This window comes from Bubalus kerabau, chromosome 9, assembly GCF_029407905.1.
Source record: "Bubalus kerabau isolate K-KA32 ecotype Philippines breed swamp buffalo chromosome 9, PCC_UOA_SB_1v2, whole genome shotgun sequence".
Lineage (NCBI taxonomy): Eukaryota > Metazoa > Chordata > Mammalia > Artiodactyla > Bovidae > Bubalus > Bubalus kerabau.
In genome coordinates this window covers 40229148-40436895 of record NC_073632.1, presented here as the reverse complement: position 1 = coordinate 40436895, position 207748 = coordinate 40229148, and the positions used below count along the sequence as shown (strand labels likewise).

The window sequence follows — 207748 nt, the reverse complement described above, 5'->3', positions numbered from 1 at the left end:
AGGCAAGCAAAGTAGCTGAAGATCAAAGGACTGAATGGAGATTGGAGTGGCTGACAAGAGGCAGAGTTTGAAGTTTAAGTCCAATAAACTTAATTAGCAGCTAAAACAAAATTGTTAACATTCTTTAGAAGACTATGATAGAATCCAGAGTCTGCATAGCATAACATTCACAATATCCAGGAGCCAAAGTTACTCAGACACAAAAGGACAAAAATTGTATGATTCTATTTATATGTTGTTGTTGTTGTTGCTTAGTCACTAATTTGTGTCCAACTCTTTTTCGACTCCATAGACTGTAGCCCACCATGTTCCTCTGTCTGTGAGATTTTCCAGGCAAGAATACTGGAGTCCATTGCCATTTCCTTCTCCAGGGGATCTTCACGACCCAGGGATCAAATCCAAGTTTTCTGTGTTGGCAGGCAGACTTTTTAACCACTGAGTCACCAGGGAAGTCCTATATTTATGTGAGGTACCTAGAATAGGCAAATTCATGAGACAGAAAATTGATTAATGATTGCAAGGGGCTGGGGAGGAGGGGGTATGAAGAATTATTATTTAATGATTACAAAGTTTCCATTACAAAAATGAAAAATTCTGGAACTTTAGAGCAGTAGTGGCTGCAGAGTATTGTGAATATGCTTATGCCACTGCAATAACACTGAAAAATGGCCAAAATAGCAAATTGTATGTTATTATATTTTGCCATGAGAAAGAAAAAACAAAATAAGCCTGATGTAGCAAAAACCAAAAATACCTTCTGTGAACTCATCAATAGAGTGAAAATAACAGAGCAGAGATTCAGTGATCTTGAACATACATCATAGAAAGCTGAAGAACAAAGGGAAAAAAGAATTAAGAAAAAGAGAGAACAGTGGGAAAATTATAAGCATGTAACGTACATGTAGTAGGGATACCAGAAAGAGAAGAGAGAAAGAAACAGAAGAAATGTTTGAAGTAATAATGGCTAAGAGTTTTACAAAACGAATGACAGACAACAAAGCTTGGATCCAGGTAGCTCAGAGAACACCACTCAGGAGAAATATGAAAAATGTACACCCAGGAATATTACATTACAACTGCAGAAAATCAAACTCAAGGAGACAATTTTGAAAAAATCCAGAGACTAAAAACACCATACTTATAGAAGAACAAAAATAAGTATATCATACTTATATTTGGAAACCATGCGAGCAAGAAGAGTATAGACTGAAATATTTTAAATGTTTAAAGGAGGAAAAAAAAATGCCAGCCTAGAATTCTATATCTAGTGAAATTGTCATTCAAGTGAAGAAATAAAGACTCCCTCAGACAAACAAAAATTGAGGGAACTTGTTGCCAATGGACCTGTCTTGTATAAAATGTTATTTTTTAAGTTATTCAGAAAGAACAAAAATTATACAGAAACTCAGATCTACATAAAGAAATTAAAAACATTATAAATGAATAAGTAAAGATAGAATAATATATTTTATTCTTTTTATGCTTAATTGATCTAACCAAAAAGATTTTGTTCAAAATAATTGGTAACTATGGGAAAGACCCTGATACTGGGAAAGATTGAAGGCAGGAGGAGAAGGGGATGACAGAGGATGAGATGGTTGGATGGCATCACCGACTCAATGAACATGAGTTTGAGTAAGCTCTGGGAGTTGGTGATGGACAGGGAAGCCTGGCGTGCTGCAGTCGATGGGGTCGCAAAGAATTGGACAGGACTAAGCTATTGAACTGAACTGATAGCTCATGGAGATGTAAAATGAATGAGAGCAATATAATAGTGTATGGGAGGGAGGAATTTGGAATACTCAGTTATAAGTACCTGCACTACCTGTGAAATTGTATTGTGGTGTTTAAAAGTGGACTTGGATTAGTTGTAAATGTATATTGCAAACTCTAGGGCATACAAAAAAGACTTTTTTAAAAATGAAGTATAATTTATATTTTATTTTCTTGGGATCTAAAATCACTTTGAACTGTGACTGCAGCCATGAAATTAAAATAATCTTGCTCCTTGGAAGGAAAACTATGACAAACCTAGACAGCATGTTAAAAAGCAGAGACATCACTTATGATGGCAAAGGTTCATATTGTCAAAGCTATGGTTTTTCCAGTAGTTATATATGAATGTGAGAGTTGGACCATAAAGAAGGCTGAGCACAAAAGAATTGATGTCTTCAAACTGTGGTGCTAAAGAAGACTCTTGAGAGTCTTTTGTACAGCAAGGAGATCAAACCAGTCAATCCTAAAGGAAATCAGTCCTGAATATTCATTGGCAGGACTGATGCTGAAGCTGAAGCTCCAATACTTTGGCCACCTGATGAGAAGAGATGACTCATTAGAAAAACCCTGATGCTGGGAAAGATTGAAGGCAGGCGGGGAAGGGGACAACAGAGGACAAGATGTTTGGATGGCATCCCTGACTCAGTGGACATGAGTCTGAGCAAACTCTGGGAGATGGTGAAAGACAAGGAAGCCCGTGTGCTGTAGTCCATGAGGTTGCAAAGAGTCAGACATGACTTAGTGACTGAACAACAACATAATTTATATACCAACTAAAGAGAGAAATAAAGTAATATATGTGCTCATTTAAAACCAGAGAAGTCAGAAAAAACATGGAAGACAAAACAAAGATAAAAAAAGAAACAGAATGAGGCAGAAAATAGAAAGCGAATAAAAATATGGTGGACATTAATCAATAATTACTTAAACATGAATGTATAAAAACACCATCTAAAATGTAAAAGTTATTAGAGTGGATAAAAAAAAAAAACAAAAAAGAAAAAACAAGACAACTATATGATGTTTAAAAGAAGTCCACTTTAAATATAAAGACAAATAGATTGAAATTAAAGGGACAGAAAAAGATATACCGCGATAGCACTAATCAAAAAAGTAACTATATTAATTTTGAACATAGCAGATTTAAGAACAAGGAAAATAAGGATAAAGAGACACATCATATGACAACAAGAAAACATAGCAATCCTTAATATGTGTGTGCCTAATAACAGAGTATCAAAATACATCTTGTATTTTGAACATCTTGACAAAAGTTGTTCAATTCAGTTCAGTCACTCAGTCATGTCTGACTCTTTGTGACCCCATGGACTGCAGCACTCCAAGCTTCCCCATCCATCACCAACTCCCAGAGCTTACTCAAACTCATGTCCGTTGAGTCAGTGATGCCATCCAACCACCTCATCCTCTGTCGTCTCCTTCTCCTCCCGCCTTCAATCTTTCCCAGCATCAGGGTCTTTTCAAATGAGTCAGTTTTTCACATCAGGTGGCCAAAGAATTGGAGCTTCAGCTTCAACATCAGTCCTTCCGATGAATATTCAGGACTGATCTCCTTTAGGATGGACTGGTTGGATCTCCTTGCTGTCCAAGGGACTCTCAAGACTCTTCTCCAAAACCGCAGTTCAAAAGCATCAGTTCTTCTGCATCCAGCTGTCTTTATAGTCCAGCTTTCACATCCATACATGACTACTGGAAAAACCATGGCTTTGACTAGATGAACCACTGTAGGCAAAGTAATGTCTCTGCTCTTTAGAGAGAGTTTAAAAGTTGTTAGACCTACAAAAATAAATAAATAAAAGAATCCACTATTATAGTGGAAGACTTCAAAAACCCTCTATCAATAGTTGAGGGATCCAACAGACAGAAAATCAGTAAACATATGGTTGAATTGAACAGCACCATCAATTAACTGATCTAAATGATGTTTATAGTTATTTCATATAACAGCAAATTACACAGTCTTCTCAAGCTCCCATGGGACATTCACCAAGATAGACCACACCATGGACCATAAAACTCACTTTATCAAATTAAAAAATGTAGAAATCATACAAAGCGGCCTTCAGATCACAATGAAATTAATCTAGAAATCAATAACAGAAAGATATCAAGAAAATCCCCAAATAGAGATTAAACAGTATATCTCAATAAGTTTCAAGAGAATTTAAAAAAATGTTTTGAACTCAATGAAAATACAACTTATCAGATAGCAGATACAATGAAAACAGTGCTTGGAAGAATATGGATAGTGTTGGATGCATATTTTAGAACAAAGAAAGATCTAAAATCAATCATCTAAGCTTCCACCCTAGGAAACTAGAACTTACTGTGCGTGCTCAGTCGTGTCTGATTCTGCCACCCCATCGGCTACAGTCCATGAGATTATCCTGGTGAGAATACTGTAGTGGGTTGCCATTTCCTCCTCCAGGGGGTCTTCCTGACCCAGAGATCAAACCCAAGTATCCTGCATCTCCTGCGTTGGTAGGCAGAGACTACCACTGAGCCATCTAGGAAAACTAGAGAAGAAAAGCAATAAAAGCCTAAGGTGAACAGAGAAGAGAAATAATAAAAATGAGAGTCAAAATCAATGAAATTACAAAGAGAAAAACAATAGAGAAAATCAATAAAACCTAAAGTTGTTTAAAAGCTCAATAAAATTGATAAAGCTCTAGGCAGACAAACCACCTGAGGTACAGAAAAACAAGTGACTTGCTCCAAGCAATGCAACAAGGAAGTATCAATTCAGGCTGTGAGTCCAGGCAGCCTGGCTGCAGCATCCCCAGCAGTAACCACTAGACCGCAATTCCACCATGGTTCCCCGCCCCCAGAGCACTGCTGCTGGCCCACCTTCTCAGAAAACAGCGACTGGTTATGGTCCTCTTTCTTACTGCATACAATGTTGAACCCTTAAACACACAATTGCATCAACCTCAAGGAGTCAGCACTGAAGCTGAAACCAACGTGTCCTCCTGACCAGATCTCCATTTGTCCCAATACCACGTTCATTCCATGGTGGTAGCAAGCTAGTCACTGAGCTCCTACTCATTGGGCAATTTTTTCCAAGGTTATTTTCACTAGGAACTAGGACACACAGAGAGAGAGAGACTTAGTAACAGAGAGGTGGGAGGAAGGAAGGAAGATAAGAAAGAGGGAGGGAGGGAGGAAGGAAGGAAAAAAGGAAAGAAAGGGAGAGAGATAGGGATGTAAGGAGGGAGAACCGAGGAAATGTTTTAGGCTTTCAGAGGCAACTGTTCTTTCCATTTGTTTTTCCCAGGAAACTATGACCTCAGCCCCGTCATAAGTAGTTGCATCCTGAACATCCATCTTTCAATTGGTTAAAGAAATATTGGACAGAGGAAACTGGTCTCAGAAGTCTTGCTCTGCCTAGACAAGGAGTATGATAAAGTCACTCACTCTTGCACTAGCCTGGAACTCTGCAGCCTCGTGCACGCCCACATTCAGCAGCTGATAAGCCTTTTAGCATTCATCAAACCTGTAAGTTGCTGGAAAAGAAAAACTAGTCATTGGAACATTTGTGGATGACTGAGCGCACAAATGAGTTACAGTTTGATTTACAAGTTAGATTCTACCACATCATTAATCCATAAGGATCACATCACCAATTGTGATGAAGCTGTGCCTGTTTTTCTTCCTTGTTTCAATCATTGCACACAAGAAGAGGGATATGAATCTTTCCTGTGTGCTGTGCTTAGTCGCTTAGTCGCTCAGTCATGTCCAACTCTTTGCAACCCCCCATGGACTGTAGCCGACCAGGCTCCTGTATCCATGGGGATTCTCCAGGCAAGAATACTGGAGTGGGTTACCAAGCCCTCCTCCAGGGGATCTTCCCAACCCAGGGGTCAAACCCAGGTCTCCCACATTGCAGAAAGATTCTTTACTGTCTGAGCCACCAGTAAAGTGAAAGAAAGTCTACTCATGATATGTGACCTCCCTGAGTCGGGAAGATCCCCTGGATTGGGAAGATCCCCTGGAGAAGGAAATGGCAACCCACTCCAGTACTCTTGCCTGGAAAATCCCATGAATGTAGGAGCGTAGGCTACAGTCCATGTGGTAGCAGAGTTGGACACGATCGAACAACTTCACTTAGAACAATAAATATCAGTTAAACAAAAAGAAGAAAATATTTGGTTGGACACTGCCTTTCGTAGCACAGGAGGCTCAGATAATGTGATTTGTAAAAGAATTTGGAAGGAAATGTCAAGTGATTTCTGTAGGAAGACTGTTGAGACTGTTGGTTTGTGAGGGTAAGGCAACAATGTCTAGTAAAACTTCTAGCAGGGTTTCTGTGAAATGAGCTGAGTATGTCTCAGGATATGGGCAACTCCCTTACCAAGACAGTACTACAGATGGTGCACCCACTGACTTAGAAAATATCCTATCAATAGTTTCAAATTTCCCTGTTTTATCCTCTAATTAGAATCTTTTTAAAAATCATGGATGAAAACTCAACCTTCCTGCTCAAGGTTACAACTGTTTGAGTTTTCTTTTCATGAACTGGAACACATTCAACCAAAAAAAAAAAAAAAAAAAAAAATCAGAAAAGTGCTATCTGGGAAGACCGTGGAGATTTTGGCTCAGACTTTGAACACCCAAAATAGGGGTATCAGGAGGACCTGAAGGCAGCTGATGCTTCCAAGGGAACCTGAAGATGTGAGATCTAGTTTACAATATTTTTAAGAGGTTTCCCTAGAGAAGTCAAAACAAATCTGGTCATTTATTATGGTCTAAATAGACAGTGACCAGAGAGAATGATTTGTTGTTGTTGTTCAGTCACTAAGTCATGTCCAGCTCTTTTCAAACTCATGGACTGCAATACATGAGGCTTCCCTGTCCTTCACTGTCTCCCTGAGTTTGCTCAAATTCATGACCATTGAGTCGGCGATGCTATCTAACGATCTCATCCTCTGTCACCCTTTACTCCTCCTGCCCTCAATCTTTCCAGCATCAGAGTCTTTTCCAATGACTGAGCTCTTTGCATCTGGTAGCCTAAGTATCGGAGCTTCAACATCAGTCCTTTCAATAAATATTCAAGGTTGATTTCCTTTAGGATTGATTGGTTGACTGATTGGCTGTCCAAAGGACTCTCGAAAGTCATCCCAATCAAGAGAATGATTGTCAATGATCTTATTTGTAACATTGTTGCAGACCTAAGGTGCTTCCTCAGATCAGATGTGCTGAAAAATGATTTTTTCAGAATACTGGGGGACATCTCACCTTCGGAAAGTTTACCATTCAAGCAAGAACTTCTCCAAGCATCAGTTACAAATTTTGCTTTGCCATTTTGATACAAGATTTTTGTTTCTTGTGTGTGTGTGTGTGTGTGTGTGCATGGTAAGAACATTTAACTTGAGACAGACTGTAAGTTTTTCCATATTGTAACTATGGCACTGCATTGACAGCAGATCTCTAGTATGTATTCACCTTGCCTGACTTTATATGCATCCACCTTACACCTGTTAAGATGGCTGTTGTTTTTTTTAAAGGTAAATGTCAGTGAAGATTTAGAGAGATTGGAACCAATTAGTCCAATCAAACATGAGACATTTGGAGAAGCTCTGCTAGTCTCCCTGTCTTGGATGTTCTGCTCCTTATTTTTGCATGCCCGGCTCCTGATCCCTCAGAGTATCACCTCATCATAGACAGATTCCTCACCACACTTTGCTGCTTTACATTTACTTGTTTCTTCCCTGTCTTCTCCTACTAGAATATAAGCCCCATAAAAGCATGTCTCTTTTGTTCCACTGGGAGTGATACCTGGCGCAGGACAGGAGCTAAGAGATGCATCTGTGGCATGAAGGGGAGAATGAGTCCTGGAATCATACTGTTGTCCTCGCAGGACCTAAAGCATGATTCCTGATGTTCTCAAAGAAACGTTGACTCTTCCAGCAGCCAATTTTGAGCAGTGCCCGGGAGTAGTCTCCCTCCAATCTTTAACATTTTCTTTTTATTTATGATAGCACTGAAATGGGATAACACAAGATCTGAAATGCTCAGATCTGAAGTGTACCATTGAAACAGTTTTGACTAATCCATATGGAGACACAGAACTTTTCCAGCACCACAGAGAGTTCCTCTGTGCCCTTTCTGGTCACCCTGTCACCTCCACGGCAAATAACTACTAATCTGATTTTTATCATCATGAGTTCATTTTGCTAGAATTTTATTTACAGGGACTCACACTGCACGCACTCCTTCTTTTGTGCAACATGCACAACACAAGCCAGTATTTCCTCTTTTATTCAGCATAGTATTGGGAAAATTTGTCTATGTCATGCCTACACCAGTACACATCTCTTTTTACTGCTGAGTAGTATTCCATGACATGAATGCACCACTGTGTGCTCATCCATTCTCCTCTTGAAGGACACTTGGGGTATTTCCAGCTTTTGCCTATTATAAATAAAGTTTTAGTGGATATAAGTATTCATTTTTCTTGGATAAATACCTAGGTGTGGAATTGTTGGGTCATAGGATAGGTGTGTATTTAAATTTTTAAGAAACTGTCAAATAGTTTTTAAAGTGATTATGCTTTTTAAAATCCACTTTTAATTCCCTGAGAATGCACTGTGAAAGTATCAGGCAGCCAAATATCTGGAGATCATCCATAAGTATATATATATATGACTAAAAAGTAGCATAAAGTATAATAAGCCAGAGAGCTCCGAGGGAGGCTCCAATCCCCAGGGCACCAGAGAAGCCCTTCCCCACTGTCCCATGGTACTTGGAGCAAGAGGGCTAGACGGTCCACACTGCCAGGGGAGAGGCAGCCACTGTGCCCTTGGGTCAACTCAGTCTTTTCCACCATGTGCTTCCTTAATGGGTAGAAAGCTAGATGCCAACATTCTGTTTTGTGTTGAGTTTCCTGGCCCAGGCTGAAGAGCAGATAAAGACTGGCACATGCCTGGGGCTATTTCAGGCTCTCAGAGATGCAAGCGGCTGTCCCTCAGAGAAAATGGGGCAACTCAGGATCATGCAGATATTTGAGTTTCCGGGAGGAAGGTTTACTCTGAGAATGGGGACTTCCCATGGTGTTAAGACTCCATGCTCCTGCTTCCAATGCAGAGGGCCTGGGTTCAATCCCTGGTCATGGAACTAGATCCCACATGCCGAAACTAAAGAGTTTGCATGCCACAACTAAGATCCTGTAAGCTGCAGTGAAGATTGAAGATCCTGCATGCCACAACTAAGACCTAGTGCAGTCAGAAAAGCTTTAAAAATCCGAGGGTGGCTTTCCTCCTCATTAATAATCCCGTTTTTAGACAGATAGCTAAAGGCAGTGTCATTTGGTCATAGGGGAGGGGTAACTATTTAGCAACTTATTTCCCATCAAGAGTGAATAGTTTCACCCGGACAAGGTCTAAGAGGAAGGAAGCATGATGCTCACAGATTTCTCAGGTCACCAATGTTCAGTCAGGGAACACTCTCAACATCTGGAATCTACCCAGGAAGGCTTTCGGATGGCTTCGAGCAGTCTTGGGAGTTTTCCCCTTCCTGCTGAGTGTTGGGAGGGGGCCAAGTGCCTCCACAACTAAGGCACATGCCTCCCAGAGAAACAGCCAGGGGAGGAGTGCCAGCCTCCCAACCCCCAGACCCGGGGAGGCCAGTCCATTCTGGTCTTTCAGGCCTCCAGCAACCCCCAGCAGCCCTAAAATACCTCCCCGCCCCCCACCCGAAGTCATTCTGGAAAAGACGCTGAGTTTCCCAAGAGCCAGGGGAGTCCTCAGGAACCGGACTGGACCGGTTCCTGGAACTGACCTTCTGGAAAAGCAGTGGCCGTCTGGAACCTTCCCGAGGCCCAACCAAGCCACGGAGGTGACCAAAGGGCAAACCCGTTTCCCACCACATCCTCCATCTTGGACCTGGGCTTCCCAGCCTTCTCGGAGCTGGAGCACATCCCAAGACTTTCCAAGTCTGGGTCCATATTTCCAGGGCTAGTGTATGTTCAAGACAACCCCAAATCAGGATCATGCTTGCTAAGAATGAGAGCTTCTGGCACGGCTGTGGTGAAATTTCCTGTCAGTGACGAAACTGAGGCTGAAGCCACCTGGACGCTTCTGATTGACTATGTCTCTGGCCTCGGATGCCTGGAGTATCAATTGCCACAGCTCTGTTCAGGCGTCACCTTGGTCTCTGAGGTAGACGTTAGGGGATGTGTATACCGTTGTTCAGACCTAGGCCCAAGCAACCAGGTGGTTAAACTACTTTTACTGCCACTCAACTTTTTGTGTTTCCACTGGAGATTTCATTTAATTTTTTCTTTCTAATTGGAGTATAATTGCTTTACACTGTTGGGTAGATTTCCTCCCCCAGCCCCTGCCCACCCTGGAGGTTATCACAGAGCACTGAGCTGAGCTCTCTCTGCTATACAGCAGCTCCCCACTGGCTATTCTACACGGTGGTATATAGCACCCAGGACGTTTTGTAACAAACTTCTCCTTAAAAACGGGCGAACTTGCACCGCAATACACAAAATAGATAATCAACAAGGACCTACTGTATAGCACAGGGAACTCAACTCAACCTTCTGTAATAAACTATATTGGAAAAGAATCAGAAAAAGCGTAGGCATATGTATAACCGAACCATTCTGCTGTACACCTGAAATGAACACAGCATTGTAAATCAACCATAATTGAATATGAAATAAAAGTTTAAAAAACCAACAGACAAAAGCAGGTGAACTTGCTTTCCAAAGGCACCTTTACGAAGACTCTGAAAACAGGATAAATGTTAGGTTTTCTTGATAAGGCATGTATTCCATCCTCTGAGTACCCATACTTCATAGGTCAGGAAAAAAAAAACCCAGGTGTTGTTCTGGTTTGATAGAAGTGGTTATCACATGCTATTTAGAGAGCGTGTGGAAGGATTTCTTGGCTCCGACTGAGTCCTGGAATTGTGTTTCCCACAGGCTTTCAGCAGCCGGGGCTCTGAGTCATCACCCGGTGACCAGAAGCTGGAGTCCAGCAGCATGTGCTCCCCAGATAGTGAGGTCAGACGTGCCAGCCCCACTGGGAGCCCGATAACTGACTTATTAACGTCCCTGAATGATAGCACTTTTGATTAAACGTCACATCTCCGTCTGTTCTTGCTCTTGCCCCAACTAAAATTAGAGTTGGCATTTTGATAACTGTGCCCTTGCTTGAACTTTAGGATGCTTCAAGGATAGGGGAAAAAAATCACGATGTCCCTAGACTGTGACCTCCAAGGCAGGGGGTTTTCTGGGTCACAAAGCCATAGAATTTAATTCAAGCCTTGCTGGCCATTTTTTCCCCCTATGGAGTAAACTTAGATGTGTCTCTAAGCCCAACAGGGTGTGTATGTAGATTTAAGAATCTTCGCATTTCGAATGCCAAGCTTCTGCTCCTAAGCCAGATATATAAACAAAGTCATTTTACATCACTGTGCTTCAGATTCACATCTATAAAAAGGAAAGAATGATACTTCCTGAACTAGTATAAGGATCACCTAGGATAATAGAGATCCCTTTGTGAATAATAAAGGAAGTTTATAACTATGAGATTTATTAAGATAATTATTATTCACATTCCTAGGTTTTCTAGTTTGTGGCTTTGTTTGGAAGCTTTAATTGCCAAAGTCAATTTTTGTCCCATTTTAATTTCAGATCTCAAGTTGTAAAAATATTATAAGTGAACTTGGAACTATCTTCTTCTTTTTTTTACATATTTTTACTTTTATTTTTTTTTAATTTTATTTTATTTAACTTTACAATATTGTATTGGTTTTGCCATATATCAAAATGAATCTGCCACAGGTATACATGTGTTCCCCATCCTGAACCCTCCTCCCTCCTCCCTCCCCATACCATCCCTCTGGGTCATCCCAGTGCACCAGCCCCAAGCATCCAGTATCGTGCATCGAACCTGGACTGGCGACTCGTTTCATATATGATATTATACATATTTCAATGCCATTCTCCCAAATCATCCCACTCTCTCCCTCTCCCACAGAGTCCAAAAGACTGTTCTATACATCAGTGTCTCTTTTGCTGTCTCGTATACAGGGTTATTGTTACCATCTTTCTAAATTCCATATATATGCATTAGTATACTGTATTGGTGTTTTTTTAACCCTGGACCTAGGAAATGAAGCTGTTCCAGAGACAACAGACTTCCTGAGGTCTCCACTAGAGTGAGGAGAAGGTCAAAAGGCAGACAGATAAAAAACAGAGAACAAGTACAGTGAGACTGGACAGGAGATGTCAGTACCATAGAGTGTTCCCTTCTGGGGAAGAGAAGTCCAGGTTTTGCTGCAGTGGGACAGAGTGTTCAAGGCATCCCAGGGAATTAGGTTAAAGTGCATGTACAAAGAAAAAAGTAGACGGTGGGGATGAGTGCATGAGTTCTTAGTCATTCAGTCATGTCTGGGTCTTTGTGGCCCCATGGACTGTAGCCTTCCAGGCTCCTCTGTCCTTGGGATTTTCCAGGCAAGAATACTGGGGTTGGTTGCCATTTCCTACTCCAGGAGATCTTCCTGGCCCAGGGATCGAACCCACCTCTCTTGCGACTCCTGCATTCACAAGTGGATACTTTACCACTAAGCCACCTGAGAAGTCTTAGAAGTGGGGAGGCCCTTCCAAAGATACTGATGCACTTCAGGTAGAAGGTGGCTGTCTTTTGGACAAGGGTTTGAGCACTGCTTGAGGAAAGATAGAAAGTAAAGAATAAATCTGAGCAAAGACTCGTTAGACTGAGAGATAAAGTGGGGGTAAGGCAGAGGCTCTGGGTTCGGGATGTTGTGTGAGGATCACAATGAGGTTGCAGAGCAGGTGTGGTATGAGGGAGTGAGAGGTGGAAGCTGAAGATCTTAGAGGAGGGGTATTCCGATTGATGGGAGTGTGCACATGGGTGGGCACAATGGAAATAGGGAGGGGGGTGACAGAACCCAAAGTGGGGGAAGTCAAGGGCCTAAAAGGCCCACTTCCCTGAGTCCCCGCATTGTGAATGGAGCCCCCAGACTTTAGGGTATGATGTGCACAGAAGCCAAAGCTTCCCATGAATCTGGAGAACTAACCAAGGTTTGGAAGTTGAGTGTGACGAGAATGGGAAGGGAATGGTTTAGCCCTGTGACAGGAGCCCATACAGTGGAGAATATGAATAGTATTTGGAATGCTAACTCTCCTCTCTCTTCTGATCTCTTCTTCCTCATTCCATTTTTAAGGCCCAAATCCAGAAACGGGGAAGATGAAGAAAGATGAGCAGCTGCCACATGACTCTTGAAAAGACTACAGATTCATGACACTTTCACAGGCGTCAGTAAGAAAGAAGAATAAGGAATTGGTCTGTGAGGAGATGGAAGGTGTAGATGCCTATTCATGCGGTGCAAGAGGAGCTGTGGAAAGAGCTGGGGATAGGACACCCATGGAAGGAGAAGATGAGAGGCAGAGCATGAAGGCTGGATGAACAGAAGGCTTGCAGTGGGGGCTGCATCTGAGTCACTAGAATGAGATGGCTGGGTGGAATGCTGCTGCTGCTGCTACTAAGTCGCTTCAGTTGTGTCCAACTCTGTGCAACCCCATAGACGGCCACCCACCAGGCTCCCCCGTCCCTGGGATTCTCCAGGCAAGAACACTGGAGTGGGTTGCCATTTCCTTCTCCAATGCATGAAAGTGAAGAGTGAAAGTGAAGTTGCTCAGTCGCATCCGACTCTTAGTGACCCCATGGACTGCAGCCTACTAGGCTCCTCTGTCCATGGGATTTTCCAGGCAAGAATACTGGAGTGGGGTGTCATTGCCTTCTCCCTGGGTGGAATGAACTGACCCCAAAGCTGTGAGTGGACTCAAGGCAGGCTGAAACCTCAGGTCTTCTCAGAAACCCAATGGCAGCAAGAGTCGTATTATTATTACTGAGATATCATTGACATACAATGAGTTTCAGGTGTACAACACAGTGATTCACAATTTTTAAAGTTTATATTACACATAGTTATTAAAAGATATTGACTGTATTCCCCACGTTGTACAATATATCCTTGTGGCTTATTTATTTTATACATAGTAGCTTATATCTCTTAAGCCCCTAACATTTCTTGCCCCTCCCCCTCTCTCTCCCACAGGGTAACCACTGACTTGTTCTATCTGTGAGTCTGTTTGGCAATAGGATTCTTAACAGAACATTGAAAGGTGTGCTGGCCGAGGAACTATCCCACAGGTAAGCTGAGGACTAGGGTCTTTTATATGTTCTTCAGGGGACAATGAGTTTGCACGAGCCAGGGCTTCATTTGCCTGCTTGAGTAGAACGTAGCTTCTGCAGACCCATGGGGTAGTGACCTGTAGCATCTAGTGGCCCTGCCAGCATGACATCTGAAGTGTAGCAGCCTGAGGTCAGCTCTCAGTTATCAAAGGTCTGAACACGATGCTGTGTTTTGCCCTTGGGTCTTAGATGATATAGTGAGGTGGGTTGATTCTCTTCTTGCTTTTTGCCCTTGCTTTCTTCCTCCCTTCTTCCCACATTTGCAACATTATTGGTGACCTTGAAAACTGGTGACAACCTAAATGCCCAACAATAAGAGAGTGGTTACATAAATTATAGTATATTCGTGCTTTGGAATGAGCGTGTGCATGCTCAGTCACTTCAGTTGGGTCCAACTCTGTGACTCCATGGACAGTAGCCTGCCAGGTTCCTCTGTCAATGGGATTCTCCAGGCAAGAATACTACAGTGGGTTGCCATTTTCTCCTCAAGGGGATCTTCATGACCCAGAGATTGAACCCACGTCTCTTGCATCTCCTGCATTGGCAGGCAGATTCTTTACCACTAGCATCACCTGGGAATACTGAAAGTCTATTCAAGAAATGGGGCAAGCTTGTATATGCTATTGTGGGAGGGTCTCTAAGATGATTGTTGGGTGAAAAAAAAAAGGAATTGGCAGGCTAATAATTAGTATTAGATTAAATACATATTTGGAAAAAAAGTGAAAGAGGGAAGAGGGGAGAGGAGGAAGGAGAAGGAAGGTAAGAAGGAAGGAAGGGAGGAAGAGAATTAATTTTTGTGTTTCCTGTGTATGAGTATGTGTTTTTGGGTATTTGTGAATAGAGAAAAATCCTGGACACAAAGATCCTGGATTGATAACTGCAGTTACCCCAGACGTGAGCCTTGGGTTAGTGGGAAGAAGGAGAGGAAGAATTTTTATAGAGGAATAATTTTTACTTATACGATACATTTCTGCAATTTTCTAGAATTTTTTGCAGTTATTATTATGTATTACATTAGTAATTAAAGACATAAACAAGTCTATAAGCCATTCTTTCTAGGTCTGGTCCAGTGCACACTTTACAAGCTCCAGTGCACACTCAAGTCTTATTTACTTGGAGTTTAGGCATGATAGAAAAAAGCAGTGAATATTTACTCATCGAAAGCATATTGCTTGGAGGGACTTGGAGCAAAGGATGATGGAAGCAATTTGCAAAATCACTCAACAGAAACTGGAGAATGCAGTCAATGAGTTGGAAAATTGTCCTGAACAATTCATGATGAGGGTTCGTGGCCGAACTGAAGCTGAGAAACTTGAACTGCCTTGCTTTTGCATGCCATTTTCTATCTTCTGATTACAAGTGAGAGCTAAAATTATTAAAGTTTAAAATTACACAAGCCAGCAATTTTTCCCATTCTCAAATGATCAATTTAAGAGTCACACACAAGTAATTGCAGGTTTTAAGGAGTGGCATCTGAAACCTACACAATAAATATTTTGAAAAGTGAATTCAATTTCACTTGAAAATACGGAAAGGTGAAGTTTTTAAAGAATTTTCACATTTGATTTGTTTCCAGAATTTTCTACCCAAAGGCTAGGTGAGCCCCCTTTCCACCCAATCACTTAAAAACCTGTTAGAGTAGACAGCAATAATTTCATCTTATATTAGCTTCCTGTCTAAATATACCACTGAACAAATTACGGCAGACAACTTCAGTGTTAAAACAGCTTTCTGTACAAACACAGTCTCTCAAACAAGTGTGAATGAGCTGCACTTGAAAATTCATTCCTTGTCATTACTTTCAAAGTCAGGGACACTTCACTAAGCCTCTGTCCCAGATCTCAAGAGAGGGAAAGGGTACAGATTGGCGGGGGACGAGATCTGTCCTCAGAGCCCGTCTCTCACAGTCTCTCTTCTGCCCCATTTGGCCCATGATGTTGGTTCCATCTTGGTCGGGTCCACTCTCCTGCCTCACCCGCCAGTCCCACATTCTTACCACAGAATCTCTGAAGATTTCTTCTGTGACATTAACTAGAACACTTTTGAAGAGAAATTTTTTATTAAGCTTTTTATTTTGAATTGGCGTGTAGCCGACTAACCATATTGTGGCAGTTTCTGGTGGACAGCAAAGGGACTCAGCTGTACGTATACATGTACCCCATCTCCCCTAAACTCCTCTCCCATCCAGGCTGCCACCCGAGCAGTTTCCTGTGCTATAGAGTAGGTTCTTGTTGGTTATCCATTTAAAATATAGCAGTGTGTGCATGTCCATCCTAAACTCCCTAACTATCCATTTCCCCTATTCTTCTCCTCGGCAACCATAAGTTCATCCTCTAAGTCTCCCTGAATCTGTTTCTGTTTTGTAAATAAGTGTCTCATGTCTTTTTAGACTCCACATATAAGGCATGTCATGCAATGTGTAACTTTTATTTTATATTGGAGTATAGTTGGTTAACAATGTTCTGTTAATTTCAGGTGTACCATCAAGTGATTCAGCTACACATACACATGTATCTATACTTTTCCAGAACTTAGGTTACTACAGAATTTTGAGTATAGCTCCCTGTGCTATACAGTAAGTCCTTTTTGGTTATCTATTTTATATATAACAGCAGGTACATGTCAATGGCAAACTCCTGATCTAAAAGATCAAATAAAAGGTTATCCAGAAAGGGCAAGTCCATCCTTGTTTTAAGGAAGGGAGAGCCAAAACTCACACAAAATCATAGACATTTCAAATTGCAAGAAATTATGAAAATCTTTGAATTCAGTTTCCTCCTTTAAAAGCTAAAGTTACCAACTCCCTGAGAGCGATGTGACTGACCAGGACCAAATGGATACTTTGTGGTCAGTTTACAGCTAGACAGAAAGAAATTATGTTTGGTACCCAGATATTTCTGGAACATTTTGGTGGTATTGAAAACATGATTATACCCAAAATGTAGTAAATGCATAGTGTATACCTTAGTGGGTGATTAAACAACAATAAATTGCAGTGTCTTGATATCTGTTTTTATACTAAGCCTTGAACATTAATTTATTCAACTGGCAAATGTTTATCACCTACCTGTTCAGGTACTGAGAGAGGATGCAGGGAACAAGAGGGTCATTGGAGAGTTTCGAGCAGAGATGGAACATGATAAAATTTTAAAGGACCACTCTAGTCGCCCTGTTGAAAATAGACCATGACATAGGGATGGGATGTGGGCAAGGAAAACCAGTTAGGAGGCTGTTGCAATGAAGTTGAGCAAGTATTGTGGCTTCTACCCAGGTAGGAGTGAAATGAATGATGTTTTGAAGGAAGAGCTGATCAGGACCAGCTAATGCACTGATGTGAATGTAGAAGCAAGGAATAAGTCAGGAACAACTACAGAATATTTGCCTTTAGCCACTGAAAGGATGCAGTTGCCACTAACTAAAATGGGGAAACCAGAAAGATGCGACTGAGGGATAAAATTTGTTCAGTCTGGGGCAAATTGTTTGAATACCCTAAAAGACATTCAAGAGCAATATGAATAAGCATGATTGGACCTACGAACGTGGAGTTTAGAGGAAGTACCTGGCTTGGATATTTTCTAACTTTATTGTTGAAGTAAAGAGCTTCATTATAGCTGGGTTGTCACCCATAAAGGCTGTAATAGAATTTTTCACTAGAGTGTTAGTGACTCTTGTATTTTACAGATTCAGCCAGTACCTATTTATAAGGCACCAGGCACTTTCTCTGATGGCTCAAATAGTAAAGAATCTGCCTGCAGTGCGGGAGACCCAGGTTCAATCCCTGGCTCAGGAAGATCCTCTGGAGAAGGGAATGGAAACCCACTCCAGTATTCTTGCCTGGAGAATCCCAGGGACAGAGGAGCCTGGCGGACAACTGTTCATAGGGTCACAAAGAGTCAGACACAACTGAGCGGCTTTCACTTTCAGGTACTATTATAGGTTCTGGGGGTATAAAAATCATTATGATCCTTGTTCTAGGTGCTTACATCTAGAGAAGGAGACAAAAAATACCAAAAAAAACCTTTGATACTATAAATGCTGTAGGAGTTTGCTCACAGGGCTAATGAAAACACAGAAGCAGATGTAATAAACTACACCCAGGAAGGCCAGAGCTAATGTCTGAGCAGCGTCTTTAGGGTTGAGTTTGAGTTCTGCAAACAGACATGGGAATTTTAGGCAAAGAAAACATGTGTGCACGCACAGGGGCAGGGAGAGCAGGGCTCATCCTGGGACCCACAGGGTCCAGGCCATGTAGGGAAAGGTGACTGTGAACAGTGGGATGAAGAGAGGATCGTGGGCGGGGTGTGTGGAAGGTATGATTTACTGGGTTGCTATGCTACCTCGTAAAAGAAGAGGGAACAAACACAGGCAGGATGAGTAAAGACGCACACGTCCGTGCTGCTGGGCTCTGCTGAGCTGCAGTTAATCTCCTGGTGGCAGAGGAAGTGGCCCTGCTGGCAGGGAGGGAGGGACAGGTGCCAGGAGTTGACAAGGGCTTGAAAGGGTGCCCTTCAGAGGGTTGTCTCCAGTTCCTGAGAACTGGACCAGCTGCTGTGGGGGCCGGGCAGAGAAAGACCAGGCACACCCGGGAAAGGACTCGGCCTCCGTCTGAGAGGATGGAGAGCCACGAGCAAGCCTTCCATTGGAGAGGGGCCCAGTGGCCCCTTCCTAAGGGGTTCCTCTCCTTCCAGGAGACTTTGACGAGGAATGATGCCTCGACTCAGGGAAATTCATCTTGTTTGGTAGAAATGCCTCAGTGGATCACAAGCTTGTGTGGTGGACACTGGTCCTCTGAGCTCCCCCAGATCAGGCCATGTGAAAGGCCAGCTGCTCCTTTTTCACTTAAGAACCAGTCCAAAAATGTGAGATTTCTGTCCAGTCTTAGCCTCTGAGAGTCACAAAAGAAATGCTTTTACTTGGGATATTTCAGAGCATGTGCAAATGCGTATCAAATCTTGACAAAGTGTTAAGATTTAAACAAACTGTAGAAAGGATTGTCTACTAAAGTATGTTTGTTGTGATGTGTGTATGTGTATATTTATTAAAACTGAGGAGGAAAGGAAAAACCTAGGCTTATAAAAAAGGATAATCTCCTCAATCCCCAGTCCTCACCATTTTCCTTGATACATAGAGGTACATGTCCCTCTCCGTGAAGTGAGCTGTGTGCTGCGGCTTTCATTGTATATGACAGACAAGTAGATTGTGCACTTGTGAGCGTGGCAGGCCTTAAAAGTGTACCTAGGATGATGATGTTATGGTGATTTTCCAGGGAGAGAAAAATCTTTTCCAGGGTGGCATTCTGCTCCTGGCTTCCAGGGGGGTTTGGAGGTGAATGATGCAGCCTGTTATCACTCTGCCCGGTCTATTCATTCCCATGTCCTATCCTCAAGAGAGCAGCTAAACAGTTTCTATTCCTCCGATACAATGTTTGCAGAAATAACCAGCTGAAATTTCCACTTAGTTGTTTCATTATCTTGGGGGTAGGCTATAAAGAAACTAGTCTACATGGTTTCATTATCTTGGGGGTAGGATATAAAGAAACTAGTCTATGTGTAAAACCTCTACATTACACACACATACACACACACTCTGGGAATGGGCATGTACTTTTCTAAGATATTCTACCTGTGATACTAAACTCTTCTTGTGTTTGATCTACACAGTCAAATATCCTGACTCCACAGTTGATGGAGAGTCAAATGCCCTTGTCAAGAGTGATGTGAATTTCTGAAGCTGTTAGGTTAATATGGTCACTTCTTTATCTGGTCTCCTGTTATGGCTAGATTGTTTTGTTTATGGAGTTAGTGCCCTGCATGTGAGGAACCTAGTCCACACCAAGTGAAACCATGGATGCCTGCCGCGTTCACAGAGCTGCCACACAAGCTACTCACCTCGAGTCTTTGGGTGTGAAGTAACTTTGCTAAAGGTTTAGGGAAAATGATGGAAGTTTGTATCACAGCAACTCATACAAACTCAAAGCTAAATAGTCTTCATCTCTCTCCTTAGAAGTCCCTTGGCCTCTTCTTTTTTTTTCTTGCTATCTTAATTCTTTTCTTTCCCCTCTGTATCCTCATGCCCACTTTTTTTCTGATCAAAGTAAGAGTCTTTATAGATGTCTCTAGAGAAATGGGGAGAGAGAGAAAAAAAGATAGGATATAAATAACCATTACGTACCACTTTCAGTGGTAAAATTCTCACCATCACTTCTAGCTTGAACTCCAAAGTGTCTGAGGCATTCACTCCATTTCATCATAGCTGCATGCCTTCCTTTTTTATTTTTATTTTTTCGGGAAAGGGAAAATTGGACATTGAAAGGCAAATGGGAGAAGTCAGTGGGAAGTTTTCAAAGTATTTATTGGACGCATATATTACTACTACTGAGGGACATCATTGACAGCAGGAAGAGGTTTTAATATGAGTTAAAGGGAATTTTCTACCTAGGCCTGAAAATAGAAATTGAGTTAGAGCGGGAGAGGGCTGGTTGTTGAAAAGAGTATGAAGGAGGAGGCAGATGTTAATTCAATCTGGTACCTGAATAACTAAAAGGAGCAAAGTCCTACCAGGAAAAGTGACCAGCAGCCTCCGGGAGGTTAATTTCCCACTTCTGGGGAGGCATTTGTAGCTGAAATTTGCATGGAAAGAGATGATACACTTGAGGACAAACTGTGATTTCCTGAAAGGGGCTCAAATAAATTCTGCATCCTTTTCTCACTGCTTCTGACCTCTTGCCAGGACCCTGATGCTGCTGCTGCTGCTGAGGCAAGGCAGGTGGAAGGAGGGGGTCATGCCTACTCACAGAAGGACGTCAATACCATCTTTGAGGATGACTTCAGACACTGAGGGGGCCAGAGACAATCTTTTGCTTTCAATTACTGACCTTTTGAATAAAAGGACTGGTTGTATCAGCCCCATGTTTTTGTTGGGAAACATGTTCTAACGTTTCTTTCACATTTGTGTGTGTGTGTGTGTGTGCATACCCCCTGCACTTTCCAGTCACAAAGGGCCCTTTTGTGGTCACTAATGAAAGCAGGAGAGACATTATAGGGCATGGACCGCGCTGTGCCCAGGAAATTGCATTCTCATTTCATGCCAGGCAGTAGCTCAGAAGCCTGAGCTACTCTCACAGCTGTTTCTGTGTCTGTGGGTGCTTCCAGACAAGGAAGTAACATGTCAGTCAAAAGGAGAGATGCCGCAGCTGGATGAACAAGGAGAGTTTATGGGGCTGGAAGGTGGATGAAATTAAGCAAGAGTACAGTCGTTCTCCTCAGCCAATAGAGTCATAAGCCTTGTCCAGTACTTTCAGCTTAAGACATCAGACTGGCGATCTGGGGTGAGGCTGGCAGATGGATGAATCCAGCTCACTCTTTTCACTGTCTTACCTGTCCCCCTGCCATCTTTATCCATGAGGAGTCACAAAGGTGTTGACTACTCTCTGCTTTAATATCTTGTGTTTTAGCATCTCAACTCCTCGTTGTACTTAGCAATCCCTTCAGGATAGGAATCAAGCAGGCGAGAACAGCTCTGAGCTGACTGGACCAGTCAGGGGACACGTTTGTATCAGATCACACCAAAGATGTCTGATTGGAGGGTTTAAAATGGAGAGAGAATGAACTGTTGACCAAATACTGGGTTGCCATGTGTCGGTGGGTATGGCACCAAGCTGTGGGCGCTTGGGGACGTCCTGGTGAGGAGTTGTGTTTGCAAGTAGGAGAAAGGTCACCTGGCAGGTAAAGGGGGTCCTGCTGACAAAGCTGGGCTCCCCCAGAGGCGTTAGGGAGACACAGAGCAGGTGAAGGTGTCGACTGGCTTCTTGGAAGGTGTGATTCTCTAAGCTTTCCAACTGTTTACTGCCTTTTCAGTCACACACCACCTTCTCTCCTCACAGATCTACACGAAGCTTCCCTCCTATATATGGACCCCCAGGGTCATGTGCTCGGGCTTCCTTACTCTCATTCTCTCTTGCTTCAAGAGACCACTGGTAATATAAAGTCAGCTTACATCTTGTGACAACCAAATACCTCCGTTTCATCAGATTTCTCTGAGCCATTTGGATAGCGAGATCAAATCAGGGAGAGGACTGAACTAAAATTCTCTGAGAATTTCTTCCCAGGCTTTGATCTCACTGGCCTGAAAACAAGCAGCAAATAAAAAAGTGATTCTAATTGGCATCCAACATAGCATATTTTGGGAGAGAGAGAGCTTATAGTTTTAGTGATTCTTTTGTGTTTACAACACACAAACGCTTATATGCAAGCTCTGAAGTAAAGACCACTTGGTTGCCCTTAGTTCAGTTGCTCAGTTGTGTCCAACTCTTTGCAACCCCATGAATCGCAGCACGCCAGGCCTCCCTGTCTATCACCATCTCCCGAGTTCACTCAAACTCACGTTCATCGAGTCAGTGATGCCATCCAGCCATGTCATCCTCTGTTGTCCCCTTTTCATCCTGCCCCCAATCCCTCCCAGCATCAGAGTCTTTTCCAATGAGTCAACTCTTCGCATGAGGTGGCCAAAGTACTGGAGTTTCAGCTTTAGCATCATTCCTTCCAAAGAAATCCCAGGGCTGATCTCCTTCAGAATGGACTGGTTGGATTTCCTTGCAGTCCAAGGGACTCTCAAGAGTCTTCTTCAACACCACAGTTCAAAAGCATCAATTCTTCGGTGCTCAGCTTTCTTCACAGTCCAATTCTCACATCCATACACGACCACTGGAAAAACCGTAGCCTTGACTAGATGGACCTTTGTTGGCAAAGTAATATCTCTGCTTTTGAATATGCTATCTAGGTTGGTCATAACTTTCCTTCCAAGGAGTAAGCATCTTTTAATTTCATGGCTGCAGTCACCATCTGTAGTGATTTTGGAGCCCCAAAAGATAAAGTCTGACACTGTTTCCACTGTTTCCCCATCTATTTCCCATGAAGTGATGGGACCAGAGGCCATGATCTTCGTTTTCTGAATGTTGAGCTTTAAGCCAACTTTTTCACTCTCCTCTTTCACTTTCATCAAGAGGCTCTTTAGTTCCTCTTCACTTTCTGCCATAAGGTTGGTGTCATCTGCATATCTGAGGTTATTGATATTTCTCCCGGCAATCTTGATTCCAGCTTGTGCTTCATCCAGCCCAGCGTTTCTCATGATGTACTCTCATAGAAGTTAAATAAGCAGGGTGACAGTATACAGCCTTGATGTATTCCTTTTCCTATTTGGAACCAGTCTGTTGTTCCATGTCCAGTTCTAACTGTTGCTTCCTGACCCGCATACAGATTTCTCAAGAGGCAGGTCAGGTGGTCTGGTATTCCCATCTCTTTCAGAATTTTCCACAGTTTATAGTGATCCACACAGTCAAAGGCTTTGGCATAGTCAATTGCCCTTAAGCTGTGATCAAATGTTAGCAGCCTTGTTTTGAAGAAATCTACTGAAATTCTGCTTATTCCAAAGGGAAAAATCATAAGAAATAGGAAAAAGATATTTTGACTCACAAAAAAAGGAGTTAACCTTTACTGCCTTGAAAAGTGGTAAATACACTCTTCAGTTCTCTTCAATACAATCTTCAAGCAAAATGGTGATCTGGTTTGTGCAAATTAGAGAAACTTAAGCTGAAACAATAAATACACCCAAAACATTCAGTGACTTAAAGAACAAGGTTTTGGGACTTCCCTGATGGTCTAGTGATTTAGGACTCTGCGTTTACACTATAGGGACCTCAAGTTTGGGTCCCTGGTTGGGGAACTAAGATCTGTAAGCCATGCAGCACTGTCAAAAAAAAAAAAAAAAAAGAGAAGAAGAAAAAGGAGAAAACAAGGTCTTTTAGTGTGTTCTTTCTTCTCTCATATTCAGGGACCAAGCACATATTCAGGGACCCAGGTGGATGACTATCATAGTATTCAAGACTTGTCTTGAATGTCACCATCCAGTATCCTGGAAAGGGCAAAGAGCACAAAAAACCACCCAGGGAAGTGGCACCTCCCACCCCTGTATTGGCCATAAGCAACTACAAGGCAGGACTGAGAAGTGTGCTCCCCCCAGCTAGTTACAGGCTGGCTAGACATTTCGAATACAGTATGTGGATAACAGGAGGAGTGGATTTGAGGTGAGCACTGGGAAATCTCTGTGGTATGAATGGATGCATTGTACTTGGAGTCAGGCCAACAAAATCTGAAATAGGTGCACCAACAGCTCTGGGACCCTTAGGTGAATCATTTGACATCTCTCAAGTGGCATTTCCTCATCTGGCAGATGGGAAAGAGGAACTTTGGCAATGTTGATCTCATTCATGTGCGAATAAAAGGAAAAGAAACCAAGATATCCAAGAGCACAGAATTATTAGGCCAACTCTTGTTTTCATCGGAATCTTCAGGGTAGGTGTACACAGTGGTAAGCACCCACAGCGTACTCTATGTCTGGGAACAAACGACAAATGAAGCGAAGTGAAGTGAAAGTCGCTCAGTCGTGTCCCGCTCGTTGAGACCCCATGGACTGTAGTCCGTGGAATTCTCCAGGCCAGAGCACTGGAGTGGGTATAGATATCATCTGGAAAGCTGGAGGCATTTGTGGACCATGCAGCACATTCATCTGCAATAACTAACCTACTGAGTCAGTAGTACAGGAAAAGTGCTTGAACAAAGCTGAAGGTTTTTGTGTGCCACCTGCTCCTTGCTATTTTTAGCATGGCTTTCCAAAAAAGGAAAAAAAAAAGATCAGAACGCAAGTAGATTGCGCAGTACTGATTGGCTTGCAAGTAGAAATAGAAGGAAATAGAAGTACAGAAATATGTGGTTTCACATGCATTCCTTTGTTGAGTCCTTAAACAAAGATATCCCAGGCACTTGAATACATTCATGAACTAAATACACAAACAGCTTATATTCCAGTTGGTGAGAAATATAATAAGCAATAAATGTAACAAATTATTTATGTTAGAAAGTAGTAAGTGCTATGATAACAAAACAGTGGAAGATAGGATGATGGGGGTGGGGGGCAGGAGCATGAGCAGTTTGCAATTTTGAATAGGCTGGTCCAGGAGGACCTTATTGAGAAGGTAAGATATGAGCAAAGACCTGAGTGATGGGTGGAGAGTTGGATATAGAACGTCTGGACAAAGCGTGTTCCAGGCAGAGGGATCAGCAGGCAAGGACCTGAGATGAGGATGGGTCTGCGTCTCACCCAGCAGGCTCTTGGATATGATGCTCTTGGTAGCCTCCCAGTGGTCACCCTCCTCCCTTGGGGAAGAATGATAACAAGATGGAAAAGGAACTAGCAGTTTTTCCCTGGAAACATAAAGAATGACAAGGTTTTGTTTTTCCCCGTAAGAAGCAAGATTATTAAACTGTACAAATAAGAATATCTTTAATTTTAGAATAGAATAATTATTCAGCACTTAACTTTAAAATCCCATTTCAGAGTGCATTCTATAACAGGAACTAGGTCATCCTTATACTCATAATATCCTTCCTTGCTTAGCCCATGTATTTCTCTGAGAGGCAGCATAACATTATAAAAGCAAACTAGATTTGAGGGACAGACTGAAATACGTTCTAGTCTTGACCCCTCCACCTACTAGCTGTGTACGTTACAAGCCTTAGGCTTCAATTTCCTGTCTGTAGGAAAGGCACAGTGGTATTGGATGAATGAGATAGTGTATGGAGAGTAAATAGCATAGTGTCCATCCTGCTTGTGTGCTAAGTCGCTTCAGTGGTGTCTGACTCTCACTGACCCTATGGACTGTAAGCTGCCAGGCTCCTCTGTCTGTGGGAATCTCCAGGCAAGAGTACTGGGGTAGGTTGCTGTGCCCTCCTCCATGGGAATCTTCCCAACCCAGGGATCGAACTTGTGTCTCTTATGTCTCCTGCATTGGCAGGTGGGTTCTTTACCACTAGCTCCACCTGGGAAGCCCTGCAGACTACACACTGTACCAACAAATGTGAGCTTCTCCTTAAAGCAGGAAACTCTGCTTTAAAGCAGGTAGTGGGGATGTGGAATGTTTGCTTTATGCCAGACTTGAAAAAAGAAAAAAGTTCTTCTTGGAACACTGGGTCATATATGAAAGCCAGTTTGTTAAAGTGGAAAGAGAAAACTTTGCTTTCCATTCAAACACCTTTGCTTCATTTTGGGGCTTCCTCTGAAAGCTTAGTGACCTCAAGTACCATACTTCCGATGAACTACCTGTGAAAATTCGGTGCAATGATGAGAAGAATCTTTCTATGAAAGAAACTATTCTAATAATGCCTTCAGCCCTAGCTCAGAGTCCTGCGGTTGCCAGTAGATCAAATAAAGCCTGGAGTAAAAATAAAATCTCTGTAGAGATTTGTTCATAGACGCCAACTTGCTGGAGGGCAGCATTTCTCAATGATTTCACAGTCTGGTATCTTTATTGATGATATTTCAGTATGCTCTCAATGGCAAATCTTTCTAACACCATAGTATTGGCTCAAAGCTCTTTCTGATTATGAAAGATACTGTGAAGACTCATGATAAGGGGATTTCAAATGCTTTGATTCAAATGACATTCACAGCACTGACATTTAAATGACTAGTTTGGTTTTTCTTCTATAAGTTTGTCCACATTTTTGTGTTGTACATGGAAGGAAATTTAGAGAATTTCAAGAGCAAAGCCATCACATCCACAGCAGTCTATTTGTAAAATAAAATCTTTCCTGTTCAGTGAAAGAAATTCTGTTGCTATATAGACAGCTTTATTTTCAAATGATATGAACATGTTATTGGATTAAACTACTTCATAACATTCTTTGATATTCTTCAGTATTTCCCTACAGTAATTTATACCTTTGTCTAATGTAGTATGGCAGACAGAAGTGGATTTTGGAGTTTTAAAGCTCTTTGCTTTATTCCCAGGTCAACTGGTTGTTTGATCTTGGGCAAAAGAGCCTCCGTTTTCTCAAATGTAACGTCAGGATAGCTAGGAGGATTGTTCTGCTGATTTATCGAAATTTTTTTAGAAAATACCCAATATTGGGGTTGTTGCGTACTAAGTAGTCAAGTGATAGCTATTATTTTCATCAACAGTCATCATAATACTTTTGTTCCTCTTTTGAAGGTCATTTCAAGGGCAATGCTATGTGAAACCTGAGTCAAATGACGTACATTCTGGAGAGGGATATTTACAGCTAGGAGAAAAGTGAAACCAAAAAATAATATTTTAAAAAACTACCTACCATTTTTTCATTTCTATAAGTTAGCCCATTCAGTGCTCACAATAACATAATTTTCTTTTTTTTAATGCACCATTTTAAATTGTACAATTTGGTTGTTTTTCATATATCCACAAGGTTACACAACCATCACCACTATTTAATTTCAGGATTTTATCACCACAAAAAGAGACTCTACACCCATCAGCAATCATTCCACATCCCTCCCTGCCCAGTCCTTGGTAACCACTGATTTACTTTCTGTCACTACAAATAGAATCATAGATTTGCCTACAAATAGAATCAAACGTTGTGTGGCCTTGTGGGTCTGGCTTCTCTCTTTTTTGCATACTGTTTTCAAGGTTCATCCATGCTGTAGCGTGTGTCAGTACTTGATTCATTTCTATGGCTGAATAATATTCCATTCTATGGATGTACCACCTTGCATTTATCCATTCATCAGTTGATGGCACATTTTACAGCGGAGGATATTGAGACTTAGAAAGGTTAAGGAGAAGAAAGAAGGAAACCCATCTACTTGGCTACCTTTGGTCTCTCTGACCTGTGAGAACAGAAAATATGATTGCAGAGTTGAATTTAAGCATCCATCTTGGGTCACCTCCCAGCACCAGTGCCCCTTCCCCAGCTTGACATCTCCCTACTTTCCCCGTTTGGCTTAGATCTTCTTCCTTGCTCTTGAATTCACAGAGTAGGAAGCTCCTCTATCAGACAACAGCCCTGCCCGCTTTCCTCCTATGGCCCCACTTCTTGCTTTGGTTTGTCCAGGTTGTACTCTTTTGATACCCAGAGACCATGAAGGCCAGTTCTGAGCTCATCAGAAAGTAAAGCCTCTACCTAAACTTGGCAAGAGGCATCTGCACAGTCTTTCTAGAACTGTCATCTCACAGACTTCAGTGCAATTTTATTCAACAATACCTCACCCAGAGCTGACAAATAAAAAGTAAACCCTATCCAGAACACATTCCTCTGAATAATGCACTGGGATATACAAAGCTGAAATTTTGGTCTCAGAATCAGTTATTTTTTCCCTTTTTACAGAATTTTAACTTTTTACAGCCCAGTATAAAGACCTAATGAACCATCGGGATTTTTTTAAAATATATATATTGAGGGAGTTTACAGAGATGAGGAGTATTTATAACATATGCTCTTGAAACAAATTCATTTGAACAAGGTAATTGTTCCCTTGTGATAAGGAGGCAGCTGGTTTCATGGTGTTGCCATTGTTATCCATTTCTAAAAAGGTGTCTGCATTTAAAAAGGGCTTTGTAACTCATGAGCCACCTATTCCTTCCCTCCTGCCTTGGATGAAGTCACTAAGCTATCTTTATAATTTCAACATTATTTTCCAAGAACACACTGAGCAGCTATAAACAGAACATTAGGGAAATTCAAACCCGTGCAAGTGGTAGGAAAACTGGATTAAACATCGGTCTGCCGTGGTAAAGAACCTGCCTGCCAGTGCAAGAGATGCGGGTTCAACCTTTGGGTCAGGAAGATCCCTTGGAGGAGGGCATGGCAACCCATTCCAGCATTCTTGTCTGAAAAATCCCATGGACAGAGGAGCCTGGCGGGCTACGGTCCATGTGGTTGCAAAAGAGTCAGATATGACTGAGCACATACACGCACACACACTATCACGATCAAAAGTGAGCATGGTAAAAATCAATTAAAGAGATTGTGCTGCTTAGAGAATAAATGTTTCAGATAATAGCATTGACTCCCAAAGTGAAAGGGTGATTTGCACATTTTCTCCTTGAAGAAATTACCGGTTATGGACAGGCAGAAGCCCCCCACTTTCTGGGAAAATGATTTGGCATAACTTGCAATTCGTGTTGCTGCAACTGGAACATTGGAGGTGAGAATTCTCTTCTAGGACAGAGTTCTTTTTCACCTGGCATCAGCTTCCCTGCCCACTCTTCATCCCAACACATGTTAGTCATAAACAACTCTCTTGGCAATACAGGCTCTTCTCCGAGTTCTGTCAGTGGTTCTCCAAGTGCTTCCAGCCTGTCCATTTGGGCCACAGCAACGAGCAGGGTAAGTTATCTCAGAGATGTTTCAAAACAAGAAATGAAATCTTCCTGACCTCTTTCTGGCCTCCTCCTTGGAAAAAGAATAGGAGTTGCCTGTTAGCAAGTCTTTGAACTTTTGTGTGATCTTTCCTTGAATTTCCAAGAGGAGTTCTGCAACAAGTTGCTTTGATTTTTTTTTTTTTAATTGACATATATTGAGTTCTTGGTTTTAACTGATTTTGTTCCTCTGAGACTGTATTTTATTCATTTAATGTGATGTAGTTTGTGGTTGATCTACTCTCAGTGGGAATAGGTTTTGCATGGATTTTTAAAGGTTTATCTAAAATAACTAAATGATGAACAAATTTCTCTTCCACTTCAGTGTAACTAAGCTTACCAGTAATCAAAGAAAGTAAGTTGTTATGAGCTCAATACACAGCTTTTTACTTTGTATTTTTAAATAGAAAAGAAGGGGAAAGCACTTTATCAAAGAACAGAACTTGGAGAAGCAAGTTCTTAATAGATGTCTTTTGAATCCAGACAAGTAAATATGTAAAATTTTCAAGGTAGGGTGTGACTGGTGAGTGTAGATTTGAAATCAGAAGGGTAAGGCAAAATGAGCAAAGTTATTAAAACCATTATCACTATCAACTATATGGCTTCCCCGATAGCTCAGGGGTTAAGAATCCACCTGCAATGTAGGAGACACAGGTTCAATCCCTGAGTTGGGATCCCCTGAAGGAGGAAATGGCAACCCACTCCAGTATTCTTGCCTGAAACAAATCCCTGGACCAAAAATCCCAGAGCTGGAGGGGCTACAGTCCAAAGGGTCACAAAGAGTCAGACATGAGTTAACAACTGAGCATGAGCGCAATTCTATATATGTATGTATTGAAGTGAAGTGAAAGTCACTGTCGAGTCTGACTCTTTTTGACCCCATGGACTGTAGAGTGCGTGGAATTCTCCAGGCCAGAAAACTGGAGTGGGTAGCCATTCCCTTCTCCAGGGGATCTTCCCAACCCATGGATTGAACCCAGGTCTCCCGCAATGCAGGCAGATTCTTCACCAGCTGAGCCACAAGGGAAGCCCAAGAATACCTAATGACTGAGCATGAGCACAATACTATATATGTATGTATAGCTATGTATGTATAGGTATGTATTACTGAGTCATTTACTGTATACCTGAAACTAATGAAATATTATAAATCAACTATACTTCAAAAAATGTTTAAACCTATGATATAAACTTGCAATTAAATACATTATATCAAAACCAAATGTAATAAATACTCAAACTCCATCACTTCCTACTTCCATTACTACACTTCCTACTTCCATTTGTTCTTATCTGTGGACTGGAGGTAATTAACATAGATTGTATCTGTGTGGTAGAAACAGCACATGGCTGAGCCTTACTGCATATCCCTCCAACTCCATGCACAGGGATGTGAGGTTAGTAGCTTGACATTGGCTTTGCTGGAGTAAGTACACCATGAAATCTGGACAAACACAACAAAGTAGGGCTTTTCACCAGACCTCCAGTTGTTTCAAACATTTACCAGCTCTCTACGACTGAACAGCGTAGTGACCTTGCTGGTTCAGAGCTTGAATAGAGCTAAAGGGCCTGTTCTGTTCTCTTTGATTGCTCTAGATGTGTTTTTGCTTTTGTTTTTGTTTTTAACCTCTTCATTTTTCAGCGTCATTCCTTTCTCTCTGAATTAACTCTTTTTTATTCCATGCAGTTGCACCAAAGGGTGAAATTACAAATCCCCAGCTCTCTCTGGTCTCAGTGGTGGCTTGAGTCTGACCAATCGTGGTACTGCAAGCCACCGGCCACAGTGATTGGTTCAGGTATGAGCATATGAGCCAAACTGGAACAGAGTCCTCTCCTCCTAAAAATGCAATGGATGGAAGCTGGCTAGGATTAAGAGCAGCATATATAGGCAGAGGGAAGCAGAACCCTGAGGGCATTATTCGAAATTTGTTTGAAGCCAGATGCCCTTTGGACTTCCTAGTTACCTAAGCCAATATAGTCCCTTTTTTGCATGACACATAGACATTTTTTAAATCTTGAGTAACTCTGGAAAAATGCCATATAATATATGTGGTGGTCCAGTGGCTAAGACTCCATGCTCCCAATGCAGGGGACCTAGGTTCCATCCTTGGTCAGGGAACTAGATCCCACATACCGCAGCTAAGAGTTCATGTGCCACAACTAGATTCTGCATGCCAAAACGGAAAAAAAAAAAAAAATCCAGCATGCCACAACAAAGATCAAAGATCCAATGTGCTGCAGCTAAGACCTGGCACAGCCAACTAAAATAAATAAATATTAAAATAAATCATACTGAGAAGTTTCTTCTCGGGCTGCAGGGACAGAGATGCATAGAGGGGGGTTGCAATTTGACCTATACTGTGACCAGATTTGTAGACCACAAAATAGTCTTTAAACACAGTCCTACTGCAATTTTTCAGATCAACCAGAATTTGTGTAAATGTATGTGATTCTATTTAAAATACTAAATATTCTATTTGCTTGATACCTTGAAGTTCCTGAAAGATAAGGACAATGCAAAGTCTACCATCACATCCCCAGGACTTATGCCCGCATCATGTAGAACTGAAGAAGAGATCACTCAGGAAATACTGGTTGAGAGAAAGGCTGTCTCCTAAAGACGCTGCATCCAGCTGTATCATCATGATGATTCAGCGGTTTTATGCAATACCCCACAGCTTTCTTTGTGGAAAGGCATATGGACGACGCTGTTTGATGTGAGGCAGGGTAAGCAGATTCAATAAGTAAAGACATTCTAGCTCATCAGTATGCGGTCTGACCTTGAGAGCTGAAGTTGTTTCTGTATAAGCCAAATTTCCCGTTTCTAAGTCTCTGGACTCAAGGGACCCAAGGAAGAAAAATATCCTACCCTGTTTTATAACAAGCAAAAAAAAAAAAAAAAAGGGTTAATCCATTGGCTATTTGCAAAGTAATTTAAAGCTATAACTCAAATTTCAAAGTTCACAAATTTGTTTCCAGTATATCTCATACCCACCCACAGCAAAATCAAACAAGAATGCTCTTGTCAGGACAGACTGGTGGTTGCTAAGGGGGATGGAAGGATTGGAAGTATGGGATTAGCAGAGGCAAACTATTATATATAGGATGGATAAACAGCAAGGCCCTACTGTAAAACACAGAGAATCATATTCACTCTCCTGTGACAAGTCATAATGGAAATGAATATGAAAAAGAATGTACATATATACATATAGATAAAGAATATGAAAAAGAATATATATGCATATATTAATAAATATAACTAAGTCACTTTGTTGTATAGAAGAAATTAACATGACATTGTAAATTAACTATACTTCAGTAAAATTTAAATAAATAAATACATAAAAAAGAATGCTCTTGTCAAAACAAGTGAAAATGTTAGTTGCTCAGTGATGTCTGATTCTTTGCAATCCCATGGACTGTAGCCGGCCAGGCTCCACTGTCCATAGGGATTCTCTAGTGAAGAATACTGGAGTGGGTTGCCATGCCCTCCTCCAGGGAATCTTCCCAACTCCAGGGATCAAACTCAGGTCTCCCACATTGCAAGCAGATCTTTACCATCTGAGCCACCAGGAAGCCCTATCAAAACAAGAGCAGTGTCCTATCCCAGTTGGACTCTTTTAGGGAAACACCTGCCACCCCTTTGGCATTTCCATAGAGATGAAGGAGCAGGGTTGGAATGAACATTTCTGGATCTTCTCTCTGTCCCTTTACTCATTCTTGTTCATGAGAATAAAAACAGATCTGTTTGGAGAGACAGAGAATAATCAGGCATATATTTACCAAGCTCACCGGGGTGGGGTGAGGCACCCCGGCCTCACCCTTCTGAGGCCAGAAGCATATCAGTCTTTCCTTCAGCTGGCCCTCTGTTCTTCCAGAATTCGGTTATTAAACAGCCACGATTTTTGTGGGGTTGGCTGGGAGAAATGTGAGCTCTACAGAAAACAGCTCTCCCTATAGGTAAGGAACAAGGCCCAAATTGGGAGAAAAGAAGGAAATTCTGACCTCCATTAAGCCTAACTTCAACCCTCTGGGTATGTGCTGTAAGCTCTGTCATGTCCGATTCTTTGCAACCCCATGGACTGTAGCCCGCCAGGCTCCTCTGTCTATGGAATTTTCCAGGCAATAATACTGAAGTGGGTTGCCATTTCCTACTCCAGGGGATCTTCCCAACCTAGGGATCAAACCCGTGTCTCCTGCATCTCTTGCATTGGCGAGCAGATTCTTTATTGCTGAGCCACCAGGGAAGCCCTTTAAAATGGTTTGTTCATTGCTACAAAAGCTAACCACCTGGGGAGGGAGAAAGAAGGGAGGTTTGGGAGGGAGGGGGCATGGGTGGACCTATGGCTGATTCTTGTTGATGTATGATAGAAAACCACAAAATTCTGTAAAGCAATCATTCTTCAACTAACAAATTTAAAACAAAACAAAGCAAAAAAAGCTAACCACCATTGGAGCCTTCAGCAAGTCATAATCTTTTTGCTGGTAAAAGATTTTGGCCTTGATGTTGATGGCTGAGGACTGATCAGGGTGGCAGTTGCTGAAGTTTGAGGTGGCCGTGGCAATTTCTTAAAATAAGACAGTAAAGTTTGCTGCACTGATCGACACTTCCTTCCACAGACGATTTCTCTGTAGCATGCGATGTTGTTTGATTCATTTTACCCACAGTAGAACTTTCAGAATTGGAGTCAATCCTCTCAAACCCTGCGGTTGTTTTATCAACTAAGCTTATGTAATATTCTAAATCCTTAAACCTCAACCTCTAACACTTGTTTATCAGGGGCTTGCCAAGCCAGCAGGGGATACGTTGGTTTGCTCCAGCAGCGATGCCGTATCAAGAACAGCTACTATGATTTGAGTTACCATCTGATTAAGTTTACAATAATCAACCATCATTCTCTGTGATCCATTATCAGCCAAATAGCAAATACAGATTTGGTAGAAATCACCACTCAAACTTCCCAAGCCTTTGCTGGTGGCACTAATCTCCGCAGTACCTGTAAGACTGCAGTATTACTGTTGGTTTACTAATTGGAGAAGTTTTAATGGCATCCATTTGCTCTCTCCTACCATTAACAGTTCTCATTTCACAGGTCACAGAACCAACTTGGGGCTTCTGCCAGTTGCTGAACAGCAAAGCAAATCTAGAGTTGGAGAATTAGTCGGAAGGTGGGTTCAGGAACTCACCAGACACACAGATTAATGTGAGTCAAAAGTTCTTTGATCCCTTGACGTCATGTCAAGGGTGGACCTTGACATTGACTGGTAGACCACAGTAGCATTTTGTGTCTCTAGGAAACAGTGTCAGCTCGGAGCCAGAATCACAACACCTGACCCATCTCCTTGCTCTGGTGCACAATTACCCTGGGAAATAGCCACAGGTCCCTAATGGGAAGGCTGTGAGGAGTGTTGTTGCAGAAACTTTGCTTATGTAGCAGGGTTTCCCCTTAGGTAACTCAACATTTAAGGATCCCTCTTTTAAGGGATCCTTCATTGAAGAGGCTCTGTATTTGTCAAAACGATCAAGGCTGGTTGAAAGAATGTGACTCCATTATGGTGATTCAAGTCAGACCTCCGTTGATCAGATCTCAGGCTTTTCTATTTACACAAAATGGAGTAAGACTTTAGTGGAATGTCCATCCACTTCCATTCTAGGGACACCACAGTCAATCACCAATGCCAAAGATTTCTGTAGGTCAGGCTGTTCTTATGACGAGTTCAGCTCAGCTGTTCCCCATAGAAACCATGGCTGTGCTCTCTCCGGCAATCAAGTACATTGGAAGGGAAGACTTTGAATTCTGTCATCTCAACCAGTGTAAAGAGAAGGACCATCTGCTATGAACCTTGGCCCCATGCAGGAGTGATTACTGCTTGAGGACAGAAAGCAGAGGAGCACGCCCTCTGCCTGGATCCAGAAGGAGAGAGGAGAAAACCCCCTGCATCTGAACAGAGGAGCGAAAAAAGATGAATGGATGGAGCCTGAACCTGGCTTTGGGGGCCAGTTACTCTCCCACCATGTGACTTGGCTCAAACTCCATAGATGTAAGTCTGAGCCAAATTGCCCCTACTTTTGTCTTGGGGAAGGGCAGGGTAAGAAGATGGAGAGAGGCAACATTTCTAATCCTAGCATTCACCCAGGTGAGAAAAGGGTACAGACCCCTTCCTACATGGAAACAAGACTGCTAATATGAGTTCGGATGAAAGCATAGGGTTTGGATCAGCTGAAATGACAGGCTTCACGTGCTTGACCTGGGGGAAAGAGGATTCAGGAGCACAAAGGCAGGAAAAGGTGGCAAAGGGGTTCTCTGGTTCTGACAAGTGACCTGCACCCCACTAAAGCTCCTGTCCCAGGAGGGAGCTAGGTGACAATAAGGACCCAAAGCCTGACTTGTGATACAAAGTGTACATGGGGTCAGAACTTACAGTATTTAGGACAAAAGTAGTTTCAAAGCAATTTCCAGTCTGTAAGCAGAAATTTCCTCTGCTGCTGCTAAGTCACTTCAGCCGTGTCTGATTCTGTGTGACCCCATAAATGGCAGCCCACCAGGCTCCCCCGTCCCTAGGATTCTCCAGGCAAGAACACTGGAGTGGGTTGCCATTTCCTTCTCCAATGCAGGAAAGGGAAAAGTAAAAGTGAAGTCGCTCAGTCGTGTCCAACTCTTAGCGACCCCATGGACTGCAGCCCACCAGGCTCCTCCGTCCATGAGATTTTCCAGGCAAGAGTACTGGAGTGGAGTGCCATTGCCTTCTCTGGAAATTTCCTCAATTGTCTCCAAATTTTATTAGCTGAAAATTAGACAGCTACTCCCTAATCACCCCAACCCCTAGAAATGTGGCTCTTAGGGCAAGTTTGCCCTGAAGTTGCAGTTATGCAAAAATAAGCCATTTATGTAACAATGAGTTTTAGATAATTCTCTACTTCCCTGGTGGCTCAGTCAGTAAAGAATCCGCCTGCAATGAAGGAGGCTGCGTGCAATCAGGAAGATCTCCTAGGGAAGAAAATGGCAACCAACTCCAATATTCTTGCCTGGAGAGTCCCTTGGACAGAGGAGGAGATGGGCTACAGTCCATGGGGTCACAAGTGTCGGACACGACCTAGCAACTAAGCCACCACCACCTGTAACATTAGTCCTTCTGCAGGAAATGTTCATGTGGCTATTAAATATTCACTAAAACTTTAACTTTCCATTTTTATACATCCCAGAATGAAAAAAAAAAAAAGGCAGGAAATACATTTCCTGGTACCAAACCATAAATTTCAATTCAGTTCAAGAAGCTGAAAGAATAGGACCCCTGCCTCCAAGGGACACAAAAAGCAGCAGGGGCTCCGCTTTGAAAAAGAGGCTAAAAAGCGGGCACAGCAAATAACAGCTCTGGGCAGGACAGAAACCAGTCAAACTCTTGCCAAAAATTATTGCATTAAATGCTAACCCCTACTTTAAGGTGGCAACCACAATTTAGTTTTTGAATCCTTCCCTTTATAAGTAGGGCTTCCTGCTACTTTCTGAGAAATGGAAGCACTTCTGTTTTTAAGATGATTTATTATTATATATATTTTTTAACAAGAGCCAGAATTTAAGACTGGCATCAAAACCCAGCCAACTTAAGGCTAGGGAGAAGAGAGTAACACTGGTTATTTCATCCAAAGATGAGCCAGTCACATTTTTGGTACATCAATGCCACGTTTGCCTGAGAACAAATTTAGGAAGCCTGGCTGCACACATATCTCCTATTTGTGACTTCTCTGCATGATTGGATGGTATTGGCAATGATCTGGAATAGTCACCAGGGGATGCTTCCCCTAAGAACAGCATAGTTAAGTGGCATTTCTATGGAGTTCTTTTTCATAGTGACAAATGGAGCCGAGGGGGATGAAATTGCATGGAGCCCCACATGACCAGCTGTGTCCAAGCAGAGATTTAGCAGGAGGATGTAGAAAATGTTTTTGTTCAAGGAGAGAAATTTCACGGTGGAGATAGATGGTAGGGGCAGGGCAGCTGGGATGTTGTGTTTTAAAACATTCAGGAGATCAAAATAGGTATGCAAGCTTGGAAGATCCTTCAGGAATAGCAGAAATAATGGCACATACTCTTCATTGTGGGATACTTTAAAATGACTAATAAAATGAACGTTAACTATCTTCCCTTTGACATATTTTCAAAGCCTTCAGAAGTGAAAGCAGTTTCTTCATTAATAGTCAATTTCAACTGTGTTTGAAAGAAAATGTATAATGTCATTAATATGGAAGTTACGTGATCTAAGCCACCCAGCATTAAAAATGGGTGAGAATGACATTCAGTTTTGAAGCTTAACTTTGAATGGGTGCTCAGTCTTCCTAAAATATAACCTAAAGATTAGACATGCTGATTGTTCCTCTGTGAAGAAAGTTATAGCCTCATGGAAATACATTCCATCTGTTTAAACATAAGCATTCTAAAGGAAAAAAAAATTGATTATTAAAGGGAAAGGAGTTGAGTTTGGGGGTGGGAATGCAGAAAAGAAGTATCTACAACTGAAATAAAAGATGAGAAATAAAACACATTTAGGAGAAACTTATGGTCCCAGGACCTAGGATTATTCTATGAGGCCACATAGAATAAAACATTATTCTATGTTTTTTGTTTTCCATTTCTCCATAGTTACATTGGGCTTCCCTGGTGGCTCAGATGGTAAAGCATCTGCCTGCAGTGCTGGAGACCTGGGTTCGATTCCTGGGTCAGGAATATCCCCTGGAGAAGGAAATGGCAACCCAGTCCAGTATTCTTGTCTGGAAAATCCCATGGATGGAGGAGCCTGACAGGCTATAGTCCATGAGGTCACAAAGAGTGGGATACGACTGAGCGACTTCACTTTTTTTTTTCTTTGTGGCTCAGCTGGTAAAGAGTCTGCCTGTAATTCGGGGGACGTGGGTTTAATCCCTGGGTTGGGAAGATTCCCTGGAGAAGGGAAATGCTACCCACTCCAGTATTCTGGCCTGGAGAATTCTATGGACTGCACAGTCCATGGGCTGTGAAGAGTTGGACACAACTGAGTGACTTTCACTTTCATAGTTACATAGGCCCATACTCCCTAATTATACATCATATAGCTTTTTAAATTTTATATTCTAATAACCCCCTTTCTTTTAATTCTTCCCTTAGCAGAAGCCACCGGGGGGAAAAAATTCTTAAAAATAAAATATCTGCATATACACAAATGATACAATTTGTGTTTCATATTCCTCATGAGGATCATCAACACAGTTTTTGGCTGATTAAACTTCAGTCTCTCTTCCTTACAGCCCAAGAGTCTAGAATAGTTCCTGGCACATAGTAAATAAAAGCTTCTCTAACCTGGAGTCCCAAGAAAGCAGAGACTGAGATAAAGAGCTTTTTGTTTGTTTGTTTATTTTTTAGTAACTACTATTGTTTATTTATTTGGCCACATGGCTTGTGGGAATCTTAGTTCCCTGACTAGGAATCAAACCTGTGCCCTTGGCAATGAAAGTGCAGAGTCTACTTTCATTGGACTGCCAGAGAATTCTGGAGACAAAGACTTTAAATGTAACTACTTTACTGGTGAAAGAAATCCCAGAAGAGCAAAAGTGAGGGGAAGGGGTTCAGAGGGCAAATGTTGGCCTGATTGTTGAAGACCATCCTTTGCTAAGTGTAGAAACTGTCTCTCAAAATAATCTTCTGAAAGAGGAAGAAAGAAGACTTCATCTCTGGATCCCATCTCCCACTGGTCTCCTTATGTTTCTGAGTTGTGCATGTATGAGACCTCCCAGAGTCCCCACCTCGTGGTCAATAGAAAAGCTGTGGGCAGGTGGTGCCCGGAGGAAGTTGGAAAGAGCTCATGCAGAAGAGAGGGTGGGAAGTGGTACCTAAGAGGAGTCTAACACCATACTCAGTAAATGCTAGCCAAAAGGATAGAATTGTATTACAATAGTAATAGAGTCATAGATTGAAGAGCAGTAAAAAGTCCTTAGCAATTCGATATCACAATCATCCGTAATTTAACGAAGAAAAGACACAGGTTCTGCTTGGTTTTTTTCCCAAGCTTTTGCCTGTTTATTCAAACACAATGTGTCTTAAGGAGTTTAGAAACAGGCTGGAGACACCATTATCCTTTGAATAACGCAGAGAGCCACTGAAAAGGGAATCGAAGCCACAGTAGGTTGTAACACTGGTGTATTAAGAGTAAGTCCCTATCCATATTCCTGGACTGTAAACACGGGGAACCAAAGTATCAGAGGTCGCACTGCTGCTGCTAAGTCGCTTCAGTCGTGTCTGACTCTGTGCGACCCCATAGACGGCGGTCCACCAGGCTCCCCCATCCCTGGGAGTCTCCAGCAAGAACATAGGGGGTATCAAACAGAACCAGACAAACCCCTTTGTTCTGTCTTCCTCGCTTATGCAATCAACGCATACTTAAGCAAAACTGAATTCCTCGTTAAGCAAACATTTTTGCATGAGCTGCCTTCTCTTTATCTTTCTGTGCCTTTATCTTTTGCTTGACTTGCAGCAATTCTGCCTGGATAGTTTTATCTTCTGGTGCTATCTCCTGAGCTTTCTTAAAATCAGCCAATGCTTGAACATATTCTTTTAATCCTTGCCATCCTTCAGCTCTACGGTACAGTGCTTTGGTATTTGATGGGTCTATTTCAAGGGCCTCCAAACAGCTATCGACTGCACCCTGCCGATCGGACATCTTCAGTTTGTAAGCGCTGACATTCGGCATGCAGCTCAAAGCGACAGGCTGCAGCTTTGCTCCATTTGCGTCCTCAGCAGGAGCCCTAGAGCCTTCCACATACCTTAAAAATGTTGTGTATTTTTTAATGGCCATCTTCCAGTTCTGGGATTTGAAAAATGTATTTCCAATGTTTCTTAAGTCTTCTGATATTAATACAATTTTATCTACATCTTTTAAATCCACGTCCGCAACCTCGGGGAAATCTGGGTGACTGTCACCAGATTCATCCCTTGGGAATATTTCCCAATCATCACCTTCTTTCAGTTCTCCACATTCTGCAATAACACAAAATTTGGCAGGTTTTTCACCTTTCACCTCCACATTTTCCAGAATCTTTGCCACACCCATTCTTTAATCCCTTGGCCAAACACTATGTGCTTCCCATCCAAGTGTGGAGTCAGAACCGTGGTGATGAACTGGAAGCCGTTGGTGTTGCTGCCCGCTTGGCCATGCTCAGCAATCCCTCCTCGTCATGCTTATAACGGAAATTTTCACCTTCAAGTTTTTCACCATAAATGCTTTCTCCACCTGTCCCATTCTGATTTGAGAAGTCTCCACCCTGAATCATCAAGTTTTTAATAATTCAATGCAAAGGACATCCTTTGAAACAGGGAGATTTTCCAGTGTTGAGTCCAGTGCTTTTTTCTCCTGTATACAATGCACAAAAATTCTGCAGTTTTGGGTATAATATCTGCAAACAATTCTAAGACAATTCAACCAACTTTCTCCCCTCCGATGTCCACATTGAAGAAGACTCGGGGGTTACTGGGGTTGGAGAGCTTAGCCTGGGGGATGGATGCAACATTGTGGCTTTAAGACGCATGTATGACCACCTCGTAACACCGCGTGGTCACTGGACAGCTCAAACCCTGAAGTTGCAAGGTCCACCCACAGGTTCTGTTTTAAAAGAACTTGTTTCATGGAAGAATTTTAATATTGGCTGATTTTTTAAGCAGTTTTCTGACTATCAGCTCAGTCTAACTAGAGCTGATTAACTGGGGACCTGCAGCAATGTGCCAAAAAACTCACAGCACCTGCCCTTCAATTGGATTAAAGAAAAATTGTTCCTTAAAGCATGGAGCAAATCACACATTTCCACGAGCATCATCAGCAAGTATCTGCTAAGTTAACTTAAGTGATTCTTCAAATTTGCCACTGTCACCTGCAAGACTTCACATGGAGTCATCCTTCCCCATCCCATCACCCCTTTATGACTATGACCCATCCCTCAAACCTAAACTGGAAAATCACCGTTACCAAAAAGCCTTCGCATCCCCCTCTCTCTCCCCTTCGCTTTCCCTTCCTTCTCCCCTGTCTCCCTTCCTTGCATTTTTCATCCCTCTCATTACTTTATCTGGGTTGCTTTCACATTACTCAATTTTACTGCTATCACTACATCTCTCATACTCTTAAAGAGTGACTCTTTCCCTCACTAGATCGTCAGCTCTTCCAGGGCTGAAATTCCGGCACTTATCTTTTAGGACCTGACACACAGCAGGCATCCAGCAAATTTCAGCTCAATGAAAAAATAAATCAGTTGCTATTTGAATAATAGGGAAAATTGCAAAGGTTTTTAAGAAGAGACGGTAGCTGATGGCTATAGTGGGGTAAATCAAGGGAATCTTGGAGTAGTTAGATGCGAAAGGAAGATGAGACTCATGGACTTAGAAGAGACAGGCTGTTTCAGCAGAGGCTGTGACCATAGGTGGAAACATGTTTAATTTACTGTAAAGCAGTGGATTCTCCAGCTTGGCGAGGGCAGGGAGCTCTAGAGCAGGTCACGGGGAATAAAATCAGAGAGGAAAGTCGGGGTCAGGTTGCAGGGGACACCAAATGGCAGGCTTAGCAGCCTTACCTTTGTCCTCTATTTTAAGTTCTCAAAATATTTTGAGCAGTAGGCAACACAGCCCAGTGGAGTTTAAAAACAGCTCGTAGACGTGCGGAAGAGCAATTGGAAGGAAGAAACCAACAACACTTAAGAAGCAAAAAGTGACTTTCCTTCACGAGCTCTGAGCCAAAGATAAGAGACAGAGTTTGGCGTTGGGAAAAACAATCTGGGAGGGCTTTAAAGATTATTTCCAAACTCAGTGCTTTCCTGTCCTGAGCTTAGAGTTGACATTCTCCACAACGTGACCTGAACTCTACAGTCTAGTCTTCTCAAGTCCTGCTGAGTGGCCCATTCTCTGTCTCCACACACAACCTCTGCGGCCTCATCTCTGGGAAGACCTTGAGGACTGAACTACCCTGCCTTCTACCCATTTCTTGCTGTCAAAATCTGACCTGCACTTTAACTCTCTCTTTATTTTTATTTTTTAAACTTTTTATTTCCTATTGGAGTATAGCTGATAAACAACGTTGTGAGAGTTTCAGGCGGACAGCAAAGGGACTCAGCCATACATATACGTGTATCCATTCTCAACCCTCTCTTTAAATGCTCTCTCATCCATGATGGGAGGTGAATGTAAGGAAGTCATGCCCAAGTAACACATGTTACTTCCCTTAAGCCTTCTGGAGACAAGCTCTCCCTACTTCAGGTGTCTGGTCATATGGGTAGGGATCAAATCTAACCATATCTCTCTTGAGTTTTACACAGAGGAAGGATAAAATGTGATGTAAACAAAAACCTGGATTTTAGCCAGTTCTATAGACCCGAGGCCATTCACAATTTTAGTTTCCTCACAGGCAAAACAAAGGGGTTGAATGAGGTCTTTACCGAGCTGACTCATGGTTTGACACTCCTCGTGACTAACAGTGAGACTTTTGTGTAGTAGTCGGGGGAGACACACAGGGAACTAAAGGCATGGTGCCTAGAGTGATTAGCATTTGTTCATGGACTAACTCGAGACCCACTGCAATCACTTAAGATGTCTCGATTGCCTCTGTTTAGAGTTGGCTGGTGCAGGGCCAAGGGATCAGAGCTGACCGCTGTTATGCCGGTGACTGCAGTAGCTTCCCCTCGATTATATTGAGATATTATTGACAGACAACAATTGTGTGTGCTGGTCTTTCAGTAGGGTCTCTTTGTGACCCCATGAACTGTAGCCCACCAGGCTTTTCGGTCCATGGAATTCTCCAGGCAAGAATACTGGAGTGGATTGCCATTCTCTTCTCCAGAGGGACTTCCCAACCCAGGGATCAAACCCTGGTCTCCTGCATCTCAGGCAGATTCGTGACCTTTTCAGCTACGGGGAAGTCCTTAAGGTTCAAGACGTATTGATGCTTTTGAACTGAGGTGTTGGAGAATCCTCTTGAGCATCCCTTGGACTTCAAGGAGATCCAACCAGTCAATCCTAAAGGAAATTAGTCCTGAATAGTCATTGGAAGGACTGATGCTGAAGCCGAAGCTCCAATACTTTGGCCACCTGATGCGAAGAACTGTCTCACTGGAAAAGACGCTGATGCTGAGAAAGATTGCAGGCAGGAGAAGGGGACGACAGAGGATGAGATGGTTGGATGGCATCACTGACTCAATGGACATGAGTTTAAGCAATCTCTGGGAGATGGTGAAGGACAGGGAGACCCGGTGTGCTGCAGTCCATGGGGTCGCAAAGAGTCAGACAGGACTGAGCGACTAAATTCAACTGAAAATGTATGTGACAAGTTAATGTGCGTATAACTTGCAAAATGATTACCTCAGTAAAGTTATTTACCACATCCATCATGTCATATGGATTGTATGTGTGTGTGTGTGTGTGTGTGTGTGTGGTAAAAACACTTAAGATCTACTCTCTCAGCAACTTTCAAGGATACAACACGATGCTGTTGACTCGAGTCACCACCTGTACTCCAGTTCTTAAAGCAGTGCTTCTCAAACGTAAACACACATATGCATCACCTGGGGAGGACAGTGTGTCCTGCATATCCCTGGGTTCAGCATCTTCGGATTCAACCAGCCATGAGGATGCAGAACTCACTCATCAGAGGCCAACTGTACACAGCACAATTTTATATCAGGGACTTGAGCATCCAAGGATTTTGGTATCTGCAGAGGTCTTGGAATCAATCCTATGGACACTGGGGAACAACTGTAGCAGGGCTTAGAGAGTCTAGATTTGTGATTTTCAAAGTAAGGCTCACAGACAGACATGAGTAGGGAGGGCCATCATGGGCTGAGGAATAACTCTATGGGGGAAATAAAGTATAATCCCATAGACTTGAATTTTTATATTCTAACAAATGCTGCTTGTTGGTGGAGGTTCCTACTGGGAGATTTGGTTGTCATGCATTGTTATTGTAATTATGTGAAATGTATTCATTCACTCAACCTCTACTGTTGCCAGGCATTGGTCTAGACACTGGGAGTACATCTGAACAAAACAAACAACTGGAAACTCCCTGCTTTCCTGAAACTCATATTTAATAAGGAAAATGTTGTAAACAGAACAAGATACACACATAGTTGGAATTCCTACACTTAAGCACACTTTTTAAAATCATATATCAATTTTTCTTCAGCTGCTTGCTGTTTGTAATGCTATTCTTGTCTTTTAATTATAAATTGATATTAGCTTAGCTTAAATTAATTATCAATTTAATTGTGGCCTGTTGTGGATATCCAAGGGAGGTAGTTTGCACATATGTTTGCACCAGTGGTATCTGCTGCTGCTGCTGCTAAGTCACTTCAGTCGTGTCCGACTCTGTGTGACCCCATAGACAACAGCCCATTAGGCTCCTCTGTCCCTGGGATTCTACAGGCAAGAACACTGGAGTGGGTTGCCATTTCCTTCTCCAGTGCATGAAAGTAAAAAGTGAAAGTGAAGTCGCTCAGTTGTGTCCGACTCTTAGCGACCCCATGGACCGCAGCCTATCAGGCTCCTCCATCCATGGACTTTCCAGGCAAGGGTACTGGAATGGGGTGCCATTGCCTTCTCCGAGTGGTATCTGAGGCCTATACATTTCCATTAGCTGGACTCCCAGACATGCAGGCATTTGAGACTCAATTATGAATCATTCACATTCCAGCTATCAGCTTAGTGTAATTAGAACAGGTTAACTGGTGACCAGCAGCAGTGTGATGAAAAGTCACAGATGACAGACCTGTCCCTCAATTGGATTAGAGAACAATCAAAAACTTGGAGCAAATCACAGGTTTCCATGAGCATCATCAGCAACAATCCTAAAGCAGATTTACCTAATCTCTTATCACCAAGTCCTTTTTCCTCAGAAGGAAGAAATGGATAGGGTAAGGGGACCATAATTCTGCAAGTTCACTGCATCCTTCTCAGGGAGAATCACGTGGAGGTTGAAATTCATGAGAATGCCTGCTGTAATCAATGATTCCTACCACCTGGAGTCTTACAATTATTATTATATACAAGAGTCATGAGTTTTCTGTTGGGTTGATGATTTCATTAGCCTTGTGCTTCCTTAGTTTCTGCTTCTCGGTTCTCTCTCTTGCCATCAGGGGAGCACTCACAGACACAGGCAGCTTGATTCCCTTCTCTCAGACAAGAGCAGGGTTTCTTTCCAAGTTTGGACATTGTAAGATGTTGGATGCTTACCCTACTTGGGCTCAGTTCAAACAGAAAAGTGAGAGATGCTGTCTTGGTAGTAGTTAGGATGTCAGACTGACAAGTGCCACTTGGCTTTTTTCACTTTGAAATACCTGATCTTTTTCAAATATTCTGCAATAAGTACATACTATTTTCATTATTTTAAAGTATTTTTAAATAAAATAAATGATTTGTTGAGGATGTTTGACTTAGTATGGTCACTGTGTTAGGAAAAGAAGTGAGGTGAAATTTTTAAAAACTGTTTGCTTCCTTTTGGCTAAAAAAGGAGAAACTAAATTATCTTTTTTATTACAGAAAATTGATTAAGTGCCCATTACCCTAGGAAACGTGTAACTGGACCTGGTTTTTTACTTTATGTGACTTAGAAAAGGTCTCCTCTTTTCTCAGAGCTCTGAGAAATGTCATTTTAATTTTTATACTTCTGGAAGGGAAAGCCCAACTCCAAACCCCTTTCCTAAAATTCCCAGGTATTTTCTAGTTCATAGAGTGGACCAGAGTGGCTTAGACCAAAGTTGGCTGGTAGGAAAGGACAGCACAGACCCCAAGGGGGCTTCACCTGCAGTACAGGGAGACGGCCACTGGTGGGCGCGCGAGAGAGCAGTGGCTGCAAGCCCCCACTGGCCACACTGCCAGTGTCTCCTTGTTACAAAGGCAGAACTCACCCGCTGTGAATTGAATTACCCCCACATTTGTAGACCAATCCACAGGGAGAGGAGAACTCAAAAGGAAGGAAGTATAGCTAAATACTCCTCAGAAGGCGCATGAGCCACACTCTGCTAAAATTTAACCATTAATAGGGAAAAGATAGCCATATTTGTACCCTACGCTGGTGAAATGAGTTTATTTGTTCTTATTTTTACCAGGCAAGATGAGGAGGCAATATTGCCTCAGCCAAGTTCTACAGAAAGATTAGGAGCCTGGATGTTTGTTGAGAAGATTCTGAATAAAGTTCTAGCAGCAAGTTTTAGCTCTGTGTCCTCTGCACTGTAGATCACAGCTGCAAGTTTGAAGGACCCGTTTCCTGGGAGAAGTACTCAGGAGACCCATGGGTGGCGCAGGAAGTGATGACAAAGGAACGTGACAAATGAGCAAACATCCAGATGCATCCCAGTGTCAGGGACTCTCTGAGCTGAGGGACTTGTTTGGAGGTAGGAGAGGAGCTGCAGTTCTTGTTTGTTTGAAAGCCTTTACTCTGGAGAGACGTGGCCTTAGTTCTTTCAAAGCTATTGGGAAGTTTCCACTTGCCCTGAAAGCCTTCCCAGACTAGGTGCTGCAGCGTCTGACAGGACCTCAGAGTCTTTCATCCTCTGAAACATGCTTTCCCAGGTGCCATTTAGAGCACTGGAATGAAAAGCCCATCAACACATATGTAAGCAAGAGTGAGAAGGAGATTTGTTGGGGACAAAGAAGCCAAGTCATTCCTCACCTCCAATTTGCTTAAGGGTGCTGGATTAGTTTCTGAGACTACCATGGGTAGCTGAAAACAGCAAAATGTGTTCTCTCACAATTCTTATGAAACAGTGCTCCACAGAGTTAAAAAAAAAAAAGAAAGAAAGAAAAACCCTGAAACCATGCCCCATAGTGTTAATAGAGACTAGTGACTAACAGAGGCCCTGAGGCTTCTGAAAGTCTGTTTCCACCCAGTTTTGAACCAGGGACCTCTGGCATGTGAGGCGAATGTGATAACCACTACACTACAGAAACAAGGCCCATATGGTTTGTCTTTACAGAACAGCAGATAAGGGAACAGTTTATTTAAAAAAAACCGTCTGCCTGTAACACAACAAAACTGGTTGAAACTAGATAGAACAGACAGGGCTGACCTGCGTCTGCACAGCATAGACTTGCTTGCCAGTAGGTGACCTTTTGATGTCAAAGCCCCAAATTTCCCCACATTTTACACTAACTTCCCCCGGATTTGCATGTGTCCCATGAAAAGGCAATGGCACCCCACTCCAGTACTCTTGCCTGGAAAATCCCATGGACGGAGGAGCCTGGTAGGCTGCAGTCCATGGGGTCACTAGGAGTCAGACACGACTGAGCGACTACACTTTCACTTTTCACTTTCATGCATTGGAGAAGGAAATGGCAACCCACTCCAGTGTTCTTGCCTAGAGAATCCCAGGGATGGGGGAGCCTGGTGGGCTGCCATCTATGGGGTCACAGAGTCAGACACGACTGAAGCGACTTAGCAGCAGCAGTAGCAGCAGCAGCATGAGGAAGCATGTAGTTCAGCTGCGCCTGTGCAGGAAGGTGGTTATGTCACCTTTCCCCCCTGCAGTCACTTTCCTCTCCACCTCTGACCATCCTATACTCCTCACCTATCAATGTCGCAAGTCCCCCATCTTCAGGGAGGCGGGTCTGAGATTGCTCTCCTGTCTCCTCAGTTGGCTGCCTCATGAATAAACTCTCTGCTGCAAACATTGACGTCTTGGTGTTTGGCTTGCTACCTGTTGGGCCAAGGAAACTGGTTTGGTAACACTGGAGGCTAGAAGTTCAAAGCCAAGGTGTGAACAGGACTGTGCTCTCAAAATTTTAGGGAAGAATCCTTCCTTGCCTCTTCTTTGCCTCTGGTGGTCATCAGCAGCCCTTGGTCCTCCTTAGCCTGGAGATGCCCCACTCCAATCTCTATCCCTGTTTTACACAGTATTCTTCCCTCTCAGCATTTCAGATCTTTCTCCTTATAGGGATACTAATTATTGGAGTAGGGCCCTTCCTAATCTAATATGATCTAATTTTAACTAATTACATCTGCAAGACCATAGTTCTGGAGGGTGGACTTCTGAAACAAGATGTGAAATTCCAGGTGGACATCAATTTGGGGGAACACAAGTCAACCTAGTCAGCTAGTCAACCTAGTGGGGCTTCCCTGGTGGCTCAGATGGTAAAAGAATCTGCCTGCAATGCATGAGACCCAGGTTCCATCCCTGGGTTGGGAAGATCCTGTGGAGAAGGGAATGGCTACACACTCCAGTTTTCTTGCTTGGAGAAAACCATGGACAGAGGAGCCTCATGGGTTATAGTCCGCAGGGTCACAAAGAGTCAGACACAACTGAGTGACGAACACTAGTCAGCCTAGTACAGGAGCTTTACCTGCTTTGACTCTATTTGCTTCACTGCAGATGGTGACTGCAGGCATGAAATTAAAAGACGCTTACTCCTTGGAAGGAAAGTTATGACCAACCTAGATAGCATATTCAAAAGCAGAGACATTACTTTGCCAACAAAGGTCCGTCTAGTCAAGGCTATGGTTTTTCCTGTGGTCATGTATGGATGTGAGAGTTGGACTGTGAGGAAGGCTGAGTGCCGAAGAATTGATGCTTTTGAACTGTGGTGTTGGAGAAAACTCTTGAGAGTCCCTTGGACTGCAAGGAGATCCAACCAGTCCATTCTGAAGGAGATCAGCCCTGGGATTTCTTTGGAAGGAATGATGCTCAAGCTGAAACTCCAGTACTTTGGCCACCTCATGCAAAGAGTTGTCTCATTGGAAAAGACTCTGATGCTGGGAGGGATTGGGGGCAGGAGAAGAAGGGGACAACAGAGGATGAGATGGCTGGATGGCATCACTGACTCAATGGATGTGAGTCTGAGTGAACTCCGGGAGTTGGTGATGGACAGGGAGGCCTGGCGTGCTGCGATTCATGGGATTGCAAAGAGTCGGACATGACTGAGCGACTGAACTGAACTGAACTGAATGTTCTTAATATGAAGAAGTATCAAGGTAAAAAGAGGATTTCTCTTTCTTAATTGAAAAAAAACAATGTTTAATAATCTATTCCTACAAATATATGATTTAAATTTAGAAATCATAACAAATTATATTTCAGTTTCCAACCTCAAAACTAGACATTTCCTTGTCTATTAGACCTGGAAAGATATGAATATTATACAAGAAACTGAACTTTTTTACTCTGCCCTCTAAATATAAAAGAGGATTTCTTATGACTTGGATTAGCACACAGCTGACAGGAGATTTTATAATTTATTTTAAAAATAAACTTTTTCACTAGATGGGGTCATTCAAGGATAAAGATTACCCCTCATGAGGTTGAAATCCACTAATATATCTTGTATGATTTCCAAACCAGCTGTTGACAACATTCTTAATATAGGAAGGAATATAATTACAAACAGCTCTTCTTCCAATCTGCCTTTACGTGTTCCTTTCAGCAAGTTCCCTGTAAAGTATCATGATTTACATCCATTTCCCATCCCCAACCTCAATCTTCTTGTTGACAATGGTCTCTGGGACTCTGGGAAACTGAAAGGAGAAAATTCACACAAAATTATTGCTGACCTCTTTCTGTGGCATTCTTTAGAAAGAGCCTTCCTAAACATCTAAATCTGTATAAAGAATGAATCCAGAGGAAATAACAAATACTAGTTAATATATTAATGGTAGAAAGTATTATCTCCTCAAAGTGTAGAGATAAGGCAATCCACTATTGCCTATGTATCAGATATATAACCAGTACTCTTGCCTGGCAAATCCCATGGGCGGAGGAGCCTGGTGGGCTGCAGTCCATGGGGTCGCTAGGAGTCAGACACGACTGAGTGACTTCACTTTTCACTTTCATGCATTGGAGAAGGAAATGGAAACCCACTCCAGCGTTCTTGCCTGGAGAGTCCCAGGGACGGGGGAGCCTGGTGGGCTGCTGTCTATGGGGTCGCACAGAGTCAGACAGGACTGAAGTGACTTAGCAGCAGCAGCAGCAGCAGCAGATAAATAAGCTGAAACACATGGGTCATAAGCTACAAAACTATCTATTCAGTAATGAGAGAAAAATAAAAGTGTGTTTCCAAAAAACAGAGAGTGAAAGCCAAGTGGAGTAAGGATTTAATTATGCTTATTTATTTATATAAATACACATATTTAAACAGGATACACTTTCGGCTGTGGTTCACAGATCTGTCCCTGTCTCGTTCAGGGCTTTGCCTAAGGTAGCCTGGTGAGAAACATCACACGTCTGGATTGGATTCAAGACTTTATAAACATCATCTATACCCACAAGCCTCAACAGTCTTTGAAGTCATACAAATGCCCTACGAGCTAAAGAATAGAAGCACAGAAAAATTTGTGAGGAAATTTGCAGTAAGCAAAACTGGTTACTGAATGTCTTCAATAGAAAATTATGCATTGTTCAGAGTACAGTCTTCTAGGCTATCTGATTTAAGCCTATCATTGCCTTGAAGCTATTTTACAACTCCTATAAATTGTAGAAAATGATAATGAGGTAAAATAATTGCTTACTGACAATTCTTGTTTATCCATATGAAATAAATTCTCACTAGTGGAGGTTTGGTTGACTTCTTTTCCCCACGAAGGAATAGCATTTTTGAAACCACTTGCAAATTCATTTCAGTATTCCTGATTTATAAATGTGTTTGTCCTTTGGATTATCTTTTGAATTAGCTGTAACAGCTTTTCCAGTTCCTGCATTTAGTTAATGAGTTAAATAAAATCTTTGACACATGTTCACTTCATATTCATGAGTCATATTACTTTAAAAAAATTACCCTTTATAGATTTATGGAACAAAACATGCCACCACTTTCAGACTGAAGTCTTCAATTTTTACTGAAAATTAAATCTAGCCATTCAGTTCAGTTCAGTTCAGTTGCTCAGTCGTGTCTGACTCTTTGCAACCCCATGAATCGCAGCACGCCAGGCCTCCCTGTCCATCACCAACTTCCGGAGTTCACTCAAACTCACGTCCATCGAGTCGGTGATGCCATCCAGCCATCTCATCCTCTGTCATCCCCTTTTCCTCCTGCCCCCAATCCCTCCCAGCATCAGAGTCTTTTCCAATGAGTCAACTCTTCGCATGAGGTGGCCAAAGTACTGGAGTTTCAGCTTGAGCATCAGTCCTTCCAAAGAAATCCCAGGGCTGATCTCCTTCAGAATGGACTGGTTGGATCTCCTTGCAGTCCAAGGGACTCTCAAGAGTTTTCTCCAACACCACAGTTCAAAAGCATCAATTCTTCGGTGCTCAGCTTTTTTCACAATCCAACTCTCACATCCATACATGACTACTGGAAAAACTATAGCCTTGACTAGACGGACCTTTGTTGGCAAAGTAATGTCTCTGCTTTATTAGGTTAAATTTAAGTGAATTTATATATACCTGTTACGTACTCCTGGAATAGGGCTCTCATATGGAAGTATTAATCACTGCATATATGGATTGACAGTTCAAGGTTATTAAATGCACTGTTTTTCCACAGTAATCCTCATTTTTTAGGACTTCTGTCTGGAAAACTTTCTAGAACAGCTCTTCTCCTGACCTAAGGATAAATGTGGATATAGTCATAGGAAATGTGAATTAATTTGGTTTGCTTTGTGAATTATCACATACATCAAAGCTGACTGACAGCAACATTATTCTAAAAATAACTAACAGCTTAATGACAATGCAATGGCTACTACATTCAAACAACCTGACAATTTACACTGTAAGTAAATCACTGGACAGGGATGTGAGCCGCCCAGTTCTTTACCTAGAGGGTGAGGACTAAAGTTCTACAGGACTAAAGTTCTAAGGTAACCCCTCATCCCCAGGGGCTTCCCTGGTGACTCAGACGGTAATGCAGGAGATCTACCTGCAACGCAGTAAATCTGGGTTTGATCCCTGGGTCCCAAAGATCCCCTGGAAAAGGGAATGGCAACCCACTCCAGTATTCTTGCCTGGAGAATTTCATGGACTAGAGGAGCCTGGCAGGCTATAGTCCATGGGGGCCAGAAAGAGTCAGACATGACTGAGCAACTAACATTTTCACTTTCCTCGTCCACACATACTCAGGCCCTAGACACAGTTTGGAAGAAATTAGAGTATGCCTTTGCTATATTTTAGTTGTCAATTTCTGCTAACTCATTTTGACTACCTCAACAGTCAGTACTCTAACCTGGTCAAGCAAGCCAAATGAATTCATATTTGCTATGGCTGTATCCCAGTTTTTCCTTAGCTCTGGAGCAGAGATGATCTAGAAAACTTTCCAGGCAGAAGTCATAAAAAATGAGGAAATTGTGGAAAAACAGTGCATTTAATAACCTGCTGTCAGGAGAAGATTTTGAATAACTCTTTCACATTAAAATATTCATAATCTTACCTTTCCCAAGAGGAGCTTTATTTTTTGGGGGGGGGGAACTTTATTTGAAAAGTGAATTGCAATCCCTGAGTTTACAGTCAACTGATCTTTGACAAAGAGCAAAGGCAATAAATGGAGACAGGATAGTCTTTTCAGAAAATGATGCTAAACAACAGGATGCTGCTGCTGCTGCTAAGTCGCTTCAGTCGTGTCCCCCCAGTAGATGGCAGCCCATCAGGCTCCACCATCCCTGGGATTCTCCAGGCAAGAACACTGGAGTGGGTTGCCATTTCCTTCTCCAATGCATGAAAGTGAAAAGTGAAAAGTGAAAAGTGAAAGTGAAGTCGCTCAGTCATGTCCGACTCTTAGCGACCCCATGGACTGCAGCCCACCAGGCTCCTCCATCCATGGGATTTTCCAGGCAAGAGTACTAGAGTGGGGTGCCATTGCCTTCTCCGAAACAACAGGATATGCACATGCAAAATGTGAATCTAGATACAGACCTTAGAGCTCTCACAAAAATTACCTTCAAATGGGTCAAGATCTAAATGTAAAATGAAAACTACAAAACTAGAAGATAACATAGGAGAAAAATCCATGTGAACTTATGATTGGGTGATGACTTTTTAGGTACCCCATCAAAAACATAATCCATCAGAGAAAAAATTTAAAAGTTGAACTTTGTTAAAAATTAAAACTTCCATCTTCAGAAAGACGCTTTCAAGAGAATCAAATATAAGCCATAGACTGGAAATATAAACCATTGCACGTACACATCTGATAAAGGACTTCTGTCCAAAATATACAGAGAACTCTTAAAATTCAACAGTAAGAAACCAAACAACTCAATTTTAAAAATGGGCAAGAGATTCTAACAGACATCTCACCAAAGAAGAGAGAAATGGTAAATAAGAGTATGAAAATATGCTCAACATTGTATAGTATCAGGGAAATGCAAATTAAAACAATAATGAGATGCCACTCCACACCTATTAGAATTTAAAGTCCAAAACAGTGATAACACCAAATGCAGTTGGAAGTCTCATTGATGAGAGAGCAAAATGATAAGTCATTTTGGAAGACAACTTGGCAGTGTTTTATAGGTTAAATATACTATATAACCTGGCGATTGCACTTCTAGATATTTATTCAAAAATTTGAAAATATGTCCACACAAAAACCTGCACACAAAAGCTTATAGAATCTTTATATTCACAATTGCCAAAAACCTGGAAACAACCAAGAGTCCTTCAATAAGTGAATGGATAAACCGTGGTATATCCATACAATGGAATATTCAGTGATAAGAAGAATTAAGCTTTTAAGCCATAGAAATAAGCTGTCAAGGCATATGGATAAATCTTACATTCACACTGTTAAGTTTCAGAAGCCAATCAGAAGAGGTTATATACAATATAATCACAACTATATGACACTTTGGAAAAGGTGATATCGTGGAGACAGTGAAAAGAACAGTGATTAAGAAGAGTTTAGCAACAAGGAGGAATAAATGGAGCACAGAAGATTTTTAGGGTGGTCAGACTATTCTGTTTAATCCTGCAGTGGTGGATACCTGACACTACGCATTTGCCAAAACCCAGAGAACTGTTCAGAGATGAACCCTATTATAAACTATGTTGTTTAGTCGCCAAGTTGTGCCCAATTCTTTTTTGACCCCATGGACTGTAGCCCGCCAGGCCCCTCTGTCCATGGAATTTCCCAAGCAAGAATACTGGAGTAGATTGTCATTTCCTGCTCCAGGGGATCTTCCTGACTCAGGGACCAAACCCAAGTCTCCCATATTGCAGGCGTATTCTTTACTACTGAGCCAACAGAGAAGCCCCGTTATAAACTACAGACTTTAGTAAAAATAATAGATCAGTATTGGCTCATCACTTACAAAGAATGTATCACACTAATGCAAAATGTTAATAGTAGGAGAAATTGTGTGCAGAGCTGGAATGAGAATGGGTATATTTTCTGTGCAGCTTTTCTGTAAACCCAAAGTTTCTCTAAAAACAAAATCTATTAAAAGAGAAATTCAAGCTGAGTAAAATATGAATCATACTAGCTGTTCAAAAGTGTGAATCACTAGTTGTGAAATACTGACAGATGTTTTGGAATAAGCAATCCCCCATACATTGCTTCATTCACATGAAATAGAAGCAAGCATTCCTCTATCAGTAATGGGACCTTCCTGAGTACCATCAGTTCAGTTCAGTTCAGTTGCTCAGTCACGTCCAACTCTTTGCGACCCCATGAATCGCAGCACGCCAGGCCTCCCTGTCCATCACCAACTCCCGGAGTTCACCCACACTCACGTCCATCGAGTCGGTGATGTCATCCAGCCATCTCATCCTCTGTCATCCCCTTCTCCTCCTGCCCCCAATCCCTCCCAGCATCAGAGTCTTTTCCAATGAGTCAACTCTTCGCATGAGGTGGCCAAAGTACTGGAGTTTCAGCTTTAGCATCATTCCTTCCAAAGAAATCCCAGGGCTGATCTCCTTCAGAATGGACTGGTTGGATCTCCTTGCAGTCTAAGGGACTCTCAAGAGTCTTCTCCAACACCACAGTTCAAAAGCATCAATTCTTCGGCGCTCAGCCTTCTTCACAGTCCAACTCTCACATCCATACATGACCACAGGAAAAACCATAGCCTTGACTAGATGGACCTTTGTTGGCAAAGTAATGTCTCTGCTTTTGAATATGCTATCTAGGTTGGTCATAACTTTCCTTCCAAGGAGTAAGCGTCTTTTAATTTCATGGCTGCAGTCACCATCTGCAGTGATTTTGGAGCCCAAAAAAATAAAGTCTGACACTGTTTCCACTGTTTCCCCATCTATTTCCCATGAAGTGATGGGACTGGATGCCATGATCTTTGTTTTCTGAATGTTGAGCTAGAGCGATGCTATCCCCTTCTTTCTTCTCCAGATTCATTCTTTTTTTCTGCTTCTGCCCCAGATTCATTGATGGGCAAATATTAGCATTGATTCATAAATCCTTACACATTTTGCCACACTTTTTGCAAATAAAAGTTACTATCACTTGCATTCTGAACTCAAAACCCAGATTAAAAACTCTTCCCATTCCTCCAAGCTCACCAATCCTTTGTGTCCTCAACATAGTTGGCATTCGATTCCACCACTCTTCATTCTCCATTATAATATATACTCTAGGAACATTTTCTAGCTCTGACCTTTTGGTTGTTGTTGTTCAGTTAAGTTGTTGTTGTTCAGCTAAGTCATGTCCAACTCTTTGCAACTGCAGCACATCAGACTCCTCTGTCCTCCACTATCTCCCAGACTTTGCTCAAATACATACCCACCGAGTCGGTGATCCTATCTAACCATCCCATCCTCTGCTGTTCCCCTCTCCTTTGCCTTCAATCTTTCCCAGCATCAGGGCCTTTTCCGATAACTTGGCTCTTTGCATCAGGTGGCCAAAGTATTAGAGCTTCAGCTTCAACATCAGTCCTTTCAGTGAATACTCAGGACTGGTTTCCTTTAGGATTGACTGGTTTGATCTCTTGCAGCCCAATAAACTCTCAAGAGTCTTCTCAAGTATCACAATTTGAAAGCATCAATTCTTTGGTGCTTAGACTTCTTTATGGTCCAACTCCCACATCCATACATGACTACTGGAAAAACCATAGCTTTAACTATATGGACCATTGTTGGCAAAGTGATGTCTCTGCTTTCTAATATGCTGTATAGGTTTATCACAGCTTTTATTCCAAGAAGCAAGCATCTTTTAATTTTGTGACTGCAACCATCATATTCATTGATTTTGAAGACTAAGAAAATAAAATCTGTCACTGCTTCCAGTTTTTCCCCTTCTGTTTGCCATGAAGTGATGGGACTGGATGTCATGATCTTTGTTTTTTGAATGTTGAGTGTTAAGCCAGCTTTTTCACTCTTCTCTTTCATCCTCATCAAGAGGTTCTCTAGTTCCTCTTCACTTTCTACCATTAGAGTGGTTGTTGCTTTTGTATATATTTTGTATATATCTTTTTGGTTATTGCTCTGTATACTACTTACCACTTGTCAACAAGTCAGAACTATTGAGGTCAAATTTTTCAAAGACACAAATAGAATTTGTTTTTCATCACAGATTTAAATACTACACAAAGGTTATGAAGAAGATGATTACCCCACCTTACGTACATTAAGAAATTAGAGATTCTAATCTAGGTAAAAAAGTTTTAAAACACATATCCTTTCAAGCACACTTTCCATACATCTTCCGCTGGATTCTTAAATTAACTAATCTGAGTCGACTCTTAAAAATACTTACATAAAACTATCCAGAGATTTGAGGGTAGTAGAATTAATAAGGGCTCTAAGTTTTTAACATATTAGAATTCTTAGATACTAGTCACATGGTTTACCTTGCTACTCGAATAAAAATAGGAAATCTCTGAATTAAAATTATTCAACTGCTATCAATAGTTTAAGTTATAAGAAATCTGTCAACACTCTATCTGATAATAACCTTTATATAAGTTATTATCTATTACTATTTAGCCACTCCAATGCTAGGAATAACTTCATTAATTTTAGCAAGTTTATTTACTTTATTAATATTCAAATACTTATGGAAGAAATAATAAAAGATTGACAGTGCTCCAATGAAGAATAGTTATCTGTTTCTATAACAGAAATATTGAAGAATTACTCAAAGCAAATATCTTAGAACACAACTCTTATTTCCAATGAAAACCATGTTTATTGAATGTGAACCAGGTATAAACCACTATGAGGCATAGAAGGATAAGGAAAATATGGTTAGACATAATGCCATCTGAAATAAACTTTGAAGAGTATAAATGGGAGGAAATTCATTTTATATGAGAAAGAAGCATTGACTGAATTATTTGGTATTTTTTTTAAGCAGAGCTGAATGTCCACATTGATCAATGTATGTGACCAATATATTTTGACCAGACTAGGGAAATAGAAAAACTTAAAAAATAGGATGAAGAAAAAAAAAAAAAGGCTTAAATATCAAGGATTTCCTTAGACAATGAGAATCACTGAAGGTTTTTGAGAGCCTGATTAAGACTGCCATTTTGACAATTCAGAAGCAGGTATGCAGGACGTATTTTAAGGGGCAGGACCTTAGTGAAGTAAATATACTACTGAAATAGTTTAGGAAGGAAGGAACTTTTGTGTAGTGATAGCACTTCTTATAAGTGTAAGACCCGAGTCTAGAATAACTGCACCCTACATCACTAGAGCAAAGAACTAGGACAGATCAGAAGTAACGAAGGACAATACCCCTGCAAACATTTTAACCAAGAAGGGATGGTGGAGTACCTGCTGTCAGGCTGCATTTGCCTAAAGACTGGTGGTTAGGGATGTCTCTGGTGGTCCAGAGGCTGAGACTCTGTACTCTCAGTGTAGGGGACCTGGGCTCGATCCCTGGTCAGGGAACTAGACCCCGCCTGCTGCAACTAGAAAGACTGAAGATCCTGTGTACCACAACTAAGGCTGGTGTAGCCAAATAAATATATTTTTTAAAAACACTGGTGGTTAAAATGTCTTATAAAGATTTCTGCTTCCAATAAATGCAAACTGAAATTCAGATCAACCCTCCCCACAAAGAATAATTAGAAAATGCTGGGGAAAATTCTAGTTGAAGGCATCAGAGAGGTAATGGTGCAGTAAAAAAATATTACAGGTTCAAGATCCAGTACAAGGAAGAAACAAAAAAGTTTACCCTGGGATTTGGGGCTATTTTTCCTTTAGGAATATTTGCCATTTCTGGAAGAAGTAACACAAAGAGTAATTGGACAGAGCTCTCCTTATACTTAGGGATCCAGGATATGGGTCAGCAAAACTCTACAAATACATAATTTTGGCTTTGAGAGTCATATAGGCTCCTACAACTATTCAATTCTGCAATTTTAGCTCAGAAGTAGCTTAGGCAATAGGTAAACAAATGGACATGACTGTGTTCCAATGAAACTTTATTTCCAAAAACCAAGTGGTAGGCTAGATTTGGTCTGTAGGTTATTGCTCACCTAATGGTTGGAATTGAAAGTGAAAATTGGACTCCACAGCTGTTTTAGGAAGGGAAGCACTGGCAAGTACCCTTTACTTTGAGTTGGGGTTTTGCTAGGTGAGGCAGATACGGGGGCGGGGGGGGGGGGGCTCTCCCAAGGGCTCAAACCCTTGCTCTAAATCAACTGAAGCCCTGAGTTAATTAAGTTGATTAGTGCCCCTAGCCCTACCAGAAGCAAATTTAAATCCTGTCTGGAGTAAGATAACATTATCTAGAGCCTTAAATATTTTCATATAAAATATTCAGCTCTGAAAAAAAAAACAAAACAGGTATGTGAGAACAAAAGACTTTATTTTAAAAATGAAGAGAAACAACAGATAATAGAAACAAACTGACTGAGGATACAGATAATGGGCTTTAAAATATTTATGCTTAATTTGCTTAAGAAATCAGTGAAAAAATTGATAATGTTGAAAGAAAACTAAAAATTCTAAGGAAGAACCAAATGGAAGTTTTAAAACTGAAAAATACAAAACCTGATATTGGCCAACTCTATGGTTGGATTTCATAGATAATTAAATATAGCCAAAAGGAGAAATAGTCAATTAGAAGATATATCACAAGAGAACATTAAGAATGAAGGGAACAAAAGAGTAGTAAAGAACATAAGACACATAGTGGATAAAAGAGAAGATACACATAACTGGAGGCACAGTTATAGGGAAAAGAGGAAGCAGGACAAAAAACAATATGCAGAGGAATATGACTGAGAAATTTTTGAAAGTCATGAAAGATACCAAGTCACAGACATAAACTACTTTAAGTAGAAGGGATGCCAGCTGTTACTATATGCTTCAATGACTATTCGCCAGACTTGTGCATATATACATAGATGGAACTGCATTCACTGTTTAAGCTGACATTTTGCTCCTCTTTTAAGACCTTGAATTTGTCCTTACAAAACCTCCACAGCTGGCTTAACGCCCAATGAGATTGTTATGCTCCAGGAACACTGGGGCTAGGAAACAACTGTGTCCAATCCTGTGGCCTGAACCCACAGAAGGGCAGAGAGAGGACAGTCACAGGAGCGATTAGCAAGAGGCCCAAGGGACGGAGGAAAATGGAACTTGCCTAAATAGGGTTTATTATCACTTTACATGTCCCATTAAAAACCCCACAGCCTCCAAGGATGACCTATGCTATAAAAACCATTTCTTTCCCCTTTGAAATCATTCTTCCTTCCTGGGGCTAACAACAGGTATTTGCACGTCTCTGGAGATTAGTATGTCCTACAGGCTTATTAAATGCAAAGGCTAATAAGACAACATGCCTGCTCTCAAAGAGTTCAAAGTCTGATGGAGCTCTTTATGCTGTTCAAAAACAATGGCATAAAAGATGAGTTTCAAGAAGGGTGAAACCAAGAGCTTCACATCAAGTGTGGAGACTCATGGAACACAGGTGGGAGCACGACAAAGGATAGTGCTCACCCCAGAGGGAAGAGAAACAAAAGTACCTCTGGTATACAGAGGAAGTCTGATACACCATCACACTGTTGTCTATGAAATGTTACTCCATCTTCCCCAAAGTATTAACATATATTCGATAATCAATTAAAACCTGAGGTTATGAAAGAATGCTGTTTTTCAACTCTAGGTAGAGAACTCTTACTGACAGATCCTGGGCTGTTTCCAGCTTTTGATTATTATGGATAAAACCACTGTGAACATTCATTTACAAGTCTCTTTTTAGATGAATGTTTGTGTTTATCTCAAGTAAACACCTAGACTGGAATTTCCAGGTCACAGAGTAGGGTAGGTGTATGTTTCATTAAAACTTCTATTATAAAGGAATTTATGGAGATTGTGAAGTGAGACTGTGTTTAAGTAAAAACAGGTGGCTGAAATGGGAAGCTGTTTTTTCTTTTTGTGATCACACTGAATTTATCAGGGAGAGCAGTTTTCTTTGAACATTGAAGAAATCTTTGTCACAATTTCAGTGCTCAAATGGGAATCTCCACTAAATCAAGGAGACCATCTTAAGTGACATGATGTTAGAGTGCTATTTATTTGTAAATGATTTGCTCTACTGGATCCACATGCCATCATTTTGCACCAACACTAAGAGGATATTTACTCCTCTTTTAAACTGAGTCCTCTGTATTTCTACACAGAAAGACTGGTTGGTTGGGAAACTGGCCTAAAAAGGAAGCTCAAAGTACTGGCAAAATCACTGGGATGAACCCCATCAAAAGCCTTTGCTGACTACACTGAAACTTTATTTTTAAAAGCAGATCAAAATGATCATATGTTTTCTTATAAAGCAGAAGACTGTTCATTAATAACCTTGGAGATACTCAAGGACTTTATCTATTCTGTTTTTATTTCCAAGTCATTTGCTTACAACCTATGGGGTCTGTAATGCATGCTTCTTTTTCCTGTTAACTGAATTAGATGCCTCATTAAAAACTCCTGACAGCAATGCCAAGTTAACTGGACTAGAAACAGACGCTGCTAATCCAAATGTTAACCAGCAGGCAACATGAAGGCACATATGACTTAGAGCAAGGACCCAGGGCGCCATCAATCTGAGATGTTGAGGCCTCTGCAGAGCAATCTTTTAACAAGGTCTTATTTGTATATGTTTCAGTAAGGTTTTAATCTCTGATTAGAAGGGAGGAAATAAAAAAGATTTACCTTGCCAATCCTTTAGCAATATAAAAAACAGAAATCTGATTTTGTCTGTTAGAAAAGTAGAGAAGACTCTTGATTCAAATAAGAATTTTAGAAATTCAAAGTAGAGATACAGTTCTATGAGCTGAAATGCATAGCCATGCCTTGCATTTATGCCATCAGGAAATCTCAGTACCCTTTAAGGAAAAGGCCTGACAAAATGCTTTGCAATGACTGAAAAGAAACCCTCAGACAGACATAGGAGGCAGAAGTGCCCCTGTTCTAGTAAGTTTTTCTTGCATAAAGAAAACTTTGAGTCAAGCCAGCATATTCTTGTCATTGAGAATTCAGAGTGTGAAATTTCAAATACATTTTTATATCAACATTAGGCACTTGGTAGACATAAATTTTTTATAAAAAATTTATTTCTCTGTTAATACAAATTCCAACATCAACAAACAATAGTCCAGTGGAAAAATACTTAGCCATTAACATCGAAAACTTTTTAAAATTTAATAAATAGAACTTTGGCATTCAAAATTCTAGCTGTAAACCCTATTAAAAAACAAAAACAAAAAACAACCCCTTTACAAAAAAAGAGGCAAGGATAATAATCAGAAGGCATAAGCCAACCAGTGGCTTCACATTCTTTTTACAATAACTGTATTTCAATTAAGTCATGACTATTGTATTTACACATGAGGTATTCTGGGCGGTTCAAAAACTGAACCTAGTTTATAAAAGCCACCAGTCATAGTTACTGATGGTATACTCTGCTGTGCTTTTAATGTAGCCACCTAGCACCTTACTACTTCTTGACATCACACCAATGTGATGCTGAATTTTATGTTTATGTATTTAAATAACTATACATATATATATATACACACATACACACAAATGACTACATTCCAAAGGAGTTTCCTGCTCACTAAACAGGGAAAAGGTTGGACTCCAAAGATGTATTATTTGATAACTCCCTTTATGTTTATTAAGGTATCTACCTAGTAACGAAAACTGCTCCTTGCTTTAAATGAAAATCCTTAATCAAGTCTATTTACAGAAGAACAAGGTGCAATAACCATCAACATTCTTACAGCTCATGTAAATAGAAATGAATGCTTACTGCAGGCAAAAAGGCACAAAAGGTTCTTCATGTATGCAGTTGAACAGTGTTGTTAATGACATTGATTTGAAACTACATTCTTAATATACTCAATGCTTCTTTTAAATAAGATAAAAATCCAAATATCCAAAACCTTTCCCTCTTCATGATTAAATGCAAGTTATTATTATACAGCAATTTCCAGCATGACATTTTGGGGTGAAGCTAGAAATTTTATGTTTTGTGAATACTGGAAAAAAAACTGTCAAAAATGGAAACAAAATGAATTAACTTTGGCTCTGAGACCTCTAGCTACTGGCAGTTTCAAATGACATTGTCTGAGTAAGCATGGTTATGAGAATTGCTTATTTTTGTAATTATGTATCTACAATGATACAAAGCTGCATAAGAGAATGCCAAAATCCAAAGATGTGCCTGAGCTGAACTATGTGATGTAAAAATACAGTCCAAGTTCTCAGCTACTGTATTATTCAATGAACTATTACTGATATTGAAAGAACATTCTCCTAATAAAGTAGTTCCTTTAAAAATGCCATCTAAGAGAATCCTATTAATAAGTCTTGAACTATGACAAAATTTATAATTTCATTAGTCATTCATTATTGTACATTATTGTGGAAATGTACAATATCCATTTTAGTAACACTTTCCAGCCCTTGAGATTGTCTCTAATGAGCTACTGAAAGAAGTCTAATTCAGCTTAATAAATTGTCATGATCAAAACAAATAATATATAAAAATATGGTTAACATTGAATACTGACTCCTATTTCAAACACAAAAAGGGGCCACACTTATTGAAAAAAAAAAAAGAAACAAACAAACTCAGGCAAGGCTTACCTAAGTCAATACTTAAGCAAATTTCAAATAGATTTACTTTAAAACTTAGGTTAATTTTCACCTCAGACAGATAATCACTGTAATAACTCCTAAGAATATCCTACTTCAAACTAGGACACGACACTATAGAGTTTCTACTTGTCCACCTTATCTAGTCTAACAGTAAAATCTTTGTTTTTAAAGAGATATCATTATTCTTACTATTCTAACATAAAAGGTTGTCTTGGAGAAGGGAATTTTCTAAAAAATCAAAATTAAATACTGACAAATTAGACTGCTAATAGCTTTATTTCCCCCAAAATCCCCTCCAAGGCTGTCTGCTTATTATCTAGGACCCTTTACGAAACCCAGATTCCAAGAGATAAACAGTCTGTAATTCAAGGTTATACTTAAATTATTACACCTTAATTCTCCTTTTCATGGAGGGGATACATTTTGGAAACTGAAATATATCAGCAGTAGTTAGTTAATTTTCTGTTAGGTTAAAATTTTTTACCCCCAGATATGTAAATTAAGTCAAATTTTTTGTTTTTGAAAACGTACTTTTTAAAAATATAAATTATTTTATCACAACAAAGGTGGAAAACAAAGCATCTACAGTCAAAACAAATGACCAAAAGTTTGTTTAAACAACACTAATAACCATAAAACTCCCAAACATATACATTTTAGTAAGAACCTAGTGATCCACATCAGTGATTATTTGCCCATTATCACTATTATTTTAGAGTACCTTTATTTTCAAAATTGTGGAGGTTGAGGGTGGGGGGAGGGGATTCTATTAAAAGAGAATGTAAAAATGTGTGCTACACTTGTGGATTATCTATTTAGATGCTAATTATCTACTTAACTATAAATGACCATTTTTACAGATATTAATTTTTACAAGGCAGAATTCTCTGTATCAGATTTTTGGTATAAATTTACTACTCCTTGATTGTCTTAAACCACCAACATTCAAAAACAGATGAACATCTTAGAAAGCCAAATTTTTGCTACTGACCAAGTCCCTCCTTTTTAACTTAAGGACCGTGGGAAGCAGAATCCCTACAATGCACTGATTTCTTAGTGTCCAGATCCTAAGACATTAAATGGCAGGGAGGACTCAGGCACTGAACAGAAGGGAAGGCTGATGTCCTTACAATGTATTATAACTGATTGCTGAAATGTAACTATTGAATAACTGTTGAGAACTGTCTGTAAGTCAAATTCTGAGCTGAATGTCTTCCTGGGTAGTTTCTTTGAAGGTCTATCCCAAAGATGTTTTCACTGCTGAAATTATTCAGGAGCATATTTTCCTAGGAGCAGCCTTTATACCATTAATATAAGTCTGGCAAGAAAACAGACGTGATCTGCTCTTGCCCCAAACAATATTCTACAGCTTGATTTTCATCCTTTGTTCCTTCTACCTACTATTGTCTTGACCTAAATGAGACTTGGGGCTGTATCAAGAGATAAATCAAAACCAATGTATAAAGGACATTGATTGCCACAACTAAGTACATTCAAAAGAATGTACTAAATGCTCTGAAGGTAATAAAGTATAAACTCCTTCCGAGATACAACTAAAATAGGGAAATACTCATTTGGAAGTTTAAATGATTGCATGTCTACTAAAAAAATCAGTTGTATTTCATCGTGATATCTTATACCCTAGAAGAACAACTAACTGGGGCAAGTTTATATTCTATGAAGAACCCTGTTTTTAATGTACTTTACCTAATAAAAGGAATTTCAGTATCACTTAGGTTTAGATTTTGTTCTATGCTAGTGATAATTCAGATATAAAGAATACAGGTTGATTTTTTCTTAAAGTGGTTTCAACTTCAAAACAGATACAAAACTGTTGAAAATGTAAACACTGGAGATTTGGATAAACGAATTATTGTTCCAGAGTCATTTTGTTCATTTTACAATAATGATCTGTGGCCTTAGGTTTGCATTAATTGTATATGGCTTTGTTTACACTGATATATATATATATATATAATCTATAAATAAAAATTGTAAATAGTAAGGGACATGTTAAAATTAGTTCAGATTATGTTAAATCACCTTGTAATACATAAATTATAATGCTAATGGGATTAACCATCACATCGGTATTTCATACCTCTTACAGGATTCACAATCACTCTGGAAAAATCGCTGACCTGTCTACAGTACGAAAATCAACCCAACCCCACAACCTCACCATCTCAGCACAGTGATCATTCAAAACACAAAAGGTTTTGCTGCTGTACTGCTGTTACAACACTTGCTTGGTGGGAACTCTTGCTGAGCCAACCTTGAAAACCCCAAGTACAACACAAGCTTCTCCATGAAGAAAAAAAAGAAGCACAAGAATATAGTGTGTGCCTTTCTCAGAAGCTCTGTTTTGATCTTAGAAATCCTTACAATTTTGTAAATAAGTACACATGCACACACACACACACACACACACACACAATTATGTGAGTAAAAGAAATTCTATCCCTTTATCTGAAGGGCACTCTTCACAGCTTGGTCCTACAGTCAGTAGTTTGAGAATACAGATTTTTTTTTTCTTATACATTTTATCGTATTTTTCAAATGGCAATTTAATTTTTTTTTGCCTGATTAGATAAGCCCCTTCGAAACTTTCTCACATCCCAATTCTTCTGCGACAGAACAAATCCACAGAAAAAAACCTATGCAGCAAGACACATGTCACTTGCAACTTTCTATCATGGCTCCTGGAGAGAAACATGAAGAACTTAACACAGCAGCACTTTGCAATGGGTCGTTATTGCTGTGGGCCCAACACTGGTCACTGGGTAACGCAGTTGTCTCCCATGTCCTGAGCATAGCGGTCCGATATTGTGGTCCGCAGTTCATCTATGTCCCTCCGTAACTGGCATACATCTGACAGTTTTTTAGTGAGTGCTTCTGGGCTGTGGTCATTCTCAGTTTCTTCAGCTGAACAGTTCATTGCTGTGGATACAGAACATGGAGAAAATGTCACATTTTTTTGGTAACAAAGGCATTTTAGGATTTTCAGCCTAATTATCATTGGAAATATAATGCTATACACTCAATACAGGTCAAGCTCAGGTTTAAATTTTGCACTACAGTAAATGGATCTTATCTATTTGGTCCTTTTAAAATTTTGCTAGAGAAAATGCATAAATTCATACAGTGATACACACAAATTCAATAGGTTTAATGGATGACAATATTCCCAGAGTAAAAAGGAACATGCTAATAGCTCTCTTCAAACCCAACTAGAGACAAAAATCTGAAAATCTTTTGGGTGGTAAGGGGCACTATCTTATATTTTTACAGACTGCAAAGTATGAAGAATTGAGTATGTGTGTGTGTGTGTATGCTGGGATTCCAAACATTTGAATTCCAAACGATTGAATCAGGCTGAGAGCCAACTGCCCAATGGCTAAATCATTGAGGGTAAGGGCTGAGTTCAGAATCAGATAACATATTATTTTAACAAATACTAATTTAACTGTTTTATTGTTCATGATCCATGATCTAGACATTGTACTGAGTGCTGAGGTCAGCAAAATAATGCACCTGGTGGCTTATTCTTAATGATTTACATACATTCCATAAACAAGCAAATCCAGTCAGGTGTCCTAGGTAACCGCCCATGACACAAAGGCTACAGCAACATAAGGAAGAGAACAAGTGAATTTAGCAAAGTTGCAGAATACAAAATCAACACACAAAAATCAGTTGCATTTCTATATACTAACAATGAAAAATCAGAAAGAGAAATGAAGGAATCAATCCCATTCACCATTGAAACAAAGAGAATTAAATATTTAGGAATAAACTTACCTAAGGGGACAAAAGAACTGTACACAGAAAATTATAAGACACTAATGAAAGAAATCAAAGATGAAATAAACAGATAGAGAGATATTCCATGTTCCTGGGGAGGAAGAATCAATATTGTGAAAATGACTATACTACCAAATGCAATCTGCAGATTCAATGCGATCCCTATCAAATTACCAATGGCATTTTTCACAGAACTAGAACAAAAAATTTCACAGTTCATACAGAAACACAGTTCACAGAACTAGAACAAAAAATTTCACAGTTCATACAGAAACACAAAAGACTCAAATAGCCAAAGCAGTCTCGAGAATGGAACTGGAGGAAGCAAGCTTCCTGACTTCAGATACTACTACAAAGCTACAGTCCATCAAGACAGTGTGGTACTGGCACAAAAACAGAAATATAGACCAATGGAAAAAGAAAGAAAGCCCAGAAATAAACCCATGCACCTATGGGTACCTTATTTTTGACAAAGGAGGCAAGAATATACAATGGAGCAAAAAGAGCCTCTTCAATAAATGGTGCTGGGAAAACTGGACACCTACACATCAAAGAATGAAATCAGAACACTTCCTAACACCAGACACAAAGATAAACTCAAAATGGATTAAAGACATAAATGTAAAACTAGAAACTATAAAACTCTTAGAGGAAAACATAGGTAGAACACTCAGTGACAAATCAAGCAAGATCCTCCATGAACCACCTCCTAGAGTAATGGAAATAAAAACAATAGTAAACAAGCGGGACCCGATTAAACATAAAAGCTTTTGCACAGCAAAGGAAACTATAAGCAAGGTGAAAAGACAACCCTCAGAATGGGAGATAATAATAGCAAATGAAACAACCGACAAAGGGTTAATTTCCAAACTATACAAGCAGCTCATACAACTCAATGTCAGAAAATCAAACAACCCAATCAAAAAGTGGGCAAAAGACATAAACAGACATTTCTCCAAAGAAGACATACAGATGGCTAACAAACACATGAAAAGATGCTCAGCATTGCTCATTATTAGAGAAATGCAAATCAAAACTACAATGAGATATCACTTCACACTGGTCAGAATGGCCATCATCAAAAAGTCTACACACAATAAATGCTGGAGAGGGTGTGGAGAAAAGTGAATGCTCTTGCACTGTTGGTGGGAATGTAAACTGATATGCCATTATGGAAGACGGTATGGAGATTCCTTAAAAAACTAGGAATAAAACCACCATATGACCCAGCAATCCCACTCCTAGGTATATACCCTGAGGAAGTCAGGGTTGAAAAAGACACATGTATCCCATTGTTCATGGGAAATAGATGGGGAAACAGTGGAAACAGTGTCAGACTTTATTTTTTTGGGCTCCAAAATCACTGCAGATGGTGATTGCAGCCATGAAATTAAGACGCTTACTCCTTGGAAGGAAAGTTATGACCAACCTAGATAGCATATTCAAAAGCAGAGACATTACTTTGCCAACAAAGGTCCATCTAGTCAAGGCTATGGTTTTTCCAGTGGTCATGTATGGATGTGAGAGTTGGACTGTGAAGAAAGCTGAGCACCGAAGAATTGATGCTTCTGAACTGTGGTGTTGGAGAAGACTCTTGAGAGTCCCTTGGACTGCAAGGAGATCCAATCAGTGCATTCTGAAGGAGATCAGCCCTGGGATTTCTTTGGAAGGAATGATGCTAAAGCTGAAACTCCAGTACTTTGGCCACCTCATGCAAAGAGTTGACTCACTGGAAAAGACTCTGATGCTGGGAGGGATTGGGGGCAGGAGGAGAAGGGGACAACATAGGATGAGATGGCTGGATGGCATCACTGACTCAATGGATGTGAGTGTGAGTGAAGTTGGTGATGGACAGGGAGGCCTGGCGTGCTGCGATTCATGGGGTCGCAAAGAGTCGGACACGACTGAGCGACTGAACTGATCCCATTGTTCACTGCAGCACTATTTACAATAGCTAGAACATGGAAGTAACCTAGATGTCCACTGACAGATGAATGGATAAAGAAGTTGTGGTACATATACACAATAGAATATTACTCAGCCATAGAAAGGAACACATTTGAGTCAGTTTTGGTGAGGTGGACGAACCTAGAACCTATTATACAGAGTGAAGTGAGTCAGAAAGAGAAAGATAAATATCATATTCTAACACACATATACAGAATCTAGAAAAATGGTACTGAAGAATTTATTTACAGGGCAGCAATGGAGAAACAGACATAGAAAATAGACTTATGGACATGGGAAGAGGGGAGGAGAGTGAGATGTATGGAAAGAGTAACATGGAAACTTACATTACCATATGTAAAATAGATAGCCAATGGAAATTTGCTATATGACTCAGGAAACTCAAACACAGGCTCTGTATCAATCTAGAGGGGTGGGATGGGGCAGGAGATGAGAGGGAGGTTCAAAAGGGAGCAGTTATATGTGTACCTATGGTTGATTCATGTTGAGGTTTGACAGAAAACAATAAAATTCTGTAAAGCAATTATCATTCAATAAAAAAATTAAAAAGAAAATTAAAAAAAAAAGATGATTAGGGATGGGGGGGTGGGGCACAATGGTTGACAGAGAAACCAGTCCAGATGAAGGACTATTAAAGTTTGAATTAAGGCAAGAGTGCAATGGAGATGTGGCAGCAGGAATAAATGTTACAAGTAGGAAGGGGTTCACAGACATGATGAAGTTTGATTACCAGGCAGCTTGGGAAGGGGCCCAGGGATTAGGCATAGGACACAGATTGGTGAACGAGAGGGTAGAGGATAAAATCTGGGTTGGGTTGATAGCTGGATAGTGGTTCTACTCATTGAGAGGAGGAACAGGTTTAGGGAGGGAAGAAAAGTAGGTTCTGTTTCAGACATATTGAGTCTGCGATACCTATGAAACTGCTGGTTCTAACGTACAGGTGAGTAAAGTCAGGAGCTGAAAGGGGATGAATGTCTAGGCAGGGTGAGAGATAAATATCTTTATGGGTCAAAGGTACAGGGAAAACAGAAAACAAGTGGGTATGTACAAGATTACTTGGAAAAAGTAAACAAAAACAAAAGACCAACAACAAAAGTTTCCAGCAGGCCTGCCAGTATTTAAGTCGTAGAGAATTTCACAGATTGAGGCTGAGCAGTCATAAAGGTAGAAGCAGAACCTAGAGAATGATGTCATGGAAACCATGGAAGCAGAGCTTTAACAAGGGTGAGGTGAACAGTGTCAACAGATAGTTGATGGGGTGATGAGATAAGGATCAAGAAAACCTCCGCTGTTTTTGAGAAATTAGCTGGTTGGTCAAATTTTCACAAGGCCAGACTATAAGGTAAGGACTCTGGGATTAAACCCTAACGGACTGGAGGGAGTCTACATGGTGCCAAGATTGCTGAATCTCCCTTTCACTCATGTTAGGGTTGCTCTCTTACCCTAACACTGAAAAAGTTAATAAACGCTATATAAGCAGCGCAAAGGTAGAAGGTTACAAAATAACCGAAAGGATGGCCAGCCCTAAAATAGTGGAGAAAATGAGTCTTTTGTGTGTAAGCTTTTATTTCTTGCTCCAAGAGATGACTGCTAACTTCCAACACCCCATGATCACCCATCAAACTTCTCCTCCTTTGAGATTCAAGCCAAACACCCCCATGGAGGCTTCACAGCCCCTCCCAGGTAGATTTCACTGTTTTTCCCCCCTGTGCTCGCACTGTCCTCTGATCAAATTTCAATTATAGCACTTATTTGAATGCTCTAATATTGTGGTTAATGTGTGAGCAGGAACTGTGTTAAATTTATGTGCATTATCAGCACTTCAGTGCTTGGACTATAGAAGGCATTTGATTAATGTTTACTGAGTGACTGAATATACTTAAACATTAAAGTGTTTTAAAAACAACTAACGGAATAAAAAAATGGGCAGAAGACCTAAACAAGTAATTCTCCAAAGAAGACATACAGATGGCTGATAGGCACATGAAAATATGCTTAATGTTGCTAATTATCAGAGAAATGCAAATCAAAACTATAGTGAGGTACTATCCCACACCATTCAGAATGTTGGTCACTAAAAAGCCCACCAACAATAAATGGGGGTGGAGGAAGGGGAACCCTCCTCCATTGCTGGTGGGAGTATAAATTGTGCAACCACGATGTAAAACCTTATGGAGGGTCCTCAAAAAACTAAATACAGAACTGCCATGAAAAGAATAAAATAACATCATTTGTAGCAACATGGATGGACCTAGAAATTATCATACTATACGAAGTAAGGATGATTAAGACAAATACCATATGGTGTCATTTATAAGTGGAATCTAAAATACAACACAAATGAATTTATCTGAAAAACAGAAACAGACTCACAGACATAGAAGACAAACATCATTACCAGAGAGGAAAAGGGGAGAGGAATAAAGGAGGAGTATGGGCTTCCTTGGTGGCTCAGATGGTAAAGAATCTGCCTGCCATACGGGAGACTCAGGTTTGATCCCTGGGTTGGGAAGATCCCCTGGAGAAGGGAATGGCTACCCACTCCAGTATTCTTGCCTGGAGAATTCCACGGACAGAGGAGCCTGGCAGGCTACAGTCTATGGGATCACAAAGAGTCGGACACAACTGAGCGGCTAACACTTTCACTTTCTTTCATGGGATTAACAGATACAAACTACTGTATGTAAAACACAACAAGGTCCTACTCCATAACACAGGAACTGTATTTGATATCTTATAATAACCTATAATGAAATATATATTTTATATGTATAACTGAATCTCTTTGTTGTACACCAGAAACTAACACACAACCCTGTAAATCAACTATACTTCAAATTTCTTTCAAAGTGCTTTCTATATACTCACACTCATGTATGTGTTCTTACATTCATGGAAAAGAAACTTCTGCTGACATCTCTGAGTACAGTTACATGATCAGGAGTATTATTTGGTTTGCCAAAATAACTATTATGATACAAGACTGTAGAATCTCTTTGATGAAACTGGAAATAAAACTAGTCTCCACTCAGTCACATAGTAATCACGCTGCTGCTGCTGCTGCAAAGTCGCTTCAGTTGTGTCCAACCCTGTGCGACCCCATAGACGGCAGCCCACCAGGCTCCCCCGTCCTTGGGATTCTCCAGGCAAGAACACTGGAGTGGGTTGCCATTTCCTTCTCCACATAGTAATCATATTATTAAGCAATTACTCAATATAACATGTTGGTATAGAAACATTATGGTCTTATTCCACTCATTTCTCCTTACTGAAGTCCATTTCCTCTATATTAAAAAGAGACCAACATATCAATATTATAATGATTTTGGGCCCTTATGTAAGTTGAGTGTTCCAGCAAAAGTAGCAGAGAAGGGACCAGACCCTAGGATAGTACTGAGGCAGCCCTCACCATCAGGGTGCAGGAGGGAAGAATGAGGCAGAACGGGTGGGTGTCACATGGAAAGGGAGAAAGCCAGCAGGTGCACATCGCAAGGACAACAGAGCTCCAGGCACGAAAACTGGCTCATGTGGCAGCATCGGCACCTACATTAAATAGCTGCCACAGAACATACACAGGAAAGCTTCTAAGTATTTTCTCTCAGATATTTTACCAGCGGACTGATGGATGGGTCATTAATTTAATACAATCACCACGAAAGCAAAGAGAATCATCACTTTTAGGAAAATAATCAGAAAATCACACTTAACTACCATTCTGGTCACGTACTGAATTCTGCACAGGCAACATCTCCTAACTCATCCATATATGTGGATTTATAGGCATTCTTCCAAGTGGCAGTCCATATCAACCATGACCCTCCTCATTTTTATAAATCCAATGAGGCAAGTTCTAGCTATGAAGCAGTTACAGGTATTCAGAGCCATAGACTGATTCAGAAATTTATAAATCTAAGTAGGAAGGGAGATAAAAATAAATAGGGAAAAGACAGACATTTCTAATTCAAGAAGATATGTTTCTAATTGTTAGGCAATACAGTTAGGACAAGTCATTAGCCACTTACATCTGATTCCCAGTAATAAAGAAAGATTAGGCTCCTTGCCCTGAGCACGCTGATTAAGAATACTACACAATGCCTTCAAGTCAAGCAAACAATAGGACATTTCCTTGAACAGCTGATCAATCACACTCAAATCAAAGAGTGGCCTTTTGCAAAGAACGGTCTGCTGCCTGGACTGTTCTGCTTCCTGGCCCTGATCCAATAAAGAGCAGGTCTCTTCTGTTTGTCTTTGGTTCTGCATTGGATAAAGAAAACAAAAATCAGGCTGTCAGAACAGAGAAAAGGTACTCAAAAGCCATAAAGGTTGACATTCTCCCACCCAAGTCTATAAACAAAACAGTGAAGTCATATTACATGCACAGTAACCAGATTTAACTGCATACATGCAGTAAGAAAAATAAAAAGGGAGAGAAAAAGAATTCAAATACTGGAAAGGGTTTCTCTGTGCCATCTGATGTCCGAGGGTGAATCTGAGAGACGAAACATAAATTCCAACAGACTCAGTTTCTAGGGAGTCTCCCAAGGTCTCATATTAAAAGTACCTTGGTTGTTACGTAATTTGCTACGAGATTTATCCCCAGAATAGAAAGAACTGCAAAGAAAATTGAAACCTCATCCTGTATTTTTATTGTCAGCAGCAACAGTGATTTACCTAATCTGAAACTATTTTTTGTACATCGAGAAAAAAGTATATATGTTACGGTGTTGATAGGAACCAAATTTTTCAGCGTAAGAGGAAAAGAAAAGTATAAAATCAAAGATGAAGAAAAAAGCCCAAGCAACTCTCAATTGCTAAATCTGAATTAGAAGTATCAGTATGAGCTCATGATTTATTATGCTCAGAAAAAGCTACACTCACTTACTCCCCAAATTACCACCATTTATTCCTCATCCTGAAAATTACTAATTAAAGGTAAGTTTGACTAACTTTCCAGGTGGTACTGGAAATTTCAGAAAAGCCAAATAGCCTGGGTTAATGAGGAAAATAAAATTTTTTACAGAAGAATGCCAGCTAATAATTGTAAAAGGAATGATATAAAAATTACTCTTTTAATTGTCTAATGACTCAGATGGTCATTGGTGGATGTTAAAACCATCAAGGGAAAGGGTGCTGGCCCACGGGATAGTCACACGCTTGCCTGAGTACCAGCCCACAGACCCGCTGACGGCAGAGGCTGCTGTTAGAGCGGAAGGACTCAGCCTGTCACCACCTCAGTCCAGGGAGATGGGTGTTGGTGACACTTACAGGGGGACAAGCACACACACATCATTTGACGACGTGAAAAATACCTGCCAAGTATTCATGCCAAAAAAGGTTTGCACTGAGTCTAATATCCTTAGCTTTAACTTCTAGCTTACAAGAAACACAGGGGGTAGAGAACAAGATAAATGACACCATGAGGAAGCAATCAGACAAATCCAGGTATAACAAATCTGAGTCTATGACAAAAGGCCTGATTCTGTTAAGGAGAAGAAAAGAACTTTAGGTTTAAAAAGCAAACTGAAACACAACACATGGTCTTGACTGATACTGGTTTTAACATTTGGGGAAGAAAGGCGGGAATTTTTCTAAGACAGGTATTACCAAACATCAAGGAAAATTCTTATTCTTATATGGGGGGACAGTGCTGAAATGGCACTGTCCCTAATTTTTGGAGATGTATTTCTAACTATTTAGAGGAAAATGTCACAATGACAGCTCAAAAACTAAAATAAGTACTTTTTACGTAACATGTCGTTAAATACAAGCCAAATATTAATATTTCATCTCATAATTAAATGAAGAAAGTGATCTGTTCCATAGATGACGTGTCTACATTTTACCTTCCTTAAGGATTTTCAAGCGTAACTTTGTTTATATTCAATTTATGCATCATTTTATGACTTGGGATCTAATCTCTATGTAACAGCTGACTTTGCTGTAGTTAAGTGTATGAAATTGTTTCTAAGACAATACAAAACTAAAAATTTGTCTTTTTATTATAATCTTATTAAGAAACCTAATGAATTTAATTATCTGGCACAACAAAATCAAGTCTTCAATTAAAAAATGATTTACGAGTATGTACAAAACAGGCATTTCCTGTAACTTAAATAGGTACTGAATCATCCTTGAAAGCAATCTGAATTTCTTCTACTCACATCAAGCAATGTTCTTAATCTCTGAAGGTTTCTTTCTTTCTTCTCCAGCTCTTCCATCATCTTTTGAGTAGTCAATTTTTCTTTAGAAAGTTTCCCTTGCATAGACTACAATAAAGAGAATTTGAAAGCAAAGCATGTTAATGCTTAAAGCATAATACAATTAGGTAGGCAACCAGGAATACTGGCTCTGAACACTTTAGATGTCCTGACTTCCCCAATCCCTTGGAAAATGAGGCCTCCACTTCTCAATTAAGTCATATTACTTCTAGAGTGGATAGAAGGAAGGAAAAGTATCATCTTTTCCACGACTGGGAAGGAAAAGTATCATCTTTACCAAATAAGTTTTAATTCTTGGTAAAACATATTAAATCTAAAGGTGCAGTTTAACGCTATATTACAAACAGTTTTTATTTTACTGATTCTCATTTATATACTGGGAGTGTATTAGCAAATCTATACTTTAAAAATTGAGCAGGAAAAAATCCGCCTGCAATGCAGGAGATGTGGGTTTGATCCCTGGGTTGGGAAGATCCGCTGGAGGAGGAAATGACAACCCACTCCAGTATTCTTTCCTAAAAAATCCCAAGGACTGAGGAGCTTGGCAGGCTACAGTCCCTGGGGTGTCAAAGAGTCAGAAATGACTGAAGCAACTATGCATGGCACAGCATACTTGAAAAAAAAAAAAAAAAACTTTTTCTTATGATCAATAAGCTACAAGATGATAAGATCATATGACTATCCCTGTTTTCTATTATTTGAAACACAGGTAAACATTCCTCTTGGTATATAGTATTCCAAGCAGTGAATATAATGTTGAATTCAAGCCAAAGGTCTACTATAGGGCTTAGATAAACTAATCTCTCTCTTAACTCCATTATAAAATTATAAATTAAACAGACATGACACTATTGTGAGAAAATCTTGAGTATATCAAAGCAGAATATAGGATATTTTAAGAGCTCTTGGGTTATTTCAGCTTATAAATCTGATTTTCAGCAACATACCACAGAAGAACTTGTTATAAACCTTGTACTTATCAGTGACTTTTTTCTATCAACTTTTCTCCTTTTAAACCACAAGATCAATAAATATGTCTAGAGAAGAGATTTCGTTTTTTTCCCCTTCAGGTCTGTATTTAGTCTCAACACTAAAAATACTTCAGAATGTTGACCACCCAATTAGCACACAACCTACTTTTTCCCCCCTCACATTATCTCTGGGTGGAATAAGAGAGGATGGTAGTCACCACTGGTGAGATAAGACTCTAAATATAAAATGGTTTTCTTAGTAACACTACCTAACCTTTTTGCTTTTTTATTTCATTTGTCTGCTAAACTCTGTAAAAATATTATATTTAATAACTCAAAAGTTGGATACAAATGAATCAAGCTCTATAACAAGTACATTTTATTTCAAGGAAAAACTTGCTTTATATTCCACAAAAATGAGTTCCACAGCACAAAGTCACATGGGCTATTTGAGAATATATATTTTTGGGTACTGAAATTCCTTTGTAACTACACTTGACTGAATCAAAATCCATTTGATTGCATGATATGTTGGGATTTATTTACCTAGCCAAAAACTGATACTTACTGGCATGACAAGATTATTTGGCTGGAATCCAGAATTTATCCAAAATTTTCTTAAGATTTATGACTTTATTTTATTAATATTGTAAATAAAGGCATCACAAATAAACTACTCTAAATCTCATTTTAACAATGAAAACTGAACCCAAAACAGGTATTTTCATAACAGTGCAAAATAATTCTTTAAAAGACTACAGTTTTTTATTTTTATCATGTTGAATGTGACTGATAATTAGCTAGTAAATCTGATTAATGTGTTACCACATAAACCTAAATTTAAACCAGTGAAGAAGAAGGCAATCTTGTTCAGCAGAATGAATTAGAAAGGGTTGGCACTGGTGCTGTTTGTTACAAGAAGGAAAACTGAATTTGAGAACAATATTAACATCAAGCTTAACATGTTGGTTGGGTTCAAAGGCACTAGCTAGGTGGTCCTTGAACAGAGGAAAGAGTTCACAGATACACTTATTCTAATAAGACCAAATGCTGTACTCCTTATAGGATAATATTAGGTGTGAGCGCTATAGTTGGCTAACAGTTAACATTTCAGCTAAAAGATTACTTCTCTATTCCAAACTACATGAAAAAGCACATGTTTAAGAAAAAAGCAAGGGCAAGGGAATTTCAGCTAAGCTTAGAATAGAATTACTAAAGTTAAAAATAAATTAATTTTTAAATGTCTACAATTTCTCTTTAAATTTCTTGTTTAATAATGATTTAAGTCTAAGTTACTAACCTAAACAGGTCTGTATCACAATCATTCTTGGAGCTGAATGTGGTTTTAAATTCATTTGTTATTAATATTTTGATTTAAATATCCAGAAATGCTAACCATTTTTTTCCCCTTAAATACAGATAGCCCAAATGAAGAAAAACCAAATGTGCCTTACTCAAGGTATTCTACATACTTCACAAACCTAATTTAGGACAGAATATTTTGAAAGAATCTTATATTAGCAGTTTTGTTATATAAACACACACAAGTAACCAACCTCACCTCATCCCATCCCACACACGAAAGAGCATCACAAATACATTCCTTCATATAATCATTCATTTAGCAAAAATATATCCACATCAGTGAACAAAACAGTCAAAAAGGCAAAAACACTTGGTCCTTGTGGAACTTGTACTAGGAGGAAAAAGGCCAAAGAATATAAACATAATAAATATGTAAGTTATGTAGCATCACATATTAGAATTTGCCCACTCCTTTGGAGAACAGAGTGTGGTGATGGAAGGGGGGTGGAATGTCAAATCCGAAAGAATAAGGGCTCATGGAGAGGATGACATCTGAGCAAAGTCCTGAAGGAGGTGAGAGACTGTGTCCCATAGGTAACTAGAGAGTATGTTTCAGTCGTGTAAAGGTTCTGAGGCAGACGGGTGTCTCTTCTGTGTGAGAAATAGCAAAGAGAGCTAGGATGACAGAAATAAGTAAGAGATAAAGTCATGATAAAGCTTTTGAAATAAATGTATCAGGGGGAAAAAAAGGCATTTTATTTCTCTCAAGGAGCTAATAATGCCACCATATAGTAGAGTGTAATGTACTAAAAAATTTCACTTTGGGGACAAAATTGCCAGATTGCACTTCAAGGCAACTAAGTATAAGGTGCTTTCCACAGGAGATTAGTTTCCCAACGTGCTCCAGCTTAACTCTTTTTCATTCCGGCTGCTGGTGCTGCTGCTAAGTCACTTCAGTCGTGTCCAACTCTGTGTGACCCCATAGATGGCAGCCCACCAGGCTCCCCCGTCCCTGGGATTCTCCAAGCAAGAACACTGGAGTAGGTTGCCATTTCCTTCTCCAATGCATGAAAGCGAAAAGTGAAAGGGAAGTCACTCAGTCGTGTCCAACTCTTCGCAACCCCATGGGCTGCAGCCCACCAGGCTCCTCCGTCCATGGGATTTTCCAGGTGAGAGTACGGAGTGGGGTGCCATCGCCTTCTCCGTTTCATTCCAGGAAAACCCCTTAAAACAATTCTCTCCCCTAAGGCTTATCTTAATTTAAGGAACAAATCAGACTAACATTTTTTTTTTTTTCACTTTGAAGTAGCCAGGATTAATTCCCAAGGCACAAACTTTGAGGTCAGACAGACATGACTTAGAATCTCAGCTGAGATTCTGGGCACACCTTTCAAAATCTCAGCAACTTCGTGTATAAAAATATGCTCTTTCTTACTTTGTATGATTACTGTTGAGGTCTAGGGATAGTAAACATAAACCAGAAAGAACCATTCCTATAACATATAATATCATCACCCAGAACCATCACTGACACCTCTTCATTTGGCAACAGAGGTTCCATTTCTCACTTTGGCCTAAGTGTGGACAAATATTAAATCACTCTCCCTCATTCTTCCATATTGATAAAAGAGAATTTTCAAAGTATTTTAAATCTAAGCAATAAATAATGAAATGCAAGCCCCATAAAAATCACATTTCTTAAGGTTTCTATTTAATAATAATTAAAGACAGTGTCCAGCTCAAATTCCTTTCTTAACTATCATCTTGCTACCTGATGTAACATTACAAACCATCTGCCTGAGAGTTCTGCTTTTAGCATGATGACAGGAAGAGCTGCTCAGAACTAGTCCACAAGGAAACTGGTGAAAAATCATTTAAGTGCATAAATCCTTTTAATGAGAACACATTTTAATGTGTTAGAAAAAAACAAGTAAACTTTTTATTTTGTATGTCCTCTGCCTAAAGATTATAATGGTAACATAAAATGGTAAGATTTCACTGGAAACAAAGTTACATGGTTGAAATGTACTTTTGAGAAGTAAATAGGAAGGAAGGTAATAATGCCCAAAGAAGAACTCATTCACACTCAAAGACTGTAGCCAGGTTTACGGAAATGATGGTAAAGATTCTACTGCAAAATGTCTTTTCTATTGTACACTGACAGAAGAAGAACCTTTTAAGAGGAGAAGCCAGTTTAGCTACACTGGTTTTGTGGATAAAAGGAAAGGCAGTATTTCTAAAGGATCAACTAGTAATCAAGGTATTTACACCAGTTAACAATGTTACCTTGACAGCTGAACAAAACAGATACATCTGCGTTTTTATAGCACTGAATTCAATTTCAAAATTAGTATACACTTTTACATGAAGTAAAACCTTTTCTATATTCAACAACAAATACATTATAATCGGTAGAAGACTGAGTTCTCCCCAAACTTCAAAGCTGTGAATCAATAAACTTGTCACTGACCTAAATCAGTATCTATCTGACTTCTGATACACAGCACGGAAGAACTGATGCTTTTGAAATGTGGTGTTGGAGAAGACTCTTGAGAGTCCCTTGGACTGCAAGGACATCCAACCAATCAATCATAAAGGAAATCTGTCCTGAATATTTGTTGGAAGGACTGATGCTGAAGCTGAAACTCCAGTACCTTGGCCACCTGATGTGAAGAACTGACTCACTGGAAAAGACCCTGATGCTGGCAAAGATTGAAGGCAGGAGGAGAAGGGGACAACAGAGGACGAGATGGTTGAATGGCATCACCGACTTGATGGACAAACTCGATGGAGTTTGAGCAAGCTCCAGGAGTTGGGGATGGACAGGGAGGCCTGGCATGCTGCAGTCCATGGGGTCATAAAGAGTCACCCATGACTGAGGGACTGAACTGAACTGAACACATCTTATAGTATAGTATAGTATAGTATAGTAAAGTCACTCAGTCGTGTCCGACTCTTTGTGACCCCACGGACTGTAGCCCACCAGGCTCCTCTGTCCATGGGATTCTCCAGGCAAGAACACTGGAGTGGGTTGCCGTTTCCTTCTCCAGGGGATCTTCCCAACCCAGGGATCGAACCCAGGTCCTCCCACATTGCAGGCAGATGCTTCACCGCCTGAATCACCAGGGAAGCCCTAAATTATGGTATGTGCTCATTATAAAATGTTTTATTTAAAAAGAATGAAGTAGTTTTGAATTTACTGACATGAAATGATCAGTATATATTATTAGATGAAAAAACATGTACAGCACAAAACAATATTTATTATATTATCTCGCTATTTAAATACAAACATATAAAGAATCACATTTAAGTGAATGCATAGGAAAATGTCTACAAAGATACAATTTTGTAACTAGTTATCTCTGGAGTGAAGAGTAGAACAGGATAGGGAGGATGACACTTTTGTATTGCTTGGACTTTTAAATAACAAGAATGTCATTTTTACCTTAAAGGGAATAGTTAAAAAATGGAAAGAGACTATTAATATTATGTACTGGAGAGCTAAGAAAAGCTAGTAACACAGAAGCATCTTATCTGACTTAAAGAATGTTTCAACTACATAGACAACCGTGTTAGAACTGACTTTCAGAGGATGCTAATGACTATTATATTTCTATGAATAATTACCATCAGTGGGTAACCTCACTCCAAACAATGACTTCACTGGCTCCTAATAAATCAAACTCTACAGACAGATTATATATTAGGGTCCAATCCCTGGAAATGAGTTTTATATCACCAAAAACTATTAAAGTTGATCAAAAGTAAAATAAATGTATGTTTCAAAGATGTTTTTTAGATATTTAAATATTCCTTTGAAGGGATTTTTCTGCAGTATTCTTAAAAAATATATCCATGGGCCTAAGAACTCCTTTTTCTGCTAAATTTTCCTGTAGTAAGCATAGGCATTTTTCACTGCTTAAAGAACTTCAAAATCTTCTAGGATTTTCTATCTTGACAATATTCACTTCCAAGATAATATTCACCAATGCCTGTGAAAGTACCAGAATAAAGAAATAGGGCATGATCATAATAGTGGAATTTTGCTAGTTATTATGGAGTTTTAGGGTTAGCAAGAGAGTAAAAACAGAAAGATTACCTGAGTTTAAAACTTAACCTCTATTAAAAACAATTTTTTTTTCCTAGATAGAAAGACTTCTTGTGCTAACACACACACACACAGAAGTGGTAGGGAGAGGAAGTAATCCAAAAGGACACATGAGTCAAATGAAAGAGCTGCCAATGCCCCAAACTGGAACAATGTGAGCAACAAAGTACAATAGTATTAAATCATAACCCAAGGTATAAAACATAGCCATGAATCCATATTGATGTAAATAAATGTGGCAAAAGAGACAAACTTCCCATTATAAAAGAATTATAAGGACTTCCCTGGTGGTACAGTGGGTAAGAATCTGCCTGCCAACGCAGGGAACACAGATGCAATCCCTGGTCAGGGAAGATCCCACATGCTGCGGAGCAACTAACCCCACATACTACCAGTACTAAGCCCTCCCTCTAGAATCCTCGAGCCACAACTACAGAAGCCCAGGAACTTAGAGCCCATGCTCTGCAATAAGAGAAGCCACTGCAGTGAGAAGCCCAAGCATCGCAATCAAGAGCAGGCCCTGCTTGCTGCAACTAGAGAAAGCCTGCACACAGCAACCAAGATCCAGAGTAACCAAACATAAATATTTTTAAATGACTATAAAAGGTTTTCAATGCCAAAGGACAAAGCTGACTGTCCTTAATTTGCATTGAGATCGTTTTTATTGGATTTACTTCTTGGAAAATGTTACCAAATAAAATAGAAATTCTTTTCACTGTTGTCCGTGATAAGAAGTTAGATAATGGCTGAGGAAACCAACCATCTCTCAATTTGAATGGCTTATAGAACAACTGAAGGAATACACATTAAAAAGTATAACCTCTGTGAATCAATCCAGTAAGTCCACATACTTGCTGAACTGGACTAGTATTTGATCACATTGATAGATCACTTAACATGGTCAAAAGACAAAGCAGACTGTCCATAAATTCTGATGTTCAAACCACTTATGTAATTCTTTTTTATCTCCAGCTTTGAGAATACTCCTATCAGGAGATATAAAAATAAAAATGTATTCAGCATAACTCGTCCAATGGTTTCCTATCACCTGAAGAATAAAACACGAAGACATAATATCCCCTTGTGTGATGTGGCCCTGGGCTACTTTCTCCCACCGGTCAGCTCTCACTGGGTTTCACAAGCAGGTCTCTCCACACCAGCTGCCTTCCTGTTCGTCAGGGAGCACACTCAGGGCACAGCCACACTCAGGGCACTGGCTGCTCTCTCTGCCTGGAATGTTCTTCCCCTGGTTAATTAATTCCCTGCAAATCTATGTCCAAATGTGACTTACTGGGGGAAAACTTCATGGCCGCTGTATCTAATGCAACATGATCTGTCATTGCCCTCTGTCTGTTTTTTTTTTAATAATTTATTTTTTAATTTTTTTAAAAAAATAATAGCACATATTTCTTCTTGGGGCTTCCCTGGTGGCTCAGTTGGTAAAAAATCTGCCTGCAACACGGGAGACGTGGGTTTGAACCCTGGGTTGGGAAGATCCCCTGGAGAAGGGAACAGCTACCCACTCCAGTATTCTGGCCTGGAGAATTCCATGGACTGGATAGTCCATGGGGTCACAAAGAGTCGGACACGACTGAGAGACTTTCACTTCACTTCTCTACTTGGCATTATTCTTCCATTTCTCCAACTCACCCCACTAAAATGGCCAGGGACTTGCTTTGTTCACTGATGAACCTCCAGTGCTAAGAACAGTACCTGGCATATATGCAGGGGCTCAGTAAATATTTGGCAAATCAATAAAAGAATGAAAATCCACTTAATCTACAAATTTTGGTTTGTATTATGGGTCAGACACTCTAAGCTCTAGATAGTAGGTGATCTACAGTAGTCTGTGAAGAAAATAAGTAGGAGGAACAGACACAAATATGCAGTGTTATACTTTGATAATACAGAAAACAACATATAGAATTAGTAGGAGGGGTGGGTTCTTGCCCAGTCACAATGAACTAAAAACAGTCCGTTGTCTTTAAATAGCACATCATTGATGGTCTTACTCAAATGTGTTCTCAGTAGTAGAGAGAGACTACACCCAGTTGACAAGAGGCAAGGTAAGGAACAGAGAATGATTTTTTGAAGAAATGATTTACCAAGAATCATTTTTATTCTAAAAAACTGAAAGATTAATATTAAAGAATTTATAATGTCATCTCCAGTGTTATTAATATTTTTACACAAAACATATATGCTTTTATATTTTTAGATATGTAATTGAGCATACAGCTTGATTAAAAATGTACAAAATATTCCTTACCTGAATTTCCAAAATCATTCTGTCAATCTCATCTTGTTGGCTATCTATTATCTAGAACACAGGAAATATATCAGTCTGAATCAAATTTTTTTTTCATTTCTTTTTTAGAACTACCAAATTTCAAGAAAACAAAAGCACACAGAATCATGAATTAAAAAAAAAAATCAAAATGTGATTTTTTTTTTACTGAAGTATTTATACAAAGCATCCTTTAAATAGCCATATGATTTAGATCACACATAAACAAAACTGCGAATGCCTTACTCTAGTTCTTGATAAACTTTTAATCTTTACATTTTATAAAAACAAATTTGAGGAACTTCCCTGATGGTCCAGTGGCTAAAACTCTGTGCTCCCAATGCAAGGGAGCCGGTTTTGATCCCTGGTCGGGGAATTAGATACCACCCCAACCAAGAGTTTGATGCCACAACTAAGGATCCTGTGAGCCACAAATAAGACCCGGCACAACCAAATAAATAAATATTTAAAAAATAGTAAGTTTGAAACAGATTTTGAATAATTTAGGAAAGAAAAAGATATCCTTTTGTTTTTGCTAAGAAATAACATAACTTCTTTAGTTTGGATTTAATTTACAGTTACTTAAATTGCTATTTTCTTTCCTAATAAAGACATTCAAACTAAAAATTCTATAAAAGCTGCTACTGCTGCTGCTGCTAAGTCACTTCAGTCGTGTCCGACTCTGTGCGACCCCATAGATGGCAGCCCATCAGGCTCCCCCGTCCCTGGGATTCTCCAGGCGAGAACACTGGAGTGGGTTGCCATTTCCTTCTCCGATGCATGAAAGTGAAAAGTGAAAGTGAAGTCGCTCAGTCGTGTCGGACTCTTAGCGACCCCATGGACTGTGTAGCCCACCAGGCTCCTCCGTCCATGGGATTTTCCAGGCAAGAGCACTGGAGTGGGGTGGCATTGCCTTCTCCATAAAAGCTGCTAAATATTAGTAAAAATATAAATCAAAGTAAATAAGTTATATATATGCACACACATATCTACAGATTTCACTGTCAAAGCTCGCTATTAAAGATATGTACTGACCTTATTGGCGTTCTCATTTTGTTGTCTCAGGTTATCATTTTCATTCTGAAGCTGTTTTGCATCTAACATGGGAAGGCGAATTCCATCTTCAAGGCATCTTTCTACTTTTTGCTGCAAACTGTTTTAGAGAGACATAATTATATGAAGAAAATAAGCTCTATGTGCTGATTTTGGTAGATGACTTCAACATAAATGAAGTCTCTTCTTAGGGTCTATAATTTAAGCAAGCAATAATAAAAACCTACAGAGAGTAGATGAATAAGTTTGAGTACTTATATTTCTTACAAGTAAAAAATATAATGCAGGTTGATCATCTTTTCAGAAACAGCAAATGTGAGACCAGATTCAAGACCAGATTTGCTTAGTATGTGAAATCCTTCGGCCCTAGCAAAGTCCCTCGTGACCCTAATCTGAGCTCCGCAATCTAAATTCTGTTCTTTCCCTCCTTCCCAAAAGGCGAGCTCCTTGATTAAGATGACTGTGGCAGGGAGCCTAAGAATATGGATGTATGTCTTTTGCCCTTCATTCTGAGTTCAGCAGCAGTTTGTTCGTAAAGATATGTTACTTACATCAGCAGAATTACATTTCTCCTTCATGAATGAAAGCAACAATCCAGTCCCTTTTTATAATAATCTGCATTTCTATCAACAGCTTTTTAAAATTTCCTTCAGCATTCTTATTAACTTCATTCTGAACCTGGGATGTAATAGACTGGAAAGGTCAGTTTCATTGTTTATTCCTTTAGGGAATTCTCTTGATCTTTTAATTGGGAGCGGTTCCTTTGCTTCTGCATTTTACTTATATTTCTCTAACTGTGTGAGTTTAGGAGAAACAGTTACCTAAAGGTCTTGAAGGGCTGTTTTGTGGGAGTATCTCTGTGTAGTCTGTCTGAATATAATTTTTTTGATGCAAGGGCTGTTTTTAGTATGGATTCCTGCCATGTCTTTCCTCAGTGTGTGTTGGCCCAACAGGTATGATCGGTGTGGTGGTGACCAGAATCTGTACTGGATGTTGAGTGGGGCCTCCTCTTTGAAAAGCAATAATCTTATACATTTATTATGTGACATAGCAATTCCTCATGCTATGCTTGGCACAGAGTTGCATTTATGAGGAAACAAAAAAGGAAGCCCCTCTGGTATATTAAGAAAAAAAGATAAGGGCAGGGGGGTAGGTGTTAGCTTTGAGAAAGGAAGAGTAGTATTTAGGTTAAAAGAAACAACGACCCAAACCAAAACAAAACAGCAAGACACCTAGAAATAGTTTTACTTTAGCATGTAGTCATAGTCAAGAGTTGCAGCCTACTAAAAGAAACAGAATTCCTTTAATGTGGATTTTTATATTTTCACTATTTTCCTCTTTCAACTATTACGGCTGTCATGTTTTGTCTCCCCTTCCATATCCCTCATAAAGAAGCAATGCCATATCTAGCCTGTGGACAAAGAACTGACAGTCAGAAATAGTAAAATGAGGTATTCAGATGTGTTCATAAATAACGGCACCAGAGAAGTTTTTACATATTATAAATATACTGTACGGCTTTGTAATATACTGTTACTTGTCATAAAAGTATCTGCTTTTTCAGTCTAAGAGTGAAAAAATATGTTATTTCTATCTCAGAATGTTTTTGTCCCAATTCAGTGTTAAGATACTATTTCTATGTATTTATTACAAACATTTCAAGAAAAATAAATTACATCAAAACTGTTAAGGCTTCTCATTAAGAAGAAAACAAAAGAGTCAGTGATGTGGAAGGAAAAATGTACTCTGTCATGTAAAAATATCAAAAAGTATTCCTTCATGTATACATTCTCATTTTGTTTATGTTATGAAGCATGCTCATTTAGAAAAGTGATAAATCTCTTGAACAGCAAAGGTACCAACTACTGCATAACTGTGAATCCCTTCCACATATTTTACTTAAGATTTTCATTTCTAAGTGAAAAACGTTTGCCTCCTTTTTAAATCCCAAAGGCTCTTACATATTCACAAAGCAGGAAACTTGGGAATAGTATATAAAAACAGATCAATGTAATGATATAATTTATAATCACATAATACATCTTAAATTCTTCTGAAACTTAAGGAATACTAACTACATCATATAGTTGAGGAAACTGAAATAACATTCCTACCCCCAAAGTCAGGTGACACTATAGGCATACAAGTACTGAACAATTTTAGAACACCTTCTCTGGTCCTTTAAGTTTATTAGAAATCAAGAGACATTTCCTGGGATGATGTCATCTCAGGATGAAGATACTGAAGATATGGAAAATGAATTCTGAAATGCACTAAACTAAATCTTTCCAAATCAAGAATACCAAGCTCAATGTTCTCCAAAAGCATAATAAAAGAGAAAATCAAAATAAAAGAGAAGGTATAAAATCATACCAAATATGTAAAAACACACAATGGAACAAAATAAACATTCAAATTATTTTCAGGTGTTCCTAGTTCTGCTCATAAAAACACAGCTTGAGTTTATGACTGTAACACTCTATAAAACAGAACAAATGCATTATCCCTTGGCCTTTTGTAGTAAGATTAAAGAAAGATATGTGGTTGAATTAACAGAGGTCAGGAAGCTGTTTTGAGACTAGAGAATAGGATATAAGAAGTGGAGTAATAGAAAGAAATTTAGGATTAAGAAAGCAGAAAACAGGAGAAAAATAAAGGTAGAGTCAAAGGTGTATGGATTTTTTTGAAGCTGAGATTAGAGACACTGATGACTGAATTGTCCTAGAAATCAGAGGTTTTCTGCACTGAAATCCAAGGGGAAAATGTAGACGAGACATATTTAAGACTTAGAAAATAGTAGTAAAGCAATATTAACATAGAATTATCTGAAGGATTTTGACTAAAAAGTTTGGTTGAGTTATACATAATTGATACAAGCATTAAGAGTGTCTTTCTCAAATTCAGTTTTTTGTTGCTTTGTTGTTTTTCTCTTTAAGATAGTTTTACTACTAACAGTTGATCATCTATTAAGGTTTTTTAAGTTCTAAAAAACAGAGTATATGTAGATGAATATACTGCCTCGTTTTCCAGGTTTTTCAGGAATCTAATATCAATTTTCATTTACATTAACAAAATATGCAAGCAAATAATATGCACTGCAGTTCTAACTATATTAAATTAGAAGAGTCCTGTGAGGCAAGAGAACGTGAGAAAACTTGGAAGGTGCCTGGCAAAGAGCCGCAGCTGTTACTCTGCGGTCAGGTGAAACGGGACCAGTTACTTGGACGGTCCCATTAAAGGGTGCAGTCCGGCTGCCCCGCTTTTTGTTATTTAGAATTTTTACTTACTCTTTGACAAAGCCATTAGATAAAGGGTTTGTGTTAATGCTTCCTGTTTTCAACTGGTGTCTTTTTTAATATTCTCATCTAAAATCGTCTAAAACCAAGATGTCAGTACATTGGATCAAATAAACTGCAACTGAGACAATCTGTTTCGATGACATAATACTTTTGGTTATCAACAGTACATCTTTAAGAAAAATAGTAGAGCACCAATTATAAATTAATGCATTTTAAGTGAAAATGCTCTTTGAAAAAGAAAGAATAATATAAAAGGATTACTGAGGGTTTCTTACCTCTGAACTGTAGTTACCAACTCCTTTTCTTTCTTTTTCTGGCATATTAGCTGTGCCTCTTTTTCTTGATACTGTTTTTTGAACTCTTCAAGCTTTTTTTCCACATCTATCAAAGTCTCTTGCAAATTCTTGTTTTTTTCTTCTAGAACTTGAAGCTAAAGAGAAATTTTTTAGAGTTCATAACACAAAGAATATTAAATGTATTCCTACTAGAAATCGATACCAGGCTCTCAAGAATTAGTGGACTGATTGTTAAAATCACACTATCTTCATCTCAGGTAAAGCACTTAACACTTTATCTCTTTCTTTGCATAAAGGTAGCCTAGAGAATGGGATTATGAAGAGGAGAATACAGTCAGAAATTTCTGGAAGCCATAGAGAGAAAGGTGAATAATCTCAGTTTGGGGGTATAATTCTATTTTTAATTGTGGCAAAATATACTAACATAAAATCTACCATCTTAATAACCATTTTTAAGTGTACAATTCAGTAGAGTTCAGTACATTCACATTGTCGTAAACTAATCACCAGAACTCTTTTCATCTTGCAAAACAAATTTTCTATCCATTAACAACTCTCCATCTACATCTCCCCTCTCTTTGACTTTCTGTCTTTATGTCTCTATGAATTTGATTACTTTAGGTACCTCATACCTATTTTTCTCTGATTCATTTATCTTTAATCTATTTATCTTTGTGATTGGCTTATTTCACTTAGCAAATGTCCACAGGTTCACCCATGTTATAGTATGTGTAAGAAAGTCGTTCCTTTTTAAGGCTATAATGTATGTATACATCACAGTTTGATCATCCATTCGTCCACTGATGGACACTTGAGCTGCCTCTACATTCTGGGTATTGGAAATATCGCTGTTATGAACACACATTGTGAATGAACATCTGTTTGAGACTCTGCTTTCCATTATTTTTAGTATACACCCAGAAGCGGAATTAATGGAGCATATAATAATTCTGTTTTTAATATTTTTGAGGACTGCCATATGGTTTACAACAGCAGCTGCACCATACTCCATTCCCACCAGCAGTGCATGAGGAATTAGAATTTCTCCACATCACCACCAATGCTTGTTACTTTCTGTTTTTTAGATATTAGCCATCCTAATGGGTATAATGCGGTATGAACACACATTTTAAAATCTACGGTCCTGTCTGTTCCTGCTCAAACCCTTGTGGGTCCTTCTTTAGTTCCTTCATGATATCACCCTCTCTTAGTTTTACAACTTATAAATTAATGTAAACAGAGAATGTGCTATAGGTCTAAAGTCTACAGAATGATACACCATGGATTAGATCAACAATTCTCACCCCTCCACTCCCTGCGGGAGACATTTGGAAAAGTCTGTAGACATTTTTGGTTTAGAGGGAAGAGAAGGAGCAGTGCTACTGGCATCCAGTAGACAGAGGCCAGAAATGTTATTAAGCATCCTTTAACACCCAGGATAGAGTCAAACAACAAAATATTCCTTGCCCTCAAATATCAATAGTATGGAAATTGAAAATCCCATGATCAGAAAGACTTTGAGAAAAGACTAAAGAGTAGGTTTAGATACTAGCAAATGTCCACAACACATTTAACACATTACAGATTTGGACTACTCTGAATCTGTAGCATTTACAAATAAGGCCTCAAGAGGAAAGGCCTCTCCAGAGTTGGTAAAAGGACTTTGGATGAGATATTGCTAAGAAAGGAAAACAGTCAGGAGTCAGAGGAGTGAATGGAGGTCATAGATTAAAGTATAAGAAAGAATTTATGGAAAGATTAAGAAGAATGATAAAAACAAGACAAGTATCTAGAAAGATAGTCCAAAAGGGTCTTGTTAAGCCTTGGTGGCTCCCAGAGAATACTGGGAAAAGTCAGAACTGAGGTGCATGTGGTGTGTGCATGGAGTGGGGTATCAGTGGCTTAGAAACTATAGAGTAGAACAGTGAGAGAGTTAAGTCACAGGTTCATTGGCAGGAAACCACGTATTCATTAAGAACAAGAAAGAGCTATTCATGCTTAAATGAACAAAGTTTCTAATTAAAGTTAATCCTAAAAACAGCAATTAAGCACACAGATTTAACTTACAATTAGCCAAATATACAACCCAAAATTTTAATACAAAATGAATGAAAAACTATAAATTTCAGATGTCAAAGAGTCAATTCAAAAAAGAATATGTTTTCTGCCATTTAAAGATCAGCATTTTATTTCACGTTACCTGTAGACTCTGACTCTGCACATCATCAAGAGTTGGAAGATCAGCCAGATACTTTTCCAAGGTCTCAATTCTTCTCTGCTTTTCTTTATTCTGTTCAGACTCCTTCTGGCATTTCTTTTTCAAGCTACTAATGTATCTATCTCTGGTTTTAAGCTAAAGAAAAAGATTAAGAATCTTTAGTGGTTTCGTGTCAAAAAATAATAATATTATTGTTATTATTATATAAACATCCTAATCTTAGGCATCACTGAATTCTCCAACAGTTTCAGATATAGCTAACATCACTTCCAACTAACGTATGAGTTACCTTATTTCATAAATTCTAAGATTCACATTTTTGCAAATTCTCATATCACTGAAATTAAGAGTTTGGGAATTTTTATTTGCTTTACAAATGATGATGTCCTATAAACTGCAGTCAGCCAGGCTGCATGAATGATATAGTTTTTACTGTCTGTATATGTGCAAATTTAGTCAAGACTATTCATATGTCATTTCAACAGTATTATGTACAAGTTGAAATAGTGCTAAGTTTAAATGACATTTAAAATACTTTTGAAATGTTACATTATAGTTTGGCATTGAAAAACCAATTTATTTTGGCATTGTTTCTGTCTTGGTACCCAGAAAAACAGAAACAGTTTCAGGGTATAATTCTGAAATCAGTGAAGCAAGTATTCATTTCTGGAATGATGATTTTAATTTATTTCTTGCAAAGTTATGTGCAGTGTTTTATGTGAATTAAGAAAAGTAGATATCTATAAGTAATTAAAGCTGTTTTTTTACTTACAAAGGAACTGCTTATTGTGTACTAAATAAAGCAATGCAATCAAAGCCAGGACACTTACCAAAATGATCAAATACTTAAGAACAAATAATGGGACTAGTGAGAGTAATCCATAGCTCAAGCAAGACTGTTGCTAAAGCACTGTGTCAAACTGAACTTGCAGCATATTTTCCTTCCAAAAATTATATAAAATAAAAATGTACCTTATCATTAATGCCACCCTAGCACTGATGAAATACGTTAACTGAACACCTACTAGAGAACATATACGATTCATAATACTAGTAAATCCCAATTTGTACAGGGTGAACCTCAGATTTTTATGCGCTATTTGTTTTTGCCTTTCCACCTGAAATATACAAATCTTTAGATTCTGTAGAGATACTACTGCTACAACTCTTTCATACTCAAGATCAATTAAAAACAAAGCATATACAAATAGTTGCCTATAAAGTAAACTGTAGACTATGTTTGCTTTAAATTGTCTGTCTTTCAGACATTTAATATTATTTCACAAGCTTACAGGGTTCTAAAATAACTTTATAGCCTTTTCTCATATTCACTATGGAAATAAGTAGTAATTAGTAGTATAATGGATTACTCTTCCAAATTTTATAAAAGCTAATGCTTGGCCACAATCTAGTTTCTTTTGTGCTTTATCTAATTTCTTTCAGGTCCAATGTATAACAACTTTTATTAAAACAATTTCAATTAGAAAAACACATCACATCCTATTTCATCTATTTATTCCATTAATAAAATCAGGAGCCACTTAGTTCTTTGAGTAAGGAGCAACACTGGTAAAATAGACAAATCCTACTATGTGCTGGGGCTTTCTTAGGACTAAAATCAAGGTACTGGTGTGACAATTTAACTTGTTCTCTACCAGAACTTACAGATGTTAGCACTGGTTGTGACCTGAAAAGACCACACAATCCTGTTTTTGCCTTAGCAAATGACCCTGTAAGTTACATAAGTAACCAGTCTACTTTTACTGCTTGCTCCCTAATTCACACTTGATTGTTTAACTGTCTTAAATGTGACATTATTGTGACCTCAGACAGGAGCCACTAGAATAATTTAGTCATGTTGTCTTCTACCATGCAAAGGCATCCTAGGTAACTTCTTTTTCTCTGGTTGGTCAACTCTCTTCTTTGCTATCATGTCAAGCTTGCTGCTCTGGATCACAGATCTTGGCCAACTCTTGATCAGACATTATCTCTGTTATCTGTGACCACAAGCAGCTGACCACACATAATTATTGGATCTAGTTTTCTTGTTTTCTTTACCCTGCTGACTGATGAGAAGTTCTCTATTTTCTGGTTTCTGTTTATTTAACTTCCAAGTTTTCTGTTTCAGATTAATAGAGGTCACTGAATTTTGAACTCCAGTGATTACCTATGGGTAAATGAATTGACGCTTTCAAACTGTTGGGGTGAAGAAGACTCTCGAGAGTCCCTTGGACTGAGAGGAGATCAAACTAGTCAATCCTAAAGGAAACCAACCATGAATATTCGAATAATTGGACAGACTGATGCTGAAGCTCCAATATTTTGGCCATCTGAGGCCAAGAGCCAACTCACTGGAAGAGACCCTGATGCTGGGACAGATTGAAGGCAGGGGGAGAAGGGGACAAGAGATGAGAGGGTTGGATGGCATCACTAACTCAGTGGACATGAGTTTGAGCAAACTCCAGGAGATGGTGAAGGAGAGGGAAGTCTGGCAAGTTGCAGTCCATGCAGTTACAAAGAGTCGGACATAACTTAGTGACTGAACAACAGCAACAAAAAATGAAAAGAAAAGAAAAGGGAAAGTGTTAGTCACTGAGTCTTGTCTGACTCTTTGTGAGTCTATGGACTGCAGCCCGTCAGGCTCCTGTGTCCATGGAATTTTCCAGGCAAGAATACTAGAGTGTGTAAATTCCCTTCTCCAGAGGATCTTCCCAACCCAGGGACTGAACCTGGGTCTCCTGCATTGCAGGCAGATTCTTTACTGTCTGAGCTACCAGGGAAGCCATCAAATGAGACAATGCTAATAAATCTTTCTTATTTCAGTTATAAAAAGATATGATTTTTCTTTCAAGAAGGTATTACACAATACTGAGATCATTCCTAGAAAGCAATAGGAGAGTCCCATTTTAGAAGAAATTTACAAACATTTATTTTTCTTTATTTTAAATACAATTATCAGAACAAAATAGATTAGGGAAAAAGTATTTTCCTCTAATTTTTTAATAAATTATTATTAGAACCAAGGCAGCAAACAAAGAGTTAAATTGTCTGAATTTTACTTCTAGCTTTTCAACAATTTCTGTCTACCATGTAAAATGTCAAATTTTGGGGGGAAGACAAAAAATTTTAGCTCACGTGTGTGTGTGTATACACACATGTATATCTATACTGACTCAAAAATATCAATGAGTTCCTTATCAATAGTGCCAATCTTGTCTACAGAAAATTATGGTGACTGCCTTAAGATCACCTGAATGGGAGGTTCGTTAATACAAGAGTAAGTTGAGTGTAACAAGAGAAATCTAAAGCCAATTCTACAAGTAAGTAGCTGCTTAAGATGATTTTTAATGATACTATAATGGAATGAGATGAAGTATGTGAAAATACTTTAATAAAGGCAGAAAGGTCAAATAAATGTACAGATACATTGTGTATATATAGGCATTTGGCTTTCACTACTTATTCTATTCAAGGGCTTCAGCTGAAATAACTTGAAGTCATGTGCTTCTGAAAGAAAGACCACTTTTATTTCATTTAGCAATCCTTCATACCACACATGACAAAGATACGGGATCCAAAAAGGAAAAGGAGAAAAGTTATTGGTGTCAAATCTCAGCATAGGCAACTAAAAAGAGCTTTACTATTATTTACAAAGACATAATATAATATACAATGGTGTTTTTGTTTCTCAAAAAAAAAATGCCTGGATTTTTGTAGATAGCACAGGGTTTCTCAAAAGTTACTGTAAAACTATTCACTTTAGAATTATAAACTTGGTAAGATACCTGGCATACAGTAGATAACAAAAAAAAAATCGTATGCTGAAGGAATGCCCTTGGCCTTATTCAACTTTATTAAAAATACCTACCTTCTCCTCCAGTTTCTTCTTCTCTTCACTAAATTGGCTTATTCTTTGTTTGAGAAACTGATTGAGCTGTAAAACTTCTTTCTCAGTAGATAAAAGCTTTTGCTCAAGTTCCTCGTGCTGGGAATGGGATGCTGACTGGTCTGAAAATGGAGTCTGGAGGGAGGTGTTCTCATATTGTGGCTATTCAGAAAAAGAAACACACAGGCAAGGCTTTAAAAGTTTACTTGTCCTGAACCAATGGAAAGAAATTGGAAATGAGGGACAGAACAAAGAGTGCACACAAGCCTTTAATGACAGACCTCGGCATAAATCCCAACTCTCCTGCTTCTCAGTTATGTGCCATGATCAATTCAAATTACCTACCATGGCCAAGTTACACGAAGTTTTAGCACAAGGCAGAAGCTAAATAAAAAGTAGTTATTATTTGGTTAAAAGGCATAATTAGAGTGTAAAAAGTACATTATAAAGAAGTAAAAGTTCTGGGGAAATAAAGACTAAAGAAGTCTTTTCTCACAGGTGATCATTTTTAGCTAACAGGTAAATGAGACATCCCTAATAAAGTTAATACATACCAATAAATACATATCAATAAGTATTAATAGAGTGTTTCCCCTAACCAGAAAATAAGGGTCATGAAATCAGGAATTTTTGTTCATCTTAATTGTTCTTTTATCCCTATTTCATACAGCAGTGACTGGGCACAAGATGAGTTCAAAAATAATTGCTAAATGAACAAATGTATTATTCTCTTCACGAGCAAGGCTTTGAGGGAGAGTCAGACAAGATCTGAATGAGAGAAGATAAAGGCAAATGATACATCCAATAGGAGGTTAATATCCAAAATACACAAAGAACTCATACAACTCAACATCAAGGGGAAAAAAAAAGAAAAAACCCAATTAAAAAATGGACAGAGGACCTGAAAAAATTGTTTCAAAGAAGACATACAGATGGCCAACAGGCACATGAAAAGATGTTCAACATCACTCATTGTTGGGGAAATGCAAACCAAAGCCACAGTGAGATAGACCTCATACCTAGCAGAATGGCTATCATCAGAAAGACAACAAATAACAAGTGCTGGCCTTTCTTCTTCATTTTTAACAAAAGGAAGAAGGGTCTTTCACATTTGGGTTTTTTCCATGCAAGCCTGTTAACTACAGGTTGAAATTTTGGTATAAGATATTATAAGTACAAACCACTCTTTGGTTCTAGTAATTCTACTATTGAAACAACTGGGGAAGTTTGAATTTTAGGATAAAGACCTGGTTCTCATTTTCCACCTATGAGACTTGGCAATGTCTAGTTCTCAGGTCATTTTGATTGTAAGGTTATTCGAAGTTTTTAATAGGCAAACAGCATTTACTTCTCAAGAGTTGTATTTTTTATCTATAAATTAATTTAAAAGGTATTTTATTTCAAAAATATACTTTTTAAACCTAGAATACACAGAATATTAAAAGCATAATTTCCTTTTTTAAATATACTAAGGAGTTAGGATGAACAAGTTATGGACCCCAAAAATGTGCAAATACAAAATGCTGTGCATAAAAAGTAATGTTTATAAATCCAAGGAAAACATTCCTTTGCTACTCTTCACAGAAATAGAATAAACAATCCTAAAGTTTGTGTGGATCCAGAAAAGACCCTGGCCAGCCAAAGCAATACTGAGAAAAAGAACAAAACCAGAAGCATCACACTCCAGATTCCAAATAACCCTACAAATCACCGTAATAAACTGGTACTGGCACTGACACACTGAGCACTGACACTGAACGGACAGCCCAGAATCAGACTCTAAAATGTGATGTCAGCTAGTATTCAACAGGGGCCAAGAGCACCCGGTGGGTATGGTGCTGGGAAAACTGTAGAAACACATGCAGAACAATGAAAGTAGGCCCCTACATCACATGACTCACAAAAATTAACATAAGACCCAATACCATAAAACTACTAGAAGTCATCGATATTTGTCTTGGCAATGACTTTTTTATTACATAATGCCAAAAGGACAAACAGCAAAAGCAAAAATCAACAAATGAGACTAATCAAACTAAAAAAGAAGTACAGTAAAAGAAACAATTAACAATGAAAAGACAACCTACTGAATGGGAGAACATTTTACAAACCCCATATCAGATAAGGGGGTTAAAATCCAAAATATATAAAAGACTCATTCAACTTAACAGAAGACAACCTGATTTAAAAATAGGCAGAAGAACTAAACAGACATATTTTCAAAGAGAAAATAAAAATGGCCAACAGACACATGAAAAAATGCTCAACATCACATCAGGGAATGCTAATCATCAGAGAAATTCGAATCAAAATCAAAATAATATCTTATCTCCCACCTGTTAGAATGGTTATCATAAAGAAGACAAGAGATAAGTGGTGCTGGAAAGGAAGTGGTGGAAAGGGGGCCTTAAACATGGTTGGTGGGAGTATAAATTAGCGTGGCCATTACAGAAAACAACATGATGGTTCCTCAAAAATATAAAAAAACAAATCTACCATAGGATCCAGCAATTTCATCTCTGGATATACACCCAGAAGAAAACATGATTTCTACAAGATACATGCACTCCCCTAGTTATCGTAGGAGATATAACCAGTCCATTCTGAAGGAGATCAGCCCTGGGATTTCTTTGGAAGGAATGATGCTAAAGCTGAAACTCCAGTACTTTGGCCACCTCATGCGAAGAGATGACTCACTGGAAAAGACTCTGATGCAGGGAGGGATTGGGGGCAAGAGGAAAAGGGGACGACAGAGGATGAGATGGCTGGATGGCATCACTGACTCGATGGACGTGAGTCTCAGTGAACTCCGGGAGTTGGTGATGGACAGGGAGGCCTGGCGTGCTGCGATTCATGGGGTCGCAAAGAGTTGGACACAACTGAGCGACTGATCTGATCTGATTTACAACAGCCAAGATAAGGCCACAATCCCAACGTCCATCAACGTATGAATGGATAAAAGATGTGATATACAATGGAGTTTATTCAGCCATGAGAAAGGAGGATATCTTCACACATACACAGATCTTGGGCACATTATGCTAAATGAGATAAATCAGAAAAAGAAAAGCAAGTACTGTATGATACCACTTATACGTGGAATCTAAATAAATTAAACCTGTAATAAACAGAGAGAACCTTCTTACCAGGGATCATGAGAAGGGGTGGAGCACCCACGGAGGATAAGAGTGTGGTGTTTAAGGGTAAAATTTCAACAAGCAGTAAATATGCCACAAGTAGTTAATGCACAGTGTAATGAATACAGATAATAATATTGTACTATAATTATGTAATGTGATAAATACCACTAAAATAGCAATCATATTACATACAAATGTATCAAAGCAACATGCCATACACCTTAAACACACACTGTGCATGTGTGCTTAGTAACTCAGTCGTGTCTGACTCTTCTGTGACCCCATGGACCGTAGCCTACCAGGCTCCTCTATCCATGGGAATTCTCCAGGCAAGAATACTGGAGTGGGTGTCCAGTCCCTTCTTAAAGGGATGTTCCAGACCCAGGGGTGAAACCCAGAACTCAGAGGGTGAATTCTTTACCCTCTGAGCCACAAGGGAAGCCCAAACTCATTCCATATTACATGTCAAATTTGTTCAATAAAATATAAAGAAAAATAAAAACTTCCTTCACTAAGGAGAATTTATTGTATTAGTTGTTACTTCTAAACCTTTGCCATTTTATTCACTCTGTATCAATCTTCTGAAAAAAATTTATATATTTATTGTATCCATTTAGTATTGGAGGGGGTTCCTTGCATTCTCTTTTATTAATTGCACTTACCTTTTTTTAAAAAGATTGTTTTGATGTACACCATTGTTAAAGTGTTTACTTAATTTGTTACAACATTGCTTCTGTTCTATGTTTTTTTGGGGGAGTTTTTTGGCCAAAAGTCATGTGGGATCTTAGATCTCTGACCAGGAATTGAACCTGCATTGGAAGGCAAAGTCTTAACCACTGGACCACCAGGGGAGTCTCACACTTATCTTTTAAAATGAATTTCTCAACAATATTTTAATTCCCCCACATAATTTAAAATTCTTATAATATATCTTTAGCAACCCCATTTTCCTTATATTTCTGTCCTTGCAGACTGACTTAGAGAGCCCTCTACTGGTCTGATGCTATGTGTCAAAAAACATTTTCTTTAGCTTGCAGACAGACATTAAGTTTTATGTTTTTTGGTAGTATTAATTGTATAATTCAAGTAAAACCTTTATTCAGAATAATGAAGTTATAAGCAGAAACTGCATGGTTCTATTAAAATACCCTTATCAAAGCAAATTATACTACTTAAGTAGTACAGAAATACCACTTTCAAATAACTGAACACTATTAATCTCAGTATGACAGAGACTTGCTGTCATGTGGTAGAACTTTTAGATGACATCACATAATAACAAGCTATTTGATGTATTAGTAACTGAAGTATGACAGACAAGATGGAATCTCTACGTTAAGTGCCTCTGCCTCAAATAAGTCTGTTATTTGGTCTTCATTTATCATGTCCTCATTGTAATTAACAATGCCTTTAATAAAACTGCAAGTTTAAAAGTACAATGGAGGAAAAAATTACACTTAAATTGATTTAATTCTAAGAATAAAGATATAAACGGAAATGACCAAATAGAAGTACGTACTACCATAAAGTATTTGCCAATAGTATTCACGTTCAAATAAATGATGCAAAAATGTTCACAGAGGTATTATTCACTACAGATAAAATATGGAATCCTGCCAAGTGTCCACTAAAAGATGAGTAGAAAAGCGAACGTGGTATGCATCCAATGGGATATTATTCGGCCTTAACAGGGAAGGAAATTCTGACATGTGCTACAATGTGGATGAACCTTGAGGTTATTACGCTAAGTGAAATATGCCAGCCACAAAAAGACAAATACTACATAATTCCATTTAACATGAGATACCTGGAGTAGTTAAAAATTACAGAGACAGAAAGTAGAATGATAGTTGCCACGGGTCAGGGGGTGAAATGGGGAGTTACTGTTTAATGAGCATAGAGTTTCACTTTTAGAAGATTGTGCACAGTAGTCCCAAATTAGAAACAACCCAAATTTTGACAAGCAGAGATAGGTTGGATAAATTATGCTATTTCCATAAAATGGGAAATCAAGCAGCTGTAAAAGCAAAGGAAAGGGATGCTGCCTAGGTAATAATATGGAAATAGTCATTGTGTTTTATGTAATTTTATATAATATGAAGAAAAAAGTAGTATGTGGAATATTTTATATATTTTGATATCTTTTGTGTAGGATAAAATAAATTTATCTGTGGGTTGTAATAAATATCAACTCTGGAAGGCTACACTAGAAACTGATAATAGTAGTTCCTGTTAGTGCGGGGAAAGCATGTGAACTGGACAGACGGAAAACAGCACTGGAATGCCCTTTACTACACATATAAATATGAACCATAGGAACAGATTACTAATCCCCAAATGTCCTAATCATACAGTTTAAGTATATGTTTGACAAGACTAGTAAAACGTAACTACAAAACCCTTTGTAATCTTACCTGCAAACCAGCCCCGTAAGAATCCTCACAGTTTACATAGTGTCCTAACATGGCATGCTGTGCTCGTAATTCATTATCCCTTATTCTTTCATGCAGGTGGGTAATTTGTTGCTTCTGCCTGCAAAACATAAGTTGGGGTCATATTACAAAAAACATACTTTTATAAGTTGATACAATTAAAAGCAGAATTTTCAGTATTCTAATTTGGCATTAAGAGTTAGAAGTATGATCTTAAAATTCATAAGGAGAAATCTTTTTAAACCACAGTACCATGAGATATGTTAAATATAGAAAAAAGTTTATACTGAGTACTTCTGGTTACTTAAAAGAACATAATATTTTGTAGAATACTCTTTCTAGGTTCTAACAAAGTCATGCTTTGCTTTCTTTCTTCTTGCTGCCTAGTATACAAACTGTTTCATTCTCAGTCTGGAATGTCTTTATCTTAATATCATTATTTCCATTCATCCAAATTCTTTGTGACACACAATACCAATTGAAACATCTGAAAAAACTCATTGCAAGGAGTGACAGGTATTTTTATAAATATCATGTAGTTCACTTGCTGTACTCTGCCTGCACCTTATCTACAATATCCAGGTTGCATGATCTATGAAGAAACATCACTAAGGATGGAGAACTCACATGGTGGCAGATTTACATCTCTTGATGGCGCTGAAATTTCATATTAATGTCACCTCATGCTGCACCCGGACACGCTGAAGTTCAAATATTTCCTCAGTGGATCATGACTTACTTTAATCAAATTGTGTAACTTTTGAGAATGTTTCCTAAAACATCTGAGAACTGTTAATGCGTCAGGCAACATGCTAAGAGTTTTATATGTATTATCATTAATCATCAAAAATTTAATAACAAGACTCGTAATGAGGTTGTAAGAGATAGAGAGGGAAGACAGATTGAAATAGAAGAGGTGACCAAAGGTATAGGGTGGAAAGACAAAGACCAGTAAAATTTTATTAGTTTGTTTATATTATACTATAAACTATTAAGTATGTGATAACATGTCTAAAAAATGTAATATCTTAATTTAAAAATATTTTATTACTAAAAAATGTTATCATTTGAGCCTTCAGCAACGTGTATGTTTCACACTTAACTACATGTGGAAGTAAAATCACATAATTTTGCTAGGTAAACTTTTAAAATCAGTGGTGAATTCTTTGGTATAGTGTGGATTTTTAAAAAAAATAGAATTCATATTAAATGTCCTTCTAACTCACCTGCTTTATAACCTGGGATTTATGATCAGATTCCTAAAGCAAGGCATATGTGTACATATCAGGTTATTAAAAGTTATTAACTCTAATTTCAAATATATGATCAATTAACAGATGAGATATTGCTCATAGCAATTTATAGTACAGCTTTCATTTTGAGATAGATCCCATAATGCAAGATGGGGTATTTATTTATTTATTATATTTATATCATATTTATTCTCCATCACAAGTGTTGAATTAAGATTTCATTATTTTTATCAGTTTACTTGAGTATTTAATACAGTTTTAATAGTGTGTTTCTAAGTTATTTTGGCTGTTTATACTTATATTTATTGTTCAGTTGCTCAGTCATATCCAACTCTTTATGACCCCATAGACTGCAGCATGACAGGTCTCCCTGTCCTTCATCATCTCCCGGAGTCCGCTCAAACTCATTTTTGTTGAGTCAGTGATGCAATCCAACCACCCCATCCTCTGTCATCCCCTTCTCTGGCCTTCAGTCTTTCCCATCAGGGCCTTTTCTAAGGAGCAGGCTCTTCGAATCAGGTGGCCAAAGTATGGGAGCTTCAGCTTCGGCATCATTCCTTCCAATGAATATTCAGGACTGATCTCCTTTAAGATGGACTGACTGGATCTCCTTGTAGTCCAAGGGACTCTCAAGAGTCTTCTCCTACATCACAATTCAAAAGCATCAATTCTTCAGTGCTCAACCTTCTTTATGGTCCAACGCTCACATCCATACATGACTACTGGAAAAACCATAGCTTTGACTAGACGGACCTTTGTCAGCAAAGTAATGCCTCTGCTTTTTAATATGCTGTCTAGGTTGATCATAGCTCTTCTTCCATGGAGCAAGTGTCTTTTAATATCATGGCTGCAGTCAGCATCTACAGTGATTTTGGAGCCCAAGAAAATAAAGTCTCTGTTTCCATTATTTCCCCATCTATTTGCCATGAAGTGATGGGACTGGATGCCATGATCTTCGTTTTTTGAATGTTGAGATTTAAGACAGCTTTTTCACTCTCCTCTTTCACCTTCATCAAGAGGCTCTTTAGTTCCTCTTCACTTTTTGCCACAAGGGTGGTGTCATCTGCATATATGAGGTTATTTTGATATTTCTCCTAGCAATCTTGATTCCAGCTTGTGCTTCATCCAGCCCAGAATTTTGTATGATGTACTCTGCATATAAGTTAAATAAGCAGGGTGACAATATACAGCCTGACATACTCATTTCCCGATTTGTAACAAGTCTGTTGTCCCATGTTCAGTTCTAACTGTAGCTTTTTGACCTGCATACAGGTTTCTCAGGAGGCAGGTCAGGTGGTCTGGTATTCCCATCTTTTTAAGAATTTTCCACAGTTTGTTGTGATCCACACAAAGACTTTAGTGTAGTCAATGAAGCAGAAATAGATGTCTTTCTAGAATTCTCTTGCTTTTCCTATGATTCAATGGATGTTGGCAATTTGATATTTGATTCCTCAGCCTTTTCTAAATCCAGCCTGAACATCTGGAAGTTCTCAGTTTATGTACTGTTGAAGTCTAGCTTGCAGAATTTTGAGCCTTACTTTGCTAGCGTGTGAAAGGAGTGCAATTGTGAGGTAGTTTGAACATTCTTTGGCACTGCCATTCTTTGAGATTGGAATGAAAACTGACCTTTTCCAGTCCTGTGGCCACTGCTGACTTTTCCAAATTTGCTGGCATATTGAGTGCAGCACTTTACCAGCATCATCTTTTAGGATCTGAAATAGCTGAGCTGGAATTCCATCACCTCCATTAGCTTTGTTCACAGTGATGCTTCCTAAGGCCCACTTGACTTCGCACTCCAAGGTGTCTGGTTTTAGGTGAGTGATCACACCATCATGGTTATCTGGGTCATTAACATCAGGAAGAAGGCATGGATGTCCTGCTACCCACTGCTTTTCAGCATTGTCCCTGAAGCCCTAGCTAGTGAAGATATGAGTGCAAAGTTCTACAGCATCACACTGAGGTACAGACATCTCTGAGCCTCATCAAGGAGCCTCCATTCCTCCCAGGAGAGGTACCCAGCAATGTCTTCAAAGCTTATACTGTTCCTGAGGTGGGTCCCTTAGCGCTGCCACTGCCATCAGACTCTAGCCAGAGTGGGCCGGGAGCGGCTGGGGGATGGGACACGTAGGTTCCGCTCAAGGCCTTGGTGCAGGTCACCTGGGGCGGCGTTGTGGAACCTCAGAGCCACCTCTATGGCACGTGGACAGCACCTCCTCTCACGCATTTTAGGTCTTGTCGGATCAGATCAGTTGCTCAGTCATGTCCGACTCTTTGCGACCCCATGAATCGCAGCACACCAGGCCTCCCTGGCCATCACCAACTCCCAGAGTTCACTCATGTCCATCGAGTCAGTGATGCCATCCAGCCATCTCATCCTCTGTCGTCCCCTTCTCCTCTTGCCCCCAATCCCTCCCAGCATCAGAGTCTTTTCCAACGAGTTAACTCTTTGCATGAGGTGGCCAAAGTACTGGAGTTTCAGCTTTAGCATCATTCCTTCCAAAGAAATCCCAGGGCTGGTCTCCTTCAGAATGCACTGGTTGGATCTCCTTGCAGTCCAAGGGACTCTCAAGAGTCTTCTCCAACACCACGGTTTAAAAGCATCAATTCTTCGGCACTCAGCCTTCTTCACAGTCCAATTCTCACATCCATACATGACCACAGGAAAAACCATAGCCTTGACTAGACGGACTTTTATTGGCAAAGTAATGTCTCTGCTTTTGAATATGCTATCTAGATTGGTCATAACTTTCCTTCCAAGGAGTAAGCGTCTTTTAATTTCATGGCTGCAGTCACCATCTGCAGTGATTTTGGAGCCCAGAAAAATAAAGTCTCGTCACAGGGTCCCAAACCAGTGCTCCGGAACCAGAACAGACTCACTGGCAGTTTAAAAGAACCTAGGTATATAGCATCGTAAAATTAATTTCTAAATTTATTTCGTTTCAAGGCCAACTGCTATACTGTGTGAAACTCCATTCAGACACCAAACACTGTAACTTAGCACTGGATTTCACAACTCTTCGGGCAGAGTCCCCAGCAAGAAAGCCTCACTTCAGATGCCAGGCAAGTGGGATCCCAGGTCACCCACACTTATAGCCAACTGGCCACAAATCTGGTGAGTTCCCCAAATTTTTATTATAGAATTTCACTGCATGGGCATGACTGATTAAATCACCAGCTGTGTGACTGAATTCAATCTCCAGTCCTGGAGGCTGAACTAGCTCTAAGACCCAACCCTCTGACCACAGCGTTGGTCTCTCTGGTGAACAGCCCAGGTCCTGAAGCAGATATCCAAGGGCTCAAGAATCACCTCATTAGCATAAATGCAGGTGTGTTCTAGGGCTCATGAATAAAAAAAGACCTGTATATTGTCACCCTGCTTATTTAACTTATATGCAGAGTATATCATGAGAAACGCTGGGCTGGATGCAGCACATGCTGGAATCAAGTCTGCCAGGAGAAATATCAATAATCTCAGATATGTAGATGACACCACTCTTATGGTAGAAAGTGAAGAGGAACTCAAAAGCCTCTTGATGAAAGTGAAAGAGGAGAGTGAAAAAGTTGGCTTAAAGCCCAATATTCAGAAAACAAAGATCATGGCATCTGTTCCCATCACTTCATGGCAAGTAGATAAGGAAACAGTGGCTGACTTTATTTTGGGGGGCTCCAAAAATCACTGCAGATGGTGACTGCAACCATGAAATAAAAAGATGCTTACTCCTTGGAAGAAAAGTTATGACCAACCTAGACAGCATATTAAAAAGCAGAGACATTACTTTGCCAACAAAGGTCCATCTTGTCAAAGCTATCGTTTTTCCAGTGGTCATGTATGGATGTGAGATTTGGACTATAAAGGAAGCTGAGCGCTGAAGAATTGATGCTTTTGAAGTGTGGTGTTGGAGAAGACTCTTGAGAGTCCCTTGGACTGCAAGGAGATCCAACCAGTCCATCCTAAAGGAGATCAGTCCTGGGTGTTCACTGGACAGACTGATGCTGAAGCTGAAACTCCAATACTTTGGACACCTGATGTGAAGAGCTGACTCATTTGAAAAGACCCTGATGCTGGGAAAGATTGAAGGCAGGAGGAGAAGGGGACGACAGAGGATGAGATGGTTGGATGACATCACCGACTCAATGGAGATTTTTAGTAGACTTCCGGAGTTGGTGATGGACAGGGAGGCCTGGCATGCTGTTGTCTATGGGGTTTGTGAACAGTCAGACATGACTGAACGACTGAACTGAACTGAAAGATTTAGTCTCCTTCCGAAGAACCCCGAAACAGTAGCTAGTCAGATTTCTTAATATTGGACAATTTTAAGAAGATTTGTAGGTACTATGTTGGAAATTGCAAGTAATGACAGAATGAGAGTCTCCTCTGTGCCGATAGTATCATTTACTAATAACATTAACTCAGCTGTCTCCACTGAGCGTAGCAGGTTTCCTCTCTGAATCAGGCTCCAGTGCACCTTATATTTTATCTATTCAATTCAGTGGCAGGAGCCAAGCAACTTCTAAGTGTAAACCATCATAAGAGCCATGAGTATCAGCAACAGCATAGATTAACCAAAAACCTTAGCTTCTTTTTCATTAAAATGAGGCTATTTCCTCTGAACAAATATTTAGTGAGTTTCTATTATGAATAATAAAATATACTTGAAACTCTCTTCTGTGAAGGAGCTCAGAATCCACTGAGGAAAAACAATTACATAAATATAACTATTATATACACAAAACACATATAATGAGGCTACTCTTTGTTAATGGCCACTATGCATCAGACAGGATTAAGACTTTTTACACACATTCATTCATTTAATCCTCATGCTGTACAGCTAGGTGGGAGAGGGGAGTTGCCTAAAACAGTGATCTTCGAAAACCTCACTTTTTGCTTAAGTAGTGAAACTCCTTGTACCCAGGCAGACAAGACAATCAATTTGCAGAAGGTCAAGTATCTTATTCAGAATGACCTAAATGGTTAGTATTGAGTATAAAGAATTAGGAAACCAGCTTTCCTCCTTTGAGTTGCTTTTGCAATTAAACTATGTGCTTTTTCTCATAAGATGGGGACACTTAAGAACAGTTTCTTTTTCTTAATTTTTAAAATAATTTTATTTTATATTGGAGGATAGTTGATTAACAATGCTCTATTAGTTCCAGGTGTACAGCAAAGTGATTTAGTTACATATATAAATGTACATTCTTTTCCAAATTCTTTTCCCATTTAGGTTATTACAGAATATTGAACAGATTTCCCTGTGCCATATACAGTAGGTCCTTGTCAGTTATCTATTTTAAAAATACATCCATGTCAATTCCAAACTTTCAATCTATCGCTCTGATCATTTCCCACTGGTAACCATAAGAACAGTTTCTATAGCAGCTAATTTTCCTTAACATTTGATCTTCTTTGATCTAATTAACCAAAATCTATAAAAGCTATGCTATGCTATGCTGTCACTTCAGTCGTGTCCGACTCTGTGTGACCCCATAGACGGCAGCCCACCAGGGTCTCCCGTCCCTGGGATTCTCCAGGCAAGAACACTGGAGTGGGCTGCCATTTCCTTCTCCAATGCAAGAAAGTGAAAAGTGAAAGTGAAGTCGCTCAGTCGTGTCCGACTCCTAGCGACCCCGTGGACTGCAGCCTACCAGGCTCCTCTGTCCATGCCAGGCAAGAGTACTGGAGTGGGGTGCCATTGCCTTCTCCATAAAAGCTATAGGCATGGTAAAAAATTTTTTTTCTCATGCAATCATGAACAACTTGATATTTTCAGGAATAATATCCAGTGTAGAATTTTTAGTTAAGTGACTTTAAAGGTATCATCAACCACACCATATTCCAAAATAGGAAAGTTTAGCATCTTTACTCTTAGCTTCATCCATTAAGAAACTAAATCTTGTCATCTTGCTCTCTGAAATAGCCTCTGTATGTGTTATCACAATTTTAAAGGCCATTAGTCTAATCTGGTTCCTAGAAAAAATATACTATTATTTTGTTCTCATTTTTAGTACTATATTTGTTATATAAAGATTTTTATACTTGAACATTTTTTGCTTTTAAATTCTAATTCTATTGCTACAGAAAGAGGAGCTACTTTTTCTTCCTCTGTCTTATACAATATCAAATGCATTAATCATCACAAATTTTATAACAGACTTGTAAAATATCGAAGATTATTTAAGACGCTGGGTGCGGTGTACGATTCACAAAAACATCCATAATTATTCCCTTCCCTGTATTACTTACACACCTTTTGTTCCTTCTGTCCACAGGTGAAGTCTCCTGGCCTTGTGACCAATCAGAACATAGAGGAAGTGATTCTGTGCCACTTCTGAGCCTAATCTCCAAGAGACTGTGTGTGCTTCATTTTCTCTTTGAACTTCACCCAGCCACCCTACGAACAAACCCTAGCTAGAATACTGCAGGATAACAGAACCCTGCAGATACTTGTATGGGAGCATACAAGCCACCCAGGTGAGGCTAGCCTAGACCAGCCAACTCCTACTCATGACAATGCAGAAGATATAAATAGACAGTTCTCCAAAGAAGACACACAGATGGCCAAAAGATACATGAAAAGATGCTCAACATTGCTAATTACTAGAGAAATGCAAATCAAAACTATAATTAGGTATGACCTCACACCAGTGAGAATGGCCATCAACAAAAAGTCTACAAATAATAAATGCTGGAGAGGGTGTGGAGAAAAGGGAACCTTCCTATACTGTTGGTGGGAATGAAAATTGGTACAGCTACTGTGGAGAACAGCATGGAGGCTCCTTAAAAAATGCAAAGTGGAGCCACCATATGATCCTGCCATCCCATTCCTGGCCATATATCTGGAGAAAACTATAACTGGAAAAGATATGTACCCCAATGTTCACTGCAACACTATTCACAATGGCCAAGACATGGGAACAACCTAAATGTCCACCAGATGAATGGATAAAGATGTGGTACCCATAAACAACAGAATATTATGCAGCCATAAAAAAGAATGAAATAATGCCATTTGCAGCAACATGAATGAATCTAGAGATTATCATACTAAGTAAGTCCAAGATAAATATTTTACAGTAAAAAAAATATGATATCATTTATATGTGGAATCTAAAATATGATACAAATGAACTTATTTACAAAACAGAAACTCACAGACATAGAAAACAAACTTATGGCTACCAAAGGGGAAAGATGGCGGGGACGGATAAATTAAAAACTAGAGTAACAGAGTGTATGGTGTTAGTTGCTGAGTTGTGTATGACTCTTTATGACCCCATGGACTGTAGCCCACCAGGTTTCTCTGTCCATGGAATTCTCCAGGCAAGAATACTGGAGTGGGTTGCCATTTCCTTCTCCAGGGGATCTTCCCAATCCAGGGATCGAACCCAGATCTCCTGCACTGTAGGCAGATTCTTTACCATCTGAGCCACCACATACACATATAAGGGCCTACAGTGTAGCAGAAAGAACTATATTCAATATTTTGTAATAAACCTACATGATAAAACAATCTGAAAAGGTTATTTATATATAAATATGTATGAATATATATATACACATACAGATATATATGAATCATTTAGCTGTATACCTATAAACTGTAATCAACTATACAGCAATTAAAATATTTTTAATTAAAACAAAAATTGGCCAACTGAGCAACTCTGAATGATTTTGGATTATTTCCTTAGTATCCTTCTATATATACAAAATTGATAAATATAAATATATTTAATAGACTATATTAATAATTATCTGTATTTCTTACTTTCATAGACTGAACGTTGGGAGCCTTCCCTGAGAGTCATACATTAAATCCTAATGCCCAACATGTGGTATAGAAGGTGGAGGTGGAGGGTCTTTGGGAAGTGATTAGGTCATGAAGACAGAGTTCTCACAAATGCAATTAGGATCACTACAAAAGAAGCTCTGGAGAGCTCCCTTACCCCTATCACCACATGAGGCTACAGCAAGAAGATGGCCATCTATGAACCAGGAAGTTGGCTCTCACCAGATTCTCACTGAATTGGCCAGTGCCTTGGACTTCCCAGCCTCTAGAAGTGACAGAAATAAATGTTTATTGTCTATAAGCATTCTATTATTTTCCTCTATTTCTTTGCATTGTTCATTTAAAAAGGCATTCTGATCTCTCCTTGTTATTCTCTGGAACTCTGCATTCAGATGGGTATATCTTTCCTTTTTTCCTTTGCCTTTCACAATTCTTCTTCTCTCAGCTATTTGTAAGGCCTCCTTAGACTACCATTTTGCCTCTTTGCATTTCTTTTTCTTGGGGATGGTTTTCATCAGTGCCTCCTGTACAATGATGCTGGGTAAGACTGAAGGCAGGAGGAGAAGGGGATGACAGAGGACAAGATGGTTGGATGGCATTACCGACTCAATGGACATGAGTTTGAGCAAACTCTGGGAGATGGTGAAGGATGGGAAAGACTGGCGTGCTACAGTCCATGGGGTCACAAAGAGTCCGACACGACTGAGTAACTGAACAATAATAAGCTACCCAGTCTACGGTATTTTGTTATAGCAGCCCAAATGAACTAAGACATCTATTAACTTATACTCAACAGAATGGTATAATGGTGTCTAAATAATAGTAAAAGCTAAGTGATTCTCATTGAGGACAAATCAATTCATATTAATGAAAGTCTGAATTTTGGTCTGTTTAAAAACAGCATTAATTTCGAGTATATACAATAAATTAAGTATTAAAAATATATATCCAACTGTGTCTATGCTGCTGCTACTGCTGCTAAATCGCTTCAGTCATGTCCAATTCTGTGCGACCCCATAGATGGCAGCCCACCAGGCTCCCCCGTCCTTGGGATTCTCCAGGCAAGAACACTGGAGTGGGTTGCCATTTCCTTCTCCAATGCATGAAAATGAAAAGTGAAAGTGAAGTTGCTCAGTCGTGTCTGACTCTTCGCGATCCCATGGACTGCAGCCCACCAGGCTCCTCCATCCATGGGATTTTCCAGGCAAGAGTACTGGAGTGGGGTGCCATTGCCTTCTCCGAACTGTGCCTATACTTATACATAAAATTCACTTATACTAGAAACATCTAATGTTTTAAGATAGTATTTCATAAAATCAATTGTAACGATCTCTTGCAATCTTCATTCATTTACCAGGCATGGACGTTATCAAGCACTAAGCACAGGTACTACATGCCAGGCTCTGTTCAAGATGGTTGAGAACACAGTGGAGAATAAGGAAGTCAGAAGGTCTATGCACTAGTTTATATTCCAGCAGATCATGCTTAACATTAAGTTTCTAAGCAAAATCTTTTGAAATTTCAACTTATTAAATATATTTAAAGGTTTGAATAAGGATTTAATTTTAAGATTAAGATACCTAGTACTTTATCTCATAAAAGCACATGAAAATAAGTAGTAACTAGCACTGATTAAGAAAAAATGCCTTCTCAAGCTATCTTCCAATTACCATGATAGGCAACAGGTTTAATTATCCCCAAAGTATACATAAATGATGTAGAATAAATATAGATCATAAATAATTAATATTAAGATTTATTGCTCAGAATAATCAGGAGTCTATTCAGTTTAAAATAATTTTTTTTTTTCAGAGCTTTGGTACTCATATAGGCAAAATTTTGGAAATGTCTGGGACTGGGAATAGACAGATATGAGACTTCAATGTCCTTGTAAGGTTCTGTTTCTTAAACTCTAAGTGGTAGGTACAAAGATACTTGCTTTATTAATCTACACTTCTGCATGCCTGAAATACTCAGTAATAATTAAAAAAAAAATGACTCACCGATCAATTACAATCTCTTTTTGCCTTAGTAGTCCTTCTTTTATTTTCAGCACTGATTCCCACTTACTGAAATCTTGATAGCCGGGAGGTGAATAACTTTGACGAGATGATCCAGACAAAACCTGCACAAACATGTTTACGCTATTAGTATGTCAGAAGTGGCTAAAGGGAATATTTATACGTGATCTAGTATTTTCCCAATGATTTTCATAAAAAAAATTTAAATTACACCTGTGAATACAACATAACATGAAGAATTTCAAGGAAGTTCTAAAGTAAATGTACAAATCTAATCAAGAATTGGTAGACAACAGAACACATTATAATACTAAATGTAAGATGTTGGTCTCATTATCTTGTGGAAGCTTTCTGGAAATAAGAAAATTAACCATTGCCTAAGGAAGGAGTACAGTAAGGCTAGACTAGACTGTATATGTATTACCAGAAGCGTTTCCACATCTTGAAATTGTCATTCATCACATCATCCTTTAATTACATTAAAATTTCAAAAGCTAAAATATTTTGCCAAAGTAGTAAATATATCCATAGAAAATGACTATTAATCAGATAATCTAGATGACTGACGCTCTCTAGTGTATCATTTAGAAAAAAAAAAGTTTCGACTTTTAAAAATATTTAAGACATTTAAACAACACAAACAACAACAAAACCAATTTAACATATCTTCAAACTTCTATCACTGAAACAAAATTAAAATTTTAATACTGGTGGTACTGGCTGAACTGACTCCTCAAAATGATGCTGAAGTTCTAACCCCTAATACCTCAGAATGGAGCCTCATTTAGAAATACAGACTCTACAGATAAAGTCAAGATGAAGTCATTAGACAACACAAAAGGGGAAATGTGAAAACAGACATGCACAGAGGGAAGACTGTGTAAAGAGATGAACATAACATGATTGCCAGAAAGTCACTAGAAACAGCCTGAAACAGACTTTTATTCACAGCCCTCAGAAGGAATTCATTCTGCTTACACCTTGATTCTGAACTTTTAACCTCCAGAACTGTGAGACATAAATTTCTGTTGGGTAAGCTACCTTGTTTGTCTGTTATGGCAGCTCTAAGAAACTAATACAACTGGTAAATCAAAGAGGAACACAAATTCCTTGGCAAGCTAAGAGATGCTACATGAAAACCAAAAAGCAACTTTCAAGGAATTCAAACTTGCAGCAATATCTTTATCCTTTGCTTTCCAAAGATCTACTGACAAGACTTGCTTCTGAATAAACCAGTAACTGGGTGACATCAACTAGTCCTAGATTAAACCTTTAAAATGCCTGTCAAGTATACTAGTACAGGATGTTTCAGGCAGCAGCAGATGAACAGACTAAGAATGGTAGAAACCAGGTGATAACAGGGTACTTCACTTTGTCAAATGGGCAGATATCTGGAGTCGAGATGACACACAGGCTTATAGAGACAGGTCAGTCAGAGATTTAGTTTTTGAATTTCATTCTTTCTTCTGCCTAATATACAACTCGGGTTCACACTGGGCCAACATGCGCCAGTACGGATATATTAGTTGTTGCAGTACTGAAGCATTTTCACTGTGGTTGAAAATAGATGCTGCCCAAACACCTTGGAAGGGCTTCCCTAGTGGCTAGATGGTAAAGATTCTCCCTGCAATGCATGAGACCCAGGTTCAATCCCTGGGTCAGGAAGAGCCCCTGGAGAAGAAGATGGAAACCCACTCCAGTATTCTTGCCTGGAGCCACAGTCCACGGGGTCACAGAGTCAGACATAACTGAGCGACTAACACTTTCAAACCCCTGAATGTCCTATCCACTACCTAGGCCACTCCTCAGAACTTTCCGTCACCCAACAAAGAGTTACTTCCTGGCATAAAAGGGGGCCCCCAGGACACCACTCATGGCATCCTTCCTGACTGGCTGATTTCTGCTAATCAGTCTCTCAAAATGCTCCCATTTCAACACTATCTACCAGCTTATATGTAGCCGCCAGAGCCAGGATTCAAATACAGGCAGCCCAACAAAAAAGTACCACACTGTCTCACACTTTCTATTATGGCCCAGCTAACCAAGAAGGTATTTCAAATTTCGTATCATAGGAGCTGGAAAAAATGTTTGACAGTAACTGCTCTTAAAAACTTAAGAGACAATTAAGCACTATAAACAATTTTGCTGATATTAACCGAAAGTCTCTGCTTATCACAACTCCATGTTACTTCAGTTCAGTTCAGTTCACTCATTCAGTTGTGTCCGACTCTTTGTGACCCCATGAATCACAGCACGCCAGGCCTCCCTGTCCATCACCAACTCCCGGAGTTCACTCAAACTCATGTCCAATGAGTCGGTGATGCCATCCAGCCATCTCATCCTCTGACGTCCCCTTCTTCTCCTGCCCCCAATCCCTCCCAGCATCAGAGTCTTTTCCAATGAGTCAACTCTTCGCATGAGGTGGCCAAAGGACTGGAGTTTCAGCTTTAGCATCATTCCTTCCAATGAATACCCAGGACTGATCTCCTTTAGAATGGACTGGTTGGATCTCCTTGCAGTCCAAGGGACTTTCAAAAGTCTTCTCCAGCACCACAGTTCAAAAGCATCAGTTCTTCGGCGCTCAGCCTTCTTCACAGTCCAACTCTCACATCCATACATGACCACTGGAAAAACCATAGCCTTGACTAGACAGACCTTTGTTGGCAAAGTAATGTCTCTGCTTTTGAATATGCTATCTAGATTGTCATAACTTTCCTTCCAAGGACTGTCTTTTAATTTCATGGCTGTAATCACCATCTGCAGTGATTTTGGAGCCCAAAAAAATAAAGTCTGACACTGTTTCCACTGTTTCCCCATCTATTTCCCATGAAGTGGTGGGACCGGATGCCATGATCTTAGTTTTCTTTTTCTTTTTTTTTTTTTTCATGATCTTAGTTTTCTGAACGTTGAGCTGTAAGCCAACTTTTTCACTCTCCTCTTACACTTTCATCAAGAGGCTTTTGAGTTCCTCTTCACTTTCTGCCATAAGGGTGATGTCATCTGCATATCTGAGGTTATTGATATTTCTCCCGGCAATCTTGATTCCAGCTTGTGCTTCTTCCAGCTCAGCATTTCTCATGATGTACTCTCATATAAGTTAAATAACCAGGGTGACAATATACAGCCTTGACGTACTCCTTTTCCTATCTGGAACCAGTCTGTTGTTCCATGTCCAGTTCTAACTGTTGCTTCCTGACCTGCATACACAGATTTCTCAAGAGGCAGATCGGGTGGTCTGGTATTCCCATCTGTTTCAGCATTTTCCACAGTTTATTGTGATCCACACAGTCAAAGGCTTTGGCATAGTCAATAAAGCAGAAATAGATGTTTTTCTAGAACTCTCTTGCTTTTTCAATGATCCAGCAGATGTTGGCAATTTGATCTCTGATTCCTCTGCCTTTTCTAAAACCAGCTTGAACATCTGGAAGTTCACAGTTCACATACTGCTGAAGCCTGGCTTGTAGAATTATTTTACTAGCGTGTGAAAGTGAAAGTGAAGTTGCTCAGTCGTGTCCGACTCTTTGCGACCCCATGGACTGTAGCCTACCAGGCTCCTCCCTCCATGGGATTGTCCAGGCAAGAGTACTGGAGTGGGTTGCCATTTTCCTTCTCCAGGGGATCTTCCCGACCCAGGGATCAAACTTGGGTCTCCCGTATTCCAAGCAGACGCTTTAACTTCTAAGCCACCAGGTTACTAGCATGTGAGATGAGTGCAATTGTGCAGTAGTTTGAGCATTCTTCGGCATTGCCTTTCTTTGGGATTGGAATGAAAACTGACCTTTTCCAGTGACTATCAATTTAATGGGTAGTCATTTCATGCAATTTAGTCAAACTGTAGTTCAAACAGGAATTCATTAAAAGTGGTAACAACTAAGACCATATTAATAATTCTAAAACTCAACATAAGTTGTGGAAATTATCAGAATGATGTGGTAAACTATTTGTGCTATAATTATTACATTTGTAGAATAAAAGTGAATATATATTTAATTTATATATTGAATTAAATATTAATCTCCTGGTAACATGTTACAGATATTTTAAATACTGGTTTTTGTATATCATTTTCATGCCTAACAGAAAACTACTAAGACAGCTTGAGCATCTATGGTATCCTCTTCCAAGGATCTATAAAAGTTTCCTCCATTGAGGATTACAAGTCAGGAAAGACCTATACCATGATATTTTAAGCTATGCTTTACTTTACACATCTTGTACTTATTTCAGTAAGACAAGTGCCTAGACAATAGATGATGACGTTTACAAGATGACATGAATTATTCTATTCTCCCACAAGTTAGCTGCTAAAAATTTTCCCATGGTTGACAACTTCCTAAGAAGTCTCTTCTTATTTGATAAAACTTCTTGGCATCAAGAAAGAAGTAAAGAAAAGAAGAAAGTAGGTCTGCAGTAGAAGAGCAATCAACAATGTACTTGGTTTATAGCACTTCATCTATTGACAAGATGGACTGCTGAAGTATTGAGTTGACCAAAAATTTCGTTCAGGTTTTTCTGTAATGGTGTATGGAAAAACTTGAATGAACTTTTTGGCCAATCCAATACTTGCCAGACACATTTATGAATATATATAAAACAAAATATGAGACTTTATTCTTCCAATTTGTACCTTCCTTGATCTAAACCCTTTAGAAAATTGAGCAAATAGGAAGAAAGGAAAAGAAACCTTTCTCTGTAATTAAGACAATTAAACAATTACAAAACCAGTTGCATGGCAATATTCTTACTAAACTTCAATCCTGATTCATAAAATAGTCTAAAGATGAGAATGAATCCTGACAACCAAATGCTGCAGGCGGTGTGTAATTAGTCACTCAGTCGTGTCGGACTCTGCCACCCCATGGACTATAGCCCGCCAGGCTCCTCTGCCGTGGGAATTCTCCAGACAAGAATACTGGAGTGGGTTGCCATGCCCTCCACCAGGGGATCTTCCCAACCCAGGGATCAAACCCAGGTCTCCCACATTGCAGGCATATTCTTTACCATCTAAGCCACCAGGGAAGCCTTAATCCTGACTCATTAAAATAGTTTAAAAATGAGAATGAATCCTAACAACCAAATGCTGCAGGTAGAGTTACATGTAATTTTAAAAATCTGCTTATATCTGCCCTACACTGAAAATGACAATTATGGAAACATGTTGCCTTTTAAGGCTTTTATAATGAGGCCTTAGTGTGTGCTATTCTAAATGAAGTTATAGAACACAATTTGAAACACCTAGTAAGAGTTATTAAAATCATAGCAAGGCAGCTTTATGATTTTGCACACTATATAAACAACTACATTACTTAAGGTATACAGAAAAGAAACTGATGAAATTTTATTTTTAATATAATTTATAGCAAATTGGAAGTTTGTATCCTTTGACCTACATCTTTCCATCTCCCCACCACCCTAACCTCTGGTAACCACTACTCTAGTTTTTATTTCTATAAGTTTGGCATTTTTCGATTCTACATGTAAGTGACATTATATGGTATTTGTCTTCCTCCGACTTATTTCATTTGGTCAACTAACTTTCACAAGGGGTACAAAGCTGATTAAATGGGGAACTGAATTTGGTGTCTAATCAAAAGAAGTGAAAAATGTATGTCTACAAAGACCTACAGGCAAACACTTCATCACTCCAAACTGGAAACAAACCATTAACTGATAAATGGATAAACTGTGCCATATCCACAAAATGCAATACTAACTTAACAAAAACAAAATGTATACCTAAACGCCGAGGGCTTAAACTTTATTTTTCTACCTCAAAGAAAGATTGCGGTAAAATCAAGGTCTTGCCTGCCTGAGGAAAATGTATAAGTACTCAAAGATGCACTGTGGATGATACAATGCACTACCTCAGCTATAATTTCCTACCTATTCATCACTATGGTACTATTTTACATTGACAAATAATTGAGAGAGAAAAGATCAGGTGAAGTCAATACTGTACACCAAGGATGCAAAAACAGTGTTGGCAATGAAGGGCAGCAGAATATGCCACTCCAAAACACAACTGTAGGAGCTCATCAACATGCCACCATAATTAATGACATGTTAATTATTTTGAGCTGTAGGCAGTTGAAATCCAGCCAACGCAGGGAGAGGCTTTCTCTGAACTCCACTCTCCGCCTAAGGACAGATCCTCCCAAAGGCACTCAACTGTCATAAATCCCCTCCCCGGGAGTTTCATCAGAGAGGACTGGCTCTTATTACAGAAAAGAAGACTAGAAGCAGACAGTGTACCCAAAGTTTCTCACAGGTTATCATCGCTCCTATCTATTCTTCTAAGGCCTATTCATCTCTCTTAAAAATCATGTATCTCCCTTGAGAGGCCTGTATCCTTCCTCTGCTTTTCTTGAATTGAGCGGTATCTAATCCTGAATTCTAAAGCTACCACTCTGAGCTCATTTTCCCCTGAGTATCTCCCATGGGTACACAAGGTACACACGTTAATAAACTTCTATTTGTTTCTCTTGTAATCCATCTTTTATTACAAGGGTTTCAGCTAAGAACTAAGAATGGTAGAGAGAAAATTATTTGTCCTCCTGTACAACAACCTACAAGCTGGTTCTTAAGAGCTGTCGATACTGAAGAAGAACAATGAAGCTGTCCAATAGGACCTGGGGCAATTCTGCTCCCAAATATGAAAAAGAAGAATGTATTTTATATTCAAATAATATCTTCCCTATAACCAGTAGTAACACATTTTTATCCCAAGTATTTAGAAGACAATTAAGAATTTCCATTCAATAAAGTTGTAACTGGTCAGGAGGGGAATACCATTTTGTGGCAGAATTTCAAGTCATCAGTCATATTTCTACTTGCCCATAACTAATGTAAGTAATCAAAGAGAAAGTAATTTAAACATATGAACATATAATTTATAGCTTGTGAATAATAATAAAACTTTAACTAGACATGAACACGAAATCTAGAAGATAATTATAAAGGCATGTAGCTGTGAGCGAACTCCAAGTATGGAACAGAAAGGAAGTAATCAAAGTCAGGAACATTTCAAAATGTGTTCAGCAAAACAAGGACACCTTTTATAAGTAAACATTTTTAATACATAATCGGTAGTTACCAAACTCAGGGAGGGAGGGGAACTCCTCATTTAGATGTTTTACCTAAAAATGCATTAAGATACACTGTTGCAGTGGTGGTTTAGAAAAGAAAACAGTAGCCCAGCCACACAGTCTAGCCAGAGTGTTCTTGCTCAGTCATGTCCGACTCTTTGTAACCCCACCAGCTGGAGTCCACCTGGCTCCTCTGCCAATGGATTTTTCCAGGCAAGAAAACTGAAGTGGGTTGCCATTTCCTACTCCAGGGGATCTTCCCAACCCAGGGATTGAACCTGTGTCTCTGATATCCTCTGCACTGGCAGGCAGGTTCCTTACCACTGTGCCACCTGGGAAACCCAGTCTAGCCAGTCTACTAGCATAACTCTTCTGCATCTAGACCCCAACCACCCAGAATTCTAATGTATGTATGGCCACCTCATTGTAAACAGCAAATTTCAGTCTAATAATTGAATAGGGAAAACATGCATCTACAACAATCCCAAATATATCTATTTAGATGAGACCCAGATGCTATGAAAAGTTGCCAAAACATGTCACGTAATGGTCAAACATGCTTCTAAAATAAGCGCACTATTTGCATCTGAAAATAGCTCCAAATTCTTTGGCCTCAGCCTGGACCAATACTGTTAAACTTAGATAATCTAGTGCTGCCACACTTAACTGGACTACAACCTCTGCAAATCTTCAAGTTTGTTATCTCTCTTTCATTTGCCTTTGTTACTCAGCTCATTCATCACTCACTACATGTCAAATAACACAGCAAATCTTCCTCTCTGTCCTGGAATAATCTATCTGAAGAGATACTCTACGAGTGCTTTTTGGTAAAAATATCAGGATACCTCACCCAAAGGTAAATTCACAAAGCTCAACAATATAGATGAAAATAAATTACAAATTATGTAGAATTTAGAGTTTTTATTCAAAGAGAAGGAAAAACATGGATTACAGAACTATCATTAAAACAAAATCTGTATCTTACATATTGTATTATTACTAAAAGAATGTGCATAAAATAAAAAAAAATTCTATCTTTAAGCCCATGTAATATTTATGGAATGCATTACTACATATTTCTCTAAAAAATAAAAACAAATCATATAAAAAATTCTATCCATAAACTTTTTATCAGAGTGACTAATTATAAACAAAAGTCTGCATCATGACTCTTGAAGTTAAAATTACAGAAGGAACTGAGGTTTTAATGATCTCACTATTTCTTTGTCTATATTATTAATTAATTCTATGATGCTATTTTTGCCATCCTGATATGCTTTACTGAAATAACAATACAAATATATCAAGTTACTTCAAGGGTAAAAGACTCTAAAAAATGATAAAAAGAAACTGATGAGAGGAATACATAGCTACATTTTATATCTTAAAAGTACATGTATATGAAAATAAAACTGTAAAAGTATTACTGATTTCCACCATGCTATGCAGCTTAAGTTACTATTAATTTAACTCTTCTTTTGGAGGAAAAGACATTTTTCCTCTGAAAAATCAATCTGGTTGATGTATAATCTTTGTTAGCATCAGCATGTTTTTTAAAAATGCTAACAAAGGAATAATCTACGCATGAAACATGATCTCATTACAGTTGTAACACACAAGTGAAGGGGTAAATGATATATCCAAGATTGAGGAGCGAATCATTTTCCCTAAGCAAATCAATCAGAAGATTCAGTGTGGAAGTGCTTAAGTATTCAAATTTAATAATGGATTTCACCTGTAAAAAAAGAGAATGCAGTATTTTCCAAACCTTTTGCATAATTACTTAAGGATAACAAATTTAGATTACAGAGGCAGAGTCTACTAAAACAGAGCGGTAGTATGAGCACTGACATATTCCACTTATTTTTAAAAGCAGATTACCAAAATATGTCTTATCAATTTTTTTATCATATTGTACCACTGAGAGGTAAAAGAAAAGTATAAAATAATAAATGTGTTTTGGGACCAAAGTACTGCCTACATTATTTAAAAATGTTATCTAGGATTTTTCTAGAAGGATACAAAAGGAATTATGAATGATGGTTATCTTGTGAGCAGACAGGGAGTCGGCTTCTACTTTATATCAACTGGGATTAACTGACTTTGCTTGGCATACATATACTACTTTTTTTCTTTTCTGACAGTGCAGTTAAGGGCCATTAATTTTTCTTTCATATGTTAAAACACTGTCTTTTTTTTAAAATATATATTTCAAGAGTCAACAATGGGTAATCTCAGAGAAACTGTTAAGAGTTTAGAGAGGCAAGTTGACTGCTGCTCAATTTAAACATGCCTTCACGTATTTTTCTAAAAAGTATCAGCACCAGCAATGTTAGAGATTTTTTAAAATTTTTGTGGTAATGCCCAGAGTCTAGTTCATTCCCTAGACCATAGCACACAATCAACAAAAAGAGAATGACTAACGATGATCCCTCAAGTATGTTTCTCAGTTTTCAAAAAAATCCAAAGTTGTTTTGAACAGCACAGACAGGTATTGCAATTAGAGTATTACGACAGTACTTATGACAATGCTTCCTATCCCAGTTTAGTCTGTATCCTGATAAAGCCTGGCCTTATTCTTTTAAAACTCTTGGTACACAACACAGAATCTGCTAATATTTGCTAAATATTAAGCAATCTAAAAATTTACAAACTTCAAAAGGTTACCATCCCTGAAATGATCATTACTTAAAATCTCTATTAACATTTTTATAGCAATGATGTATATAATAAAAAATATATGTATACACTCTAAAGATCATAGTTCAAAGATTAATCAACAAACTTACACTTGAATAAAAATGATGCTTTCCAAACCTTGAGGCTCAGCCTCATTTCTCTCAGACCCAGGAAATCTTTGAGTAATCTACATAACTAATTTTAGTTTGCATTTTAGACATACATTTGGAAAAAAAAGTCTTCAGTGACTATGTTGTACTTCTATTCTGTATGTGTAAAGTCTCAAGAGCACTTTTCGATTCTCAAACATTCAGCACCCAGGTTCATAATAATCCAAACACTGAATTTTTAGATATTTTATGTTTTCAAGTTAGATTTTAAAAACTGACATAGTAATGCTGGAGTCAACAATCAACTCTTCACATATCTATGGCCCCAACTAAGCAATAAACCTATAAAAATGAATACTTTAACAGGGAAGCCTGAACAACCAAGTTTGCCAAAAGTATGCTCTTGATCTTAATGCTAACGGCTGGCCCTGGAACCTACTCACTTCCTCTGACCAACTCAAGGGCAAATGAAAACAGCAGATGATGACATGTTCACATCCTTTTGCTGTGCTATATAAGCTTTTAATCTGGAGATGGGTTAAGGAAGAAGTACAGATTTACTGCGATATATGAAAACAGTGTACAACATGTACAATTCTCAACGCATTAAACTGCTGATAAAAACTTAACATCTGCACATTAGAAAGTTGGGCTTATTAATCTTTTCTGCTGGGACATCTCTTGCTTTATAAGATAAACACGGATTCTACATATCAAAATCCATTTTACATAACCTTTTCAAGAATGCATCTATGCTAAAAACTCAAGGGTCACTTGCATTTGTATTCCATAACTTCCTTTGACTCAGCCTTTACAAGCTCATTTGTAATGGCAAAAATATTTAAAATATCCATTAACCTTAACTTCTATGGGATAAGTAGTATGAGGAGTAAAGAAAAAATAAATCAGCCCCCATTCATGAAATGCATGCAAAGAAAAAATAAATACCTAAAAAACATATAAAGTACCCCTCCAACTTCTGATTTATCTGAGTTTCCTGAATTGTAAGAGATACTTAATACTTACGCAATTAAAAATTAAGAACAAACATACAGGCTTCTCCCTACACATTTTTGAATAATAAAGTCAAGAAAGAAAGGAATAGATTCCAGATAGAAGAAATAAAACTCACAAATGGCAGAGTTGTCAAATACAGTTAGGAGGAGATGACAACACCAAATTAGGAAAAACCTCTGTATGCAATGGCTGTAAAATTTGGGTTTTTAATTTTGAGGGACATGGTGATAATAAAGAAAAGTTCTCAGCATGTGAAAACCAAATTTACCCATGAGAAGGCAACTTGGATATCAGAGTAAAGAACAGGAGAGGGTCAAGACAGTAGGTTATATAAAAGCTCAGAGGAGAGCTGATGAGGCCATGGGAACAGAGATTTCGAATCGGCAATCTGCATTTGATTTCCTAGTGGACCAGAGTCTGTGAGAAGACAGAAACAAGGATCAGTCCCAAATTTCCATTTTGGATGACAAATAATGATGCCAACAAAGAGACCAGGAATGCAAGGAGCTCAAGCACTGGGGTGTAGAGCAAAAGATAATGAATGTAACGGGGGTGTGGTACCCCGGGATCTACAAATCTTTGAATTGGATTGGAATCTTCCTAACAAAGGAATAACCTCATGGTCTACAGAGTTCTGAAGCAAGTATCTGGAGACTCGAGGGTCGCCTTTGTTGTTAAATTGGCTGTAATGTGTTATGTGTGTGAATGAGATTTTCCATTTCTTCTTTTGGCTTCAGTTCTGTCAACTTCTTTTGTATAAAATATGTAGCTCTCTTAGAAATCATATTGGTGCTAATTTGACTCTCAATCCTGAATTTTCTTGTCCTCCTAGTGTTATCTTGCACTAGTGGTTAACGTCCAAATGTTAAATGTTTATCTGTACATTACTTGTTTACTGATAGACAAATTCCTTAAAAAGCCACAGAGCATGCTACAGCATTTCCTTCCATCACTTAGAGTGTGCTTCACAAATTTCTCCCAAATTGTGCAAACCTACATGACAAGCACTTCCTTTAAACTAACTGGCTTCTCTTGATGTCAAATTCTTCCCCATTCCTAATTGGGTTATTAATATTTAATAAGGCAAGAGTCTATCCAGAGTTCAGCATTTATTTAAAAAAAAAAAAAAAAAAAGTTTAGCCTTCAAGCATCTGACATGTGAATTTCTAAAGCAAAATCTACCTTCCTTTAAGTTTTATAAGTTAAAATCTATCTTCTTAAGTTTTATAAGTTACTTTACTATTGGTCTTTTTTTTTTACCAACTTGATGAATAACTCCTATTCTCCCTTCTCTATGATTTTAGGCACTTTCCCATTCCCTAAGTCATAGACTACTATTCTTATCATTTTTGCTCTTAGATGTTTTTTCAACAAATTCTTCTTTAGGTAGCTTTAAAATTTAATGCAGTAATTTCTTAAACTTCCAACAGAACAAAATCCTTACGACTTAAGTAAAATCCTGGGGGTCTAACCCAGAAAAGCTCCTTTTCTTTCAAGTATCACAAAAATTTATTCAAAACTTGCATTTTACTGTATTACATATTTAAGTATTAAAATGCTTTAATTCTGTCACAACTTAAATTTTCTTGTCAAAAAAGTTTCCGGAAGGAAAAAAAAAAAAAAAAACAGGTCTACCTAGAAAGGTCTTTTGCTTCCACACACCATAACTTGGAGTTTAAACACTCAGTGTAAAAGATTTTATACATCATGTGTGTGTGTGCTCAGTTATGTCTGACTCTTTGAGACTCCATGGACTGTAGCCTGCCAGGCTCCTCCATCCATGGAATTTTCCAGGCAAGAATACTGGAGTGGGTTACCATTTCCTACTCCAGGGGATCTTCCCAACCCAGGCATCAAACCTGCGTCTCCTACAGCTCCTGCATTGCAGGCCAATTCTTTACCACTAAGCCACCTGGGACTCGCTTTATACATCATAATTTCCTTTAAACAAAGTAAAATCTCAAATAAACACAAACTTTTAAAGAATACCAAATTTAAAATGCCACAAAACTATAAAAACAAATGTAAAGAAATTAACCTAGGAATCAGACTAATCATTTACCTGGGAGGAGAAAACAGGGGGAATATGGGCAAGATCATATAACTATTTAGGTATATGTTAACAGCCCAATTTGGGGGCACTCTCTTGGTGGTACAGTGGTTAAGACTTTGCCTTCCAAATCGAGGGGTGTGGGTTTGATCCCTGGTTGGGGAAACTAAGATCCCACATGCCTCGTGGCCAAAAAAGCAACACATAAAACAGAAGCAATACTGTAACAAATTCAATAAAGATTTTAAAAATGGTCCACATTAAAAAAATATTTTTAAAAATTTGGCTTTTGTTTAGGTGGTAAATTTAGAGGTACTTATTTTTTTAACTATTAAAATAAAATTAAAACTAATAAAACTAGTAATTACATAAATAAAAGCAGGCTTTGCAATGTTAAGAGTATATAAATCACCATGAATTATTATGAATCAAATGAGCACAGTAAATAAAATTTTTTAAAAAATTTATATAGAGATTCAATTTAGCAAGTATAGGCTTATACTTCAACGTTCCCTCACTCTTAACTCTACAAATACATCATTTTTAAATGATAAGAAAGTTATTTTCTCAATTACTGTACTCTTATCCCCAATCTCTCCCAATTATTTTCTTCCCCCACAATGAGCTTTAAAATTTATGGGTTTTTTTTTTTGTTTTTTTTTTTTTCAACTGCCTATAAGACTTCTGCAGAATCATTCAGTACCACCATGCAATCTTTCCTGGTTCCTCCATTATTAATTCACTCATCCAATCATCCATTCAATCAGTATTTATAAGAACTGCTATGAGTAAGGGGCTATACTAGGTAATAATACTATAAGGAATAAAGAGGTTATAAACATGAGTTATTGGATCAGCGGAGCTTGCAATTTACTTTAGGCAGATACATTTCTAAACACAATAAAATGAGATAGATAATAATAGGGGTACATGCAAAAGTGTTTATCATAAGAAAGAGAGGGCTGCAGAGAAGATGTAAATTGAAACAGCGCTTTAACGGGGACACAGGTTAGTGAGGAGGGCATTCCTACAAAAAGTGAGGAGGCTTAAAATAGAACAATAGCTTGTTCAAATAGCTGCAGGCAGCTGTACAGGGCCAGGGCACAGGATACAAAGGAATGTGATAAGAGACAAGCTGGAAAAGCAGGGCCTAAAAAAGCAGACTGGGAGATCTTGGTTTTAGCCTGTCAGTCTTCTTTCCAAAAAGGGCTGCCCCATACAAAGACAGAAACCACCTCCAGCACAGGACTTCTTAATTTTCTGTGCCATGGACTTTTTCTGGCAGATGGCTGAAGCTGACTGATCTGTTTTTGTGTTTTTATACCATAAAATACACAGGATATCAAGTAATTTTTATAGACACTCCACTCCTAAGGTAGGGAAGCATAACTGTGGGCTGTGTACAGTAACTTTCTTCTGGAAAGTAAAAGAAGGAAGGAGAGGGAAAAGAGTAGCTTTGCCATGGAGAAACTTGATGAATACTTCACTCCAGCCAGGTGGTCCAGGTTAACAACACTGGTAAGTCATGCTGATAGGTATGTACACTTGGTGTGTGGTGAGAACGGTACTCTACCTCTCTGATCTTCCTCTTGAAAACACATCAACTGGCCTCACCACGAGAAAAACATCAGACAAGTCCCAACTGTGGACGCTCTGTAAGAAACTGTCACAACCAAGGGGACCAAAGGAGACATGACTATTAAAGGTAATCTGGTGTCCTGAAAAAAATCCTGGAAAAGAAAAGGAACACCAGGGAAAACTGAAACAATGGGTTTTGCTTAAAATAAAGTATCAACACTGGTACACCTGTTGTGATAAATGTACCAGACTTGTGTAGGATATGTCAAACACAGGGGAGGCCAGGTGTGGGGTTTACACTACACTATAGTAAGTAAGTGTTAGTTGCTCAGTCGTGCCCGACTCTTTGCGACCCCATGGACTGCAAGCCCACCAGGCTCCTCTGTCCATATATTTGCACTAATTCTGTAAATTCAGAACTGTTTTAAAATAAAACTTGAAAAAATGAGAAACATACATTAGAAAAGAAATTTCACCAAAAAAAATATTAAAAAAAAAACAAATTTATGTTGTAATATTTCTGCTTTATTTCCTTTTTTCTTTTCTGTTCTTCTTTATTAATGCATTAAATAACAATATTTACAGACAGCTTAATTGCATAATTTCAAGTGGTATGACTATGAATAGTATTTTAAGCTATATCCCTCCAACTGTTCTATATGAAATTATCTAAGACTACTATAGTGACAGTAAACATACAACTGAGGAAAGGCGAAATCTCATTCAGAATTTAGTAAAAACAAAGATCTTTAATATTTTTCCTATCCAAGTTCAAAGGGTACTGAACTCTACCCTTGGGCCGTAAGAATCATCTTCAAAAGGAAAATAAGTACTAACACTAAATGGACACCGTGTTGCAAGATCTCGAAGCCATTATATACATATTTCATCTTAGGAAAATCCTCACGACAAACCCATCCCACAGATAAGGCAGCTTAAAGAAGTTTGTATAAGGTCATATATACCAAAAACGGATTCAGACTATAGTCTGACCCCAAATGAAGATTCTGACAAAGCACCTCTAAAAACACTTTCTAGACCATCATAGTGGAATTTCTGAGGAAATATCTACTGATTATTCTGTAGTTCACCAAAGCTCCTAGTATACAACTTTCTGTTTAGGCAATCAGCCCAAAAGGAAGATGTAACACTTTCTAGAGCTCCGTTTAGACTAACAATGATGATCAGCTGCAGCAACAGCAGCTAAACCAAAGGAAAACGGTAGACACAAAAGCTCCCCACTCTTGCACAAATCTAAAAAGTAGATTTTTATCTCCTCTTTCCGACTCTAAACAAACACACTTTGTTAATATCCTTCTGGGTGTACGTGTGTGTGTGTGCGTGCGCCTGTGTGTGTGTCAACCTATATAGGCTTTTTGAGCAAATCTGCCAACATGTGAAATATCTAGGCCATATTTTATTCAGTCTGTGGTAGTTTCTTACTTTATACAAGTTAAGTATTACTAATACTATGTTCTTAGAACTAGAGGCACTCACACAATGATCTATCCTCTAAGGTTCATTTTCAAATGAATGTGTAGGCAAACTTAAAGCAGACTTGCTAAAATTAGTTTGTTTTTAATAATTCATCTATTTCCATCTTATAGTTTCTTAGTTGATAAATGCTACTCTCTGGAATGCATATCCATGTTACACTATAGCTTCCCCCTAACATGCCAACCTACCAGAGAATTATAACTAAAGAGGTCCAAATCTGAACTGTCTGTCACTTAGCAGCTATGTCATATTTGACAAATTACTATAAATCACGTTAGGGTTGTATTTCAAGTCCCTAGGTTTTGAATGTCAGTAATCACTGGCAATTGATAATAATCAGAGATCCTTATTATGTAAGGATTGAAAGAAAAAATGCTTGAATAGTACTGAGCAAAATGTCAAACGTTCATGCAATTTACTTAATTTCGGGTTTTCCTTTTAAGCTGTAAAATTTTCCCTTAGGATTGTTCACAGAGGGCCTTTGCTGAACATTATTTCTCTGATAGTTTTAGCTGATTCTTTAAATAACAAGAGATTTGTTTTAGCAGAGGATTTATCTTTCTTTGGAAGAAGCCAAAATCATCTCCATTTAAGGACACATAAGCAGCTGCTGCAAAAGATTTTAGTTACCCATAAGAAAGTGAAGCAGGCTGAGTTCACTTTGCTGTAAGCATTTTAAAAATTAAAAACAACAAGTAGCTTCTCCAGAATTACAGTCGAGATTTAAGAATCAGAATTTGGAGGAGTGGTGATTTTAAGTTAATCTAATATATAAAGAAAAAAAATTGGAGGGGGGGGGGACAGGAAAACGATGCCTGGTTTGTCAAAGGAATTCTCTTCTGTTCTCAGAAGTTCAAAAGATCATTTCATTTACTAAAATTTCATTTACATAGTAAATTTCAGGAAAACAACTACTGCATTAAGTGAGGCACACCATTTTAGAAATACTACTTAAATTTCCAGACACATGCACATCTACCGTCAATAAAGTAGCATTAACTAGGATGCCATTGATCAGTTATGTGGGATTACATCTTTTTGGCTAGAAAGTTATTCCTGATACTATCAGCTTACTGGAATTTTAGTAAGATTTTATGGCAATTTACTGCAGCTGGTTAAAAAACCTAAATACTTAAATTTGAAAACAACTTTTCTTGGGGTGATATCTATCAGTTTAAAAAATGAGAATTAATGTTCGTAAATACATTGCTATTTTTAGAGCACTAATTGAGAAAACAAAAGTGAACTAAATACATTTCTTAGTTCTTACTTTAACTATAAGATAAAGCTAATTTTTTAAAACCAAAATCAGATTTCTCATTCTGGCTTTCTCACACATACTCTCTCCCCCATATACAAATAGGTATGAGAAAAGAATAAGTCGGGAAAAAATAGGAAATTTCATTCTGTGGCAATTTAATTATTATCTTGTTACAAGCTAACATTATGAAGCTTCAGTATAGCAACAACAACTCAATGAAAGCTGTTTGGCTTAAGGCAGTATTATTATTCTCACTCTATTAAAATTCCTATTATTTTAACAATTTTAGTTCTTTAACATTATCACCCTCAGATTACAATTACTTCTGAGCCTGAAGATGCATGAACCTTTAAAAAAGAGCTTTCTACCACTCTGAACTTTTTCACTTATCTCCCACATGCTTTTTAAAGTTAAAAACAAAAAAATGAGGCACAAAGTGTTAATGACCTTTCCATACCTAAGGTTAAGATAAATGACATTCTAAAATGTTTGGCTGTGATAAGACTATGGTTAACCAATCATAACTTCAGAATTCTTGTGTGACATCATAAGACCTCCCTAGAACACTTTTTCTCCTCCACCTACTTCAATTGTTCCCCTAACTCTGGTAACAGTCAGAAAACTTTCCAGCTAAACGTCGGATAACACTTCATGTAACCCACAGTATTCTATATTGTGATCGTCACAACAGCCAAGGTAAGAAACAGATTACACCGATTTTGGCACTTTCTAGAACTCAAACTTACTGAACTTTTAAAAAAGAGTTAATCATATTTTCTAAGTTTCAGTTCAAATTTAAATAATAAAATGTCTGACTGACATAAAGCTTAATTTCTAAATAAATGTTTATCTAAGCAGTGATAGTAAGAATAAGACAACTTAGAAATCATAAAGGTAGCATTCATCTTTGATCTTGGTTATTGGTTTGTCATTTTGATTTAACTTTCACTTTTATTTTGCTGTTCAAAAATTACCTTGTTACAAGCTAACATGATGAAGCTTCAGTATGAAGCTTTGCTGTTAAATTTCTGCCAATTAAAATCTTTCAATTACGGTACCATGTTTGGTGCTAGTGGTGATTTGATTTCTCTATGCAAAAATAAGGATTTCATTTTGCTATGTGTTACTCTGTTGAGAAGCAGGGTGGGACTGGTCTACTTACATCCAGAATTTTATGAACAGTTGTATGACTGTACAAGAGGCACATTACTGGCATGACTACTCCAATACTATTCTGATTCTTTACAGTGAATATTAACAAAGTCGAGTTTAAGAAATATATCACAAACTACTTTTACAAAGTCTAGTCTACTTCAATTTAAAAAAAAGCTTTCAATAAATCAATTTATTTATATTAAATTCAATATTAAACCATAAACTAAGACTTTGGACATTTCAAAACACTCGTCAAAAATATGTAAAATTCTAAAGTTACAGAACATTAATTTATTTTAAAAATAATTGCCATATGCTTGTTATTTTGGTAGTACATGTATTCCTAAGAATCTCATTTGAGTGAATTTGAAATGAATGTTTATTCTGCCTATTAATGAATATATTTTTATTAAGTTACTGTCCTCCAGTGTTTCCTCTCTGGCATTTAGAAGGTGGGGAGGAGTATGAAAAAAATGCACAGGAATGGAGATGCCATCATAAATTTTATAACTTCTGCTTATATTCTTTTCCACTCTAGATTCTTAATTTAATATACAAAATGTGTTTTCATTCTTAACTTCTAGTCAGGGCATAAAGGATACTGCATTGATTTTATTTCATTAGTTTTATTTTTATATATGCCAAAATAAAATTTAATTCTAGAATTCTAAGTTCTTAAGACAAATGTTAACTCTACTGCTTTTAAGAGATAAGAACTTGGCATAATTCCATAAGCAGCTTTCCTTAAGGCATCTAAAAGCATGCCTTTCTCGTTTTTGTCAAGTTCCTCTAAGTGTCCTCATATTCATAAAACATTTTTCCTTTGATATTACTCAAGAGTCACTCGGTGTAGGTGTTTTACTTGAGCAGATTTGTACATTTTTACTCAAATAGCCATCAAATAACATTCTCACACTTCAAATGAGATGTTCATGAGTTCTTTTATAGTACCAAAATTTCACATTACATAATTGCTCCACAAAGTTGATAATTTCTAGAAAGAGCAGAAATTCTACTAAAGTTATCCTTCATGTGTCCAGATTAACAGAAATTACATAGTTAGTGACTGTTTCCCAAATTTCATACATGGTGTTGGTGTCAAACTTTATGTCCTAACTAGTTCATCTCTTTCATAGGGTGAAATTTAAATACTGTCTTTGTTTCATGCAGTTTAAAACTAAGTGCTAAAAAATAAGTCTGATGAAATAAAGTAGGAGAAATGTGAAATATGTTTAAATTGTGAAAAACTGAGTGAGTTTTAAAAACACAGGTAAGAGCTAGAGTACTTTGCTTAAGTAAGCAGAGTCGTGTCACTATGATTTCCTAAAATTCAAACATCAAAATTATTTTAACAGTATTCCAGTGGACATAAAGGAAAATAATGTTCCAGAAAAATTGCATTTGGTTACATATTATTTCTTAATCTCACTAATTAGAAGAATATTTGAAAGAACAAAATAGTTCCCCCAATTTTAACATACTAGGTAAAATATTAATTATGTAATGTATTAAAGTTTTAAGTAAAAATTAGAGTATCTAAGTTAGACTGTATACTTCTTACCAATCCTAGAAACAGTTAATTAAAACTTCCTTCTTCTTTAACAATTTTCTAAATGTACCATCCACAAATATTTCATTTGATCCTCTTAATTCCCAAATGTTTGACACTCCATCTCTATTTTACAGTTCAGGAAACAGATGCAAAAAGGTGAATTGCCCAAGGTCAGGGAGCTAGGAAATGGTGGCGCCTTGGCAAGAGCCAAGATTTTAAGACTCTACACCACACACACATCTCATCCACTGATCAACGGCTTAAAAATAAATCACGACCCTGGCAAAACAAAATGAACTGCAAGTCCTCAAATACTATATGGCACTCCAAAAGGCAAAGTTAGGGGATACAACTTCTATTTTAATTTAAAACCACTCCATTTCATTTAAAGTTAAATTTATGCCTGAGGCATGATGTCCTTAATCACCTTTATAATATTCTCCTGATCATTTTAAAAGCTAGGGACATAATACTTATAGATGTCCCTCAATTATTAAGCGAAACATCTTGGAAGACAAAATTCAAAATAACTGGCACAGACCTTAAAGAACAGTAACAAGAATAATCAAAGTTTCTTTTTGTTTCATTGCTAAAATACTCATGTCTTTAATCTATTTAGCTTTGATATCGAAAATGCAGGTTAATTTCTCCTCAAAACTTCCCCCAAAATTGCGTTTGGTTACATATTGATATTGTTTCTTAATCTTACTAATTAATTAGAGATAGGAGAATATTTGCATAAACAGAAACCACACTTGCATATTTTATTCCAGTTTCATACTAAATTCTTAGCTTTCCTCGGTTTCATTTCTGACCTCCTCACATCATACCATTTAAAATATTCAAGCCTATTTGTTCTGCAGTGCTTGAACAGAGGAATCTTGCTTTATTTATGCTATGAAAAATCACTTTCATCTAAAAGTGTGAATTAACACAGTACTGATCATACCAGCAAAGAAGAAAATCTAAAGGTTAGAAATCAAGTAAGTGATGCTTATAAATTACAAAGAACTAAATGAGATAGTATGTATCTTTTTGAACATTTTGAGAAATAGTCCATCAATATTCTTACCCTACATAATTCTGAAGCATGCAGCACCAAATAAACACAACAAAATGAGGCCTGGGTGTACAGCTCCATCCCAGTATACTTGTAGTCAACTGAGGACCTCTAGTGCTTTGTATAATGCATTTCACCTACAGGTTTTTCCAAAAAAGGGTGGAGAGAGGGGACCAACTTACTCATTAGTGGGGGTACATTTAACTGGCATTCATTTTCCTTAAAACTTCCTCCCCACATGCTTTTCCCCCAATGAAGAATCTGAAGGTTAAAGAATATTTTAATTGCAAATAAATTAATTTTAACATAACGAACAGATACTAAAGACAAGCCTACAGATTGGCAACAGCAATCTGCTAATTTCAAAGAGAAAAATCTCTACGCTGCTGTTTAATGAAGTTCCCTAAAGGCAGGGCTTTGAACAAGGGAAACATTTCATTATGAGATCAATCTAGGGGTTGAGGATATGTTGATTTTTATGTTTACACAATTCTTTTCATAACCAGGCAGAAGCAGTTTGAAGATTCTTTCAAATAGCCACTGTGGACCAACAAAGTTCTGGAAAGTTGCTGTTACAAAATAACTTCTAATACAACTTCCAAGTTTATTAGCACTGCTGCTGCTGCTGCTAAGTCGCTTCAGTTGTGTCCGACTCTGTGCGACCCCAGAGACGGCAGCCCATCAGGCTCCCCTGTCCCTGGGATTCTCCAGGCAAGAATACTGGAGTGGGTTGCCATTTCCTTCTCCAATGCACGAAAGTGAAAAGTCAAAGGAAGTCGCTCAGTCGTGTCCGACTCTTAGTGACCTCATGGACTGCAGCCTACCAGGCTCCTCCGTCCATGGGATTTTCCAGGCAAGAGTACTGGAGTGGGGTGCCATTGCCTTTTATTAGCACTAGGGAAGTCACTCAGTCGTGTCTGACTCTTTGCGACCCCATGGACTATAGCCCACCAGGCTCCTCCGTCCATGGGATTTTCCAGGCGAGAGTACTGGAGTGGGTTGCCATTTCCTTCTCCAGGCGATTTTCCCCACCCAGGAATCGAACCCGGGTCTCCTGCATCATAGGCAGATGCTTTACCATCTGAGCCAAAGCACTAGGCAATCTCAAAAGAAAAGAGATCCAACCAAAGTGAACTTGTGGATGCCAACTGATTGATGACAAATCTAAAGATGAACTGGTCTGATTTAATTCAACAACAACAAAGATGCATACACAATTGCTTCTGGATTATGTGCAAAAATGACTGCAGAGTAGGGGAAAAATAAAACCCTCCAATAATCCTAATATAGACAAATCCTGTAACTCAAACATATAGAGAATTCTAATCTTCTGAATCAATTTAATGGGAAAAATTTTTCAAAAAATTATCTATCAGACGATAGTCTTAGATGTGTATTACTTGAAGTTACTCACAAAATATCCCCATGTTTATTTCACTAAACGCATAAACAAGCAGACAAAAATTAAAGGGAAGCAAAATTCTGAATGCCACAAAGAATTTAAAGAATTCATGGTTTCAGCAGAGGGAGTACTGAAAAAAACTGAAGTTCAGTAAATTCTGCAAAGCACTGAAGTGCTTAAATTACAGGTGGGAATTACTGTTCAGCATTAATAATATCAAAGTATCAATTGTAAGCAAAACCTAATGCAGACACCAAAAAGTTTTCAAAGGTCTATTAAGGTTCCTTTTGCACAAGAATGCATCTGATGTTACCTTAAGAAATAGAACTCACTACAAAGTGAGAACTGCTGCAGAAGCTGACCCAAAATGTAGCCTAACATGACACATGGTAAATGCTGAAAGATTAGAGTTGTAGTTTGTTCTCTCTTTCTTCCACCAAATACTGCTGCATTTACAGCTTGGCTCTAAGAAAAGGAAGGGGGAAAAAAAAAAAAAGACTGCAGGAGTTCTAAACTCACAGGATGATTGTGTGCACAGAGGAGGAAAAAGAATAAAACACCTGACAACCATGCCATAAATTATGATGGAGTGAAGGTCACAGACAACTTTAAAAATAGGACTGTGCTGTTCCCACACACAGCTTTTCATTTCTCAACTTACAACCGGAAGCCCCATCTGGTAGGGACAAATTCTGGCTTAATTACTATCATATAGATTTTGGAAGTTCAGCAGAATTAGGACTCAACACATTTCAGACCGTACCACCGTCAAATAGAACTGGGCCCAAAATACTGCACGCACAAAGCTTAACATTTCAGCATGTTAACAGGATTTGTTTTGGTTTTAGCACAAGGTTATAAAGTGACTATTTAGAATTATAACATATTTCTAAGTTTGACAAGAAACAAGACAGTATTTTTGGTTGTCTCCTTTATACTCAATTTATCTCCAGGAACTTTTCTGACAATACTTGGCTGAAGCATTATGAGATCATCTTTTAAGTCTATCCATTATTCATCATCATCGGATAGCTCATTTCTTCAGGACAAACCTCTTTGTATTTCACAAACACCAAATACCCACTTGTACAAAGTTCAGTTCGGGTTAATTCTGTTAGTCACTAACAATAGTTTATTTAAGTTTTAATTTCTAAAGTAAATATTCTAAGCCTCACTTTCCTCATCTGTAGAGAGACTTGAGAAGAATACTAGACATTATGTTTATCAAATTCTATGACCTAAATGGTTCATCTGTTAATCAAAGCACTATCTTTGATCATTAAAAATTTTCTAAAAATATTAAAGTAAATCAAAATAAATAAATCACCGTTCAGCTTCACTGATTTATTCAAATGGTACTCATTTTGCACTTAAGCACTAGAATACAAAGTAAGCCCGTGAATTTTTATACTCATGAACAGGAAGTCTAAAAGGGGGAACAGGCATGCAAATCAACATTATAGCACGGCCCGCTAGCCACATCTTGATACAGGCAGCACTAGAGCCCTACTAAAACCCAACGGAGGTGATAACCAATTCTGCCTTAATGAGTAATGGAAGGTTTCATTAGGAAGTGATATTTAAACTGGACCTTAAGGATTAACTGAAGTTTGCCTGGCAAAGAATCAAAGGTAGAGGCTGGGGGAGGGGAGACATTCCAGGCAGAGCCAGAAAAACATGTGCAAAAGACAATCATAAAAGGGAATGAAGTATTTATGGAAAGGTGACACGTTTCATGTGACTAAAGTGCCGCTCCCCAGTGTCAGGGGAGGGGAGTGACTTCATGATGAACTGGCTTGCTCTTCCTTTTCCATGTTGTATCTCACAATAACTTTAGAATTCAGGGCTTGTACACCATTTAAGTCCTAAAACTTCATAAAAATTAAGTTCAGATAGGAACTACTAACGCTAATTCTTTACAGTCTTCTAGGTTGTGCTCTGTTATATAAAGAGACTAGTCAAGTTTATATAAAAAAGTAATAATCTTCTCCACAATTACCCAACAGTAGAAACCCACTACATCTATAATAAGCAAATATAAGCTGAAACAATTTAAAGAACTTTTTTCTAAGAACAAAAGAAAAACCCTTTATTTCTTTATTTGGATCTCCTCACTACAGGCTAGTCTATGAAGGAGACCACAGGGTCTTCAGCCAATGGAGCCAAGCTTAAGTGCTGAAACTGTACAGAATCCAACCAACCACTGGGTATCACGTGGTGTCTTTGCAACAGTAAATGAGTTCTAACCTAAAGATCAGGCCTAAAGATCCTTTCTCATTCTTTCAGTTCTTCCCTCTTCTTCAGCACTAGTCTCTCTTGCAAAATACAGCTGAAGACTGAGATGGGTCTTCATGAGATGTACAACCACTAGGGAGAAAATGAAACCAGGCAGCTGGGCTAAGGCAGTAAGATCTTGATCAGCAGAGATGTATCAAGAAATGTAAACAGTTATTATCTCTGGAAGTTAATTATGACTATTTTTAAAATTTCATTTCTAATTTTTCTTATTTCAAAATACATAGAAGTATCCTAACTGACAACAAATATTGCCAAACTATTACCTCTGGGCACTTAACTTACAGCTAATTTTTAATCTACTGAATATACCTAATTTTCTACAATGATGTACTGTTTTAAGTTTTGTTTTGTTTATTAATCAGCACAGGTAATTGATCAGGCAGCAAATAATTAATTAATTAGGCAGAACAGCTTGTGGGAGCTCTGAAAGAAAGCAAATGCAAACACTGTAAGTATAGGCCCTTTGTAAGTGGCAACTATGTGTGGTAGACAGTGAGATAATGATAATTTTATTTCTATGCCTTCTGAGTCTGACAATCTTTAGTACTTAATATCATCCTGTTAAAATGCTACTTAAAGTAGTATATTTTACAAAGCTATAAAATCGTCAAAACAAATGGGAAACATTTCAATATACAGTTCTGGTAAAACACTTCTCATTGAACTATTTTATTTTGGAGTGAAGTCAACATCTGTAGAATAATTTATTGCACACATTTCTTTTTATAAAGTTTGCTCTGGAGCTATTTATACACTGATGCTCAGAACAACTGTGCTCACAGAGAAAATAGTCTTAATGAAATAACACATAAGAACTTTGGCCCAAGGGAATAGCCCAAGACAAGCCGCATCCTAACCAAACTATACTTCCAGTCATTTTGAGAGGAGGAGGCCAAGACTGAAGTTGCTGCTGCTGCTGCTGCTAAATCGCTTCAGTCGTGTCTGACTCTGTGCGACCCCAGAGACGGCAGCCCACCCGTCCCTGGGATTCTCCAGGCAAGAACACTCGAGTGGGTTGCCATTTCCTTCTCCAATGCATGAAAGTGAAAAGTGAAAGTGAAGTCGCTCAGTCGTGTCCGACTCTTAGCGACCCCATGGACTGCAGCCCACCAGGCTCCTCAGTCCATGGGATTTTCCAGGCAAGAGTACTGGAGTGGGGTGCCATTGCCTTCTCGAAAGACTGAAGTTACTATACCCCAAATATAAGATATGATGGTACCATCACCAAAAAAGACAGAGCCTGAGCAATACACACAGACTATAGAGGTATTTGATGTTGTAAATACAAATTAGGTTGAGGAAGAGGGATTAACACAGAACAGTGTTTTACCTGTTCAGAGGATAGGTCACACCTATGATCCTAAACCATTTACTACTTTTACATTCCAGGCTACCGAAAAGAAGACGCACTTGGCTGGCAGCTTTTTATCTTTCTCTTGAGCATTTGAAACTCCGGGCTCCCTGCCTTCCTGGTACCATGGATAAAGTCCAGTACCTCACTCGCTCTGCTATAAGAAGAGCTTCAACCATTGAAATGCCTCAACAAGCACGTCAAAATCTCCAGAACCTATTTATCAATTTCTGTCTCATCTTAATATGTCTCTTGCTGATCTGCATCATCGTGATGCTTCTCTGAAGTTCTGCTGCAATCTCCAGTGCTGCCACTTACCACCATCAGCTTAAAATCTGTCATCCCATGAAGAAGGGGAAACAATACTATATAAGAGACCACTTCCTAAATAGAAGAATTTCTTTGTGAAAAGGTCGAGATTTGGAACAGAGCAAATTGTTAGCAAACATATTCATCTGCTGGATGTTGTAAACATAAGAAGGGCTTTATTTTCAAAAATTAACTTTAAAGTGACTATAATGTAAGTGTGCATAATGTAACTGCTAATTTTCTAAACAGACCTTAAGTTTCTATCCCAAATCTTTCCTAAGGATGAACTAGGAGTTTAGTTTTGGAACTGCACTGCTAATAAGTTCACTTCATATAGAGAGCATCAGCTTCACACTTTGGGATAAATATAATTTATATTGTACTGTAAAAGCCTCTTGGATGATTTATTGAGTATTTTTCAGGTCCTCACCAAGTATATCAACATAATCATTCAAATGAAATATCGTTTGAAATACCCCTCATATCTGTTATCTTGTTTACCATCATACAGAAGTCTCCATAGTAACTCTATCAGACCCTACACTCTAAAACAGAAATTATACTTTTTCTACAATACCCTAATATTTTAAGTTTATGAGAATCGAGTAAAAACAAGCAAGACCATACCCTTAGATAATAAAACAACTAATCTTCTCAAAGAATTACCGAATTTTAATATGTGCAGGTAAACCATAATCTGTTCTCACCAGGACTTTATGATCAATAGACAAGAACTGTTGGTTAATTTAACATCTGACAGTGTGATTAGCCATAATTACTAATACACTAATAGAATAGAATCTAATCTTCCTTTAAAGCACTATAGCTAATTACCTGAGTTAGAGCACGTAACTTGCCACTGGAATCATAAAATTTGAAGATTAGAATGATTCTACAGGTTGTGTTCTATTTTAATCTCACACTCATTGTAGGCAAGCAAAAGAATAAAAGAAAAAATATTACTTCGAGCATTAGAAAATAAGAATTTTAACTCTCTCTCCAAAATCAACAAATTCTTAAATTTTAAAGTAAAATTTTTATCCCACTACTGTTCATGATAAGGTATAGCTATTTTTCTTAATCTATCAACCAGGTTGTAAACACCTATGTGGTAGGCCACTCTACTACACTAACCAGCAACACTAATCTACAATGATTTTCTTGCTGAATACATTTCAAGTTTCTCTTCATTTAAAAATATCTTCCAACTACTCATAGAACAATAGAAGTAAAAACTGGTCATTTAAAAATTTCTTCAAACAACTCATAAAACAGAAGCAAAAACTGGTTTGGAAAATATATTCACCAAAATTTGGTACATTGACTTAGTTTAAAATTAAGTCTAAAACAGTTTATACCTATATTACATAATTCAACAATTTTTACTACAGTTAAAGACATACTACCAATATAGTAATTATTAAAGGAGTAGACAAAGAATATGTAATTTACTATAAAATTTGCCAAAATATGGTAAAAAAAAAAAATTGGAAAAGTCAATCTTGACTATGGCTTGTAACACAAATGCTACTAACAAAATAGTGAAAGACATATTACTGTTTTTTTTTAATCCCTGAGAGGTACTAGAGATAGAAAGGGGGATAATGTTGGTTCACTGATATCTGAGAACAGAGGTTTCATACTGAGAGAGGGATTTCTTAAGTCAAGTCTCACTATGGATCGGATATCCCTAATATCAACCAGAAGAGCTTATAAACAAGAAGTAATTAATGCATTCACTTCACTGGTGTTAATAATTACCCAGGCAAAAAGTAACCAAGTTCTATAATTAATTAGCTGCAATGATCCTAAAAACAAGTGGAAATTTTGAAATAATAGGTTCTAGCCTTTTCATTATGTTGTTCATTACAAACATCAACTTTAAATCATAAACTGTGAGGTTATGGAGCTTTCCCAAAGTCAAACAGAAATAAGAATTGTTTTGTTGTTCATTCTGCCTTTAATAGAAATTAAAACCTTATACTTAAGGATTACAGAATACTGTAACTCAGATTATATTGTAAAATAAATACCCATTCTTAAAATGGAACTTATTTATTCTGTTTATCATAATCTGTAAAGAATAAGATACAATGAATTATGTATTTTAAAAACTTATATACCAAATGCTCAAATTCTAACCTTACTTTACAGGGAACCAAAACGGAACTATTTTTTAAATGTTTAATGTTGCCTTTTATATTATTTGGTTCAAAATGTTTATTTAATTCAAATCACCTACATTAAAATGAATCTTCTTGAACTCAGTGAAATTGCTCATGATTGATATGACCATAAAACAATCTGTCTATAAGGAGTTTTGATTTTGTAAGCTGTTTTCAGTAACTTTCCCCAAATAAGATCAAGACTTTCCTAGTAGAGACACAAGGGGGCAGACATACATAAAACAATGCATTTCCTACTAGCTAGAAATTATTTATCCTTTGATTATTTTTGAGTCTTCTGGCATACTGAGAAAACAGTAAAATTTCCAAACAATTTGCTCTTCTAAGTAATAGCACACTTTAAAATGTCTAAAGATTATGTGCCAATACTATATAGAAAAGATGATGGCTTGGAAAAAGTCAAACACATTAATAATTTTATTCATTAAAACATGTATAACAAAAATCAATTATGCATTTTAGTTACCTAGTGAATGTCATAATGTCATAGTCTATTTGTTGAGAGTGTCGAAGTTTTCACATCTTTCAATATAGTTATGTAAAATTATCTTAAACAGTAAAAAAAGAAAAGAAAAAACAGGGTGCAAAAAAAATAAAAACAAGAAAACTTTCTTTTCAGAGAATGTAATAGAACACACAAAATGCTCTCACATTAAAAATAAACCATTCTTATGTCATGTTAAGACAAAAACCAAGTCATTTAAGTCATTCTACTAAATATTTATATTTTTCATTTACACAGGAGAAATCTTCCAGTAAAATACGTTGAAATCATTAGGTGTCAATATCCTGGATGATCAAGCCCCTCCTTGTTTAAAACAAGCACAAAATTTTATCTTCTTCTTTTTAATGTCTGCAACACAGTACTCAGAAACATCCTACAGAATATAAGAGAAGAGAAGAGCTACTTTGTCAATAAAGCGACCACTCCTTCACTTCTGTCTGGAAGATCCACTGTGAGCTTATAGGGATTCAATGGATCGTGTTGTATGTAGAAATATGCATCCTTCATTTCCTTCCCACCCCTCTCCCCATCCCCCAAAAAGAAATGCAAAAGGGGCTTAGAAAGGGACACAGTCTTTCCAGAGAAGACAAGAGTCTGCTGTTTGTTTTCCTCTTACGTCACAGTTTTCGTAGGGTTAAACAGCTTTAGGCGAAGGTGGGAAGAGAGCCGCTAATGTAGAGCAGAGGAAAGAACCAAGGACTACGGTGGACATTGTACATGGAGACCTATATCCTAAGGACACCTAAGGACACCCGATGCTTCTCTTCATTCACAAGGGGAAATGCTTCAGAGTTCTACACCACCTGTATTCTAGCTAATTTAGTAAGGAACTACGAGAAACAAGGAACACCATGCAAATAAGACTGTGAGGCTGGCTCAGTAAATGTTCAGGACTGAGTTCTAAGAAGAGAAACACTTTCATGTCGCAATACTAATCTTTTGAGGGAGTAAAAGGAGGAAGGAGGCTCTGAGCATCAAATGAGATAAAACATTCTGACAGCTACAAAAGTTCTAGATAAATTTATGGTGATGTTAGATTGTGACTCTTAGCCAAATTCCTTTTCTTAGCTGTAAAATATTTTGTTTCTTCTTCACAGTGACAAACAGTTGTCATTGAAAATCACATTCTCACAATTTATCAATGGAATAATTATCATTAAGGCTCTTCCCTTTATACAAAAATTAGACTAAAAAGAAGTCAATGTTTTAAAGAGACCTAAGAAACAAGAAAGATGAGAACTTTAAAAGAAAGATATTTGGAAGCTCCAAGGAGAAGGTATTTAAGACTGTTTTCTTCTATAATAGTCCAGGAGAATAGAAGAGAAGTTGTCAAACATTTCAGTTAAAGTATCTAGGTTTTCTTTACCTGGTTTCACCTTTCTACTATGAAACTTTAAGCTTAAATTTTGAGTTTAAGCACTATAAAGAGACCATCCTAAAGGTTAATCTAAAAGTAGGACTCTCCAAGCACATGCAAATTTTGTCCCTTTTCACCTTCTTCCTCTACCATGCACCAAGAATATTTTAAAATAAGTTTGCTCCACAAAGCACCTCCAAGCTCCCTACCCATTCTCGGCATTGCTTTAAGGTTGGGGAAAACTTCGATTACTGAAGAGGATCCTCTCAACAGAATGGAAGGAGTGAAATTAGTACTTATTCTCTGAAATTCACTCAAGCTTCTCAGTTACCTCTCTATGGCACCTACTTCAGGTTGGAGCAAAACATTCAGTCCCCTCCCCCAACCATCCCAGGTTATTCCAGTTCTGTGTAAAGACACCAGCTGGAGAAACAACTACCCAATCCCTGTTTTCCTGTAACCACAAGCACTTGAGAACTAAAATATGACAGCATTTGATGAATTAGGTTTCCTATCTTTCAACTGCTTGAATAGATAAATCACAATAAATCTGGTTAAACTGCTCTTTTATGATTTGTTATTCACACATCATGATACATCTGTTTGGTTATGCAGTTTAAATATATATAATCAAGATAATAAGAACTATGTTCAAAATAAGAGTAAAGAAAGCGCAGAGGAGGTATTAAGGGCTCTCCTGTGAATGGAGCACATTAGGTTATGTGTATGTTTTGGGGCTGCGCTCAGATTCGTGACGTTACTAGATAAGTGATTTCCTTATTCTTTCATAGAATATATTCCTTTAATCTTCATTATTTTTTATTAGTAATTTTAAGTTTTTACTCCAGGGAAATTCTGCAATTTTCGATGAAATCACTTTGTTTCAGAAAACTCTGGTAATAAGAAAAAAATGGATGACAGGATTTATGAAAAATTCTATAGACAATAGGTTTCCCAGTTAAAATGCGCTGCAAACAATTACCTTGGAACAAAAGACATTTTCAGATCAAGAAATTTACACATTTACATTTGACATTAGGAAGTACACACTTCTTTTTATGTAATATTATCATATAGTACTTTCCTTAAAATGATTAATAAATCTTGAAACCCAATTTTTTTTAAAAGCGCATCTGTTTTATAAACCTGAATACATACCAACCACTGCCAAAGCTTTATCAATGACTTTATTTCCACCTCCTCATTTTATAGATGGCAGAAGCTGTGAAGAAACATATATACAGCGAACAAATATATGAGAAGGTACTCAACACCACTAATCATCAGGGAAAGTCAAATCAAAATCACGATGAGCTATCACCTCATACTTATTAGAATGGCTATTATCGGAAAGACAAGAAATAACAAGTGTTGGTAAGAATGCGGAGAAAAAAGAAACCTTATACATGTTGGTGGGAAAGTAAACTGGCATACCCACCATGGAAAAGAGTACGGAGGTGCCTCAAAAAAATTAGAGAGCTACCCTATCTATGATCTAGTAACTCCACGGTATTTACCTGAAGAAAAAGAAAAGACAAACTTGAAAAGATATATATGCAACCTTATGTTCAGTTTTACAAGAATGGCCAAGACATGAAAGCAACCTAAGTATCCATCAATAGATGAATGAAAAAAGAAAACATGCTCTGTCTCTCTCTCTCTCCATACACACACACACTAGAACATTCACACAAAACGAAGAAAATCTTGCCATTTGTGGCAACATGAATGGATCCTGACAGCATTATGCCAAGTGAAATTAGTCACCCAGAGAAAGACAAATTGTGTTTTTTAAAAAAGCAAACAAAAAAATTACACTCATATAAAGAGAACAGAGGGATGGTTGCCAGTGGCACAGGCTGGAGGGTGAGTAAAATGGATGAAGGCGATCAAAAGGTACAAACCCTCAGTTATAAATAAATCACAGGGCTATAACGTATAGTATAGTGACTACAGCTAATAATACTGTATTGCATATTTGAAAGTTACTAAGAGTAGATTTTATTTATTACAAGGGAAAAAATTCTGTAGCTAAGTATGGTGATGGATGTTAACTGGACTTATTGTGGTGATCGTTTTATAACACACATATATCGAATCATTATGTTACATACCTGAAACTAATATGTTATATGTCGATGATATCTCAATTTGGGGGGGGGGAGGAAAGAAAGAAAAACTCAGGCCCAGAGATATTAAGTGACAGATAAGAGAATCATCCACATTCTGAATCTGATAAAACCAGAAACAAAATCCAAGCCTTCATTCAAGTTAATGTTCTTTCTATTATATCATGCCAGCCTCCTTTGTTTCTGTTTCAATTTTCTTTAGATTGAATATTTTTTGCTGTGTTTATCCTGATGCTGGGAAAGACTGAAGGCAAGAGAAGAAGCAGGTGGCAGAGGATGTGATGGTTAGATAGCATCACTGACTCAATGGACATGAATTTGAGCAAACTCTGGGAGATAGTGAAGAATAGGGAGCCTGGCATGCTACAGCCCATAGTCACAAAGAGTCGGACATGACTGAGCAACTGAACAAAAGCAAAACAAATGAGAAGAAAAACAACAAGTCAGGTACAAAGCTTCAAGTTTTCCATGTTAATAAGTCTCAAATATTTTTAAAGTTTTATCAACACAATACTTCTAGAGTTTTATAACATTTATGCTTATTACTGTGCAGGGGAAAGGAAAAGTAAAGCAATCTGCTTATGGACACACTGTCAAATGCTTACTTCAAGTGTGCTAGTACTCAGAGCATCCACTGGAGGGAGGCAAACACTAGGTTCTGAGCCTTACCTGCATTGGTGTATCTCTTTCTTGCCGAAACTCTTCTATTTGCTGCTGCTGCCAAGGAGCTAAACTGTAAGAGTCCTCTGTAGTTCTACCTTCCAAGGGGTTTGTCCGCAACTGCTCAGTGAGCCACATCTGTGTCCTCACAGAAGGCTGAATGGGAACTCCACCTACTGCTTGCTGACCAAGCATTAAATATTTCGGAGATTCAAAAGCCTCTGAGCTTGTCATAATAGACTTGCTTTCAGGTAAGGCACTGTATGTCATGTCTAAGTCCTGTCTCCTAAGAGTGGAGGAAGAAGCTCTAAAGTCCTCTTTGCTACAGCTCTCAAATTTATATTTGCTGTCCAGAGTTGATGGTCGTTTTTTATTTATTTCCTTATCCTCTAGCTTAAGCATCTCCATACTGTCGTGTAAACAGCTAGGTCCAACGGTCCTTAGTTGTGCTGTTAATGCCTTGTCTCTCCCTGTCTTTTCCAAACCTCTCCTTGATTCTTCTGTGTGCACCATGCCACCCTGGCTACAGTTCTCTGGGACGGTGAGTTTGGATAAAGATGACCATTTCCGGAGGGGCCGGCAGTCCTTCATGTCCAGTGAAGAGTCCTGCTCCCCCCTACTATGATTTCCCAATGCTTGCATGAGGCTTATACTCCATTTTGAGCCATCTGATGTCAATGATTCCCTATGTTTGGAAACTGAAGCACTGGAGTTAGACGGCATGACATGGGCAGTAGGAAGAGTAACCAATGACCGACTAGGCTTAAAAGATAATGTGCCACTTGAAGTTGAATGATCTGGAAAGAAAAAAGAATGCCAAATTAGTTGTAATTAACAGACCAAAAAAAAAAAAAAAAAGAAAAAGAGGCAAAATGTAAAATGCCAAAACAAAAATCTGAATATGGTTTCCCAGCACAAGTTTTTCAAAAGCACTTCATCAACATGAGAGACTTACTACTTATTACTGTTACTATTATTATTAGTCATCTGAAACAAATCAAACCTTTCATACATTTTCTAAAAATTGATACATAAAATATATGCTCATTTGCAATCTACTTACAGATGAAAATGACTAGAAAACAGGTATATATTCATGCTATTTAACCAAAGTACTATGCCTTAAAAGAAAAATCCATTTCCCCATTGAAAGGTTTTATTCATGATAAATCATTGAAGCCTCAGACACAACTTCTAACTTTACTTAAAAAATGGTATCTCTTAGTGTCCTTCCTCAACTGTGGAAATCTAGGCCCAACCTGAAAACCGTAGTACCTCTCCACACTCAAAATCAAATCAAAAATATGGGTAAAGGTGCTCCTTCAGTAATGGAAAATAAACAGAAAGGGTTCTAGCAATATATTTGCAGATGGAGAGTAGTTTCTACATTCTCAGTCTCCCTTAATGGCATCCTCAATGATCTATTTTCCCAAGCTAGAACACCTGAAGTCTACTTTGATTCCTATCTTTTTCTGAACATTTACTAAATTCCCAGGTTGTACATTTTTACTTCCAAAATGACTGCGTAGCTATTGCCATAGATCAGACCTTTACATAATACTATCCCAAACATAGGAACAGCTGTAGTAGGCAATATGGAAGCCCAAAGAATAAATAAGGGCCTTTACACTCAGTGGACTTACTATCAAATGCCAAACAGCCATCAAATATGCCTAACTAAAATCAAAGATTATCATTTTATCACATGCTATACAGAAAGTGAAAGTGAAGTCGCTCAGTCATGTCCGACTCTGCGACCCCATGAACTGCAGCCTATCAGGCTCCTCCATCCATGAGATTTTCCAGGCAAGAGTGCTGGAGTGGATTGAAAGGTGATAGCAATTTGAAGTGTAGGGGTGGATGGTGAAATGTAACTTTTACAGTTTGTTCTCTATGTCTTTCCATAATGTTTGATTCAGTATATATTTAAATATTACTTATGAGTTTTGATATTGTTTTAAATAAAGTAACAGGAAAAGAAATGCTGAGGAAATCATAAGAAGATTCAAATGAGAAAGAGCCAGGCAAACTGTTTTAAAAATATAATTCCAAGAGGTCTCTGCACAGAATTTAGTCACCTGGAGATGGAAGGGGAAAAATATTACAGATGAAAGAATAAGTATCACAAAATATCACTGTAACTTACCATATTACAGGTTCCCATCAGCTTCTACAAAACCCTTTCATACTCAAGAAAATTCCCATATTATAAAGCCAACCTCCCAAAATAAATTTTAGACCTTAAATTCCCAACATACCCTGCAATGACGATACAGACATTCAGAAGCACCTGCGCAGATTTCAGTTTGGAAGTGAGTCACGTGAGAAAACGGGCTCTGTGTGGAGCTACCATTTCTGGCAACAGCAGACACATTAGCCTCCCAATGACAACAGTAGAGGTGGCCAAACCAAGTGCTGGCAGAGAAGGCGCAGTACCTGGGCGGCATCGGCTGGTTCCTCCAATGGGGCAGGAGAGGGTCCGATCTCAGAGGCGCCTGAGGTGTATTACCTGGAAGCTTAACCCTAAGCCTGGTTCTCCAACGCTCCTCAGAAATTTTGAGTTAATGAAACATCCTTAAATAAATTCCTCCTGTTCTTAATCATCCAGTCAGCTTCTTCTGATTAAGAACACTAACTGATCCAAGTATGAAGCCAGGAAAATATTTCAAAAAAATAAATGTTTTTAAAAAGAATACTTATTTTTTTAAAAAAGATGCTAAACTCACTAAACAGTAAAAGTGCATTCCCTATTATACACATGAAACTATTAATGACTGCTAATATCCTATGATGATAGAACTTAAAACTGTTATAGCCTTTGGAAGAAGAGGGGTAATATGTTTACATCAATATTTAAAATATGCAAACAAACACACATATCCACGGGCAGATAAATGATCTGGAGGAATATGTGGTGGTGGTTTAGTCGCTCAGTCGTGTCTGACTCTTGTAACCCCATGGACTGTAGCCCACCAGGCTCCTCCATCCATGGGATTTCCCAGGCAAGAATACTGGAGTGGGTTAACATTTTCTTCTCCAAGGGATCTTCATGACCCAGAAATCAAAGCCAGGTCTTCTGCACTGCAGGCAGATTCTTTACTGACTGAGCTACGAGGGAAGCTGTGTATATAAGTACACACATATTCACGGGCACATAAATGATCTGGAGGAATATACTTAAAACTTAATAAACACAGGTAGAAAGAGGAGAAAAAGAAAGGATGCTTTTACATTCTACTTTACACAATGTCTTCTTTTCTTTCCAAAGAGTATAAATTTACCATTTAGCCAACCTTCTGCAAAGATGTTTTATTGTGTCACCTCAGAGAGTCTGAAATATCAAAGAACACTACTTCTAAATTATGAATTATATATGAAGTGACTGTCTCACATTCCATGCCACAGCTGAAACTTCTGAGACCAGCTGAAACTTCACCAGTCCTGGATGCTACTTCTATCTGAAAATGTGCTAACTTCCTGTCTACCTTTGCCAGCTCGATATTTTCAAACTGCATAGAAAATCAACAATTGGTGATAAAAACCAATTCTACATCACACTAGTATTTACTCCTACAAATCTAAAAGCTACTGTAATATATCCTGTTCATAGAACATTACATTAAGAATAGAATTTACTCCAAAACTCACTTACATCTAAAGTTCTCAAATTTCAGCACAAAACAGTTACCTGGTATCTGGAGCCCTACTCCAAGAGATTCTCATTCAATTAAAGAGTAGAGAAGGTCCAGGAAACATCACTTTTTAATAAGTGATTCTGCTCTTCTATTCAGTACAATGTTCTATTCAGTATACCTGTGACTGATTTCAGTTCTGAAACCTTCAATTTCAAGATTAAATATCTCAAGTCCAACTATCAACAGTATTTGAGGTTCACTGTAAAAACTGATTTACTGTGACATTCAGAATTTGTTCTGTGAAAACTCAGAATTAAAGTTTATTCTATCCACATACATATGCACATACATACACATGCACCCACACAACATAAATTAATGAACAAAGAATTAAACATTTGACAGGATAGATACCTGAAAAAAAACAACCATTCTTAGAGATGAATCGAAAATTAATTTATTTTGCCTAATGAAACACAATTAGAGGCAGATGCAACGCATTTCCTAATGTGCTTCATTATACCACCTAATTGTAGCCACAAATCTCAAAGGCAAGTTATTATGATGGCGTCCAGCAGTATCTAAGTTAGAATAGTGAAATCTGAAACCAGCAGAAGGTAGTCCTTTTAAAAGCCAGAGGACAGGGTCTATAGTATTCACAGAGAACACAGAAAAGCTAATGATTGCAGACAGATTTCAGCTTACAGGGGAAAAAATGAAGAAGAGGACACTGCTATAACCTGATAATGCAAGTGAATTACATTTAAGACAACAAAAGTTCTGAATTCTGAACAAAATCACTGTCATCATCTTCTTATCTAGCAATTCATGCCAGATTGATTCTATCTTCTTACATGTAGGGACAGTCTCTCTATTCTTTCTTATAGTAAAAAGGAATTAAATTTTTTAAAAAACCACACCTTCCAGATCTATAGTATAATAAGAAATCATAAATGTTTACAATTAAAAAATAATCAGGAAACTGTATAAATATATTAAAATATTCTGATTTTAAAAATAACAGCTTGTATTTTCATTCAATATAAAATATAGTATTTTACATTTTAAATAAAAATGTTAAGCCTAACCCAAAGGCAATAATTAAGTTTTATAAAACACCATGACTTTTTCCCCATTCCTGCTAATGCCGTGATAATGTATCATGAGAAAGAAAAAAAATTTAAGCCACATTTAACTCTCCCCATTTTTTTAAACAAATGAACATTTTAAGCATTCCTTACATTGTTAGGTAAATATTTTTAAAATATTCTTAACTATACTCTGGTAGGAAAAGAGCTATATAAGGAAACTCAATAATATTCAACCAAACAATCTTCTAGCAATGTATAATGTACAAGGCACTGTGCTAGGCAGAACAGACTATGCAAATATATTATTCACAATAAAATAGGAAAATAGCCCTCCTCGGGGTTTACAATTTCACCATTACACACACACAGCTGCAGGACAGAACTAAAGCTTATCACAAGGAAACTACAAGGCACCAGACAGTATGAAATGCGCTGGAGAGAAAAGGCAGCTTATTCATACAGCAAGTCTCAGAATAATAGCCAGCTTCTCTATAGCAATAACGGAATCCAGAGCACAGTGAAATAGCTCCTGAAAGTTAACAGTAAATAATTGGCACCCAAGAATTGTTTGGAGCACTAAGCTATCTTCCAAGATCGAAGGCAAAATATATCATCCTGCTAAACAAAAACAGAGCTTATCACCGAGAGACTCACTAAAATTGTACTAACATTTAAGGTTCTTTCACTAAAAAAGAAAAATGAGTCCTGAGTTGTAAAAACAAGATTAAAAAAAATAAACGTGTGATTAAACCTAAGAACACCAATGGTTATATAACAATATGTAACTTGTGGGTTAACAAAAAGAGGGCAAAGAAAACCAAAATATCAACTATGATGAATAAAACAAGGATGGAACAGCATTCTAACATTATAGTCAAGTTAGAGATGCATATTATAATTTCTAAACAACTAAAAGAATAGGGAGAGCTCAAAACTGTACAGCCACAAGCAAAAAAATATAAAGCTGGATTCCTCTCTTATACTTTCAACAAGTATTGCTCAAAATGAATCGCAGGCCTAAATGTAACAGCTGAAACTATATAATCCTTAGAAGAAACCATAGGCGTAAATCTTCATGACCTTTAAGTCAGGGAGTAATCTGTCAGATACAACACCAAAAGCCCAAGCACAAAAGAAAATAAAGATAAATTGGACCTGAATAAAATTTTTAAAAATTTTGCTACAAATGATAGCATAAGGAAAGTGAAAGGACAGCCCATAAAATGGGAGAAAATCTTAGCAATTATACATCTGATAGGGACTTCAGATTATATGAGAAACACAATTAGATTATATAATAAATATACAAATTATCCAATGTAAAAATGGATGTGAAATTTGAAAAGTCATTTCTCCAAAGATCAACAGATGGTCTTATTAAAGCACACAGAAAGATGCTCAACATTTTTAGGGAAATGCAATTCAAAACCACAATGAGCACCATTTCACACCCATTAGGATGGCTATCATCCAAATGACGGATAATAAGTGTTGGCAAGGAGGTGGAGAAATTGGAACTCTCATACAAAGCTGATAGGAGTGTAAAATAGTACTGCTGTTTAAGAAACAGTTTGGCAGTTCCTCAAAAAATCAAAAATAAGAGTTACCATATGATCCAACAGTTCCACTCCAAGGTATACACCAAAGAGAAATGAAAACATATCCAGAGAGGTATTATTAGTCAAAAAGTCAAAATAACTCAACATCCATCAACTGATAAATGGATAAATAAAAAGTGTTACAGTGGAATATTATATAGTAATGAAAAGAAGTATTGATTGATACGTGTTCCAACATGAATGAATCTAGAAAACATTACACTAAGTGAAAATCAGTAACAAAGGACAACATATTAGATGACTCTATCTGAAATGTTCAGAACAAAGAAATTTATACAGATAAGTGACTGCTTAAGAGGATGGGAGGAAAGATGGAGAGAGAGAGATTACAGATTTCTTAGGGGAGGAGGAGCTAAAAAATGTTCTAAAATTTGATTGTATAACAGTTGAACAATTCTGAGACTATATTAAGAAGCATTAAACTGTATACTTTAAATGGGTGAATTATACAGCATATGAATTATAGCTCAGTAAAGATTTTTTAAAGATATGTGTGTACAACTTGTGATACACTAGAAGGAAAATGTCATGAGAGAAAAAGTGAATCAAAAGAAGGTAAGAAAGAAAAGGCTTGAGAAAAGCAGAACAGAAAGTATACAATATGATTAAAAATGCATCAAAATTTAACAATCACAGTAAGTAAAAATCCACTCAAAGAACTGTTCACATAATTTTTAAATCCAGCTAAATGTTTACAAAAGATATACCTAAAATATTAAGTCCTATTTTGGCACTATGGTATCTGCATAGAAACTGAGAATGATTGCATTAAAGAATCATACAGAAATAACCATCAAGAACATTAGAACTGTGTATCAGGTATCAAAATCATGAAAAGCATACTTTCCTGAACTGCTTGCTTTTACTTGTTATAATGAGAAGCTTCTGTTTCCCTACTGCCAAACATTTGACCTACTATTTCAGCAACTGTACTTGATAGTAATAATACACAATTATGTGCAAATCTTGGTTCTCATTTAGTTATTGTCTAATCATTATCACCAATCACCTTTTTTTCTTAACTATTTTATATTTCTCAATTGTATTTTGTGAAGTCACTTCAAATCCTACTAAGGCAGAAATTGAGTGACAAGTTCTAAAATTACTTGTTTAAAATAATTATATAAGTCTATACTGTTCACAAGTTAGTTCTCAAGCCCTTTTTGTACACTCTTACCAATCATTCACAACAAATTAAGAAACTTCATTTTGTAAGTTTATGTAAAATAAGATGAAAAGCAGGTTTTTAAAGTGGGGGGAGCATTTCTGATCTGCAGTCAGATTATTGGCAACTTAAAGGACAATCTAGGTACTGTTTAAAGAGGTCAACAATTCAAGGCAAAACTCATTTTAAAAGTTGGTCAGTTAAAAAAAAAAAAAGCTCCTTTTTTGTATTTACACCAAAACTGTAGTATTTTTATGTTCTACATGTAGTATTTTTATGTAGTATTTTATGAAAGGCTTTTAAAATTTCTTTCAACTGTACCATTTACTACATATCTCTTATGAGTTTCAATTTAGATGGTCTCATCAGCAGTTTACTTGCAAAGAGCTGCAAGTGTTCTTTCTCTCTAAAAATGTTTATAAATCAAATTGTAATAATCTCAAATTATGAAGAGTGATTTTGAAAATTCAAATTTTCTCAGGAAAAAAAACTGTTACTTTATGATAGAACTGACAAAAAAATTAGCATCTGCTCCTCTAACCACCTACATGTCTGGGGAGATATGAAGTCATTAACCTCTACTCTAAACCCATGGCTGTCTGACTGAGAGTCTTTCCAGGTCAGAAATACCTGGGTTCAACACAGGTCTCAAAAGTGGACTACATTCAGGTCAGTCAGCTGGGTCAGGCTCAGCAAGTCATATTCTACCACGCCAAGATGCAAAATGATAGAAAAACCTGAGTGTATGAATGGATGGATGGATGGATGGATGGATGGATAACAATGAAAGTAAAAATGAGGTCCAAAAAGATACAAAATATACCTCCAACAAACAATTTTAATTTCTGCAAATCTACTACAGCTGAATGCTCTTATATGTCACATTTAAAGTTTTAAATTCAAATATTTTCTTTTCAGCAATAATGTAGATTAACAAGAAAATTAAGTAGAGATGCAGGGCAAAGGAAAACAGTTATTTGGTTTGTAAATGAACATAAATCATAATTGTTTTGAATACTGCCTTGAAATTATTTGATTTCACAAGCAAAAAAGTATTCTGTGTGTAACTTCTGACCTAATTCCATATGTAAATGAAGAACTAAATCTATAAAGGTTAGATTACTTGACTAAGTACAGATCTCAAAATAGAATCCCAGTCTCCTGTTTCTCAGTCTAGTGTTACCTATCCTATCCTACACACTACACTACACCTCTCCGTTTTCCTCCTCTAGTGTCTCACTTTAAGAACAGATATCTAATGGTGTGGGTAAGGGCATACTTTTAGAGTTAGATTTGAAGAACCTCAGCTCCATCATTTGAACAGCTGTGCAAACCCAGATATGTTATTAACATCTTCTAAGTTATATTTTTTTACCTTCTCTCAGTGAAGAGAAGGTAATTGTATTTTACCTTCAGTTCAGTTCAGTTCAGTCACTCAGTCATGTCCGACTCTTTGCAACCTCATGGACTGCAGCACACCAGGCTTCCCTGTCCATCACCAACTCCCAGAACTTACTCAAACTCATGTCCATTGAGTCAGTGATGCCATCCAACCATCTCATTCTCTGTCATCCCCTTCTCCTCCAGCCTTCAATCATTCCTAGCATCAGGGTCTTTTCCCATGAGTCAGTTCTTCGCATCAGGTGGCCAAAGTATTGGAGTTTCAGCTTCAGCATCAGTCCTTCCAATGAATATTCAGGACTTATCTCCTTTAGGTTGGACTGGTTGGATCTCTTTGCTGTTCAAGGGACTTCTCAAGAGTCTTCTCCAACACCATAGTTCAAAAGCATCAGTTCTTCAGTGCTCAGCTTTCTTTATAGTCCAACTCTCACATCCATACATGACTACTAGAAAAACCAAAGCTTTGACTAGATGGACCTTTGTTGGCAAAGTAATGTATCTGCTTTTTAATATGCTGTCTAGGTTGGTCATAACTTTTCTTCCAAGGAGCAAACGTCTTTTAATTTCATGGCTGTGGTCACCATCTGCAGTGATTTTGGAGCCCCTAAAAATAAAGTCACTGTTTCTATTGTTTCCCCATCTATTTGCCATGAAGTGATGGTACCAGATGCCATGATCTTCGTTTTCTGAATGTTGAGCTTTAAGCCAACTTTTCACTCTCCTCTTTCACTTTCATCAAGAGGCTCTTTAGTTCCTCTTCACTTTCTGCCATAAGGGCGGTATCATCTGCATATCTGAGGTTATTGATATTTTTGCTGGCAATCTTGATTCCAGCCTGTACTTCATCCAGCCCAGTGTTTCTCATGATGTACTCTGCATAGAAGTTAAATAAGCAGGGTGACAATATACAGCCTCGACGTACTCCTTTCCTGATTTGGAACCAGTCTGTTGTTCCATGTCCAAGGTATTTTACCTTAGAAGGATTCTATAGTGAAAAAATTTTTAATCGTGTACAGAAGCTATGACAAACCTAGACAGAATATTAAAAAGCAGAGACATTACTTTGCCAACAAAGGTCCGTACAGTCAAATCTATGGTTTTTCCAGTAGTCATGTACAGATGTGAGAGCTGGACCATAAAGAAGACTGAGCACCAAAGAATTGTTCCTTTTGAATTGTGGTGCTGGAGAAGACTCCAGAATCCCCTGGATTGCAAGGAGATTAAACCACTCAATCTTATAGGAAATTAGTCCTGAAAATTCATTGGAAGGACCGATGCTGAAGCTGAAGCTCCAATACTTCGGTCACCTGATGCAAAGAGCAAACTCACTGGAAAAGATCCTGAGGCTGGGAAAGACTGAAGGCAAAAGAAGAGGACAGCAGAGAATGAGATGGTTGGATGGCATCACTGACTCAATGGACATGAATTTGAGCAAACTCTGGGAGATAGTGGAGGACAGAGGAGCCTGGCATGCTACAATCCATGGTGTCACAAAGAGTCAGACATGACTTAGTGACTGAACAACCACCACATCAGAACTATAAAACCTCACATTGCAAAAAAATACAGCACATATTCTTATTAAGGTTAAGGTCAACTGACTATCTAATTTACTGTAATTTTCTGGAGATCATGTTATGGGAGTATCCATCATCAACAGCCCTGAAAGTGCCAAAGCTATGAAGTTACAGCAACATAAGGTTGTTCATCAATGAAATGAACCTTAATAAAATAGGGAAACAGGTTAGAGAACAGTCTAAATATCATTTATGTCACCTACAGAATGGATATAGAATTGTACCCAACATGTAATTTTTTTATTAACTGAAACACTCACGTAAACCTCTTATAATGCCTTACACATAGTAAATGCAAAATAAATATTACTACTATTTTAATTAAAGTTTAAGAAGGAAATCTCGATTTGCTTAAAATATTACCTAAGGTATGGGGATGAGCACAGAATATCTGAAATAATATTGCCATGTGTTAGAATTTATACCTGTATAACTTTGGCATTGTGTACATGTAGGTTTACCATTTCACCTTCTTTTTACCTTGCTGCTGCCAAGTCGCTTCAGTCGTGTCCGACTCTGTGCGACCCCATGGACTGCAGCCTACCAGGCTTCTCCATCCATGGGATTCTCCAGGCAAGAACACTGGAGTGGGTTGCCATTTCCTTCTCCATCTTTTTATCTTAGTAACACTTAAAATATTCTGTAAAAAAGAAAAAAGGGTAAGAACGAGAAGATATTTTATATTAAGCTGAAGTGTTTTAAAGAAACCATTTAGGAAAGGCGGTCCTAAGCTGGTGGAGAAATAGGACGGGGAGACCACTTTCTCCCCCACAAATTCATCAAAAGAACATTTGAACACTGAGAAAATTCCACAAAACAACTTCTGAATGCCGGCAGAGGACATCAGGCACCCAGAAAAGCAGCCCACTGTCTTCAAGAGGAGGTAAGAAAAAATATAAAAGATAAAAAGAGAGACAAAAGAGGTAGGGACAGAGCTCCATCCTGGGAAGTGAGTCTTAAAAAAGAGAGAAGTTTCCAAACACCAGGAAACACTCTCACTGCCGAGCCTGTGGCGAGCCTTGGAGCCACAGAGGGCAACATAACCAGGAGGGAAAATAAATAAATAATTAAAACCCACAGATTACGTGCCCAACGGTAACTGCCCCTGCGGAGCAGCAGCGCAGACACCTGCACCCGCTGCTAGCAAGCGCGGGCTGGGCAGGGAGGCGTGGGCTGCAATGCTTAGAGTAAGGACCGGGCCTGAATGCCCCGAGGGCAATCTGAGGGAACTAACTTGGTATAGCAAACCAGACTGGGGGATAGCTACCACGCAAAAAGCCCTAACCTAAGACACCACCAGGCCCGCTCACAAAACAAAGGACTGAGCAGAGCTAGCCGGCTGCAGACCGGCCCATCCCCTTCCGGTGACAGGCAGGGGAGGGCAGCCAGAGCCGGAAGAGGGCAATCGCGGCCCTAGAGAGGCATCAGCTACCAAACTGCAAGCAGGCTTCATTGCTAACTAAGACTTCTTGGGATTCTGGATGGTTAACATCCGCCTGAGAAGGTACACTGGCTGTACACCCAGAAAACCGAGCAGTGGTAAGTTGCAGCGACCGTGCTCGCCAAACACCTGGTTACCTGAGCTGCTCGGACCTGGGAAGGGCACAAAACGCAGGCCCAACTGAGTCTGCGCCTCTGAGGACTACCCGAGTGCCTGAACCTGAGCAGCTTAGACGTGGAAGGTGCATGCAGCCCAGGGCCAGCACCGGACAGTTCCCAGCAGAGCAACCTAGAGCCTAAGCAGTGTAGACAAGGAAAGTACATACGCCTGTGAGCAGGGGCAAACCCAGTGTGGCCGAGACAGTGCAAACACTCGCCAGTGTTATTTGTTTGCAGCGTCCCTCCCTCCCCACAGCACTGAACAAGTGAGCCTAAAAAACTGTCCACCACTGCACCCTTGTGTCAGGGCAGAAATTAGACACTGAAGAGACCAGCAAACAGAAGAAGCTAAAACAGAGGCAAGTGCAATAGATTAAAACCCTGTAGTTAGTACCAACTACAGAGGAAGGGGCCTACAGATCTTGAGAAATATAAGCCGGATCAAGGAACTATCCGAAAATGAACTGAACCCACCCTGCCCATACCACCACCAGAGAAAGTCCCAGATACATTTTTACTATTTTTACTATAATTCTTTAATTTTTTTTTATTTTTAAGTCCTCTATTACTCCTTTAATTTTCATTTTTATAACCTACTATTACTTTGCAAAAAAAAAAGATACCCTATTTTTTAAAGCAAACTTCATATATATATATTTTTTTTATAATTTTTGTGACTTTTTTTTTCTTTAGTGTATTTTTGAAAATCCAACCTCTACTCTAGATTTTTAATCTTTGCTTTTTGGTATTTGTTATCAATTTTGTACCTTTAAGAACCCAATCTTCAGTACCCATTTTTACTTGGGAGTGAGATTACTGGCTTGGCTGCTCTCTCCCCCTTTGGACTCTCCTTTTTCTCCACCAGGTCACCTATATCTCTTCCCTCCCCTTTCTCCTCTCTTCCCAACTCTGTGAATCTCTTTGTGTGTTCTGGACAGTGGAGAACACTTAGGGAACAGATTACTGGCTGGATCTGTCTCTCTCCTTTTGACTCCCCGCCTTTATCCTCCTGGCCACCTCTGTCTCCTTCCTCCCTCTTCTCTTCTCTGTATAACTCTGTGAACATCTCTGAGCAGTCCAGACCGTGGAGCACTCATAAGGAAGTGATTACTGGCTAGCTTGCTCTCTCCTCTCTTGATTCCACCTCATCTCATCCTGGTCACCTCTATCTCCCTCCTCCCTTTTCTCTTCTCCATGTAACTCTGTGAACCTCTCTGGGTGTCCCTCACTGTGGAGAAACTTTTCATCTTTAACCTAGATGTTCTATCAATGGTGCTGTATAGATGGAGAAGTCTTGAGGCTACTGTAAAAATAAGACTGAAAACCAGAAACAGGAGGCTTAAGTCTGAATCCTGAGAACACCAGAGAACTCCTGACTTCAAGGAACATTAATCAACAGGAGCTCATCAAATGCCTCCATACCTACACTGAAACAAAGCACCACCCAAGGGCCAACAAGTTCCAGAGCAAGACATACCATGCACATTCTCCAGCAACACAGGGACATACCCCTGAGCTTCAATATACAGGCTGCCCAAACTCACTCCAAAGCCATTGACATCTCATAACTCATTACTGGACACTTCATTGCACTCCAGAGAGAAGAAATCCAGCTCCACCCACCAGAACAGGGACACAAGCTTCCCTAACCAGGAAACCTTGATAAGCCACCCGTACAACCCCACCCACAGTGAGGAAACTCCACAATAAAGAGAACTCCACAAACTGCCAGAATACAGAAAGGCCACCCCAAACACAGAAATATAAACAAGATGAAGAGACAGAGGAATACCCAGCAGGTAAAGGAACAGGATAAATGCCCACCAAACCAAACAAAAGAGGAAGAGATAGGGAATCTACCTGATAAAGAATTCCAAATAATGATAGTGAAAATGATCCAAAATCTTGAAAACAAAATGGAATCACAGATAAATGGCCTGGAGACAAGGATTGAGAAGATGCAAGAAAGGTTTAACAAGGACCTAGAAGAAATAAAAAAGAGTCAATATATAATAAATAATGCAATAAATGATATCAAAAACACTCTGGAGGGAACAAATAGTAGAATAAGGAGGCAGAAGATAAGATTAGTAAGGTAGAAGATAGAATGGTAGAAATAAATGAAACAGAGAGGAAAAAAGAAAAAAGAATTCAAAGAAATGAGGACAATCTCAGAGACCTCTGGGACAATGTAAATATCCCAACATTAGAATCATAGGAGTCCCAGAAGAAGAAGACAAAAAAAAAAAGACCATGAGAAAATACTTGAGGAGATAATAGTTGAAAACTTCCCTAAAATGGGGAAGGAAATAATCACCCAAGTCCAAGAAACCCAGAGAATCCCAAACAGGATAAACCCAAGATGAAACACCCAAAGGCACATATTAATCAAATTAACAAATATCAAACACAAAGAACAAATATTAAAAGCAGCAAGGGAAAACAACAAATAACACACAAGGGGATTCCCATAAGGATAACAGCTGATCTTTCAATAGAAACTCTTCAGGCCAGGGGGGAATGGCACGGCATACTTAAAGTGATGAAAGAAAATAACCTACAGCCCAGATTACTGTACTTAGCAAGGATTTCATTAAAATATGAAGGAGAAATCAAAAGCTTTACAGACAAGCAAAAGCTGAGAGAATTCAGCACCACCAAACCAGCTCTCCAACAAATGCTAAACTATCTTCTCTAGACAGAAAACACAAAAAAGGTGTATAAACTCGAACCCAAAACAATAAAGTAAATGGCAATGGGATCATACTTATCAATAATTACCTTAAATGTAAATGGGTTGAATGCCCCAACCAAAAGACAAAGACTGGCTGAATGGATACAAAAACTAGACCCCTATATATGTTGTCTACAAGAGACCCACCTCAAAACAAGGGACACATACAGACTGAAAGTGAAGGGCTGGAAAAAGATATTTCACGCAAATAGAGACCAAAAGAAAGCAGGAGTAGCAATACTCATATCAGATAAAATAGTCTTTAAAACAAAGGCTGTGAAAAGAGACAAAGAAGGACACTACATAATGATCAAAGGATCAATCCAAGAAGAAGATATAACAGTTATATATGCACCCAACATAACAGCACCGCAATATGTAAGACAAATGCCAACAAGTATGAAAGGGGAAATTAACAATAACACAGTTATAGTGGGAGACTTTAATACCCCACTCACACCTGTGGATAGATCAACTGAACAGAAAATTAACAAGGAAACACAAACTTTAAATGATACAATAGACCAGTTAGACCTAATTGACATCTATAGGACATTTCACCCCAAAACAATGAATTTCACCTTTTTTTCAAGTGCACACGGAACCTTCTCCAGGACAGATCACATCCTGGGCCATAAATCTAGCCTTGGTAAATTAAAAAAAATTGAAATCATTCCAAGCATCTTTTCTGACCACAATGCAGTAAGATTAGATCTCAATTACAGGAGAAAAACTATTAAAAATACCAACATATGGAGGCTGAACAACACGCTGCTGAATAACCAGCAAATCACAGAAGAAATCAAAAAAGAAATAAAAATATGCATAGAAATGAATGAAAATGAAAACACAACAACCCAAAACCTGTGGGACACTGTAAAGGCAATGCTAAGAGGAAGGTTCATAGCAATACAGGCATACCTCAAGAAACAAGAAAAAAGTCAAATAAATAACCTAACTCTACACCTAAAACAACGAGAAAAGGAAGAAATGAAGAACCCCAGGGTTAGTAGAATGAAAGAAATCTTAAAAATTAGGGCAGAAATAAATGTGAAAGAAACAAAAGAGACCATAGCAAAAATCAACAAAGCCAAAAGCTGGTTCTTTGAGAGGATAAATAAAATTGACAAACCATTAGTCAGACTCACCAAGAAACAAAGGGAGAAAAATCAAATCAATAAAATTAGAAATGAAATGGAGAGATCACAACAGACAACACAGAAATACAAAGGATCATGAGACTACTATCAGCAATTATATGCCAATAAAATGGACAACGTGGAAGAAATGGACAAATTCTTAGAAAAGTACAACTTTCCAAAACTGAACCAGGAAGAAATAGAAAATCTTAACAGACTCATCACAAGCATGGAAATGGAAACTGTAATCAGAATCTTCCAGCAAACAAAAGCCCAGGTCCAGACGGCTTCACAGCTGAATTCTACCAAAAATTTAGAGAGGAGCTAACACCTATCCTACTCAAACTCTTCCAGAAAATTGCAGAGGAAGGTAAACTTCCAAACTCATTCTATAAGGCCACCATCACCCTAATACCAAAACCTGACAAAGATCCCACAAAAAAAGAAAAGCCAATATTACTGATGAACATAGATGCAAAAATCCTTAACAAAATTCTAGCAATCAGAATCCAACAACACATTAAAAAGATCATACATCATGACCAAGTGGGTTTTATCCCAGGGATGCAAGGATTCTTCAATATCTGCAAATCAATCAGTGTAATACACCACATTAACAAATTGAAAAATAAAAGCCATATGAATATCTCAATTGATGCAGAGAAAGCCTTTGACAAAATTCAACATCCATTTATGATAAAAACTCTCCAGAAAGCAGGAATAGAAGGAACATACCTCAACATAATCAAAGCTATATATGACAAACCCACAGCAAACATTATCCTCAATGGTGAAAAATTGAAAGCATCTCCCCTAAAGTCAGGAACAAGACAAGGGTGCCCACTTTCACCACTAATATTCAACATAGTTTTGGAAGTTTTGGCCACAGCAATCAGAGCAGAAAAAGAAATAAAATGAATCCAAATTGGAAAAGAAGAAGTAAAACTCTCACTGTTTGCAGATGACATGATCCTCTACATAGAAAACCCTAAAGACTCCACCAGAAAATGACTAGAGCTAATCAAGGAATATAGTAAGGTTGCAGGATATAAAATCAACACACAGAAATCCCTTGCATTCCTATACATTAATAATGAGAAAACAGAAAGAGAAATTAAGGAACAATTCCATTCACCATTGCAACGAAAAGAATAAAATACTTAGGAATATATCTACCTAAAGAAACAAAAGACCTATATATAGAAAACTATAAAACACTGGTGAAAGAAATCAAAGAGGACACTAATAGATGGAGAAATATATCGTGTTCATGGATCAGAAGAATCAATATAGTGAAAATGAGTATACTACCCAAAGCAATCTATGGACTCAATGCAATCCCTATCAAGCTACCAACGGTATTTTTCACTGAGCTAGAACAAATAATTTCACAATTTGTATGGAAATACAAAAAACCTCGAATAGCCAAAGCAATCTTGAGAAAGAAGAATGGAACTGGAGGAATCAACCTGCCTGACTTCAGGCTCTACTTACAGAGCCACAGTCATCAAGACAGTATGGTACTGGCACAAAGACAGAAATATAGATCAATGGAACAAAATAGAAAGCCCAGAGATAAATCCACACACCTAAGGACACCTTATCTTTGACAAAGGAGGCAAGAATATACAATGGATTAAAGACAATCTCTAACAAGTGGTGCTGGGAAAACTGGTCAACCACTTGTAAAAGAATGAAACTAGAACACTTTCTAACACCATACACAAAAATAAACTCAAAATGGATTAAAGATCTAAACATACGACCAGAAACTATAAAACTCCTAGAGGAGAATATAGGCAAAACACTCTCCGACATACATCACAGCAGAACCCTCTTTGATCCACCTCCCAGAATATTGAAAATAAAAGCAAAAATAAACAAATGGGACCTAATTAAAATTAAAAGCTTCTGCACATCAAAGGAAACTATAAGCAAGGTGAAAAGACAGCCTTCAGAATCAAAGAAAATAACAGCAAATGAAGCAACTGACAAACAACTAATCTCAAAAATATACAAGCAACTCCTGCAGATCAATTCCAGAAAAATAAATGACCCAATCAAAAAATGGGCCAAAGAACTAAACTGACATTTCTCCACAGAAGACATACAGATGGCTAACAAACACATGAAAAGATGCTTAACATCACTCATTATCAGAGAAATGCAAATCAAAACCACAACGAGGTACCATTTCACCCCAGTCAGAATGGCTGTGATCCAAAAGTCTACCAGCAATAAATGCTGGAGATGGTGTGGAGAAAAGGGAACCCTCTTCCACTGTTGGTGGGAATGCAAACTAGTACAGCCACTATGGAGAACAGTGTGGAGATTCCTTAAAAAACTGGAAATAGAACTGCCATACGACCCAGCAATCCCACTGCTGGGAATACACACCAAGGAAACCGGAATTGAAAGAGACACCTGTACCCCAATGTTCATCACAGCAGTTTCAACCTAGATGTCCATCAGCAGACGAATGGATAAGAAAGCTGTGGTACATATACACAATGGAGTATTACTCAGCCATTAAAAAGAATACATTTGAATCAGTTCTAATGAGGTGGATGAAACTGGAGCCTATTATACAGAGTGAAGTAAGCCAGAAAGAAAAACACCCTATTATACAGAGTGAAGTAAGCCAGAAAGAAAAACACCAATACAGTATACTAACACATATATATGGAATTTAGAAAGATGGTAATGATAACCAGGTATGCAAGGCAGCAAAAGAGACACTGATGTATCGAACAGTCTTTTGGACTCTGTGGGAGAGGGCGAGGGCGGGATGATTTGGGAGAATGGCATTGAAACATGTATAATATCATATATGAAACGAATCGCCAATCCAGGTTCAATGCATGATACAGGATGCTTGGAGCTAGTGCACTGGGAGACCCAGAGGGATGGTATGGGGAGGGAGGTGGGAGTGGGGGTCAGGATGGGGAATACATGTACACCCATAGTGGATTCATGTTGATGTATGGCAAAACCAATACAATATTGTAAAGTAATTAGCCTCCAGTTAAAATAAATAGTTATATTTAAAAAAAAAGAAAGAAACCATTTAGCAAAGTAAGGTAATGAAACTTACTCACTGTAATAAAATATACAAGCAAAAAAATAAATAAATAAATAAAATAAAATATACAAGCAAAGAAAACAGAGCCCTGGAAAATTTGTATGATGTCTTCCAAAATTAGTGCTTGTCTAGTGTTAACAGCATAGGGGTGTTGAGGGTGGTGGCTAAGGGGAGTCAGGTTTCTCTTTAGGGTGGTAAAAATGTCCTAAAATTCATACAATGATGTTTATACAACTCTGTGAATATACTAAAAGCCACTAACCTGTCCACTTTAAATGGGTGAATTGTATGGTATGTAAGTTACATTTCAATTATTCCGTCACTGAGTCATGTCTGACTCTTTGAGACTCCAGGGACTGTAGCACGCCAGGCTCCCCTGTCCTCCGCTATCTCCCAGAGCTGGTTCAAACTCATGTCCATTAAGTCAATGATACCATCCAACCATCTCTTCTTTTATAATTATTTCCTGTCTTGTCTTCTCCACTAGACTTTATGTATATAATGAACAGAGAAAATGTCTATTTAATTCTAACCTTTAGCATAATACCTGACACATAATATACACTCAATAAATATTGGTTACATGAATAAATAAATGACTAAACAAGTCCTTACCTTAAAAGGCCTTAGTTTCTTCATAAAATAACCACAACGCAGCAAATGTTAACCTTTCTTATTTGTCTTCCTTTTTGACATACACTCACAAGATGACCTCAAAATTTATACTATTCGACAGTCCTATTATTTCTTAGTAAAAACAACTAACTAATGAAGATATGATTAAAGTAAAGTCCACTTTTGTCAGTCCCTCCTATTTGAAATAAATGAGGTTAATTAGATAAGAAAATTATCTCTAATACATATAGCAGTTGGGAATTATCAAAGAAAAAATATCTAATTCCACCTTACCTTTTCATTAGTAAAATATATAAATATGTTTGAAAATTATCCCCAAATAGACTATTTAAAGCTACATTTCCGAACTCAAGTTTTAAAAGATAAAAGAACTGCATGTGAGCCTGCCTCTCAGGCACCTTGTGACTCACGAGAGGCAGGCTCCTGTGGAAGCTACAGAGCCAAGTCTAAGCAAATCGTAAGTTCCTTTTTAGACTCAGGCTCCTCTCCTCCTCTTGCTTCTCCCTTAATCACTCAAGTCTGGAACCACAGGGAGGTTATGCCCTACACAACAAGTGCTGTATACGTCGAAGACAACTCTCCTCTCTGAGCCAACAGCAGCTATTTACATGGCCTCCAGGTCTCAGCAAAGAAAATCACAGAACAAACAGGTGATCTGCGGTGTGGCTTACGTTACAATTTGGTAGTCCTGCAGGCTCATCTCCTCACGTCACAGATCTATTTCCTCCCACCTCGGAATCTGACACCCCATGAACAAATTACCACAGCTAAAAAGTGGCGCCGCTAATGTTGAATTAGTGTTCCAACTTGTTAAATACAAAAATGTCACACTCTTATTTAGCATTATTTAAAATCTCAAAATACCATGCTAAAAGTAAATCACTCAGTGGTAATTTTAGAGTATTTTTCTGTAGGAGAGTCCCTTCCCTTCCCTGCTGAGTTCTGATGTAATCCTCTCCATGTTGATCTCTGCAGTTCTTGAAACAGCTTAAGTATTCAATATATGTTTATGAAGTGAATAAATGAACAGACTTCCAAAAGCTGCACAGAAGAGAGCATAGAAAGGTACCTTTTTCATATAAGGTCACTTATAAAATTGGATATTTCTAATTCCTAAAGCATTTAGAGTCTGTATGATAAATATATATTCTACATTCATGTATGAATTTTAAGTTTTTAAATAATCAAAAAACACAACATTAAAATAAAGAGGAATAGTAGAAAAGAGTATGTTATTTTTTCAGATGATTCATAGAATACCTTGCGGATTCAGCAATGACCAAACAGCATCACTTGGAACATCAGTTACATGCAAACAACACTAAAGGTCTGACTAGACAGAACCTTTCAGTTTGTTTAAAGCCTGATGACTTACTTCACAGCTGTACTGCTTACTTAATATGTCATGGAATTGAAGTAAAACTTATTCATGTTCTTTTATGTCTACCTCAAAAATTAAATTTACATTTAGTATATAGAGGTATACCACTTAATCATGATCATCTTTTAAAAATAAAATAACTGCTAAGATAAACAAGAACTCAAAATTTACTATTACAGGTTACATATTTGAATTATCTAACACAAGCATAATGTTATTGGCAGAGAACGTATTTTAGAAGCTTGTAGCAAGATAGGCTTTTCCCTCCTAAACACTCAAATTCCAACCAAACTTTACACATGAAAAACTGGTGCAATCACACTCTTTACTTGCTCGGCTTCACGTGGGTATCCACTGGTCTAGCAGCCAAGTATGCTCTGAGACTCCAGGGTAAGGTTCCCTCTTCCTCCTAATGAAGCCTGCACTTCACACCCAACTGGAGAATTCTAGCAACAATTACTGACATTATTCCTTTACTCTATCCTCTAAGTGGGCAAGAGAACTCTTTAGAATTTCAGGGATTCTCCTATCTAAAATCTCCCCTAACCCAGACATTTGTATCTCACCATAGCTACATTAACTTTCTGTTTGCCAAAAGAACCAGGGCAATTCCACTGCAGTGAGGCCGTTAGCACTGTCAAAATGACAGAAGGAGTAAGCTCTTAGGACTCCCAGACTGATGGCAGAATATAGTTTATCACAGAAATAATGCTAATCGCTATAAATTTCTATTATATTGAGTATTAAGTGGAGGGACAAGAGTTATTTTGAGAAGCCAATGCCATTTCTACTGGGAAATATATAAACATACATATATGCTCATGAAATTGGAAAGTAAACCCTTTACAAATTACACTGTCACTACCAAATGTCCAATAAAAATATAATACAAGCTACATTTATAATTTTAAGTTTTATAGCAATCACATCAAAAATTAAAATGAAAAGGTAAAACTAACTTCAATAACTTATTTAATCCATTATATCTAAAATATATCATTATGCAATCAATATTAAAAAGTATTAATAAGATATTTTACAGTCTTTTCTTTATTCAAATCCAGTGCGAATCTTACATCTCAATTTGGGCAGACATAGTTCAAGCACTCAGTAACCCCATGTTACTAGTGGCTACCACACTGGATCACACAGTGCTATACTACTGTTTTCCATAAACTGCCTTAGATATCTTCAGAAAGGAAATGACAATAATTTACAATGGCTGTAAGTACACATATTGTATCAAGCATAGTATGTAAATTGTGGTAAGAATTAAATTGGGAGTTTTTGTTACTAGTCAGTCCCATGTAGTATATAAATCATGCAGTTATTTGCTATGTATATTGAGGTTTTAACAATAATCTTTTTTTGATTTTTAAGAAATTTTTACAACATTGTGTTGGTTTTTACCATAGGACAACGCAAATCAGCCATAATTATACATACATCCCCTCCCTCTGCTGCCTTCCTCCCCTTTCCCTCCCATCCCTCCAGGTCATGAGCGAGAGCTAGACTGGGCTCCCATGCCGCACAGCAGCTCCTCACCAGCTGTCCATCTTGCCCCGACAGTGTATGTCTGTTGACGCTGCTCTCCATTCATCCCACTCCCTCCCTCCCCCACTGCCCACAAGTCCATTCATCCCACTCCCTCCCTCCCCCACTGCCCACAAGTCCATTCTCCACCTCTGCGTCTCATTTCCTTCCCTGCAAATAGGTTCATCAATATCATTTTTCTAGATTCCATATATACGCGTTAATATACTATATTTGTTTTTCTCTTTCTGACTTACTTCACTATGTATAACAGGCTCTAGGTTCGTCCGTCTCACTAGAGCTAAGGGAACCCTTGTACAGTGTTGATGGGAATATAAACTGATACAGCTATTAGGGACTACAATATGGAGATTCCTTAAAAAGCCAGAAATAAATCTAACATATGACCTAGCAACTCCACCACTGGGCATATACTCTGAGAAAATCATAATCAAAAAAGACACATGCATCCCAATGTTCACAGAAGCACTGTTTACAATAGCCAGGACAGGGAAGCAACCTAGATGTCCATCAACCGATGAATGGACAAAGAAGATGTGGTATGTGTACATATAGTGGAATATTACTCAGCAAATAATCAGGTTTAAGATTTCAAATGCATTCATACATTTCACCAAAAAATTGTCACAGCCAAATAATGCACCACTTCATGCCAAAGCCTCAGAAATCCAGAAGGAATATGTACCCTCTTCTAAGACAAATTTTAATAGTAAAACTTCACTAAAATATTCTGCAGATACACTCTAAAACAAACTCCAGCTGTGTTTGGTAGCAGGTCCAAATTTCATGTATATTATTTAAATTAATATAATTGTACACTACCACAATTCTCAGCTGGAGGGTTTAGTACAAAGGAGATAAATATTTTTTAGGTTATTCGATAAGGTTTGGAATTTAATAAGAATAGATTTAATTTTATAAATCAGAAAAAACAAACACTTTGTAAGCCTACGGTTAGTGAATGACGAAATGACTGATATAATTAAAGACCAAAGTATTAATATGCAAAGCATATATAAAGTATCCACATGACACTGATATGGAATAATCTAACCCACAGCATGTTTTAAAGCTGACATTATGTTAGAAATAACCTATTAGCTACATTCTAATGCAAGGCTATTTTCAACACTCAATAATCCTCCACGACCTTTTTTTCCCTGAGCCCTTTATACTAAACAGATATGATGACATGAAGCAATCCAACATGGAAAAACAAAGATCACAAATTAGAAGACTCAGGAAACTTTCCAAAGAACAGAGATGGTAAAAAACCAATGAACAGCTCTCACAAAACAGAAATCAGGAAAACTTCAGAAAAACATAAATTCAGGCAAGAAAACTACACTAACTGGAATCAGGTGTTACATCAGCAAACACACCAAGCTTTCATTCTAAATAAATAATCTTTAATAAGCCTGCTAAAACTATTCCTTATTTTTAGATAAAATTATTAAACAACTGATTTTTTTAACAGGAGTACCCTGTACCTCTCCTGACAGTCAAACAATTACAATCAAAGTCATCTGTTATCAGTATTATCACTCAAACCATAATTCTGATTCATTTTCTACAGAAGCACCACGTCTCTGTTATTGCCAATTTCCTAGAATCCTATAACTCCTTCTTATTTTCATGCACCACCCTTACACTTACTATCCTTTCCGAGAACTCTTGCCCTATTTGCCCTCTGTCTTCAAACTTTGACATTGCTTCATCCATATATAATAGGTTCTAAATAACACTACCTTCTATGATAATGCCTTAAACTCAATGGATTCTTTGTCCATTCGAATATCTTGTACAGTGCTCTGTAACATACCAGTAAAATCACTCATTCTATGTATTAATTAAATAACTAGCAGGAAAAGGAGTTGGAGTTCAACTTGGAGGTAATGGCAAGAAATAATGAAAGGCCAAAAGAAAACAACATCTTCACACATCAGCCCAATTCAAGAAGAAAGTGAAAATCATGTTCTTTATCCCTAAAACATTATAGGGATTTGTATTTAACACCTGATGAATTATTCAGTGAGAAAAGCAGTGATATTTGCTATTGACACAAATAAGTTTTAAATTAATTCAAAGAATAAAGAGAAAAGGCATTTTTCTAAACAGAAATAGAAAAGATGAGTAATTATATATAATAATACATAGCAGAATCAAAGAGTTTCTGGAAATTATTTAAAAAATACTATCATATTCTCAATGAGGTATTTTCAGTTTTTCAGCCACTCATTAAGAAAATATAGCATCACAGCCCTGACACTGTGTGGCCTAATATGGGCAAAAGAAGGGATTTTTTTTTTTTTTTTTTTTTAAAGCTTTCCCTGGAAGAACTCAGGAAGAAAATTTCCCACCTGGACCCAGATTAATACCATAATAGTCTACGGAAATTAAAGTGCATGCATGCATGTTCAGTCGCATCCGACTCTTTGCAACCCCTGGACTGTAGCCCACCAGGCTCCTCTGTCCATGGAATTTCCCAGGCAAGAATACTAAAGCGGTTCCCATTTCCTACTCCACAGGATCTTCCTGACCCAGGGATCGAACCTGCGTCTCTTGCAGCTCCTGCACTGGCAGGTGTATTCTTTACCACTACACCACCTGGGAAGTAACTGCCTAGAAAAAGAGCATTAATCTTGAATGTCTAAGCCAAATCTTAAAAAAGCTAAATTTATCTCTGAATCCAAGTAAACTTTTCAGAAGTTACAACACGGAAACAGAGTTAACCGACTGTCTGATTTGCTTAAACAGCTTTGCAATAGCACTAAAAAAAGATTTAAAAAAAAACACACCCCAGAACATCCATTCTACAACTTTTAAATCTCCAGATCTGTATCCTTTCCACACAATTCTATCCTCAAAAACATTAATTTTTAAAGTTTATTGATGAGACCAAATAACTAATAATACATTTTTTAAAACTTCACAGTGGTTTCCTGTTTTATTTTCAACTCCACTTAGCTCAAATTACTCTCCAAAAATTTTATGCCTTTCTATTTAACCAGATATTAATACATGTAATAGTGCTGTGGGATGAATTCTGTGCTCCACACAGACACACTGAAATCTTAACCCCCCAGTACCTGTGAATGTTATCTTATTTTGAAATCAGGTCTTTACAGATGTAGTAAGTTAAGATGAGGTCATACTGTACGTGGGTGAGCCCTAAATCCAATGACCAGTGTCCTTACAAAGGGAAAGAGAGATATATGAAGACACAGAAGAGACCCAGAGAAGCAGGCCATGTACAGGAAGCAGAGAAGAAAGGTATGGTGCCACAAACCACAGAAGGTCAAAGATTCCCAGACCAGCAGAATCTAGAGAGGTAATTAAGGAAGACTTGTCACTAGAACTTTCGGAAAAACAGAGCCCAGCTGATACCTTGATTTTGAATCTATTGTCTCCAGAACTGTGAGAATATATATTTCTGCTGTTGTAAGCAGCCCCCAGTTTATGGTAATTTGTTATGGTAGCCCTGGGAAACGAATACAGGGAAATATGGGTTAATACTTCCAAATGTGCTTTACTTGTACACTGGAGATTAACAAATATGTAAATGGATGGTAGATGGTAGGAGGTGCCTCACTGCTGGAGAGGGAAATTACAGACAAGGAGGGGAAAAAGCTAAAATGAGCTCTGCTGTACTGGACTAGAGTGAGAGACATCTGTAAGAACTAACTTAGCTTAATACAGATACTTATGAATAGACACAAATAATTTTAGATATGCACATATATACAGGTGAGTATATATACCCTAGAGAAGCTACTTCTGTCCTTCATGATGGCACAGAAGCAATGACACCCCAGCAGTAACAAGCACTCCCAGCACACAGATCTTGGTTTCTAAATACTCTTCTCCAGCAAAAAAAAAAACAAAAACAAAAAAACTAGGGCTCTCTGGAGCAATGGCTGATTCTAGGTCTATGGTAGGGAAAACATAAGATGACCATACAACACCCTATAGCATTCAAAAGGAAGTGCTCAAAAACAAAAGGACGGGGGGAGAACACAAAGTATCACAGGAGTCAACCTGAAAGAGTTCCCAATGGTAAAAGCTGGAATCATTTGAGCAACAAATTACTATAGGTACTATAGGATGTTGTATGGTCATCTGTATTTTTTGGTTTTGGTTGCTTGGGCTTCCCTAGTGGCTCAGATGATACAGAATCTGCCCACAATTCAAGAGTCCCGTGTTTGATCCCAGGGTCAGGAAGATCCCCGGAGAAGGAAATGGCAATCCACTCCAGTATTCTTGCCTGGAGAATTCCACAGACAGAGGAGCCTGGCGGGCTACCCGTCCAGGGGATCGCAATGAGTCGGACATGACTGAGCGACTAACACACACACATTGGATAATAACCCAATCCATACTAAAATAAATGATTGCTGCTGTTGTTTTCGTTCAGTAGCTAAGCCATGTCCAATTCTTTGCGACCCCATGGACTGCCGCACACCAGGTTTCCCCGTCCTTCGCTATCTCTGAGTTTGCTCAAACTCATGTCTGTTGAATCAGCGATGCCATCCAACTATCTCATCCTCTGTCAACCCCTTCTCCTCTTGTCCTTAATCTTTCCCAGCATCAGGGTCTGTTCTAACGAGTCAGTTCTTCGCATCAGGTGGCCAAAGTATTGGAGCTTCAGCTTCAGCACCAGTCCTTCAATGAATATTCAAGGTTGATTTCCTTTAGGATTGACTGGTTTGACCTCCCTGCAGTCTAAAGGACTCCCAAGGGTCTTCTGCAGCACCACAGTTCAAAAGCATTAGTTATTCAGTGCTCAGCCTTCTTTATGGTCCAATTATCACATCCATACATGACTACTGGAAAAAAAACCATAGTTTTGACTAAAGGAACCTTTGTTGGCAAAGTGATGTCTCTGCTTTTTAATACACTGTCTAGGTTTGTCATAGCTTTTCTTCCAAGGAGCAAGTGTCTTTTAATTTTGTGGCTGAGTCACCATATTCATTGATTTTGGAGCCCAAGAAAATGAAATCTGACACTGCTTCCACTTTTTCCCCATCTATTTGCCATGGGACCAAGTAATGGGACCAAATGCCATGATCTTTGTTTTTCGAATGTTGAGTTTTAAGCCAGCTTTTTCACTCTCCTCTTTCACCTTCATCAGGAAGCTCTTTAGTTCCTCTTCACTTTCTGCCATTTAAGTCATATCATCTGCATATCTAAGGTTATTGATATTTCTCCAGGCAATCTTGACTCCAGCCTGTGCTTCATCCAGCCTGGCATTTTGCGTGATATACTCTGCATGTAAGTTAAATAAGCAGGGTGACCATACATAGCCTTGACATATACTCCTTTTCCAATTTTGAACCAATCTATTGTTCCATGTCCAGTTCCAACTGTTGCTTCTTGATTTGCATACACGTTTCTCAGGAGGCAGGTAATGTGGTATGGTTCCCATCTCTTTAAGAAAGTTGTTCCATTGCCCAGTCGTGTCCAACTCTTTGCGACCCCATGGCCTGCGGCACGCCAGGCCTCCCTGTCCCTCACCATCTCCCAGAGTTTGCACAAGTTCATGTTCATTGCATCGGTGATGCTGTCCAGCCACTTCATCCTCTGATGCCCTCTTCTCCTTCTGCCCTCAATCTTTTCTAGGGCAGTTGAGTCATCTGTCCACATCAGATGACCAGAATACTGGAGTTTCAGCTTCAGTATCAGTCTTTCCAGTGAATATTCAGGGCTGATCTTCCTTAAGATTGACTGGTTTGATCTCCCTGCTGTTCAGCATCACAGTTCGAAGACATCAATTCTTTGGCCTTCTTTACGGTTCAGCTCTCACAACCATACCTGACCACTAGGAAGACCATTGCCTTGATATACGGACCTTTGTCGGCAGAGTAATGTCTCTTCTTTTCAACATACTGTCTAAGTTTGTCATCGCTTTCCTGCCAAGAAGCAATCGCCTTCTGATTTCATGGCTGCAGTCACTGTCCACAGTGATTTTAGAGCCCAAGAAGAGGAAATCTGTTACTACTTCCAACTTTTCCCCTTCTATTTGCCATGCAGTAATAGGGCTGATGCCATGATCTTAGTTTTTTTAACATTTAGTCTTAAGTCGGCTCTTCCACTCTCCCCTTCACCCTCATCAAGAAGTCCTTTAGTTCCTCTTTGCTTTCTGCCATTAGAGTGGTATCATCCGCATATCTGAGGTTGATGATGTTTCTCCTGCCCATCTTGATTCCAGCTTGTAACTCACCCAGCCTAGCATTTCTCATGATATGCTCAGCGTACAGGTTAAACAAAAGGGGTGACAGCAGACAGCCCTGTTGTACTCCTTTCTCAATCTTGAACCAATCAGATGTTCCATACAGGGTTCTAACCGTTGCTTCTTGACCTGCATACAGGTTTCTCAGGAGATAAGTAAGATGATCTGGTATTCTCATCTCTCTAAGAGCTTTCCTTGTCATCATCCACATAGTAAAAGGCTTTAGTGCAGTCGATAAAACAGAGAGAGATGTTTTTCTGAAACTCCCATGCTTTCTCTATATAGGAATATTCCACAGTTTGTTGTGATCCACACAGTCAAAGGTTTTAGCATAGTCAATGAAGCAACAATAGATTTTCTTGGAATTCCCTTGCTTTTTCTATGATCCAGTGTATGTTGGCAATTGTTCTCTGGTTCCTCTGCCGTTTCTAAATCCAGCTTGTACATCTGGAAGTTCTTGGTTCATATACTGCTGAAGCCTAGCTTGAAGGATTTTGAGCATAATCTTGCTAGCATGTAAAATGAGTGCAGTTGTACGGTAATTTGAACATTGTTTGGCATTGCCTTTCTTTGGGATTGGAATGAAAACTGATCTTTTCCAGTCCTGTGGCCACTGCTGAGTTTTCCAAATTTGCTGGCATAATGAGTGCAGCACTTTAACAAAGTGCTCATGTTGATATTTACAAATTACTGAATAGATAAATAAGAAAGGACAAACATATCTTAAAGAATAATTTCAAATATTAAACTCAGAAACTTCCTCTTCTAGGAGGTAGAGTTTAATCCTTCCCTTCTAACTTGCATCCAAAGAACAGAATATAGAAAGGAGAAAAACCTTTACTACATGGTGGGAAAACATAGCAAGTCTGATACTACCGGTTCTTGAGCATTTCTAAGCATTTTTAATAGTATAAATCAACGGTTTATTCCTGAAATTCTTGTTGCTGTTTTAGAATGTAAAATTTGGTTTGGTTTTTTAATTTTTTTCCTGACTTTTAGTGGTTTTCCAGAAAGAAACAAAAGTAGAGGAATGTGCTTAGTTTATTATCTTAAGTTGCAAATTCACTTCAATATCTTTCTAGGTTGGTATATATATAGCTCGGAGAAGGTGATGGCACCCCACTCCAGTACTCTTGCCTGGAAAATCCCATGGACGGAGGAGCCTGGAAGGCTGCAGTCCATGGGGTCGCTAAGAGTTGGACAAGACTGAGCGACTTCACTTTCACTTTTCACTTTCATGCACTGGAGAAGGAAATGGCAACCCACTCCAGTGTTCTTGCCTGGAGAATCCCAAGGACAGGGGAGCCTGGTGGGCTGCCGTCTATGGGGTTGCACAGAGTTGGACACGACTGAAGCGACTTAGCAGCAGCTTAGCAGCATATATGGAGAAGGCAATGGCACCCTACTCCAGTACTCTTGCCTGGAAAATCCCATGGATGGAGGAGCCTGGTAGGCTGCAGTCCATGGGGTCACTAAGAGTCGGACACGACTGAGGACTTCACTTTCACTTTTCACTTTCATGCATTGGAGAAGGAAATGGCAACCTGCTCCAGTGTTCTTGCCTGGAGAATCCCAGGGACGGTGGAGCCTGATGGGCTGCTGTCATGGGGTCGCACAGAGTCAGACACGACTGAAGCGACTTAGCAGTAGCAGCAGCATATATATAGTTACCTAATTACTTTAACTGAATACACAGTGAAATATTTAACCACTTCCCAATTGATAAGATACTTGGAGTTGTTTCTAACTTTCTTCAAAACAGTTTTACAGTGAATATTCTTATATATGTTATCTTTATTTACCTGTGTGTGTGTGCTGAATCAAGCATATATACACTTTACATATATTATTTACAGGTAAGCAATTTAACCTCTGTCTCGTTTTCCCATCAGAGAACTGCTGTGAGGATTAAATGAGTTAACCTGTAAGTGCCTAGAACATAGTTAACAGCCACATAGCTGTTAGTTATCATTGGCAAATTGCCCTCTATAAAGGCTGACTACATATACTATTTTTTAGAGTACTGTTTTTCCCATCTTTGCTCAGACACTGGATATTACAGTCTATTTTTTTTTTTTAAGGGGCAATTTCACTAGTGAAAGTGGTTCTAATTGTACAGTCTTTCACTTCACTATGACTGAGTTTGATTATCTTTTTGATGTTTATTGGCCACTTGTAATTTTTACATGAATTGTGTATTTCTTTTATCTGTGAAATTTTTAAATTATGAAATATTTAAAATTTTATAGATAAACGCCTATTGGGGTGCATTAAATAAGAAGGATACTATTTTCCTGTTAATTTGATTATAAATATTTTTTCCTAGTATGTTTCCTTTTATATTTAGTAGCTTTTAGCAGTGTTCAAAATTTAAATTTCTATTAAAATCTGTGTTGTGTGGCTTAAGAATATTTCTAATGTAAAAATATAAAATAAACCTACTCCATTTTAAATTTAATTTTCTTACAGTTTGAGGTCAGGCTGTAATAACACTTTTTCTAGGCTTAATCCTCCCTTACTACTTTGAAATGCTGTTTTTATATCATGTACTAAATTTCCAAATAAGTGTGTGTTTTTAAAAAGTACTTAGGTTGATATATGTGCTAGAGAAATCTCAATATCTAATAGAGATTATAAGCTTGTTTTCTTCTCTGATTTGTTGCTTGATTCTGCTGTAAACTGGTAGAAGGACTTTGATTCATTCTGTGTGTTATTTTCAAAGCATCACAAAGAAAGCCCCCATGTAAGCCTGCCTAACCCTTGAATTCCTGGGTCTAACCCAGTCCTCAGCTTATCTCCACGGCTGGATTTCCGTGGAGAACAGAGCAATTCTAGGAGCCTCGGGTAATATGCCTTAGCTTATATGACTCATACCACAATGAAAAAAGAAAACAAACTCTTTTTTTAGAACTCCAATACAGACTTAAAAAAAAAAAAAAAGCCAATTACAAAGTATGTATGGGATGATCCAGTTTTATTCTCAAGTTTGTGTGTATGTGAATAAACACAGAACAAAATATCTAGAAGAACATGCAATACCCTAATAACACTTGTGACCTCTGACAAGAAAGCAAGGATCAGAAGACAGAAGATAAAGGGAAATTTTACTTTTTCTCTATTAATGCTAAATGAATTCAAAATTTTCAAAGTCCATAAATTTAATACTTGAAATACAAATTTGCTTTTAAAATTATGTTCATATAAAATAAATTTACTCCATTTTAAGTGTGCTTTTTTTAAATGTGCATTTTTCACCTTTTTTAAAATCATGGTGGGGGGAATAGAAAAAATACACATACTAGTTGACATTAAGGAAAAGTTTTACAATCTTTTTAAAATTATTTTTCTCTTTATTTTTTCTCATTTATATCTATATGACAAATTCTCTTGTTTAGATCATTGCCTAAGTTCACAAAGTTACATTCTCCCCCTCGTAAAACGCATTGAAATAACAGAAAAGTGAAAAAGTGGAAACTCATGGCAATGAATAATATAGGACCATCAGCAATAAGATTACAACAAAATTTCAGAAGACAGAAAATGAAGTGTGGTAACTATTGAAAAAATAAGTCTTGGGAATGCAGCACAGGGAGTTCATCTCTCTGGGAACATCAAAGAGGCACCAACCTCAGAAATATCAAGTACAAAGCAGGCTAAAACAAGAATCTGTAACTGAAAGTCTCTCTATACACATATACATACATACATATATATGTATATACACACACACACACATATATATACACACACCACACACACACATATATACACACACCACACACATATATATATGCATCATTTCATTGAACAAAATCGAGCACCCAGTACATACTAGTCCCTATACCAGTCCCTATTCTATGATACAAACAATAAATAACAAACCCAAATAACAAGCAATAAACAACAAGTAACAAACCCAAAGTAAAGCAGGGTAGTAGGTACAAAGCTGTGACAGTAGCAACAGAAGTATCCCTGTTTCAGGGAACCTTCCCAGGGAGGGAAAATTTGAAGAGACATGAAAAAAAGTAAGAGTGCAGGGAAGGAGAATAATCACTTTTTATTAAGTACTCATGGTAATACAAAGAAACTGTGCTAAGCAATTTAAAAGTCATATTATTAAATTTTCATAAGACTTTTAAAAAATATTATCTCCAATTTGAAGATGAAAAATCTCAGGCTCAGAGAAATGAGAAATTATTCCAGGTTGCACAGATAATTAACTGATAACAGGTCTAACCAAAGCTATAGCTCTTAATCACCAAACTGATGAGAATAAATCATTTCATCTTTTGAAAACTAGTTTACTAACATTGTATGATATCACTTATATGCAGTGATCTAAAAAGAAATGATACAAATGAACTTATACACAAAACAGAAACAGATTCACAGACTTAGAGAATGAACTTGGTTACCAAGGGGGATGGGTCAGGGGAAGAAATAGGGAGTTTGGGATTGATATGTACACACTACTATATTTAAAATGGATAACCAACAGGGACTTACTGCAAAACACAGGGAACTCTGCTCAGTATTATGTAACAACCTAAACGGAAAAAGAATTTGAAAAAGAATAGATAACATGTATATGTATAAAGCTATGGTTTCTCCAGTAGTCATGTATGGATGTGAAAGTGGACTATAAAGAAAACTGAGCACTGAAGAATTGATGCTTTTGAACTGTGGTGTTGGAGAAGACTCTTGCGAGTCCCTTGGACTGCAAGGAGATCCAACCAGTCCATCCTAAAGGAAATCAGTCCTGAGTGTTCATTGGAAGGACTGATGTTGAAGCTGAAACTCCAATACTTTGGCTACCTGATGCGAAGAGCTGACTCATTGGAAAAGACCCTGATGCTGGGAAAGATTGAGGGCAGGAGGAGAAGAGCACGACAGGATGAGATGGTTGGATGGCATCACCGACTCAATGGACATGAGTTTGGGTAAACTCTGGGAGTTGGTGATGGGCAGAGAGGCCTGGCGTGCTGCAGTCCATGGGGTCACAAAGAGTCAAACACGACTGAGCAACTGAACTGAACTGAACTGAAAACATTTTGCTGTATAACTGATACTATCACAACATTATTAATCAACCATGGAAGTCAGAAAGAAGTGACAATACTTTTCAAGTAATAAAAGAAAAGAACTGTCAAACTAGGCAGTATTGTATACCTACTGAAACCATCCTTCAGGAATCAAGGTGAAACCAAGACCGTCTCATTTGGGGGAAAACTAAGATAATTTGTTGCCAGCAAATGTATCCTAAAGAATTGACTAAAGGAAATCCTCTAAAACAAATGTAAACAATAAGATGGAACCTTGGAACAACACAAAAGAAGAACACAGGAAGCAAAAATATGAGTAAACATAGCAGGTTCTCTATCTCCTCCTGAGTTTCCTAGATTATGTTTAACAGATGATGTAAAAATTATAACACTGTCTGATGCGGTTATGGTTATATGTAAAGGAAAGAGCTGAAACAATTTTATTATAAATGGGGTACGTTAAAGGATATAAAGGGAGAAAATGCTTCTGTACTCCAAATGTTAAAATGGTAAGCTATACATACATAAGCTATGTATATTATATATCCACATTATATATAACATAACATATAATACCTAGAGCAACTGCTAGAAGAGCTATACAAAGAGATACCCTTTTAGAAATACTATAGTTAAATCCAGGTAGAATTCTAAAATTGTTCAAGTAACCCAGAGAAAGCCAAGAAAGTGAAAACAAAGACAAAGAGAACAAACAGAAAATCTGAGTATTAATACATCAATAATTACATTATATGTAAACAGTCTAAATATACCAACTAAAAGACAAAGACTGGCAAAGTAGATTAAAAACCATGACCCAACTATACGTTGTTAATAGTGATTTAACTTTGAATATAATGTTTAGACAAGTTAGAAGAATAGAAAATATATACCATTTAAGCATTAATCAAAAGGAAGTAGAAGATATTAAACTAGATAAAGTAGTTCAATTCAGTCACTCAGTCCTGTCCGCCTCTTTGCGACCCCATGAACCGCAGCATACCAGGCCTCCCTGTCCATCACCAACTCCCAGAGTCCACCCAAACCCATGTCCATTGAGTCAGTGATGCCATCCAACCCTCTTATCCTCTGTCGTCCCCTTCTCCTCCTGCCCCCAATCTTTCCCAGCATCAGGGTCTTTTCCAATGAGTCAGCTCTTCCCATCAGGTGGCCAAAGTATTGAAGTTTCAGCTTCAACATCAGTCCTTCCAATGAACACCCAGGACTGATCTCCTTTAGGATGCACTGGTTGGATCTCCTTGCAGTCCAAGTAGACTTCAGCACAAAAAAATTACCAGAGACAGAGAAAGACATCATACAATAATAAAAGAGACAACCCACCAAGAATATATAGCAATCCTAACTGCATATGCACTGAACAACAGAGCTGCAAGATATCAAACAAAAGGTTATAAAACTAAAAAATTAAATGTACAAATTCACAATTACAGTTGAGACTTTTACTACTTCTTTTTTCAACAACTGAACAATTCAACAGAAAATCATCAAGGATATAGAAAAAAATCAACACCATCATCCAACAGGATCTACTTCCTCAAAAAGACAATATTGCAACTCACCCAACATGAAAGATAATTTGAGTAGTTCTATGACTATTAGCACTATTGGTGCTGGAGAAGACTCTTGAGAGTCCCTTGGACTGCAAGGAGATCAAACCAGTCAATCTTAAATGAAATCAACACTGAATATTCATTGGAAGGACTGATGCTGAAGCTGAAACTCCAAATCTTTGGCCACCTGATGCAAAGAGCTGACTCACTGGAAAAGACCCTGATTCTGGGAAAGACTGAGGGCAAGAAGAGAAGGGGGTGACAGGATGAGATGGTTGGATGGCATCACTGACACAACGGACATCACTTTGAGCAAACTCCGGGAGATAGTGAAGGACAGGGAAACCTGGTGTGCTGCAGTCCACAGGGTCACTGAGTTAGATACGACTGAGTGAAGAACAACGACTATTAAGGAAACTTAATTCATGATTTTAAGGTATTAATATTAAAAAAAAAAAAGAAATTTCTAGGCCCAGATGGTTTCACAAGAATTCTACTAAACATTTAAAGAAGAATTAAAACCACTCTATACCATCTCTTCCAGAAAATAGAAAGAAACACTTCCCAATTCATTTTAGAAAGCTAGTATTATCCTGATATCAAAAGGAAAAACACTCCTAATTACAGATGACATAACTATCTACAGAGAAAAATCCAAAAAATAAACCCCCCAAACCCCTCTGAGAATGAAAGAGTGAGTTCAGCAATCTCGTAAGATACAACTAACATACTGGTACCAAACTTGGACTATAAAATGCCATTTACATTCACTCTCCCAAGAATGAAATGCTTAGCTATAAATCTAACAAAACATGTACTGGACATGTATGTTGAAAACTATACAACACTGGTGAATGAAATAAGATCTAAATAAATGGGAAAACATACCATTTTAATGGATTAGCAGACTCAACAGAGTCAAGATGGCAACTCTCCCCAAACTCATATATGGACAACATAATTCCTATTAAATTCCCAGCAAGATTTTTTGTATAGTCAAAATTATTTAAAACTTACACAGAAAAACAAAACAACCAGAATAGCTAAAACAATTTTCAAAAAAAATTAAGTGGATATTATTCTGGTTTCAAGATTCAGACTGCAAAAAAAAGAAACCTCAATCTAAATCTCACACTGTGCAGTTAAGGATCAGCATGTCTGGGTTTTCCACACACCGCACATTCCAAGAAAGGTTTGGCCCTTGTCTGGCTCCTAAGATATAACCTCTAAATTCTTGAAACACCCTGCCTAATAAGAGTGTCTTTGTTTACCTGGGGACCTTGGGTAACTCCAAGCATATAGTCTATGCTAATAATGTGATTTATGGTAGGAGTCTTGAACCATGTAACGTCAGCTTGACTTCTCCAAGGCTGGAAACTAAGGTCATGCATACAGGCATTCAACCATATCAATATAACCTACCCACAGTAAAAATCCCAAACACCAAGGATTGGATGGCCTTGCCACTGTATGTGCCCTCGCACAACACTGCTGAGAGAACTAACTACTGTCCACACAACTCCACTGGGAAAGGACAACTGGGAGTTTGGACCTAGTGTTTTCTGGACCCTGCCCTTTGCCTCTCTGTTACTAATTTAAATCAGTATCCTTTGGCTGTAAAAAAAACTATAACCACTAGTATAATATCTTTTCTGAGTTCCAGCAAATAACTGAGCCTAAGAGTGTTCTCAGAAACACCCAAACATATACACATTATAAAAATATTTACTCAAAATGGACCACAGACTTACAGAATATAAAATGATTAAATTTTTAGGGGAAAAAAAAAAGAAAAAAGTAAAATATTCAAGATCTGGGACTAGACAAAGAGTTCTTATTCTTAGCCTTGATCCCAAAAGCATGATCCATACAGGCAAAAACGGATACACTGGATTTACAAGCTTAAAAACTGTTGCTCTGCAAAAGACACAGTTAGAGGATGAAAGACAAGCCAGACTGGAAGAAAATGTTTACAAATCAAATAGCCAACAAAGGATTAGTGTCTGAAATATACAAAGAATACTCAAAGCTCAACAATAAAAATGGAGGAAATCCAACTAGAAAACAGCAAAAGACAAGAACATTTCAACAAACACAACAGATAGATGGCAAATAAACATCTGTAAAAAAATGTTCAACATTTTTAACCTTTAAAAAAAATGAGAATTAAAACCAAAATGAGATATCACTACACTCCTATCAGAAAACCTAAAATTTAAAAACCAAAGAAAAAAACAAATAAACAAAAATCACCAAGGGCTAGCAAGGCTGAAGAGAAAGTTTGATTACTCATACTGATCTATTTACACTGCTGATGGAAATACAGTAGTCACTCTGGAAAACAGTGTGACGGATTCTTTAAACACTACATGTGCAGCTCCCATACGACCAGCAACTGCACTCTTGGCCACTGACCACGGAGAAGCGAAGACGTATGTTCACACCAAAACTTATGCATGAATGTTTATAATAGCAGCTTTATTTCTAAAAGCCCCAAACTGTAAACAACCCAGATGTCTTTCAGGGGTTTAATGGTTAGGCAAAACGTGGTCTCTCCAATACCACCATTGCTTTACAAAAAAAGGAACTATTAATGCACACAACAACCGGGATAAATCTTCAGAGAGAAAAGCCAATTCCAAAGAGTTACATACTGTAAGGTACAATGTATAGGGTATGCTTGAAATGACAAACAAAATTACAGAAATGGAGAATAGATTAGTGGTTTCCAACAGTTAAGAAGAGGTGGGAGGGAAAGTGGGTATGAACAGAATCAGGTATACTGTGGTGAGACAAATGTTCTGTATTTTGACCTGATCAATGTGGTGATACTGCAGTGCAGTTTTGCAAGAGACCAAGGGGTGGGGGAGCAATGAGCTGAAGGTTGCATTAGCGTCTCTGTACTATTTCTTTAAATCACGTGTGAATCTACAATTATTTCAAAATAAAAAGTTTAAAAATGAAGGAAGGAAAAACTAATCTGATCAGAACAATTTCATTTGATATACAACACTGAATATTACTAAATATTCAAACATTATTTTATAATTTTTTAGTTTGGAACAATAAGACATGCCCCTTTGCTTTCTCAATTACAACCATTCTACAAAGCTTCATGTCTAACCAGTAAGAATTTAACTCACCTTCCACGCTGTCAGAACAGGAAGTTCCAATGCCAGTATCACCACTGTCAGAAGCTATACTATGTCTCCTGATATGGCTATTTCGCTGGTTAGATGGGACAGTTGTGGCCTGCCACAATGATTCATTACCAGGTAACCATGCTGATGAAGAATAATCTGGGCCTACAAAGGAAAATATGCAAAAAGTTAATAAATTTATAATGTCTATGAGTAGGTAGAAGACATCTTTTGGCCTTGTTAAAAAAAAAAAATACAAATAAGATAAAAAGCTTATCTTCTGCCAAAAATAACTCAAATACATCAGTAATGAGTCACCAAATAAACTTACTTATCAGACATACACAAATTCGATGCTGACTTAGCAGCTTTCTTTGGCTGAAGATATCTGATTTCTGCTTACAGATACTGAACTTTTAAACACAGAACTACTGTCTGATGTAAAATGTCAACTCTATCATCAATCTGTATGGAAATGTTAGTACTCTGCTCTGTAATATTTGATAGGTAGGCATCTGTGATCCCATATACAGACATTATCTGAGAACTGGGACTCAGGAAAAATCTAATCAAAGCATATTGCATGATAATACATGTAGAATGCACTTGTGGAAAGTCACTCAGTCGTGTCCGACTCTTTGTGAACCCGTGGACTATACAGTCCATGGAATTCTTCAGGCAAGAATACTAGAATGGGTAGCCGTTTCCTTCTCCAGGGGATCTTCCCAAACCAGGGATCAAACCCAGGTCTCCCACATTGCAGGCAGAATCTTTACCAGCTGAGCCATCAGGGAAGCCCAAGAATACTGGCGTGGTTAGCCTATCCCTTCTCCACAGGATCTTCCCGACACAGGAATCAAACCAGGGTCTCCTGAATTGCAGGCAGATTCTTTACCAGCTGAGCTACTAGGGAAGCTGGAAAGTCAAAACAAGGGAAGCTGGAAAGTCAAAACAATCTATTTTCTACTACTATAGCCTAACCACTTAAAATTTAAAATTATTTTGCATTATTTTAATTGATTCTATTTCTTTAGTTATCTTTCAATAAAAGTTTAACACCGAGCATTTCCTGGCTCTTAATTTTCTCTTTTGAGTTACAATAAATCTTCACTGTTCAGCTAATTTATCACTTTTCAATGTTCTCTTAAACTTCATTTTCACTTATGTTGCCCATTTTTACTTTACTGACATTTGCCTTTACCTGATTTATCCATCATTTTACCTTCTTGTTCATTCCTTCTTACCTACAATGTCTCAAAATATACCAATGACCAGGGTCAATCTGTGAACTATTTACTACTAGCCTGTTAACAATTAGGAAAAGAAATAAAGGATAAGCACTGAAAATGTTTATAGTAATTTGAAAGCAATTTTAAATCTTGAAATTTATACAAAAGCTATAGCAGTACATATCTTTATTAATGGTTAACATAGTGACTCTAAAACTGAAGACTGCAGACTTATTTGTGGGTGTTAACAAGTTCTGTACAAGAATTTTGAGACTTCATTTTAATTATACCCTTGAAAGTAATAAGCACATTACAGATGACCTGAATAGCTACCTTAAAGCAGACTTATTATCACATAATTATAATGCTCCCATTGGGTTTTATGTTTGCAATTGCAGTTGCTTCCAAGTAATGGAGAAATGACAAGGCACTTATCATCATGATGTGAAATAAGACACCTTTACAGAATTATCATGTTACATGCTATTGAAATTGGCAGGCAAGGAGAACTTTCTAGCAGTTTAATAAACACAAGCATCACAAAATGACAAACATATCCACACAATTAATCACCATTATTTTACCACATTTAAAATAGACACTCTCTATATTAATACCAAAACATATAAAGAGATTAATAATAAAACCAGAATCTATTTTCTACCATATTAACCCCAACATTAAAGCTTTAATTTTAATAAAATACTGTATCAAATTATTTTATTTTCTATTTCTATGCAATTTATAAATTAAGTTTGAATTAACTCAAGTTTAAAAAAATGGTAGCCAAAGAAACACTTCCACCAGCTTTGAGGTCCAGAACAAGTGAAAACTGTAGATTCTACATCAATCTCAAAACTGGGTTTATCTTAATTCATCTGATTAGGCACTCACATATTAAAGCACCAAGTGACGGCGTTCTGTCACCAAAGGTGCTCTACTGTGATCTATTACCTGCACCAAACATCCTTCCTTTAAACAGTTCCTCGGGTATTATTAATATTCCATTTAAATGAACTCCAAGTCCTATCTAAACCATTATCAAAAAGGAAAAACACCCCATTATTTTCTCTCCCAAGTGCAAACCTATTAGTTGGAGAAATATTTTTTTAGGAATACTCAGGAAAGAACATGGGCTTCCCAGGTGGCGCTAGTGGTAAAGAACCCTCCTGCCAATGCAGGAAACATAAGAGATGCAGGTTCGATCCCTGGGTGGGGAAGATCCCCTGGAATAGAACAAAACAACCTATTCCAGTATTCTTGCCTGGAGAATTCCATCCATGGACAGAGGAGTCTGGAGAGCTACAGTCCATAGGGTCACAAAGAGTCAGACACAACTGAAGTGACTTAGCAAGCAGATAAGAGCATAAATAGGCTGGAAGTACACGGAAATGGCAAATAAAGATATGAAAAGATGTCCAACCTTAGTAATAATGAAATGAAACAGACAACAATGCTTTTATTTTTAGACTTTTAAATCATCTATAACATTAAATACCACTGGCAAATATTTGAAATACCAATGTTAAAGTGCAGGAAACGTCCACATACTTTTATGGGATTTTATGGTGACAGAGCGTTTCAAAATTAGGGCATCTGAAAACAGGTATCTCAATTTCAACATGTACCTAAATTTCAACATAAGACTTCCTACTAGGAATTTTTATAAAGAAATAACAGAGAAGTATAATAATATATAAGCACAAGGACAGTACTTCTTTAAATAAAAAAATAAATGCCTAGAAACAAAACACAGTCTGTAAGTTGGTTGATACCATTTAAGTGCTAAAAATAATTTTATTGACCTATTTTTTTTAACATGTAGTGACATCCAAAATGTTAAGTATGTATGGGAGAAAAGCACTTGCTGCTTATATAGTATGCTTCCATGGCTGCAGAAGAGATGGTACATTTACACATATGGAAAAAGGAGCTTTCAGGGAGCTCCAGATCTAAATTGATACTAACTACAATGTTTTACCAAAGAAACAAATAGAGAAACATTTACTCTATCACTAGGGATGATAATGATGATGATTATACACTATCATCTTAAGAAGAAAATGCTGATTACTTTTACTCATTTGCAGGCTACATCAGCATTTGATTCTGAAAGGAACCAGTTACAGAGCAAGATATGTAAATTCAACAGATTCCTAGTCAACAATTTTATAAAAGCTGCGGTAAGACCCGTGAAATAAAGGAAATACACCTGTTTTTAGACAATATAACTATTTTGAGCAGTATAAAGTAGTGCTACATATTTAGCCCACAACAACTCCACTCCATTTGTCGTTAACAAATCTTGACCCAAGGAAACCAATTGTATATAGAAAGGATATAAATTCCCCCGCCCCATGTACACACACAGACACACCAGTAACGGGGATAAAAAAAAAGAAAGAAAAAACCCACCAATAATGATACAGTATTATCATCAGAAGCTAGGAAGATGTTCCTAGCTTAAATCATTAACTATTACCAGGAAGAACGGCTCAAAAAAACGTCTGTAAAAGGCCCGAGATTCGTATTTTCACCTTTGCACATCTGATCTGACCTCTATCAAAACTGTCACCACTGCCATAAAGGCAGTAGCAGACAACAGGCCAGATGTGGCCGTGTTACAATAAAACTTTACAAAATGATGACAAGCTAGATTTGACCGAAAGGTCATAGTTGGCAGATCCCTGATCTAGAGTAAAAAAAAAATTATTCTTATTTGTAAATATTCTCTAAAATTCAGCTGATTCAAAATGAGTAACTCTAGCCAGCATGTTAATTCATTCCTTTATTCAGAAGAAATTCTAGTTCATCCTAGAGCACATACCCGCGAGTACTGCTGCTCTAAATCTGAAAATTCATGGCAGCATTATCGAAATTTTCTGTGGACTACCAATACCAGTAACTTTTTGGATTTCTTTTTCCAGAATAAACAGTCTCAGTTTGTAATAACAAAGAATCTTTTATATTCTATTACAAGTTAATCACTAAAGGGAGGTTGCCTATAAGCTATATGCACCTTGTAACAACCCATCTCTGGGAAACCTCCCAGATAATGAGCATTAAGGTAAAAAAAAAAAAAAAAAAAACCCTCTGTTCAGCTCACAGGAAACATCTAGGCCAGGCCCACCTTGAACAACTACAGGGAGGCTAACACATCCCCTCCAAAGGCTGATGATGATGTTGTTCAGTTGCTCAGTCGTGTCCAGCTCTTTGAGACCCCATGGGCTGAACCCACCAGGTCTCCTGTGTCCATGAGGCTTTTCCAGGAAAGAATATTGGAGTGGGTTGCCATTTCCTTCTCCAGGGGATCCTCCCAACCCAGGATCGAACCCATATCTCCAGAGTGGGTTCTTTACCACTCAGCCACTGGGGAAAGCCCCAGAAGCTGATGAGAACCACGAAATCTCTGACTTGACTCCCTCCCCACTGACTATAAAAGAAGCCTGAATTCTAACTCAGGCCAGAGGATTCTATGGGGCATGAGCCTACCATCATCTGTTTGCTGGCTTTCCAAATAAAGTCACTACTCCTTGCCTCAACAACTCATCTCTTAATTTATTGGCCAGTTATATGAGCTTGGACTCAGTGACAAGCTTATTTGTATATTTTTTCTTGGGAGGCGGGGTGGGGAGGCATGCTGCTTGACTTATGAGATCTTAGTTCCCTGACCAGGGATTGAATCCAGGCCCTTGGCAGTGAAAGCCTGGAGTTCTAACCACTGGACCACCATGGAATTCCCCTGCATGGTTGAAAACTCTCTGACAACATATTAATGTGTATGATGATTAATTGTATGTGTCAACATAACTGGACAATGAGGTGTCCTCATATTGGGATGTTTCTATGAGACTATTTTTGGTCTTATATTTAAATTGTAGACTGAGTAAAGCAAATTGCCCTCCATATGTGGAAGGGCCTCCATCAAACCAGCTAAAGGTCTGAATAAAATAAAAGGCTGCTGCCGCTGCTGAGTCACTTCAGTCGTGTCTGACTCTGTGCGACCCCATAGACAGCAGCCCACCAGGCTCCCCCGTCCCTGGGATTCTCCAGGCAAGAACACTGGAGTGGGTTGCCATTTCCTTCTCCAATGCATGAAAGTGAAAAGTGAAAGTGAAGTTGCTCAGTCGTGTCCGACCCTCAGCGACCCCATGGACTGAAGTCTACCAGGCTCCTCCGTCCATGGGATTTTCCAAGCAAGAGTACTAGAGTGGGGTGCCATTGCCTTCTCCGAACAAAAGGCTGACACACCCCCAATAAACAGAGAATTCTTCCCATCTGAAGGTCTTCAAAACAGAACACTGGCTTTACCCAGTCTTTTGGACTGGAAATGAAACATCAGCTCTTCCTGGACTTCAGGCCTTTCAGCCTTCAGAATGAAATTCTCCATTCAGCTCTCCCAGTTCTCAGGCCTTCAAATTCAATTTGGAACTAAACCATTGACTTCCCTGGGTCTCCACATTGCTGACTCAGCCTGCAGATCTTGGGTCTTGCCAGCCTCCATAATCACATGAATAAATTCCTAACAATAAATCTCTTCCTTAAGTTATATAGAGATAGAAAGAGAATATAATTTTTTTTTCTCGAGTGCACATAAAACACTCTCCAGGACAGATCATGCCTTATGCCACAAAACAAGTCTCACTACATTTAAGATTTAGAACATACCAAGCCATCTTTTCCAATGATAATGGTATGAAATAATTTAAAGAAGAAAACAGAAAGCTCACAAATATGTGGTGATTAAACAACATGCTCCTAAATTACCATGAGTGAAATGGAAATCAAAAAATATCTTGAGACAAATGATGGAAACACAACATACCAAAGCTTATGGAATGCAAAAGCAGTTCTAAGAGGTAAATTTATAGTGATAAATGCCAACATTAAGAAAGCTCAAACGAACAATCTAACTTTATACCTTAAGGAGCCAGAAGAAGAACAAACACCAAAGTTAGTAGAAGGAAGGAACTAATTTAGGATTCTAGGCTTTCACTGCCATGGCCCAAGTTCAATCTCTGGTCAGGGAATTGAGCTCCCACAAGCCGCGCAATGCAGCAAAAAAAAAAAAAAAAAGAAGAAGAAGAAGCAAGGAACTAATAAGAATCAGAGTAGAAATAAAAGAAATAAAGGCTAAAAAAGACAACTGAAAAGATCAATGAAACTAAACGCTATTTTAAAAAGATAAGCTGACAACTGAACGACTATGGAAAAAACAAAAGCCTCAAATACAATCAGAAATGAAAAAGGAGACATTACAACTGCTCACATCGAAATACAAAGATTATAAGAAACTGCTATGAACAATCATAAGCCAACAAACTGGACAACTTAGAAAAAATGAATAAACTCCTAGAAACATACAACCCACCAAGACTAAACCATGAAGATAAAGAAAATCCGAACAGACTGATTACTAGAAATCAATAATCGAAAATCTTTCAACAAAGATACATTCAGGACCAAATGGTTTCAATGAGGAATCCTACCATTTAAAAAATTAATACCAATTATTCTCACACTCTTCAAAAAAATGGAAAGGGAGAGAACAATTCTAAGCTCTTTAAGAAATCATTGTTACCCTATACTGAAGACAGATAAGCACACTATAAGAAAATCACAGGCTATCATCCCCAATAACATAGATACAAGTATCTTCAACAAAATAATGGCAAACCTAATTCAGCAGTACATCAAAAGGACCAAACACCATGGTCAAATGAGATTTATTTCAAAGATGCAGGTATGGTTCAACATGTGCAAATCAATAAAAGTGATATACCACATTAACAACATCAAGCACAGAAATCTATATCAATTCAACAGATGTAGGAAAAGTATTTGACAATATTCAACATTGTTTCAAGATAAAACTCTTAACAAATTAGATATAGTGGGAACATACTTCAGCACAATAAAGGCCATACATAACTACCCACAGTTAACATCATATTCAACAGTGAACAGCTGAGGAGCAAGATCAGGAACAAGACAAGGATATCTACTCTCATCACTTTTATTAATAAAGTACTGGAAGTTCTAGCCAGAGCATTTATACAATTATACAAGAAAAAGAAATAAAGGGCATCCAAATTAGAAAGGAAGAAGTAAAACTGTCTCTATTTGCACATGACATACTTCATACAGAAAACCACCAAAAAACCAAATCAGCAAATTCAATAAACTTACAGCATACGGAAATTAATACACAAAAATCAGTTGTGTTTCTATATACTAACAAACTACTGAAAAGAGAGTTCAGTAGTTAAGAAAACAATCCCACTTAAAACTGCATCGAAAAGAACACTTGGAAGTAAATTAAACCAAGGAGGTAAAAGATGTGTACATCAAAAATTAGAATACACTGAGATGAAATAAAGTGAAGAAGACAAAAGTAACTGGAAAGATATTTCATGCTCACGAATCAAAAGAATATTGCTAAATTGTTCATACTACCCAAAGCAATCCAAATTCAATGCAATGCTTATAAAAATTTCAAAGGCATTTTTTACAGAAATAGAAAAAAAATCCTAAAACCACAAAAGACTTTGAATAGCCAACTCAATCCTGAAAAAGAACAAAACTGGAGGCATCAAACTTCCGATTTCAAACTATACTATAAACCTATAGTAATCAAAACAGTATTGTCATTTAAAAAGATTCACAGATCAATGGAATGGAATAGAGAGCCCAGAAATAAACCCATGCATACACAGTGAATTAATTTACTATAAGGGATCCAAGAATATACAAGGGGAAAGGACAGACCGTCTATTCAATAAATGGTGTTAGGAAAACTGGACAGTCACAGGCAAAAGAATTAACTATTCCACTATCTTACGCCATACACAAAAATGAACTCAAAATGGATTAAAGACTTGTACATAAGACGTAAAGCCACAAGACTCCTAGAATAAATATACAGATATGCTCCTTAACATTGGTCTTGCAATGATTTTTTGGATTTTGACACTAACAGCAAAATAAATGAATAGAACTACATCAAACTAAGGGCATTCCAGGTGGTGCTAGTGGTAAAGAACTTGTCTGCCAATGCAGGAGACGTTCAATCCCTGGGCAGGGAAGATCCCCTGGAGAGGGCATGGCAACCCACTCCAGTATTCTTGCCTGGAGAATTTCATGGCAAGAGGAATTCTGGCAGAGGAGCCTGGCAGGCTGTGTCCATAACGTTGCGAACAGTTGGACATGACTGGAGCAACTGAGCACAACATGGCACAAATTAAAAAGCTTTTGAACAGTCAAGAAAATTTTAAAAAGAGAGAGGAAGAAGGAAAAAGAAAGAAAAGACAATCTATGGAATGGGAGAAAATATCTGCAAACCATATATCCAATAAGAGGTTAATAACACAAAACATACAAAGAACTTATATAACTCAACAGCTAAAAACCATCCAAATAAACAATGATCTGAATAACATTTTTCCAAAGACACACACACACAACAGAATATTATACAGCCATAAAATGTAAGGAAATCCTGCCATATGCAACAACACGGATGAACCTGGAGGGCATTATGCTAAGTGAAAGGAGCCAGACAAAGAAAGACGACTAGTGCACGGTATAATACATGTGGAATTAAAAAACAAGAGTTGAACTCAAAGAGAGTTGAATGGTAGTTGTCAGGGTCCAAGAAATGGGGGAACTGGGAGAGAATGGCAGAGTGTCTTTCAGTTATAAGATGACTAAGTCTTAGAATCTAATGTAGAATACAATGACTACAGTTAACAACACTGTGTAAGCGAAATTTGCTAAGAGAATAAAACTTAAATGTTCTCAACTGAAAAAAAGAAAGTAAACAGTGAGGTGATGGATATGTTAATCAACTCTAATCAGAATCCTTTCACAATGTACACATAAACCAAATCATCGCGTTTTCACCTTAATACATTACAATTTATCAATTATATCTCAATGAAGCTAAAGAAAAAAAGAATCCAACATTTGGGAGAATGGGTCTTTGTAATGTTCTTTAAGCATTATTTCTAATAAGGAACTATTACAAATAAACCCAAAAAGGGAGAAAGGAACAGAATCTAGGCCATTAAAATAATGAATATTTAAAAGTCTAAAATGCTTATATTATCAATCTAAGTAAGATATAAAATATAATAATGGGAAATTCACAAATAACCTCAGATTTCATATCTTCTAGGAATTCTCTGAACTTGTTTTTTTGCCTGTTTCTAGCTTAGCATTCACTGTATCAAATTAAAGTTATCTGTGCAAGTATCTGTCCTCCTTGTAGACTGTAGTAATATTCACTAAGGGCAGGGACCAGTGTTCCAGACTTGACTCAGGGCTGCAGCCAGCATATATACAGCAAAGAGTCAAACAAGCAAAACAAGCACAGAGCAACTGGAAAGAAGTACATCAAAATACTACTTGCAGTTTTTCCTAGATGGTAGGATTATTGGTAATTTGACTCTTATGCTTTGTATTATTACTTTAATAATCAGAAAAATAGGGTTTTTTTTTTTAATGCTTAACCCCCACCAATAACAAACCAAATAATTTAGTTATTAAGTACCTCAGTGATTCTATACCTGTGCTAAGTAACTATTAATGAAAGCCTTTGGAGATATGTTTTCCTGGAAAGGGTATCCAACTTATATGGCCTATTTTGGAACAAAATGGGTCCATTCTAACATGTAAATCAAAGTACCATAACTTTTTAAAAAATGTTCAAAAATTCAAAATTACATATTAATGTTCATAAACTGAATTAGATTTCTACATTTAAAAGGAAAAAAATGCCTTCAAATTCAAAATAAAGAATTTAGAACAGACTGGTTCTTTGTTTTGGTTGATAGCTACAAGTCTGTATCAATAATACCACAATGAATTTAGTCCAGTAGCAGAAACAAATTAGGAAGCTTTTTAAAGCTGTAGGAGAGTCTACCAGGGAAACAAAGTAACTCAAACATTTTGACAAAAGACTGGTGCACTTTTCATAGGAAGGTATTCTCATCAAAAGAACTTTAGAAAAAGAAAGCATGAGTCCAATCATGTCAGACAAATTATTTGATTTGGGAAAACACGTCCTACTCAGAATAGCATCTTATTCCTTTAAATCAGTAAGACATTTTAATTTACTTATGATAGTATCACAATGCTCTTATTTTTGCTAAACTTTTCCTTTTAAAGGAACAAGAGATTCATTCAGATTTCCCAAAATGGCAGAAGAAACATGAAATGACAGAATTATCTATAGAAATTGATCTCCTCCAGGCTGCATTCACATTTGTCTTCTCCTTTAAATATAACTACAGTTTTTTTTAAAGGACACAGTATTTTACATGCCTAGAACACTGGAGATAATTAACAAAATGTCATGATTAAAATAACATTCTAAGCTTTAATTCAGATTGAATGAATTCAACTTGAGAAGAATGACATGCTGTATCTCTAGTCAACATAATCCAGAATCACAAAGCAGTCAGAACTAGACATGACATGAATATGCTTACCAAGTGATATAAGGAAAATTTTTTCACCCAATTGTTATAAGACTACACTACTAAAACAGGAGTTACTCAATTTCTAGATATGGGCACTTTAAAAATAACTTAAAATAAGGCTCAGTGATCTCTGAAATAAAATCTTACCTAGGTCCTATCATATTACAGTAACTGAATGACTATGTAGAATCTGCTCTCCCTGGAGAAAAGAGCATTTCTATAAGAACAGCAAAAATTCCCAAGACACCATGCATTGGGACTTCTCTTTGGAAGACAATATGTTACATTTTTTAACACCAATTTCAATTATTTTAAATAGAATACTAAATGCATTAAATATTAAATGTCCAGTATTTAAATACTAAATAGAATATTAAATATTAACTTATTTAATAACTATTACTATTTCTCACACTGGAAAAAACAGGAAGATGAACATCAAATGAATAAGTTATCTATTATATTTTATATTCTTTCTGAAGCTTCTTTTCTAAATTGGAAGCAAAAATTCATACAATATCAAGTCTTCCATAATATGCTAACATAACTGTAACTGCATTTAGAAGAACTAACCTTACTGAATTTTAAAAATGACAACACTAAGCCGAAAAACAAAAATTGACAAAGCAGATTATAGTTTTAAATAAAAAGCTGAACATATAATACAAACCATGAATACAAAGCAGTGTTTTTCTTAAATGCAGGTTATCACCATTCAGTGCACTGAGACCAACTCTTTTTAATAAAACAGAACAAAATGGAAAATATCAAAGCATATTTACCCTTATTTGACATAAGATAAACAAATCTCATGATATAACATCTCTGAAATGTTAACAAGTACAAAGCACTTCTGCACCGAGTTCAGAACAGTAGCCTTCAACTGCCCCATTCTATTATCAGTAGAAACCAAGTTAAAAAGAAAGAAACCCAAGGAACACAACCAAAAACCTTCTTTTCCTTATCTCATATGTCTAATCAGTTTCTGAACCTCTTCAGTCCATTTTACACGTATTCACTGAATTACATCTCTCCTCTCCTTCCCACTGTCACCGATTATGGCTTCTGGCTCAACTGCTGCACAGACCTCCTGCTGCGGCGGCTGCCCAAGCCAGCCTCTACCCTACCATCAGAAAATACACTTACATCATTCTTTTGCTTACAAAGGTCTGTGGGTTCCTTACTGCATATTAAATAAAACTCAAACTCCTTAACTTCGGCAAAGTTCTTCACCAACTGGCAACCTCATTTTCTAACACTTTACAACTTCTACCTCCCCAGCTCCAGCTCCCAACACTCTATAACCGCACATACCTAACCAACTGCCTCCAAAGAGATCAGGTCCTTTCTGACTCCAAGCTACTTCTCCTCTCTCTCTTCTTTACGAGTCTCGATTCAGAATTAACTTGCTCTCAATGTTTTCTCTGATTCTTCCAGGGAGTAAAAAAATAACTACTACTTTGTACTCTCCCGATATATCATTTAAAATACCATAACAACATTTACTAATCTATATTAACTCATATTTATATGACTTTCTTCCTCCTTACCAAATAGGAACAGTGAAAGGCAACTTTTTTTAGTCTCTAGCACAGAGCTGCACATTTAAGACAGGGTCTCAATAAATGCAGTGTTATAACCACTGGGTAACCAATAAATGTTCCTAGTATAAAATAAAATTTTGGAAGGTTTATAATTAGATCTTAAAAATATTCTTTCTTTTAGAAGGATTAAAACAGGGTTGGGGGGTAGGTTGGTAGTCTATTTTAAAATCCAGGAAATTTTAAGCTATCCCTTGAGACAGTGTACATTTAAGCATCTATTTAAAGATCAGTAAATATTTTCCAAGGCAGCTAAATAAAAAAAGAGAAAAAAAACTAATAATTAAAAGTGATTTGAGGGGCTGTTGGCCAAAATTCCTAAAAAATGGGGGAAAACAATCTTCAAAAAGCATAAAAGGCACTAAAAAAGTCACCAAAAAATTAAATAGAAGATTAAAACACAGAAATATATCCACATTAATAGTAATCAGGGAAAGAGAAACAGAAAATCTTGCACCCCACTGGAGAATACCTAGGTAAAGTGAAAAAAAGCTAATACCATAGAGGTATCTGTTATTCATCCCACTCTTCTACTTCAATTCAGTACTGTTTATCTCTAGGGTAAGTGACTCCAATTATCTTAATTTTTCTTTAATTATAGAATTAATAGCATAGCATAGTGGGGGAAAATGTGGACTATGAAACTAGACTGCCTGGGTTCGAGTTATGTACCACTCTTAGAAGCAGTGAAATCTTGAGTAAGTCAGTTAGCCAATCTGTGCCTCCATTTCTTCATATGTAAAAAGAGGAGAAAAAATTATAGTGTCTATCTTTTAGAGCTATTGTGATAACTGAGTTAATATGCAAAGATATTTTTCAAAGGGCTAAACATAAAAACAGACACATAGATCAATGGAACAGAATAAAAGGCCCAGGAATATTCTCCTCAATAAATGGTATTGAGAAAACGGGACAACCACATGCAAAAGAATGAAACTAGACTTTATCTAATACCACATATTAAAATCAACTCATTGGGTTAAAAAACGTAAGACTTGAAACCATAAAAGTCCTAGAAGAAAACACATGGGGTAAGCTCCCTGACATCAGAATTGGCAATGTTTTTTTTGGATTTGACATCAAAAACAAAGGCAACAAAAAGCAAAAATAAAAAGTATACTACATCAAACTAAAACGCTTCTGCACAGCAACGGAAATTATCAACAAAATGAAAAGGCAATCTGTGGAATGGGAGAAAATATTTGCAAGTCATCTATCTGACAAGGGGTTAATATCCAAAAGAGAGAACTAACTCACACAACTCAATAGGAAAATAATAATAATAATAAATAATTTGATTCAAAATGGGGAAAGGAACTAAATAAATATTTCTCTAAAGAAGATATACAAGTGGCAACAGCTATGTGAAAAGGTGATTCAGATCACTAAGTAGCAGGGAAATGCAATTCAGAACCACTATGAGATCTTCATTCCTATTAGAATGGCTATTATCAAAAACATAATAACAAGTGTTTGCAAAAATGTAGAGAACAGAGAAACCTTGTACACTATTGGTGGGCATGTAAACTGGTACAGCGACCACAGGACAGTATGGAGGCTCCCCATACTGAAACTAAAAATACAACCATCATATGATCCAGCAACCCACACTTCTGGGTATACATCCAAAGAAAACACAATCACTGTCCCAAAGAGATATTAATATCTACATCCCCCACCCCACCCTCACCGTGTTCACTGCTGTCTTATTTATAATAGCCAAAACACAGAAACTACTAAAGGGCCCATCAACAGAGGAATGACTAAAGAAACTGTGTTTGTACAGAATGGAATATTATTCGGCTACAAAAGAAGAAAATCCTGCCATTTGTTGCAAGGTGAATGGACCTTGAGAACATCACACTAAGTCAAATAAATACCCAGAGACAAAAGCTGTATAATCTCATTTACACACAGAAGCAAAACAAAACTCATAAAGACAGGCAACAGACTGGTGGCTTCCAGGAGCAGGGAGTGGGAGGATGGGAGAAAAGGATGAAAGCCGTAAAAAAGCAGAAACTTCCAGGTATAAGATAAATAAGTTTGGGGATATAATGTACAGCATTGTGACTATAGTTAACAATACTATACCGTATATTTGAAAGTTACTAAGAGAGTAAATCTTAAAAGTTCTCATCACAAGGGAAAAAAACTATTAATATGTGTGGTGATGGATGTTAACTAAGCTTATTATGGTAATAATTTTGAAATATATATATTTCATTCACTATATTGTATACCTTAAACTAATACAATGTTATACATCGATTACATCTCAATCAAACTTGGGGGAAAAAATCCACCTCAATCTAAGTTAATTGGCTTTCTTGCATTTAAGGATTTAAATAAATTGAAGTTTAAGTAATTAGCAGCTAGTATTCTTTGTATTCTAAATATAAAAATGATATCTGGAAGTTATTCATTAACTATTATTATTAAAACTACTATTATTAGTATTAGTACTAAAATTATTAATAAAACTAATTTTTAAAAACATTACCACCAAAGTTATAACACTATATAGTCTTCAAATGTGATTCTAAATTTTCTTATTTGCAATTTGAGTATAACAAGAAAGAGCTTTAAACTAGGTTGGTTCCAGCTGAGGTTAAAATTAACTCAATAAGGCCAAGATCAGATGAAAATAAATGGTTCACCTTTCACGTAAAAAGTGTGAATCCAAACCAGTAATATTCTCATCATGTAAGACAAGGAACTCAGGAGGGTTAAGGGAGCAACCAATATAGGTAAGACTATCTCTTTCTATGAAAAAAATTTTATGTGCTTGTTGATTTCATATGTGGAGAGGCCACAGATATCCTATCTTATATTCTGGTTACATGAAATGCTGTATTCAAAACAGTATTTTTGGAGCTATTTGGAATGAAGGCCACATAACTAATTTAGTCTCTCAAAAAGCCTTTGTTTCTATCTATAATCTGGAAAAAATAGGTATGGTTAAAATCTAGTAAGAGGTTTTTTTAAATAAAACCACTATAAACAGGAGGGAATATAACAAGTGGTATTCCAGAGAGGTTTACCTCTGTCTTTGAATGCAACTATTTCATAATATCAATTAATAGAGAAAATATTCTACATGGTAGCAAATTAAGTCCAAACTTAAGAAGGATCATCAGCACCCAGGAAGAAATAAAAGTCCCAATAAAAATAAACACTGCTAAATAAAGTTGTTAGACCTAATGAAAATTCATATAGCCACTGGTCTCCAATGAAAGCAGAGTAAGCTCCTTATTTCTCAATCAGCCTTTAATTTTCCAATACTTAAGAGCCAAAACTAAAACAGAACTTCAGTTTCAAAACACTCCAAAATAAAGTTTTGAGAAAATTTATAAAATTACACCCCCAAATTTAAAAACTTCATTTCCAGTCAAACTTCTCAGTACATTATTCTTAAAAGGAGATAGGATGTTCAGAATTAATGAAAAAGCTTCAAAAAAGCTTCAGTAATGTCATGATAAAGCAATGTACATTGACTGCGATCAATAAACACACAACTCTGCCTCTACACGACAGTAAAACCACACGATACTGGATGCTTGGGGCTAGTGCACTGGGACAACCCAGAGGGATGGTTTGGGAAGGGAGGAGGGAGGAGGGTTCAGGATGGGGAACACATGTATACCTGTGGCGGATTCATTTTGATATTTGGCAAAACTAATACAATTATGTAAAGTTTAAAAATAAAATAAAATTTAAAAAAATAATAAAATAAAATAAAAAAATGGAAAAAAGAAAAAAAAGAAAACTTTAAACTTTACATGATATGTAGTCCATGTAGTCTCTGAGGTGGTGTTTCATCCCATTCTTTCAGAAGGTTAGTCAAAAACTAGAGTTCACTTTAGAATTCTGAACTTTAGTACTGAAACAGCATCAATAAAGCAATGCAGACATCTACTATATAAAGAGGGCATAAAACTTTCTGATCTTAAATCTACTCTCTTTAATTTAAAATCTCTTTAAAGTAATTTAAAGCTTTACGCAGTTCAGAGGCCCTGGGCAGAATCCTATAGTCAAGATTCAGCCAACTGTTGAGCGTGAGGAGTTCCAGGAGACACTACCCCTAATTTCAAAACTGAATGTCCCAGGCAAACCCAAACACTTGGTCACCCTAGCTTGATTAAGTGGTAAGAGCAAAGAAAGCCACCCAAACACTTACTAAGCACTTATGTACCAATCCTATAAATCCAATAAAATGGGCTGACTGGATTAGAGGATATTTAATCCCTACTAGACTAAAAATTTTAAAGCTCTCACTGAAACTAGGCAGTGGCACTCATCTATTCTCTCTGTCACATCTTACTTGGCCTCTTGGAAGCATGTGACTCTGACTCTTCCAAAAGGTTAGCTTTTGACTCTTGACTCCTTCCTTCAGTCTCCTCTCCTCTGGAACATTACACTCTACCAGTTTCACTCCTACCTCACTGGTGACTGCTCCTTCACGGTCTCTCTGTGGCTGGATCTTCTTCCTCTATCTGACTAGAAAACGTTAACCTCTGCTGTCTTCTGGATACTCTATGTGATCGTGTTTAAACACCATGTTCAAACTCTCTACCTCCAGCTCTCCCACCTCCCCACTGAGATCCAGACTTCTATGCCCAACATCTCACCTGAACCTCTAAAACACAACTCAAACTCCATCCAGGACTAAAACAGAACTCTTAATTCCACTTACTTCCTCACCTTCCCCACCTTACGAAATGACACTACCATCCATTACAATTACTGAAGGCCACCACTAAGACTTCATCTTTGATTCCTCTTTTCTTCATTTGCCACCTCCAAGCCATCAGCAAATCCTGTTAGCTCTTTCTCAAGTACATTCCAGACTTATTCTGTTCTCTCCAGTCCACTCTTACCACTCTAATCCAAACCATCATCTTTCACCCAATAACTGCAATGACCTATCAACCAGTTTCTCTGCTACCAATCTTTTCTGCATCCCACCACAATTTCCTCCCCCCACGAAACAGCCAGGAGTGATCTATCAATGCCTAACGTCTGCTTCATCTCCCCAGTACGTAGAACAAAAAACAAGGTCTGCCTTGCAGTAACACTCAGCGTGCTAAGTGAAAGAATGAACAGTCATCTCCCTAACCATCCACAACTACCTTCCCCTCACATAGAATAGAACCTAAAATTCTTTCAAATTCTTACAGGACTCCCTCACCTCATATCCCTGGTCACTATGCTCCAGACTCACTGATACTCTTCAAATTCCCCAAATTCATTTCTACCCTGGAGCTGTTTATTCACCCTCTGCCTGAACACTCCTGCCCTAATGTCTGGCTTCTCATCACTCAGGTCTCAGAGCAATGTTACCTCCTCAGAGAGGCCTTTTCTACCCAGATGCACCCATCCTATATCATCTCACTCGGCTTCCTTTTCTTCATAGTACTTAACATTAGCTGAATCATCGTGTTGTTGGTTTACTTACAAACCGTTTCCTCCCTACTAGCAGGTAAGTTCCCTTGGAGCTGGGAACGTTCTTGTTCAATGTTGTACTCCCAGAGGGCAGTACAATGCCTACCACACAATACATACTGAAAGAATGACTCACATTTACCAAGTAGTTATGTACATGCCAAGCACTATGCTAGGTAACAATGAATTTTTTTAAATTAAAGAAAAATAAAAAATGCAAGTAAAATATTAGTATGAAGAGCAATTTGATGTTCTTTTATGTTGATCATCCCCATTCTTAAAATGACCGTATACAATAAATCCCACTCTGTAGAATATTATTTTGCCAGTGTAAATATATATATCCTTAAAGTAATAATAATAATTAGCATCTCATTATAGCTTTAGAAGTTATCTAAATGATTGCATTATTCACTTTTAATACACAATTTGAGGGAACTAATTAAGATAAAACGCAGTAAAATCTGAGAGCCTTCATTTCGTCTTCTCAAAGTAAACACAGACACATCTGATCCAGTTAGGAAACTCGAGACTGTAAAATACCTTCTGTTCTCAACATACAGAAACATTCACAACAGAGGCTGTCAACTCACCATTTATTGCCTGGCCTCAGATTAGTTTACCACCTTCATCAAGCCAAGAAGCTATCAGTAATAATCAGGTTCATTTCACAAAAGTCATTACTAAAGCTGAGATTAACCACTCATCCCTGAAAGCCTATTATAAAAGAACATGCTCAACTGAGTTTAGGCAGAAGAGTTATGTTTCATTGGTATCATTGTACTTTTGGGTTCATTTAATTCAAAACCACAGAAAGACTTAGTATTTGACATAATCATACCAGTTACTACCACCATCATTATGACATCACTAAATACCTTATAGCCAGGCATCAACTAGGGAAAGGCAGTAAAGCACTAAGGCTTGAGGCACTCAAATGACACTTCTTCAGATCGGGTGAGTATTTTCTATAACATTTTAATTTTAGCAGACTTTAAAACTGTCATATCCTACCCCCAAATGTTTTAAGGATTAAATATATTAATACTTTGAAAGTACGATTTATAAAAAGCAACAAATTCAATATAACTAAGTGCAAGTACTCAAAGTATCACCATTTCATACTAGATGTTTAAACCTAAGGGAAATACATCCAGCTTTCATCCAACTTTGAAACTATTATACATTTTGAATAATGGAGTATTCTCAAATACACTCAACCAAATCATAAAAAACCTAACACATGTTCTACTTAAAATTAAGTTTTCTATGTATTCAAAATGGATAACCCTAAAGGACCTATTGTATAGCTAATGGAACTCTATTCAGTGTTATGTGCCAGTCTGGATGGGAGGGGGTTTAGGGAAGAATGGATACATGTATATGTATGGCTGAATCCCTTTGCTGTTTACCTGCAACTATCACAACATTGTTAATCGGCTATATCCCAATACAAAAAAAAAGTTAAAAGTTTGAAAAAAGTAAAATAAAAGCAGGCAAAGGAAAATAAAATAAAATTAGCTTTCTAACCACACTTGCCAATCAAAAAAGGGGGGAGGGGCACTTTTGCTTGATCTTTGCATGGGAATGTAAGAAAATACTCATTTTATTTTCATTTATAACAGTTATCTTTGTAAAGCTGAAAAACTGTGGATAAAGCCAAAGCAAAATTAAATCCTACAGCAAAGGTCCAAACTTCAGTACCTTCCATACCCACTAATTATTCCTACTTGTTTTAATTGCCATTACCTTAAAAAGAAAAGTTTTCTCCAATTTTTTAAAACTGGTTCTGTATTATCTTTGGTTTTCTCTTTAGTCTACTTTAGTTGTCTGTTGTTTAGTTGTTGTGTCCAACTTTGCAATTCCACGGACTGTAGCCATCAGGCTCCTCTGCCCATGGGATTTCCTAGGCAATAATACTAGAGTGGGTTGCCATTTCTTTCTCCAGGGGATCTTCTGGACCCAGGGATCGAACCTGTGTCTCTTGCACTAGCAGGCAGATTGGTCTAGTTACATAACTGTATAAACAAACTAGTTTTTGGACATCTAGGATTAACCCACATATTGAGACAAACTCATTTAAATACTAGAAATTATTTATGTATCCCTGTCTTAACACTGGCTCTCAAAACCAAAATGATTGCTAATAAATTCAATCAGAAGACTGGTTCCTTCTGCTTTCAGAAAAGCTCTAAAATCACTCAAGGTAGTCAAAAGGTAACATTGGGCAGTGTTTCAAATATACAAATTTTCTTTAAATTCTAAGAAAAAAAATGCCTACATGAACCAACCCAGAGGTCATTATTTTGACCTTCACCACCTGCTCATTTGCTAAAGAAACCACACTTAAGTTTTACAAATGAGGTACAAATTAAGCTACAAAAATAATTTTAAAGGTTTGCTTTACTTAAGAAGAGAATAAACATAAATAATTACATTACTATTCTGTAAAGGTAATCTATTCTTAGCATACAGCCGAAGAAAAATTATATTGGAAAGACATGCCCTGACTTACCAAAGATTTATTACTATCAAAGATTAGATAAAATAAATGCGTTGTAAAGATATACTGTCTGAATGTACTAAATTTGGATATTTATAAAGTATCTTCTTCCACTATATTCTTTGCCACAGCAAAGGTTTAGAGGCTGAAATATAACCTCCAAGTCCTTTCTTCAGTTAATTAACAATTTCTAAGCACTATGATGTTTTCTTCTCCCTAAAAAACAATGGAATAAATGGATACAATGCTTGGATGATATTATGCCTTCAAACATGTTATTATAACAAATAAAAATAAATTTTAAGAGAGTAATTTGCAAAGACATTACAGATGGCTTCTGACATGCACAGATAAATTGAAACCACTCCCTCCAGCCTCTGGGGATAATGAAGTGCCTTCTCACTGACTGAAGTTACTGTGATGGCAGAATTTGTAAATACCCAATGAGTATCAGAAACCTCTTAACTCCTGTCTCCTCCTCTTAGGACAAATGGTATAAATTATAGAGAAAATAATTTCCTGCTTTTTTTTTTTTTTTTACTAAACTCATGCCTACATTAAATTCTCTTATTTCTAAAAGCATTGCAGGACCAAATTTAAGAGAACAATTTCAAATCTAACTCTGAATTTGAAAGTTTATCTATGTCTAGATCTACTGGTACATTATGCCACTACAGTTAAAAGTGTATTATTATATGCTTGAAATGTGTTAAGAGGGTAAATCTTAACGTTTTCTCACCAAACACATGACACACAAAAAACCTGTAACTATAAGGTGATGGATAGGTCAACTAGTTGGCTGTGGAGATCATTTCACAATGTGTATATACACATGTATATATCAAAACCAAGTTGCACATATTAAGTATATTACAATTTATAAATGTCAATTACACCCTGAGAAAATAAACCTGAGAAAATTATGTTTAAAAAAAAAATCACTAACTTCTAAAGTATCACAGAACTGCATTATTTGAAATTTTAATAGAAATCTTGAGTTTGTGTCTGATATTTTTTATATAGCAAAAATACTACCAACAAAAAACCACTTCCAAATATTGTTTTGTTTGCAAATCGCCTTGAAAATGTATACTAAAATGTCAGTTACACCAGTAGAGCTCAAACATTTTGTGTAACAAGGTTACCTAACAGAGGAGTCCTAGAAGTACCTGGAGTTGCAGGAAAATTTTTGTGTACGTACATATGGCGGCTTTTTCTGGATAAATGATCCATGTAACTTGCAGCTTCTGGGGCGCAGGGAGGGGAGGTGGGTGGCTCAAAATACAATTAAGATTAAATTAAAGCGCCTGAAAAAAAAGCCAACGTCATGTAACTTGTCAATATCAGATAACCAAGTCTTATTTTTTACATTCCTAATCAGGGGACGATGTATTCTAATTTGGTGGCTCCTACACAACTTTCAAGTGATGCAGGCATGAAATGGTTCTGCATTACAAAACAGTTCCCTTCACACACCCAACGCGGCAAAACCCAAATTTTCCCTGAAAAGGCCAGGAACAGGCAAACGAATTAACTCCCCCTCTTGCTCAAAGATCGATTAGCTTTGGCAGGACGTGTCCTCCAGAGAGAACTGCTGGGCGGTGACCAGGTTTCAGTGAGGAGATGGACCCCTGGGAGGGCACCAGCAGTCCAGACATCCCCAACAGCCTCCTCCCACCCTCAAACGCGCCCTCCAGTAGGGTCTGCGGGCGCGGCTGCAGCAGATCCCGGCGCCCCTGGAGCGCGCCGCGCCGCCGCCGCTGCAGCACGGTCGCAGCGACCTTCCCGCCCGGATCTCCGGGAGCCCCGTTACCCACGTCCCCACACCCCACCCCAGAAAAAAAGGGACGGGGACGCACAACAAAGCCCAATCCGAGGAGGCCCAAGTGAGCTGTAAGTTGGGCGCCGGGGCTGAGGCCCGACGAGGAGCGGCCGGGACACGGAGCCACGCCGGGCCGGCGCGCCGCGATGCCGGACGGATCTGGCCGGGGAGGCGGGCAGCCAGATGTCAGCCCGCCCGGCTGGGTGTCGGCAGCCGGGAGGAAACCGGGCTGGCGGAGGGCGGGCGCGCAGCTAGGGGGAAGCCAGGCCGGAGGAGGGAGGGGAGCGGCGGCGGCGGGGTCCCCAGGGCGCCGCGGTCGGCCGCGACCCCCACCCCGACCGGCGGCCTGTCCCGTTACTTACCCGCGGGGAAGCTGCGGGCTTCGCCGGGGCTGTCCGGGCCACCGGCCTCAGGGGCCAGGAAGCGCCCCCACATCGCGGGCGGGAGTGCTGAGTGGGCCGGGGGCGCCCGATTCCCCACGCCCGTCCTCCGCTGCCTTTGCCTTCTGCTTCTTCGGAGGCGGAAACTTGTGCGGAGCCTGAGCTGCGGCGGCACCCGCGAGGCGGGGCGAGCGGGTGGGCTGAGCAACGGCCGCTCAGCGACGGGAAGGGGGCGCAGGGGCCGGATTCGCCGCGGTGGCGGCGGCGGCTGCCATGGTCAGCCCAGCTGTGCTGAGGCCCGGGCCAGGGAAGCGGCGGCTCCGCGGTGACGGCGGCTCGGTCCCCGGCCGAACCCAGGCTGCGAGGCTCCAGACGAAGTTGCAGCTGCGGCTTCTCTCCACCCGCTCCGCTGGCGGAGCCCGAGCCGGAGCCGGAGCCGGAGCCGGAGCCGGAGCCGGAGCCGGGCAGGGGCGGCGCCTGGCGGGGGCGGGGCTTCGTGCGCTTACAAAAGGCGTGCGCGGCGCGGGGCGGGGCCTGCGGGCCGTTCCAGGTGGGTACCATCAAGCCCTTTTGCTCCGCAGTTTGCGAATAGTCAGTCCGACATACCGGCTGTATCCCTCTTTTCCCATCCCAGCGCTCAGTGCAGTGAGGAAAGGGCGGAACTTGGGTCAGGGACTTGTCTTGGGGTTCCCCGCTCCGTTGGTTAAGCCCTCAGGCCCTCCGGGGCACCTTTCAGAAAAAGGCATGGAAGACCTGCCTTGACTGCTTGTGATAAAAGAGGGTTGAGGGACTTCGTCACATTTGGGGTTGAAATTAAAGTTGTTATCATGCATTCTATAAGCATCGTTTATTGTTCATTGTGGAGGATAGTAAAGAGGTCATTTTCCTCAATTTACAACCGAGGCGGGGAAAGGGTACCAAAATATCTACAACACGGAGACGAGTGCAGAAAAAAAACAGGAAAAAAGACCCGAGGTAAATAAGTACCGGGGGGTTCAGGGAGGGGCTGTCAATTTTAATCTAGTAGCTCAGTGTTTCAGATAAGCAATCAGGAGTCAAAATGACACCAAAGTATGTAATGGGAGGGCAACTACACCTTCACAGTTCCTCCTCTGCCTGGTCAGATTCCACCCTTCATCTGAACCCAGAGTGCAAGAGCAGGTATCCCGAGGAAGGACAAAATGGTGCAGCATCCTCTTTAAATCTTCCTTTTCACTGGCAATATTTATAACCCTTAAAATAGTGCATTTAATAAATACTGGTTGAGCACTGTAGAAGGAAGTGAGCTCTGGACCTGGCTGATGAATCCGGTAAACCGGAAAGCAGGTTGCTAACCCTTAACAAGCTTTGACTACAGTGATGCTTTTTCCTGTTTTGGATGTTGGCTAACAAAGGCCTCATGTTTGTATTGAGTTCAGTTAGTTCAGTCTGTCAGTCGTATCCAACTCTTTGTGACTCCATGGAATGCAGCATGCCAGGCTTCCCTGTCTTTCACCATCTTCCAGAGCTTGCTCAAACTCATGTCCATTGAGTCGGTGATGCCATCCCACCGTCTCAATCTCTGTCACCCCCTTCTCCTCCTGCCTTCAATCTTTCCCAGCATCAGGGTCTTTTCCAATGAGTCAGCTCTTCTCATGAGGTGGCCAAAGTATTGGAGCTTCAGCTTCAGCATCAGTCCTTCCAATGAAGACTCAGGACTGATTTCCTTTAGGATTGACTGGTTTGATCTCCTTGCAGCCCAAGGGACTCTTCAAGAGTCTTCTCCAATACCACAGTTCAAAACCACCAGTTCTTCAGTGCTCAGATTTCTTATAGTCCAACTCTCACATCCATACATGACTACTGGAAAAACCATAGCTTTGACTAGACAGATCCTTGTCAGTAATGTCTCTGCTTTTTAATATGCTGTCTAGGTTGGTCATAGCTTTTCTTCGGAGGAACAAACATCTTGTAATTTCATGGCTGCAGTCACCATCTGCAGTGATTTTGGAGCCCAAGAAAATAAAGTCTCACTGTTTCCATTATTTCCCCATCTATGAAGTGGTGGGATCAGAGGCCATAATCTTCGTTTTTTGGATGTTAAGTTTTAAGCCAACTTTTTCACTCTCCTCTTTCACTTTCATCAAGAGGTTCTTTAGTTCCTCTTCACTTTCTGCCATAAGG

The 207748-nt window shown here is 38.2% G+C and overlaps 2 protein-coding genes and 1 pseudogene across 13 annotated transcripts; 1 reads left to right on the top strand and 2 right to left on the bottom strand.

The window, feature by feature from the left end:
- Window positions 1-39690: 39690 nt before the first annotated feature.
- LOC129619556 (peptidyl-prolyl cis-trans isomerase D-like) lies at window positions 39691-41492 on the bottom strand (annotated as a pseudogene).
- A 23474-nt stretch (window positions 41493-64966) lies between these two features.
- CEP85L (centrosomal protein 85 like) lies at window positions 64967-205706 on the bottom strand. Of its 11 annotated transcripts, XM_055535068.1 has the most exons (15): window positions 205568-205706; window positions 204529-204690; window positions 183130-183291; window positions 144541-145328; window positions 111273-111394; window positions 100209-100326; window positions 94637-94816; window positions 90751-90903; window positions 88530-88684; window positions 84938-85055; window positions 83885-83935; window positions 75172-75276; window positions 73033-73264; window positions 66803-66860; window positions 66042-66178 (listed from the first exon to the last, which is right to left on the bottom strand). In XM_055535068.1, exons 2-14 carry the CDS (start codon window positions 204614-204616, stop codon window positions 66835-66837), a joined length of 2298 nt encoding a protein of 765 aa, XP_055391043.1. In that variant the 5' UTR covers window positions 204617-204690; window positions 205568-205706; the 3' UTR covers window positions 66042-66178; window positions 66803-66834. The 11 variants fall into 11 exon arrangements, with proteins under 11 accessions (XP_055391038.1, XP_055391041.1, XP_055391040.1 ...); XM_055535063.1 differs by lacking the exon at window positions 66803-66860 and having other exon boundaries at window positions 64967-66178; XM_055535066.1 differs by lacking the exon at window positions 66803-66860 and having other exon boundaries at window positions 64967-66178; window positions 204553-204690.
- On the top strand, window positions 129129-142465 carry PLN (phospholamban). 2 transcript variants are annotated; one of them, XR_008698079.1, is made up of 3 exons: window positions 129129-129263; window positions 137424-137905; window positions 140623-142465. XR_008698079.1 is itself a non-coding variant. In XM_055535076.1 (2 exons), exon 2 carries the CDS (start codon window positions 137512-137514, stop codon window positions 137668-137670), a length of 159 nt encoding a protein of 52 aa, XP_055391051.1. In that variant the 5' UTR covers window positions 129129-129263; window positions 137424-137511; the 3' UTR covers window positions 137671-140550. The 2 variants fall into 2 exon arrangements, 1 of the variants encoding a protein (XP_055391051.1); XM_055535076.1 differs by lacking the exon at window positions 140623-142465 and having other exon boundaries at window positions 137424-140550.
- Window positions 205707-207748: the final 2042 nt, after the last annotated feature.

Coding starts and splice junctions, on each gene's coding strand:
- PLN (XM_055535076.1), top strand. CDS start 137,512: ATGGATAAAGTCCAGTACCTCACTCGCTCTGCTATAAGAAGAGCTTCA.
- CEP85L (XM_055535063.1), bottom strand. CDS start 204,616: ATGGATCATTTATCCAGAAAAAGCCGCCATATGTACGTACACAAAAAT. Junction 100,327..111,272: donor AAAGAGATTGTAATTGATCG/GTGAGTCATTTT, acceptor TATGTTTTGCAG/GCAGAAGCAACAAATTACCC. Junction 90,904..94,636: donor AGAAGAAACTGGAGGAGAAG/GTAGGTATTTTT, acceptor CTTTTTCTTTAG/CTTAAAACCAGAGATAGATA.